Raw genomic sequence first — 243,793 nt, forward strand, 5'->3', positions numbered from 1 at the left:
ATGTGTCAGGTGTTCTGGTTCTGTCTGCGTGGACGCCTCTGCTGGTGTCAGTCACTGGTACTGGAGGTAATTTTTCAAAGACTGGGGCAGAGGGAGGCTCTCGATCTCCTGAAGCCGATCCCGACCCAACGCCAGGCGGGCCGCGCGGCGACACAGGTCCATTAGAGGAAGAGGTTCCGCTGAGGAGCGAGATCAAAGCACAAAATTAACAAATGCTTCTAAAAGACAGCTGGGGGAAACAAGGGCGGGTGGTGATTAGTTAATGGGTTTAATGTGTTGAATCATGCTCCTCCATCATGTGCATCAGCACCCCAGATGTTGCAATGAAAAGGTTCCGGATCATTTCAAAGCATCAAATGAACATTGGGTCTGCAAAGCCCAGTCAGCTGACAGGGAGAGGCAACTTCAACTCACAGAAATCCCCAAGAAAATAGACATTACAGAGGAGCGTCGAGAACCAGAAGCTTTAAACAACGGCGTGAAATCATCCCGGACTTTCCAGCGGTTTTACGCAGGCAGACAAAACTCCTGTGTTTTCCTAAACACGCTCCGTTAATTGGCCGTGCAGAGAAATTCTGGTTTTCTGCTGACTTGCGATCGGCCTAATGGGCGCGAGCGTGGCAGTGTGGGGTTATGGTGTGTGAAGCGCTCCTTTTTTTCGCTGAGTAGGTCCGCTGCGTGGGGAGCCCCGCTCGTTGTTTGTGCGCGTAATCAGCACGCGAGCGCCCGAGAGAGCGGCTGAAAAAAAACTGGCGTTCACGGGCCGTTGGAGCTCGGCGACGCGGGGACGTCTGATGTCTCCGCCCTGACTTATAGAGCTTTACCTCCATTGTCAGGGGCTGGAACCAAGCTTGTCCCATATAGGTGACATAAAGCAGCTTTAACCCTTTTGTGTTCTCTTGTGTTCACATCCAGCAGAACGCAGCTGCCTCACATTAAGCACCCTCATTCTTCCAGATGTGAACAGTGTTCCATAAACGTAATTAGCTGTGGCTAATGGGCAGAGCTAACTGGACAATTAGTGCAGGAAAACACAGGCTTTCTCAAGCTTTAGTTTTGTTTTGAAGCTGTGCATTTGAAACTGTGGCGCTTTAAGCTGCTACTGTTGATGTTGCTGCTTTCTGTGGCTGATTTATTTATCCGCCCCTTTGAGAGGGTTTCGCTGCTGAGCTAAATATTGTTTTCATTTGTTACGTCAGCCCGCCCCCTTGCAAAATCCAGGAGACAAATGAAGAGGGGTTGTATGAGTTGTGACCCTGGATGTGCTGAAATAGCAGGTAAACACGATGCGATGAAGCAGAGCGGGAATTGTTGCCCAAAGACAAACCACAGAGGCGGCGATATTTTAAAGTCAGAAGCTCACAGCAATCAGAGGCTAATGAAGCCTGGTGACATGTGGCACGCAATTAGAGGAAGCTGAAGGTTGTGAACGGCTCAGGAATGACAACATCTGATGATGCTGCAACTCGTGGGTCTTCGTCATTTGCTGACATCTCAGACTTTTCGCAGCTCCCAGCCACATCTGCACCAACAGCCCACAGTTGAGGCTAAATACAGGAACTACATATAATATAATATATAAGAGCTCCACAATAAACATGGCGTTCGCCCCCTAGTGGTCAGAGCCGGCATAACACACGTCGATATTTCTGCTACACCTTTAATCATTGACATAAATTGGATGAGCTGTTAACTGTCGGGCCCTACTAGTAAATACACCCTTCCTTCCTCATACCCTGCCTGAAAAGTGAAGAAGAACCGCTTGTGTCTGCTTTTCTCCTCTGCTCTTCATCTTTGGTCTCGACACGGTCCCTGTTTCACAGTCTTCTTTTTCTATCGAGGTCTCCGTTTGATCTCCGCTGACACGTTGGATGCGATTGCTGCTGGGTGAAATCTGCACAATCATCTAAGTGTCAGAAACCAGGAGTGTGTTTAGCCTGATAACGAAGTGGCGCTGCGCTTAATCAGTATCCAGAGCACCGCTCAGTCCTTTTATTTATTAATTAGGGTGGATTAAGTGTGAAAACTCAGGTTTTCCATGAAACCATGACAACCTGATGCTCTGCTATGAGCAGGTGTAGGTACATACAGTATGTGCAGAGCTTCAACACACAGCAGCCGACGTGCACACGGAGCAAATACAGGAAATCAGATGAACAAACACTCTGATAATGAGGCATCGCAAGAATCAAATATGCCAATGCTTTGACCTCGGTCAAGGACAGGAAGTCCAGACAGAATCTGATGGAAAGCCTTCAGCTCTGCTCGATGAGCGTCTTCGGTGGGTGAAAAGGCAATTGGTTCAGCATTTCCAGCATTATAGGCACCATAAAGGGAAGTGAATCGAAAGTAGCACCTTCAGGAAGGAACTGCGTGAAATGACAAAAATAAGGCTCCCTAAAATAATAAATAAGGACAAAAAGCTGTTTTCACTGCCCTGAATGCTCAACTGTAAAGCCCATCAAAGCCAGCGACAGAAGCCCGTGTTGCTCTGTCCTGAATTCTTATCCCCAACACAGCTGCGGGTGCCGCCACACTTAAAAACACACCAGAGGGGCATTATTGTGCTGAACTAATGCGACAATGTGGCGACAATCCACAAAGAACCTCATAAAAAACATTCTGCTTTCTATAAAAGCTGCAGCGGGAGGATGACTGATGTTGCAAACACCGAGCAAAGTCGAGCCCACACAGCTTTAGCAGAGGAAGGTGGGGAAAAATCACCTTCCACCGCTCCGTCTTAAACAAACTTGCCGAAATTGTTTGCTCAGTTGCTGCGTGACAGCTTATATCTCGCCGCCGCATTACTGTCACGAAGACCGATGGGCACCGTGAGCAGATCAGGATGCTAAAGTGGAGCTGGCGGTAACACAATCCTGCTTCTTTTTAAAGCCCGGCGCTCTCTTTAGCATCCCGCATTACTGTAAACCCGCCGCTCACAGCCTCCACCAGGATGAGAGGAAAAGAGATAAGAGAAACAGGAGGAGTAGAGATGTGGAGAGGAGGCGGAAGAATAAAAGGGCAAGGGGGGAGGATGAGGAGGAGGAGGAGGACAGCACGGGAGAGAAGAGCAAAGGAGATGAAGCTGGGAAATATAGGCAGAGGTCTTGAAGGTGAAAACAAAGCTGAAAAACTGAAGTGGACAAGCGGTGTCGTCCGTTACTGCTGGGAGGTGACAGGCAGGAAAGAAAATCACACGCGTGGAAATCAATATCCCCGTGGCGCTCTGCTTGTGTGTTTTCTTTTATGATGCAGACACAAGACAGGAAAAGATAAAAACTGACAAGAGATGGTCCTTAAAATAAAGAACAAAGTGCAGTTCCTTCATGGTCCTTCGATTCTAGGCCAATGGAGCTGCAGTATTAGTTGAATTATGAATGAATTAGCATGTTTCTGCCATTTTCTGACCCGGATTCTAAAGAAGCTTCAAAAAATAAGACATTTCTGGAACAAATTCAGTCTGATGAAACTGCTGGTCGTAAATAAGTTTATCAGTTTTAAGCAACAAATTCTTCTCTTCAAAGAATTTTATTTGGGTTTGATTGCAGAACAAAGAGATAAAGTAAGAGTGAGATGAAGCCAAGTACAGGAAAAGGAAATGACAGGAAACTACAGAAACTCACCAAAAGCTCCTTTCTGCTGCTGCGGCACGTGCGAATCTATGCGAGAATGAGGGTGTGGGTGCACGTGCTTGCACATAAATAAGAGCACGAGACCTTGCATGTGCGCACCGGCACGCGCACGTGTGGGCTGTCACCGTCAACTTGACTGAGACGGCTCAGGTTAAAACCCTGGCTGATCCTTTCTCAGGAAGGAATGTGAGCTGTGTGTGTGTGTGTGTGTGTGTGTGTGTGTGTGTGTGTGTGTGTGAGTGACTGAGTGACTGAGTGAGAGAGAGAGAGAGAGAGAGAGAGAAGTTGGAATTCTGCCACCTTAGAATAATGTTTTTCTGCATCATTATCACCAACCTCCGTCTCCTCAATGACACCTCACAGCTGAAAACAGCCCGAGGGTTGAAAACTCCGGTGGCAGAAATACTGGAAATCACAAACTCGAGGACAATTATTTGAGGATTTTTGGATGAAACGCCAGCAAAGCCCAGATTGCATCACGAATGAAAGACTTGGTGATGCAGCACAAAACTTCCACCCAGTTTCAACAGTCAAGACAAACAAAGGGGCAGAGGATAACAGGGAGGGCGTGCACAAACCAGCTCAAATCTGCAGGCGCAGCAAAAAACAAGAGAAGACGGTGATAAAAAAGGGAACGAGCGTCAGTGAAGTCACATGAAAACATGCCAGGGATGAGCTTCACGCGTGAGTTCCTCCATAAAACCATTATGATTCATATAAACATGCAGCACATGTTGACAACTAGGAAATTGACTCTGAATAATGACATTTTCAGCAGTTGTATCAATATTTGATGCACATTTCTAATCAAAAATTACTTATATGGTGTAGGTGGCCCTTTTCTGTTGTGCTGCAGCCCCCCCACCAATGTAAATAAGCATTAAGCTCAATTTACACCGGTTAAACATTGATGCTTTGTTGGGAAAGACGGGAACATCTGTTCGCAGCATTCCCGGACGGCAGAAGACAGTGGGGAATCGTAAAAAGCAGAGTGCTGAGTCTGATTTAAAAACTGGGAGGTGCTTGTTTGTGTTGATATATCTGTTCGGGTGTGGAAACCCCAGAGAGAAGAAGCGCGGGCGTCCCGAGAGACACTGTTCCAGACCCACTTCCTGAGCTTTATGGGCCGTGGAAAAGGTTTTGAGGAGAACTTAATGTAGTTTCTTTATTACTGTTGGTCGGTGTTACACCTGTGGCCACAATGAAGGCTGTCACGATGGGACGAATCAACCAAGAAGAAGGTACTGGTAAGTTAACCTCCAAAACATGTTATTTTTAGGTGATGCATTTTAATGAGGTATCAGGGATAAAATATTCAAAGAAGTTGCGTCCTCTCTTGTGTTTTTAGTATCGCATCCACTCAATATACTGCTGGTTGGCCCCAGGCGGACAGGAAAGAGCTCAACTGGTAACACCCTACTGGGCCGGGAACCAGTGTTTGACACCAGAGGAGGTGGAGCCAGCACGAGTGCCAGCGGCATCGCAGCCGGACGCCATCTGACAGTGGTGGACGCGCAGGGTTGGGGGTTATCCGAGGACATCGTTCCCAAAGAGGACAAAGTGGAACTGCTGAGAGCGTTGTCTCTCTTTGGACTCGCAGGACCTCATGTTGTCCTCTTGGTGATCCCGTTACTGGACTTCACAGAGTCGGAGGGAAGGGCGTTGGAGAGGAGGATGGAGGTCTTGACCTCTATGGTCTGGAGACACACAATGGTGCTATTCACCTGTGGAGACAGCCTGAAGAGGAGAGGGTGCAGCGCCACAGAGCACATCCAATCAGGAGGCCCCGGCTTGCATCGACTGATGGAGAAGTGCCGCTACAGGTACCACGTGTTCAATAACAAGGCTGTCAGCAAGCGGGACAACACAAAGCAGGATATTAAATCGGATTTGATGCAACAGGAAGTGGCAAGGCGGAAAAAAAAACACCGAAGGGTTATGGCCGAAAGACAAGGGAGGGGAGACGGAACAGGAGCAGGTGAGGGAGCTGCTGATTAAAGTGGAGAACATGCTGCAGGAGAACGGAGGATGGTACTTCTCCCTTCACATGTACCAAAGAATGGAGGAGGAGTGGAGCCGCAGAGAACACGAGCTGAGGAGGCGGCTGGCGGCAGAGATGGATGAGAAGCGCGAGAGGAGGAAAGGAACGGCAGCTGAGACAGGGAAGGCAACGGAGCAGAGACAGAAGTCAGAGATGGAAGTGAAAGAGGGAGGATTTAAGACAGAAAAGGAGAGACATATTTGGGACGGAAAAGAGGAGAACGTGAAGTTTGGACTGAGCAGCGAGGAGGAAGAAGGCGACAGCAGAGGGGAGAGCAATGAAATGAAAACCAGCCATGCAGCCCCACGTTGGCTTAATACAAGTCAAGGTTTACCATTTAATCCAATCAGAAAAGTGGCCTAGGGCAACAACTGGTTTCAGCCCAGTCAAACCTGACTCCACCTGTGAGATCCGCAGGTGTGTGACGACACTTTTCTGCAGCAGAAAAACACCTTCAGTTGACCTTTGAATAGAGCAGATCCTCACAGAGCCACAGCAAACAGAACTCTATATGAAAACGCCAACGAGGATACATCTCCTCTTCGTATTAAAGTCAACAAGAGACAATTATTCACGCGCTGCTGTCGCAGCACGCGGGCAGAACTGGCAGACGCCACCGTTTCATCGCACGTGGACTAACTGCAGACTGGCAGCAGGGGACCGGCGTCCCTCCTTGGCTGCAGCAGACGGTTAATCCTCATCTCTGGCTCAGGCACAACACCACGCGAGGTCAGCTATGCTGAAGCCCAGGAGGTCAAAGAGCCACAGAAAAGGCCGAAACCACCTCGATCGGCATCTTTCCATTGCTCAAATTGCAAAGGAATGAAAAGGACAAGGTGTCCCCCTTCAATTAACTCCCTTAAAAACATAATGTTGTTCTGTGTTTGCATTTCTCAGAGGTCTGAAGTGAGAATTTAGTTCAGCTTCATTTTAATTTCTGACGCTTCTGAATTCTGCCAACTCAGTAAATCTAATGTGATTTTTTTTTTTATAGAAGTTTTCCTTGATTATCACTGGAGCTGGAGAATCTTGTCCCTTCCTGACCTTTGCTGTCATCCTGTCTCTACTAAACAAATCAACTGGAATTTAACTTTATATGCACAGTATAAACATTGCGCCTGTTATGCAACAGCAAAACAAGCTTATTATGGCTACAAAGTTGCGCAATATTCACATTGATTAATTTTTATCATAAGGCTGAGGTAACAATAAAGATCACTGTCTGGATTTTTTTTTTTCCTACAAAGTCAGAAGTGAGACATAAAGTCAAATACTGGGGAAGAACAGCCTTTCCTAAACACAGACGGGTACCATCGAGGTTAAAAGACTGAGCTCAGAGTTTCTGGTCGACAGACATGCCTGTCTGCTGGGAGCCGCAGTAGGAAGCCCGTCAGCACCACTTTCCGACTGAAAGCCCACAGCGGAGGAGCCAGTGGTCTGAACAGAATCCAATAAAGCTTCACTCGTTCTACCATCATTCTCGCATTTTAGGTAGCTGACAGTGCACATTCCTCAGTCTGCTGCATATCTGCACACCATCTACAGCGAGCAACTAACAGCTTAAAGAGACATTTTAATTAGACGGCAACAGGCTGGAAATAACAAAAAAGACTTAATTATGCTGTCGTATCATTACGCTTGTTGATTAAATTCAACAGGAGTTCATTTGGAATTACTCTGAGCATCCAAGAAACACAAAAACCTGACGCACAGCGACAAAATGTATCCACAATGTTGACCTGAGGGGTGAATTTGGATCATTTGTCCCACAGAGCAAAGGGTAACAGATCCACTTTGCAGTGTGTCACAGTGACTGAGGGTCAAACATGGCTAAAGAGGGCCCAGTTGGGGGTGAAAGACAAAAGGGCAGAACACACGAGGAGGAATGTGACGTTTACACGAAAGTGCGCACAGCAGGAGGCAAGGGGGGCAAGAGAGGGCTCGATTTTAGCGGGTGAAATTAGACAATAATACAGATGAGCGTATCCAGCGGTGACTGATATTATGCCGTTATGAGTCGTCATTTTGTCCTGCGACTGGGATAAAAGTCCAAAAATAAACCATCTACAACTGAAAGCGACACCATCTGCAGCCTGAGCAGCCGCTCTAACTCGCAGGTCTGGGCATGTATTGTATTTCTGCCCGTTCCATTACACAGCCAGAACAAACCAGTAAAAGTCATCCTTCTTTCTAGGGAGAGGGAGGAACAGAATGTTACACAGCCTGTAAAACTTACTTATAGATCGCTCCGACGTGGCATTCAAACAGCAAAGGACTAAGCCTGCGTGAAAAATTCGTACACTCGACTGAAGTCGCAGCATCGTCCTCTGGAGACGCACAAATGCTGGAGACGTGTTGTCATGGAAACTCTGCGTGTCCTTAATAATTCAGGGTGAGTGCACTGATGCTCCCTAACATATGTTAGAAGAACAGCAGAAGTCAGGAAACTCCTACAAAACCGAGTTTGGTTCCCTTCAGCAGAACCAGTTGAGTTAAAGGACCTTTAAAGAGAAGAGAATAAAAAGGATTCAAGCCCAACTGTGAATTGGTAACATCAGCCGGCCAAAGGAGAGTGTTGATTAGAGGTCAGCTCAGCTTCCAGAACAAGGAGAGTGGGGATTATCTTCTTATTCATTACTTGAGGGGGCAATGATTGGATCTTCTCATTCATAATACAAGAGTCTTGTGTGGGTGCTCGAATGTGTGTGTGTGTGTGTGTGTTGGGGGGGTAGATTTCATTAAATAAATCAATTTTATTAACCGGTCATCAAAGGCCAACACCTGTCCGACAGGTGGAAACCCCCCGTGTGTGTGGAAAACTGTGGCCTGTGGTTTATATTCTAACAGTATTAAACTTAGGATTTATGGTTTATAAGAAGCTGCTGCTGAGCTTTCAAAACTGATTTCCGCTCCTTGACTCTTTCTCGCTGGCATTTATTTCCCCAAATCTCTGATGGATGCTGTGTTGCGTACATTACCGCCACGCTGAGCCACCAGGAATCTATTTATAGAATGTAAGGTGCTCTGAAATACGTATTACACCGTCTGAAACGCTCTCGATGATACAGCACGTGGGATCGGATGCAAAAGAGGGATGAGAGCGCAATCAGGTGGGAAGTTGTGCTGTTGTTCCTGTGGGAATGATTGAGTTAGTCAATCATCTGCCGATGATTAGACGGCTGAATCAGCATAAAAAAAAGCTTTAAATGGATACGTTAGGGCTTAGTGTTTGCTATTAAACCAGCTGTAAGGGACATCCTAGTAAAGATGGATGGTAGACTGCGATGTGTCACTTGATAAATCTACACAGAAACAACTCAAAATGTCTCACATTACTCACATTGGACAAGATTGATGTCAAGCGCCTGTAATAGTCTTCATTAGTACATGGTTTTTGTCTCAAGGTGCTTGTATATGCAGCAGAGGATCGATAAAAGGCCATTAGTGTGGTGAAATCGATGACTAAAAACAGATAAAACAGAAACACAAAAACAGAAAGGTAGAATGCTTAATCCCCTAATTGTTAAGGATGGGTCACAGGCTGCTCGTACAGGACTAAAATTCACGTCTCTCTGGGATTCTTTCTTGACATGTTTTTTTAAACCAAATGCTTCTATATTCCGTTAGCTCACATTTAATGTTCTTTTATACCCATCCCTTATCTCAGCTGCTGAATGATTAAATCTGACTTCACACGATCAGACACCAGTATTCCCAGTCGGCTGCCAGGGTTCAGATCTGGAGGCAGGGGTATTCCTGCATCTTAATCTTAAAAACAGCTTCCATCAATATTTTAGCGCAGTCAAGCAGAACATTATCACACAACATTTCAACATCAAATTTGTTCATGCAGCTCTTAAAAAGTGACCATGAGGATCATCTGGGACGTACAGTTTAGCGTTTACAAGTCCGGGTCGCTCAGTTTTAGGGAAACGAGCTGGACATTTGAAATGAAGCTAAAGCTAAAGCAGCACGCCACCAAGTCAAACCCAAGCGGCAACGCTAACCTACTGACCCACATACCAGACGGGCAGCGGTCACCGACTAACGGCTGTTGAGTCATCAGTCCAGCAGGCCGATTTATAATTCACAACAAAGACAAGTGTACCTGTGATGAACAGAGAGAAACTAAAGCGCCCTGAGCAGAGGAGAGGGAAAAACCTTCATCATTGGGGGATAAACTGGCATAAAAGGCTCAGTTCAGCCACAGCGAGCATTTTCTGGCTGCCAGAAGCCTGTTTGTCCTTATTTCCCAATAGCCACTGTGAAAGTGATGGAAACTAAGGAATAGGGCTAAATCATCGGATCACATTACAGGAAAATCTGTGATTCTGAGCTGTTGTAAACCAGTATGTTTGATTCAAATGCTGAATTAAACATCAGAAGAAAGATCATTTGGGACGTATGGCTGCTGGTGTTCTGCGGCTGCCTCTGGGTGTGTTTATTTCCACACCACAGACAGTGTTGCTGCAGAGACGTGGGAGTGCTGCCATTCACTCCTGTAACTTCTGCTTCCCGTCTGCCCGGGAATCAGCCGAGGGTCAGCGTCACGCTGCACTCTTCCACATCGTCCCACACAACTGCATGGCTCTGCTCTCCGGTTTCAGTCTTCTGAACTCCCCCTCGCTGCTTTTGTGTTCTGAATATGGTCCTTGCTGCTTTAAGAACTTATCCTGGATTCGCTTGTCACTGATGGAGCTGCGAGGCTCCGTCGGGTCGACCAAACTGGGTCTAAAAGTGGTTTCTGCTGGTGAATCACGTCGCACCTCTTTGCAAGAGATTTTTTTTTTACTTTTTTTGGACCAGGACGACTGATTTGGCACTTTGGACCCACCTTTAAAGCACATTGCAGGTCGGGGAGCAGTGATTTGTAGGTGGGGTGAAGTGATCCCGCATGTGATCAAGCGGCGCCTGAGCCAGAGAGCAGCTTGTGACAAGAGGATGCGCAGTCTATAAATCTCCCTCTATTACCCGGCACTCGCTTTACTTCCACTCACAACAGCAGTAAAAATAATCTATGAAGAAGTTCTCATGGGGAGAGCGGCAAAGATTAAGTCATTACCAAACCGCTGACAGCATTTTTCACGGCCACAAACGTATACATCATTAACAGATTTATACATCGCATTTAATGAGAAATAAACCTGTGGACACGGTTCACGGTGCCCCAGACGAATCACGCTTGAAGCAATTATCGGTAAATGTGGATGTGTTTGAGCCGCAGGCGGCCCACGCGTGCGTTCGCGTGTGGTGGTCCGGGCTTATTTACCCCACAGGTTCAAAGTATTTGATAAGGCAAATCTTTTCCCAACAGATAAACCAATCAGCATTCTTTTTTCTTAAGCCGAACACATTTTCATTAGTTAGACCTCATTTCACAGTGTGGCGTTTATACGCTTTGAACAGACCGGGTATTTTCCGTATTCTCCGGGAGAGCCATGAAATCTCGCAGATTGCTCCATAAGTGGAAAATGGCTGCAGCTGAGGTGCCCTCAGCAGACAGACGGTGTGCTTTGAACTAAGTCTGAGTGGAAGTGACATCATGCAAATCGCGCATAAACAGCCAGGCGGGACTTAAATCAGAGGTTAAGGAATGCGAGTCGGAAGAATTAGCCACGGCTACTCTGCGGTATTTGGAATTCTATCAACCTGATTACAGTTTTGTACGTGCTTGTGCCAGTTTTCTGCGGTCTGCGGTCGACCCTTGAGGGCTGAGAATATCTAGAAACCTGAGAAATCTAAAGAATTTGGGCACAGAAAAGCTTCCCCCCCCTTTTACTTTCTCTTTAGCGAAGGGGAAAACAGACTGTTGTGTTATCAAATAAGACCCACGGGGTTCTGAAAACACAGAGGGAGGAAAACGGGCAGTCGGATCATAAGTATGTTTTCATAACACACAGTTTTTCCCTGGAAGGTGTGTAAGTATGTGTGTCGGTGTTTGCGCGAGCTCTTCTAACGAGCTGTTCAAAGAGTCACTATGTTTAGACTGTGAACAGGAGACAAGCTCGACTCTACTCCAATAACACAGGAGGGGACAGATACTGGGACTCATGGGGCACAGAACACAGTGTGTCCTCGTGGTAAATGTCCCGCCATCACATATCCAGAGGAAAACACAGACGCAACATCATCCCCATACACCGTAGCCTGCTCCTCCAACAAGGACCAAACTCACCCCCCAAATAACCACAGGAAAGCCAAAATAGAAGCTCTTTGGACTTTCAGAACAGACCAGATACAAGGAATTTAGTCTGAACAGAGTCGCTCTGAGTGAAACAACCAGAAATTCCAATTCTTCAGTGGCGCTGAACACCCACTGACCAGAACCAGTTCACAAATGTCTACTCCTTTCTGGTTTCACTTTAAGGAAAAAGTACCAAACTTGTAGTCATTACCGAAGTGACTCACAACGAGCAGTCAGGTTCGGTCCATCGCCCCCCTTCCTCTGGGGAAAGATGTGCCGCCCATGAAAACATGCTGATATTCTGCTGCTGCATTACATTAAATTTCATTTTGAGTTACAGGAGAAAAAAAAAGGCCTCTTTAACCAACCACTCAACCGCAATGTTGTGTCGTAATGTGTCGGTACTTACGGTCCAAGCCATTGATGTACTTCATGGATATCTCACAATGCCCCCACACGGCACTGACAACAGGATACAACTTCTTGCCTTTCAGTCCTCTAAAGGCCACGCCTAAATACTGTCCATCCACCATGAAGCTCAGCGTTCCTTCATCCATGTCCAGTATCACTAACAGAGAGTCCGGCAGGGAGAACGAGTCCTCCGGCTCCAGGAAGGAGGGGTAAGAGGGCAGGGAGCTGTGGGCTCTGTTCTTACTGTCGTGGTAGAGCCTATGGCGTCCCAGATCCCAGCCCCAGGATTCACAGTCCGAGCCTACTAATGCAGTGTATCCCACGGAGTGTAAAGGAGCTTCCAAGGTGGCCACTCCCACCACGGCGTGAGTGCCGCGCTGCCGAGCAGGCCAGTGGATTTTCCACACGTGGAGGCCCCGTGTGTATCCCACCCGGCCCCGGATGCAGTCTGTGCTCTGAGCGACTGGGTGACGGTGGAACGTCAGCTTATCTTCCTCTTTGATGAAGATGTTGAGCGAGCGGTCGTCGGGATTCCAGGCGTGGCGGAGCTGGGTCTCCAGTCCGGCACACGGCATGTCCAGGAGGAGGTCCAGCCGGGCCGGTTTGCTGAAATCTGGCTCTCTCAGTTCTGGGTGGTGCCGCCGGTGAGCCGAGGGGCGGTAGGACGGGGAGCCGCCGCTGTCCCCGCGGCCCTCCACCGACTTAATGCCGCTGGAGATCTTCTGCCCCATGACCGCGACGTGGGGGTGGGGAGGGGAGGTGGGTTGGGGTGGAGGGTGGGGGTAGGTGCAGGTGGTGCTGCGGTGATTAGAGCTTGATGTTACCTCATCAATGCAGCGGCGCGGACGTGAGAGTGGTGGCGGGGGATCGAATGTGGAGAGCAAGGTGGTCTCATGCCATTAATGTCTTCAGGACGACGACAACTGTGGAGGAAGGAAGAGAGAGGAGAACGTTAAACTGATAAACATACCTGAAAGTTCGAAATACTTATCACTTCTTCAGAGCGGTTTAAAAAAATGAAGAAACGATACTAAAAGCAAATGTCAAAGCAAAGTGCACAGATTCAGATTCTAAGTCATCGCAGGAGTAAATAAAGAAGATTTGATACAGACACAAAAACACAAAGACACACACAGCTAATCCCACAGCCATAGTACCAATCCTGCAAACATTCCCCGGTTGTGCAACAATCTCTAGACTTTAGCGAAGGAAATGGAATTTTTATAAGAAAGTCCGAGTTTACCAAAACAAAATAAGAAAAATAACTGGGAAATTTGGGAAAACCTGGCTTTTTTTTGTTTGCCTTTCATTTTCATTTTCAAAATGATGCCTCCACTACAGTTCAACAGTATTAGTGGGGGAGGGTGGGCTTTTGAGCAACGCCAGGATTACGTTTTTGGGTAGTGACACAGACGCGCATGCAGCGTTCTCTTCCAGGAAGAGCAGCTGCTGCTTCCTGTTTGCAAGTAGAGTCAGTTCTCAGGCAGACGGGGAAGAGGATGACACAGACCTCTCTCATTTATCTGCCGCCTGCCTTTCCTCAACATAGGAATAAGGATCGCACGTTTCTTCGTGTGCGTTGTGGTCACAATGCAGGTAAAAAACGCTAAGCTAATGTTGTGATGCCACTCCGTCAGTCTCAACATGAACCCACGTGAAAGCCAGTACCAACTTCAGGCCACTTACTCTAAAGTTAGTTGGGGTTTTTTTTTAAGCAGACACTCATAAAAATAACGACACACCAGTCGGCGACCTGACCACAGAATGAAGTCATGGTGTCACACACACGTGTGCTCCCCCCCATCCCCCATTCTCTGTCTCTCTATCTTCCTGTCAATACGGATGAGGTCATGGCAGCTGGCAGCCAATGTGTGCCACCATTCACTTCTCTCCTCAGCGTAAGAGGGTTCAGAGCTCGGACACACACACACACACACACACACACACACACACGCGCGCGCACACACGCACACACACACACACACAGCTGCCTCAGTGTGTGTCACTGCGACTAGCCGGTGGGTTTGGGGTTGACGCTGCATGGAAGATTCCGCTGTAATTGCCACAAGAGTTCAGCCAAAGTCAACAGCAGTTAACACTGTACAAACTCTGTGTGTGTGCGTGTCTCAGCGGGCCCAGTCTGGCACGGCCTGTGCGGGACACTGCGGCCCGTATTCAAGGAGCCACTTGATCTCGCGACCCTCGTGTCATCGCGGCCGCCCTTGGGTAGAACCCTCTCAGGAGGCTGGTGGTGGGCTGGCGCGGCATCTGCTACTGTGAATACATGCAACATGTTTCAGCCATCTGTTGTTTACTTTCTCTCTCCATCTCCCTCCGTCTCTCCGTCCATGAGCAGCCAACTCATTTAGGAATAACCACATTCGTTTTCCTCCGTCACTTCATCTGAGCTTGAGTCGAGCGGTGCTGGTTAGGTTATTATTCGTTCGGGCTAGAAAACGTTCATGTTGCTCTCAGAGAAGCGGTTTCTAGCTTCTTCTTTTTCAATGGCTTAATGGAAGAAAGTCAAGGAAAAAACAACAGAGAAAAACAGAGGGTCCTGGTGTGTGGGTGGCTTCATCTGCTGTGCCACTAACAAGCTCCACTCAAAACATCCAAGCGTCGCACGTGTACATTCATGTGTGAAGTCCAGCCTCATTCCCATGTGTGACATTTGGCTTTCCCTAGAAACAAAACATGGATCATTACTGGGAATGACGCCTTCTGACGTTTTCTTTATTACGTTGGCTTTAGATGAGACAAACGCACCATTCACTCGCATGCTCGCACTCAAGTAGCAGGTTAAAGGTTTTTCTCCTGTGGAAGGAAAACCGGCAGGAGGAAAGCCCAAAAAAATCCCAGAACATTCCCGCCGCTGAGCAAACAATGACTTTGCCGTGTTTCTGAGCTGAACGTGGCCAGACTTTCTGTAAATATGATCTAAAACCTCGAAGTTAATTAAGAGGTTTTCTTTTGTGGAAAGGAACAACAGTGCTTAAAATAAAGAAAGTTTGGCTAACCTCTCAGTTACAATAAGCTACGATCGGGATGGTTACCAAAACGCATTAACGAGTACATCATCCCAACCTGAAGAAACACATTCAGAAACACATTCACATTCAGGGGGGCCGAGCATTTAGCTACCAGGCCCCCCCTGCTATGGAACCAGGTCCCTGTCCAGGTACGGGAGGCTGACTCCATCGCTACTTTTTAAGATCAGACTTAAAACCTTCCTCTTTGAAAAAGCTTATTGTTACTAATTCTGTAGTTCCAGTTATTATCATAGACAGACAAATTATCATACTTAGGGGGTCGTTTAATCATTAGGTCACATCTTAGCTGTGCTGTTATAGGCCGAGGCTGCCGGGGTCCCCAAACATGATCACCTGACAGGCCTCTGTCACCCCACTGGGTCATGGTTTCCACTCCTCTCTCTCCCCCTCTCCTCTCCTCCTCTCCTCCTCATCAAGTAGACTAGTAATGCTATTTCCTGTGTAGTTTTTCTGCCCCCCCCCCCTTTTGTATTTATTTACAGGTATCGCCGCCTTCAGAGCTGTATACTGACCTCCGACCCCGCTGACCCACTCAACCAGCAGCTTATTCAATTCAATGTCATGTATTTTTGTATGTATTTCTATGCTCTATGCCTCCTCCTCCTCCTCCTCCTCCTCCTCCTCCTCCTCCTCCTCCTCCCTCTTTACCCAGCCCCCCATCAGCAGGAGGGTCCCCCTACATGAACCTGGTCCCGCTCAAGGTTTCTTCCTGTTCAAGGGGAGTTTTTCCTTGCCACTGTTGCTTGTCTGGGGTTAGGCCCTGGGATTCTGGAAAGCGCCTTGAAACAATTTTGATTGTATAAGACGCTATATAAATAAAGATTGATTGATTGATTGATTGATTCTCCTAACACACAACACTAGAGCAGGAATATAGAAGAGGGAGGGGGGCAAAACGCTCTGTGTGACTCCTCCGTCTGGTGAATCTAAAATTATTCCAGCTGTGGTGGGGAAAAAAAAAACACTTGGTGAGTAAATTAGTCACCGTTATTGCTCGAAAGTCGAGCTTGTCTCACAATGTCCAAAGTCCAAAAATATGTGTCTTTTTAAACAGACCTTTTGCAGTTTTGCTCACTCTTTTCAAGTCTGTACACTGCCTAAACCTGCCATCTATCTCTTCTCAAACACTATTTTATATCAATTTCAAACCAATCCGACCCCATTTGAACTGCAGCAGCCCTTCCGGGCTGCGCAGAGACTGTTCCTCATTCCTCACCATGAATCAGTAAGGAGTCACTTCTTCTGCTTTCTGCACCCACAGGAACAGTTTGGGTGAGCTATCAAAGGCCTTCACATGAAAGCAAGAACACAGACGTGCGCATTTATATTATAACTCTTCGCAGCAACAGCTGAAGCCACCAGATTAAACAAACTACCACCCTTTTGACATTGCTGACATTCATTCCTGGAGGAGGAATCGCTGCGTAGCAGAAGATGCCAGAGCCAGACATAAACTATACTGTCTGGCTCCCAACAGGATGTCAAAATACAAACTCCAGACTGGGAATTTAAATATATCCTGCAGCTGATGGGAAGAAATGTTACTCTCATATCATATGGACTCTTCGGAAGCACTTCTAATGCATCTGTCGTATTTTATTTTTCCTATATTACTCCTCCAAACAGTACAAAGAAATTGCTTACCGGTAAATGAAATTTCCCCGACGCATTACTTTCCATTGTTCCCCTCCACATCCCTTTTTTCTCTCCTCTCTTTCAGAGTCAGACGTCTCTGTCATCATAATGAATCACGCTCCCTCGCACATCTTCCTCCTCTGCTTACATCATTCTGCTGTTCTCAGAACCGAACATTTCCTACGAAAAACTCCCTCAGTCTGTTCCTACAGGATTTGTTCTGGTGCTCATCTATGAATGTGGCACAAGTTCTTAGGGCTGAATATTATGATCAGAATGTCCGGATATATTAAAATATCTTAAAATGTTAAAATGTAATGGCAGCTTGCTGTTGGATCTTAAATAATTTACTTGGATAGCGTGGATGTTGTCACCAGTTTTTATGTCCACGCTTAAGCTGCAGCGCTCTACCCATAATATCAGAGCACATGCAGTTACTGCTGTAGTTTCTATACATGCCAGCCCTTATCAAATCCAGTCCTACTCTCTGCACACACACACGCCCTTGAAAGTGGCATCTATAATGCACCAGAACCAGCAGCAGATTTATGTGGAAGATTTACAACCCCAGCACTAATGAAACAGAATCAAACTTTCCATGAATGCATGCTGCACCTGCTGCTGCAGTCTCGTTCGTCCAGCTGCTTGTGCAAGAGTGTGAAGAAATGTGTCACCCCAATACAAGCCAAACGCAAGATGTGAATTTTTAGTGCTGTCATGACGCAACGGCATTGGGCCTGCTTCTCTTTCACCGTTTTTTTCTGGACAAATGTCAACCCTGAGGAGGCTAAAGCCTGTCGGTGATGAATGACCAACGAGATCGCCTGAAGAGATGTGCCGGGTTTATCATTTAGTAACCAGATTAGGTCTGACACTAGATACGTGGGGAAATGCCCCTTTTCAGTACACATTAACCAACAAACTGGTTTCACTTAAACACACAGGTAGTGGATCAAAAACTGTTCCACCAGAACATGTATAGATAGATAGATGCAAGCCTTCTCGTTGGATCCCAACTTCAAGCCAAAGAAAGCCAGATGATGAAGGGAGGGAAAGAGAGAAAGAGAGCTGTGGAATAGTGCAGCGAGAACACACAAGGGGGTCGCTTTTAAAAAACAAGGCAGCCTTTACCATTGAGGATAAATGCGCCGCTTTTCTGAAAATAAGCAGGAGCACAAAGCAAAGAGAGGGAACGAGAGAAAGCAGGGGTCAGCAGCTGACAAAACAAAAGGATAAAGTCAGAAACGAGGGCCGTTATCTCTCTATCCCAGGACAGACCACACAAATACACCTTCCCATCCCAATCCAGGAACAAAACACAGCCTGCCGGGGCGCGTGGAGCAGGACTTGAGATTAGGAGTGTTTGTAACATAAAGACAAAAAAAATAGAAGGCAGGATATATCCTATTATATGTGAGCGGGGGGAAATCCTAGGATAGCTTATCTAAGAACTCACTACTCTTTCACACTCTCTCTCTCTCTCCCACACACACACACACACACACACACACACACACACACACACACACACAAGCAGGCAGGCAGGCAGGCAGGGGTATCCCCGCTGGCCAGCTGGGTCCTCCAGACTATTAAGAGAATTAAAGGCGACGGAAGATAAGCACAAGAGAGGAAAGGAGGGACCGACGGAGGGAGAAGAGACACAGTAGCATTTATGAGAGAGGAAAAGGTTAAATATACAACTAAGAGTGCCCATATGCTGTTTCAGGAAACAGAACTTAAAGGGATCTTACAGAAGTTAAATTTAACTCTCCGTTAAGGATCCTGTCCCTGAATAGATTAATAACACTGACAGATATGGAGGTTCTTCTTCTCCCTATCACAAACTCACCCGTTCAGCGACTATCAACAGTTCAGCCACTTACACGGAACCTCCAGCTGCTCCTCAGGCGGCTCGCAGCACGTCCATGTCCCGGTCCTGACAGCCCGACAAAACAGAGGCCAAACTCCGCCGGCTTAAGGAGGTTGAGAAAACCCCAGCAGACAGGAGGAGGAAGACACTAGTAACCCCTGAGTCAGACTCTCATTCTGCCCAGAGCTGCCCTCCTCTTCCCTCCCTTGGTCCCTCCTCCGGAGCTTATCTGTCCCGAGGCTACGACTTCTCCCTCACCAGCAACTTCCCTCAACATGCTCGGGCTCCAACTTAAGAGCGTTTCCAAGGCAGCGCTGGTGTGACGTACGTGAAGTGTAACCACAGCGCGGACTTGACTGCAGTTTCAGCCGCACTTGTGTTAAAAGAGAGAGAGTGAAAGAGAGAGAGAGAGAGAGAGATGAAGGGCTGAAAGCTGATCCCCTCTGACAGCAGCCAGACCAGCAGGCAGCTGGGAGAGAAACACCCGGTTCAACCCCCCCCCCACTCCCCTTATTGTTACAAAGAGCTCACACCGAGCTAGCCGAGCACACCAACCCCCGCCTCGCTCGCGCCCGCATGTTGCCTGCAAATACTGCACGAACGAGATCAGCCCCCTGGAAATAAAACACAAAGAATCACTTTTTAAAAAAAGGTTCTTGCGTCCATCTTCCACCCATCTAAGGTGCTCAGTTCTGCTGTGTAATCAGCTCCTTCCCGCCATCACCTCACACATCTTTTGACATCACTGCGATGATGATGTCATGGCACTAAGTCTGGGTCTGGTCTTTCTTACTGGAACTGGGTCCCACTCCATCAGGAAAGTGAAAGTAAAAATGAAATAGTTGACTGGCAATGACTGTGGTCCATTTCTCTTTGTCTTTCAGGGCTGCAGACGCCAGAATGTCAGTGAATAATGCATGCTGGGATACAAGCAGGGCCGCTTTGTTTCAGAGGACTCGCGGCAGACAGGAGTGGTCACAGTCGCGCAGGGCCACTCACTTCCTGTCCAGACTTCCTTTCCCAGGACCAAAAAGACCACCAGGGAACCAAAATCCCCATAACGCCAAAGCGGCTACCTTGGCGAAAAGAACCTTGAACTGTGAGCTAAAGCTCCAACCATATAATAAAGCGCCATTTGCGTTCACCTATTACAACGCATGGCTTTTCTGAATGTGTTCAACTATGTTGTTTACCAGAACCCACCAAGTCTTGGAGTCCATAGAGGTTGCCTGGTAACAGGTTCTTAAAAATATGGATTTAACAAACAAGACAAACTGTGTTCGGCAGTGCTCTTTGGTCGCGCCGTCTGTCACTGATAATCGAATCAAATTCAGCCAGAAGAATGATTACTCAATAGTTTGAGCTGGTCAGTGACTCGGTGTTGACTCAGGTGTGTGAAGTCCAGATACGGAATAAAATCCCTCAGGGGCTGAAACGGAAGAAACGTGCGGATCCATGCAAACACACACGTTGGCTGCGGATCACCTAAGGCGGACATGTTTATCTTGGAGTTCATAAGCCACACGCCAGCCTCGTGTGCGAGGTGTTATTCTAGACACTGGCCATGTAGGTCAATGGTTTGAATGTAAGCAGTCTGTGTAAGCTTAACTTACTACAAACAGGTGGGGGGAGGTGGCGTCGGAACGAGGGTAGAAATATGGTGAAAATCTGGGACTCTGGGGTTCTTTTAAAGCAGACTGCTTCACGGTAAATATCCCGATCACCCTGTAAAACACGGTTTAAAAATGCAGCTTTTCCTGCTTGTATGATATACAGTATGCGCTGGATTAATTACCATCTCTATTCCGTAATCCTGTTTTCTACATAAACCTATCAGTTGTTTCACAAAAGCCAATTAGGTTTCCCTCGTTTCACGTCCTCCGCGAAGATTGTGAAGGTTTGGATTAGCAGCAACAGCAGTCTAGAGCGTCCCGTAGATGCTGCACCGATATAAAAGGATCAGCTGAACAGGAGCACTTGAGGGCTCAGACTATTATTTTAGCGCTGCCAAATTACTGTTTAATTAGCACGCAGAATATGCACAGTCTCACTCCCCAATTCTGTCGGATTAAAGGCTTTTCTGGGTTTTAGCCTCGGAAGGCTTTGGCTCAAACCAGCGATCTCTAAAATTGATTGTGCTGTCCAGCACTTCCTCTCTGTCGAAAATAGGAGCGCTCTTTAATAAAGTAAACGCGTGTACGTCTGCATAAATCCAGAAAAGCTTTAACATCTTGAGCTGTCCGGCCTAACAAATTAATCTAGTCCAACTTCTCTCATATCTGCCTAAGAAAGAATCCCTTTCTTTCTCCACTTTTTAGTTTAATTTAGCGCTTCAAAATGAGGACTGGCTCACTTAAACCTCCCCCGTCTCCTCCTGGATGGACCCTGCTGTAAATTGGCCCCAGATTTTCTGCCTCGAGGCACATTGACACTTAAGGGACCCCATGGGTTCAAAGGAAAGAGCAAGAGTGTGTGTGTGTGTGTGTGTGTGTGTGTGTGTGTGTGCAATCAGCAGAACAATAGGGCCGCATACACACACAGAATTAGGGATCAGCGCCTCACAGCTGAGCAGTTTACTCACAGTGGATGCATGTGCATTTGCAGGTGTGTGTGTGTGTGTGTGTGTGTGTGTGTGTGTGTGTGTGTGTGTGTGTGTGTGTGTGTGTGTGTCTGGGGGGAAGGTGCTTCCTCCTGCCAACCCACGTGTCAAACACAAAGCCATCCAACTGTCCACACGACCTGAGGGAGGAGGATCAACCAGAGAGGAATAGATTGATGGTTGGGGGACTGAGCTAGAATATAGAAGAAAGAAGGCAGCGGAGTGCGGGGGTCTGGCTCTGAAATGAGCAGCCCTGGGGTGAAGGGTGAGGACAGTCAGTGCAGAGAAAGGGGCTGCATGTACAGATGGGCCCAGGGATGGTGGGGGCACCCCCAGTCTGGTAGGACGAGCTATTAGTGAACATGGAGTTAAATGGACACCTTGATGACCACTGTTTGGCTGATATTTCCACACTCTGCTAGCTTTTCCAAACCTCTTTAAGGTTTTACACAAGTTTAGCAGACGCTGCATAAAACATGGGTTTGTGATTTTACCTTGTATTCAAAGGTTCCTTAAGCGAGCGCGTTACAATGGTTATAGAAATAAGACAAAACAGTACGACTGACAGCTGCGCATCGTGATGTCATGGCAACTGAAAACGTGGATGGGAATGCAATCCCATGGTTACTGCGCTGTTGCTTCTAGGCTGCACTCTTCCACCACCAGCAAGTATCCTGGATACATTAATGTAAAGCGGATGTTGCGAGGCATCATCCATCTTTATGGGTTAGCGTTAAACATTAAGTAAAGTTTATTGTGCCTTATTTTGCTGTCTCCAGCTCAACTGGATCTGGAGCGGAATAATGCAAACACAACGCAAACTCAAACGGAAAACTCGCCAAATAAATCCTCTTGTGCGATCAAAATACCCTAATTTCACCGTTCCATGTATTAGAGGATCACCGGGAGCTGCTGTGCGGTCTGAAAACAAAAAAAAGAGCCGGTAAAACACACACACGTGTCGATACAGGTGCCGACCACCCGAATACAGCAGGTAGGCATTAATTCAGCCCGGCTGCACAATCAATGTTGGTAAATGGAGGCAGCAGGAGGGAGGGCTGGTGATCTGCTGGTTTCATTTCCATCTCCCCCCTCCCCATTAAAACACACCCCTTCCACGTCTTCTTTCATTACAATCCTCTCCGACTGAGTCACGGTCTGAACGTGTACCACACACACGCAGTTTTCCTCTGGCTTTCAGACTTCAATTAAACTACCCCCGGGTATCACGTCTGTGCAGCTTCCAAAACCACCACACTGACAGCAACGCATCCCAAAACCTTTTGAAAAGTGTGGACTCGTCGCCGCGGTCACGTGTGTTGACGCAGTAATTTTTGCTTTTGTGAAGAGGGCAGGGTTTCGGTCAAAAATATCTGTTTTCTTCTACGATTGATTTTTCATCGTCGCATCTTCACCTTTTGCCTTCTTCCCTCTCTGTTCCACATCTCTTCTATCCTTCCTCATCTCATAAATCAATGTGGCACCTCCCTTGCCCCCCCCCCCCCTCTTCTCCTCCCAATGCCAATACTCTTCATCATGCCCCGTCTTCTCCAACATCTGCCGGTCTGGGTCTGTTACCGCTGACCTCTCTTTGTCACGTGCAGAGTCTCCTTTCCACTGTCCCACAGGGGCCCTTCATCACCCTTATGCCCACATATACCACAGCTTTTGATGGGCTGCTGACCTCCCACCCAAAAACCGTGAGCACAGTCAACCGCTAATTGCAAACGTTCATTACGCTGCCGGGATATTCATCAAAATAAACATCTCATCAAAGGCAAATCCGTCAATTAAAAGGCACCCTGGACCACAATTCAAAAGAGCATTGGCACATCATTGATTAGAAGCACAGACTGCTATAGCTGCACGAGCACCCAGAGTGTAATTCACATTTACTTCCTCGTCCTTTAATCAAGTCAGGAGGTTTGGATAACAGCTAAGAGCCCAGAGTGCCTTGAGGCGTCTGCCACTTTTCCAGTGGGTCTGCTGGACTCGGCTCTTTTCCCCTCCTCTCACGCTCAGGCAAACGTCTCTGAGCTGCAAATGATATCCTGTCAAAGCGGACAGTGGTTGCTGTGATGCTGCAGGGAAGCGGCAACGGAACGACCGGTGTTGTGCATTTGTGCGTGACAGAGCCGAGCGAACAGCGTGCTGGTGAGCAGGAACGGACGCGTGGCTGCGGTCAGTATGACATCATCGCAGACGACAGGCGATTCTGCTGCTGCTGGGACTGAAGCTGTCAGACTGTTGCTGCAGCACATCTGTGAACACTCAGATGTTAAAAAAAACAAACATATTGGGCCTGAAAAAACAAAATCAAGGCTTCGCAAACATCAATATCGACAGACATGAGCTCTACTTTAAGTCAAAGTGAAACAAATCACTGTTGAAAGAGGAGTGTGGGAAACTTTCCGCCTTTAATAACACCTCCGCTCTCCTGGAAACAAGGTGGCACTTATACTTGTGAGTCGAGGGAAAGAAAGCCGAAATAAAAAAAACCTTAAAGTGAGTTGTGGATTTCCTGACACAATAGAGAAACCATGCAAGCTCTATTTGGCTGCTACATGGATGCTAAGGTCAAATCTGGTCCTGTAGCAGAAGGCATCCACATCCTGTCCTTTCACGGGCCGTCACTTTCTGAGTCACGGCGACACCGTTTCGCTTCCCCAGGTGGCAGTGAACAACAGGAAATGGGAACTTGACAAAACCACGGTGACATTTGTTCCAACGTCAGCTCCCCTCACACCTGCCAAGTTTAGACAGATCCGCTCCTCGTTGCTGCCACTCTCATACGGTGACACATTTCTCGGCCACACTTGATTGAACCTGAAATCACGACTGTTGCATGAAGACGACGATGCTTCAAGGCGTGGCTTTCAAAAGAAAAACCAAAAGGAGAACAGTGAATTGGTTTTTATAGAAGAGTATGATGACCTCTGACCCCCTTCTACTTTTATATAATCATAACTGGGAAAATATGGTTTTTGAAGTTATGATTTAAAATGTGACCTCTGGGGCCACATTTCCTTTAAGGAGTTCCTGAGATATTGCCTTCACAAAAAAGCAGCCGCAGACAGACGGCTTAATGCTCCCGGCTGCTGTTGTCGGTGCGCCGGAGTGAACACGGGGTTTGTTCAACCCGCAAGAGACTGTAAAAAATGGGGTTTTTTGTTGTTATTTGTTTTAAATCACAGCAGAATTATGGCAGGCACCATTTAGACAGAACAAAGCTGATTGCTTCTATGTTTCCATGAGTTTGCTGCCTGGTTCCATGGCTCATTGCTCATCTTTATTTAGGTTCAGTTTTATTACTTAAGGTGGGATGTTATGAAGGTTTAACGACAATAAAACAGAAAAAAATATGGGGACGCTCTTCACAGCTGCTGACTGACGGCACGGACGAGAGGGAAAGTGGTCGGACAGACACGTCAGAGAGGTCAGGGGGTTGGGGGGTGAAGCGCAGCAGCATTCTCGGCTCATGGTGAGTTATTGCACTTGCTGGTTTATTACGGCTCCATTTCCTCCAGGCAGACTGGGAGGCTGCTGCAGTAATCTACTTTACTCTGGGATTAGAAGCCCTCTGCGGGTGTCACTCTAAGGCTGCCTGGCTGTCTGTCTGTACAGTCTTGACCTCTACAGCGATTTCCCTGCATCATCCAGGCATCCTGGAACGTGAACGCACATTAATTCAGACATAAGATAAATTGGAGTTAGGAGTTTTGTGCTTTTGCTTTGCAAGTTCATGAGGGGTTGCTGGAGTCCATCCCAGCTGCACTGCGTGCGGTGAGGAGTCTCCGGTCATCCTGACGTGCTGGTTTTTTGGACCGTCGGAACACCAAAGCAACCACTGAGCCAGCTATTTTTATCTTTTGCCAAAAAAAAAAAGTCACTGTAAGTCAGTGTTGTGTAGAGGGCAGAGGTCAATCCCTTGAGCATCTCTGTCTCAACACATGACCTTATTTTTTTTAATGTACCAACCTCGCTTTAAAAAAAAAAAAAAACTCTCGCACGCCATATGATCTATCATATGTTGCCATGACAACCACTGAAATAATGAGGAGGCACATTAGAGATGAGACCGACAAGCATCCAGGCGACAGATTTCTGTAGGATGGCGAAGGCCCAACATGGAGGACGTTTTTACAGAAAGGAGGAGAGGACGGAAGGAATCGATCAATCGATCCTCCCGATTTCTCCCTCGGCAGACAAAGGTATGAAAACTGCATAAGGACAAACACACGCATACACACACTCACTAACCATCGCTGCAAGTCAGGGCACGCCGTTCCGACTCTCCAGTTTCACAGCCGCCTCCTGTTTCTTTGACTAATTCAAGGTGATCACTCAGATCCGTTACAAACGCAGATCCGCCCGCTCAGAGGCTGAACCCTGAAACCAAACAGACGCTCCCCCCATCAGATCACGACCGTCTGCAGCTGCAGCCCGTGTGGCGCTGGATTGTCCATGCGGTGATGACAAACAGCTGGCTCACATGTGGCCGACGCCGTGCGTCTGGCTGACACTTAAGTCTCTTTATTTCTCTCCTGTGGCAACAACCGAAGGCATTCATTATTTAAACGTGCATTTCAGCTCTTGTGGCTTCATCCCGAGCGCGTCTTCTCTCTCAGCCAGCTTAATTATTATTCGCTCAAGTTGAGCAAATGTACAAGCGTGAACTTGAATGGGTTTTATTCCACTCAGCAGCATTATACGGTATTTACAAAAGGAAGCAATGTCAAAAGCTTTAAAAAAAAACAAAAAAAAACGCGCCGATCAAGGACGCTCTACAGGCCTGATGATGTTTTCAGTTTCCCACTAATGATCAATAAATCATAACAGGATTACAATGATCCCCAACACAGCCAGCTTACATCAGAGGTGTCTGATGACTATCGATCGCTGTTATGTGATCGAGTGGTTACAAGCATCTGTACAGCAGCCTTGGGGACTCCTCCGTCACGCCTTTTCACCCTCCCGTATTTCTGGAGCGGTAGTCACACGTGCGTGTGTCTCCGAGTGCGAGGTTCTTTTTTCATACCGGCGCACGTGTGTCACCATCTGCGCAGCAAATGCTGTGACGGAACGCCATGTGCCAGCGGTCTGGTTTCCGCTCACGGGGGCTGTAAAGCGGCCTGCTGGAAGGTCGGGTGGTAACGGTGAGTGGAGCCGGTTTTGGAGTTATTATCAGGTTATCCTGGTGGTTTTGATTATACAGTAAAGTTGGCGGGGGGATTCATCCCTTACACACCAGCACATATCAGCAGTGGGGGAAAAACAGGCATTTTAAACCAGCGTCGACATCAAATGTCTGTTCGGCCGAGCCGCCTCCAGTTTTACATATCAAGGAAGCTGTCCAAACTGAGGTGTGATAAAAAGATGTGATTCTTTGACGCATTTCAAATCATCCGCTAATGTGAAAGGGAGCCCCCCTGAGGGTGGGGGGTCATTTTGAACTCTTGATCGCAGTTCAGCTCTGGATAAAGTGTCGCGTGAGATGGGACTTTACAGCAGCGGCTGGGTCGTTTCACGGCCACATCATACAAAAAACCAACACCTTTCCACCAAAGCTTTTCATTCTCCATTGATTTACTCATAAGAAATGTTTTGGGGGTTTTTTCCTTCCCTTCCGACTCCGCATTCAGTTCAGTTCACAGTTTGAGAACGATGTAACAATAATTCAAATACAACATGACAAAACTCATTTACACCAATCATATTAAACCCAACATATAAAACATATGTTGGGTTTAATATGATGGATAAGACCAGTGAGTCATCACCGTCTTCTCTCACTTTGACAGAGTGAGACATCCTCTGCTGCGATACCCTCCGCTCTTCCTTCTCATGTGCACTTTAGGCCTCTCTCATCTCAAATTTCCTTGCACCTCTCTTCTCTTTTTTCACTGTTCACATCCCTCTTCAGCAGCTCGCCAGCCTGAAATGGCTCAAGATTACAGCTTTTCTTGTTCCCACCTCAGTGTCTTTTCCTGTTTTCTTCCCTCTCTTTTCACCCGTCTGTTTACCTCACGTACACCCTCCTCGACGTTTCCTCTCTCGGTTCAGCCGTGAGCGCGTGTCCATTCTTTAATATGATGTCATTTCCCACATTTGGATGATTCTCTTCTTCCTTCCTCTCCAGTAAAAGCAAAGATCAGCATAAAGGCATTGAAGACAATCCCAAATAATCCAGACTATTGCACAAAGACCCTGACAAATGTGCCGCGCTCATCCATCATTAACTCACTATTAAGCAAAAATAAGCAGAAAGCAGCAGCTGCGCCATGCTGCGAGCTGCTAGGCTGTTATTTCCCTGATGTGCATGTTTTGTACCTTTGTTGAACCCTGAATTAACTTTTCCCAAATTGGAGGCTTTTCATCAATTCCTGGCCTTCCTCATTTCCATGCGCCTGTTGGAGAGAAATGACGTGAAGGCCTATCTCCATAATTAGGGCCGACCAGCCACACATGGGTCTCCCCCGACACTTCCCCTCCAAGTCCTAAATATTCATGAGACTCTAAACGCTTTCATGAGCTCTGCAATTATGGCCAAATTTGGGGGAAAAGAAGAAGAAGAAGAAGAGACGACCAGAGACAAAGACGGGAGAGACTTTTGGATCACAGATGGAGCCACAGTAGGAACATTTCCCAGTGTTGTGCAGCTCTGTTAAACGGCCATTTAACCTGATGACACTGCTGCTCCATCATTCCACGCAGCAAAGCGTTTATTGGAGGTTAAAGAGTTGACTAGAATGCAGGAGTGATGCTGCAGGGTGAAGGGAGGAAGGTGGGCGGATATGCCTGATGCACGCTTCTCCTCTCTGATAAGCTGTGGCAGCGCATGTTCTCGCGCTCGCTTCAAACCACTTTGCTCGGTTAATCCTTACTCGGATTGGAGTTAGGGTTGCGAAATTGCAAATTTCTTTAAATCACAGTCGTGGTCTCAGGGGCATTCGAGAACTGCCGCCTTTAAAGTTAACAAGAAGGTCATGGGTGAAGTGGTAGAACCTTCACAGACTCTAAATCTGCCCTGAAGGCAGACGTCTAAAGAATCATTCTAATAAATATAAAGTGCGCAAATAGGACTGCATTTCCAGCCTGCTGACAGCTGCCCAGAGGAATCAGAGAGGAGGTTTTTGTGATCTCGGTTATCTTCAAAAGTTGCCTTTCATCACTGCTATCAGGAGCCCTAACTGACTGGCTGTTTCAGTCACAGCTTGACAGTCACAGAGGCCGTCGGTGATCGGTGCGATTCAATGGTTACCGTATTTACTAGGCCTAATATCAGATAAATTCCGGGAAATGGTTACAAAAGCTGTTATCTTTCAGAAGCATAGCTTTAACGTGCAGGTATGTTAAGTTCCTCTGAGTTCGTGCACATATATAAGTGCAAGAGGGGACCTAAAGCATCGAAGTGACCACAGACGCCGTTTTATCTTTAGCCAAGAAAACCAGTGTCTGGCCACTTTACGTTACGGTTTACTGCATTTCCTGCAGCTGCAATGCCCCTTAAATGCACCGACGTCTCCCAACATTGTTAAATCAGTCTTCTTTTGACATCATTAGGGGTCCTGTTAAAGGTGACCTGACGCAGGCTTTCCTGTGAGCACCACCCTGTGCTGATCAACCTGAGAATAAATCCAATAGATCATTAAATATTAGTATGGAAATCAGGACTCAGAGCCCTGTCTGGTCTATTTTTAGGCAAGTGTAGTCGGAGAAGCCTGCTTGGATTCCCGTAACACAAACACACAGAGATGATATGTGAGAAGTCCTGGCAGGACTTTCCATGCTTTTACTTTTGTTCACAAAGGGCCGTTTAACACCATTTTGTAGGCATTTTCCCTGACGATGACAATCAGATTAACTTAACAAGATGCGTCGGTTGGATGCGATGGAAACAAAAGCCGTTGCTGTTAGTCCCACAGAGCTGAAATCACAAAAAGAATGCAGCATTCAGTGCTAATATCAAAGTGTTTGCAGATAATGATCACGGCCGATCAAACAGAAATACTTCAACAATCAGAAATGAGCTGAAATGTACTGGAAAACGCTGGGAATAAAAGGACCAGATTTGGCAACCCCAGATTTTCCCATGACTCACTGGCGGCTGCATTTCCACCGCGGCCTTACGTACCAGACAGATGATCCAGACACTCCCAATGACGTGGAGAACAATGGACAGACCAGCATCTGTACAACTGTACAATAATGATGCTGTGCTGAGGGCTTGCCTAATGTACCAATCTTTTATAGCTTCCGCGATAAAATGAGACGTATCCCGCCAATCAGAAATGTTAAATGAAACGTTGTGCTAATGAGACTGAATCCTTAGGTTGTCAGACAGACAATCAACAACATTTGTGTGGGGAAAAACTCACCATGAAGCTAAAATCCAGAGTTCCTGTGATGGCTTTTGATAAAAGTTAACTTTAGACACTATGATAGGAAAGGAAGTCACATGACAGGCAACAGGAAATGACACACAAAGATAATCAACCGACAAAGGTTTACCAAAGAGTGGACTTTAGATACAAACATGCTGTCTGTCCATCACCATGCTAATGATATCATGGCTACCCCCTTAAATGGCTCTAAACCCACTGTTGGCTCATCAGGCTGAGAGGAACTTGGTTAATGTTCAGCTGCTGCGATCACAGCAACAACCGACTTCAGTCACACAGGAAGGTGAGATGATGAGTGGCTGAACTGATGAACAAGCTAAAGCCTCACCGCGTTCATCAGTAACGTTTAGCCAACCCGCATTATTCTGACATCATCTGATGATCTGTCCCTTTGCTGCAGTAATGCTCCAGTTGTCCTGACAATGTGACGCCGTCTCCAAGCTTCATTTAGACACCGAGCACCCATCAAGGACAGGAAGAACACGCCGCCTTGCTGTGTTTCTCTCTGTCACTGACTTTACTGTCCACCGAAGCATGAGAGTGCCGTTTTCTTTGACCGACGTCCGCGTATTTGCATGCGGTGCGTTTTTGAGAGCTCAGCAGTCTATCAGTGACTCTCCAAAGGCAGCTGAATATAAATCCATTGCCACACCATCTGCCAGCATGAGTTGCATACATTTACATGCTCGGGCGAGGTCAGACAAAATGATTGACAGGCATAAAGGTTCAAAGATCAACAGAAAAATGGTAATTACATACGTAGGCGCAACCGCTCTCCATCTCTGCGTGTATAAGTAGAGATTCTAACATAACACAAATGATCCTCAGCATCTTTTCCATATTATTGTACAGAACCAATTAGCATCAAACACACACTCCAGGCGACGGTTATGAAATGTGTTACTAATTACCACATACATAGATATAATTGGTACATTTAACAGATTCCATTTAACTGGAAGTCCCTAAAGGGCTTCAATCAGGGCAACAGAACAAAAGTAAAGTGGTGCAATTTAATGGAATTGGAGCAGCGCGCTGTGCAGAAAGGCTTACAGACAGTCATTAGGAAACAATAAAGGCATAAAAGGGGAAATAAATAAATAAATAAACGGCTCATCAAATGAACCTAAAACAGCAAATGTGACCTGGGGGTTTGAGAAAGAGAAACGAAACCAGTGAAGACGCTATGAAGGAAGACATCAAAATATCAACTAGCACCCCGTCATTGGGCGGACGTCTTTCGATTCAAAGCTCCTCGTCCCTTCGTGGGTTTCTTGCAGCGTGTTTCTGTGCATATCGAGTGTGGTGGGTGAGGTAATGCCGCAACAGGAAATAATGACAGCTGATGGAGAGCGGCTCATAAGAAGAAGAAAGGTCTGGGCACTAGATCGCTCACCGTGTCACTGAGTGATGAGCGTTGTCACGCGCTGACGTGACGAATGGCACACAATCACGTTGCTCCGGGCCCAATTAGGACTCAGGATGCTCTTGTACCTGTATCACTGAGTTATACGAACGCATGTTGGTCAAACATGGTGGCAGCCGAGTGTGAATCCACCTTGTGAACATTCTGTCACTGAGTGGATCGTGGTTTGAGTGTCATAAATAAAACTCCACAACCACCGTGAGTGGGTAGTTGTTCTTCTTTTAGCTTCTTTCTGGCAGATGGCACCTACTAAAGTGTGCCTGGGCTGGTAAAAACAAGCAGAGGCATCAACTGTGCTCAAACACGGCACTAAGCAATTCCACCCGACGTAAACATGAATGCCTTCAATGGCAGATGCCACATATGGGGCCCAGCGTAGAGCCTATGGGCAGCCATAAATCCACATTTAGATACTTGTTGATGGCTCTCTCCGCAGACTCACATAGATCCTGTTACCATCAGCAGACCTAAGCGCTTCTTCCAGACAGGCCACAGTAAAGAAATCCACTTTTTTTTAGATTCGTTCAGATTAAAATCATTACTCATTATACTGCTAAATACGGTGAATTACAAAAACCAGTAGCAGTTTGAATGAAAAGCCATTAGCAAGCTGAAAGCACCAGCTCCTATTGCTAAGCTGAGTCAAACGACCAGCTCGTGTAATGGATTTTAACTTCCCATCACTGCTGAATGGAATGAGGAGATTGCTGGAGAACAAATGTTGAAAAGGACAGGGGAAAGGTTGAACAGACAGAGGAAGAATTCCAGGAGACGTGTGGGAAGAAAAAGTCAAACTCTAGCTGAGAAAAGAGGAGCTAAACCTGGAGCAAATACGTGGTCTCACATAATGACCAGCTGGTCAGACAGACAAATAACCGCCTGTCACATTACAATGGCCCGTTCCATCCTCTCCACCTCCTCCATCTTTCTCCCCACCAATATCTGATACTTCTTGACAGAGCATCCATCATCTTCAAACCTCCATCTACATGCGCCTGACAGCTTTTTCTGAGCCAATTACCTGCAAGTAAACCACATGAAGTGTCACTGCACCTGGCACCCGGTTACACACCCGTTTGCTTCAGTTTCCTCTGCCAACTCCACATCTTACTTCTTTCTCTTGCCATCTTCTCAGTTTTCGGGTCATACCCCTCTAACTCTAGTTACAGACCAATTTCTCACATTACCTCCCATGCTGAAAACTGATCGCTTGCAGGAAGGTGTCCTTACGTCTAAAAAACACTTCTAACTCCATGCAGCTTTAGGTCTTCATATATATACATGCCCGTAGATTATATTTGGATCCTGGAGGAGCGCCCTGATGCAGTGTGAAAAGTAATATGTGGGTACAACATTGCAGATTTTGAACAGTAAACCAGCAGAAATGACCATGTAAATTACATGCACACAAGCGCGCCTCGCCAACAATCCTGGTTTTAGTTGTAAGAGCTTGAAGCACACATATTCTACAATTAAAGTATTATCGGCGAACTGTTGTAAACCCACCTGGGTTTTCTCGGATTGAAAAGCAACTTTTTGAAAGCAACCCTTTTACTCGCCTCCCCAAGAAACTGTGCATAACCTACCGCTCCAAACGGTGCGCTCACTTCATCAGTGTACAGCGGAACACTGACAGAAAACGACTCCAAACGGCACTTTTTCCCCAAAAGATTTTCGCACGATACTTAAAGAACCGCGGCCTTTCTTTTCTCCCACGGCGATGTCCACCTTATTCCAGCGTTGTTATCTATGTTTCTGCGCCCCAGCGATAGCTCCTTTGTTGCTGCGAACGTCGGAACATCCAGACAGGCAGCCCGAGAATCCCGTCACTGAGGGTACGTTTACTCGGCAGCGGATTCTTGGACGCTGATTGGTCGGTTTTACTTCTGCGCAGCACTCAGCTCTGTCGTCATTGGATCAAACGGGGATGGTGCGTTCACTGTTACTCGTAAAATTTCTGAAATTGTTGTGCAAATAGAAATAGCTTTACAAATGTTATATCAAACTCAAAATGTATTTAAAAAAAAAACACTGATGGTTGAAAGTCCTGTTTTATAATACTGACAGGGTCTATATCATGGGCATTTACATTTTGTCGTTTTTAAATGAGGTGTTTTTAATTCGATTTCAACCCATATCGTGCGGGTGCTTCTACTATAGTGACGCTACCCAAGTGATATTGTATTGATCTTTTTGCTCTGGCTGTGCGTTTTGCAAAGGAAGACTGCATTTAAATCATTCTTGAATCCATGAAATTTGATTCCAACACTTACTTTATGAGAGAGAGTAAATACTATAGGTTGTTGCTTTGATCACCCTTTCCCCAAATGCTTTTGCCTGTTACCTGACTTTTTTTTTAAATATGCATTTTTTAATATGATCCAATTTAAATCTATAATTACAAAATAACAATTAACTGTATTCAATTTTGATTCCTAAATAGCAAAGTTCCAATGCATCCCAGTGTTTGAATTTCAATAACAGTGGCTACACTAAGAAAATCAATACAATTATATTTTATTATATATTACTTTAAGCCACACCCAGCACTTACTATTAATTCACTGTTCCAATTTCCATGCACGATCACTGACTAATTATGCAAAATCAACATTGATATTTATAAACGCAACTAAGCGGTTTAAATAATATAGCACCAAGTATTTGGCTCCATCAAGCGGTCGGAGTGGGTAAGTGCATTATAATTATTCGGGCTCTAACATTGTGGACTCGTAGAAATTTTCATTAAACCAGAATCTGGTGGAATTAGTTATTCTAAAATATATAAAAAAGAAGTAGGATAACTCTTATTTGTTTGCGGAGTTTCTTTATTCTTCTGTTTAAAAAAAAAAAAAAAAACATGAACATTTGAGCTGGTTATGTCATTGTTGTGGGTTTGCTTCTTTGCCTATGTCGTTGTTTGGGGTCAAAAATCTTGCACAAGCATAAAGGTTATGGTTAAATTGCTAACAGGCAATAAAATGTCCAGGTTTGGTAAATTTAATTCAGATGTTATTGAAAGAGAACGCTAAATAAAATGATAATTTACCAGGAATATGAGTACAATTTGTTTTTAAATTTGAAAATAATGGAAGATTAGAGACACAAGCAGTTAGAACAGAGATTGCTTTGCCATTGCAACAAGAGGTTTTTCTTTCATCATGAAATTTAAAAGGTTTACGCTGAAACCAGAAGTCGGAGCTTATCTCAATTAAAATTAAAAACTAACCATCATAATTAACTGACAGGATGATTTAATAGTACCATGGTAAAAATGAACACCCAACATTAAGTATTTTGTCAGACAGTGAAGTTTTCACTGTAATTTAGGTTGTAAAAGTAAACACGTTCAGCAGTATTATGTATTAGGAGCGTAATTGCAGTTTTTGAACAATTGTACCCAAGCTCCACCATTCATAAAACATGAGAGGATCCCCCAGAGATGTGATGACAGGAACAATGTAAACATGAGCGATCACTGGAAATTTAGAAAGGAACACTTAATACTGGGAGAAATTTCAATGATGAACCCACGCTCCTGCCCAATTCAATCACATGAGAGGTTTCATGTAACATCTGCATGGCAGTGACGTACAAACACAAACAAAACAACACATTTGACTGTAACAAACCTCTGCCAGCTAATGTCAGTATTCAGCCCAACAGCCCATAAAAACAAGGTTAAATTGCACAACAGAACAAAATCAGCAATAATATGCAAATGCAAATTACAGCATGATCATGGGCCTTCACAGACAAACAAATCATATGCATATACAGTTATCTATATTATATACACACATTTGGACATCATTCACAGCTACTTAAAAGTCTAAACTGTACAATATATCTGCTATAAGATCAGTTGCGCAAAATACCATTATGATATACAGTAATCATTTTTTTTTCTTTTACATTGAACAAAATTGTCCACACAATAAAATGCAAAGCACAAGCCCCAAAAAGGCCACCAAAGTGCATGTTATCAGGTCAGTTGGAAGCCACTCGAGGAACGGGCGGGCGGGAGAGTGCGAGGAAGACGCGCTCGACCGCGACGCCTCGCAAGGTGAATCGTTAGTGCGGGGAAAGGTGGACTTTGATAAACAGGCCGTGGGCTTGTGGACACACCGGAGGGAAAAGAGACCGACGCACTTCTCCCCGACGCTCGCAGACAAGGCAACGGACATCCTTCCACTCCCGCATGTCCCCACGACACCTCCGGAGAGTTAAATAGCTTTTGGCAAACGGGTCTTGGTACCTGCTGGACATCTCAGACGTGGACACACTGGTCAAACCTCTCAGACCCTGAACAGTCAGACTGTACAGGCAACAGCTGTCCTTCAAGGCCAATAATATAACCAACACGCACCTGATGTCCCCCCCCCGACACACATTCAGTTATAAAACAACACATTTACGTTAGTAGCACGTGTACCTGGGTGACTGTGACTCTGCTTTTGATTTCATATTCATTTTATCTGGCCAGTTTGCTGTGTATGAACAAAAGGGGGTGGAGGAAAACGCACAAATGAATACTGTGCAGACAAACGTTCCAGTTAAATTCAGTTACCTCCCAGTGCTTCTCCCTTGGACCAGTTAAAAACCTGCATTTCAAACTTTAACGGTCACATTTAAAGTAAAAGGTTTACTTAAGGCCACTGACGTGTGCTTTGTTCTTCTTTATCAGGTGCCATATCTCCTGTTTGTCTCCAGGGTCAATGCCCTGCGGGTCATCGTGCCTCTGTGCCCCCCCCCCCCCCCCCAAAAGAACTGTAATTGATGTTATTGTGGTATAGAGGTGCTATTCTCAAAACTTTAGTCAATTTTAACACTTTTCTGGTCCCCTAGATGTAGCGCGGTGGTGTAGTGTACAACACTGTAGACTGTACAATGTAGAGTCATATTCAGTTATATGTCAACACTCTACAATGTAGAGTCTACATGGTCTTTGCATGTTGTTATTTTCTGCATTTTCTGGAGGGGCCAGCATACCCCCCCCCACCCACCCACCCACACACACGCACACACAAAAGCTGGTTGATTTTCTCACAGATTTGAATGTGTCATATCACTCCAGGCAATGTTAAAGATGGAGAACAACGCCACAGAAGACCTTGATCGCCCCCTTGTGGTGTGTCTCAGACAGTTCATAGAATTTCTTCACATACCATGCGTGATGTTAACAGAAGGGACTGGCGGTATCATCCATCTTTATATGTCAACACTCGCGATGTTTAAGCCCTCTGATGGAGCGAGTGTCCCCCGAGTCCTGGTCCAATCGGCACGTTCCAGCTACAACCCCCTGCATATGTGACGACGGTATGAGCTGTGACTAAATCATTAAATCGATGGGGTTTGTTTTTTTCCTTTGGTCTTCATTTTGACACTTTGTCCTCGCTCCTCTGGGTCCAGCGGCCTGCTTCTCAGTCATTTTACAGTCTCTATTTTCTGAGGTGGAGGGACACGTACCCGCCGGGCTAGCGGCCAAGCAAATAAACCACCACTTCATAGGTGCACATCATGATTGCAGTGTTTGGGATCTGTCTGACGAGGTGGGTGGTGAGACCGCGGTACAGCGCTCCGTAGCCCTCCTCCCTGGGCACCGTCAGCAGGGTTTGGAAAAAAGAGCGATACCTGCTGCCTTCTTCTCGAAGCCGTGTGCGGATCACCTCTACAGGAGGAAGCAGAGGAAGACATTTGCAATTAGTACGAGGTTGTGTCTCTCATTTGCTGCTTCTCCCTGCAGTTGATCAAAATAAGACAATGTGCAGAGGTGGGAGAGTACCGTGGGGGTAAGCGATGGAGGTCGCGCATGTTTTTGAGGTGGCTGCCGCGAGCATCATGCCCACAAAGTCTGAAGCGTTCTTAACGGACTCCTCCTCTTCGTCCATGCTGGAGTTGGCCTTGAACTCCGACAGTTTGCGTTTGATGCTCTCGTAGATGACAAAGTGGATGACAGTCTCGGAGATGCCGGCGTACGAGGCCGACATGCCCCTGTAAAAACCCCGCAGCCCGTCCATGCGGTACACGCGGCCCACACACTCGATGGCGTTCATCCGCCGCTCCCCGCGGCTCCTGCGAGCAGCACATTTCCATTAGCAACCCCGTACGGAAGGACGACGTGGCCCGTCGCGGGGCGAGGTTCCTCACCTGGTTTCCAGCTGCAGACGAGTCTTGATCAGCCAGATGGGATTGGTGGCTGTGATGGCTGTGAACCCTGGGAAATTCAGGAGAGCAGAGGTTCAGACAGACGCAGACACATCTGGCAGAAGCACAATCTAACAGCCGACTATCGATCTCACAGACAACGTGCCAAAGTGCACTGCACCAGAAAGGAGCCGATCGGTTTTTTTTTTTTTAACAGTTTTATCTTAGAAAAACACAAACACACCGTGTAAAACATTCGAGTTATCTACAGAATTACGTCGATCCTCTTTGTGCGGAAAAACACAGTATTCTAAGTAAATCCGGTGCACAGACACCACCTGCGACCATCGTTTAAATCTGACTGCAAATGCAGCACGACAAGAATTACAACTACTGATTACCCAGTGTGAACTGGAGCTCTCAAAACCAAAAAATAACCACAGGTTAAGAAAGATAAAAGCTTAAATTTATGGTATAATTAGAGCAACACATTTGAAGGCGGGCCTCGATGGGCCAACGCAAGTCACAGCACAATCAGAGTGATTTTAATGACTCAGGCTCAGCGATCAGGCCGCTGTCAATCAATTAACAGAGACTGAACAAACTCCAGGTCAAGACGGCAGAGGGGGTACGTGGGCCTGATACTGGCCCACGTAGCGCTGCGACTAAAGCCCAGAGAAGCAACACCGGAGTTTGAAGGAGGCTGTTCAATAATTCAGCAAGACTGCAGAGCACAGGTGACGTGGTGGTGTAATTTAGAACAGTCTCGCTTCCTGCTGACGGGAGGCAACCTCGCTTTCAGCTAACGGATTAGCATACAAATCTGAATACCTGCGGGATACTGAGCAGAACGTACGGGAACAAGCTGGCTTTTTGTGGGCCATTTAGAGATGGCGCCGATGTCTACAGCATCGTACAACTACTGAGGGTAAAGAAACATCACGTCACGTTCCTCCAAAGGTTTCTGATGCAAATGGCGCGAGGTTGGAATAAAACAGCCTACGTGGCGAGTGCACAGGCAGTGGCGAGTACTGCGTCGGCATCACGCGGGCCAAAGTTTATGCAACTGCGTGAGGAAGACAACAGTTCTGTTACAGAGAAGAAGAGAAGGACAAGAAGAAGAAGAAGAAGAAGAAGAAGGAAGCAGAAGGATGTAGCATCTATGGCGTGTACTCACGAGGGAGGGGCAAAGCTCCTCCAGCTCCTCCCCGCTGCAGCTAGTAGCCTGCAGATTTGGGGGGCTCAGATGGCGGGGGGTCTCCCACCCAACCACGCAGGGGTGAAAGCTTTACAGTTAAGCCCTAAAATAGACACAGCCTGTTCTGTACCACAATCACACAAGCAGCAGTCACATCCACCCCCCCAAACCCCAGCAACAAATGATCCACCCCCACCCAATTGGTACTCAACAGGTAGCTGGAGACATGAGAGGCAGGAGTGACCCCCCCACCCCCACATCCTTCCACCAAAACTATTATCCCAACTGTCCCACTTTCATTTACACGTTGATGTTTCATCACTTAAGTTATTTATCGCAATTTTTGGGAAAAGCATGAAGTGCTAATAGAAGAGAACTTAAAGAGGGGGGAGGAAATGCTAACCTTGTCGCGTCCCACAGAGGACGTGCAGATGAATACGGGTCGAACGGTGAAGTGGCACTTTAAACACGAATACCTGGGTGTAATCATGCGCATGCCACATTTAAATGTTTGATTTCACTGTAAATAGTTGTTAACACGTTTTTTTGAAGGGGGGGCGTTGAATCTACAATCCTTTTTCTCCTCAGTCATCATCTTGTCTACATCATCTAGGAGCAGCAAAGCCTCTGGAGGAGTTCATTTCTCTATCAGGGAAATTTAGGCAGCCAGCAGAAAGTAGCAGAGGGAGGTGAACTGTGTTCATGTGGGCGTGAATAAGCTGGATAGGAAAATGATGAACGATCTCATTAAAAACGCAAGTGGCAGGACTTTTACTTCACTTCAACACATAAACAAAAGCTACAAATTAAACTCTCCAGGTGGAGGTAAAGCATTAGCTTTCCATAAATCCTGTATCTGCTGTGAGACGAACGTGCTGAGCAGCGCATCTGTTCACTTCCCGTCTACGCTCGGGTGCTATTTCATGAATTAACGGTCAGCTAATGTATTCAGGAAACCCAATTTCAAGAGGAAGTTGGGTTTTCCACGATCGACACACTGAATGCTGCTATTGGATAACAGCACGGGGCTAAAAGGGAGCGCAGGGGTTAGAATGGAGCCTAGCGTAGCATTGACAAGGCTAGCATTTCTTGTTAAGGAGGTGCATGTCAAAACAAAGCAAGAGCAGAAGCTGATATAGAACTACCTACCAGCTGGAAAGACGTTGCAGTAAGCAATGCTAATTTGATTCATGAATAACTATTTCTAGTACTTTTAGGAGGAAAAAAAAAATCACCATGGTTTTCATCATACCAGTGTAAAGAAATTGGGTGCTACCTGACGTGTCCGCCCGAGCGCCAGGGGCCCCAGTTGACCTTTCGGGGCCGTGCTCTCTCCTCTATACACAAAGAGCAAAAAAGGGGGGCCCAGACCACACTGTTTAAGTGACAACTGGGATGTTAAACCATTTACAAAGTCCTCTGGTGAGGCTTCAAATTTAAAAATAAAAAAGCAAAAGAAAGAAATGATGGAGGACATGGGGGGGCAGAATGGGGGAGGCGAGGAGGAAAGCACAACCCAAACTTTGAGGACTGTTCCATTTTCTTGTTAGCACCAAACCGGTTAGCATTAAGTAAATGTGTAGCCTGGAGGATGGGCGCTGGAATGAAACTGCAATAATTAGCAACCGCACGAGGTTTGATGAGACCATCATCGGCGATCTAAAGGAATCTGGAATGACTTGGTCCCCGAGTGACGTGATCAGTCAGTTTGATCCTGAAAGTCTCAAATTGTGCTTTCTGATAGATCCAATATCTTATCGAGCTCTACACAACAAACAAAGACGTCACCACTACTATTAAAGTTTACCATTTAACTTTAGCATGCTTTAAGCATTTACATCCTTTTAACTTTGTGTAGCTTGAACCATCCCACAAGCGTGTGAGGGGGGGAAAGGGAAGGTGGGGGGGGGTGAAATGAAAACTGGGATGTGTAAGTGTGACAAAAAAAAAGAATATTAATTTATAATGAATCTTTAGGTTGTTTGTTTGGTTTTTTTTTTTAAATCTGAAAGTGATTACCAGTACGGAAAGCAGACTGACCTACGGTAAACAGGCAGATCTACGACTCTGCAACACACAGTGACAGACAGACCGGAGGGCAGGAGGGAAGGAGCCATCATTACCTGCCATCCCGGCCGACAGCATGTGCACCTGGGTGGAGTCGGGCTCCAGCACGCCATTCAGCTTCTCTTTGGCCTTCGAGTAGGCTGCAAAGTAGATCGCTCTGTGGCAAGACAAGATGTGGAGATACTGCTCGGTGAGGGGAAGCAGATAACGCCGTCCTCCTGAGTGAGGACTGCGTGGCTGATAGTTACGCCCCTGGAGGACGTTTGGGGTTTGAACAAAGCAGAAGCCTTTCCGGCGCGTGGCTGCGTCCACCAGCGGATGTTTACTCCGTGATTTAAAGAGCAGATTGCCAACGCCGTTCAATATTTGGGACACATCGCTGTTGAGTGTCACACTTTGCGGCCGAATCTCGCCAATAATAAACATGTGCGAAGAAACACGCCCACATCAGGTCGTTAAATGCCTCCGTTATCCTTTTACAGCTCAGAGTTCTGATACCAGAGCTTAATGGTTGTTTACGCCTCTTTACTCATGACCTGCTTTAGTCTGCGAGCTATTTAGTCCAATTTGGCTGCATTTGCATGGATTAGAGAATACTGTTGGTGTGGTTGTGAGTACCTGGAAGGTGCCACACCCACAAGGTTGGGCCCCAGTCCTCTGAAGAGTGAACGAGGTCCCTCTCTTTGTAAGATTAACCTGCAGAACATTGACATGTTTGTTTTTTAGACTTTATCACACCAGCATTACACAGTAGGTAAATCTATACCTGCAGACACTCGCAGGCTTACACACAATGGAATATCGCACTAAATGATCCAAAATGCGCGTCCAGACAGGATGGCAGACATTTTTCCAGTTTGAACTTTGCCCTGCTTAAACAGCAAAAACATTTTTAAGAATAAAAAGGGGGGGAAAGGCCCTGTTGCTGGTGCTCTTGTTCATCTAGTGGAACTGTTGGTGTTGCTTTTCAGAAATGCTTTACAGAATAGACCCCTGTCAATTTAAAACACTGCGTGATTGTCTCTCCTCCACTCTGCAGGCACATTTGGCCTGGGCTATAAACTGACCCACTTTGACAAGCGTGGGTTTTTCCTCCTCGCGTCACACAGCCGATCCCTCACAGTCCCGCTACATTCTGCTCTGCATAACCCCGCTGCTGGCTGGAGGAAGCTCCTCTCAAGGGCACAAAGGGGGGCGCTAAAGTATGTTGACCCAAGGGCAACGGGTTCAAAAAAAACAGTGTTTAGGTTGCAGTTATAATAGAGACAGAGCACAGACCTATTCTTGGTGCGGGGAAAAAATAAAACCCATTCTGCTTAATCACCCTACTGAACACAGAGTCATGGAAATGTGCAAATGGGCAAGAGGGCGCGTGTGGATGTAACCCTCAGAGCCCTTTCCTGGGGAAATCCAGTTAAGGAGATTTCTCAAGAATTCCTCATTTGAAAGAATGCTCAATGCTGACTTGCATAATAAGCACAACACAGTGGAAAAATGCTCTGTGGTATTCTTGGGAATGGGGGTGTCCAGCCAGCCGCAGCACTGGAGCACCGAGTATTAATATTTCAGCTCCACTAAAAAACACAGGTTGAGACATTTCCAGGATGTATAGATGGTTGCAGTTGTGCGTTTCTTTGCAATCGGTTTAACAAAAACAGGCCACGGAGCAGGTGGGATCATTCAATACCTGCACACTGCAGCAGGAAAAGGCCTTTTTTCATGTTTCTTTACCCCATAACTTTTCTTTTCTTTCTCATCTTTTTCAAAATTCTTGAGCTTATGCTATTGCCAAACTAAAATAAGTCTCTGAATTTAATATCACTGGCAAAAACATGTTATAAGCCTTTAATACCGCACATATTATGTTGTTGGAATGTCTAGAATATACTGAAGGTCTACGGTTAACTAGAGAAATTCTCCTTACTTGAGACAATGCACAGGCCCCGGAGGAGCCACGCGAGCGACGCCAGCTCCATTCACAGTACTGAGCTGGACTTCAGAGATGTAGAGAGTAATGGAGGAGGACTGCAGCCTGGTCTTCACCACTTCCAGAGGACAGGTCAAAATAGCTCCCACTGTGCCGCCACATCTAGAGCAAAGTTGAACAGGTCCGGGGATGAAAGAGGGCAAAAAATAAAGCGGAAAATGGAGGAAAGAGAACGGGGGGGGGGGGCAAACACGGCAACAGTCTCCTAAGCGTTTATTTTGGGTGAAAACAGAGGCTTTGCAGATGAAAATAAGAGAAATATGCATGTAAATAAATGAGGCGGGGGTTTTGTTTTTATTTTTTTATAAACCATCCCTGGAAACATGAGCCGCCGTTCCTCTTAGGTCTAAAATTATCGTTGCCATCACACATCAATATATTACGACCCGATGCCGGGACGCTGCCAGGATCAGGCCGCCAACAAAGTAAGACCACACGACTGCTCGGAGCGTGCGGCGGCCGGGCCGCCACGCTGACTTTTGTCACCCGAGAGGGTGAATGCGAGGTCCGAGGAAAACAGGACGGCTTATTCTTACTGGACTTACACAGGGATTGTAAACAAAAACAGTTCTGCCACCAAATGATGTGAACTCCCTCCACTATGACCGGTGTATTCTGCCAGCAGCCCTCAGAGCTGTAGACTTAAAACAATCACCCAGCCAATCTGATTACAGTCCTTATCTCGTCTGTTGTCAGAAATATAGCAGATAAACACCACTGTTTACTGATACAGCGGGCTTCATCAAGGCCTCTGTGTCATGTGATATTTGATTGGCCTCTGTGCTTTGCTGCACAATGGGTCCTAAACTAGAACCAAGACACTGGAAAAGCCAACCTGCGCCTAAATATCGCTCCTATTCCAGTGAGGAACCATATAAAGACCTTGATTTTAGGCTGCTCCTTCACGCTGCATGTTCAATAGAGAGTAACAGCAGCTATATTTACCTTTGGAGCGCACCAACCCACAATTCTGTCCACATGCAGCAGTGACCCCTGACCTAATTCCAAGGCAGCCCTGTGCGCTGCCTGCATGTTTTTGAGTATGGGGGCCTTTTTTCATTACCAATTCACACCAAGGGAGAACTGTGAAGATGCCAACGGCATATGAAGAGTCCAAATAGGATTTTGACCCAACGTGGGTCATATTGCTCCGACTTGGAAAAATCAGGACTGATAACGGAATAGAGCGGTTTTGATTGGATCACACATTTTACTGTCAGTGGCCTAGGACAAAGCACATTAATAGATTTAATAGAGGTTACTATCCAGACAAATAAACGCCATGGAGTTTGTGACCGCCTGCGTTAGCAAGCCAAGGCGCTTTGATCATAAAGCAACCTACAATGTCACGTAACCTTGTAGTTCTACTAGTACGCATCATGAAGGGTGTGAGTTACATTTGGGTGACGGATTATCTAGTTTGATGTCATTTATTATCTCTTCCTTTGTACGCGCAATAGGCTGCGCGCACGGATAACGGTGGCGTGATTTTGGATTTACTGCCCCGCAACCACAGTACATTTTGTAGGATTTGAAATGTCCCAGTATTAATATCACTTCAAACCAAAACGAAAGCAGGAGTTGACAGAATGCCTGATTCGTTGTGGCGTGACATCCGCGCACCAGGCTGCTCGTGCCGAGCACACGCACGCGCTACGTCGAACGAAATCTAGCAAATCTAGCGCCTAGCAAGCTGCAGCAGACATGACATATCGGAAAAGGGCTCAATATCTGTACGAAATTCGTCCTCCAACTTACCCTCCGGCGAACAAATGAACCAGTGTGTCCCTTTGGCTCATTATTTAGCATGCTTTGCCAAGCAGCGCACCTCGGGGCTGCGGCAGAGGATCGAACGCTGTTCCTGATGCTTCCTTCCTCCGAGGGGACCCGCACATACACTGGACGGACGGCGTCGATGGTGACCCAGCGGCGGGGCGAGTCTACGGTGATTCAGGCTGCAGCGGACTCCGGAGGAACCCTCCTTCCCCTGCCCACAGCTGCCTCTCCCGCAACGAGATAGGTTCCTATCTCCAGGCAGACCGCCAGCGAGACGCGAACTTCACAGTCTACCTGCAGACAAACGCGATCCTCTGCTCTCACAAATGGTTATATGTCCCATCTGACAGTTCGCCCTGGTTAATTCATCATTGTGGTGACTGGAAGGAGGTAGATCTCGTAGTAATAACTGCGCAATCATAGGCTACCAAACCTCGCGATATTAGCGGGGATGCAAATAGATCCGTGACGTCACGCCCGTCCCGCCCTGATCATGCAGCGTTCACGTGCTCAGCGAGATGCTGGGTTCGTGTTCCGTGTTAACGGAATTGGATTATCCGGTGAAAATACAATAAATATACACATAAGACAACCCATAGAAAGATTAATTATATGAAGACTAAAATATATGAATTTGCTCGTATGAAATACCAAACCTGAGCTTTTCACTTGATTTCTGCAGCTTTAGGCTTAATGTTCCTGCTCTGCCCCACTGCTTTATGATCGTCTTTTATAATGGTTTAATCCACGACAGGGGATATTTTTATTATCAAGCCAAGGATAGAAAGGTAACAATGACTATAAGACAAAATTTACACGTTAAAACAGATGTCAGTGCAGCCCTAAAAGGAAAGCATGCTTTTGCAAATCCGCAACATGTACAATAATATTTTTTTTTAAAGAAAAAGAGCACTCAGATTTAATGAGGTTTACCCAAGAAATGGGGTAAAGTAGGGAAGTATTTTGCAGTAATCAATATAATGTAAAAGATATAAGCTACATGGCTTCATATATGCAAATTCATATTTGTATATTTAGTTATGTGCATTTTTCCCCCAATGAAAACTGAAATACATTAACACCTACAGCAATATATATTCTTGTGTACCCCAATTACTGCTAGAAAAACTGTATTAATGTACAGAACGTGCATCACACAGGCCTCATTAATTTTGAATTGAAAGCTACTACACAGTCAGCTGATTACACTCAGATGGTGATTCAATAATGGATCTGAGTGAATCTGTAAATTGGCGGCACAGTAGGGCAAGTTGGAATCATGAGTGTGTGGTTTCACCTTTAACCTCTGCAGGGAGAAAACCAACCCACTGATGTCCTGTATTAACGAGGATATGCAAATCTCATGACTCCGAAATTTCTGGTGGACCCAGAGCAATTTCCTCTCAGATTAATGGAATCACATAGCAGGGGAAAAACTGCATCAAATAAAAAAAAAATCAATATATATAGTTTTAAAAGTCTAACCATCGTGCCTTTTTGCTGGAAATCATATCTATCAAAAATCACGTTTTCTAAGGCTGCTAATAAGTTTTACTTTCGTATAATGTTTGGCTGATTTGACATGATGGCAATTATCGATTATTGTCATTTAATTGGTTTCAAACAAACTAGCTTAATTCTTTGTTTTGTGAATGGGAGACTATTCATATCTGCAAATCAATACACTCAGTACTGAGGTAAAGTTCAAAAAATCAAAGATAAACACATCTGTACTCAGAAGATCTGCAGGCCAAATTCCATGAAATTTCAGTAGAGTTTTTGTTGTGTGAGAGCTAAAATAGTGAAACATTTTCTCCTTCCCAATGTGCAATTGCAGTCAGTTCTCCGTGAAACCTTTTTTATCTATGTTTTATCTATGAAGGCCGGCATGTTAAACCATTTTTGGGCTTTTAATCAATAACCGACAGTCCGGGTTTGGTGGCTGTTGTGTAATGTAGATGTTGGAAGCTAAATGGCTGCCTTCCTGTGCTCATGTGAACTTCAACTCTCAGTTTGAGGGATCACGAGATGAAATGACACCAATTCAATTAAACTTATTGAATGCCAAAGGTTTGGAATAAATTTCAGAATACTTGAGCCTGTCCTGTAATCTGGTCCAGCAACTCTTGCATTCTGGTCATTTAAACTGAAACACTTTTTGGGAGACTTAAATACGCAGCTTTATATAAGCTGGATTTTGTGTTATTCATTTTCAGCATAATCACAATTGAAAGAAACATGCAAAAATCACAAAATATACCTCCATTAGATGGCTCAAAACTAAATCAGGTCAGTCTCTTGCCACAGATTAAAGAGAAATGTTTGCAGTAGTAACTGGAATTCCAAACCTCATAGAACTTTAATCGTAGAACTTTGGATTCTGTTTTGCTAAGTACATAAAAACAGAGATGTTGAAACTATTTGATAACCTTTTCTCACGCTCTATACCAGCCTTAGACAGTAGAGCTATATAGTATAAAATCTGTTTATTAACCGCATCATAACCGAGCCATCAGACTGAAAATTACAATTTTTTGTTTCTTTTGTAAAGACGAGTTGGTGGTAAAGTCCAGTAACACACATCTCATGATGTGGGACACTTGTCTAGTAGTCATGTCCCATGATTTCTGTTGATTTCAGCCTGTAAGTCAGACAAGATAGTGTGCGCGTGTGCACACGTGTGTGTACATAGTGATCTGATCACGCTGCCCAGGAGTGGATCTCTACTTTATCAGTGTTTGGTTTCAAAGGCAATGAAAGGAAAAGTGGTCGATAAGCCCAAAATAGATATTGTTTAACTAACGTTTGAAAAACAAGGATGTTACTATTTTAGCTCACGAAAAAGGGATGTTTTGATACCCACACAAGACAGCACTTTATAAAGTCTAATTATGTCTTTTGGTGTTTCTGCATAATATAGATTTAAAGCATATTATCCTTCTTGATTCACCACAAATTAGACTCGTTATGCTGATCATAGGTTCTGCTTGTACACAATTCATCAGGCTGTGTACCTGTGAGTGAGTAATTAATTGACTGAAAATAGCAATAGAGTGAACGTTTTGAAATGCGGTTTAGAGCAGAGGAAGATGCTCAGACCTCGACCCAGGATTGCAGTACTTGTGTTGGGTTCATTGCTGCCACCTAGTGGCAGAAGGCGTATATATGCCGAGTGTATTCATTGATCATTTTCATTTGGTTCTCGTAGATGGATACATCGTGTAAATAACCAATCATTTATTGCTCTGCAAAAGAGACTAGCTGGGGTACGGGGAGAAATACTGTTTCTCATACATCACCTGATTACCGAAAGGACATAATCACGCATTTCCTTTGCAATTTGATGGTGCATTGGGGTAATATCTTAAAAAAAACAAAAGCATTGGTATCCAAAACTGTACACCATTTATTTCCTCTGCGCTGCTAGTGTGTAAATAAACCTAACCCTAAATAAAATAATACACATACGGTAATACATATTATGTCTGACTTGGAAAACCAACTATTGCTACTGGCACGTGAAGGCATCGTTGCGTCACGTGATCACCGCACAGCTGAGGGATGCTAATGTAGGCTTGCCAGTCACTAGCCTGTTAGCTATGTTAGCTGTGGTCCACTAATCCCAGCAGAACATCCGCTTCTTCCCACCGTTCCAAACTAAACCAGCAGAGGAGGATTTATCACACGCAATGGCGTGGACACGGTGCTCGTGTTCGTCTTCTTTGTCCCCGCATTTCATTGGCTTTTTGCTAGATGTCAATGTCATAGTTTATAGCTAGGGATCTCCCAGTAGCTTAGCTCGCTTGTTTGTGGTTAACGCAGGGCAAGGCCAAGGCCAAACGAAAAAATAGGCCGACGGGTAAGTACACCAATGCTATCTCATGTTTTCGTCATATTTGTCCGATTTCCCATGTTCTATTAAAACAAAAATCAAGCCGACGGTCGACCCGATCTCACGGACGTGTTTGGTTTTTCTAGGATTATTCCATCCCTGCCGCGTCGATCATCTGGCTACCTGCACAAATAGACGGCAAGTATCGGCTTTTGTTTGGAAATTAAAACTTGGAAGTGGTTTTACAGACTCTGACATTTCGTGGCTCGGTTGTCATCGACTGCGATGTTTTTGCTAAGCAGTCTTATGTCCAGATGTCCGTCGCATTTAAATCACTCGAGTTTGTGTTTCAGAACGCTTTAATGTCCTTAATCGGGGTTTACCCTAACCGATTAAAGACCTGCGATGCCAAATAATAGTATAAATTATTGGAATGAGGTATCACACGGCTTTAATTATTACTTTTGTCTTATTAGAAGTGTCTTTTGAGTACATACTGTCCAATTTTTGGGGAGAAATCTGCTGCTTTCTTTTTAATCTCTGTCCTGACTCTTGCTTCAAAAATAAATTCTGTTCATAAATGAACAAATGGCACTTGTGCAAATGCCCATAAACTCTATTCCCTATTGGATACTGATGCGAAAAAGTGGATTAAGTTTTGTGTCTGTGGGCAACTACTTTAAATCTTCCTCTCTGTTTAACTGGATCACTTTTTTTCTCATAAAACTGGTTTAAAACCTTAAAGCAAACTGCTGAAATATGCACATTTGGATTCTTCTTGGATTCATTTTTACATATGATGCCTTTCTGTGTTTCTTCCTTGTTGACAGTACGCTTTTGTTTGCTCTCCTTTGCTTTACTTCTTTAACAAGGGTGTTATTTATATTTGTGCAATTAGATACATTACAATTGAAAATTTTTAAACTGTTATTTCCTTTTGCTGTGTAAATGTAAAGGTACTATTCTTTGCACTGTCATGAGGCCATTATTTAAACATCTTCAGCATCACATGGACGTTTTACTGATATTTTAACATGTATTTATCATCATTAAAGGTGGGCAGGTGACGAAAGGGACATCGGGGTTTTGGGTTTTCGCGTTGTCCATCGCCATCCCGGTCAGCGTTACCGCCATGTCTTCATCGGGGTGTTGTCACCTACCTGGCTCCCTTTGTGACTACTCCGGGAATGCTGAATCTGATGCCTCCAAGGATTCGGAGGAGTCTGATTCCACCACGCAGGCCCAGTACATTGCCAAGGTTACAGCGAAAGATGGCCGCCCACTTTCCACCGTTGTCAAAGCAGTCAGCTTGCAGAGGTTAGAGGGGGAGGAACCGGCCCGGGGCCCTAACCAACACAGGATTATAACGTTATCGTTTGTTTCATTGCTGTCCTGTTTGTTTGTTGTTGTTTTTTTTTTACTTCCCCTCCACAGTGACATTGGCATGTGTCGGATTTGTCACGAAGGAGCTGGGGGGGAAACCCTGCTGTCACCTTGCGATTGCACGGGCACGCTGGGGAAAGTGCACAAAAGCTGCTTGGAGAAGTGGCTTTCCTCCTCCAACACCAGCTACTGTGAACTCTGTCACACAGAATTCACTATTGAACGAAGGCCGCAGCCACTCACACAGGTCAGCGAGACTTGGATTATTTAAAGGGATCTGCTGTTGGTTCCTAGAATAACCACGGTACATTCAACATAATTGACTCATTGCCGAGATGTTCGTCATTGTAATTGTTTAGAATAAATATTTATTAAGGGAAAAAATGAAACCATCATTAATATCTGGGAGGAAAGAAATCCACTGACGTGAGGACAAAAATATGCCAAAGAAACCAGAATGCTACCTTCTGCATGTCTCAATTCTGTATTTTGTCATTGCCCAGTGGCTGAAGGACCCGGGCCCTCGGAGTGAGAAGCGCACCCTGCTGTGTGACATGGCCTGTTTCCTTCTCATCACCCCCCTGGCAGCCATCTCTGGCTGGCTGTGCCTGAGGGGAGCCCAGGACCACCTGCAACTGAAGAGCAGACTGGAGGCCGTGGGCCTGATCGCTCTCACCATCGCCCTGTTTACCATCTACATCCTCTGGACGCTGGTAACTAAGCCCTGACTTATACCCCAGAGGCATTTGGAGGTGTTGGCAGCAAGTCAATGTTTTTCTCTCTCACGCCTGCTTGATATTCGTGATGGCGTTGGCGTCTTACATGACTTTGGAAGACAAAGGAGATTTGAGACGAGTGATTCATAACAAAGAATGTGCTCGTTAATCCGCTTTTCACAGTGTTTTTTGCCAGGGTGTTACAGTAGCTAGTTAAAATGAAAGGGAATTGAACTTTCCCTGATCCGAAGATGACACTGAGCCAGACCTGAGCCTAGTCTGGAAACACTGAAGAAAAGATGGTTCATTGTAATGTTAAAAGTAGTAGTAATTCTTTTTCCTCTCCTCTCTCGTCTCCTCCCATCTCGTCCTCTGTTCCCCTCGATCCCAGGTGTCATTTCGATACCACTGTCAGTTGTACTCGGAGTGGAGGAGGACCAATCAGAAAGTGCGCCTGCTCATGCCTGATATGAAGGGGGCGCACACCACCCAGCGCTCTGTGCCCACCAAGCTGACCAAGAAAATGACAGACGAGACTATTGTATGAGCACAAAGCGGCGCCAAGAGGAATATCGAAGAGGAAATCTCCTGAAACACTCTCTAAAACACAAACAACAAAAAAAGAAACCAATCATGTTAATGAACTTTTGCACTTCATATGGACCACTCTTAAGGGGAGCAACCCGCTCTCCTGATTTCTTTCATCGAAGCACTTGATGTAAAATGTATCGACTCGCCACGAAGGTGGTTTTTTTTGCAAGGACTCATTCCAGAGTCACAGTTCATGTTAAAACCCACAGTTGTCACTGGGCCGTCAGTGTTGGGACGTCTGCGATGTGGACAAAGGACTCGCCGGCCCAACTGTGTGTCAGTGACACAACTGTATTAAATACTAAGACACAAGCTAATGCAGCAGGATACAACTGCTTCAGCATGCTACTACAGTATAATACGAACATATTCACTACCTATAATTCTCCCCTTCACCGTGTATTTAAATGCTTTTGAACAATGGGCAGCGGGAGCCCAGCAGAGGGTAAAAATGTAAAACCATGACTGATGAAGTCTATCTGTGAATAATCATCGTTGACAAGAGCGACAGTGGCGCGAACCCACCGCCTTGTCTGTAATCTAATCCCGATAAAGCTTTATCATGGCTGCCTGAACAATGAAAAACAAGCCCCCCCCCCCCCACTTTCCTGTTTAGACAAGAGCCGAGGCATCGCACATTTTATCACTCGTCACGGGGTCGGGGAAGATTGGAGCCGAAGGCTACCTGCGGCCGTGAAACGGCAGGGCGCCGGCGTGCGTGCGCGCGTGTGTGTGTGTGTGTGTGTGTGTGTGTACATTCAGTCTGAATGATATTTCCTCATAAGAGCGCGTCGGCGAAAGGCTCTGGTCCACTTGTAAATGCGCCATTTGTTATTTGAGCTGCGTAGTACCGACCGTAGTTACCAGAATTGTTTTGGGGTTGGGTTTTTTGTGTTTGTTTTTTAGAAGCGATACCAGTATTCTGAATGAGATTACAGGCTTATCTAGAACCACAAAGCTGCACTGGAGCAGCCAGATTAAGGTGCACAAGACAAACGTGTATTCGGAAATGGTCAATCAGCATATGCAGTAACTGAATTAGTGTTCTGTAGTCGTCCTGCTGCCCACCCCCCCCCCCCCCCGGCTCGGAAAGTTGGGTTATTGTGCAATAAAACACAAGGGAGTTCTGGACTAAATCATGATGGGATGTGTGTTTTCTGTTTTTGAACCTGGGATCACTGAGAGATCCTGTCAGGAGGTTTAAAGCTTACTTTTACTTTCTTGACATTTATTGTTAATGAGGAAGTAAATCACAATTACAACCTTTACCTGCTGGTGACGGGTAGATTTGCATTGCTAAAAGAGGTGTGTATGGGAATAATATAGCAATTTACATACAGAAATATGGATATTTGCCTGTTCCTGTTTCAGTAAAATTCTTTCTGGGTTTAACTGTTTGGTTGAAAACGTTTATAATCCACGTCACACATGTGTGCTTCGTGACTTTCACCTCGAGTTTAAACTGAGCCAAGGATCAAATAATGTAAATCGGGTCATAATTTGTCATCTTTCAGCTTCATTAGTACATGTAACCTTTGACCTGGAATGATGAATTCAGCTGTGTATTAAAGCAAAATGGCCTCAGGGTCGAGGAACCGTGCGTGACTCCGTATGTGACGACAGAAAAGGCCTCAATATTGTAAAACTTTAATTTCATGGCATTAATATAATGAATGTGAGCACACAAGCTATCAAAACAAAAATAATATCTTTTTTTTTTTTTTTACACAAAATGAAATGAGCATGAGCGGCGAATAACCACTTTGGAGATGATGACTGATGATTAAAGCCCAAAAACAGGACTGATGGGATGAAGGGGGGCGTCTCCAGGCCATCACGGTCTCAGGAGAACCTCTGCTGGACTGTCAGTCCTGTTTTTGAACTGGGCTGTAGTGGGCTGTAGCTGGGTCTGATTATAATTTGAAACCACTCTAACACCTCTCTCCAGGATCGATCGTTAGCATGACACAACTGACTCCACTGATCTCCATAAAAGTGCACATTCATGCTTGTACTGCGCCCCAGGTCCGCCTGGGTTACAGGTTCTGACAGCACTGCAGCTTGCTCCCCCTCTGGCCGTCGGTGGTGGGCGGCACGCTGATGTCCACCACGTTGTTTCCCGGGGACTCGTCGTGGGCAGAGCGCTCGGCGATCTGTTTCTGCGAGACGATGCGGTAGATTTCTGTTTTTTGAAAAAGATCGAATTGGAAAGGAGTTAGCTTCAGATTTGGAACAAGATCGGCACGATCAGCTGCAGTAAGCAGCTGAGATTTATATTTAGCCCAATATCACATTTTTAAGAGTTGTAAACAACTATAGCATCTACGCCTGGCTCGTTCCAGTATTTGGGGTGTTTTATCATAATATATACTTTAAAAATTGTACACACAAACCTCTACTAAGCAGGTAGAGACAACAGGTCACTAACCCATCACGGGACACCCACTATCACACTCAGTTAAGCATCTTTATCAACCTAACGTGCATGTTTGTAGCCCGAGGGAGACGGATGTACCCATAGAAAAGCCACACAGACACAGAAACAACTTCCAGAATTCCCTGTGTGGGTTAACAAGTACACAGTCCTATATATCTGGTGGACGCATCATTGCCTTCACTTGTTGCTCACGACTGTAACTTACACAGGCATTATGGCTTCTGCAAATGTAGCTCTGAATGACAAATGTGTTCCAAAGTGCAACTAATTCACATGCTAACAGATACAGGTAGTATCTGCAAGACATATGCAAAGTGTACATTTTATCACACCTACATGTAAATGAATCAAACACTGTGCAGGTAATTTATAATACATGGCTTTTACTGTTTATATGTATGTATGTGGCTACATCTATCCAATAAACAAACTTAGATATCATGCGTAACTGCAACACAACAACAAAATGGAACAAATCTATAATCTTAGTATGATGTGTGGTCAACATTGCTTTGTTTTGGTTTGTTTTTGCTCACAAGCATACCTGTCAGGATGTTCTTGAAGGCTTCTTCAACATTTGTTGAATCCAAGGCAGACGTTTCAATAAAAGACAGATTGTTCTTCTCTGCAAAAAAAAGATTTTTTTTAAACATCTGGAATTCTGGATATTTATAAAACACTTACAAACCACAAAGAGTCCTCAAAAAGCCATAGCATCTGCAGCACGTGTGGGCTGTGGTTAACCTACCGGCGAACGCCCGCGCCTCGTCTGTGGGCACGGCCCTGAGGTGGCGGAGATCGCTCTTGTTGCCGACCAGCATGATGACGATGTTGTTGTCGGCGTGGTCCCGCAGCTCCTTCAGCCAGCGCTCCACGTTCTCGTACGTCAGATGCTTGGCTATGTCGTAGACTAAGAGCGCCCCCACCGCTCCTCTGTAGTATCTGCAACGGCGTGGGCACAACCATTTAGGCCGTTTCTCATCAATCTTTTAGAGATGCCATCTTGTCTGGCTCCAGGGCGTCTCCTTCTGATAATATTTGTGTTCCAAGCTGAAGTGACAGCACGGATCCCAAGAACTGAATCGCTGTTCTAGAGTCAGAGGATCTATGGTGGCAGTTAAAGAACAAAATCGACTTTTCCACCACTGCTCTCCCAAGAACGTCTACTCCAGATGTTTGTATCTGTGGATAATTAGCCCTGGAATGTGAAGTGTCGTTTCTATACTGTAAACTTGATATTAGGGTTTCTAGTTAAGTCTGTTTGTCCTTTCTGGGCCACTGTAGAGACAGGAAGTTAAACATTAATGTCTCCCATGGAGGAGGACCCAAATCACAAATGTTATTCTCAAGAGAAGAAAATGACAGTATGAACACCATAAAACAGTTTTTTGACGCTTTATCATTACAAATAGCTACAACAGAGTGAGTTTCATCAATGCCGGGAGGGATTCTGTGGCCACGCTGACCTGCCGAGAGCAACCAGGAGATAAACTCACGCTGAGGTGATGGCTCTGTAGCGCTCCTGCCCCGCCGTGTCCCAGATCTGAGCCTTTATCGTCTTGCCGTCGACCTGAATGCTGCGCGTGGCGAACTCCACCCCGATGGTGCTCTTACTCTCCAGGTTGAACTCGTTCCTGGTGAATCGAGAGAGCAGGTTGCTCTTCCCAACGCCCGAGTCCCCGATTAACACAACTGTGGGGCGGGAAGAGGGGGAGGAGATGGAAAATGGGATTACAGGATAACAAAAACAACAGAAAAAGTAGAATCAAGTATTAATGTCCGCTTAGTTTTCTTGAAGTTTTCGGCCTTCATAGGCTTTATGGATTTTCTGAAATTAGAAAATATTGAAAAAAGGATGTAAATTGTTAAAACTGGTTAATATATTACTTTGGTGGCCTCTTTTGTTGTCAATAAATAACATTAGAACAGAACTGAAGCGAAATGATCGTTATGATTGATCACCACCAATGTTGGATCAGACCAATCGCCATAGTGATAAGAACATAGGAAGCTAAAATAATGAATGCTGAAATGTTAAGTTCTTATCTCAGGAAGCGAACCCACAGGCTCTTCTGGATGTTGACAGTCAGTACATGAAAAGCAGAAGTTTAATACATATTTCTGACAGCCACAAATGTGGCCCCGACTGTGTGAATTTGGCCATTCGGGTTCTGACCGATGTGACCACAAACGGGCTTCCAAATGGGACCAGAACTGGAGGCTTACAGGTTGGCGGATCAGGCCTGAGCTGGTGTCACAGGACGGCGCTGCTGTGGCTGCAGACTGAGGCAGATCCCTTTTGTTTTCTCGCCGCGCTACACAAAAGGAAATAGAGCTGAACTTTGTCCCTGCGGACATCACTCTGATTCGGGCTGCAGGAAACTGATAACACGCCTCCATCTAAACCTGAATCGACAGTTTCAGGCTGCCTTGCCCTTCCTGTATCGGCCAGGGTAACGCAGACGATGGAGGGAGGGAGAGACACAGACAGAGAGACCAGCTCGCCTCTGGCAGATGCCCTATTCATCCCATAGAGGATACTTTGTTACATCTAAATGGGCCTTTGGCTTCTTCGGGCCCGGGATGTTAATGTGCCACAGGAGCTGATAGCACGATCAAAGGGAGTCATTCTGGACCAGAAGATAAACCTGCCACTGAGTCTTTGCTGCCAGTTTAATATCAAACTCATCTGCTGCCATAACAGCATCCAAACTCACACACACACACACACAGATCTGCCTCACTTTCATTATAATGATGAAGCTTCATCAGCAAAGCTTTATTAATGAAGGCTGAAAGGCCTTAACCTAGACTGTGTGGAACGACTCACAAACATCACAAACGACTTCATCCTTGAGGAAACTGCTCACCGGAGATGGTCAGACCTTCTGTGTGAGTTGATTAAAGTTTAATACAAAGGGTTTAGGGATTATTGTGTTGCATCCTGCATATACAGCTGCAGGCGTTGCAATGACAGCATGTTGTAATAACGCCGAGCGATCATCATCCGGGCAGTTTCCACCAAAAATAAACAACTCTTTCCTCAGTACGTCCAGCCAATAATGACAGGATATGTAATTTAGAGGCATTTTACAGCACAGGTTCGTCTGTGCGACCTCATATAAAAAGAGATTGCAGTCATCTTTCTATTTTCTTTTCTTTTTTTTCTCTTTTTTTTTTTACCTTTGAACAAGAAATCGTACTCATCGTCTCGGTTCCCCATTCTGGACGAGGCCGCTCCGACTCTTGTCCTCTGGAGAAGATGACCGAAGAGTATGGCTCTGAAATGTCGTTCTATGCCAGGAAATATAGGGGAGGTAGGTTTGTGCCGAGACTCTGCGCCAGTTTTGACAGTCGAGGCGAGCTGGCCGCAGACGGGGAGAGCAGCGAACTCTGCAGAGGGAGGGGAGGAGTCCCTGCACCGCGAATACCTTCCAGCAAGGGGCGCTCTTTACTGACATGCCGTCAGAGAACGTCCAGCCTGCAGAAATCTGAATGAAATCCATCTACTTCGGTTAAATTCCACGATATAAATTGACTTGTATTATAATGTTTTTGCGTTCTATTCAATTATGCAAACACAGGACTGTTCGGATTAAAGTGATTAGTTCGTGAATAGATTACTGAAGATAACTGGAGCCAGAGGCAAAGCATTAATATCGGCAAGTTAAAACAGAACATTTTACATCCGTAAAACAAATCATATCGTGGTTCAAAAGGTTTTGCTCAGAGATTACCCGAGGACTGATCACACTGATCCACACCCATAAAGTGCTTAATACAGTATGTAGTATATGGTGTTGCAAAATGCCAATAAAATTAAAAAGCAGACTAAAAATAACTTTTTAAATGGCTGTATAAATATTATTATAATATAATGTGATATCTAATTATTACTAATAATTCTTAGAACAATTTAAAAACAATAATATTGAAAATTATTAAATATATTAATAATAGGACCTGTAGATTGACTCTAAATTCTCATAAATGGTAATTCGGAGTTTATTGATGATCATCGTAAAAAAAAAACGTGATAAAAACGATCAACGAAGGGGGCGTGTCCTGTTCAATATTACCATGACAGCTGGCCCCGCCCAGCAACAAATCCTCTTCGCCTATTGGGCGAGCTTAAGGTCAGCTGCCCCATTGAGGAACCACGTGCGTCTCCGCGTATTTCAAGATCAAGATGGCAGCCTCCGTGTGTCGGTGTTACGAGGTGAGTCAGTCATTCATGTCATTTATATAGATCCATATTCTGGTCGTCCATTTATTTAGTGTTGAGTGCAAGCGAGCGTGGCTTTGCTAGCAGTCTTTTGTTTAGCGTCAGTGTCGTTATAGGGATTTTTTTAGAGAGTTTTGATGACGATTGGGGCCTTGTTGCATCATAATCAGGGTACATTTCTGAACTACATCATCGGCTTCTGATTAATTTGAAGGAGCAGGGTGACACAGCAGGTTGAAATTATAGTAATGGGATAGTCTTTACCTATTCTAACAAGCTTTTTCATCTGCAATGACTGTCTTCGTATATTTTTTGTTGCTTTGTGTAACTGAACATCTCATTCAGTCTTTGAGGCTTCAGCTAGTTCACAAAATCCAAAGACCAAACAAGGAAGATGTTTTGCATACGAATGCAGTATTGACATATTTAGCAGCAGGGTGCAGGAGCCCACACCAAAGCATTTAAACTCTAGATAGAAGATCGGGGGAGGTATAGACCAGCTACAGTACAAATAACAGCCATTCCGTGTGTCCATACTGTATGAAATTACAACAGTTGAAAGCTTTATGTCTCCATGGCAGCTGGTTGGCAGACGTGTGTTAGCATCCTATGCTCGTCCTCTGCTGTCCACCGCGTGGAGGACCGATGCCTACAGTTTACAACAGAGGCCAGGTGCTGCTGTGCAGGTACGCTGAGCTGCCATTTAACACCATGCAGCATATTATGCATGTTTGTTTCTTTTTCATTTTCAAGGGGAGTTCTTGGTAAAAACTTATTTTACCATTTTTAGGGCTGTATCTAAGTGCTCCTGTCTATATTCCTCACGCAGGTCCGATATGCATCGGGTCGTAAAGGCTTCCTGGGGGAGTTTTTGGACAACTTGCGCCAGGAGCTCAGTAAAAACCAAGAGATGAAAGAGAATATCAAGAAGTTTAGAGATGAAGCCAAGAGGCTTGAGGAGTCTGATGCCCTCCAGCAAGCCCGCAAGAAATACGTAGGAGCATCATTTTCAATTGAGTCATAATCTAATTTGCATGTATGAAACAACTTTTGTTGTGTTGTTTTCTTTAAAGAAATCTATTGAGGCAGAGACAGTGAAGACTTCAGAGGTATTCAAGAAGACTTTTGGCTCTCTGTCTGATACCGTCAGGGAGGTAAGAAACCGTCACCTCCTCTCCTTTACCAGTTAAATTCCCCATCATGCAAAGACTCCATAAACTCTCCCTGCATCTGTCCTTGTGTCTACTGTAGGGGCTCGAGGAGGTCAGTCGCACTGATTTGGGGAAGAAGATCAAAGAAGGTGTTGAGGGGGCAGCAAAGACTGCCATGCACTCCGCTGAATCCCTCTCCAAAGAAGGAGAAAAGTTTGGCAAAACCAGTGCATTCAGGGCGATTTCACAGGTCTGGACAGAACACAGCTGTGTTGGTTTGGTCTTCATGGTCCAGCGTAGTTGTCTGACTGTGTATCGTCTCTGCAGAGCGTGGAGACCATGAAGAAGGAGATCGACACGGGCGACGCCGGTCCTTACAGAGCCCCCCCTCAGCTGAGGAAACGAAGCGATTTCTCCTCCAAAGGAGCCGACAGCAGCTCCAGAGTGTTCGAGGCCAATGAGTGAGCAATCTTTGGCACTTAAGTCTGTTTTCTCCTCCTCTGTAAAGCTGTATCCTCTCTTCGTGGCTGTTGTGTCACTCTCCATCACTGACATAACTGTGATGATGGCTGTCCTGCAGAGAGGCAATGGGAGTCGTCCTCCACAAGGATTCAAAGTGGTTCCAGCAGTGGAAGGACTTCAAGGACAACAATGTTGTATTTAACAGTAAGTCAAGCCTATGGATTTATTAGCTTTGATCCTGTAGATGTAATGTTATATAATAGATGAGCTTCAACATATAGATCTTTAATGTTTCCAAGCAACAGGGGGCAGCATAGAGCTGATTCAAGAGCTAAAAGGTCCCAGATGTTTTCACGACTGCAGACTCTTTCCTCTTCGAGAGTGTGACATGTTTGAGGTTATTCTTTTAATGGTTCCTGATTCCCTCAGGGTTCTTTGAGATGAAGATGAAATATGACGAGAGTGACAACGCCCTCATCAGAGCTTCCAGAGCTGTAACGGACAAAGTCACTGACTTTTTAGGTAATGCCCACATCCTATGTTGTATTGATGTTTTGGATTGTCTCTCTGTTTATTACAATAATTTTAGCTTTCTGGTACCGACGTATCGGTTGTGTTGGTTTTCAGGTGGTCTTTTCTCAAAGACAGAAATGTCTGAGGTGCTGACGGAGATTGTAAAGGCAGACCCAACCTTTGACAAAGACTCTTTTCTCAAACAATGCGAGAAGGACATCATTCCTAACATCCTGGAGGTAATATTGCTATTTCTTTTAAGCATTTTAGTGAATTGGGTTGGATGCTTTTACAACATGTTTATTATTTAACAGCTATAATGGGCAAAATGATCTATTTCGTTCCTTAAGCTGCTTGTTGTTGATAACAGTGTCTGTGTCCTTACAGGCTATGATCCGCGGAGAACTGGATGTGTTAAAAGACTGGTGCTATGAAGCGGTAAGTGAAATGCTGCAGGTTTACAAAAACATGACCGATAGAAGTGGGTTTTGGCCACAGATGGTACATTTTGTTACTTTTCTGGGAGTCTTTACCCAAACAGTTAACAGCAAAGGCTAAATGAATTGCAACTTTTTTTGTTCTGTCCTCAGACATACAGCCAGCTGGCCCACCCCATCCAGCAGGCCAAAGGACTCGGGCTGCTTTTCCAGTCCAAAATCCTTGACATTGATAACATTGATGTAGGTGTTTCACAGTGATTCCGTAGCAAATGAACTGCATTGAGCTCTGTTCACGCCGCTCGGCTCATTTGTTTGCAGTTGGCAATGGGAAAGATGATGGAGCAGGGGCCTGTGCTGATCATCACCTTCCAGGCTCAGGTCATTATGGTGATCCGCAGCCCCAAAGGAGACATCGTGGAAGGAGATCCGGTCAGTAAACTCATAGTAGTTACTCCACCCGCAAAGAGAATCCATTCTAATCAGAGTCAGTGAAGGAAGCAAATAACTGATTGTCTGAAATAAGATTAGAACTCAGGCTTATTCCCTGTCTGCTGATGTCATTTGGCATCTATTAGTTCTCATGTATTAGACATCATCCGTATGTTTTTCATGCATTACGACTGAATCTGATGGTAAAAGAATATAATATAAAGAATCAAGACAGTATATTTGTCTGTCTCTTTGGAACTGACATCTTTTCTCCACATCGTCCAGGGGAAGGTGATGAGAATGATGTACGTGTGGGCGTTGTGTCGGGACCAGGAGGAGCTGAACCCCAGCGCAGCCTGGAGGCTCCTGGACATCTCTGCCTCCAGCACGGAGCAGGTCCTCTAGGAGCAGGCAGAGGAACATGGACATGACTGGAAGGCAGAGATATTGGACATTCCTGGGACCACCTACGTATTCTCCCACCTGTAGTTTAACATCTGAAAAGAGAAGAAGAGACTGTACTTGCTCACTGTCTCGTGTCGCCCAGAGGATTCTTGTGGATATGTAAATATTCATCCGGCCAAAGTTATTCATAAGCATGGATCCAAAAACTAGCACACTGGTATCAGTATCTGCTCTTATTCACTTGTTGAATGGACAGAAACTACATTTTTTTCCCAAGGGGTCCAATAAAAGAACCCTGAGCTCCATCATTGTTTCATCAGGCTGTGAGAAGCTCAGCTGAATGGTTATTTTTGGAGTTTTGTGAGCTCTAGATCAGCCCCGCCTTTGCACCATCAAGAGAACGTTGGTGTGTAATAACACGGAGGCTTTGTTGCTCACGGCGTAGCTTTGGCTGCATCATAGGTGCAAAGGTCATCTAGAGCTTCTCTTTAGACCGAAGACACAACCCTTTTCTTTGAGCTCCTGCTTCTTCTGGATCTTGCACTGAGAAGAAACAAAGGTTTTTGATCTGAACACGGGCGAACAGATTTTCTGCTCCAGCAGGTCTCTCTGAACGCAGTTGCCTCCTGATTTAATTGGGTGTTGACCAGGAGGTTGGCCAAGCAGGCTGAGCTGTGGACAAGATATTGATTAGGGCTATAACATGTGGACCAGAGATGCATTAAAGGAGCTTATATAGCGCCTTTTGAAAGCTTACAATAGAACAAATCTATGACTCTGGAGGAAGAACACACAGGGTAGATTATTTTAATACTGCTCCTTAATTCAAAGACCTTAAAACCATCTTACTTTCTGCTGAAAATGCACCACAGTGAGGCTGTTTGGACTGTTGCACATCTGCAACTGCATCCTCAATAAGACCAAACGTGTTGTAGATATTTGTACATAATGAGATGTTCAGCGCTGCTTTAGAACAGGTTTGTTGGTGGGTGGATTCTTGAAGGATTTAAAACGTGAGCTCTGTTTTTAATTATACTGTAAACCTGTTTTGTTTTTTATTCATTATTCTGTGCGCTCATTTTTTAAATTATATTGTGAACCTGTTTCAGCCGTGTTGATTTAAAGATCAGCTCAAGATTCCTGACTTTGGGAGCATTTTTGGTGGCCGAAGCCGCTATTTCATGATCAGGTTCATCCAGACTCCTTCGACGTCAGCAGCTTTGTATGCACTCTGTGTGTTCACGCTCACAAGGGAAAATTAAACTTCATGCTCTGCGTGCACGTGTGTCCTTTGCTCATTTCAAATCTGTCGCGCTTTGATGGATCTCCTTGGATCTGGCCATCGACAGTGGTTGATAAACCTATGGATTTAGTGGTATGTGGGCGATAGATCAGGCTTTTAATAACACGTGCGTGGAGACCCACAAATGTGGCCATTATCCAGCAGAGCTCATCACGGCGCTGTCTGCGCTGATGTACGACTCCAACCTTTGGGTCGCCGAAGGCTTCTCTCCAGGACCACCATGAAACCAGCAGAACGTCACATGATGTTTAAGTGCAGCGCAACGGGAGAACCATTTCTGGGCTTAAGAACATCTTTACGGGCTAAAGATTCAGCCTTGTGGCAACAGCCCCCACCCACCCCATTCCCTCTCTTTGAATCCAAATAAATGGGAAAATGGCCTTGGAGGCATTTGGGCATCTTCCTTTATCAGAGGAACCATTAAAGCACTCTGGCTTACCCACTGAAACAGGCTGCAGGGAACAGTTACATCAGGTTATAATAACATAACATAATATAATATATAATAATAATGAACAAACTTTACACTGCATGTCATCATGTTTACATTGTTCATTCAGTATTTTGATAAGAGCCAAACCTCAGCTGTTCATTTCCTAATTGTTGTATCTATAGCCAACATAATAGGACGAAAAGTAAATAGAAAAGCTATATGTGTGTGTGTGTGTGTGTGTGTGTGTGTGTGTGTGTGTGTGTTTATCAGTGTCAGTTACCTGTGTGTGGTGCAGGTCTCCTGTGGCATTGACCCGCGTCCACCTCCTGCTGTGCAACAATAAGGCTCCAGATGGTGATGCTGGATTTCATAACCTTGGCGGCTGGAGGCTCGTATCAGTTATGACACCACTGGGCGGCCTGTTGGGGCGCCGCTGCGAGATTTGATTACAAGTCCCCTCAGGAGATCGTTGCGATCCACCGACTATTAATTAAACCTACAGGGGGGGTGCAATGTGGCCTCGGGCTGGATGAAGAACAGTCTAAACAGTTTTAATTGTCTCACTTAATGATCTCGCAGTGAGCTTCAGCTAACCTGCGTCAGGGGGAACCCTGTGTTCTGCTCCACATTTCCATCATTTATTATTGCTCAGTTCAAACCTGTTAGGCTGTCTGCTAATTAATAATAATTATCAAACACATGATAGATGCAGTGATGCCATAGTTAGAGGTATGTCTGCATCTACAAACTCTACACGATTACATTTGAGAAAGTCATCAGGATGTAGAGGAGTCTGGTGGAGCATCCAGATCATATAAAAAGCACCTGCAGATGAGTCAAAGACGATCCATTGTGGTCTAGTTGACTCTGAATATTGCACCTTAAGTTACAATTTATCACCAGCAAAGAGATATTATGTTGAAATGTGCAATTTTATTACTACAGTTATTGCTATTACTGGTAGTATTATCTGTGAAATATAGCTGCATGTCCACCAGCCCCCCCGGTGTCCTCTTATGTAATTTAAAAGCCACGTTCAGCTTTAGGCGCGTTTTTCTTTCTCTCTAAAAGATTATGTGCGCAGCAGTCTGTACAGGGACGGGGAGGGGGGCGGGGGTGGGGCGGATCCGTCAAAGTGGAGGACTTAAAGCTCCTGACAAAGCAGAAGAAGGAGAAGGAGAAGGTGAAGAGGAAGAGGAAGAGCTGCCGGACGTGACCGAGTTCAGAGCCGAAAGCTGCGCCTGTCGAGCGGGCTGAGTCCGGACCCTCGCTGCCATCATCCTCATCATCCTCACCTCTCCCACATCTCACCTGCGACGGTAAGTCCTGCTCAGGTGCTCCGCGTTTGGAACTTTATGACATGCTGCGATTGCTCGGCATGATTCGACTCGAAACTGCAGAAGTTAAAAACGAGTTTTCGAAAAGTTTTCTGCTCTCCTTTGTTTCAGTTACTGTGTGCACTTTTTCACTATTTCCCCCTTTTATTTGGAGAAGACCTTGACATTTTCCAATCTGCTCTCATAATCCACAATAAATAGGAGGTATTACAGGTATTATTGCCACCACGGTGCCATATGTCTCTCTCTCTCTTTCTCTCTCTCTAGTGACCTGTTCATAAATCCATGACCCGCTGCATCATGATGAAGCCACAACATTGATTTAGCTCATATGTTTATATAGTTTATCTTCAGAAAAAATAATAATTTCCCTCCTTGGGTAGCCTGTAAGCTTCCTAAAGTTTTGAACTGTTTTTCCAGTTGTGCTTGCAATCCTGTGTTGCGCAACTCCTGCTCGGAAACATCGCAAAGGATTTTAATCACGGTCCGTAAAGCAACATTAATATTCTTTGTTGTAGGAATACATCTCAGTTCACGTCCTGAACTTTGTGTTTATTCTTTTTTTGGTCTAAACTTTGTTCCGGCTCTTGTTCCCGCCGACTCTCCGGCTCCATGTGACCAGGGGCCATTTGATAATTGATTCTGAGGCAGGCGGTTTCTTTCATTAGGCCTTTAAGTCCCCTATTAAAGCTTCAATTGGCCCTTCGGTCCCATCACTGGGAGAGTAAGGGGGGCTGTCAGCGGGTCCCTGGGAGGATGAGCGCTGGAGGTGGGGGGGGGGGGGGGGGGGGGGTGGAGAGGGAGCCTCCTGGAATAGAATCTGCTGACTTGGGAGTGCACGACTGCAGGAAACATCTTTCCATTCCACAGCACATTAAAGAGGATCCGGGTGGAGAGTCTCTCTGTGCAAGAGTGCAGCAACTCTCTAAGGGACCCCCCCAGATCGTTTCTACCTCCCTTTATCAGTGGCTGATTTATTTGTGCCGAGTCGGGGTTCTGAGGAGGGGAACAACTCATGTCTACTGTGATTATTAGATGTGGGAAGGTGAGACGGTTTTCTCCGATGGGAAAACCTCCTCCATCCCCCCCAACAGGGGGAAATAATCTATAATCCCTGTCATGCGTTGAGCTCCATGAATCAATCAACCTTCTCCTTTAATCAGCGCCCGTCCCTGCAGGAAACACCCTCTCATGTCTGTCTTTTGTTCAACAGGTCAGGAAGCAGCAGGTCCTGGAGGGGAAATCAGACATCAGATCAAGACAGAACACCTGGAAACAGAGAGTTTAAGGCCTGCAGACAGCGTTTTGGACTAGTGGAACGGATTGTCGTTGCCATAGATTTCCCTCGTGATCCGGTCTTGGCTGACTTTTGAGATATTGACAAACGAGTTGAGTGTCGCTCAGGTCCAAACAGCGTCGCCACCATCTAGTTTAGCTTCTGTTGACAGGGGCACACATGAACTACGGCATTTTCATTTTAATTACCGCTCACTGCAGGCTTCAGCTTGCCGCACAGCTCACCAGGGGGCTAATTTGTACCGATTGTCTTCCCAAACTCACCTGCCCTTTGCTCTGTCACCCAACCACACATTTCAGCATGCGGCCACCCTCCGAGGCTCGCGGTTGCACTCTGCCGTAATCCTGAGCCATGTTTTGGAGGTTCTGAATAACCTACAGCTTCAAATTATTCCAACATGAGCGACACGAATTACTGGGTTGTAGATTATGATCTCTCCTCTCAAGCTCCGCTCGGGTTCCCCAGGGGGCCGACGGTGCTGCAGCCCATGGTGGAGCATTCGGAGCGGGGAACGGCCCTGTGTTTCATCGGACTCCTGGTGCTGCTTCTTCTCTTTCTGCTCGTCCGCTGCGTCCGCATCCTGCTGGACCCCTACAGCAGCATGCCGGCGTCATCATGGACGGATCACAAGGAGGGCCTAGACAGAGGACAGTTTGATTACGCGTTGGTGTGAAGAAGAGGGTTGGTTTGGGGAGCTTTTGTCCTGAATCTTCAATCTCAAAAGCAACATTTAAGATGTCAGTATTGCAACTATCATCATTTCGTAGCTCTGTGATGAATCCCAGACATGAAGCAGAGCTGCAGAGATTATAAGCGTAATGTAAATTAACATTGAGCAGACATAGGAAGAGTTCTGGAAACTAGATTGTGGTGGTTAAGGAGGGGACTGGGAAAAGTTTTTATTAGAAACTGGAAGTTGTTCAGCATTTTGTAACTAAAATGATCCTCAGGTACTTTGCCGAAGCCTGTGTCATTGAACAAAATTACTTTAACCTGCTATTTGTTTTACTCCCCTCCTGAACTTTAAAAGCTAATGTTCATAATACGTAATAATTGATTTGCTGTATTTATTTTTGACTTGTTATCTGCATATCCCCCTTTAAGAGGCTTATGAGGCTCAGTGCAGATGATCACAGCAGTGGCTGAATAAAGTTAGGATTATTAAATGTGCACCAGTTTCCTCCAGTAAATCCTGTTTGCCTTTAGGTTCCTCCCCAGAACAGCAGCCAAATCTGCTCAGCAGTGCCTGTAGAAAATCAATTTAATACAATCTGTTTCATATCAATGAAGCTGTTGCTCCTTGTACTTTCCTCTGTCCTTGTTAGGCTATAGAGTCTCATGAAACATGAGACTCTGTTTCAGGTTATGTTTCAGGTTCCTGAATTCTCTTGCTTGCAAAAATGGCATATTTTCCTACTATTATTTAGAGTTCAGATTTTTAATAAAACCTTTGATGGTAGTTGTGTGTTTCTCTCACTTGGTACACACACACACACACCTGCTTTTGTATAAGGAAGCCTCTGAAATCAATGGAAGCAAGATTTAGGGCTACTGAAATCAATCAAATAATCAGAGACTCATAAACAGACACTGTCAGATAATTTACACAGATCAGCCCTAGATCAGAACACCCCCCCCCCCCCCCCCCCCGCCACACACACACACACACACACACACACACACACACCTCCAAAGCAGACGACAACTGTTTATCATTTGCCATCACTATAAGATCAATAATAATTAAAGAATTTTAAATATGCTTAACAATTGTATGAATAATTAATCAACATGCAGCTCATTAATGCATTTCTGTCATCTTAAACAAAGTAAAACAGCAATTCAACAATGTTTGATGATTCAGTATTTTTTTACATGTGGAAAAGAAGCTCGACAAATTTCTCAGTCATAATCAACATTTCAAAAATATCGAGAGCTGTGTATATATATATATGCATATACATATACATATTTAAACACACACATATATAATATTCACGCACTTTATTTACTCTGGTTTATTCTCTGCTGCTGCACTAGAGTAAACTCATGGACTTGACAAACTGCGACCTCGTCTGTTCCATTTGAGTACTACAGGCGAGACAACAACCACGGCAATGATCTGGTGTAGTTTTACATTCATAATAATAATTTTTTAATAATTTAAAGAGAAGCAGAACAACTCCAACCGGTTAATAGCGCTAATCTAATTATTGATTATATGTAATCAGCATTTGAATTTGATGACAGGAGTGCCAATTTACTCTTCCATTGATGATTGGTTTAATTATTGATTTAAATGATGTTGAACTAGTTAAACTATGAAGGGTAATGATAGTCTGGTACTTTTTAAAATGTAGATAGTCTTCGCTGATTTGATTACCTCCCCAGAACCTCAATGGCGTTCAGGGAAATACAAACTGGGCGAGTGCGCGCATGCAAATTCATGAGCACGCAAATCGTATCTATTGTAACATGAAAACAAACTCCCGTCTTCCAAACTACTGAATAATCCACTTCTGCCAAGCGTGTATGTCTCCCTCACAAATGTCGCATGGCAATTAAGCATCAGTTAATTGGCATAGCAAGAGGCTGCCTGCTGATCCCCCAAATCACCCGAGAGGGTTGAGGAGAAGGATGGGAGAAAGATCCGCGTTTAGTCCTGTGGACGGTTGCAAATATGCGTGTGGTTAACTAAAGAGGAAATTTAAAATCATGTCATGCCAAGAATGAGGAAATTAATTCGGTGTTCGCCTTATTTTAATTGGATGCATGTCAAAATAGGCAGAAAAAAAACAGAGTAGCATTAAAAACAAGTCATACAACCTTATTTACTCCCCAAATTGACGTAAAACCGAACATGTACATGCATTGACCTGCACTATTCCTTACCTGCACTATTCCTTACCATTTCTGTATATACTGTATATATGTCTTATTTTATTTTATTTATCTTATTCTAGTGTTGTGTTATTTATGTTGAATGTCGCAGCGTCTCACCAAGACAAATTCCTAGCTTGTGTAATACTGTGTATTACATGAACAATGGCAATAAACCTGATTCAATTCAATTCATGTTATTGTCCTGAACACTGCCTGGTCTAGAATAATAAACGCTATTGTTAACATATATATTTAAGCTGACTTATTATATTAATGCCCCAGTTTTAGCCCTGCCACATTTTTGTGTAATAGCGCAGCAACGCTTAGCGACTGCTTTGTTATTATTGCTGCATCGGTGGAGTTAATGTGTTACAAGAAAGGAGGAGACGCCCCAGGTGCTTCATTAGCCGCACACATGTCAAGTTGCATCATGGCGCAGGTAAATAGGTGGCGGAGACCGGAAGTTTTCACAGTAAACTTATAGCTGCTCGTCTGGACCGAGCAAACGACGCGGTTTTCCGTATCAAACGTTATTTTGTTGGGAGGCTCTCTCTTTGTGAATTGGTCTGAAGCAACAATTGTGAATCATTCTTCTTTATACTGGACACATTTAAACCGGAAACGTCTGTTATTTTGAAATTCCAACGCTTTCGCTACCCTTTAACTAAGTTTTTTAACTTTATATTTGAGTTTTGAAGCTGGAGCGGACCTTTTTTTTTCCTTTTGGGATTAATCCCGAGACGCAGCGCAACATAAATAAGACCAGAGGGGGGGAAAAAAAAATCAAAGTTTAAGGCTGATTATTTAGACTGATTTTATTACCGGCTGCCACAGAGCTTTGAGCCAGGTGAGTTCCTGTCCTCCAGCAAATTTGTTAATATTGTCAATATTTCAAGTAGATCCTGGAACATCAGTTAAAATAAACAGATCTGTTCTTTGTTTTCATTCTGTTTATAGCTTACTAAACCTTTAGTATATATGTAAATGGTTACCTGTTTAATGTGGTTGTGCTGTTTATCTTTACTTTTTCAATGTTCTTTGATTGCACAGTTTAACAGTTTATAATGAATGGAAATGCTGTTGTGATTGCATATTTCCCCACTGTTGGGAAAAATCACACCATGTAATTAACTCTAGTCATGTGTACCTGTAAAATTCAGTCTCATGAACAGGCACACACACATTTGCATGCATTGGCAAAATGTGAAACCGTGCTTATCTCCGCCTGCTTAACCATCGTCGCCACCTCTGCCCGTCCACCTCCAGCAGAATGGACCTGCTCCCTGATGTGTGGAGGCGAGAGCTGTGGCTTCCTCCGGGCGTGACCTGGGAAGACATGGAGAAGCTGGCCGACTCTGACCGACCGCTTCCCCGGGACCTTCTCCTCGCTCTGCCCCTCTCACTGGGGTTTGTTGCTCTGCGCTTCCTGTTCGAAAGGTAAAACACACCTGTTCCCTTTGTGCTGTGCAGAACAAACAGGCTCACAGCGATTGGATGATTTACAGGCTCTTATTTCTGCGGTGGTTCCTGGTTAGAATATGTCCTGTCCACTGTGCATCAGCAGCAGCTCCACCGTGAGAGCACCCCAGGGGGTTACTGTGACACTGGAACAGAGGGTATCCTTGTTTTTGTAACCCATCTTTTTTCTTTCTTGCCCCCAGGGTTGTCGCCCCACCCATTGGTGGATGTTTGGGGGTGAAGGATAGAATACTAGCTAGGGCTGCCCCCTCCCCAAAGCTGGAGTCATTTTACACCCAAAGGAGCAGACACCCAACACAGGTAGGTTTGCAGAGGCCTCAGAGGACGTCACACGAGGCCAAACGTGACGGCTTCGGCTTTTAAAAGTTCGCTTCCTCTTTCAAGAGCGACGACGTTTATTTATCGCTGAATCACTGCTGCATTTTCCAGCTACCTCCATTACAACCCCTCTCATGGAGGTCTCCCTCTCATTATTATTTATAGAGTGAAATTGCCAGTTTGATGACCCAGTGTGGCAAAAGCCAGAGACAGATTGAAACCTGGTTCAGATGTCGGAGGAACCAAGAGCGACCCTGTCAAACCAAAAAGTTTGGCGAGGCCAGGTAAGAGTTTTTGTACCTCCTGATGTCCACTGCTGCATTCACTCGTGTTTTTTAAATGTCCCCTGTTTCATCCTGCAGCTGGAGATTCGTGTTCTACCTCACATCCTTTGCAGGTGGACTGGCATGTTTGAAGGATGTGAGTGATGCTCTTAAACATTCTAAACAAACATGAAGGAATCCAAGAATTTAGGTCATTTATTTGTTTTCCAGGCTCCTTGGTTCTGGAATCTCAGGGAATGCTGGGTTCAGTATCCAGTGCAGGTAAAGCAGCCCTTCCCGCGGCTCCTTGCTTTATCGGGTATTTTCAGATGATTTCGACTTATGCCGGTGTTCAACTCCGAGGTCATGGAGCGAGCGCATTACTGGTACTACATGCTGGAGTTGGGATTTTACCTCTCCTTGCTCCTGCGGATCTCTGTGGACGTCAGGAGGAAGGTGAAGGCCAACTTTTCCTGTTTGACAAGTGTTGCGCAACAGTTTGACCTTGAGCGATGGACATTAATGATGGTTTCAGCCTGGTAATTGATACAGCACAGTCGATATTTTTTTTCCTGAGGATTTTGTGTTGTTCTACCAGGATTTTAGAGAGCAGGTGATCCACCATTTGGCCACCATCACCCTGTTGAGTTTCTCCTACTGCGCCAACTACATTCGCATCGGCACGCTAGTCATGCTGCTCCACGACTCCTCCGACATCCTGCTCGAGGTGCCCTGTAATCTGACACCCTCTCCTACTCTGCACCCTGGCTTTATCAGACATGATTTTTATATGTGTATCACACGTAATAAATCCAAAAGGCTCCTTCTTTGGGAACGTGGTGGAATGTCGGCCTACACATCCTGTAGCTGGTACCTGAAATGCTTATGCAACACGGGGGGTGGGGGGTGCACAAAACTAAAAGACACCACAGAGAAATGGTCATGAAATAAATGAATAAAACACAGAATCATTTGTGTTCTTGCAGTCTGCCAAGATGCTCAACTATGGGAGTGGCTGGAGGACCACGAGCGAGGCGCTATTTGTTGTTTTCGCTGTGGTTTTCCTCGTGACGCGCCTCCTAATCTTCCCCAGCAAGTAAGAATTTCTCTTGGACGCCGTCATTTAATGACCTAATGTGGCGCAGGCTCTAAATTCTTCAACATTATTCTTCACACAGAATCATTCATGCCACCTTGGTGCTGCCCATGGAGTTGTTTGAACCATTTGCAGGCTACTACTTCTTCAATGCTATGCTGATGGTGCTGCAGGCTCTTCACATTTTCTGGGCTCGATTAATCCTACACATGGTCTATAAGTTCCTGAAAGGCAACGTGAGAACCTGCAGCAAAACCAAAATGAACTAAAACATCTTCTTTTTATTTACTTAGCGTCATTTGCCAAATCAGAGCACACACTCTGGATTCCTTTTTGGCGCGCCTAAAACATTATCTGCTTCTGTTTACAGCTGGAAAAGGATGAACGCAGTGATGAAGAGAGTGAGGCGGAAGAGGAGGAGGAGGGCGATAAGGGAGAAGAGGGTGATATGGACCGAGATTTCTCTTGGGAGAAAAGAACTCTGAACTCTAAACTCTCAATGCTGACCAGCAGTTGTGTCCTGAATAACTTTGCAAACCACAGAGCATCTTTAACCAACAAAATGCACAAAGCCTAATAATGCCTTTATTATTCTTCCATCATTATCGTTATCCCTTATTATCCATCATTCCTAGATGGCAACAGAATGTTGCAAAACATTAATATACAAAAAACATTTTTGTCAATGTCACTCTTCTTCGCACAGTAACCATATATTTAAGGTTAACGAATGAACAAACAATGTTACTTATATGTGCACAATATGTGCATGTTTTACAATGATTGAAGCCAATAACATTGTCATGCTTTTTATTCATCAATTGTTCCTGTTGAGATTTCTTTTCTCGTCATAACCTTGTGGTTTTGAAAATATCCGTGTCCACTAAATTTAAAATAAAAGCCTACTTTGTGTTACAATTCAAATAGGTTGCTGAGAGTTGGAAACTGGGCAATCCGTGAAATGCGTTATTAGCTCATTACAGGACAATTAAAGGCAGAATAATGTTTGCCCAGAGACTGTTAGAGGTATTGGAGAGGTATTGGAAAGGTTTGAAAGTCGGCCTCTAAGTGCAAATTCGAGATTATATGTATGCACATTTGTAATTAAAAGAATTAATATAAACAACTACCAAGGTTCCTACAAATTCTCATACATCAAATTTATAGACCCCAAAATACAGTTTAGGACACAGATAAATGTGAATTACTGTCACGACATAAAGGACTAGCATACAAGTGTAGGCTTCGTGGAAGCTTTTCTAAATTATAAATGATCAAAGGAACCTCCCTTTTTATTAAAACAAAATCTAAATTGAAGCACATTAAATAACCCATATCTATTTTTAAAGGCTTTAAACAAAAACACATGTTCATTTTGATCTTAAATTCTCCCAACATTTACATGGCACTCTGAACAAATAAACTTTATGTGATGGTTTGTGGTCCACAGCTGTTAGCATCCTGCTTGACACTGCGACGCAATCTCCGCCTCCTCGCTTAGACCCGCCCCCTTCATCTCTGATTGGCTCAATGTTCCGCGCGCTGTGAATACCGGAAATGTGCAAGATTATTTATTACAGTTATACGTTTACAGATGTTACAGTAGCAGAAAACAAAACAATTTGGAAGTAATTCCAGACTCAGACACATTGTTGTTGGATACTAAACAAAAGTTTGTAGATTAAAATCTGGGGGGAAACGCAGCAAAAACCCGAACACACAACACAGATATTGAAGAAAAAAAGACAGGCATACTCGCCGTACCCAACTTTATTCTATTTGCAACAGGGGAATTTTTTTCAGGGTTAAGAAAACTGAGAAGACAAAGAACACTACAAATAAAAATATAACAGTGTACAAACGTTCTCGTACGACATCCCGCATAAAGTAACGCTGCACATGTGAAGCAAATCCTATTTCTGCAGGGTCCTGAACCTGTAGCCTGCAAGTCTAAAGGTAAACTGTTCTTAAGGCAGATGGGAGCCTAGGTGAAAGATTAGTCTACCTGGTGGGTCACACAGCCCGGCTGGATTGCGGCCCTGGAGGGCTGGGTACCGACACACTCGTCCCTGTACTTTTTATTTCCAGCTATTGGGAAACAGCGACTTCCAGTGGTCAGTTGGAGGTATGGCAACAGGGTTATTTGGGTGTAGTCGTGTGGGTATGACGTATTACAGCGAGTCATTACTTCGTGGTACACGTGTATAGCTTAAAATATAAATCTGATATTTTTGGTCTATTACAATAAAAAAACTGGTAAACAATAGACATGAAACCATAGACTGCATAGACTTGCCTTTATTATAGTGAAAACAGCTCAAACTTTGCAAACAAATCTGACAACTATCCACATTCACCACGAGAACAGAACAGAACAGTAAGGCTTCAAAAATAATAAAACTGTTATCCACCGCTGAGGGTGAGGCGCTTAATCCAGACAGAAGGCAGAAAATCTCTATCACACGTATGTTTCTCTGTAGTTCAGATACGACATAGAACGCAATTCATTTGACTGAGCCAATCCAAACTCCTGTTATGCCTAAATGTAATACAGATATTTTCTTTTAAGGATATATCTATTCGTATGAGCTGGGGAGAAAAACCTTAATCACCCTAAATAGAATCACAGACTTATTACTACATATATCTTATCAATTAAAATGGTGTGTTCTTACATTTAAACACTGATCTTATGGTGAATTAGCTCTTAACATTTGATCTTTGGTGTCAATAATCAGATCTTAATGTTTCTTAAATGAAACACACTGGCTTGCAATTTTACGGACACATTGCAGCTGCTAGATTGTACATGACTGATACTTAAATATGCTATAGATATCCATTTGTATATTTTCTTTTCATTCCCTTTCAGTCCACTTTCTTTTGCCAGACCCCATTTTGGGGAAAAAAAGGCATCTTATTTATATTGACCCTGCACTGAGTTGTTTACAAAAATAACACAGATGGAAAACTAAAAGCACCATGTCTTAGTAGTAAATGTGAAGCACTTATCTAAAAGGTTGTTTTTTGCTGTGAATGCAACCCTCGAACGCAACATGAAGCGATGCATTGGACGGGGACGACCGCGTGTATGTTGCTGCTGCTGCTGTTGCAGCGACAGCTTAGGTCGACAGGTTCTGGACTTTTAAACCTTCCCGCAGCCGCTTGTGCTTGACGATGAGCGGGCTGGACTTGGTCGCGAACTTCTCCACCCTGATTTCTTCACCTGCATTCTTATTTGCTGATCAGTTTAAACAGGCTCTGACGGAGGTCGTTGAGGTCAAAGATCTTGATGTCCAGAATTTCGATGGCCCGCTGGATTTCAGCGTCCATGCGGTCCCGTTCCTCCAGAGAGCTGTTCAAGTTCTGCTCTGAGTTCTGGATGCGGCGCTCCAACTCCGAATTGCGCATTTCTTTCTCCTGCAGAAGAGGTCTGGTGTAAATGAAGAGGGAATCTCTAAAAGTGCCCTATCACTCCACATTTCACCATTCCTACCCGAAGTCTGTGGATGGCCTCGTCCCTGGCGTGTTCCATCTGGTGGTAGTCTGATTTCTTGCTTTGCAAAATGTGGATCTCCTAGAACAACAGCAAAAGGAGGAGCTGAATCCTTCTGGCCATGACGAAGGACACGTGAGACTAAACGCGGCCGGCACCAACCTCATCTTTGGCCTTCAGCAGAGCCTCCAGCTCCTCCAGGGACTGGGACAGCTCGTCCTTCAGCAGGTCACTGGGGCCTTGGCCTGCATGAGCCTCTAAGTCAGCCACCTTGCAACACAAAAGCATTGAGCACTGATGAGAATGTAAATGAAATCATTCTGGAGGTGAAGCAATGGAATCTGATGCATCCCTTTTTATAATCAGCTCTTCCTCATCTTCTTAAGGTTTAAAGTCCGTCTCGAAAATATCAGACTTACACTCCTGGTGCATGTCGGGCCTGGACTGAATAAAGTCCCAGCCAGCTAGAAACACACAGATTCTCTCAGTCTTTGTCCTGTTTAGTTTCGCTTGAATATGTGTGTGTGAGTGACTCTTTAAAAAAAAAAAGAAGGCAGTCGATGCCAGCTCCCTCTGGTGATTTTTCATTCTTTCCTAACTGGGGCATTGAAATTAGGATATTGCTGTCCTACAAACTCCCCCCCGCTCACGCACCACCCCTGAGATGTGAGCCATTTTCAGCCACCTGGTCCCCGTCCTGCGACACAGCGAGCAAAGGAGACGGAAGCGAGGGACGTTTCTCCCATAAATGAAGCAGAACTGCTTCCAAATACCATCAGAGGTGCAGGATTAGAGATTACAGAGCAATAATAAAGCCTGGTTACGCTGGTATCAATACACTGAATTACTGAGCTGGTGTTGGCCGGAGGCCAGGTGGTTCCCAGAAGACTTGGGTACCGGTAAAGGTGAAAACAGCTTCTGTTGACATCGAAGTCCTCGTGGGGCCTCGGCCTGTATCGACTAGACGTCCTTCTGGTGGAACGTGACCGTGAACTTGTTTCCCCAGAAGCGTGTTTGATTAGAGCCTTGAGCCAAAGTCTGCCAGCCCAGCTGACATCTTCATTTTCCCCTGAACAGGAATAAATTTGAGTCTGCCCTGCGGGCTTAACGTGGGCCCGACTCCTGAACACCGTGGTCGGAGTTGGTTCTGGAACACTGAACCAAACATTAACGGGACTGAATACAGCCGGGGGCCTCACCTGGTCTCGGAGCCGCTCCGTCTCCTCCTGATACGCCATCAGCTGTTTCTTCCACTGCTCCACGTTAGCGTTAGCCTCGTGCAAAGCGGCCACCAGTTTGGAGTTGCTGTCCTGCAGGGTGAAGAGCTCGGACTCCAGATTCATCTCACAGATGGAGCTGGGCGACAGTCGCACAGTGTTGTTTTACGAGGATACCCCAGCTTTGAGGACCAAGGTGTGTGTGTGTGTGTCTTTACCCCTCTGAGAGCATCTTTTTGATGCGCTCCTTCTCCGAGGACAACGTGATGTCCGCGCTCTGGCTGCGGAACAGCTTGTCCTCGGGTCCGTTCACGCACATCACCGGAGGAGACTGCAGGTCATCCGCTAGGTCCTGAGGAGCGCATCAGTAAAAGGGACTCCGCAGATAACAGTCGCACAGAAATATACTCTATAAACGTTATTGTTAGCAGAGATGTTGGACGTTTTCAGTGACAGAGGGGGACGATGCTGCTGCTCATGTGACAGAAGGCGCATGAAGGCGGAGATTCTGATGAGTAATAAAGTAAAAATCGATCCCCAGTTGAGCTAAAGGATCTGATTCGGACCTGATCCCATTAACAGGTGTAAATCCCTTCAAGCCTCTGGAGAGTCCCACACTTATTTTCTGTTTGAAATGAAACGGACTCACCTGTGAGAACTACAGAGCAGATCCATCAGGTGGGAGAAACAAACAACAGAAACAAACATCACTGTAACAGCTCCCAGAACAACACAACGCCTCAAATTTCTCGCAGTCTCAATGGCGTTGGGCTTCAAGTGCAGCTAACTGACGCATTTAACGATCTGTCTGCAGCTTTGGCCCCATTAAATCCATGAAGACGTGGGGTCGGGGGGGTGGGGACACCGAATGTGTTCCTCATCACCGATCAGACTGAAGTCATGGGTAATTCTTCTCTATTGATCTATAGAGGCCCTGGGTGGAGTACATTTTCATCAGTTAAGCTCCTCTCGGGGGTGTTGTTACCATCGGCCTACTTTTCCACACTTCTCCCTCTCCCCTCTGAAACAAGTGATCCAGCTCATCCGTCATTTGTCTTTTTCCTTTTCCCTCCATCCGTCACTTTATTTAATCACAGGTGGAAAAGCTGCGTTGGTTTGACCTCCTGCTCGCAGCTTTTCCCCCCCGACCCCAGAATGCCAGAGACGCGTCCCCGCGTCCCTTGTGAATCAGGACAGAGCCTGCTCCACTTTCAGAGCCTCACCTGGGGGGCAGCGATGGTGAGGGCGGAGTTGGCCAGCTCCTTATCCTGCGACTTCTCCCGGGCCAGACGGGCGGCATCTTTCACCTCCCTGAACTTGTCGGAAAACTTTAAAAAAAGGAGCGTTTGAGGGCAATGGCATCATTAAAAACTCCCCCCACTTGGTACATTTTGAGGGTTTGGACCCTTTTTTTGGACTAACCTGATGCAGCTGCTGCTCGGTAGCAAACCCGAGGCCGTACACAGTGTTGGCCCTGCTGTCGGCCCACTGGCCAAACTTCTGGGACGTCCTGGTGAAACTCATGCTGGGTGTCACCGTGCAGTTGATGATCGCCTGTACGGAGCGACAGAACCCCTCCCCGTTTATCGGTTCTGCTCCTGCCTTGCATTACGTCATCGGTGTGTATTGACGGGAGCAGCGAGGCCTTTTTTCCATGAGCGGCGGTATAAAATAAACACAGCAGCAGCTCTATTTAAACCTTTTATGTCACGTCCAGATTTGCAGTAATGGGATGGATTTTAAACCGCAGCAGCTTAGCAGGAAGCTTCTGCTCCGGCTCTTTCCTCTTTCCTCCGTCCAGCAGACCGTTACGCAAAGTTCCGCGCTTTCTGCGCCGACATGCGCGGCGGTGACGCGCTGGACGGCGGTGAGGATTAGCGCTGCAGCCAGACACCAGCCCCGGCGGGATTGGCCCGCTGACCAGCCGACAGCCACCGCCGCACAGCCTTCTGGGAGGCAGGAATGTGGGTCAGATCAGAGGTGCGGTGAAGAGATAAAACAGATCCGACCCCCCACTATGGCGCGGTCTCCTTTTCATAATCTAAATCCACAGCTCTACTTCCTCCTGTCTGATTGCAGATGCACCAATCAGAAGCTCCCAGCATGCACAGCTGTTTTATTCATGAGGCCAATACTGAATCTCCCATTCTGGGTGGACTATTTTTAAAATCATATGATGTCAGGAGAGACTCCTCCCCCCTCACCTTGGTGCCGCTCACGCTGATGATGCGGTACACGTTGCGGTTGGCATCGTAGAAGAAGGACACGTTGACGGCATGTTTGCTGGCAGGGATCCAGTTCCTCTTGGTGGTGGGGTCGATCTGGAAGACGTGAGCCCGGGCGCTGAAGATGGGCTGCTCCCTGGAGAGGGAACCGTCAGGATTTGAGACAATTTCGGACGCATTTCTAACAGCAAATCGCGGACGGGAAACAACGTGACCTTCCAGGGTCACATCTTCATTCATACTACATTCCTAAAACACACACGGCGGAGACTTGAAACACTCTGAAGGGAGGTGGGAGGCGGTCTATCTGGCGCTGAGATCTCCTTCTCTGTTTCTAACTTGTGTAAACAGCAGGAAAAATAAAAGCGGTTCCTCGAGGTCAGATGTTTCCACCCGGAGAAGAAAGTCAGCAAATTGGGATTTGATCATTTTTTTTGGAAGGCTGTCCTGACAGAGGAGGTCACAAATGAACAGGAATATTCAGAATCACACTAACATGTGAAAACTGTCCCTCGGCCAGTAAACACACCACGAGAGGGGGGCCTCTTCGGTGCCTGCCAGGTGCCAAAATGGTGAAATCCAGGACACCTCCTCATCCGTGCAGTTCTGCAAATTACAGCAGCGGCTCCCAGTAGAACGGCAGTATTTTGGCCAGTCATTACACATTTATATCTGACCCCATTAGTGACACACAAAATCCAGTAACGGTAGTGTGAGAGAGGGAGTGTGTTACCGCCAGACACATGAAGATGTGGCTGAAATATGTTGTAAAACAAAAACTTTACGCAACAGTTGTGTCAAACGGTGCTCAGTAATGCCCCAGTTGGTCCCAGTAGTCACTGGACCAGAGGCAGGAACACAGGTCACCCTCCATCCCAGCTACTCATTCACTCCTGGGGCGATTTAGGGTCTGTGCATGTGACTGTGAAACACACACACACACACACCCGAACACACAGTGGGCACATGTGACTGTGTTGTTTTCTGCGTCGGCTCTCGAAGATGTTCAGCTGCTCGACCTTCACCCTCAAAAGATGGATGTGGCCTCCTGGGCTTAAACACAACAAAGCCCCTCTGACATGTTTGGGGGTGGGGGGGGGGGGGGGGGGGTGTATCTAACGGCATCTAACATCCAACAGCATCCAACTGCTTGGATCCAACGCACAGCTGTCAAATACTTTAAAGACTGATTTACGACCTTGTTACTAATTGAAATGTTGTATTTAACTCATCTAAAGACAGCAATAAGAGACGTGCCTTCAGGTTTTGTACCTTTATACACTGAGCAGATCAACTAGACCGTCTGGTCAACGCAGCGAAGTGCACAGCTTGAACATGTTCAACTTTTTTTTTTTTTTTTACAGATATTTTGAAATAACAGAGACGGTAACCGTCCTACCTTTCTCTGTGGTGAGGAAACATCTTGCACGGTGTCGTGCTCCCTACCAGAGTTGGAGCGCTGTGTCCATTAATCCGATAAGTGATCTTCAAACACTCTCCGAGGGTCAAATTTGCAGCCGAAGCTCGTTAAACGTCTCCAAAGCGAGTCCAGGCGCACTTACCCCATGTCAGTGTGAACCTGCGGCGTGTGTACGTGCGTGTGTGCGCTCTTTCCTTCAATCTGCCAGATGTTTAATTCTCCAGAGTGCAGAGAGTTAAAGGAGAATGGGGGGTGGTGGTGGGGGTCGTCTCTCTGCAGCCTCCAGTGTCCCCCCCTCCGGAAGGCGGATCTGCTGCCTTTAGAACACAAGCGACTGCTGTCTCTGTCCCCCTTCCCTCCTTCCTGGTGGTCCAGGCTGTCCTCTGCTCCTGTTGGGTTCCACCTGCGGGCTCCGCAGCCCCCAGCACACGTTCACAGGCTGGGAAAGTGTGTCAGCGCTGGCGGCAGCCAATGAAGCCGCGTGTGTGTCCTGCTGCAACCTGGATCTTCTGGGTCCGACGACGCTGCCAGTTTACGGATTAATGAAATATCGCCCTGACCTAAAAAAGACCCCCCCGGCCATTCCACAGCCCATTTAGGGCGCGTGCTGCATTTATACAAACAGACCCGCTCCTGCCTGCACATCTTATTTAATTTTCTTTTCTTTTATTTGTGAGGGGCCCCATTAGCTGCTCTAGAGCAGCACTAGTCTTCCTGGGGTCCACCTTTAAAAAGCATCATTATTTTATTTATCATGATCAACATATTTAATGTGTTCAATTATAAAACAACATATGAGGTTAAAGTTGTTGTACTTTAGACAAACATGAAAACACTCAATGGTCGTGTCTAGTTAAAGTTACCATCTTATTTAGCCTGTCTCTGCCACAGACTAGTCCATTTAGCCTCTGTCCCACTAAAACCACTTTAATTACCATCTCTAACCCACTAACTATTTGATTTAGCCTCTTTCCCACTATAACCAGTCCACTGAGCCTCTGTCTCCCACTATGACTGTTTAGTGTTTGTCCCATTATAACCAGTGCATTCAGCCTATTCTGCTAGACCATCCAACCTGTTAAACTTCTACACTGTTACTTGTGCTGACTATACGCTTTGTTGAACCAGCATGAGCAGTTTTTAGGCTAAAGCATGATATCTTTCATCAAAACACCAATTTTACCTACAGTATTTGGCTTTATACTGGAAGAGTGCCTGAAATGGCTTTCAAATATTTATTAAAGAAGAGAAATAAAGCTGCAAAGACAAAAAAAAAGGAGCAAAAAGAAGCAAACTTTATTTTCCCAAGATTACCGACAGGAGAAGGGTTGTGAGTGCAGTGCATCACTCTAGCGCGGATGGATGAATGAAACGGTGCGTCCACGTCTGTACCAAACAGCAATAAACCAAAGATTATCACAATAAACAGGACAAAAATCCAACGTGGACTAAAGGTCCTTTTCACAAAAACATGCAAGGACCACTGAAGATCTACAGCAACAGAAGGAGGAATTTGAACCTGTGAATGAAATGTTATGCAGTTAAATTAGAAATGTGTCACAGCTACATCCAACTAGCTTTAATATTAGAGGTAAACAGATTATAAACGCATCTAAAACTCAATCTGAAGCTCTGCTGAGTCCACCTGTGCATCTATAATCCAAATACTCATATGGGTGAATCGTAAAATGGACATTTTTTAGGGCAACTGCTTTTTCTCCATATGGCAAACTTAGGTCAGGTGAAGGAGACTTTAATGTCATACTTATAGAGGATGAAATGAGGTTTAATTCTAATGTTTATCAAAATGATACAAATTTCTAGTGCACAAACACTGAGACAAAAATCACTAAATCTACTTTATAGTCAATCGGGGCTTACATTAAATAAGGGTCCAAGCTCGACTGTGGACACCAGTGTACAGGACACATCAGCATGACAACTTATCTAGGGACATCTTTGTGGTAAATTTTATAGCACTTGTACCAAAACCTCTTCATGTGTACGTTTCTCCAGTGTAACGTCTACCTGTACTGTAGCAACTAGCTTAAAACCTCAAGTTCATGAGATTTCATGACTTCATTGTGACAACACGGAGCTTAAATAGCTGCATACATATTCTGGCGGTGTGCATGTTTCTGAAAAGGATGTGCATTCCTCTTCGTTTGGCTTATTCGATGCTTTTAACAAGTAGAAATGCTGAGGTGATCTTTTAGTGGCCCTAGGGTTCCAGAAGAGTCAGCTGTAAGCTAGCTACGGTCCTTGGTTTGACTAAAAAGACACTTTGAGGAGCGTATTCATTGCAGACCACCTGCATTGAAAGCCAGCTGCACTAGCGTTCTTCAATGAAAACCCTCAATGAAAACAGTCTGCGCTTGGAAAACCTTTCGACTCAAAGCAGCGAAAGAAATGAAAAATGGTCCTTGGGTATAAAACCCTCAGATTTCATTGGAGCTCTTTGGGGCATAACACCACAAGCACTGTTGAGTTCACGTGAAAGGAGAAAGGATGTTTCCACCCGCTTCTCTCCTGCATGCTTATATGTGATCGAATGCAGAGCTGGTTCGAGCTTTGAGTCCTAAAAAGTCGCCACGCTAAACAGCTTCAAGAGTTGGATCCTCTTTGTTTCCCCCTCTCTTCTTGCTCTCCAAGTCACAGACCAAGTCCTGTTGAGTCAGACTGGGAGACATTTTCCTGCGAGTCACCTCTTCTCCGTCTTCCTCGGCTTTTGGAGCGACCGAACTGCCTGGAGATCCGTGCGGGTTCGGAGACGCGCGGGACAAGATGACAAAGTCTCCCCTCCCCGTGACCCGCCGACGGCCTCGCCTGTCCAACTGCGCTGTGCCGACAATGACAGCTCTTCTCCCTCGCCTCATCTTTGCGTTTGGGCAGCGGCGCCTTCGGTCCTCCACCAGCCTCCCGCTCCTCCTCCGTCTCTTGCTATCTTCCTGTCCAGCTCTACTCCCACCTTTTGCTCTCACTCCTGTGATTGGTTGGTTTCTCACGGTCTCTCTCTCCTGTTACTCTCACACAGTGATGCTTCGGTTGTAGCAGTGGAAAACAGGTATCCATGTTTGTTCTTTTTTTGTTATTACCCAGATTAAAATACCACGGAACTAAGCGTCACACAGGCCTAGCTCTTTCCAGCATCCTGGGAAGAAAACACAAGAGACAGATGTCAACAAATGGGTTGCTTATCTGTTCCCTTATTCCACCAAAGTAGAACAAGACATGAAATTCATTCTAATTTTTAAATCCATTGTGGAATTGCTTACAGTCTAGTACTGGGACAGACCAGTCACACCGCCATGGTAAGCCCGCTCCCCCTGGTAGGTGGAGTCCTGGGACAAAGCCACATCAATCTGGGACTTGAACTCATCTCCAAGGTAACTGTCCTAAAATGGGAGGGAAAAAAATGACAAAGATACTAGTGCTCAAATAGCAAAGCAGTATTTTCTTTTAGATCAACAGTGGAAAACATGCTGCTAGCCTCAGTTCCTCAGAGTTGCAGTCAACACACCTGTGAGAGTTCAGGCTGCGAGAGCCCTGGCTGGCTCATCTGTGACGGCTGGCTCATGTTGATGTAGCCTTGCGTCAGGGGACCCTGGGAGAAGGGCTGAGATCCCAGATCCTGGCTTGCCTGGCTGACACCCATGTGACCTCCGTGCAGTCCGCGGTCTGATCCTGAATTTCCTCCGCTCCCCATGTTGCCGCGGTTTCTTTGGCGGCCGCCGCGAGACCCTCCGCCTGCTCCGGTGGCGGCCTTCCCCTTCATACCTCCACCGCGACCTGGAGGACAAGATGGTGAATCCCACTTTGTGTATTTATATCAATTTTGCATGAATCTACAGCTTCTTCACTCACCTGATGCGGGTCCATTGATCTGCCCCAGGTATCCAGGCGGAGGGATCGGGGGCATCACAAGGTTAAAGGGTATGGGGAGGTTCATTGCCGTTATTGGATTAGGGCCAGTTCCAATCATACCGATCTGGTCATGGGTCTGGAAATACATATTGGTTGTACGCCCTGTAGTAAAGAGAAAAAGAAACAATGAAAAAGTTTCCTTTTTAATCAGGGTAAACTGTCTAACATTAAAAATGAAATGAGGCTGTTGTAGATTTCTCACCGTTGTTGCTCCGGTCATAAACAGACCCAGGAATGAGGGCTTCTCTGGCATCATACATGGCCGTGCTCATGAATCGCCCTCCCTACAAAACAACACAACATCTCCTCATTTTTGGCATTTGGATTCATGCATTTTGGGGTAAATTTCTTTTTCATAAAACATAAAAGTTGAAATTTATGTATTATGGAGCTGATTTCTCATTTTCTGGCAGCATAAAGAGCATCGGGTGGTATTGTGCTCCCAAAAACTCACAGGATTGATGGTGTTGACCAGTTTTCGGGGCTTGCTGAACTGCATGAGGCTCTCCCGCAGGTTGTTGAGAGGACCTTCCACCAGGACCTTCTGCTCCTTGTAGTAGTTCAAAAGGTGATTCCAGAGAGGCTGCTTGGACAGGGCCTTGGGGTTTCCCACAATGATCACACCATACCTGTTTCATGAGCACAAAATAGTAAACATCTAGGATATTTGGAGCTACAAACCCAGGACATTATGATATCCTACCTTGCGCGAGTCAGCGCAACATTGAGACGTCGGGGATCGTTCAGGAAACCGATGCCCTGATGCTCGTTGGCCCTCACACAAGACAGGATGATAAAGTCCTTCTCTCTGCCCTGAAAGGCATCCACGCTGGCAATTTCCACCTCCTGCACAAACATGGACAAATGCACATTGTAATACAAGAGTAATTTCAGCCCCTTCTGGACAATAAATGTCCAAATATAAGCAAATATCTTCTTTGCGCAGTTAAAAAAATTCTTAAAATGTAACAATGAATTGAGAACAGGCCTGCGTTAAAATGGGCCCTTTAAAAGTTTCAATCCCAAAATACTGCCGATGTACAGCAACATTTCATTCTTGGTTACATCCAGGCTGCAGTGACCGCACAATCCAAACAGCTTTAATTTAACCCCCCCCCCCCATTTCACACAGTTTAACCACAGTGGCCGCCACTGATTTGCTGTAGAAACATGTCATTTGCTTGCTGAATGAGACTGTCACTGCCAGACAAAATTACAAGCCATTATGTAAATGTTCTGTTCATTGTTCTGTTCATTTGCCAGAGCAAATTTTATGAGATTCACCATGCTTGAAAGAGAAAAATCTCAGAAACGGTACCTGATACAGTTTTGTATGAAGCGACCCACTGAACTGCATGTACTGGACCAGATACGACCGCTGGCCCTCATAGGGTGTAATGATACCGATCTGATCAGGTTTCGCTCCAGCTTTCAGCAGCCTCGTGGTTATTTTCTCCACATTGGCTGCCTCAGTCCTGAAATTAGATAAAACTTTTAACATGTCTTTGTTGCAACTGACAGCTACATATATCAACAAAAGCTGAAACCTGTTGAGATATGATGTTCCAGAGCTGGCGATTTCTTCTTGGCCTTGGGTCACATAAAAGAACATTGGTTTGTCAGGCTGTGGCCACTGGAAATCGAACCCTTTTTTCACACGGTCCGCTGTTGAAACAGTAAATACATTAAAAACTCAACAAAGACAGTCGGAAAAAAAGACAGATTGAACCATACAATATGGCTGATTGGCTGTTTCTACGCATTGAATGGCTATTTATCTCACCGGCAGTGACTCCGTTCTGCAAGGACCCCTCATAGAAGATGTTGGAGGGGAAGGCGCTGAGGGCCGGGTGCATACGGTACTGGACCTGCAGACGGATTGGCCGGATACCCAAAACCACCAGGCGCTCAAAAAGCGACTGGGACAGGCCTGCTTTAGCTGCCTTCTTACACATCACCACAGGCCCCAGCTGACAGTGATCTCCCACCAGGATTAACTGTTTGGGATGACATTAACATATTCAGTGACCGTGCAGATGGTCTGAATGTGCTTCCACTGATGTTGAACCTACCTGTTTGGCACCAAGAACGACAGGCACCATACACTCTGGTTCTGTAGCCTGGGTGCTTTCATCGATCAGGATGGATCGGAACTGCATCTTGGCCAGGCGAGGATCTCCCGCCCCGACGCAGGTGCAGCAGATCACATCTGCATTCTGAAACACAAGCAGAGGACAGTGCGAAAAAATGAATTATGACGAAAAAGCCTGGGCAAAATGAATCCAGACGTAACAAAACAAAGCAAAGTTATATATAGTAATCATGGACGCTGATAAAGTAGAACATATTTGTGTGTACTTCCTGTCCAGTAAAGTCCAGTCCGCTTACCATAAGCAGTTCCCTCTCGGCAGTGCGTCTCAGAGCTCTGTATCGCTTCTCGTCCGACGACGAAAGTTCCCCAGTCTCATCTTTCAGCTGTTGGAGCTTCTGGAGTTCTGGCATACTGAACGGAGGGATGATTGCAACACGGTGAGAGTTCGGTAATGGCAAAGAATTAAGATGGTTTTAGAAAGGTCTATGGATCCTTGTTTCGTACCTCTCCATGTTACGGGTCTGGTTGTGTAAAGCCAGGAAGGACACGGGGGAGTCGATGGCTTCCCTGCTCTTGGCACACAGCCTTACCACCTTCAGACCAGTCTGGTGGATCTTCTCTGTCAGTTGATCAACGGCGATGTTACTGGGAGCACACACTAGCACTGGACTGGAAGGATAAACATTACACACCGAAAATGTCAGCAAAATAAGTCAGAATAACACGGAGTGCAGATACTTGTTTGCTATACCCGCTGCCTTGTCGAGCCAGGTGATAGACGATGGTCGCAGAGGTCACGGTCTTTCCCGTCCCAGGTGGACCTTGGATCAGGCTGAGGGGACGCTGCAGCACTGTCTTCACAGCGTACACCTACAGCACAATGGAGCACAAAAGCACTGTATCACACACGTACTCAGACACCCACACGTATGTGAACATATATCCATAAGTGCCTCTGATCTCTTATGTCTCATCAATGTAAACCGCAACAGAAACCTCCCTGATCAGATATTCATATGAACAGCTTGGCTTTTCATAACCCACCTGTGAGTGGTTGAGGTCGGGCAGGCCCTGGGCTGTGAAGCGTTTAGGCAGCTGGCACTTGATAACCACGTCCTCAACCTCGTGCCCCAACAGTTTGTGGTAAATATAACCAGACACTGAAGTCTCATCCACAGCAAATGTCTTAAGGGCACTTTGCATCCTGCATGACAAAGTAGACAAGACCCATTATACAGGAGAAATACAAATATATCAATATGTATAAATACAGGGCTGTTTAATATAATGCATGGTCAGACTTGTATCATTAAATGCTACGCTTGGAATTTTATTTCAAACAGAAAAGTGTGAAATCATTCACTCTACTAAACTGTGATGGACCTGTATAATTCACTTGTCCTGTCAGTTATAACCAAAGCCGTGACATCCCACAGGCTGGAGCAGTTGGCATGGAAACTAAGCAATGCAATACTGAAGGAGGTGCCAACAACAACACAGTATATTTGGCAAGATGTATTAATTCAGCGCGTGTTCTCTCCTGCATAATCACAATACATATACTCTAAACAGCTACTTTATGTGTTAATTAGGTGCTGCGACACATGATTGGACCGTTGCGTAAACATGTCACTGACATGATAGGAGGTTAGAAAGGATACGATAAAATTGATAAAATATTCAAAGCAAAGACTTTGAGATCTACAAACTGGTTAAACAAAATTTAAATTTGCATAGCTGGCATTCCTCAGTTATACTGCATGGCCTTACTCTCCCTTTGAGGTTGACCATTAGTTACATGTGTAAACACTGACTGGATGAACTGGTTGTACTATAATGGAATAGCATGTGTTCTTATGAATACCTATCAAAAGAAGTCGACTTCCACACAAAATCCACCTGAAAGTTGTGTGGGATCTCAACTGGAGCCCCTGCACTGCTCCTTAGTTCTATGGCAATCTCATCACCATAGTCTGGTCAAGCAGTCAAGGAAGACAACATTCCTGCATATTCAGGACCTCGCGTCACATCATCCCCATTTACAACTTACATGAGTCTTCTACATGATAAAAGACCTTTTAATCAACACTGATATTATGATTCTTCCGGTCATTACTGAGTTTATGTGTGCAAATCTGTGTTTTTTGCAAGGCAGAGATATGTTTTTATTCATAGTGACATGATAGAAGCTAATTCAAAAGCCAAAGGATACTATCAGGGACTTTGATGACGTGTCCAATTCCTTTCCAGGGAGGAGCCAGGTCTCCTTTATATCTCAGGCAAATTTCATCTCCCTGCATCAACCTCATATCTGGGGAGGACAGAATAGGATATCAAGAAAAATTCAAATCAGAGAGAAGGAATTTAAAAATAAGGTAGAAGGATTATTGTAATGATCAAGTAAAACGTACCCGAGTCAGTTTTAGGAAGAGTGAAATAAGCGATCCTTTTTTTGTTCAGTCCCAAGTCCCATCTGACTGTTATGTTGTCCTGAGTCTGCTTAGGAAAAAAAAAACAGCTATAATTCAGACAAATGTAGGAAAAGGGGAGCAATCAGTTAATGGGAATAAAGAGCATTAGATCGCATCATTTCAAACTTTTTCTTTCCTTCAAAGTCAGCGATTCCAATAAAACTTGACCAGCAGAGGCTGCAGCAGACAAGCAGCAACCACAAGTGGAGGAAAGTTCCACCAACTCAATAGTTTTAGGTTCTCTGTGTGCAAAAGATTCAGCCAGGCAAACTAGACTATTCAAAAACGTATACAGATGCTTAAAAAAGGAAATGATCAAATACCTTCATCAAGGCCAAACTCATCACAGTAGCAAAGACATGAGCACATTCATCTGACACTAAAATGCACAAATTATTAATTTACCTGAGACTCCTTCAGTTTCTTATCATAGTCAGCCTCCAGCTTCACTAGAGGACCAAAGATGTTCTGGTACTGGTAGGCATCCTCATATCTGAGCAGGACATGCTGGGGCTCCTCATCCACTCCAGGTTTTTCCAAGTCCTCCAAAGATGCACAGGGATTTTCCTGCCCCCCCAAAAAGAGCATGTTTTTCCATGTCTGTTGTGCTTTTTTTTTTAAACTTAAAATAAAGCAACCACATATCACTGAGCAAGCCTTTAGGTAAAAGTGGACTGTATATTTTGACAGTTTGAAAAAATCCAAAATAAAGATGCAAGAATAAATAACTTTGGGTATTTAAACTGATGTGGCAAAGTCGTAAACGTCATCAAAACTACATATGAACTGGAATTTTAAATTCAAATGACTCCCACAGCACATCTGTGAGGACAGTTGCATTGACGGTACCTTCCAGAGTTCCTCCAGCTTGTTGATCTGCTGGGCGGTGATCTGACGAGCTCGCAGCTGCTCCTGCTCCGATGGGATTTTCACCAGCCAGGACAGGAAGCAGCGGTCCTGGATGAGAGGCTGCCATTGTGAGCTGTCCCAGTTGATGTCCTTCAAACTGCTCTGGCTAGCACAGGGCTGTCTGTGTTACAACACAAGAACACAGGCATTATAATCATATTGTTAAATGATGTAAATGAAGGAATATTATGGAAAGGCGAGATGAACATCGGCTGAAAATACCCTCACCTGCACAGTAGCACCACTACAGAGTCAGCTTTGGCGGGAATGAAACCCAGGAGGAAGACATTACGACAGCCGCAGTTGTAGCACTCCAACACTGTTTCTCCCAGAGGGCCATCCTTATGCAGGGTTACCTCTTTTGACTTGGCTCTCACCAGATGGTTCACAATATGGCTGCGATTCAGAATAAGTGAAAATGTATTGGGCAAAACATACACACACCCATAGACCGACATGTGAACAAGTTTAAACAGAAAAGGTACTGAATCTTACCTGCCAGATGTGTTTCCACGGCCATTACAGAACCATTTCTTGCTTGTGTTACAGTAAACCACACAAGCTGGATCATGAATTCCACAGTAGCTAAAAAGGTCAAAATTAAAAAGAAATGCTGCAGTATTAGTTAAGTAACAAACAGAGTTAATTTTGTTTTCATAAAACATAAATTAATACTTAGTAGACACAGATAATTTATTTTTTAACAAATTTTAGTGGTAATTGCTACAATGTAAAGTCATTTTATGGTTTCTACATGAGTACTGTGTGGGCTGCCAACAATGGTCAGCAAACTGTGGCAAAATATCGCATCAAAATTACTGAAGGGAAACATGTTGCTTCTGCTCAAGATGAACTGTTATATAATATATATGGTGGACCCTTATTGATGTACAGGACTGTTGACAGGCTGCAAGCGCGTGCTGCTTTACCTGCAGGCATGCGCAGGAAGATCCTTGGTGTAATAGGCGTCCTCCTCATCTTCCTCAAAGTTTAGTTCTGCCAACAGCTGGCTGGCTTTAACCACGGCGTCTTCTCCATTCTGCAAAACGATGTCGGGGCCATTAACCTGTGGACGGGTTTAGAAATCGGACGGTCACCATCGTGAGTGACGTAAAACGATCGAGGTCGACAGCGAAATTTGACGTCATCGATGTAAACCCGGAGATAAATATTGAACGCTAGTGGAAATAAAATCGACTGTTGTTTATCTGCTAAAGAGCCTCATCACACTGTTTTGTTAGCTAAACCGGAAAATCTGTGCGAAAGCATGCTAGCACATTAGCAGAATTTAAGCATGGCAATCGTGCTAACCGAACGGTAGCTAACGCTGGCTAACCGACTGACGTTTTGTCAACACAGCAGGATACATATTTTGACACCAAAATATCAATAAAAGCCAGCAGTACCTGGTTCTCTAGCTGACTCTGTCCTTGAGTCTGGGTCTGGCTTGGTAGGGTAAAATCGGTGAAGTCGTACTCGGAGCCCTGTGTATCGGCACCCAAAAGCTCGGTTTCCTCGATGTCGAGGAACGTTAGAGTTTGTGAGCTCGGGCCGTACGCCTCGACACTCATGTTTATCCTCCAACGATTACCGCTAAATTCAATGTATATTTCTACAGGCTGCTGTGATATTAAAACAGCCCTTATAACAGAGTAAGCCCCAATGAATAATAGCCCAAAGGGTGTCCGCTAATTGCGGATCGCTATACCCTATATAGAGCTCCCACTGTATCCCATAATACACTGCAAAAACCCAAGCAATATATCCCATCATCCTTTGCGGTCACGCGCGAGAAGCTCGACATGTCGCTAATCATCAATGTTCACATACGTGTGGGTGTCTAACCCTAATTAACCAAATAACGACGACATAATATGATATTAACAAACAAACGACCATTGGGTTTTTTATATGTATTAATTGTAACAAAAAAATTACTGGCCCGCTGCTGACGTCAAACTAGCGACGCTATGACGTAGTAAAGCGAGACGGCTGTTTTTGATTGCATATTTATATTACACAATTAAACAGGGCAGAATTATACCGAAAGATTTGTTACCTAAGAAAGCCATATATATATATATATATTTTTTTTTTTTTTTTAAAAGAAAAGGAAATAAAATAACCCCACAATCATAACATAAAAAAAAATAAAACAACACAAGTGGTCAATGAGGAATTAAAATACATACAATGCACAAATATGTAGGGGCTTTTTCATTTAGCAAAATTTTATCTTTTAGTCTATATCTCATTTAGGAATTGATTATAAATGTTTTTTGTTTTTTTAAAGAAATCAACATTCATGTACGAGATTTTTTTTTTTAACCAAATTCTGTTTTTGGTCCACCATTTGAAAACCCAACTTTATGTTTTCATATTTGAAATATGGGATATTTTGTTCAGTTATCCAAAGTTTACTTGAAAGTTGTCCCAAAAGAGTCAAGCTTATTTACGAAAAAAAGTCGAAAAATAAGAGGTATTTTTTGTTTCAGAGTCAGAACCACAAAGTACAGTGCAAAATTTAAGACCCATGTTAAATGTTAATATTTATAATTTTTTTTCAACAGCTAAACCTCTTTATCCTCATATCTCTTTTGGGGTCATGAGAAGGGCGCCTATCCCAGCTGCAAATGGGCGAAGGTGGGGTGCATCCCTCATTGCAGGGCCATATGTAAGCATTTTGGGGGGTTGATACATTGCTCAAGGGTACTTCAGTAGTGCATTGAAGATGTCCTGGCTGCTCCTCCGGCTACAAGAACTCCTTTCATGTTTTGTCTGCACTTGGGTTTGAATTGCTAGCTCTGTGGACTGCTCCAGGGTGCTCACAATCCCCTTAAACCTCATTCAAAATCTTAAAATGAACTTTTTTCATTTTTGATGGAATTGGAGAGGAAAGTTAACTGGATCTTTTTTTAGTTTTAACCTTTTTCGTATATTGTTTTAACAGATAAGTGCACCGGCTAAGTGAAGTGCAGAATTTCAGCTTATCAGTGAGTTAGATAGTAAGTTGGCTTGGCTGACTAAAGAAAGAGCTAAAGGCTTGTCTTATCAGAGCGAAGGAGCCATAGAGCCATAGGAAGAAGTAGAAAAATCTCAACATTTAAACTTTCTCAACAGCAATTGTAATTTTTTCTTAAAAAATAATTAAAATAATTGGAAATGCCTGTCCTAGGGGATGTCTACTTACAAATATGTAAGGACAAAACTTGTCTGGACTCTGGAAAAGAACTATTAATAACAACAAAACCAGACATAAAAGACATAGTTTTAATTTATAATCTTCAGGATTTGATTGTTGAGTGAGAACAAGTAAAGCAGGTCCACCAAAATGCTTATGGGTGATTACATCAATAGATGATCACCTATTTGTAAAGAGATTTAGTGCAATAAAAGAATGTATAAGCTTCTATGAAATAGCCTCAGAGAACTATTTTAATTAGACACATCTTAAGAATGGCTTTTAGTTGCACAGTTATGCTACATATATATTACAGTTCATCAAGGTTTCCCACAGTTTTTATCAGAAAACATCACATCATGCACCATTGGCTACCTGTCCACTTTAGAATGGCTTTAAATACTTCTGAAGCATGTTTGGGTTTGGCCCCTGTTTATTTAGCGGCAGTCTCATGTGAGTCAGCCTGCAGCCCGACGTCCTTGGGTGGGGCATTTCTGGTTCTCCCAGGTTGTAAGTCTGAAGGAGGCTAAGCTTGTGCAGTCATGTCCTCTCGACTGTGGAATATGCCCGAGGAAATCAGGCTGGCATTTTACTGTCTTTTTGACCACCACCCTTAATGTTTGTTGTTCCGCTGTTAAGCACCTTGAAATCTTGGCTATGAAAAGCTGTGATACATATACAAATATTATTATCCCTCTGCTCATTGATGTGCAATATACTCCCTGAAAAATCAAAAATAAGAGGTGTGATTTTAAAAACCTTCTTCGGGCTTTTTTTTTTTTTTTTTTTTTTTAACAATTCTCTGGTACAAATATAAGCAACACCTTGGAGTGACATCATAATTCCATGACCTGGAAGAGTGAATTAAGAGGTGGCAATGAATACATGAGGATTATAAAGTGCAGCAGAAATGAATCAACAGTGTTTTCCTTACACAAGATATAGCAATATAGGCACACTAGTTGCACATAAACCTATTTGGACTTGACATGACATTAAAATGACTATAACTGTTGAAGTAATAGTTGCAGCTGTGCAACACTAATGCCTCCCACAACTATTGACTATAAAAGAACTGCAGCTTTTGTAGAAGACATCTGTTCCATCTGTCTTTCCACCATTAGTGCTCATGCCTGTTATTGCAGTGTTGGTCCAAACTGTGGTCCATTTCCAGTAGTTGGAGCATCTCCAGTATGGTGGCTTGAAGAGCTCTGCCAAGGTCACGGCTGCTGTAGGGTTTATCCAGTGGAGGCACGTGGATAAAAGCGCAGCATCCGCGCCCGAGGTGCAGAGAGGTGTAGTAGGTGTAATCACACAGATACCTGCCCGGGAGCGAGGACAGTATTTAGTCACGTTAAGTCGGAATTATTACATCTAGAACCATAAAGATGATGAATATAAAAGACCATTCAAGGGGACATAGCTTGAAGGGGAATTAAACAAACATTGAATAAGATATTTTAAAAGTGAAGCCATAAAACATTATCGTCACACCTATTTACTGTATACCGGTAATTACAAGGTGAACCGTGTATTGACTTTTTGGTGAGTGGTGGAAAATAACATTCACTCATACTGTATTGGAAAGTATGATTTATAGTCGTACGTAAACTTTACAGGTCATTATTGCTGTTTCACCCACTTTCTGCAATTGCAGTGGGAAGAACATCTTGCAAGCTGTTATAGGTCTGTGTGCCTGTGGGAAAGCACGTGGAAACAACACAGGGCTACAAACAAATTGAAAGTGTGCTAAATCCAAAATAAAGCACATACTACAGCTTAGGCACAATAAAATTGTGATGGTGAATCAAACATGTTTAAATTGCTTCGTAATTACTTGTTATTTACCTTCCAGCATCTTTAGACACAGAGAGAGTGACCCCAAGGTTTGACTCGTTCAACGTTTTGCAGATTGTTTGCATGTCCAGGACTGATTTTATACAATCTGGGCCATTCTCCATGCAACACTGTGAAGCAGGACAGAAGCTGCAGTTGTCCAGGCGGGTGTAACCCTTGTTGTGGCCACACTGCTCCAGAGTGACGGCTGTGGCTATCCCCGAAACACCAACATGGACCACCAGCTACTCACAGAAAACCAAATAACAGGCCAGTAGCTGGATTTTAGTAATAGTTTTTGTGAAGTACAAGAGAAAAATGTGGTTATTCTGTAATACCTGTGGGTTGTGTTCTTTCCACAAAGCTGGCAGTAGGCCTTGAACAGCCTGGTATTCTACAGGAATCTCACGCACGTAAAGGTCAGTTGTTTCATCCAACCCTAATTTCTCCAGCTCCTGTGAGCAATGAAATAACGCAATGACTACCACATATAAATGATTAATTCAAGCATTTTGGATAATCATACTTGAACTGCGACCCAGCTGGCATTTACATCATGCTCTCCAAAAGGCTCAAAACCTGCAAAGAAAAGATTGGTAAAGAGGAAAATAAATAAAAAAATCCACTTGCAATAAATAAAAGCAGATACTGATAAGTGAAAAGAGTATCTTGATTCAAAAGTCTAAAGGTTGCATCAGGTTACACATTAACTGCCGCTGCACAGGTTAGACAGAAAAGCAACACTGATGACATTTTATTTTTTTCTGATGGAAAAGACAAAATAATTTTCTGCAGAAATAGGGATTTTGATTCACACTCAATAATTAGAATTTAGAACTTGCCCACATATAAAAAGAATATTGTCACAATTGTTTGCCCGATCTCTCACCTGTTACTACAACCTTCTTCTTATTGGCCATAATCGATTGTTATGGCAGGAATTCTCATAGATTTATAATAAAGGAGCGACACATGGGAGTTAAAAAACAAACCCCAGTATTGTCTCCGTTTATTGCTGTCTTCTTCTGCTCGGATATAGGACACATCTGACTATACTGCCACCTATCGGCCGTCGATGTAACTCCTGTGAAAACAAATAACAGTACCTTAGGCCAGAAATTAGAAATCTTATCAAATTCCAAGGACCCAGATAAATCTAAATATAACATGTAAAAAGACTGGAAGGCTTTTATTGAATGTGCAGTGCCGGAACTGTGGAGGCAGGTGATAAATATGTAACTTATGTGTGGAGTGGTTTGGCTGGTTAGCAGATTGGTTGAATACCCAGGGGCGTAACATGCATGCCCAGTTACCCTCTACTCATTAAACCTGAATTAAAAGAACACTTTTGCGGCTAAGCATGGGAAATCAACGCAGCTTTTATACATTCAGAACCGTTCCTGTTCCAGTTTGTTTTCATGAAGGCAGCTTTGTCCTAATATTTTGTTACAGGGACAGAACTGCTCTAGGTCTGTGCAGTCCACACCCTCGAGTTGTGAATGACTCACTGATTCAGCACACTGTGTGGCCAAGTGGGCAAAGTGAAGATAATATGCTTCCCACAGGGTGGATATTTACTTTTTTCCATCTCATACATGTTATAAAGCCTCTGTAGTTACATAATCAACGTATACGGTGGCCTCATAATCACATACATAATCACACACACACACAAACACACACACGCACACACTGTCAACCTACGCAACACAACAGGCACTGTACAGTCCTGGCTTCTCCTTTAAACCCACTCACCTCTCTCTATCTCACTTGCGTCACTTGCCATGTCACTGTTACCATGGAAACTAATGATGCCCCCTCTGCTCCGTGGTGCTGATGCAGACAGTCTGCTATATCCGTCACCGTGTCTGAATAACTATAATCTAGTGTAATTTCTAGCAGCCACAGAAAAGCCCTGCTGTATAATTGTTTTGCTAATGCTATATGCTATTATATTCCCCTCTGCACTATAATCTATTATCCACCATCGCCAACAACCGGTTATTCCTCATCAGAGTTCTGGGTAAAGTAACTGGGTGAGAGAGAGCTATACAACCCAGACAGGTCCAACACGCACGCACACATACACACAAACAAACACACACACACACACACACCTGGGGACAATTTAGAGTCTCCAATCAACCTCATTTCATGGAGTTTTGTTTTTTTACTGTAGAAGGAAACCAGATGACCTGGGGAAACATGAAAAAGGCCTGTGGACAGAATCCAACCCACAACCCTCCTTCTCTGAAGCAACAATGGTGACCAAATGCATTGATTGTATCGACGACGCACAGGCTGTGTAGCTTGCTCAAATAACATGCCCAAAGTGTATCATTTAAACGCAAAATTCCACCGAGGGCACAGCTACTGTGAACGATCGTGTGCCTGACAGACAGCCTAGACGCTGACGGGCATGTGGGCATGTTGGCGTTTCCACGTGCTACTTTAAATTAGAAACCACACGGTTTCCCCATTTTGCTGTCACTGTTTCCTTCCTTTTTTCAAGTCAGCACACACTTTCCCCGCAAACACTGTTACACTTCATTTCTGGTTGCTCTCAGTCTGGAATGTCCCCACTGATCCCTGACAATACACCTATTCTATTCTATTCTATTCTATTCTATTCTATTCTATTCTATTCTATTCTATTCTATGTGCAGTCATACAGGCTTATTCTGTGCTACAATAACACTGGTGTGGAATAAAACCTTACATTATTTTAAGCTGTTTACAGTCTTCCTGAAGTCTCAGCCTGACTTGAGGGAGTATTTTCTGTAAAAGTCTTGCTGTTCTTCTCTCCTGGCCTTTGCCTCCACGCCTTCCCCGCCCAGTCTCTGCTCTCTTTTGGCGACCCTGAGCTTTTTTATGCTATGACATCAAACCACAATGCATTGCACTGTTTGTAGTTTACTTAAAGTCTCCATGGTAATAAAGACCGGCTCGGCCCCTTATTCAAATTGAACCGGAAACCAACGTCATCTTGGGCCAATCTCCGCGCTCTCGAGTGACATAATGGAATTTTTAGGGCTAGAAAGCGAGAGAAGTCTGGCGCTGCGCATAGCAGCCGTGCCATCAGGGAAAGACAATCTCTGCGTCGGACAGGAAAGACACAGCGGAGTCCCCCCCAGGCACCGCTGCTTAAGAGCTCGACTGATAGAGTGGCTGATAAACAAGAGGAAAACAGGAACACGAAACTGAGGATCAGCTGGTTTTCTCACGCTTGGATGTGACCGTTCACCATTCTTTAATGCGTAACGCTCAACACTCCCTCATGTGAGGGTGGAGAATGGAAACAACCCTCTACCCAGGCACCGCGAATACCCAGAAAGGCTCCAGAATCTATAGCCAGGACACCATGATGAAGAAAGAGATTAGTCTGAACCTAGACGACCAGAGTTCCGAGTTGAAATCCAACCCGCTGAGAGACACGGACGGACTCCTAAACTCGCCCGACTTGGGACTTGCCAAACTCACCTCTCCGGACTTGGAGCGGCTCATCATCCAGTCAAACGGTCTGGTCGCCGGCAGCACCAACCCGACCTCCCAGTTCCTCTACCCGAAGTCAGCCAGCGACGAGCATGAGTTCGCGGAAGGTTTCGTCAAAGCGCTGGAGGATCTCCACAAACAGAATCAGCTGAGCGACGCGGGCTGCGTCTCCGTGGACAGACTGGAGCTCCTCGGCGCGTCCAACGCGGTCGGCACCGCCGGACTTCAGGGGTCTGAGCTCCCTGTGTACACTACTCTGAACGGTTACGCGAACAGTCCTCTCGGAGCCGCCACCATCAACTACTCCACGGACACCATCCCGTTCCCGCCGCCCCCAGCGCATCTGGCGCAGCAACAGGCGGCGGCGGCGGCAGCGGCGGCGGCGGCTCTGTCACGACTGCAGTCCGCGGGTCTGGTGAAGGACGAGCCCCAGACGGTACCAGACATGCAGAGCTTCGGGGACAGCCCTCCCCTGTCTCCGATCGACATGGACAACCAGGAGCGCATCAAGGCGGAGAGGAAAAGGCTGCGGAACCGGATAGCAGCCTCCAAGTGCCGCAAAAGGAAGCTGGAGAGGATATCTCGACTGGAGGACAAGGTCAAGAGCCTGAAAACGCAGAACACGGAGCTGGCATCGACGGCCAGCGTCCTCAGGGAGCAAGTGGCCCAGCTGAAGCAGAAGGTGATGAACCACGTCAGCAGCGGGTGCCAGCTCCTGCCAAACCAGGTCCAAGCTTATTAACTTTAGAAACATATCTGCATCCTCCGAAGGAACCTGGCAGCAACCTGAGGAACACTGGCCTTATCAGAGACCCGATAGGAGCCTGCTGTAAATGCGCCCTGCAGATAAGAAATCAAACATCTCAGACACTGTGCAGAGATGGGAGCCGGGCATTAGGTCAGACAGCAGCAGCCGCGGCACGCACGGCCTGAACTTCTACCGAAATCTGACAGTGTTGACCTAGAAACTCTTTTATTCTCGTCGTTGTTGTTGCCTTAATATTTTCCGGGAAGCCATGTAGCAAAACTGCAATCTGATTTTAGTGCAGGATAGGTGGACAACCTCAACCAGAGTGCAACCAAGCGTCACCAAGTGCTGCCACCCACCCTGTATTTTAATGCCTTACTTGTTTACAAGCACTTAAAGCCTATATTTTATTTACAGAAACATTTCTGATTTTATATATATATGTATGTACGTGTCCTTATACTTCTCGTTTTTTGGTAAAACTGAACACTGCATGTCTCGTTGCTCTGTGTAATCGTAGTACTTCTCATCGCGGTGGCTGCTGTGTAGGACTTCGCTGCACACTTCCATGAATGTACGTGTACTTGCTGACAAACTGCGTATCAACCTGTAACGGAGTTTAAGTCTCGAGCTGACATTTATTAAAGTCACTACTAACTGCTCTGGTGTTTGGTTCCCCCTAATTGACTGCGGCTTCTGTTATCGTCTCATAATTCGAGGACGTTTTTAATTCCTTCTATTGTCTCGTTTGTTTCGAGGCCATTGTGGTCAAGCAACTGAACGTCGCACCACGCCCCCTGCTGGTTATATCCCAGCACGCAGCTGCCAGTCCCAGTAGTTGACCTTTGGGAATGACCTTTGAGGCACACAAAGATGCAGCTTTAGGATTTTTGTTTATTTAATCCTGATTTTTACAAATCTGGCATCAAACAGTTACAGCACAATTCACACAACACCCAAAAGGGTAAAAAAAAAGAAAGGAAAAATATTATTTACATTGGTTATTGATGATGTAGTAAAGGGGAGAGTAGGACGGGATAAAAGCGTGTTTCCAATCCGTGACAATCGTATCTCTTTTGAAGCTAGTGCACACTTTAGGTAAACAAAATTCTCTCTCACCAAACCAACACCCTTTTTTGCTCATAACTTATTGTCAAGGTCTCTTTGGAGAAGCATGTTTAAAAGTGTCTAAGACAAACACTAAATTTGCAGAACCACACAAAGCATGTGTGTGTTCTAACCCTGGGCAGGGTTTTGTTTTTTTATATTATTGATTTTTGGGTGTGGACAGAGAAAAGGCTGCTTTTGCTCTGTGAGAACAGTCTGTTTTACACTGGAGTCATCAAAGTTAAGCAGCGGTATCAAAAGACAAACAGGCTTTCTGGGAAAGCTGTTTGGACATGATAGGAAATCTTTTGATTGGAATGTTTAACTTTCCTCTCAAGGAAACTTGCTAACCTTTATATTCATTGTAAACACAAATGCATTTAAAAGCTAGGACTTTTCAAAAAATACACAGCTTATAATGAATAATCTAGTAAGTATACTTTATAAATAAGTTACAATACAAAATAAATTATACTTTGAAATAAATAAGGTGTGGAAAATAGGTATATGTCTTTCAGTCCATCTGTGACTGTATATCATATAGGATGTTTGTACTTTACATATAAGACGAAGAGACATGCTTAAAAAAACCCAAAAAAAAAACCCATAATCTTCTCCCCGATATCTAACAGTTCGTCAGAGACTCTTTGGAAGTGATGAACGTTCAGCAATGAGGCAAAAGTTAATGCGATGAAATGGAGCGCCGCATGTGGAACCTTTACGACCTGAATGTGCAGGGCAGATGGGTTTAAACTCCAGACGCCATCCAGCCACCCACAACCTGTTAGAACCATCAACATTCTCCCTCCAATATATGCCTTTTAAAGTGCATACCTGCCCTGCTTTCACACTCCTCCTCCACATATGGAACGCGTCCCATACTCTTCCATTCTGGAGCTGCTCTTAATAAGGTAACATTAAACTTTGTTAACTTCTAAAGGCTACGCGATACTCCTCGCTTCGCCAGGTCAACCTAGCAGCGGCCATTCTAATAAAGGGAAAAGAGACAACAGTAGCCAACTCACCGTTAAAACCTTCGCAGCACTAAAATAAGGATTTTTAAAAAGAAGGAGTAAACTTTGATATTAAATCCAGACCATAAATATGCGTAAAAACACAATTACAACACATGGATAGACCCAGCCAAAACCCCACGTAACCAACTGGAAAAAAAAAGTAAAAAAAAAACCCTAAAAGAATCAAAAACAGCAGCTCTACCCACAGCAACATACATCTTCAGCGGGGAGGGGGAAACATCTGATTTGTATCATTAGGTTTGAGGCGCTAATGCTGTGCAGGCGTCGACGTTGGAGGATCTCGCCGATGTAACCTGACTGCTCGCATTAATAAAGAATGATGTAATATTAGCTTTGACTGGTCTGGGGGGGAGCAGCATGGCCCATTCTTGGGTTAGCCTGACGCTACGACATAATCTGAAGATTATCTTTCTGAGACACAAACCCTTGAAAGAGGTTCGGCCCATTTGGTCGGAGCTGTGGGTGAAGGGCGTCGCAGGAGCTAAGTGTTTAGTTGATTTTTTTTCCCCACTGTAGAGTGTTTGTGAAGATAAGGGATGGTGTAGATTAATGGAAATGTTTGGATTTTAGATCCCTGTGTAAAAGTGGGGAGTCATATTTAACAAGCACAATCCTGATGGGACCTCTGAGGCTGCTCGTTGAGCTGCGGCCCCTGTTTGGCGCCGGTGATGGTGGGGTCGTTGTTGTCCAGACTCTCTGACATCCTCTCGCAGATGATGTCCACCAGCCTCTCGAAGGTCTGCTTCACGTTAATGTTGTCTTTAGCGCTCGTTTCAAAGAACTCGAAACCTGTCAAGACAGAAGAGGGAAGGGGAAAAAAGAGGTGTTTTTATTGCTCCAGTAAAAGCTCATGTTACAGCTTTAATGACTAATCCATTTATCTGATAATAACAGGACACATTAGTCACAGACATACCTGCAGCTATGAAATCAATAAAATACCATTTAAATTTTATGCGACCTATTTAGTGCATAAACCACCAGGAAAGGATTTGACCTTCTGAGGCATAGACTCACCCAGCTGATCTGACAGCTGTTGGCCCCTCTGGGAAGCCACCACCCGCTCATCCTCCATATCACACTTATTCCCCACCAAGAGGACCTGCGCATTGTCCCACGAGTACGTCTTTATCTGAGTGGACCTGACAGCACAGACAGACAGCAGAGAATGTCCAACAGGAGACAGGGGAAATGTCGTATGAAAGGACAACAGAACAGAAAAAGAGGGTGTTTCATTTTGGTTTTAGGAAAGAAACTAGCAGTTAATTGAAGATATCTGGTCCAATAGTGTAGATTTTAGTCCAGGCTGAACTACAGCTACTCACCAGTCTTGAACAGCGTTGAAGGAGTCCTCGTTGGTGATGTCGTACATGAGGATGAAGCCCATGGCCCCCCTGTAATACGCTGTGGTGATTGTCCTGTAGCGCTCCTGACCAGCGGTATCCTACATCAACACACACAAAACTCCCTGAAGCTGCTGCTGTCTCCACCCTGTCAGTAGAGCACCAATAGGTTCAACTGAATCGGTTCAACAGCGCCCCCGAGCTTTAACCTGCCATCAGTGTCAGGAATTCCTCTCACGTTCAACGGTGAATGATTGGACGCAGGGCTGGGCTCCACTTTAAGTGGACTTCAAGGGTATAGTGGTTACACAACAGATGAAGAGATTCTGGAGAGTGAGGGGTCATTTCAGCAGCTGGCAGTTGTTAGAGATCATTGATGAGGGAACAAAGCTCTCCCAGATGTGTCGCTTTTAAAACTTTGGTTAGCGGCTGGCTAAAAATACCACCACTGGAATTCAATTTCATTCTGTTTTATGTGCTTATTCTTCAAGAGGACCCGCTCATTCCTGCAAATGTGATTTATTTGACGAAGGAGGGAACACGATCAATCCCACCCTCGACCTCCGAGCAACGGCTGACCAGCCTTTCCTTTCTCACCCAGATCTGCAGCTTTATCCGCTTGTCGCTTCTGTAGATGGTCTTGACCTTGAAGTCGATGCCCACCGTGCTGACAAACGTTGGTGTGAAGGAGTCGTCCGCATAACGGAAGAGGAAGGAGGTCTTCCCCACGCTGCTGTTCCCGATGATGAGGATTTTAAACATGTAGTCAAAGTTCTGGTCTGAGGTCTCCTTCTGTCCATATGTGGAATTTGCAGACGCCATCTATGTGGAGAATCATATCACATCCATTAGTCACAGGATCTGGAGTCAATGATATTAATTTATACAAATATAAATCAACAACAGCAGCACAGACTACAGTCGGAAACAGAATCACCGACAAATCATATTATCTTTACCGCTTCTGTTAAATTCCTGTCATATATTTAAGTTAAACAAGGACAACAGTCATTGTCTGAGGCTACATTGGACTTGAGGGTTTCACAGCAGTGTCAACAGCTGTGAGCCAGAGCTCTAAAACACACAGACCTGATAACAAACACATGCAGAAAATGTGCTGCAACAAATTTAAAACCACAAGAAAGGTTGAAAGTTTGGAACAAGCCTCAAAAAAGAGCTGCGACCGAGACGGTTCACGCATAAATAACCTTCAGGACGTATTCCGGACTGTTCTGAATGGCCTGACATCCTTTGAAACAAATGCAGCAGCACACGGTCAAAATGCAACAATTTTATAAAATGTCTACAAAAATGAATTTTAAAACAAATATGAAGGAAAGGGGGGAGACCTATAATGCTCTTCCTGCATGAGAAGGGTGCAGACATATTCTAACCCACTGTCAGGGTGTGAATGTGATGAATATGTGGGGCTGAATGGGGTCAGATTACACCCATTTGGTCCCAAATCGACCTGAACCTAAAAGTGTAAATACCTGCAAAACAGGCAGTGCAAATACACGGAACATATCCTTAAAAAAACCAACAAACAGCCTACAGCATTTTCACCTTCTGTCAACACGACGGGCTGTGCATGGAACGCACACCTCCGTCTTTCTAAAGATAAGAGGGCGGAAGTACCGGAGCTTAACAGGCTATAAGCATCAGCTAAAGCGGCTGTCCTGTCATCATCCACGGGGGGCAGGGAACCGCCATGGGCGCGCTTTGTTAATCAACCAATTATGAATAGTTTGAATACGACTTGTCATTTGGGAAAAACGAGCCTAACATCTCCAATGCATCTTGTGATCTTGGCATGCCCCTTCATTCAAAATACACATCAGCTGACCTTTTTGGCGTTAGCTTGCTAGTTAATAACTTATGTATTAGCTGCATGAATTTAACACCACGGCTCGTGTAAGGTGGAAAAAGACCACGCAGCATTTGCGTATGGTTAGACGTCTTATTAGAGCTGGAATAAAGCATTACAGGTGATGCAGCAACTGCCCAAGAGGAAAAATTTGGGACAAACGGAGCTTTACCAGCACTTTAAATTTAGGAGCCGGAGCTAGCTAAGCATCTCCGCTATGTCAAATGAAGGTTACTCTTTCTTATTTACCACCCAGTTTTCATTGAAAGTCAAATATAAGACAAGCCCCAAATCGTCCGTGTGACAGCTCTCTGATTTTTCCCCACCAGGCGATGTCAAATGAGCGCAAGAGTTACCGTGAAATGTGCGTTTTGTCCTCGGCGTCCCTGCTGCGCTTTAGCTCCGTCACCAGCTTTGCACCTGCGTTAGCCTGAGCACTTATTGACTGACAGCTCCGGCATTAGGCGGGGCCAAAGGAGGATAAGGATGATTGACGGGACAATAGACAAATCAGGAAAGAGTATACGCTTTTCCGCCAGAACCACGCCCCTTCAATTATAATACAGGATGTCTGGGCTATACTGTTTTAAATAAGTATTTATGTGGTTTACCACATATTTAATTTATTAGCATCTACTCATTAGTATCATTTCTCATTATAAGATTGATGATCTTTTATTACTATTATTATTTCTAGCTATCAGTGCAATTGAATTTCTAAGTAGAACTATAAAGCAATTTGGAAGGTGGATATTAGTTTCCAGATCGAAGAAGAGACTTTTTTGTTGCTTTTTTTCTTTATTGGCCAGGCATACAGTTCTAGTTGGAGAAAGGGCTAACACACCCACAGTTAAACAGCAAAGTTTGGATTGTCAAAGCTGCACAGTCTTAGTTCATAACCCATATTCATAACAACACGTTAGAAGACAAATACTGATCCAGGAAGGCTCAAGATCTTCAGTATGAAGATTCAGATCAGAACACCCACTGTTGAAATCTTCATGAATACGTGATCAGGGGGGAAACAGATGAAGGACATATGAGAGGTTTAACAAAACCAAGATGAAAATCTGTCGCTAAATTAGTTTTATACCAGACATGAAAGTGAGTATTTCTAAAATGTATAATTTTGCTTTCAGATGCAAAAAGACAAGTATGTTAAGCAACAGTTGAAATCTGTCCTCTTTGAATGACCTACACATCCGACTACACTAAAATAAGGTCTGACCTTCCACTGACTCCGACAGATAATAAAGAAAATAATAAATTAACTGTACACGAAGCACTGTGAGGAAAATGCACGAAAGCAAACATCGACACGCAGATAGGTGGACAGAATTTCACACATTGTGCTGGTGGAGTTGTTAAATAGTCCTTAATGTTGAAGGCATATTGTTGTGTATCTGTCTGGTGCTGTTTATGGCTGCAGAAACAATTGCGCATGTTTTACTCCAGCATGTCGGTGAACAGGAAAAGAAAAACCAAATAAACAGTGAAAAAAATATATATAATAAGAGCTTGTTCGCTTGTTGAAACGCGAGTTCTCCAAAACAATAGCAGGTTTCTCCACAGACTCGTCATCTTGTGTCAAACCTGCAGCCACTTGCATGCATTTCAACGTAAAACAGCCGTACATTAAAAATGGTAAAAAGAGCTGTAGCGGTCCAGCCCATGCAGTCTAACGTAACCACCGAAAGACAGAGAAACAGTCACGTTATACATATTTAACTGTACTGGAAGTGCAGAACTGTAAAAGTACCTTACAAAGTGCTTTGGTTTTTTGGTGTTTTTTTTTTCTAACAAATTCATACATTAAAAAACAACCCAGTCATTCTTTCATCCACAGGTACGCACAAGAAAGAGCATCGCTGCTTTAAGACAATATCAGTTTTTGTTGCTGTCTGAAGGAGAGTTTTTTTTTTTAGTAGGAACAGAGATGTGGGGGTCAGATTGGCACACGGGGTGCTACAATCAACCAACTTTATCAGCCACAGATGGAAAGTAGCCAGTGGCAAAATGGAAATTACAGTACGGGTTGTGTCATGCTTGCTTGGCACTTGCTTTGTCATCGACCGTGTCCCTGTAAAAGCAAAATATTGATCAATGACAGAAAAGAGATGAAAATATTTATGGCACGGGAAACTGTCTCGTGGTAACCTCCTGCATTTTTTTTGTGTTGACAGTATGTGGATGCAAACAGCCTCCGTTTAAGTCAAAAAACGAGACCCGAATCACTCATCCTCCAACCCAAAACAAAGAAATTTTAGTGTGGCAGCTGTGTTTGACACAGTTTGATGCATTTCCAGCTGTTCTGTGCGTCAGGCTTCTGGTTTTACCAACAGTCAATGACAAAGTGTCATTCTCAGTCACAACCTCTAAAGTTCTTTGTGTTTTGGCTCAAGACCTTAAAAACCATCAAGTGAGCTATGAACGACAACATAAAGTGCTAAAAACTTGAGCCAATTCAAAAAAGGGTGCCAAATATTCAGGATTTGAAAGAAGAAAAAAAAGATTTACAAAACAAATTCAACAAAAAACAGAACAAAAAACTGAATGTGATATTTTGGGTGGTTCTAAACGTATCTAAATAAACTTAATAGATTTATATAGATCTATGCAAAGCTCTGAAAATCATTCGCGTCCCCGTTCAGCTTCAGTTCCACTTATCAACGCTAGGGGGCGACACGTGCACAGCAAACCCTGCTGCCCATGCGTTGCCCTGGCTCCGCAACGCCTCACGAACCCTGGCTCAGTCACAATATCAGAGTCTAAAAATATAAAAATGTAAATAGCAATTCTAAAAACTGAAAAACCCAAGTTAATATGCATTGCCTGCCACAAATGATCGGAATAATATCCTTCCAAGACTAGCTGAGTACAATAAAACGGGCTCCTGCCAGCAGCCCAACAGAGTGCAACATGTAAAATAATAAGTCACTCTTTCTGCTACATTTAAAACTGCCTGCATAAAGTTAAGCACAGCCCGTTACTGCTGCAACCTGTTTTTACAAAGTCTTATTTTCCTTCAGCTCCATTTAAAGTATATCAGTGTGCATGGAACAAAAATAAAAGACTATAAACGAATGAGCAAAATACTTAAAAGGCAGGCAAATTTGTGACTGGTGAGGCGAAGCGTATTACGAGACTATGCTGTATTTTCCCCAGACATGTATCGCTTCTATGCCTTCTCCACAGTTGCTTCAGAAGAGGAAGACGGTTCTGTCGTTTGCTGTAATGGATCCTGGGAAAGGGGTTGGCTGGTCAGAGTTTTTTCCTTCTTCGACACCATTCATAGTCTCTGAGGAACTTTTGATCCGCAGCACGTCTGAACGAAAGACAGACGGAACGCAGAGAACCAGTCAGGGCTCGGTTCGCCGCCCGATGAGGTTGCAGAGGTCCGGGCTAACTGTCACTCCAGTGCAACGGACTGCTGTTTCAGACCTTCTCAGCATCCCCCAGACTCACTCTTCCTCCTGTTCCCCGCAGCAGAAGGTTTGCTATCACCCTGTTCATGGAAAGCGGAGGTGCTGGTTTTTAGGGGAGTGACAAAGGACGAGGCACTGAAATCAAGAAACTCAAACAAACAAACAAAGAAAAAAGGCCAAAGGAAACTGGTGACTGATGCTATGTCCCGATTCTGAAGCGTGAGACGCCGGGGGCGTCCTCCTGCTCTGCTTCTTTATCTTCTGACATATCCTTCTCAGAGTCTACAGAAAACGTCCTGGTTGAATCAGTAGTGAGCTTTTTGGTGAGGAGTCGCGTCATGGTGGACACTGCGTCGAATCTGCTGCCGGGGTCAGTTCTGGAGAGTTTAGACCCTGGTCCGGCGCTGTAGCTTTCCTCCTCTTCGGGTGTACTCTCGGTGTCGGACTCTCCTTCTTCTTCCAGGGTGAGCTTGAACTGGAACTTATCGGTGGAACCGCTGCCCCTGCTGAGCGCTGACGCCTCCCCGGCATGGCCCCCCACCTCCTGCTGCTCAGGGCCGGGTGAAGGACTGCGTGGGATCATGCTTTGGTACCACTCTCGGTTATCCTCCAGCGTGTCCAGGATCTCCTGAGCATCTGGGTGGACAAGATCAGCCCAGGTTTCCCACAGAGGATGAACAATATAATCAATGAAGCCCACCTGAAAGATGGAGACAGGGAGGGCACGGGGGAATCGGATTAGATTTCATAGATTCAGCAGAACAAACTGGAAGCATCTCATCATTTACCTGGTTTTTCTCGATTGAGGCATTTTGTTTGTCACACATGGGGCTGATTTCCATGCCCTTGTCTCTCTCTCGGTCTCCCTGAGTGAAAAACTCCACCATGATGCGGTCGGTCCACTGCCTGTACAGCTCGAGAGGCTTTGTGGGGTTGCTCAGGTCTGCACAGTGCACCATGTTCTGAAGGACCTGTGGCGATCAGACACCCTTTGGTTAAAAAGCCCTTTTTCTCAGAGCTGCCTATCACAAACAAACACACTGAAAGTGAAATTAAGTGCACAGTGTCCTCACCTGTATGCGGTCCGAGTAGTTGTCTAATAGCAAGACTCCAAGACTGGTGACTTTCTTGGTTTCTACCATCGTTTTCAGATCGGCCAGTAGATTCATGTGTTTGGACATGTCCGTTGCCAGAACCTGGAGGACAGGACGTTCAATGAAATCGCAGGGTTCTTTGCTACAGGGACAAGTCAAGGTCATTTCCATATCTCACCATATCGATGACCATCTTGCGCAGGGACTGCCTCTGCTTTTTGCTGAGGTTCTGGAAGATGTCGCAGTTGTCTTCCTGCAGAAGCTTAAAGCCAACAGCCAGGTGGTGGTTCTCCAGCACGGACGAGTCATTGTACATCAAGGCCAGCTCTGAATCTGGAGACGGCGATGAAGCAACATCACAGTTGGCACAACAACAGCTCCACAACAAACGCGCAGTCAGCAAACTTACTGGTGTTGATGAGGAACTGATTGGAAACTCCGGGGTGATCCACGTCATGGATGGCGCTGGCAAACAGGGCGGCCAGGATCTCCAGATCAGTGAACACAGCCTTGATTAAAAAAAAAACACAAAAGCAATCGTAGATCAAGGAGCGTTCAGGATGGATCATCATAACAGGACTGTGTTGTCTTCATCATCTACCTCCAGAGCAGGTGTGGACAGTAGGACGTGGGTGGACTGCACCACGTCCGCGGCATGGATGTTGTTGTGGTAGGCCACGTCGGCATGGTAATGGTCCTCCAAAGTCATCATGAAGGTGAGGAAAGTGTCCGTTGGTATCTTGAAGGACTTCAGCAGCTCGCGCTCCTACGGTAACAGATCCACGGTTAATACCGACAAGATTATTGCTTCTTTCAGAGTTTTGCGGTCATGCGGGAAAAGTATCGGGGCAGCGACGATACCTGGAAGATGGTGTACATGGTGACCGTCAGCGGGCGTCTTCCAGAATACTCTGCGATCTTGAAGATGTCGATACCCCACCTGTTTACATCCTCCATCTCCTGTCAGCGAACAATATGCATGAATGCATAACTAGGCCACAGCATTAAATAAAAACACGCCCGCAAACCAACAATTGCTAAAGTCGTACCTTTGCTAGGAGCCCTTCCTGGCTGGCGTTGACTCCAAAGCGAGGGATGGTGGAGGGGGCCAAGCTGGGGCTGTGCGTGGCCTTTTTAACGCCACTGATCTGGGACATTGGACGCTTCTTTTTGTCCTTCTCCTTGGTGGGGGTGGACATGATATCCATGTCATGTTGCTTCTCTGTCAGATGGACACAAACACAGGTCAGTGGGCAATCTCTGTACCGCACCATTCATCATCTGCACATGACAACATAGTATCACGCACACCTAGCAGACCGTCTCTGGATTTACCTAAGAAAGTGCTGGAGATGAACTCAGACACTTGATTCCCTGAACGGCTGGTTTCTGAAAGCTGGGAAAGCTCTCGATTCAGCATTCTCTTGAACTACAATCACACAAAAAAGAAATCCCCAAAATCATTTCAGCGTTTGTTAAAATGAACACAAAAAATATCACAAACTCTTAATTGCAGACAGTGCTGAACCATTGACAAGTATCCTCAGTGTTGCTGCATCAACAGCTGAAGGCACACGTGCTTGTGTGTGTGTCGCGTCGCACGGAGCTCCGACGCTCCTGATTGGCCGGCAGCGCGCAGTTGACTCCAGTAGTAGTAGCAACCCAGCGCATACTGCACACCACACATGCAGATTACATCAAGATTTCTCCGTCTCGGTCCCAGCAGTCAGATGTCTGCTTCACACGCATGCACAAAATGACAACTAGCCCCTGGCTGCCCTCCCGCCACGAGCCTCCGCTTACCTGAACGAACATCCGCGACACAGAGATGTAATAACTCGCTTCTGGCATTTCAGCGCAGCATGAGAGCAGGAGAGCAAAACTAAAACTGGGCACAGTCCCCGCTGTTCTCTCTCTCCCCGACTTCTGCCTGTTACCCAGAAAATCAGACAGCTTTGAGCTGCTGCGTTGCCCGTCTGTGCAAGGAAACCGCCAACTGGTCAAGCTCTAAATCCAGGAAGAGCTGTCAGCGAGGGCGCGTGCTGGAGCTGCCCACTCTCCATCCCTCTGTCTGACTTCCCCTCATTCACTGGGCTTCTGCCTGCTCCTTCTGTGTGTAAACAGAGGGAGAACGCGGTACTCTAATCCCCGCCTCCTCCCCAAAAAAGGCTAAATATAGTAGCCAACTGGGCGCCTGCTGCAGCATGCAGCTGAGGCGCCGCGAGCCCTCATTGGGTGGGAGATGCTCGGAGAGGGAAGGCCCGAGTGCAGCAGAGGTGGAGGGTGTGAGAGCCACCATGTGCACCAAGTTTGAAGAAGATATGAAGGAAAAAGCTTTGAATGAACTGGTTGGGGGGGGGGGGGGAGGGGTCATTCATGTTGCTAAAAATATAAATGGTACACTGTGTACGCAAAAATACCAAAGAAGCCAGACCGAGCGTGATTTAAGAAGAGAATGTGAACTATCTGAGGCAGGAATCTGTCAAAGAGAATGATAATGAGCTGAAACCTGAAGCACCTGCATGAGCGGACGATCAGGTGTATCCAGGATCACGCCACGTCCTCGGTTCAATGAATGTATGGACGAAAAATGTATGGACGAAAAAAGATAGACGCAAAACGTGTCATCTCTGCATTCGATTTGAATAAAACCCCAAAGTTTACTTGCTTTTCGGGTTTGTGTCAAATCAACTTGCAGGAAACATTCTGCATCTTCTTCTAGTGTGTGTGTGTGTGTGTGTGTGTGTGTGCGTGAGTGTTGTGTGTTTTCTTTTAAATAAACACCTTCAGTGAGTTCAACAAGCACCGGAAATGCAGATATATCGTATATTCTGCCACAACATCTATCTCTAAGTGCCAGTGTGATTCAATTCCCCCCCCCGACTGAAGCTGCTCATTGACTGATCTGCAGCAATGTGGTGGTGGAAGAGAGGGAGGGGGTGTGTTACCGCCACGTGAGCGTGTAGCGTGTGTAACGCTATATGTATCCAGGCAGGCGACTCTATGGCAAGGGCGGGCGAGGTATAGGAAGATGCATGCACGTGCCATGAATGTGCGCGTGTGTTGGCGTGAAGGGCATGGGTAATGCTGCGTGGGCGGTCTAATCATGGGATCGCATGAGCGCCAGTCTCCAGTCTGCAGCAGGGTAGGGCAGAGGTATAGATGCTGGAGTCATGGAAGGGGGATGCCATTCTAGCTCCAGCTCCCACATCCTCATTCACATTTTTCTGCACATGAGTGGGGGGAAGGGCGTGTCTGCGTCTCTCTTTGCATACAAGAGATCATCCCATTCATTCATGGGCTAAACCCCTCTCCCATCCGATGAGCTGGTGGATATGAGGTATTTTCAGGGTGCATGTCTGCGGTAGTGATCTTTACGATCCGTTTAGGGACCAGTGACGGCTAATGGGCTGAATCGCATTTAATCTTCCCATGTTTGAAGTCCATAGAGCGAGACAGGTGATTAACAATAACGAGGGTTTCTAACATCCCCTCTATCTGAAGTTACCGGTACATCTCTCAAAAATGGGAAACACCACCTAAATACCACTTAATTTCCCTTTGTGGGTATGCTTGTTGCATCAAACTCAATATTTCAAGATTCAATTAGTACAAATTCTGCAAAACCGAAGAACAGGATGTGGACTGGGCTCCACTTGTACATTCAGCATCACACCTCTGCCCATAGTGACAAATGGTGTCAAGTACACGACTAAGAACAGCCCTCAAGGGGCTGAAACACAACACGGAACAGCCGGAGCCGTCTGACTGGCTGTGTTCAGTGGTAGTTTCACTCCTGTGTGTGTGGTGAGTGTATCACGTAGAGTCTTCTCACTACCTTGTTGGAAGCCATTTCGCTGACAGAGTGGCGCGTTTTCAGTGTCTCAAGCTGTTCCAGACACCAGTCCAGCTCATCTAAAGTCTCTATGGCCAGCTGTTGGTGGGGCTCCTCTGCAGCAAAGCGAGCAAAACATTACAGGACAGATGAACCCATGAGCAAATGTGGGGTGGGGGAACCACCTTCGTAGGTGTTGATACAGAACAGCCTGTACACAAAGAGAACATTTCAACACCGGGACCAACCTGCCAGGCTCGTCTTGCACATTGAAGGTGGATTGCTGCCAGCGGATCGAGTCCTGCGAAGAGAAGAGCGCTGCAGTGTTTGACAGGCTTGATGTTTAGAGTCACGAGAAATTTGTCGGAGCGGTAAAGGATGATGATTACTTGCTGACTGGGCGATCTTGCTGGTTGGTTATGATGGCAAAGTTACCCCGGACTGTCCTCAGGCTGGCGAGGACCTACGGGAGACAGCGGCATTATAAAATCTACCACACCTGTTTCAGTGTAAAATACACCCAAACTGATGTGAGGGTCAACCTGTGAGTTGAAGGGCTCCTCCCGTGGAGAGGCATTCCCCTCTCCTTGCCAGATATTTTGATGGCATTGTATACACACTCCGACATGTCTGTCGCTCCATCTGCAGCCAAGCACTGACTCAGCGCACGGTGAAAGCCTGCAGAGTATCTGGTGTCCAGGCCTGACCCATGTGCTGGCCTTATCAGCCATGGCATGCCACTTTAAACAGCATGATCATGCAGCGCCGCATTCAGCCCTGGTTTCACTGTGTAAAGTGAGCCCCAGTGTGACGCACATCACACGCAAGAGCCGAAGCAGCGCCGGAGGGTCGCTTTATCCTCTCTGAGGGCTGCTCCAACAAGGCCGCAAAGCCCCGTGTAACGCCATCTGGAGTTTGTTATAAGTTTTTAAGACCCACAGCGCCTTTGGCTAACAAATGCGTATGCTTTTTTGTTTTTTTAATTTGACCATCTGGTAAACAGGCCTCGCAGCCAGTGGCGAGCTGGAGAGGCTATGGGGGACTCACCTGTGCAAAGGGTGTGACGATCATGTCTTCGGTGTGTCTGTAAAAGAGAGGACGACGCATTAAACAAAGTTTTAATGGGGCTGGAAGCGTTTGACCCATCTGGATGACATTCAAGTAAAAAAAAATAAAATGAAAAAGCACAACGTTACAGTAAAGCTGGTGAAGAAACGGGTGGGTGGAGGTGGAAGAGAGGGTGATCGGAAGTAGACAACAAAGGTGTATTAATCTAGGATGTCTGGTTAAGTGTTGCATGCAAAAATAAATGAACTGGGTGTTGTGGGGGAGGGGTCTGGCGAGGGTGACGTGCTTAAAATTAAGTCACACTGGTCTGGAGAAAGGAGGGAAGCCGTGTAGAATTGGGGGGGGGGGGGGGCACGGGGGGGTGCGCAGAGTCAGTGTTTTTATCTTTGGTTTCATGTTCTCCTCACCGAGACGACAACCAGTTGACCTCCCAGTGCTTCAAGCTTTCCTCCCTTCAAAAACAGATAAGCGAGAGTCCGTGATGACGGCGCGACTGGCGGCTTTCATTTGTTTAGACATTGTGAAGCACAGACGGGGCTGTTTGAGGGGCGCGTTGGACGCCCCACAGAATCGGAACCAAATCAACGACCAGAAGGAAACGATCAAACCGGCGCCTTTGTTTCGGTGTGTGAAAGGGCGTGATCTGCTGCTGCCTCGAGCAGGAGGAGAATGTTACCTGCTGATCAGGAGTGGCGCGAGTCAACCAAAAGACAACCAAAAGACAAAATAAAATCACCCCAAAAGCAAGTCTGCAATGAATCAGAAGTGGCTGAAACGCAGCTCAGGACAAGAAGAAAGAGGAGCAAAAATCTACAGCTGGACAGAAGTTTTCTGCTGAGTCTTCGACAAAACGTTGAGAAAGAATGTTGAGGCGAAATATTTCAGGACCACTATCACCAAATTACTCAGGAAATCCCAAAGTTATGATCAGAACGTTGGCAGGACAATGATTTAACAGGCGCAACCAGGGCCAGAATGGATATTTCAGGGGTTAAAAGTCACAAATTAAACCTCACTTACACCCTGAAAATGGCATGTGATCATGGTTGGCTAATGCCTAATAAATAAACACTTTCTTTAATGAGGTAGATTATGATGTCACACTGTCTCACAGAGGTGCACCTGAACTTACAGATCACTGGCAGTGGAGGAGTTCCTGGATGGACCTTTGGGTGAAAGGTCAAAGTCCGAGTCGGAGCGGTACAGGAAGGATTCCCTCCGCTGGCTGTGAGGAAAGTTGGCCTGTATAACCAGACCAGAGCCGGGGCTGGCCTGGGGGTCCAGGGGACTGCGCCCCACTGACAGTCCGTTCTCCACATCGAAACTGGAAGACACAACAAGAAAGGGGAGGTTGATTTTTAAAGGGGAAAGGAAACCATGGGGCATTCATCCATGTATCATGGCATCAGGTTTCACCAACAGATGATTTTCATTAAGTTACAGCTCACTGGAAATAAAATCCCAGTATGAAGTGGACCTGAACTCTCAGCTGTGCGTCCCTGCGTCTCTGTCAGGAAATTGTGTCATTTTGCCGGATGTGCTGATATTTTTAAACCAGATCAACCAAAACAGGGGGATAAACTGCACAGATTTAGAAATGCAACCATATTAGGATGTGTGAAATATGTGGGAATCCAGTTATGGTGCTGACAGAGTCCATAGAGTGACCGTTGTGGGAGGGATCTTTATTCTCCCGTCGCCTTCACACACAAGCGACACGAGCAGCTTTTAATTAAGACGTCGGCGCCTCAGTCGTGGCTGCAGACACGACTCCCCATCGAAGGTGTGAAGCAAATGTCGTGCAAACATGAGCACGCCTCAGCATCCAGGGGTGCGTGTAGGACTGGGAGCGAACAGCAGCTTTAAAATTAGCATCAGCGGATTGACGCGGGGGTCGTGTGAGTGTGAAGCTAAAAATAAGCTGTTGATCAGGTGAGGGGGGAGTTCCCGCCGCTCAAACACCATCCAACGACAGAGGAATCCACCCAATAGAAGCGCGGCGGGGGCTTTCTTCACAGTCTGGGCACGTTTCTGCCTTGATCCACATCTCTGTTTTCCCACAGCCCCTGCGCCAGCATGTGAACCGGGCCAACCGTCGGCACGCTGCACCATTTGGCAACGCGTCTCATTTCAAATACAATACGAGGAACTCCAGAGTCGAAATCCACACTTTAGCAAAAACAACCCGCAGGACGAATCGCAGCTGCTGCCGCGGGTGCTCGCTTGTTGGGAGGAGCTGTCTGAGAATGATAGAGGCAGAAAGATATCCTTACAGCTGAGTCAGTACTGACCCAGGCCCAGACATGGATGTCTGTCACCGTCCGTCTGACGACTGATGTCTGCTGACACTGGTTGAAATCCACCCCCACCCCAAACCACAAAAGATTCCACAAATCCATCCAGAGATAACTAAATCAACAATGGGCCAACAACTAAGGCTGCAACTCTCAACATGACCCCCAGCTTCAATAAAATGCAACATTAGAGGGTTTTCATGCCCCCGCGCGGCTCTAATTGCCGTGCAGAATGTGCAGCATCCAAACATCCTTCTAATTTCTCTCCCCAGCCCTTCCTGCAGCAGCCTTCCTTCTACCCCGAACCCTCCCAGGATGCTGCGTGAGGATACGATATTGGTGTGTTACCGGGTATTACGTAACAGGAGTAGAGCAGAAGCCCCCAACATGTGACAGATTCCTGCTGCCGACTCAGGGAGAGGAGGAAGGACACCAGGTTTAGGGGCGAAACAAGGGCGAAACAAGTAAATAAAAACTTTACAGCGGACGAGGACGCAGTACGGCGACGATGGCTTTACATACATCTACAGTCGTGATATGATTGGGTGAGGATGACCGATGTGGTTGGAAGAGGATAAATGTGCTAATGTTTATCGTTATTGGGTGTAAATAAAGATTTGTTATAATCTAAGTGCTTTGGTTCTTTGTCCATCCTAACGATGCTGCATCTATCCTTGTCGCCCTGCCCTCCACGGCCATAAATTAGTTTCTATTTTTGTCTCCGTATTGCGCCTGTGCCTCAGTGTGGCTAAATTTAGCCTCCCCTTGCGCTGGCCACGGAGAGACTCAGTGATGGAGCTAAAAATAGACTTTCAGGTAGAAAATAGAGCCCTCCCCTCTATTTTCCCCCTCTGAGATTCTTCCCCCATTCATGAATATTTACAGAGACTTCTATTTGAAGCCTGAGCTAAAATTAGAAGGCAGGAAGGGGGAAAAAAAGCCCACATTTTCTCTTTCTGCCATTTCAAATCTTTTTTTTTCTCACGAGCGGGAACACAGTGTCCTCGCTGACTGTAACATTTATTTTACTATACACACACACACATCATACAAACATGCCTATACAGCCTTTCTTTTCTCCTCATTATATTGCATGCTTTTATACTGTGTGCATGTTCAAAAAAATCCCAAATTTGACCAAAATAAAAATCCCCCTCTATTGTGTCTTTCAGCACACACTTTACAAAAGCAATACTAAATATGTCAACGGAGGTTTTTTGTGTTCGCGAGGTCACAGGTCAGCGGGCAGAGACAGCGTGAATGCTGTCAGGACAGGAAGCTCCCACAGAAACACTGGCTGTTTGGATGGCCGGCCTTCTCCTATGACTCCATTGTTATTGCCTTTCTCATGCCAGCCAGTTGCGCCCACTGTTGACACCCTCTCCTCAGTCATTTTCTGCCCCAGACACGAATATAAATACAACAGATTCGTTTTTGTCCGTAAATAGTCTTGATAAGTGGGAAGGTGTTGAAAACTGTAGCACAGGCAGAGCTGTTGAGGATGAAGAGTGATGTTTATGTTGTAGTAGAGGCTCCGTCCAGGCGCCTTGAGGACAGGCGCCCTCTACTGGCCAAGAGCGGCATCGCAGCTTTATTATAGAATGAGTTCAACAGGATGTTTAAATCATATAGGTTTATACAGTGCAGTGATTCAAATAATAGTGCGTGGCACCTTTGATGGGCTGAATGTAACACCACATCAATACAGAGGTGTTAGTTTGTGCAAATTTGGAAATTACCAAAGAAATGTTCATGATCCTGACTTGACAGTGAAAAGCAGCAACATATAGAAAATATCTCTAGGTGCGATATCGCTGTCATGTTAACAAGCTACGGCTCTCGTCCTTAATCTCTAGGGCACCGTAATGAGTTTTATGCAAATTAATTGCAGAGGGAAAAAAGGGGGCGTTAAAGTGTTCGCCCCTCTGTTGCTGGCGAGCAAAGGTGTGAGTGATGTTAGCCTGTCAGTGGCCCTGATACTCGACACCCCACCTGCGTCACCGCCTGTCAAGGCAACGTCAATCCCATCTGGGGAGCATTAAAATACAGGAGGCATGGGGCTGAGCGGGTGAGAACGAGACAGCGAAGGAGGCCTGTAAACCAGGCCGAGCCGTCATCTGAGACGCCATTCCTCATTCTCAGGCCTCCGTTGTGACACATGCAGACTTGACTTGCACGGGCTCAGCCGTCTATTTGAAAACCGAAACGAAAGCCGAGAGCATTTATCGCACGTCGCAGTGATCTCATAGTTATACTACCTTTCATTGCAACTCCTATGAGTGCAGAAGGAAGAAGGTTTCAACCCGGATTCTCTGAATTCTCTAAATCTGCCATTTAAGCGGCACGTTCCCGCAGACGCAGACGCGGCTGCGTCCCACGAAAGGCGTTCTAGTGCAAATAGGGATTAGGACTGGCTGAGTTTCCCACTAGCGACTTCCCACAGCTGCAGCTCAAAAACACTGAGCAAAGTCAAGCGAGGTGGTGAATGTCAGAAGGCACGCTACTACAAAGTATTCTTGGAGCAACTTCAAAACACACAGGGACATTTAGCATGTGTGAATTACTGTCTAACTGAGGACTGACCAGTGTGTGACATGAGCTTAAAGCCGCCTTGTTTTCTTTTCTCAGCCGCCCCTCACAGAGGGAGAACCCTCCCTGTTTGTTTGACTCGCCTGCCCTTCCTCTCCTTTCAACATTATATTTGGCCATCCTGGATGCGGCATGTTATTATATGCTTGATATACGTTAAAGTCGTCAGCAAATCGAAGATTTCCATAATAATGGAAGAGGAAGCTAATGCTAGGCTAGCATTTCATTTATTTTCTTTGGAAAATGTAATTTTGGGATGATATGTATCTCTCCAGAAAGAGAGTATTTCCAAAAGCTGCCTGTTTATCTGATTTCAGTGGTATTGTTGTTGTGTGGGCAGCAGTGTGAGGGGGAACATTCATTCTGGCCATAAGTCTGCCCCATTTGCCCCTGTTGTCTTCCTTTCTGTCTAATCTCCCGACTGAAAAACACAAGGGAACTGTTTAAACATAATATCTATACTGTCCATTTTCTAAAAACAGTAACATAACTGAATTTTTAAATTAGGTTTGGAGCTTGAGTTATAAAAACAACACAAAATAAAACAAGCCAATGACCTTTCCTGCATTGTATCATATCACCAAGCAAAAATAAAACCAATACGTCGCCCTGTTCGTTTCGAAGTCATAGAATAGAAATTGCGCAACACTGATAGGAATCAGCCTCCATTGTTTAAACTTGTGGGGTAAAAAAAAAAGCCTTTAAAAGAATGTGAGCCAGTGTTGTGTTAGCGAACATCACAAAAAAGCAGACGCACAATAGGTTAGGAAAACTTCGTATGGCTGCGTGCGAAGACGTCGACGTTCACTCAATGGTGTGTGTCTGAGAAAGAGAACAGGATGATGAAATAAGATTTCTCTTTGGTAATTAGCACGGGATGTAGTTCTTTTCGTGGCAGTATTTGCATACACAGGCTGCAGATGACCTCTTTCAAAGCTAACAGCTGCTCTGCAAATTTAACAAGGGTGTGTGCGTGTGTGTATGTGAGTGTGTGTGTATGTGAGTGTGTTTACTACACTCAAACGCATCCACTGTGATTCAGTCAGTTTGTTTTGTCACGAACTGGAAAAAAATTGGAGGCTGCGGAGACAATGTAGGTTTTCAATAAACCAATGAGGAAAAAGACCACTGTCCGACGCCACCAACACACGCGCGTGCGTGCGTGCACAAGCATCAGGGGCACGGAGCCCCCCCCCCCCCCCGAGCGTCCGTGAACCTGCAAGAACGTGCACAGAAATCAGAAGGAAGCTGAAGGGAGGCGAAAAAGGAGCGTTTAAAGTTCACCACAGGCTCTGTAACAGTACGGTAACGTGATCAGCGTGGAGGTATTAATAGTGCAGCTCCCCAAGTGAGATCGGCAGCGTGTGAGCGCGCACGTAATCCCATAATTGCTCAATTATTCTCTCGGCTGTGAAGCGCCTGTCCGAAAAAGGCGGTAAAACTGCGCAGGTCCGTGTTCAATCCGCAACACCTGCGCCACTGCTAACGCTTAACGCTGTGTGTGTGTGTGTGTGTGTGTGTGCGTGTGTGTGTGTGTGTGTGCGTGCGCGCGCCTGCAACCACACGCCACGGGGCCTGTTCAAACCCACCCCAGGAGGCAGATAAATGGGGGTCCCTGCAGAGGAGACCACAAATTAAACCCTTAACGATCTTTAAATGCCTTGAAAAGACTTTTGGACGTCTTTATTATGACAAAATGCATTTGGCAGAGGTGGCCCCTCCCCTCTGAGGGGCCCCTGGGGGAGCCGAGCTCTTCACATTACATGTGATTACTTAATGACCTCCGAAAATAAGCTGATCCGTGACCAGCCCCCGTGGATTCACCGCCACGATGTTGAGTTGGCAGATTTCAACGGTAATTTACCTGCGCGCGTCCATCTCCAGTCAAACGTTTGTGACTGCTGTTGGCGCCTGAAACGCGAGTCTGGCTCCAAAACTCACATGGAATGTTTTGACGAATTAAGCAAGATGAAGATTTCTCATCCCCCCCCCCCCCCAATCCCCCATCCGGGCTGAACAGACAGGAAAGAAGGTTAAATATCTGCGAGTTGCGCTCCAAAACCAAATTTTGGTTACTTCGTTCAAAGGTGATATACAAAAAGCAGCGTTTCGGTTCATACTTAGTTAATTAATTCACCCTCCGACACCACAACGTAACCCAAATTTACAGTTATGTCAAAAGATTGTGGTTATCTGAAAGACTTAAGCAAATAAATAGACCTCCGTACCTTTAAAAAAAACCTGCCTTCACTATAAATGAATGCTCTTTTTCCAGTAGATGCCATCTTTGAGGATCTATCTATGATTTAGATATGGAAACATGCCTTCAAAATAAAAGCAAAGCCGCTCTTCAGGCCCCAGCCCTAATTTCTGGTCTGGGTGACCAGGAGAGTTTGATGTAGCTAAGAATGCTAACAAGCTAACAGGAAAATTAGAGGAAAATAAAGATAGAACAGCCAAATGCCACTTGATAAACACCTGGACAAAATCTCATGGAAAACCACCTGGTTATGGCAAAAAATGCTAATCTGACACTTCCTGACGAACCGGAGTGCTTCCAAATTAAAAGCACCTCATTCAGGGTCATAACACGCCAGTCAGCCGGATCAGAACGTCCCTGGCTGCTCCCGCCGCTGGTGCTGATGTTGAAAAGTCAAAACAAGACCGCGTAATCAACATTGCAGCGTCTCTTATAACAACGGTGACCGTGTCGTGTAACATACAAATTAGTAACACTCAAGGCTGCTGTTGCGTAATAAGTCAAACAGCCATTATCTCCGCAGAACTTTTAGAACTAGGCTCTGACTAAGTCGGGGTGCCGCTCCGATCCCTCTGAACCTGCTCTGGAAAGCCGTGGTAACACGTGCGTTTGAACCTGGCTGTTTCTGCGCGCGTCCATAACCTGCGTGGGGGCATTAAGCAGCTTGATGTGAGAGGAAATGACTCTTATTTACCGCCTGTGTTTCTGTACGATGTCAATAGGCCCGTTGACGGCGCGGGGCGATCCCCAAATGCTCCCGCTCCTCACACCGACACTCCGCTCCATGGAGTGACAGAACCCACAGTTTGTCGGCACACTCATCTCCCTTTCGTCCCCTCTCTCCTAACTCGTCCTCACCCTCCTCTTCTCTGCCGTCCCGCCGCTCTTCCTCTGTCGGTTCCGCTCAGCTGGCGGCCGCTCTCATCCCTGCTCAACTTGGCCCGCGTCCTCGTCAGTCTCGCTCTGTCGGGATGCCCGGCTCTCCACGGCCTCCCAGGAGTTCTCATTACCCCTGGCTGGAGCGGACGCTCTACCACCGGCGGCTCCAGGACACGACAACGACGCAATCCATCCCGGCCGGGGGCTTGAAATTCTCCTTCAGCTTTTGGGTAACGTTTGGAGAGAGCGTCTCGGTTCCTCGTGGACACCTCCAGGTCAACAACAACCTTTCAGCACCCTCGCCGGAGCTCCGTTAATCGCTCTACATGTACATCTTGCCTTTGCCCTGGGTCTAAATGTGGACCAGCAGGACTGCCCTTTCCCCCCCCCCACTTGCTTCCCCCTCCCTCCCTCTCTCTCTCTTACCCTTCTTCTGTTTCTCTATCCGCTTCCTCCTCCCCCCCCTACAGCTGCAACACCTTTAATCACAGAACAAACAGAGGCCTTTCCTCTCCCCTGGGCAAACTGTCACTGTCACTCTACCGCCGCCCCGAATCTGCAGAGACGTGCACAGGCGAGCATGTCTGGAAGAATGTCACTGCATAGGTGCATATGTGTAGCTGTGGCGGTGGTGGAAGGGGGGGGGGGGGGGTCAGCTATGTATATACTGGGGGGACAACTTGCATCGTGAGGTCAGAGCTGAGAAAAGGGGGTGGGACGAGAACCAAGATGGTTGCTGCCTTCCTCAAATATTTAAGTCTTTAACCCTTTCATGCTCTGTCTCCTGCACACACACACACACACACACATGCGTGCGCTGTTATTATCCCGTCCAGATGGAGCTTGTGTGTATGTCATTGTCTTTATTAGGTAAAGAGATTGAAGGCAAGACGTGTATGATAGGGCCTTACACTAAGTAGCTAATGGGACACACACGCGCGCGCGCACGTGCACGGACACACCGGCTGAAAGGTCATCTGTGGCCAGCGGCAGTGTATTTTTGAAGGCAAGAAATTTGAAAAGTAAATGTGAAACCTTAGCCGCGCGACCTTCTGTGAGCTTCATATGAAAACTGAAACAGGAAATATTTGAGAGGGGTTCAGAGAAATGAGACCGGGAAGGACGGGGGGTGGGGGGGCGGATCTCTGGGCCATGTTCCCGGGAACGGATTCAGCAGCTCCTCAGGGCCTTTACCCCCAGAGAGCATCTTAGAAACATCAATAGGGTGATCTTTCCGTTCATTTTAATGCTGATGTAGTAATGACAAAACAGCTGAATCAAGCTCTACAAAACAAAGTCCGAAATCCAAATGCGACTCTTGATCGTAGCAACAATGACTCAAAAAGGTTCCCTATCTGTAAAAATGTCTTTGGAAAAGTCAAACAGTAATAATAATTATAACACTAATAACCCCAACTGGTCAGACTGGTTGTGCAGGGGTTGTACACCAGCATTTAGCAGCTTTTATTTTGACATGACAGATACTTTGTGTAGATGTGCATTTAGAATAATGAGCTGGCCTGAAGACTAGATGTACTATTGTACATAAGTATTACTCTGCTCTTCAAAGTTCATCTTGAAACCGCTGTGCTGCGCAGCTCTCGCAGGCCAAGACTGGAGGGGGGGGGGCAGAAGAGGGTAATCTTCACAAGTCCTCAAACAGTGTGGCATCTTAAATTTGGCCCACAATTTGTTTAGTAATACGTGACTGACACGCGGAGGGGACGCATGATATCGTGCCATGGCTCCACAAACACATGGCAAATGCTTAGAAATCAGTATGGACGACGTTATCTTTCTAGGTTTTTCCCTGCTCAAGTGTGAGCTGCATAATGAGGGTCTGGGGGTCCTGTGGGGGGGGGGGGGGGGGGGGTGGAACGGAGCTCAGAAGGTTAGAAAAGCAGCTGCTGGAGAAGGGAGCAGCTACCTAAACACACCAGTGTATTTACACAGGAACAGTGGCGTGATCAGAGCTGCCTCCTCGTCAGGGGCTTTAGGCGGGAGTCCCCCCTCCAGAAACGATATTTAAACGGTGAAATGGGGTCCTAGGGAATGATTTCAGCACAGGAACTAAAGGAGCAGGGGGCCTCTGGGGCAGCAGCACGTCGGACGCATGCCTTGGTGGTGCAGTGCTGCGTGCTCAACAAAGCAGCAGCGCCAGGTGTGAGCTGGAGCCACTTGCTACAGCCTATATTTAAACCGCCTGCCGGTGATGTCAAACGCCGCGTTACAACTTGTACCGTAGTAAAGGGTATCAGCGTGTCGCCTCATGATTCATTAGACCGCCATCTGTTCGCATGACGCTGACGCACGGGGGGCTCCTCTGATTTGGGGATGGTGCAGACAACAGAACAGTTTAACTGGATCCAAGCAGCCCACCAACAGCAGGATGTAAAGGCAGGCAAGTGTGCACGTGTACAAATAGGCCTTAAAGTGAGCACATATTTACATACTGCAGGAGGCAACACCAGCTTTCATGTATTTTAGGTAGGACTCCAGGTTCACTATTGTTGAATAATAGTAATAATAGATTTTATTTATGGGCTTGACACCGTACAGCACATAGGCAAAAGGTAGGTAGTTAAAGCAGATGGTAAAAACATCAGAAAATAACATAATGCACCTCTGATTCAATATAAGTTGAGTGGAAGAGCGAGCCAATCCAATTCGCTATCGAATGTACTTTCTAAAAGCCTAAATTTTCGTTATTAATAACAAAATGCTAGAAAAAATTAAATGTGTTGCAAAGGTGAACATTTATTATGATATTATTATTTATTATAACTCTAAAAACTGCTGTGTTCTGTATTTAATGACTTAATTCTTCTGCTCTGCTGCAGGTTGAGCATAACTTAGTTGTGTTCTCCCCCTAGTGGCCACATTCCGAACTGCTACATGGGAAAACCACCAACATCCTCCAAACTCAAGCGTGGCAAAACAATTTCAGCCATGTTAAGTCTGAATAATCACAGAATTAACCAATGTTTCACCCTTTCAAAAAAAAATCATAACAATTCTAATCATTTTGAGATAACACCGTAGCAAATGTCAGGATCTGGTATGTTTTTCCATTTCTTTCTGAACTGAAAGCATGTTTGTGTCTCCTCACCCTGCAAGAAGGGAATCATGCTTGTTTTTAAATTCCAACAGTGTTGGGTGCCGTTTTCTACTGCTGCCGGCCGGAGAAATCAATCAGGCTCTGGGGGCGATTGGGGAAATCAGTCATGCTGAAAATTTGGAGTACAGCAGTGACGCACAGAGCTCCCAGCCCGCCACAGTCACACAGGTCCTTATTGACGAATCTGGGTGTGTGTTTGAGGGGGGCAGGGGAACGGGCGTCTATATTGGGACCTCTGACATTGACACTGTTGCCCTCTAGTGTGACGACCTCAGTTGTCGCTTGTTTTCCTAATTATCCTTTTAATCACTGCCACTCGGTTGAGTTTCGTTTCCTGCTTTGAAGCGCATCTAAACCCTCTTTGGTCGACGCGCACCCCCACTTCAACCCTCTCCTCGTCTCTTACAGTCTTTCTAGTCACTATCACGCTAAAAGCGGCGCTATCTCCAACCAGGTCCCACCTATCGCTCCTTCGCCGCCCTGCCGTCTACGCCTTCACGTGCTTTGTCAAAATTATCTCTTTCCGCAGCCGCTCGGCCGTTGTGTCTGCCTCTTCGGCCCTCGGCTTGCACCACAATCGCAGGAGAGCCTGCAAACAACCGCTCGCGTGTGCGTGCATGTGAGGACGGTTTGATGTCGGAATGAATAGAGGCCTGGTACGCTTAGTGCGGGAGAGAAGAATGTCCGTCTTTATGGTGATGGACACACACGCATTACAAAAAACTGCTTTGTGTGTGTAGGTGTGTGTCTGTGTGTTGTGTAACAGCACCCCCCCCCCTTCCCCCCAAAGAAAACAATCTTTCCAGCAGATTTGTAACTTCTATTTGAACTAAATGCAACAAGTGTTCATCAAATATCTCAGTGTCTGAAATAAGGCCCGGATTGGCTTTCATCTGATTCCACTTCTGTGCCGTTTCTGGGTTGTTGGGTCTTTTTTTTCCAGCCGGCGAGCGTGATGTACGAATCAGGTAAGGGGAATAAAAGCGCGTTCTGTTCTGCCTCTGCGGTCTAAAAAATCTCCGCCTTTGATCTCCTCATATGATCCAAACAGGCTCAAGGCTGCAGGAGTTCGGATGACACTCGTGAGGCACATGCTTCATGCCCAGAGTTCAGATACGTCTGCCACACTGCAGGAACAAGCAAAGTTTTCAAAGTGCAAAAAAAAAAAGAAGGAATCGTTTCCCTCAAGAACTTATTTTGGCTTTCAGATTCTGAGACCCTCGTGTGCTATTGTCGTGCTTTACGGCATACGGATAGTGGCAGAAACCCTGGCTGCCAATCGCGCCATCGTATCAACTTACAACTGCAATTAAAGCACTCAGCGTCGTCGGCGTGCGCACGAGGGGAGCATGTTTCCCCTGATTCATCCCTTGGAAGGCAGCGAGTCTGACCCATTATTTCGCCCCTCTCTGTTTGGTTTCCAGGGAGAACGAGACAGAAAACAGAGATGAAACGCGCTGATGTTTTGTCTGTCCCCTCATAAAACCCTGACACGGGCGCCGCAGCTTGGCCGGGGCCCACGGACACCATGGGAGGGGGGGGGGGGGGTGCTTCGTTGGACGGGGCAGTTGATCAAAGGTGAAACCCTCAGGCCCACGATGCCAAATTAAGCTCCTTGTGCACCAGCAGCAACACCCACAAGCATCAACAGCGCATGGCTTGGTAGGTGCTGGTGCGTCGCCTCGGGCGCTGCGCTAACCAGGGATCAAGTGCACCCTCACCAGTGGAAAGCAGAGCAACTTTTTTTGGATTGTACATAAACCAAGCTGTTTTGTTGGCTGCTCTTCCAACAAATCCTGCCTCTATCTTAATCACAGGAGCAACAAAAGCTGCGACGCGGCTGAAAACACAAGCGCAGAAGCGGCGTGACAGATAAAAAGGTGCCTTCTCATCGTCAACAGCCGCCTGCGAGCGCTGATCACGCCATCGACGGGCGAATGCTCACCCGATGCAGGAGTGCCGGCGCGTGGAGAAGTTGCCGTGCGTCTTTCTTGAGAAGCGAGAGTCTTTGTTCATCATCGTTTCGGCAGGTTGGACGAGGGCTGGTTTGAGTTGGGGAATCAGCAAAAGTCAGAACAGCAGCTTTGGGAGGTGAGCGATGGAGAGAGCGAACTGACGTGGCACAACCAAACCCCCCATGGTGTCCGGGTATCGAACAGGACGCTGTGCCAAGACTCCCGGCGGTTACAGGCGACGGGCCCCGGTGACGAGACGGCGGAGGAACAACGGCACACGGTAAAGGCCGAGATTCGAAACAGGGAAGCAGAAGTGCATCATCAGGTGACCCCCCGAAGAACGAGAAGGAGGGCGAAGGGTTCAAGCTGCTGAGCTCTTCTCTGTCTTCTCTGAGACGCGACTGGATAAATGATCCGGCGAGATACTTCCAGGTCACTGCAAAATCAAAGTGCATCAAACGGCAAATTCGATTTGCAGTTGCGGCTTTTGCTCGCACCGTTGGGGATATGTCCAAAGTTCCAGCTCAGCGTGCACACACGTGGGTGCGTGTGTGCATGCGAACAGCCTAAAAAGGCAAAGAGTCTGTTAGAAAGCGATCAGAAAGCGAGCCGACACGTCTTCCCGCTGGCAGCCAGAGTCAAACCAAGTGAAACAGGATGGTGTCATCTGTCAAGAGGTCACCTGGGACTTGTTGCCCTTTGTTCTGCTCATCACAGATCAGCTAAGATAAACTCTTCTTGCTTTCCTCTATTATCTTTTCTCCCCTGGTACTCCAGAATAGGAAATGGCGAGCTTCAGTTCTTCCAAACGAGCCGCTGCCTGATACAAATGAAATTCCTCCACAGTCCGGGGCCAGTAAAGATCAGATCCGTTTGAAGAAAAATCGCCTCTGGGATGTTGCACCGTCAAACTTGGGTTATTAAGAGCATCATAATTCCATCAGATGCCCCCGATGTCAGCCTCCACCGGTGGAGCCTTCTCTCCTGAGAGTGGTGGGACCAAACTCAGGCTTAAAACAACAAACAAGAGAGACTGAGATACAGTAGATATTGTGGAAGAAGAGGGATGGGGTGGAGTGAGCGTGGTAGAGAGAGAGAGAGAGAGAGAGAGAGAGAGAGAGGGAGAGAGAGAGAGAGAGAGAGGAAGAGAGAGAGAGAGGGAGAGAGAGAGAGAGAGAGGGAGAGAGAGATAAAGTGCACAGAGAGAAAGACTGAAGCAAGTGAAGCAGAAGGTTTTCCAGATGTGTTATTTACATTGTTTGCAATCTGAACTGAAAGTTTCAAAATGGAAAGTTTTTGACGATGATGATGAGGAGGAAGTGTGCAGCGTTCCCCTCTTCGTGCATCCAGCCTGGGTCCATGCCAGCAATGATAATGGCACATTGGCCATTGATCAGTTCTTCAATACTGTGTGTGTGCGTGTGTGTGTTTGTGTGTGAGACGCGTGTACATTTTCCTATTCACAGAATAGAAGCCATCTCATTTAATATGATCACATGTAAGAGATGCAACTATACTATTTACCTATTTCAGGATTTTTGTGGCTACATTTATGGAAACCTTTGGATCTACCAACCACAGCTGGAGCTGCTTCCTGACCGAGATCATTCATTCATTTATTTCTCATGCAGATACACACGTAACTATATACACGTGAAACTGTCAAAAAAGCTGCAGATGGTCCAAACTGCGGGATTCTGGCGCATTTTTCAGAAATTTCTGTATTTAGAACGGCCGAAACCTGTTTAAGCTCTGTTGGATAATTGGAAACCCTTTTGCTTGACACAAAGTCTCCAGAATGGAAAGAAGAGTTTCATCACCTTTGACACTAAGTGAACATAAGATCGCGGGTATGTTCTATATTTGCGCTGCCTGCAAAGCCTACTTTCCGCTGAACCTCCACTTTGTTTAATTCCTCCCTCTCAGAAGCCATCCTGCAATAACTCATCTCCACCCATTTATTTCAGCTCTGACGTTACAGGACGCGTCCGATACGCCGAGGAACATTTCTGATAGCTGGCCTTCAGACCTGTGCAATGTAAAAGCCACCGTTAGCCCCAGTTAATCCAAGACTCCAGGAATCTGACCTTTTACGCCAAGAGCTTTTTTAAAATCTTGTTTGGCCTCTAAAAATATGGACAGACTGATCAAAATTAATGGAGCGGTGGTCAAAACTGACACGATCTGACCACGTTTATACTGTCCTCATGGGATTTCTTTGGATGTTCTAAGCCAATAAAAATAAGACAGAACTTGAAAACACAAGCTAGAGATTCAGCCAAGCTGTAACTTGGGAAGAATGTCTTTTATAACAAGCCGAAGACGCAGGAAAGAGTTTCCAGGTCGTACGTGTAAGGGATTAAAGAGCAAATACTCAACTGGGAGGCACCTGTGTACAAATTAAGCTCCCACTATAGAACTTTTCCAACATCTTTGTCACCGTGTCACCACCAAAAGGAAAATACGTCGACCTGACCTCAGCGTTTATGTCTCAATCCCCACATGAGGCCAGGATTATTTACCCTGCCACCGTCACTTCTTCGGCTAAGGTGACTTAGCTTTAATTGCCTATATGCTCATATGGCTCTTGCCTTCACGCTGTCGCCGATCGAAATGCTTTATTTGTGTTGAAATCATGAGCCCGGGTTGATATAATTGAGGCTCGTAAAAGCAAATTTCAGTTAGCAAACAGCAAAGCAGCTGTGCTCTTTAAAGGACAGACCACCATAACCGATCAAATAGAAATAAATCAAACGTGTTGGAGCGGATAACATTGAAAAATAGCAGTTTTATCAGCGCGCGCTGAAGGACGAGGGGCGGAAGAGCGACCTGCTGCCGGACGCTGCCGAGCTGCCTGTTTACTGAGGTGACAACAGCTGGCAGGGTGACAAAAGTCACCTGTAGGAAACGAAACAACACAGCTGGTTCACGTATGCTGACCACCTCCACCGCGGGCAGCTTACACAGGAACCAATCATCAGCATATACACAAATATTCTCCATAGAATTGTTCTCGATATATGTGCACGGGGCTATTTATAGATAGGGAAACATGTAATTTGAGATCTGGAAGTTATGGCAGTCGATGTTAGCAGAATTGTCTCAGCTGACTACTGGAGTATGAGAGCGTTGATTGTACGCAGCAGCACAGAACCATCCTGTGGTGGGGCTTGATTTCATAACAATAGCCTGAGGGGAGCTTTTCTGGCAGGTGTGAAGGGCCCACAGATGAAGAAATCAGCCACAAACATCAGGTTGGGAGCACAGAACAGACGCTCGCATGTCGGTCTAGGTGTGTTCAAAAGTAAAATTCAACTGGTGTTTGCGTCATGTGGCGCCCCAGAAAGGTGCGACTCTACCTGGGTGTGTGGGCCAGAGTGAAGCGCCGCCTCTGGAGGTTGATGCTACGGTTCATCATCAGCTTACGGAACAGCAGCGGCGAGTTCCGGGGAGATCCGCGCGGGGAATTTTTGGGGGAGCCCCCCGGAGAACCTGCTTTGGATCTGGGCATGAGCTTGATGAGCCTGGGCAACCTCTGGTCCTGTGGAATGTCCTCCAGTTCGGACTCCTCGGAGCTCTCCGTGCACAGCTCGCTCATGGCGGTCGGTCTCAGCGTTCACCTGGGCTTGGCTAAAACGGGTTCCAAAAGCGAATCAAGCCGTCTTCATCAGACTCCTTGGTGCCATGACTCTTTCCTCGTCTGTTCCCGCTGGAGTTATTGCCTCAGGTCCTCTCCTCGCTTCCATATGTTTGAACAAATCCTGGGCCTGTCCATGGTCTCTCCAAACGCCTCCCCCCAAACACATGGAACCTCAGAGCACCTCCAGCTCAGACTTTTATCTCTACTGGAAACCACTTCCTTCTGTCTGCACAGAGATCATATCGACTGCTGTGCGAGGAGGGAAAAAACCCTCAAACATTAACGTTTATGTACTCGCTCTGCCTCCCTCCCTCCTTCCTGCACACTTTGTTTACATTACTGCTAAGCCTTCCCTCTCTCCAACTAAATATGGACATCTGATTTATAGGGAAGTGAAGCGTTACGGATCACCTCCTTCTTGTTCCATCTCCTGCATTCCTCCTTCCTCCCGTGACCAAGACTATTGTTCACCAACTTCATATTGCGCTCCTTAATTACTTCCTACATTGCAAAAACTCCCAGCCGGTGCCTGGCTCAACCCTCCGGCTCACTTTTCTCACTCTCACTCCAACTGACTTTGCATACTGAGGCTGTTCCACTGGTCCCCGAGGTGCCGTTTGTTGAGAAGTTGCCGATTTCCTCAGAGACGGCTCCTCTGCCTTTCACATGCTCCGGGCGTACCAGGAGGAGTCACATGAAGGGCCTTTGACTATAAAAAGCAGAGGTAGATAAAAGCTAACAGAGAGCATGGGTGCTGTCACGATGGCGCTCTCTATCTGTGACCAGAGGCAACATCATTTTCACCCCCGACCAAAGTCTTTTTTTATCGCTACAGATCGAGGAGGGGTCCTCCTGTGACCAAGGAGCTCAACACCGGTGCTGTCAGGAGTCACTAGAATAACCTAAGGAGCTGGAGCATCTGACACAGGACTGAACCTATGACCAACAGATGGTTGGGAGAGCAAGGAAGAATGATTCTTTGATTATCGTTTAGGGATGTACACGCAGAGATGTCAGATTCCCCGTCGGGTTTAGCATCAAGAGGGGTGTCTCATAATGCTATTTTGCACGGGTCACCAGCGCGTCGTGCAGTTATCTCAGCATCTGCTTTGATAGTCTCCTCTGAGATTTGGCCATCGGAGTGAATGGAAATTTCTAAGTGCGTCCCAGTTTTTAAAAAAAATGCTGATGCTTCTTTTATATGCCGAGGAGCTGGTTGCTGTTGTTAATCTCTTTGCAGCACAGAGCACTGCTTTCTTTTTTTCTTTTTTTTGTCCCAACTGTCAACAACCCGACATCGTTAAACACGTGTGGCATCATGAAACAATACACACTCGCTCATGATTTGTATCACTATCAGCATTGTGTAAATAGGCAGCGTTCGCAATGCAAACAGTGTAACATACATTATCGTCAAGATTTAGTCTCAAGGCCTATTCCTGTCCATGTGTATTTATACAATCCTTTTAAACAGCCTTTTAAGAATTTAAAATGGATTGGACTCAATATTTTAGCCAGAATGATGAAGCTGTAGCCTTATTGCGTGCATTGATTTGGAAGAATGATACATTCCAGTCTTCTATCCTCAATAATAGCCACAAAAATCCGTGTCCTAAATATGTCCAAATTCTTTCTACAACCAGTTATGCTGCCCCCAAGTGGCCGCAAGCGCAATTATAGCAGCCGTACGTTTGTATTCCTCAAGATTTGGGGGGTTTTAAGCAACAACATATATGGATGCACTTGTATAATCTTTTCTCACCCAGCCTGGACAAAATAGGAATCCCCAGGCATTTTAGTAATAAATGAAATAATAATAAAACAGCCTCTTTCACATCTGAAGTTAATCTTTGCCCCAAAGCAACATCATCTTTCTAGTCATGTGGTTTACAAAGAAAGAGAAGGCAGCACAACTTTACTCTTTTGTACCTGCTTTCCCAGCTGTGCTTTCAGTGCTCCTAAAGGTGAGTGAAGCTCATCCAGCCTTCCATCCAGCCACGCCACATTGTCATTATATGTATTTCTTTTCTGCAGCAGCAACATCTACACGCTGTGTGTTGTGTACATAGGATTCTTTTGTTTAAGCAAATATGTGCTCAAGGAGCCGTACTTCATAAAAGCACCGTCGTAAGGCTGTGCCGAGTGCAGCCTTTATAGAGGAGGCAGGAGGGTTCTGATGCTGCAAAGTTATCTGGGCCTCCGTGACCACAACATGCCAAAGTGACAGTTATTGATTGACAGGGTTCATTCAACCATTAACCTGGAAGAGGGCAAACAATTTGGGAACAAGTATAAACTTAGAGACTTACAGCTCTCTGGACATGCAGCTGGTCAGAGTTCCCAGGCTCCTGGAGTGCTTCATCCTCCGGGTTGAGGTCAGAGGTTGCGGCCTGCAGGACAGCCTGGGCAGGAGCAGGGTGCCCGAGAAAAGCCTGTTCACGGCGCATCTGATATCGGGGTCCTGGAGCGGCTCCAGAAAGAGATCCTGTTCTGAAGAGTCCCATTGTCTCTGGGACAGACAAAAGCAGGAAAAGAAATCATGACACAGGTTTCAGAGCTCAGCGTCTCTTCGCTTAACGATCTTTGATTTGCTGCAGCGCTGTTCTTGTAAGATATTTGAAACAAAAAACAAACAAACAAAACTTATTCAAAAGTGGGAAGACAACATTAACGATACAAGCGCAGACAACAAAGCACAAGGCTCGGTAAAAGCAAATATTCATTCTTTTTGGAGGTTTGATCTGATATCGGGTCCTGAGACACACACTATCACACAAAAAGACACAAAAGGCGGTTGTCACAGCGAGATTGTGGTTGGGATTCGGCTCCCGGGGCAACTGTTTCAATGTCAACTTTTGAGGGAAACAGATAAGAGGCCTTGTTTTCTGTTGCATCCTGTGACCTAATACGCATCTGCTAAAACATGCACTTTTCTTTAACGCTCTTCACACTGTACAACTTTGGCTTTATTCCCGTGTTAAAAAAGAACATTGGCAACATTATGTTTCCAAGCCCCGGCTCTCCATTTGTGTTTACACTGACATAACTGGTTTCTCATCAAATATACGTGTCATTTTAATAGTATTCTCCACAGGTCTTGATAGAAACAGACCGGATAATTATTATTTTATACAACAGAAACTCGCTGCTTTCTTCTTAGAGCTAGTCCGTTTTATGTTATTAGCCCAAACGCACAGAAATTTAGAAATGATTCACCCTTACCTCAGGGAAGTGGAAAAGTTTTGACAGGTTTCTCCGCATACTAAAAGCTGTATCATGAGAACAACAAGAATGGGAAGGAAATGCCAATGAGGAGGATAAAGATACCACATTTAGGATCAGATATGAGGCAGCCTGTGTGGACCAGATCTCACACGCCCTTTAAACCCTCATCAAACCTCTTAAATTGAATACTTTTTAACAGCTTATATTCTAGAGTATCTAAAACCTTGGAAAATGGAAATATAGCGAGGATGAGTGAAAAAAAATTATATTTAACTTGGCTGGAGGGAGGAAAGCTGCAATTTCTCATGTGGACCTATCAGACTGCAGCATCAGCACGTCTTAAACATGCAGATCTACTAGTTGGACCGGCCTCAATGAAGCTGCTGCCAACATCGTTTTCATTATATCAGCCCCACATTTAAAGATGACATTTAAATTATCTGTAGCTGTTTTACTCATGTGCGCAGGTGAGCGTGTCTAAACGACTTTTGAGCATCAGCCGTTATTCATGAAAGTCGTTTTCTGGTTTTTATTGTCTTGTGCACATTCAGGAAACAGGTTTCCCTCTGCAATGAGATCCGTATTTTCCCAGGCTTGTCCCCCGTTTCAGAAGTGGTTTTGGGCCTGTGGGTTACAATTATCTGCGCCTTTAAATGTCCTGGTTATTTTCGCCACACGTTGTCGACGCTACAGATGAGAAACAGCGCCCTCTGGAGGACCAACACACAAGTACAATACCAAGAAGTTTCAATGAAAAACGCTACATTTGTAAACATTTTTATTGTATGCTCTGAAGAAAAAAATTGCCAAAAATTTGTCCCTTTAGATAACGATCTAATGTAACCTGTCAGTGTTAGTGAATGGCCACAGTTGCTGCAGGGTGCCCAAAGCTATAAAGCAGAACTCCTTGTGAGGTAGTTTCTGTGTTGTCTCTAGCTCCCTCCACAGGCTGGAGACTTGGTGCCCTGGCAAAACAAGACAATAGCCATTAATGATGGTCAACTGAACATTATAAAATACTTCAGGCACTGTGACATCAGTTGTACCTTGTACATGCTGCAGACCAGAGTGAAAAGAGAAGTCATGGCCTTCTCCTGCAGTTCCTCTGTGTGCACCTAAAAAACACAACAGAAAGTACTTCAACGGTTACTGAAAACATGGCTGGAAAATAAATCAATCCTTGTGTTTAATGGGCAGGAATTGATCACAGAATATAGTTCAACAATGCCTGTTGTGTCTCTTGTTCCTATACCGGTAAATGGACTGAAACCGTACCCCGTTAATGGTCACCCAGGGAACATATTGGTGTGGAGGCTGTAGCGCTTTGGTCTTCAATGCATTCTGATGCATGAGTTGGTTTCCCAGGTCTCCATTCACACACTTCATGATGGTGTCCCAGTCCAACTCAGGGGTGTAGATTTCTACACACTATGGGAAAAATGCAGGGAAAAGATGGCACATTACTGTGAACCTGTCAAGGAAAATGTCAGTGATTGGCCCAAAGCTGGTGAAGAGGCACGGGTACATACAGCCTTGGCTGACTTGATGGCGTCCGTGGACGATTCCATACAAAAGATGACGGGGAAGGCCGATTTGGTCAAGTTCAGCAAGCACGTCTTTGATGAACAGAGGACATCCATCACACATCAAGTCACCGGCAAACGTCCGAACAAAAGTCTGTGCAATTGTTTTTGTAAATTCACCTGAATCATGTTGCCCAGACATTCCTCTTCTCCGTGCTGACATTCAAAAATGTACTTGTGGCCATTATACGTTTCCTGTAAGGGAATAATAGCAACAGTGTATTCAGACAGGTCTGAATAGAATATACTTCCTCTTGATAATCTCATGATAATTAAAGTTCAAGGTTAATTGAAAAAGTCCCAAACACTTCCCGGCATACCTTTGCATTGCCATAAGGCACAACAGTGAGGGACATGATGTCACTCAGCATCACCCAGGTGGGGAAAATCATTAAACTCATATATCCTCTGCAAGCAGGACACATGCTCTCATAATAAACCACCACGTCAACTTTATCTGCTTTCTGGTGCGACTTGGTGAAGTTGGATAAAAGGCACTCCTTTAGAACCTGAAAAACAAGAATAGAAATGGAAGTTACGAGTTTAGGATCACTGTTTTACTGTGACCCCATTTGGAACTGGGAAACTGCTGGGATACCAGAATGTGTGCTTCAGAACAAATGCATCACTGAGGCTTCTTTGTCAAAAGAGATTACAAAAGGCGACATCCTTATCTCATGAATCTGATGCTTCTTTTTGCGATAAGCGCATTTTACGTCAGTGGGCGTGCACCTCCGCTGTTGGGAGACTTCCGCTTTTAAGAAGGCGCGTTACGTTAAATGAGTATTCTTTAGCAACATTTGAAAATCCGGGGACTATTCTCCGGTGTTCTGCTCATTTTTAAACTCTGAGAAGAATTATTGATCGGAATTAATTGTTTTTATTATTATTTTAAAAGTTGTTATCGCCTGCTATGGCGCAGTGATTTGAGAAAAGTGATTTAACCAAGAACTGGCTCTACTTTTTTATCATGCGTGATGCGAAGTTCTGCGGGTGGTAACAAACGAGTTACGGAGGAAAGAAAAGTTGTTAAAACAGAATATATTCCCACAGGTTGCTTACCCCACATTGAATGGCCGTGGTCAGAGACGAGCACCATTTAAACGGAGGGTAGGAGCAGGAAGCACAACCGCCGGTCTGAATGTATAAAAGTGCACTCAAAACCACCAGGATCGCACCCTTCATCTTCTTTTAGAGTCACTTTTTAAGAAAACAGACAATCTCGTCGGCAACCAGTGGCAACTGCCTACAACCCACTGCGCCGAGCAACTTTAAACGTTGCACCAGACGCGGAGAGCATCTATTTCCTGATTGGCTGCAGGAAGCGTCACCTGTTGCCAAGAACTCCGTTAGTAGTAGTAGTAGTAGTAAGTGTTGAGATTTTTTTAAAATAGATGTTTGGTTAAATGACACCTTTGTTTTAGACTTTTAAAAAGTTGCCTTTCAATTCTTCCTGTGCAAACTGCTGTATTTATATGGACATAAGTGGAATTGATTCTATATTATGAACCTCAATTAAAACCTTTATTATTATTGTTGTTATTGTTATTATTGTTGTTCTAAAATGTGTCATGAGATTGATTTTTTAAAATAAATAAATAAATAACCCAATGTGCAGTATTTGTAGTCTGAAACAGAATCAGGACAACTAAATTCACTTTAAACCTGTAAATTTTATGCTTCTCTTAAATGTGTTTTTCCTGTCACTGCAATTTGGTTCAGTTTGTGCGTGAAAATGTCTTGAATTCACCTCATGTCCACCATCACATGTTCTGTGTTCATCTCCTCATGTCCACCATCACATGTTCTGTGTATGATTGACAAAGGGATAAGGCTTCTTCAGTTCTTTCTCTTTGGTTTTGCAATATCATTGGGTTGTTTTTTTAAAAAAAAGACATGATTCACTTCAGTTCTGCAATCCACAGGTGTTGCGAAACAGCCCCGATTCTGCAGCCCTTCCTTACCTGCTGACGCTCGCATGATAGTTTTCTCTGGAATCATGAAGAACCAGCGCTTTGTGTTTTGAGTTCTTTGGTTAGATCATGACAGAAGAAAAAAAAACAGTTAACAGCAACCTTTGGTCGGCACACTCGTATCATAGCGAGAACGTTTTGGGTTTGGTTCCAACTCAGGCCTTTTGTATGTGGACTTTGCATTCTCAAGTTTGCTCCCACTGTCCAAAAAAATGCACAGTAGGTTGACAAGAGACTCTAATATTGTCCCTCAGATCAGGACATGTCCCCTTTATGACCTGTCCCTGGTACACTGGGACCTCTACTTACGAATGTCTCTACATGCGAAATTTCAGGTTACGAAACGGGAAAATATTTCCTCTTGTTACAAAAGAAATTTCAGGACACGAAAGGCAAAAATACGCTACCGCTGCTACTAGCGGAGTTTAGCGAACACAAACATGCTTGTAGCTGCTCTGCCATTGGCTATCGCCTAGCATCTTCCTGTAATCCCATTGGCTAGGAGGGACGTCGATATGTACAGTTTGTTTGTATCCCAGCGTCGTCTTCGGGATTTATTGTGGGTGTTTGTATGTTTGTCCATTCGATGGCGGTGTTAGCACAAGTGTTAACGTTCGTTGCTAGTAATGACGGCTAATGTAAGATTAGCCTGTAATAAAGTTCTTTTTGTTCCTGGAGAAGCCTTGCACTGAATTCCTACATTTATTGTGCGGTAATCTAATTGTAACACGTATTTGTTACATGTTTTGATGCATTTTTTATGATTTATTAAAAAAATGATGTCCGAATTTCTGGGGGCTTGGAACGGATTAGGGCATTTACATGGAAAACACGTCTCTACTTACGTAATATTCAGGTTACAAAACAACTTCCGGAACCAATTAATTCCGTAAGTAGAGGTCCCATTGTATATTCCCTCTCCCATTAAACCATGAGTAAGGATAGCTGGGCGTTAACATGGAATGGAAGAAAATAAAGCAACACTGGGTCACAAACGTCATTTTAGATCTCTTTTATTGTCTTTTTAAACTCATTGCATCAGCCTAAAGAAAGAACCGTACAGAGGAAAGAGTACCTGTCTGTGGACAAACACAACTCTGAAGCAAGCGGTACACAAGAGTGAAAGAATAACGTTGCGTCTGGATCAAGACCAACAGAAGGCGAATAACATGAGTGGAGAGAAAGGGAAAAAAAAAAAAGAGTAACCGTTGTCCGTGCATAGGGGGGCCGGGCACTCCTCAACCAGCAGGGGGCTATTGGCTGCAACAACAGTGCTCCCTCTGAGTTCAATTGCACTTGTAGAGTAGCTTTATCTGACTGTGTTTCCATTCTTTTTGTGTAAAAGAACAAGAAAAAGACCAAAACTAACGTCTTTTAGGGGCGTGGAGGCAGTGACGCTCCAGGCAGACACAACGGAGCAAAAGAGACGGTTACATTGTCAATAATGGTGGCATTTAAAAGTTCTGTCCACATTTCAAGATGTTGCTCCAGTTTTAACATTTTCAATCCGCCCACCTGATGCGTCACCTCTCCCTCGCCTCCTCCAGGGACAACTTCACTACACATTGACCAAAGTCACAGGAGAATTTGTCAGAGTAATCAAACAAACGGCAAATCTGAGCGTTGATGACGTGGAGGAGAATGAAGGGGGTGAGGAAAAAAGGAGAAATGAAAGTGCAGTTGTCAACGTCATCATTTTAAATGCAAATCACACAAAAGCTGAGAATACAGTGGATACATTTTGGTCTTAAAATTGAGTTAACCAACCAACAAAGCACCTGAATCAGCTTTTCAGTTCAGCATCATTTGCATTGTAGTGCAAAAACCAAGAAAAAAGTTGCCTCTTGATATTCCTGAATTCCCATTTTTTTTTTGTACTAAAACTGTGCTCAAGCAAATGACCCAAGTGGCATGTTTTTACCGTCTACGGGACTTTACCTCCCCAACAATGTCTTTGAACTGAATTAAAGAGCAGACACACACTGATTTCTACTAAATCTATACATGATCTAACAGCAAAAGAAGCAACAGAGTCTCAGATTAGGATTTAGTCCTGCGAGTACAAGGCTCAGTCTAAGGTGAAGTAGTCGACAGGTGAAGAGAGAGACCGCTAAATACCTGTATGCTATGGAAAAATATTTCATCTTATTATTTTTTGAAACCGAGGGAGCACTGTTCTCCTAAGTTTAAAAAAACCATCAGAAACATAGAAAACAGAACAAGCACTCATAAGATTTTCAAGTGTAAAATGACAGGAAGTAATGAAACAGAACTGAATCCATCACAGCCACTTGGAGGGACAGACAGATCAATTCTCAAACACATATTTACTATTTGGTTAATTACATCATGTAAACATTTGCATTTCTTTTTTCTTTTTTTTCTGTATTGATGAAAAAAAAACAACTCCAAGCTAGCTTATTTTTTCTTTATAGGCTCTTTATGAAACGTTTTCATTGATATAAACAAACCGACGACCGGACAGACGACGCTTGCAACTTAAAAACGACAAACCCCCCCCAAAAAAACAACTGCGCACGCAAAAGAAAGAAAACCAAAGTTATACTCAGGCACCATAAGAGAACACTTTCTAATGCCATCATTGTTCCATGTACTTAAATCTGTGTAAAGGAGTGAACATATATTGCTCCATCATCTTGTACCTTTTTAAAGATTCCCCCTCTACACGTGTGTTTAATTCCATCAAAAAACACACACCAAAGATCCAAAACGGAGGTAAGATGACTCACTCTGCAAAACAGATCAGTGTCCAACTTTTGGTGGATCTCTGCCTTTTGTGTCTTTCATGGTGCTGACTGACAAAAGGGTGACAGAACCGATACTTGAGTTCATGAAAACAGAAGAACTCCTTTCTTATATTTAATAAATGCAAAGCAGCCGAGGCTGCGTTCAACATATAGAGTCAGCTCTGTAAATATTAACACATGTACATAAGCTTGCTTCATCCTCTGAATGCACCTGATAATCATGCGTGAAAGATTAGATGTGCGCTGATCAACTGTAATCAGGGAAAGACAGTCGGTGACCAACCCAAGCTCACTGCAGCTGATAACTGGTAATGCTTGCACTTCGGCAACTGCCTGGTTAAAATGCAGTCGTGGAGCAAGTCTTTAAAGAAAAGAAAGCAAAAAAAACCCGCCCTCATCAATGCCTCTCCCTGATTTGTGTCAAGCCAGAACCAAATCAGAATCACATTGTCCAAAAATATAGATATTTAAGTACATATCTCAAAATAGTAATTCTCTGGCGCGTCTCTCGTTCTGCGGACCTTTCACAAACGCCGTAGTTGCGTCGACCTTTGTGGCGCGAGAAACGCGTGCTTTGTGGAGGCCAGTTCAAGAAATATCATTTACAGTGTACCAAAGCCTGTGGAAAAATATTTCATTCCTTAAATGATTTTTGTAATGTAGACAAAAAGCTCTTATCAACAAGAATGCATATCTCATAGACGAGGAGGCTGAAAGCGCTCTGAACGTCTGCCCGTCTTTCACTGCTACTTCGTTTGCGCTGCATCTAGCTAATAAAACATCTGTGGTTGCGCAGCATATGGCGTATGTCGTGGTAAAAATAGTTCCAACGGTTCAGGGACCGTTTACAAATAAGTGACATAAAGCCGTTTTCTCCCACACGCTGCCGCCAGCATCCAAACGCAGTCTCGCCTTTTTCGCTCTCAATGCCTCCAACAGACGCACAACAGAAGATTCCACCAGCAGCATGTGGGGCAATATCTGATCCTTCGCTGAGGTGGATTATTTCTCTTTTCTTTGTTTGGTTGGGTTTAAAAAAAAATAAAAAATTGGAGCGTTCTGCTGTGGACACATGTTGCATAACCAGACAGCAGCTATCTGTAAGCTTTTGTAGTAAAACTAACTCTGATGAAAAGTTAAACCTGTCAAGAACACCAAGGTGACATCAGAGCTGCACAAAGAAAGGGTCGCGCTGTAGGATAGGAAGGAGATACTGTTCGGAAAAAGAGCTTAAAATCCTCATCTTCATCAGCACTGATGGCTGAGCTTCACTGTGAGTTAATCAATGGTGGGTGTCCGGGAGACAAAAGTGCAGTCATGAAAGTGTTGGTCCAACAAACTGGGTAGAGGACGTTGTCCGTGGTGGATCCTGACCAGAGAACACAACAACTTGAGAACTTTTAAACGAGCTTCCAACTGGGCTGGATGTGTTCACATTACTAGCAAATCTGCTTTACGCTATTCCAAAAAACACCAATAAAAGAGAGGAAGGGAGAAAGAAATCAAAAGCTCTGGTGCAGAGCGAGAGAGAGGAAGAGAGTGAGCACCGAGCTACCGTACAGCCCCCACCATAGAAGAAGAAACATGTAACAACTGGAGATGTAACAACTAAAATCTGTCAATCTATCATCTACAACATGCTCAGATTTGCTCTAAATCACACATACACACAACTACGCTCATTTATCCGATCAATAAATGGGGCGCGACCTATGGCGTCGGCGGCACCATCCAGCAGAGCGGCGCCCCCTCCCCGCTGACCACGCTGAGAAGACGAGCTTGCGGCGACGACTGAAGGCACTTCTAATCTTCCTCGCGCGCGCGTTTTAATAGCCCTCATGCGCAGAAGCGCCGCCATCTGCTCTCCTGTAATTCTTGGGATCTTCTACGTGCCAAGAACTGTGCAAAATTAAGTTCAGCTGACTCCTCCTACCTGAAATAGACTTTTTGGGTCGTGTGATCGCGTGAAACGGGAGTGGTTTGTTGCTATTCTATAGCAAAATTCCTCCTTTCCCCCCCAACCAGTCAGTTTTTACGGAATTAGTAGATTACTGTTGTGATATTTACATGTTATTCTCACGTAAGTAGGGCGAAGATTAATACTATTACTAATGTCGGTACCAGTTTAGTGACGGCTCCATGCACAACTCCTTTAACTAAACAATGTTCAACCTCTCCTGGAAGCAGAACACATTGGTTTTGCACCTGGTGGCAGGACAACCAAAACATGCATGCAGTGGAAAAAAAAAAACAACACAAAAGAACCAACAACCTGCAGCGGGTCGCTATAGAGAAGCTACGCAAATGCAGGTGATTCACTGAAAGTTGATGAGATTTTCGGGCCACTTTCGCCACAACTTTAAACCTCGCTGGCTTTTTACACGCCCAATAGAAATGTGAGTCGTTCGGCTCTGCTCACCCAGTCGAATAGAGTTAAGACGAGGTGTCGTGTTGTGGCGCCTCTGGAATCAAAGCCCGCGCTTTCATTTTTTGGACATAAAAGAGAGATTAATCCCCGAGGTCAACGGAGGGAAATGATCTGAGGATGGTGCATAATATTAAATGCAATATACACATAAAACCAAGCTGTGCATAGTGTTCTACTACACCGTATCGTACTGTGTTTCGTACTGCAAAAACTCCCCGGCAGGTGAAATAAAGAACAAAAACAATTTAAATGACTCCGTGCATGCTGTAGATAATCTCTCAGACCAAACAGGCCATGCTATATGGCAAAAACGTATTTCTTTTATCTTGCTACATGAAAAAAAAGCCTCCTTCATTTGGCTGACTGTGTGTCGCAAATACGCCGACATTAAACTCGATACGCTGTATCGAATATACTGTGTGTGAGCTAAGTGACCGGTTCTGTTTGTTTTCTACATCAATGTTCAACAGCTCTGTGAATCAAGCCTGTGATAAAATGATGATCAACAGTCTAAGAACGTCAGGAAGCAGGAAGACCTGCGCTAAAATTAAAACAATTAACATCCGTAAAGACGCCATCACTGCTAAAACAGTCTAATCTAAACAGAGACAAGGCAAATACAGTACCAAAATTACAATAATCATATACATTGTCGCTCTGCGAGTGTCTTGAGAACACAGAAAGAAGACACGCGGGAGGAGCGCTAACAGTTATACCTTAAGTCGATGGCTACAGGTGCTACAGTAGAGAAGATGAAGAGAGAGGAGAACGTTAGAGACAAAGAGATGCTTGATGCAGGAGACTTTCCACGCGTTAGAGGGAAACCTGAAGCGGGTGGAACTGCATTTATCAACGTACCTCATCAATATGGTGTGACGATAGATAGCATATATGTACCGCGCGTTACCCGCCTGTAATCCAGTAATTACTCGACGATTCAGGCAGAAGCCCCCGGAGAGACAGCCAAAAGCCAAAGGTTAAAAATATATGTGTGTGCATCTTTTAAAGCTATAGCTTTGTCTATGTCAACAGCTGCTCCTTCCTCTCCCGTCTGCCTGGACACGCCCCAGTGACACAGCCTCGCGGTCGTTCAAAGCTATTACTATGGCACTTAATCAAGCTTCAGTCTTAAGTCCCTCCCCACGCCGCCGTCCACATCCAGTGACAATACACAAACATCGCCCCCTCCCCTCCCTCGTCCGCAGTTTTCTCAGCCGCCTTCGGGTGTGAAGCGAGCCGAACCAGTCCTTTCAGTGGATGACAGCTCGGGCTTTTGTCGCCGGAGAGTTTGCAGGCGGTCTCGGGACGACAGATTGGGCCTTTGTCTGTCAGCGTTTTTGTACGTCTTCAAGGCACAAAAAATAATAAAAATACGTGCCTCCTGTAAATTTCCTTTTCCCCCTCAACTCCCACATCAGCGCCTCTCCACGTTTGACAATCATCACTGTGTGCTTATTATGTCGTTTAAAAACACATGGATAGTTTTTTTTCCCTGTACCGAACATGTTTTCTCCGTCCCACACTTGGTTTATTCTAATGCTGCAGAGTCTCTCCTGATTAACTGTACAGTGTTTCGTTATGGGTGGAAGTGTGCTTATTTTGAAGCCCTGCAGACAGCATGGGCTGCTCCTTCTTGCTGGATCAGGTAAATCTAGTACCAGCCTCCAGCAAAAAACACAAATTTCAACGTGAAGCTGCTGAATCTATTTTTCTTATGAGAGGAATGAGGATTGTTCGGAGGTCACTCCAACACATGACAGTGAAACATAAGCGCCCCCACCCTGGTCGGTGCCGTAGTCTGCCGGGGGGGAAGGGGGTCATTCATCTGGGGTGCTGGTTCTGGTTCTGAGAGCGGGCCAGGACAGGGTGGGCCAGAGTTACATTCAGGTGGTCGTTGTGTTGGACCAAGGAGACGTTTTTGTAGTGGAGCACTAGATCTTTGAGGGATGAGTAAAGGTTGTAGGGCTCCGCGAATCCATAACCTGTGACCGTCTTGTAGACGACGCAGTGCTTGGCGTCGCCGTCCACACTGTAAAAAAAAGGACACGCAAGAGTCTTATGGATGCATGAAAGGCAGATCTGCACCTGCTTCTAGAAAAGTACCCAGAATGTTCCACAACTTCCCCCCTCGAATGAGATGTGAAACCAAAACTCACACCACGGAACAGGCGTAGGAGCCTTTCTGCGTCTGACTCTCGCGAATGAGGAAGGTCCCGTCGCATTTGCCCCGCAGCAGTTCCTCGGCGTGGCTGCGCTTGATGTCGCCCACGTACCAGGTGCTCTCGTCGTGGTGGGGCGAGCCCTCGTCCTCCTCCAGCGAGTAGGAGCTGATTAAACACAATTAAAGCAGGAGACGTGCAATCACGCTATTAACAAAACACCGAGCTCCAGCCACTCCCTAAATTACAGGTGGCGGACCGGTAATCACGGGCCGAGCCGCTGAGCTTTTCACCTCAAATACTTACTCATCAGCTTCGTTCTTTATTCCCAGCCATTCGTTGATCTTCTTCTGCCTCGTCCCCTTCTGAGTTAGCCATCTGCCAAAAAACAGAGCAGCACAGGTTGAAACGCCACGTAAACTCGGTCTCCCCCATCCAAGTTCCACGTCCCCCCTCACATCAAGTACTGTTCTCTGATTTTGCGCAGCTGCATGAGATCCGGCTTGAGGCTGTTCATCTTCTTGTCGATCTCTCTGTTATCTGACACCTGCTGTCTCAGGTCCTGCTCCAGCTTTCTCTTGCTGTCGTGGATCTCTTTCACGCGCGACTTCAGGCGCTCAGAGTTGCTCTGGATCCTAAGGTGGCGGGATGACAAAGGCGGGCTCTGAAATTTCGTCTTCAAAGGGGCGAAAGGAAACAAAGAGGCGGAAGCATCCGTTTACTTTTGGATCTCCTTCTCGTTGCCTTCCCGTTGGAATCGCTCCAAAGACTCTCTGCTGTAGCGCTCCTGGGTCTCACACTGCTCCTCAAAGATCTTAATGGTCTCGTTGAAGGCCTCGATGGCTGTGCGCTTCATCTGCAGCTCCTGCACCAACAACAGACGTTCAGATTGACGCGTGGTCGCACGGACAACGTCAGACCGCTGAACCCAAGTCTAACCTGTGAGGTGCGTGTGTATTCCTCGTACAGACAGTCGTACTCCCGGCTCTTCTCCTGATACTGTTCGTGGTAAACCTTCAGCTGCTCCCCCACCTCCTCGATGCTGTTCTCCTTCACCAACTGAGCAGTGCAGAATGAAGATAAGATCAAGGGGCGCACAAACAGTGGAAGAACAGACAGGAGAACCCTTGTGGTGAATCAGCTACCAACCTGCTGGTATTTGGAAACTGGGTACAGGAGCTTGGTGTCCAGTTTGGCGTTGTACTGAGCCAGGGACTCGTGGCGATAGTGATTGATGAGCTCCACCACGGTGAGAAAGGTAAGAGGCTCGGAGAAGCCGTACCTCGCCTCTCTGTGGTAGATCTTTATTAGCTTGTTATTCCCTCCTTTCCTGTAGAGGGCGACAAAGAAGACTAAAATTAGCACTGGCAATCACTCTTTTTTCTGACTTGATATAATTAAAATGAAGAAGGTTGCTCTACCTGAGAGTGAGGGTGTACTCGCCCTCCAGTTTACTGGAGGCATCTCGGACCAGGAAGGTGCCGTCAGGAGTGTCTCGCAGCTTTTCGTTCACTTCCTCTCTGCAAATACAGTGAGGTTATTTGGCACGATTATAATTTCCACAAAGAAAATACTGGGAAAAAATGACCAGCGTCAAGAAAAACAATAATCCCAATCACGAAGCTCCAACTCTAAAGCCAAATTTCCCGATGACGGATGTCCTGCAGCGACCTACCTGGAGATTTCTCCCCAATACCACTCAGCATCAGTCAGCAGGCTGCTCGTGTCGGTCATGGCTGACGGCGCCACTTTGGACTTGGCTGGCTTTGCTGGGAGAACTGAAGAGACAAATTACAATCACTTCAAAGCAGAGGCGCCGCGGCTCTTGGTGCTCTGATTGGACAGTACCTGGAGGAGTGATGTCGCGCTCGGTTGTTCTCTCCTTCAGCAGCTTCTCCACAACGAGTCCAGCAAAATCCTCATCCAAAGACGTCCTGCAAGAAAAAGGAACCATTCCAAGTCAGGGCTGATTCTACTCATTTGGGATATTTGAAGAGTAGATTTTCCTGCACCAGTGGGTCGATGCGCTGGTCCGTATCAGCAGGGGGCCGAATATCTGCCCCAGTGTTTGTGCGTCCAGGCTGTTGCTGGCCTGCGCCTGGGTCACCTTGGCCAGGTGGGTGAGGAGATACTGCAGGGTGAGCCGGTGATGCAGAGGTACGGTGGTGGCGTTCTCAATAACCAGGCTCACCTCTCTGTCCTGGCCTTCACCCAGAGCGCCATCTGGAAAGGGCGTTCGGACGGTTCAAATCTCTTGCGGCGCTAACACAAAGTGAAAACGTGTGGACGCCTGCGCCAGTAAAGGACTCCAGTGTTAAAGTGAAAATCACACTGTTCTTTGTGCGGAGAAGAACAAGATGGAGCATTTCTGGCATATTTCAGTGACTTCATCCTCTCCTGACAGACCGCTGTTTTCCCAATGCTGACACGCAAGTGACCTCGATCTGCTACATAAAAAGCTGCCTGCACGACTTTTACCTAAATTACAACTCCCGCAGGACAGGAAGGTGCCTTTCTAACTTCTGTTTGTCCTCATGCTCTTCCCTACATTTGAATCTTTGTTTTCTTTTATCAAAATAAATGAAAAAAGACATTAATTATGCTTTTATTTTCATTTTCCTAAAAGTGCCAAGATTTGTAGATTTTATAAGCTCATTAAAGAATGAAACAGCCAAATTATTCATGCGGGTGAAGCATCAATTAGAGCCAATGTCCAGCTTGTGCTGTTATACATTAACATGCATGCTAATGATCCTTAAAAAAGCACATTTGCTCATACCTGCTGCCTGATTCAGGGCCTGCTGCTTCAGAGTGACTGCAGTTTGAAGTTGGGGGTAGATACAAGCGGGAATGAGCGGTGATGGGATGTCCTTCAAGTACCGCAGGACACACTCAGACAGGAAGCCCACGTCTTTCTGCCCAAGGTCGCTCTCTGGAACCCCAAAGCAGTTACAAAATCAGTCAAAGAATAGAAAAAGATGTAAAGAACCGGGACACGGTTCGGGAAACACCTCCTCCATCTCGGAATCTACAGCCGAATCCAAACTCACCGGCCAACAGGCTGTATATTGGGACATCAGAAGCTGAAGAATCTGCTGTCCTGTACAAGGCCTTGGACTCCAGACCTGGGAGACGGAAACAGCGTTTGAGCACAGACACACTCGTTTACCAGCTGATAATCAATATCACTGCAGAACTGAATCAATTTGGCACCACGGACGCGTCCTCAACAGGCTGTGAAAGAACCATTCCCCCGTTCTGAAACTGAATTCTTACCGTTGCCGCATGCACCTCCCAGAAAGAGAAATATTACAATGCTGACACAGATGACACTCAATCATGCAGCCAAATATCTCATGCACGGACACCGTTGGAAGGGGAAAAGAAGACACACGTTCCAGATTCCTTGCTGGATTATTTCAGCGATACGCAACATTAAATCTAAAACTGGAGCGAGCCATTATTTAAAGCAGACCCCTCTGGCGCTGCTGGTTAGGTTCATGCCAGGTTAATGAAAAGTGGGAACAATAAAGACATTTTTCAATGAGTTCAAAGCTCTCGTGGTATTGGAATTTCTTTACTGTCATTGGTTGATGCAGATTTACACAAGCTGCTAGATTCATCTGCACAACTGAGCAGCCTATAAGTCAGTTAAACCAAAACTATTACACAAATATTGTAAAAGAAAATATATACAAAAAAGTCTTTACATTTAACTGATGACACTAGTTTCCCCTCCTATGAACAAAAATTTAATTTAAGTTTTTTTTTCACTTTGAATTTAGAGTTATTCTCCAAAAATGAGGCCCGCCTCAATATTTACAGAAATATTCTTAATAAAAAGTTCAAAAAGGGATTATTATCATGTGATGTGATAAACAGATGCTTATTACACGGATCTTTCCTGAGAAGAGCTTATTCAAATCAAAGCCATAACATCAAAAAGGTGTTTTACATGCTTCCAACTCTGCCTGAAATTAAAAAAAAAGGAGCCAGGATGCATCTGTGCGAGTGCCTGGCTGGACCCACATGCCCATACGTCTACACTTTCCAGCGCTGGCGTGACAGCGACAGGCAGATGGTGGGAAGATGAGGGCCAGACGTGCAGCGGGGGAAAGCGCTGACTGGTGACAAAGACGTACCTCTTTTCTCTATGGCTTGGATCAGGCTGACGAGGGCCAGGGGGGCCGTCTCTGGTGGTGTGAACTGCTCGCTCAGGTCCGGCATAGAAACAGCTGAAACAACAACGCAAATCACTGTTACGCTTCTGGCGCAGAGCACCCCCCCCCCCCCCACACACACACACACTCAAAGGCCACTGGCACAGTTAACAAGAAGCAGTTGGAGACGGCGAGCATGAATAATCCAAGTATGCACTAAATCCACCAGCAACACCGTAAAACACCGTAGGGTGGAGATCGGTGTCCGTTTTACAAGAGGCACACCTGTTGGGGGGGGGGAAACGCGGCGGCCGCCATGGGATTGGGAAATGTCGCGCAAGAGGCGGAGTGATTGAGAGGAGGTGGTTGGAAAACAACTTCAGGGGGAGAGAAAGCGGAGGAAAAAATAGTCTGCAGATAGTGGGCAAAAAAACCCAAAAAACAATCTACTTCACGACTCCCCACAGACCAAATCAAACATCTTTTCAGCGCTTGAGAAAGAGCAAAGGAGAAAGCAAAGAGGGGGGAGAGCCGACATTCCCTCTCCTTTTCTCCCCCTTCTCTTTTCTTTTCTCCCCTCTCGCGCGCTCTCCTCCCCTCCGCTCCGTCCCGCTCGGTGTTTCGCCTTAGCTCTTTGCGTGAGTGGAGCACAATAAAGGGTTTAATCAAAACTCCTGAACAAGCAAAAGCCCCGTGGCGGCGTGCCAGACTCGGCCCGAAACAGGCAGGCGAGCGGCGGCTCCCGCTCGGCCCCCGGAGCTGGCCTGGAGCTGGTGAGGGGGGTCGGGGTGTGAGGGATGGGGGTAACAACGGTAGCAGGGAGGGCCCGGCTTGGCCGGGGCTTGGCAGCAGGCTCCTGTTCCTGGCACGGCGTGACTAAACCACTGCTGATTATTAATTTGGGGAGTTCAGACAAGAAACGCCGCATCAGCACATTCCGCCCCCCCCCCCGTTCTTGTTCTCTGTTTCTCTTGATGTCTCTCACCCTCGGTGTCCTTTGCTCAAATGCATTTTTGCTCTCGCCGGACTTTCTCTCTGGTTGCTTTTCTTTCTCTCACCCAAGTTTTATTTTACTCGTCTTTTTTTCTCTCCTCCCCCTCGCCGTCTCGTCTTTATCCCCGTTGGTCAGTTTGGCTGGCCGCCCCCACATCTTAGCGTTTCTTTCTTTTTTGGAAAAAAAAAAAAAAGGTGCCAGACAGCATTCACACAGTTGTGATTCCCAATGAAAAAAAGCCAAAAAAGGCTTTTCTGAGAGGAATATTTGCAGTTTCACAACTAAAAAAAGAGGTTTTTTCTCTTTATTCCAAAAGTTTATTCGCCGCGGTTTGTTTAACTTTGTAGTTTACTCGATCGGTGACAAATCGGTGTAATTATGTCATTTCGCAAGCGCTTTCTCACGATTCATTCGCCCGCACGAGGTCCACGTTCGAAAGCGCGGACGCAATTTTAGGCATTTGGCAAACTTTTACATTTGCTTCTGCAGAAACAGTTCGGGAGTAACTGAGCGAGATAATTGATAATAATGGTGCTAATGCTTCAGAGCGTGCACAGGTAATTTAGTGCAGGACAGAAAGGAGGCAGTCTTCCTGGAATTCACATGGACGTGCGGTTCTACGCAAAAACAGCTCGAGTTAAATGAAACGGAAAATATTTTAAGCTATAAATATTCCGATTAGGGTGGAAAAATAGGCCCAAATGTCCTCATCTCTGTTTATTTCACCTTTCATCCTTAAAGAGGAGAAACAAAGATTTTTCTGTACTGACAAATTTGCAGCCACAGCCCAACTCAAAGATGTGAACGTGATGGATGCTTGTACACCCGTGGGCCTCGCCGTCTCCCACAGGCAGCAGCGGTCGGCGGGATAAAAACTGTTGCTAGGAGAGCATTAGCTCAATCCCCACATTTGAGAGAGATTACAAAAGTGAACACGTGTGACTAAATTAGTCTGATGACAGATGACACCTGATATCTCAGTTGCTTTTTCCCCTTTAGAATCATCTCAGGTTGTTGAGAATTAATATGGGGAAACAAGAGCAAGAGCGACTTCAATTAGAGGCACTTCCTTGGCTGCATACTGGGACGCCGGCATGTGACTGGACATGCCCTGCGAGGAGATCATTACATGCCAGTGAGCACGGTTTGGCACTCTTGCATCTGCACAGGTAACCAGGTGACGCCTGGCGTGTTTTGTACCCATCGAGGCTGTTTGGCTATTTTCTTTTCTTCTTGGAATCGTTTCAAGCTGAACAGACGAGTTTGCGTGACTCTGCCTGCAGTGGTTCTTAATCAAAAATAAATATGATCAAAATAAGCAAGCTGAGGTCACGCATGAATGATCCCAACTGGAACTGGAACAGAGACGAATGTTGCTGATTGCTGCACGACTGTTGATCAGCCCGGCCAGCAGCTGGAAGTAGCCTGGATGGAGCGAAAAAATATATCATCCAGATCAGTACGCTTATGTAATCTCTCCCCGCGCTTCGTGCCAGACTCGGTTTCCCCGCTGAAGGACGGAGAGAGGGAACGGAGAGAGGGAACGGGGAGAGGGAACGGGGAGAGGGAAAGGAGAGAGTTCCCAGTTCAAAACCATTTCAACCTGTAGTTTTGTAGCGTTAGCGCGCAGACTGAGCATTTAAAAAAATATGGCAGGTCGTGAACAGAGAATATTCTGTCCCGGGTCGGCCGTACGTGCACGCTACTGAATTTCAATGCACGCGAGTCTCTCCGCAGCTGTGCGAAAACTGACCGCGCGACGTTGCACGTGAGGATACATGAGGTGCGGGGGACACAAAATGGCAGCCACCGTCGTGGAGCGTGGCGTTAAATAAACGGCGCAGTTCTAATTTCCTGGCAGAAAAGCTCCACCTTTCATCTGCTTAACTCACAGATGCTTCCCGGTGCCCGTTGTCTCAGCTAAAGGTCTCACACACACCTGCGGCTCAGTGAGGCCAAAACTTCTTTAACCATTTTGTTTTTAGTTTTTTTTTAAATATGCAGAACATTTCTGAACCATCCCAGCTACTCCAACCATGTGGGGTGGTGACAAGGCCAGTTGGCGTCTGGATCACACCGGGCGTGTAACAGTGTGTTTGCCGCCGGTCATGTTTCACTGCTGCGTGTCCTCGCTGCATCGCAGCAATGCGTCCCCGCCACGCCGTCCTGTCCCGTCCCAACGCGCCTCAAAGCTGCGCAGCGGCAAAGAACTCGTATTGTTCCTGACGTTGATCGAAGGATAATAATAACAATTCTTGGTCTACGTCTCATTCGGGGGGGTGAACTATGATGAGAGCCTGTTTGAAGCTAATCAATACCAGAGGCACACGGGGCTGTTGTAATACAACGGAACTTAGATGTAACACAGGTATGTTGCCATGAATCAAAATTCCTTGATCATTAAAAGATCAAATGCCAAGGATCCTTTTTTACTTTGATCGTTACTTCTGTTGTTTCTGCTTATTTTGTATCAAGCTAGAAGCGGGGTTTGGGGGGGAGTAAAAGGCAACAGCACAAAAGCAGTGAGTCAAACAAGCAGACTCCACAATAAAAGCGCCAACAATCATGACTCGGGAACTTTGAAGGGTTTCATCTTGGGCTCCTGCAGAAATGAACAGACCCTGTTTGCATTTCAGTCCTGCTTTTAAGAAACCCTGCAAACTGCAGTCCAGTGGATTTCTGGTGCGCCGGGGCTGTTAATCATTTATAAAAACAACTTGGCGCCTAAATAAGCTCTCGTTTACAGCTGTGAACGCGCTCCAGAAAATACAAAACCTACGCGGAACTCTGGGAGAAAGTACAAAAGTGAGGGGAGAAATCAAACACAGCTGGTGTTTGAGAGCGCTTCAGCCTCGAACGCTGCCTCCATTTCCCTCCCTTTTCCAGCCTCTTCACATCTTTCTCCATTCACTTTCTCTACTGTCCCGTCCCCGCCGGAGCCCCCACCCTGTGTTCTTTGAAAGGGTTTTCCTGGTAAGGCGCAGGGAACCGAGAGCGAGCCGAGGCCTCTCCTTTCTGAGAACTGGCGCTGCGAACATGGTTTATGGCCGTCCAGAGACAGTATCAGATGTGTACGCGAGAGAGGCTGCAAAAAAAGGGAGGAGAGACGAGGAAAAGTGGCGAGAAATGCGAGAGGAGGGGGGAGGGAGGAGTTTGCAAAAATGCCAAGCCATGGTTCACTTCAGCAGGCAGTTAAAGTGAGGCCAGGGAGAGGAGAGAAAGAGAAAAGCTCCTTGGGTTTGTGGATGTATTCGAGCTTCAAGCCCGACAACATTTGTCGCTTCATATCTGTGGCGTGAATCATCCTTTCTCTCTCTATTTGTCTCGAGTCTTTTTGAAAACCGCCCCACAAATAAAACCCGTTCTGAGGAATGGTTAATGTGGATTGGGGGAAGGTCAAACGGAGCAAAAATAAACAACCCAAAAAGGCCTAAACAGATGCTCTAATGCCACATTTAATGAAGCCGTATGTAAGAGATGTATTTAAAGGAAGCAGTCGTGTTCATGGTGTCTGAAGACGCACACCTGATGATGACCTGCTGATTTTCTTAGGAACGAGTTAGATTCAGCAAAGTTTAGCTCCTTTAACGCTACCTAATGGTGGCACGGACGTTTCAAATACACCCATTAGTATTTTGACCATGGCTGCAGTACCAGTTTTGACCACAAACGTAAATTCGTCGCCTTTATCACAGCGAATGCAGCAACTCTGGAGAAATCTCCTGATTATAAGGATGTGACCAGCATGGGATAGTTTTCCAACTGACAATTGATCGAGCAAATTGGATATTCGGTGTCCTTAATCAGGGTAAGAGATAAAGAAAGTCCCGTGAACACTTGGAGTCACGCTTTGGTCGCGAAACTGGGCAGACATCAGTGAGCGGAGGCCAACGCTGCCACTACGCTGCCTGCTGAGAATCGTTTAAACATCAGCCGCATATTTAAGGCGGAGCCAAATGTTACGATCCCAGCGAATAAATGGTCCACGCCCACAAGAGCTCCATTCACGTGACGTCTGGGGGCCATGAAGATAAGATTGCTAAAATGTAGACGTAAGCGATTCTAATCCACAATGCTCTTTTGGTGCCGAGCCAAAGTGTCCAACATTCAGCCACGACATTCAGCCCCCCCCCCCCCCCCCCCCCCCCCCCCAGAGTTTTACTTCTTCTGCCTCTGTCGCTCCACATCACCCACACAAAGGCCCGCTGCCTATCTGGTTGGTCTCACCGTCCATCAAACCGAAAGGACACCGTTGTCCTCACCTGCCCGTGCACATTCTTTACAACCCTCTTTTAGTGCTTTGGGTACATCAAGGCTTTCGTTTGGTACGATTTTATTCTGCCACAGCGCTGACATTTCCTGTTTTTGGGGACTTTTCCAGGAAAGAACGCAGATAAATGAATCTGAAAGAGTGAATTTAAATGAGGCCAAGTGTACTTTGTTATACGTGATGAATGGCCAATTGGCTCGAGCAGAGGTAATTCAGAGTTCACAGCTTATGTTCTCAGCGCAGGACTTATTCAAAATGTCACATAAAAAAAGCAGCAGAATAACCGAGTGTACAACTAGTGACAGAGAGAATTTCTTGGTTTTGTATGCCAAATGTTATAAAATCTTTTGGTTATCTATTTTGGCTCAATGTGCAATTTTCTCTGGCGTATCATGCAAGGAAGAAATAAATTACCAGTGAAGCAAAGGAATAGGAATGAAGAGACAGTGGAGAGTGACTTTGGAAAAATTCTGGTAACAAATCAAAGTGGGTTTAAAAAAAAAAAGAAGCAAAACAAGATTCCTTTTCCAATTGTTTAAATAGGTTTAGGGTGGAAATGAATCGTGTGAGCCAAGTCCAATTTCAGACTAGAAGCCGCTGCAGACATAGATTGCCTGCTGATTTTCCCCAAGTCAGGTTGAAGATGTTAAAATGGTAAAGACAATTTTTTTTTTTTTTTTTTTTTTTTTAAATTGCTAAATATTTGTGCCCCCTCTTAGATTTGGCAGCAACTAAAGGCGATAATACAGATTACATGACTGTCCCAAGGGATTTCCAAAGAGATCCACAGATTTGGCCACATTAAAAACCTCTCACACCACATCTGTGGCTCCTCTTGACCGCGGTCCAGAATCACGTCACCGTAAATTCTGAACTAAAATGGTGAGAATATTTCTGTGGAGATAAACTGGTGCTGCTTGGACGGCAGAGGGAATACTGCTGAATGTAAAGGGGACCACACAGACGGGCTGAATCCATGCCAGACCAGTACAGGAGTCCAGTAAGTAGATGGATTATCCATTTATTATTCAGCAGAGAGTTTTGTTAGCTGTTCTTCCAGAGGGGTTAGGCTTGTGACGTGCTTTAAGTACAGATTAAAGGGTCACTCTCGGGTCACGGCCATATGTGAGAACCCAACTCCAACAACCAATTACTGGTTTATACAGCTGGGCGCACAGAACCGCACTTTATAAATCGCCGCATCTTTACAATTTTACTTTTAAAAGCGACTTTGCTGGTGCTGTGAAGTGTCCAGCGTGCCTGTGGTAGATGAAGAACATCTGCATGTGTCTGTCCTGTGTTATAAACAGAAGGGGAAATTCGGATTCTGCTGTAAACACGTCTATTTTTTGACGCCATTTTGAGTGTCGGTTGTTCAATAAAGTAAACAGACACTACATTGGCGCACCAAAATTGCTTTAGTTTATTTGCTGAATGTGCACACACAAAATTGTAACGACGGTGAATAAATACATAAAATATCACTCACTATTAGATATTCTAATTGTTTACAACTAACACAATAGCAGTAAAATTCAGATGTTCATTTCAATTGAAGCAGAATTTAAAAGAATCTTTCTCACGGAGAAAAAAAAAAAAAAAAAAAAATCCTACCTTGAGATGAGTCTGGCCGAGGTGCAGCAGGCAGGGGGCGCTGGGACCTGGGCTGAATGGATGGCAGCGCCATCTTCATCGAGCCCACGAACTTCACATACGTGCCGGGGAAGTCGCCCCTTTGCTTGGTGCGCTCGTTGTACCCGAGGAGCCAGCCGAGGTGCTCCGGCTGCTCCTCGCAACCTTCGCTGTAGTTGTCCATGGACAGGAGGGATGCCTTGCTGACTGTCAAAAGATCTCCGGGCTGCAGATCCAAGTCCTCCTCTTGGTCCTTCGTAAATGAATGAAGGGCGACGTACTGGAAACCTTCCACCGCCATTTTGTTAGGAGGGTAAGACTCAAAATGGCCGCTGGAGAGAAGACTCAGCTTCGAAAGCTCGGCTGCACCAAGAGGGTTTCGGCGGTATAGAAATTCTCAAACCCCCCCCCAAAAAAAGGCTGATCAGACAGTAAAATGTTGGCGTGGGTATGGTGGTTGAGGGAGATGGGAGAGAAGGGAGGGAGGGAGAAGTCACCCGAAGCTGAGCAGCATTTTGAAAAGTCGATAAGGTTGTGCCGCTCTCACGTCCGCCGCTTTATTTTAGACCTGGCCAGTGTTGCTCGACTGGTGCACTTTTCGCAACTTGAAGCCCCGGTTGAGCCAGATGATGGAGCAGAGGGAGAGCGTTGGCAACATGCTCCTTCGAGCGCTGGAAGCCTGCTGGTAGGGTGTTGTTGGAGCAGCCGAAAAACGATTTTCGCCAGTCAAAGGGCCCGTCGGTGCTTCAATTTAAGTAGGTCCTCTTTGGTGGTCTCAGGCTCCTACCTAGTCTGGACTGACATGTGATGACCTACAATGATGAAGGGAAAAGAAAAAAGATTTTAAAAATAAATCCACAAATTGGCCTCATAAGGATCGCGCCACGTATGTGCAGTGAGTGCGATGACACGTAAAGAAGCCATGTCTGAATGTGGTGCTGTGGCACTTCCGCGCAGTCGTCTAATCCCCCGTTAGGACGGTGAGATCGGGTGATGTTGCTGCGTCATGGCCCGACCGGCCCGTTGGGCCATCCACGTCCGCATTGACTGACATTCGAAACAATCTCCTCTTTAAACTGAGCAACATGCACAATTAGCAGGACCCAGAAAACCTTTTCCCGAAATGACCCGAACCCCCCCCAAAAAAATGCAACAAATGGAGGAGAAACTGAATAATCTACGCAAATGGGAACGAAACGGTTCCTCCAAAAAATGAAAGCAACCAGGTAAATCATGCTGTACCTAGAGTTCCAGATGAGGTCACTTCCCAACTGAAGCCACCCAAAGCTTCCAAAACAACAGAAAATCGATGACTGAATAACTGAACAATCAGCGATGATTATATTTATTGCTCCGTAATCTCGATTATTCTGTGATTGACAGCATTGCAAGAAAAAAAAAATCTGTCCGTAAATAGCTAATTATTACCAGAGAGGAGATTTTATCATAATCGAAGGTTCTAGAAAGACCATCTGACTCAAATCCAGCAGCACCTTGATTAGAAATATCCTAATTTACAGGGATTACAACTAACAGATTACGAGTGTTGAGAAAAAGGGGTCTCGCTTTGGCCATATAATATTTGGGTGATGCAGCGAAACCAAAAGAGGAAAAAGCTAGAACAAATTCAAAATGGCAACTCTGCTGAGAGATGAGACAGGGAGAAAGGAGGAGAGAGAGATTAGGGTTTCCAGATTAAGCACGACATCTGTGGTCTCCAACCAAGGACAATGTTGGTGTTACCCTCTCTGGACGGGATGAAAAGATGTGACTGAGGAGATGAAGCAGGTGGACGGGAAGGATGAAAGGGACAGAGGGGTGGATGGAAGTTTGGGGCTTCTGCAACGCGGGTAATATTCCGGGCGACTTCCCGAACTGTTCGGATCCGCAAAAACCACAGGCCCGGGTCTGCAAGGCCCGATGTTGTGTAATCGCTTCCAAAACGCTCATTACTGTGCAATGTTTAGAACGATACCTTACCGGACGCTTTGGTAAAACTAGGTGAGGTTAAAAAATTAGCCGAAACCTCGGGTTCGGGCCCACGAACGCCAGCGTGCACGCTTTCAAATGTTAGTCTGGATTATGCTACCTCCTTAGCGTTTTTTTTTTTTCCTCTTTTTTCTCTCCAAGCGATTGTAGTTCGGTTTAAAAAAAAGCCTCCGACGGTTAAAGAAAGAGAAAAAAAAGCGTCACCTAAAAAGAAAAAGGAGTTTTATCGCCGACGGGATGCGGCGTAGCGGCACTCACCCCACGTTTGGTTGAGAGAGAAGCCGGACGGGCTCAGCCAGACTCTCCATCCACAACATCCTTCCAGTCGAGAAGCAAGAGGTGCCAGGCAAGACACGTGGCACTGGCATACCCAACCACAGTCCGCAATCCTCACACCACCAAACCTCCCCCTACCCTAAACCCCCTCCCTCCTCTCTCCACCTGCTCCTCATCCCCCCCAAACACTAGACTTGCTTCCGACACCCCCCCTCCTCATCCACAGCCAGCGAAAAAGTCCAGTTGTTTTGGCAGTTGCCATGTTTTTGAGTGTTTATAGTCGCAACGGTGCCGAGGAGGAGCGCCAAAAATGTGCCCGAGATGAAGCGAGGGGACGTGCGGCGCGCGGCGCCCAAGTAATCCTTTTGTGTGATAGAGTTCCAGAGCCAGAAAAGTGGAGGAGGACGAGAAAGGCTTCATCTCTGCTCCGGACCTGGTCTGGGAGTGTTGTTGCAGCTCAGAGTTGAGCTGCGGCAGCGGAACAGCTCGGCGTCACTGGATCCATCCTTCTCTCCCCCCCCCCCCCCCTCTCTTTAAGACTTTTCCCATTCAGCCAGAGCAGAGAGCAACAGAAAAGAGGGCAAAAGGAGAGTGAGAGGAAGAGGAGCAGCACTTTGCTATCAGCCAAGTCCAAACGGCAGAGAGAGACCACAGGGAAATAATTAATGAATAGGCAGCGAGCAACTCACTGTTGCTAGAGAGAGGGAAAGCAAAGCCTGCGCTCTGATTGGCTGCAGCTCAGGCCATGTGCTCAGGAGTCACCACAGACGCCGGACAAATCAAGGAAATGTTCTAATATTAGAAAATGTATCCAGGCAGCCATCAAAAGTCCCACTCCGACTACTGCACCTCTCTCTACGCGCTTGACAATTCCCGCCTTTGCGGCGGGAGCATCTGCTCGTCACCTCCGAAGTGGCGACTTAAGGAAAATGGAGCGGCCGCGGGATAATGATGAACGGCAACATGGAAACACCGAAAGCGTCTGATTGGACGGGACGAGGCGAGTCACGCCGAAGTTGTGCAATCAGGCGAAAGGAGAGGATTTGAAAGGAGGATGGATGTCAGCAGGAGAGGAGAAACAGATACTCTCGCTTTTAGAAAACAGCAGCAGCGCCAGGCTGGGGATAAATAAATACAAATATATGCCTGCGCAACATTAAACGGCAAATGAGCCTGCAAGCTTTAACACTGACATTCCATATTTATTTATTTATGTGTTCTCTTTTGGTCTCACTGCACTTCCAATACCTCTGTTTCTGAAAACAACTCAGTTCTTTGTCTTTTTTATTGCCCTCTCAAGTCTTGATAGCAGCCTGGAACACACATTATCCTTAAAATTAATCTTTCAATTTCACAGAGATGCTCTTAACATTTACAGTCATAGGCCTTAACGTCAGCGTTGCAGTCTAACAGAAAAATATTAACAAATGTGGCTTTGATTTACAAGAAACTATTGCTTTGATCTTTTGGACTCATCTAGAATGGGGTTTAATTCTCCAGGGTGAGTTGTTTCTGAGGCTGTGAGACGGTCAGATTTTACTGTAAAAACATAAAAATCTCCAGAATTTCTTCCTTTTATTTCAAAATAAAGCTGATTTCCAATTTTGGCATCATCTCCCAGGTTCTCTGGCTGATGTTTACATGCACGCACAGCTAAAGCCTTTATGTTTGTGCATGTGTCGGCTCCGTTCGGAGACACCACGCATGCACCCTGGCCCGGGGCCAACCGTCCACATGGAGGTGAAAAATCTCCTGCGCCACAGGCCGGGAGGACAAGCCAACAACACTCGCACTTGTCAGGACTTTCCCCCCAACCTGTTTTCCTTTTGGGGGGGTGCATTTTATGATTAAAGCCGAGTAAACCCAAATTCTAACCGTCCTTAATGAAGCCCAAAAGGCTCGATCGGCTAAAACGGAACAGCTGCCACGGCGATTACGAGGCACTGAGGGGACTCTGTTCCTAAATAAATAAATAAATAAGTAAATCGAATAAACTGCAGCGCTCCACGGTAGAAGAGGGCCGTATTTATCATAAGATGTAACAGGCAGCCAGTTCTTCCCTTTGGATGATTCAATCTGGGGCCTACGCCAACGTGTCGGTGCTGAAAGTCTGGTCTGAAACCTGCAAACTCTGCAAGTTGGAAACGCCACGATCCCTTTTTTCCTGTGTAGTTAGCACTTTGTGTGTGGTTGGTAAACCACTTGTTTCACCTTGACAAGTGCAGTTTGAGAAAAAATGAATAAATAAATAAAAATAACCCACATTTGGCAATAATTATGGCTCCATTCCAATAAAAAGGTGGAATTAACTGGAAATATTTGCATGTTCTGCCTGTTTGAGCACTTATTTCATTTTCCAGTAAGCAAAGGAATGGATGTGTTGTGACCATGAGGCCAAAAATAAATCAGAATAGGCATTTTAGCCACATAATCCAAGGCTTTCAAGATAAAACAATGATAAACATGAACTTTGTGACATGGACAGATTAAAGAAACTGGTTTAACTGATAATATAATTCATGTTTTCACACAATCACATAATTAAATATGTCAATTAAATTATTTGACTTTCAGTTTAATTACATAGCATTCCGGCACTACAGAATCATGAATCATCTGAATAGTCTTCCCGTCAGAATCTAACATAACCTGTTTTTTTTATTTTTAAAAAAGGGGTTTTCAGATGTATCATATATTTTGCAGCGATTGCAACACAGTCACATCTAAAATCCACCCTTAAAGCTGTATTCTGATGCTATTTTGATCACATAACTCCAGTTTAAGTGGGTCCCCTCAGCTGAAGGACATTTAACAAAAATAACCACAGCTGTACTGCATCTGCTGGAATTTGAAGTAAGCTGCCATTTTATCCACACCATCTGAGATTCCTTCAGAGGGCTCAGGCCAGCGCCGAAAACCATTTGGAGCAATCAGTCGTTTTAAAAGGACAAAAACACAAACACAAGTCATGCATCACCTTGATAACGTGTCCGGCCTGACATCTGGCTGCAGAACCCTGCGCTATCTCTTAAATTTCTATGCTTCCAACCAAATGAGTGCTTTTTTTGCCCTCGCAAAAAGTACCAAAAGTCCACACTGGCTTCCGTGAAACCAACAAATCAGGAGTTTGGTTCACACAACATGTCAGGACATTACATGTTAGGCCTCACACGGGCTGCAGTCAGCAAAAGTTCCAGTTTAATGTAAAGCAGCGCGATTATGCGCACAACAGCGCAAAGTTTGCATCATTTCACAAGGGTTTTTTTTTTTTAGATTTTGTCTTACGCTGCATTTACACGGTTATTAACGCTCAAAATCATTGCAGCTTAGAGGTTAGTCCCTCGGGTTTACATGATACATAAAAAGCTACATTAAAGTCTGTCAAAGTACCCGTAATCAATCGGAACACAACATAAAAAGTGAGAATTCTAACGTCAGACTATGTTGGATAACACGTCAACTGGCGACCAGCAAAATGCTGCATGAACCAGAGATTTCTGCCACCCCCGGAGCAGCAAATGACATTAAACTACAAAAAAAACAGACAAAGAAATCTTGCGTGAAACTTTAAAAGTGGGCCACAAGTCAGCAGCCCAGTTGCGTGAGCCGACCACACTTGCAGCGCTCCACCATTTTCCAGTACAGTGGCCGCTGCCTGGCTGTACTGGAAATGTGCAATAACTTGGAAAAACTCACCCGCGGATATTTCTTCCCTCTTCTCACTTTTTTCCCCGCAGAGCTGTGGCGCTTTAAACCCTCCAAAGTCTTAGAAAAAGTCCCCGTCCTGTCGCGCACACAGACGGCGGCTCTCTCGACGTGCATCCAACTCCTAACGAACCCTGTTTTCACTTGCTGCTTCGCCTTCTTTCTGTCGCTCTTTCTTTATTCTGCGGTGCATGACTCCCTGCTCTCCTACACAGCCATTTTCCAGCTCAGCACGGCGCAGGGAGGGAGAGTGCGTGGGAACTAATATGAAGACGGCGGAAACTGACGAAGCTGGGCGGAAAAGGCCGAACGGGCCTCGGCGGGGGTCACCGAATGGCCGAAGTGGAACGTGAATCCGACAAGCTTAAACGGAGTTTGTTTCCTTCCCACTTTATTCAACAACGTCTTAATAATAAAAAAAAATATCTGTCTATAAAAAAGATCAGCTTTGAAGAGTTAGCATTTAGTTGCTTATTTTAAACAGGTTTTTTTTACCGAGTGTAATTACAAGTCAATAATTTAACCGGAAATTGATTTTAATAACAAGATCTATTCTTTTAAATATTCAACAGTCTTCTTGTCATTTGCTGATTGTGTTTTGTTTAAAAGAACACTAATAAATGGGTAGATCTGCAGCAGATCAGGGTCTGACTGGAATAATGCAGGTTATCCCAGTTGACTTTATGTGATAATTACAGGACAGATATTTTAAGATAAAATAATGAAAGGTTGTAGAAACACTGGAGTCTGGGACTTTATAGTCCCATCGCAATTCGTTTATTTAAAGCACTGTGAAGACAATTATATAAAAAAGGGGGGAAATAAATGTCACAATGTTTGGATCAGAACCCACATAAGAATTTGACAAGGCCTTTTTTTTTGTTTCAGGGGCAACGACATTATGACACTAAAACAAAAAGTGACAGTTGTGAAGGTTGTGTTTTCAGATGATTACACACAAACACACACACATACACAGGAGAATCACAGCCACCTGCAAGGGACTTCTGATTATATTCACACAATGTGATGATGCGACAACATTTTAGAGATTAAAAAAAAAGTTGTACATAGCATCCGATAGGGAGGAATCATAGCTTTAAAATGTGGCACAACGAACAACCCTGAACCCCCAAAACTCAAAGAACATGCTAAATATCATGACAAAATCAATCCCGCATGAACAGAAAAGCCTGCTTCCATAAAACAACCAGACTTGCGTCTGCACAACAAATTAATCCCAACGTATTTTATGGTTTTGGAAACAACATGGAGGAGGGTGTCAAGGTCTAATCCCATGTATGTGTGGGGGAGTGCTGAATTTAAGGCCCTTTTAAAATGAGATAAAATAAGGGAATATCAGACTATGCTGTGAAGCATGCACAGTTCTTTGAGGCTGACAGTCTCAGATAAGGTCTCACTACCTTTACAAGGTCACTTAAAAAAGAAAAACACCACTACATCTGTAATAAGGTCCACTGTTTATAGAATATAGATCCACAGCATAGGTTATTAGTACTGCAACAAGACTAGTTCCATATCAAAACATACAAAATCACCTCTACTCATTCTTCCATCCACACGGAGCCTCTGGCTTGAATTCCCTGTCAGTTTTTTTTTTCCTTTTTTAAATAATTTAAGAAAGGAAGTCCTCAGACTTGCAACAAAAATGTAAACGGCTCCTCAAAATTTGCATTCATTAAAAAAAAAAAAGGATTAAAGTTGCCAGTTTGGTTGCATCCACTGTACTTTTTTTTTTTCTTTTTAAATCTCACAGAAAACAAAATCGTCCTGAAATATCAATGTGCTCTAAATGTAACACGGCTACTACGACTTGTGCAAACACTTCAATCTAGACTAGGAGCTCTGTAGGGGAGCTGGACGGAGGCCACAGTATCACGGGAGAGGAACAACAGCTTTATCTGTGCCAAACAAACAAAAAGAGCACATTTTGGAGCGTGAGCGCTGATGAGCATAGTCAGACAGCAAGTATAAGTAGAGCCCATACATGCACCAAGCTTCATTTGTACAGCAGTACCTTATCTTAAAAAAAAAAAAGAAAAAAAAAATACTTATTTGTCTCCAATACATGCTTTGGCACCACAGACAGACACATGAATATTTTTGTCCTTTAGACTGTCAGAGGCAGATGGGTTTTTTTCCCCATTCCTGTGTATTTTATATTGAAGGAAAGGGTTGTTTTTTTTTCCCCACAAAAGTCCACATATACGCGCTCACTGAGGTATAAAATAATGGAATTACGATGTAGAAAACGATATGATACCGATGTTGAACCAAGGAGAAATCATCCTGTGGGTTTTCTTTTGTGCAATCCCTGAACCACCAGTTGTTTAAGCATCCGAGGCATTAAAAACAAAAAAAACAAAAAAAACAAAAGAAATGATGAGTATTAAAGGTTATAAATAAGTTTCTTCCTTTAAAACAAAGGTATGTACAAAATACATTAGTTACAGGTGCCACAGTGTTTTGATAACCAGCTATGGAGTAGACTTAATCAACGACTGTTTGTCTTAACGGCGTGTGATGGTCTGGGACTTCGTGGACACACATGCAAGGCTTCATATGTGAGTACAGTAGGAGGTCAGAAAGTTCTTATTTTCAGAGTTGGACTCTTGTCCTCCAAAACTAAAACCCTTGTTTGTCCTTTGACTTGGCTTTCTGCTGAGCTGAGGTGCCCTGTGATCCTCTTCCCTCCGGCTTTTCGCCCGACTGCGTCGCGGCAGAGCCGGTCCAGGACGCCATGAAAGCCTTGGGCGCTGTCACGGGGAGCGTCGGGCTCTGCGCCGCCTCTCTCTCCTCGGTGTCGTCGAAGATCACCTCCTGCACCGCCTCCTGTTTCTTGAAGGAGTCTCGTCTCTCAGACAGAGCCAGTTTCCTCATGACTACCATCTCCTTGGAGTGATTGTTACCGCCGCGGTGTTGGGGTGAGGAGGTGGCGCGGTGGTGCTCGCTGCCTCCGCTTGCTATATCCTGTTGGCCTCTCTGTCCTATGTGCAGCCCCTGGCGACCATGCTCACCGACACAGACAAACCCGGTGGCGGCGTCTTCCTTCAAGTCTTCCAGGACTTCCCCTTCGGACAAAGGCACCTCCATGGTGTGGCGGCGAGTGCTGTAGGCCTTCCGCTCTGCGTGGTAGCCCCCCGTCTTATCTCCGCCAGTTAGTTTCTCTGCTGACTGGACCCTCTTGAGGAGCGGCGAGCGTGGGGGCTCTGCACTACGGGGACGCACAGAGTGGCGGGCAATAGTGGGAGGGGACAATGTTTTTCCATGGAATCCCTGAAGGGATTTAGGGTGAGTCGGGAGATAGGATGGAGAGAGGGGCTGTGGGGGTGGGATACAGGCCAGCGGTGATGGAGGGATACTGCTGGTGGACTTGCAGCGCCCAGCTTTGGTGTAACGGCCCAGGACGTGAAGGGAACTGGGGCGGGCTTGTGGGACGGGTGAGTTGGGGGAGCTGGAGCAGGGTGAAGAACTCGAGTCTGATGGAAAGGATAAGAACAACGCCTTAATCTAAAGACGGATACATGGAGACACATCACTGTAAAGGAGGCAGCGCGCGGCATCCTCACTCACCTCCAGAGTGGTCCGGAGCTGGAGAGCGACATGGCGTGGAGGGTCCGGGTGAAAGACTCTGGGTGGGGGAGCCAGAGAGGCTGTCACTCGATGACTGGTGGAAGCCTGAAGAGAAGCTGCGGCTGCTCTGCATGGGCGGAGGAGGCGTCTGCTTGGACAGCTTCTTCAGGATGCTACGCCGGCGGCTGCTCAGTAGACAAGAAGGGTCAGGATGGCGTCTAACGACCATCGAATGTTGCGATGTTTTGCATGATATTACTAGTTAAAGGACGCTCGTGATAGTGATCAGAACAGTTATGGACAACATGGTTGTGCCTCCATTAATGTACCTGTCCTGTCCATCCTTCCTCTTACTCTTCTTGCTTCTCCGGGCCATCTTGGCCTTGCAGCTCACTTTCCTGGCGGGGCCAACCTTGATAGAAGTGTTCTCCAGTGCAGTGGTCTGCAGAGTCACCCTGTTGCCACTCTGATACAAGCAGAATAACATTAATATAAGAGGATATAAAGCATTTTGTTTGTCTCGTAACAAATCTTCATACCTTGAGCAAGAGCTCCACCACCTCGGTGTGGACGAGTCCCTGGACAGACTCCCCGTTAATGTGAGTGATGAGGTCGCCCGCTTTTAATCCCGCTTCATGCGCTGGACTCCCGTCTTCCACACACTGTGGACGCAAACACACAAGCTCTGATAAGTGGATGCAGTCAAACCAATTTTTTATTCATGCAATAAAAGGTGTTTCATCATTCCACAGCTGAGACTGGAGCACGTACCCACACCATGTGATGGACAGTGTAGATGTCAGTGTTTCCCATATAGACCCTGATGGCACGCAGTGCAAATCCAAACCTCTTTCCAGAGCTATGGATGACCACAGGAGGTCTGAGGCAGCTGACACTGATGGACAGGTCCCGGCTGGGGGACGAGTCTCTGGACGAGGGGTTGGACGACAGGGACAGGGACGACTTGGGGCTCAAAGGAGGCCCTGCCGAGTCATCTTGAGCACAAGGAGAAGGTGATTAGTGATCTTGTCAGATATTTTCTCTGCGCAACTCCATTGTGATTTGTTCATTTTAGCAGCATTAAGTACACGATTAGAGAAAAATTATCAACCATAAAAGCTTAAATTCTATGTATTATGTGTGATTATTAAAGAAAAATATTAAAGTGGCCTCTAGGGGCACTGTAAACAAACTATTGGTCACTGGCACAAATGACTTTTCTACACAGAATTTAAAAAAAACAAATTGAACGTAAAATGGTAGTTGGAGTTTTCTGGTTAACAAAAAAGAGGCATCTACCAGGGGTAATGATGAGAGACAAGCCAGATACAGAGGCAGATTTTGGAACTTTGCCAGTTGGCGATCTGGGTTTCTCTGGGGTTTCCAGTTGGTGAGCGATGCGTCGTGAAGCGCCTCTTCGGAAGGACGGCCTGGTGCCCGTGCTGTTGCTGCGGAGCCTGATGCGTTGCAGGTTGGAAACCATTCCGTCTACTGTCAGGGGAAACAGAGGGTGAACCGGGAGTTTCGTACATGCAGCGAAATAAAGTGCACAGACGGCCCCGTTTCCTGTCACACCTTCCTCCTCGGCAGCGACCGCAAAACGGGGCATGATGTCGAGGCTCTGGGTGCTGTTCATCACCAGTGGGCTGGCGCTGCGCTCTGACTGGGAGGAACTGGAAGACGCACGAGGACGCAGACTGAAAGATAAGATAATAATCAAGAGATTTGTCTCATAAAAACTTCAGCCCGGCATTTGTCTAGCCCTCACCTCCCCTTCTGTCCATCTGCCCTTCTGTCTCCACTGGACAGGTGTCTGTATCCATCTCCAGGGGACAGGATTCCCCTGCCCTCCCAGCGCTCCTCCTTCTCTTCACTGTGGCTGCGCTCAGATGACGACAAGCTCTGGTTGGAAGGAGTGGAAGTGGAGAGGTGCTCCGTGCTGCTGTACACCTGGAGCGTGCACGAAAGAAAGCTGCGCATGAATATTTCAAATCTGGGGCTCCTTACATGTGTTTCAACATATGCCAAAAAAAAGCAAACCTTGCTGAAACGGTGCGCCACCGATGAGAACTGCCGGAGTTCCAGAGACGACTCGTCGTCGTTCGTTTCATCGTCGTCATCGGAGCCGAGGTGACAGTAGCGCTCCGAACGGGCTGTCGGAAACAGTCAAATTACAGCAAATGTAGCTTTTGCTCAATCATTTCTACGTTTCAATAAAAAATGCCAGTTAAATGATGGTGTGTGTGCATAAAGCTCTTCTCTGACGTACTGTCAAAGTAGCTGGTGTCGTCCTCGGTCTCCAGCTGAGGTATGAATTCAGCTTTCTGCCTCAGGAGGCCATTCCAGTCCAGACCCAGGAAGAACGTGTGCATCTTTACCTCCGCGGTTCCACCTGAGTGCAAAATGTGAGTAAAACAGGTTTTACTTGATTATCTATCATTGGGGCTGGTCCACAGCTAAGCCTCAGCCAAATTATAAACTAGGTCTGCTTTGTCCTCCGATGCCACATTGTTGAGATTATATTGCCTAAAACAAAAAGCTTTTTCATTTTTATGGTATTTGTATTTTACCGTATTTTATTTTAAAAATACAGTAATAGGCTGTATTTTACAACCTTTGTGTTAGGTTTTGAAGTAAATTTGTGGTAGATTGCAAAAGTTACTCAATTAATATAGTCACATTCATTTTAATTCAAAGTTTGAGGGTAGAGAAATTTTTGATGGTGAAATAATTTGTGCCGTCACCACAATATTGAACTGCTGTTCTGATCCAAATTTTGAAAAGAACTCAAGTGTTTCAGCTTTAACACCTTCCTGTGAACACATAAAGACACAATCCTGAACAAAGAGGAGGGCAAAGTGCTAACATGTCATTATTCAACTGTTTCCTCCCAAATGGTAAATTGGTCTACATAATTTGAACTGTCTGTGAGGTGTGGCTGCCTCATGAAAACTATGCACAAATATGAGCCGGTCAATTCCAGAATGTGCTCAGTCACCTGTTCCTAGACGTTCTAAAGGGTTCTGTCGCAGGAGTCTGGTGATGAGGTCCTGCGCGTCGGCTGGCAGGGCATCTTCGCCATCTGGCCAGATGAGGTCATCTGGACGAAAGAGCAAACTTATTTTATAAACTCAGGTGACTGATGACAAAATATAAATTTAGCCCTTCATTACATTTCAATCTGGTGGGCAGGCCTTACCGTTAACGACCTGACCAAACAGCTGCTCTGGCGTGTCTCCAAAGAACGGCACGCAGCCCACCAAGAACTCATACAGGATGATGCCCATCGCCCACCAGTCAACAGGCTTCCCGTAGCCCTGCCGCAGGATCACCTCTGGGGCGATATACTCTGGCGTGCCGCACACCTGGAAAACAAAACGTACATTTGAAACTGAGAGCATAGTCCGATGTGCTTCGAGATGGTGACACAACAGGCGTAATGATTAAGAAATAGACACAACAAAGCAACAAACCTGCTTGTCAATGAACTCCCTGGTGTCCTTTTCAATGTGTCCTTCATACAGGTTGGTGGTCATGTTCATTAGGCCTATCTTTGAAAGCCCAAAGTCGGTCAGTTTAATGTGTCCCATGGATGTGATTAATAAACTACAGAAGAAGAGAACATGGGAGGGTGAAGTTCCAGGTTTTAATCCAGGTCTTAAGGTCAATTAAAAGCAGAAATAGGACTCACTTGTCAGGTTTAAGGTCTCTGTGCACGATGCCGTAGTTGTGGAGGTACTCTAACGCCAGCACGGTCTCCGCAAAATACATGCGTGCCATGTCCACAGGGAGAGGACCGATGTTCTTCAACAGGTGGGCGCAGTCCCCTCCTAGAGTGACCCAGACGCTTTGTTTAAGGCGCCGTCGTTTAATGCCTTCGCCTTAATTGTGGCAAGTAAATATGTAATCATTAACCCTAATAACGGACCACTGCATCGTTACCTTCAACATACTCCATGACCATGCACAGGTGCCTCCGTGTCTCAAAAGAGCAGAACATAGAAACCACAAATGGGTTTTCGGCGAAGGTGAGGATGTCTCGCTCCACAAAGACCTGCTGGATTTGGTTTCTCAGTATCAGGTTCTGCCTGTTGATCTTCTTCATGGCAAACCGCTGACGGGTCTCTTTGTGGCGCACCAGAAATACTGCCCTGTAGGGCAACAAAGAAAAATGAAGGGAAATGAGAATATAATTTAAACTGCGGTGAAGGGAGGGAGGGATTCAGCATACAGACAAGGGTCCATTCAAACAATTTGAACAAAATGGTGGGGGGGGATGACAGCAGTCTAGACAGAAGTGTAAACAAAAAATGACCACAACACATCCTCATTTTAGTTTCTTTTCTGCTTTTATGGAGCTCTGTGGCAACCACAAAGAGGAGTCAGTAGTATGGTGTCTGTCATGCTCACCCATAGGCGCCATTGCTAATGAGTTTGATAGTCTCAAAGTCGCTCTCCAGTGGTTTCCTGCGAGGAGGCGTGGAGGCTGCTCGGCCCTAAATGACCCAAAATCAGCCATCAGTAGGACAAGGATGAATAAAGAGACTCCTTGTGATAATGCAAGGAGTTAAAAACACATCCCCGCGGGGTGGTGACTAGCTCGGCTGAATTAAACCTACTTAAGGTTTTAAATAACTCCTTAATTCAAGTGTTTACCTGTGTGGGTGTGACCTCTCCCATGTCGTCAGAGTCTCTGCTGGATGTTCTGTGGCATGGGCTTGTCTGCTCCAGTTGGACCATCTCTGTAGAGGCAGACACACAGATCAGACTCCAGTCCAGGAGAAAGAACGCTGAAAGATTCTGGATCAAATGCTTCTTTAATGAATAACCCTGGAAGATGGCAGAAAGGACCCAACACATTTACCTTCCAAGGGATCCCTGGTTAGTCCGAGCTGGTTAATAATGTATCTGGGAATGTCGGTCTTGATGCCGTGGCCCACCTTGGCTTGGCCCTCTGCAGCCTCCAAACGTTGATAAAACTCCTCTGGATCAAACTCCTGCAGGAAACAAAACAAAAAAAGCCCTTCATTTATCAGCAGAACACATCCTGACAGCTTATCAGAAAGCAACTGAGTTATAAAGTCTATAATTAGCAGGTCTTATCATCAAGGACTCGGCTGTGTGCCTTTGGAGGAGCGTTCAACACTCGTCATTCCTGTAAGTGTTACCATTGCCGTCACCCCCAAATATCTCTTACCAGACACTCCAGGAGCCTGGCCGGTCTGGAGATGACGATGAGGATCTTCTTGACCAGTTTGGTGATGATCGTCACCTCTTCGCTCTCCGAGCGCTCGTACGCCTGAAGTGAAAAGGACAAAAGGACGAGATTACTGTAGCGGCTTAATCCAATTGGCAAAACTCACGTGGTCCCACTGCTGCTAGATCCTACCTACATTTCATTCCGGTTTATTATTTCCTCTTTCCATTTTATTAATGTTGTCTCCTTCAAGCACTCACTCTTGTTGCCAAATCTATAAACTACTGACCTACAGTAGATATGTCTCCAGATCCTAATCTGACATTTCTTCCACTTGAGTCCAGCTCTAACTCAGCGGGTAAAAGTGTGCTTCATGAAAAAAAAACACCATTAAAAAGAGAAGATTGTTTTCATTTAAACCACTGGATCAAAGTCAAACATTTACCATGTGACAGCGGATGTCATTTCCTCGGACTCTTTTTGTGGCAAGACTGAGAATAATTACCAACATTCCTGCAGCTGGATGAGTAAATAAACAGAATAGACCACTGCATTGATTGAGACAACTGTGGCACCATTGTGTGGAAATGGACGAAGAGGAAACAGTTCACAACGGGAGTGTGGGGCCATGGATGTGATGCTGTGCTCCTCCGAGAGCGGCGTTTTCTGCCAGCGTTAATGTTATGTAAGACAGCGTCGTGCAAACGCTTGACAACTGCAAACGTCCCCGCGAATAATATGAAATGACAACGCGATTCCTCGCCAATGAGCTGGAACCAACGGTCAAATTGGCCGTTTCGTTTCAGTTCCCAAGCGTGGAACATTGCAGAGTACAATGTCCTGGGTGGGGGGCATCCAAAAAACTGAACTTCACCTGACAATAACCACAAGCCAATCACAGATGTGGCTCGCTCACCTCATGCAGCAACTTCTCCAGTTTCTCTTGCAGCTCCACGAAGTAACTGGAGGTGACCAGGCCATTCTGGGACTTGTCCAAGCAGTCTCTGGCAAGCTCCACCAGCTGGTGCTGAATAAATCCCAGCACACCGTCAGCCAGGGGCAGAGTAGTGTCTGGGGAACACTCGGCTATGATGTCAAGCAGCTGACCCTCCATCTGGGCCGTCGCCTGGGAAACAAAGAAGATGGATATTCATATAAAGCTGGTGACACCAGTAAGCATGTCTCTAAAGATGTTCCCTCTTCAGGTGAGCGAGGACATATTGTGTCTCTGGGAGCATCGAAAAGAATTCCCTATACAAGAAAGCTTGCTTTTATAGATCACCCAGGGAAGGTGTGTGAAGAAAGGAACAGACGGGGGCAAAGAGCACAGCGCATACCTTTGGAAAACGTTCTTTGTACACGTGGTTCATCATCACAATCTCATTGTCAAATGTCCCACAGCTTCGTCCAGGGCTAAACAACAGAAACAGATCAGAGATGTTTATTGACGATTTATTAATGGAACCAGAAACACTGAAGCGATGACGCCGTCAGTGCCACAAAAAAAATCAGCCCCAAATCAAAATGCCGCGTTTCTTCCCAGCAAATGTTGGACCCAGTGCATTTATTGTAACCCAACGCCCCCCCCCTCAATCCCCCAGATCTCAGATCAGGTTCTTGTCTGTGATATCCGTGACCGCATCTGCTGCAGGCACGGGATCCTTGTAAGGAGAGAGCGTCTTTAAAAGCGTCCGTGCACGTTACAAATCAGTGTTTGGCTGTCAGCGCAGATGTTGGAAATAACTGGAGGGACGCCCCCGTCACATTCAACAAATAACAGTATCAACATGTGACGTGTTTCTATTCCTGGGGAACCTGAACAGATGCAGCTGCAGATGGGTGGTTTTGGCAACGGTTGCTCCCACGTGAACAGTTAGCTGGCAAGAGGACGTGCATCACACCCCCCAAGTAGCGATTTACAAGCAACCAAGACGTTCACTTATCAAGTCCCAGAGGTATTATGGTCAACCTCTAACCACAGATTTACAAAGCATCAAAAAAAAAAAAAAGATGTCCACTTGCTACTTTCACTTCCTCCTATTCTGAATAAAGGGGGCAGTACACTTCCAGGCTACCTGAGGCTGCGCGAGCGGTGCCTGACGGGGGGCGATGGGTGCGATCCTTCTTCGTCCACGCTCTCCGTGCTGCGGAAATGTTTGAACAGGAAATGGAGGTCGTCTTGCGTAGGCTGGAAGGGCAACTGGTGCAATAACTCCTGGGATGAGGAGGACTGGAAGGGAGGGGCAAAAAAAGAGCATAAGGAGGTTAAAAGAAAGGAAAGCCTTAGAAGCCTTGTAGATGGATCCTTGTGGACTTTGGCTTGCAGCAGAGCTTAAATAAAAAAGCAGAGAGCTGAAAAGGAATACATCTGTATTTGGTAACATTTGTCTTGAGAGAGAATTCTGGAACTGAAAAGCCCCTATTCTTAACAAAATAAATAAAGGTGAGCTTAGCGTTCTGCGGCTAAACGAGAACCTGACAGAACAACTGCACGAGGAGGACGACGGCGGAAGTGATGGTGGAGACAAAGACAGCATGGGGACAGCACCAGATATGAGTGACACCCAGCATATAAAGGCCTCACTGACAGCAGGCCTGAACAGGCCATTGTGCACAGAGGGCTGATCTCATCCTCTACAAACCATGTGGTCGCCAGTACAGCCGCAACAGCGGAGGCGGGAAATATCGGGACGTTCAGGGAGGAACAAAACCAACCAAACCTCAAGATAATCGACAGAAGACAACAAGAAATGACTGTTCGACTGGTGCAGCCCGATTCTTTTCCCCTCCCTGCAGGAAAAGCTGAGTGAGGAAATGAAAACGCTGTAAAAATCCCTTCTCATGTGTGATGTCAGACAGGAAAAAGAAAGCCAGTGTTCCAACGAGACTTGTGTTTTAATAGTGATAACATTCGGTATTGTTTTACTTCCCTTATAAAAGCAGCGCGGCTCAGATTGTTCTGTTAAAAAGAATAACACGTGAAGTGCACATAAAGCAACACCAAAGAGAGGTGAGGGGACCAAAAACACAGGCTCATTCTGCAGAAAACACCCCTCCCCGATGGCGGACCCTGCCATGGCAACACACCTCTGCCAGACAACAAACAAGACTTCTTTGAACGTGACAGAGGCCAAGGCTCTGACTGCAAACGTCCTGCCGGCGTCCACATCCTGACGACTCACAGGCGACAATGCTCTAGCGCAGCACACGGTTTTAATGTTATGGCTCACTGATACGTCCGTTTAATCCACACAAGCGTCTGAGGATTAATTCCTTCTTCCTGTGTTTAAAACCAGAGCGGTGGTGACCGAGAGATGCGTCATCATCGATCGTATCCTGTTGTGACTGAGTCATTAGAAGATTAGGCATTAGCTTCTGGGCACCAGATGGACAATGAAGAATGCAGCAAGCTTACAGAAACGGACGAGCTGGGTGCGTTGGTGCAGTATCCAGACGATGGGACGGATGCCACGGACCACCTTCGCCCGTCCGCCCTGCAGCAAAAAACAACAAAGCGTCAGGCTGCTCCATGGTCGCTTCCAGGCAAATATGGGCCGCATGATGGAATGAAATAGGCGTTTAAAAAGGAAAAACTAGTGGTTTTTAGCTTTTTACCTTTCACTGCGGGCCAGTTGGCTGTGCGGATTCAAAAGCAGGGGACCACAATTGGATAAGAGGGGAAGGGGAAAGAGTGAGAAAGAAAATGGGCAGAGTTTAATGACAGTGACAGAGTAAGTCTGGCTATCAGAGTCACAGGCCACAGGAAGGGGTGCACTACTACTGCAGCTGCTGCTGCTGACTCCCTGCCAGGCTGTTATCACGACGCGGCCCTCAGACGCTCCGCTCGTGACTCATAAAGCACAACACATAAAACAGCCATTGACAGACAGGGTGCCAGTGTTTATGTCTGAGATTTCCATGTGCCTCCGGTCCATTATGGACCCAGTTTTCTGTCCAGGAGGACGGGGCCCCTTTTTCCCGCATCGATCCGTTCTGCTCTGTCAAATGTGTTGCAGTTCAAAAACGCTCTAGAGGAAATAGGGCTGAATTGCACTAAACGTGCACGAAAACAAATAGTGAAGTCTTAAAATAGAAAGCTGGGACTGCTGTTGCTTTATTTGTCTGCAGAATGCCTTGATGACCTGCATCTTTAAATGCTAATTTAACTAGCATGTGAATTTAGAACGAGAGCATGATGCAGCCACCAGGGTTTGGGATGTAAACCAGTGTCCACTGTAATGGGCTCAGGTGTCGCCTTCACAATTGTCCTGAATGATGCCGACTTTGCCGGAATCAATACTCTTAACTGCTGCACAGCAGGTATATAACATCAATCCCCTAAATTGTAGAAATTCTCTGCGCAGCAGCAATAAGCGTGATGAGAAAGCAATTCTGCACTTTGTGCTCCGCCTTTCAAGCATGTACAAACACTTAAATTTTCCTGACAAATGCCACAACTCCTGTCCAGCAAGAGGCCCTTGGGCTGATTAGACTTGATGAATGTGAATTAATAATTCATGGCTGCGATCTGCTGCCTTTGTTTTGTGGGGTTAACTTCATAAATTGTAATTTGGCTTACGCCCTTACAGGAGGAAACGATTCCCTCATCTAACGTTTAACAGATTGAATTAACAGCGTTTTTCTTACCTTCGGGCAAACTGGAGGTTGGCAGAGGTGCTGGCAGAGACATTTCTGGGGCTTTCGGAGGGGCTGCTGCCAGCTGTTGGAGAAAAAAGGCCCATAAATGTTCGGTCATTATATTTGCATTTGCTTGTCGAGTTGGTTTTAATCCACCAGTTATCAGAAACAGCAGTGTTCTCATAGGTCTGTCAGACCTTCAGCTGACAGTATGAGGTCACCCGCTGAGGTCAGAGGTTCCATTTGTTTTTGCCGCAATCACAAAGGCCAACATTTTACCCACCCGTCACCACGTCTCGGTTTTTACATTCTGTGATGTGGTAAAACAGTACTTAAAGTGCATAGAAGCAGCGTATTAAAGTCTTGTAGACTCACCCTCTAAAGAAAAGTATTAAACCCTGATAACACACTTGAGGACCTGCAATAAACAAGAGTAGCGTCATATAACATAGTGTAAAAACAGCACCTGTTGCAAGCGGGAGAGGTGAAAGCGGTCGCGAGAGCGTGGGCGATGGCGTCCCCACCGCCAAGCTCCTTCGTTTGTTGTTACGGTTACTACAATGAGGAAAAACAGAAGAAGAAAAAAACGTTGTGACACAATTATAAAGACAATCACCTCTAATCAGTCGTGTCAGATGAATGCGGATATTCTGCCAGCTCCAGATGTTGATGGTGTTGAGGTTAAACAATGATAAGTGCTCTGATAAAGCCGTTTACGCACGTCCGCCTGTCTGCAAATACAACCTCGGCATATATATTTGGCTGATGCCGCGGTACTAAAAGGGGTCAAATATCAGGTCACGTTCTTAAATTGAAGAGCAAATAGCCGAAATACAGTAAACATCTGGAAGGGAAGGTTGAACCACTTGGAGACTCCTGGAGATCCTGGAACAAGTTCTGTGGCTGCTGTGTGGAGATAGAGACGCTTGTATCTAACGACCCTTTTTCTAAGTTTCGGGGTTAATCACCATATCTGTAGGTACACAACAGCGACTTTAAACAGTGACCACATCAGCGCAGGAGCCTGATTGGATTGTCTTTGCATTTGCATATAGTCAGGCGATCTCATCACGACCACTGTTCCATCATGGTGACTGATTCCTCCTCCTTGGCAGCGACCCTCAACTGCCACGAGGCCGAGATGCCAACAGAGCCTGACGTTTCTGGGGCGCGTTCAAGCGCATCCGTGCTTCTCCAAAGCTGAACAGGCAACGCCGCAGCAACCGAGCAGGGGTGGGGGGGGGGGCAGCCTTTAAAATCGCACGACACGGGCTTTAAAAACAAACCCCAATCACAAGACGAAACAACGAGGGTCTTCTTTGTCGTTTAGGAGGAAATAACAGACTTTGACATCAGGGATCCTGGCAACAGAAATGGCACTAGAGCGTGGCCGCGTCATACCGGGACCACGGGGAGCTTCATCAATGGGGAGCAGTGATGAAGCTCATGTCTGTGACTAACCACTGTGGTGTGCAGGAGAGCTCGCAGGCATGATGCATGCTGAATGTAGGCCAGCGAGATGTGGGCCCGCATCTTGTGCATCTGCTACGGCAATTAAATCCAGCTCTGGTCCAAAAGCATACCATGTTCCGAAGAAATATGCCTGACAATTGCTGCGAGCGGGTTAAAATAACGTGGTGCTAAATGTGACACATGAGGGCACTGGGGTTTTCTTCCATGACTTCAGTTATTTATGACAAAGCGCCTTGGGATTAGTGAAGTCAGCGTCTTTAGATGAGCACAGTTATAATGGGTGCATGCTGGAACATCCCTGACCTGTCCAAAAACAGGCTTGTGATCGATCTAACCGCAAAAATAATAACCCGCCATAAATATCGATCTGATCTCTGGACCAAAGGGCGTGTGGGAGGTAGATCTCGACGCCCTGCTTTTATGTGATATCTGACAGATTGGAAAGACGCAAAGGTAACCAGCACAGTCCCAGAACTCTGACTGGTAAATCGATTTACTGTGGTACTTCGATGTCGTTGCATGCGACAGCTGGGAGCAGACAATGCAGTCCGATCACATACACAACACTGCACAATGGCCACGTTCCTCCAGTCGGAAACAAAATCTAGGGCGGATGTAACCCACACGCACATCACGCAGTATCACAAGCACCTCCGATACCGCCGAACCGAACCGAAACTCGACACAAATCGTCGATTTGCTCGGCTTGTGTTGCGTTTACGTCTTGGGAAACAAACAGGTCGGCGCAAATCCAGCAAATCGCCGTTTGACAACCGCACGCCGAGATTTTTTCTTTGTGGCAATGCATTTGGGATCCAAGCAGCATTTTAAAAAACACACGTTACCGCTGGTTTGTTATTTGGTGGAAATGGAAAAATGGGTCGTTTTCGTTACCCTTTCGATCGTTTCATCATGGCCCCGGTCACAAAACTAGTTTTGTAGCTCGGCAACACGGTCCAGTAGTAATTCTGGTCAGACATGCTGATGCTGGGCGCCGACAAATCCAAGTCACAGATCAAAAGTGTTCTTTTAGGAAAGCTCGGGCATCATTTTTAAGCAGCGTTTCCCTTGAAACGAATACGGGTGGCGTTTAGGCCAGGGCACAGTGTCCGATGATAGAACCTCCATTCAGCTCCAGAACAGCCAGACACCAGTCCCACAGCACGGCAGCTCGGTGGTGCAAAGGAGCCGCAACGGCCATATCCGCTCTTCTCCGTCTCCTTTACCAGAAAAGGCCCGGGGACCGTCCGCAATCCGGGGGATGTGACATTATGGTGCGATATATTTGCCAAAATACAGAGTGATACAAACTTTCCAGCAGCAACGCAGCAGCGCGCAGCCGCGATGGACGCGAGGGGGAGGAGTCAAAGCGATGCCTTCACACACTGTTGGAAATATTTCGTTGTGTCGTGTAACAAAACTAACCAGCTAGGGAAAAGGAAATAAAAAGAGACACGGATGGCGAATTTTGGATTAAGAAGTGCAAACGCATAGAGCTACTGTTTAACAATTTACAAGAAGTCGTGTCAAAGTCACAAGTTTTCAGGGATGCACACGCTTAGTTGTCTAAATTCCGATAGTTTGACAGCAAACCTAAACTACTCATATGACTTTATTTGATTTTTATTTTTCTAAGGATCAATCTTACAAGTTTTACCACTTAATTAAAATAAAAAGCAATTCTTTTTTACTATCCATTCCGTGTTAAAGCTTGATGATTTTGGATCTGTCATCCAGTTTAATACCAGTTCCAGGGGAAATTAATATTACTACAACTGAGAAATCTGCAGATTCATTAGGGTGGCACGTTCCCAAGCTTTATTGTAAATGTTTTGGTTCATTTTACTGTTTAAAATATTGCTACTAGCTACAGACATCATATCAACCGTTTTATTTGCGATGTGCTTTGTTGCATCTCCAGTGACCTCTCCTCACTCACTAACGCACAGGCTATAGCTGTGAGATTTGTTGGATAAATTAGTTCCTTTATTCTGTTGAGATGGGGGGGGGGGGTTCATAAAAGGACAACCTTGCATTAATCATTACAGGTACTGGCTTCAGCCCACAGGGACACTCAATTTCTCTGTGTGCTCGCACTATATCAGATTTGCATCTTGATGTTGCTGTGCCTCTTCGAGTTTATGAAAAACCTGTCGGAGCAGTGAGACCAGCTGAAGCTTCAGATTGAGGAGCTAACATAGAAGCTTTGGTGTGCAAAGCTATGGATCAGGCTGACAAGTGACAGAAACCCGGCTAGTCCGGTTTGAGAAGAAGCGACAGAACGAGAAAAATATATCCACCAGACAATTTGGATACTTACAAGTTCCCTCTTCGCGGGAGACTCAGCTCTTTCTGGACAAAAGAAGACATGTGAAACATTAGATTACTTGAGCCCTTTTTAAATAATTTTCACCCCTTATCGCCTCTAATTTTACACAACATGCTTATTGCATGTTCAGTGGGTTTTATTTACTGGTCGGGTCGCTGCAAAACTCTCCCTGATGATCAGGATTTGAGAGGATGGCCCTCAACTGCTGGTGTCTGTGCATAAAATAGATCTGACAGGCCCTGAGTCAAAGAAACTGTCACTGCTTGGCAGCTGAGGAGGGATTGCACAAAGGGAATGAGATGAGTCAAAATAGATCAAGTCACCCCCTGCAAGAGGAAAATAAAGCAACTCTAGCCCTCCTCATTTGGACAGTCCAGTGTAATAAACATGGCAGCCTGGAGAGGATTAAAGGCATGTTCCTGCCAATCATTTGGGAACCCCTGGGATCTATGCTCCTATCACCAAGGCAACCAGATTCTGCCATGCACCAATGGAGAGCCCCAAAACAAACACTAGCAGAGGGAAATCAGCTCTTTTGTGCAGACAGTACAGAGCTGTAGTCACATCTGTGAACACGCTGTTATAGTTTACGAATTTGACGCGTTCATTTGGTGCGTTCAGGGCGCACAAGGGAGGGAAAATAATAAACGAGTCCGAGCCTCATCATCATCATCATCATCATCATCATCATCATCATCATCATCATCATCATCCTCGCTTAGAAACAAACCAGAGTGCCGTCTCCTACCTGTAGTCCGCGGCGTCTCAGGATATTCGGCTCGTCCATCATTGAGGTCATTAAAACCCGATTCCCTTCGATGTCAGTCTTTCACTCCATGATGTGTTCAGTCATTAGTCACTTCTGTCCACGGCAGCGTGGATCCAGATCTCGCTGTTGCTGCACTACCATCAGCACCCCTCCTCTTCCTCCGCCCCTTCCTCCTCCTCCTCTTCCTCCGACTGCCGCTTCTCCTCCTCGCTGCACGAAACCGGCTACCGTCCACGGCCCACCGAACCCACCTGGTCGGCTCATTCAATAGCAGCAAACGAGGTGGATGGGGGTCGTGTCGAGCTCGATCGCTGATGAACTGGTTCCCACTATCTCCAGGATAAGTTTGCACGAACGCCCCCGGGGTCCCTCCCAGTTTGCTTTGGTATTTTCTGTGTGGCGGAATAAAAATCTAAATAGAACAATTGGGCTTTCAAACCACTCTGAATAGCAGCGTTTGCTCCGTGTCTGACTCCCAGTGGCACCATGATGTGTTGTCCCCCCAGCATCCAACAATGGTCGTTTTTCTTGTCCAGTCACGTGTCTGTTTATGTGAACCAGAAGGGTGGAAATCGAGTAAAGTAGTAAATTCAAGCAGCTGGGAGTGGAAAAACTCAGTCTCACCAGTGACCTATTTTACTTGTGGACTTTTTCCACAGTTTTTAGGTCCTACATATGATTGGATACAGTTTGACCGAACAGTGCTTTCATGCAAAACTGGGAAAAAAACAATAAAAGCCAGCTTTCTTTCTTTTTTTTTTTTTTTACTAATGTGGAGACAAACATCATTATTGGAACAGAGGAGATTGGTGAATTTAGTTTAGTCATACTATAATTGATCTTAATACTGTTCTTGAGTGAATCTTCATCTCAGTTTCATGTTAATATCTCGTATTTTCTCCTCTTCAGCCAAACCGCTCCAGCCTCCGCAAAGGCAGCAGTGTCGCCTTATGTCCACTAGAGGGAGACAAAGAACTAAGTCTATTCTTAGATGACAATAGACGATTCTCTAAAGGACTAAGAAACCTCTAGTAACCTAATCAAATAGAAGAACTGCCAGTGAAATATAAACCTAATTTAATTTCACCGTTTTTCACTTGATTCAAGATTATTTTGGTTCAGCTCTTATAAGTAAAAGTAAGTGGAACACATGAAATGTTGGTGGTTTTCTGTGTGGTGACCTGTTCAGTCTTGCATTCACTCTGTTTGTCCTCCCACACACCACACGTGTATTAACCTCCAGAGCAGAAATCACCTCGTCACGATGACAGTACAGGTTGTGTTTGTGTTTCTCCACCACATCTCCTGCAGTGAGGGATGGGGAGGAATAACAGAGAGTGAGAGTCGAACACGGCTCAAACCGCACGCTCGGCCTGCATGAGTCACTTTACTGCACCTTTAACACACTTGTTTCATCACCTAAGCATTCTCAGAAATTCACACACCTCCCAATTGTGAGTTTACCAGGTTTTTTTTTTTTTTATCAGGCTGGTTTTTATGGGCCATTTATAACTTAAAAAAAACACTTCAGAAACACATCCATAAAATACTTCAATGTACTTAAAGTATAATCTATAATTACTTTAAATTACATAGACCCAGTCCACTTCTAGATACCTGGTCTGGTTTTTAAAGTTTACATATCACCCTTGAAACACATTAGTCCCTGAAAGTGGCCTGATTTGTTGTATAAGAATCAGAATGAAGGGGATTTAACTTTCTCAGCAATTCTCAGCAATTTCATCATTAACAACACCTCCTCATCTCACAGGACAACTGTCTGAAACTGTGTCTTGGTGTGTAACCTCTCCTACCAGAGCCCTCTTCAGTTCTGAAAAAGCACAAAACATCTGTGTGATCCAGCTCTTTACAGATGTGTGACAACACCATTACTGTCAGGCTCTTAGTCATAGCCAGTTCCCGATTTCTGCTGATAAGATAAATTCTTTATTTGTTTATACCTCTTTTCTGTAACCGTGGGGCATTTATTCTGGGTTGGCAGTAAGTTATTTATAATACAGCTGCTTCCTCCATATTGGTAGGTAGATGAGATGTGAGGGGATCCCGCCATGGCCTCATTATTAAGCCCTGAGGTCATCCGCAGGTCATTTTATTCGACCCTCTCTCCTATTTCAACTTTCAGCTCCCACAATGTGTCATTTAAAAGTTGGCAGGAGTTCTCGTTTGGACTGACTTCACGGACGGCCTGTCAGACAATGCCACAAGATGTTGCAACACAGTGACATAATGCCTGAGCCCATCACATGCTCACCTGACTGTCCAGGGGTGTGGCATCCTACCAGGACTATAAATAAAAGCATGTCAAGAATTTCATTTATGGACAAACTTCATGTGAAGAGCTGCAGCACCTGTGGAAGAAACCTACCAGACAGGCTCGCTATGCTCCGTTCGCTCCCCGCCTATCAGCTTGCACCCTGCGTGCTGCTGGTTCTCCTCGCCTGGCCCGGGGAGGGTCGACCCGACGTGGCCCCCAAGAGCGCGCCTGTCGCGGACACTCAGAGGTCGGAGCTCCTGGAGGTGGTGAAGGCGGGGATCCTCAGCTCGTTGGGCATGGAGCGGGAGCCCAGACCGGCACGGAAGGCCTCGGAGGAAGAGCTGCGGCGCATGTACCAGTCCTACTGGGAAAAACTCAGAGAGATGGGAGGCAACTCCAGTCGGATGATGGTGGAGGCAGACCAACACTCCAGTGTTCATCCAGGTAGGGGCAAGAAGCGATTTGAATCTGAGTGGGCGTAGGAAGGAACGTTTCATGACAAACTCTAAAGAAAACCTTCACATCTGCAGTCCAAACCATCACTTTCGATGTGACTGTACTATTAATAGCGTCTGTGTCAGTAGTTGTTCCACTGAGAGGAGCTTTATCTACGTAGACCTTGAACATTTGAGCGAGCTTGGAAGCAGAACTTGTATAAGTGCATAAAAGCAAACGCATTCCTACAGCTTTTGGAAATCACGAGTGTGACAGACACGCCTTGAACATTGAAACACTCTCCAACAGGTTGGAATCTAAGTAGGTGTAAACGGGTTCTGGGGATGCGTTTTGATGTGTTATTTGTCTGTTTCAGGGCAGCTGATAAAGGTGCTTCGGAGGGGTGGAGGAAGGGGCTCAGGTCGGCACGTGCGCTGGTACAGAGCTATTTTCCAGAGGAGCCACCACATCAAGGCCGAGCTGACGCTCGCTCGGGCCGAGCTGAAGGTTTCCAGGCTGATTTTAGACGGAAACCCGTCAGCCCTCGCGGGTCAGGAGGTTAAAGTTAAAATAGACAGAAGGAAGAGGGTGAAATCTGCTGCATGGATGGATATGACCCTGCCTGGCACCGTGGAGGCCAGGCTGGACATCAGCTCCGAGGTGGGAAGGTGGATGAGAGGCAACGGCAGGCAGGAGCTGGTCGTGGACGTTGGCATAGCTGTGGATGGGGAAGGACAACCAGAAGCAACTCCAAACATTTCTCTGGAACTAGACTTGAGGAGGTCCAAAGGGGCCCACGGGCTGAGAGCGGCCCGCTCCGTCAAGGAGGACGACTGCAGCGAACAGGGACTGTGCTGCCGGAAGTTTGTCACCGTGTCCTTCAAGGACATCGGCTGGACGGACTGGGTGGTCGCCCCGGCTGAGTACACAATGCATTTCTGCGACGGCGCCTGCCCCCACAACTACAGGCCGGCGAGCATACACACGCAGGTGAAATCACGCATGCATCAGATGACAAAAGGAGGGATTCCTCGCCCCTGCTGCGTGCCGGCGGCCTACGAGCCCATGGTCCTCATGCACTACGACAGCAGGGGGAACTTGAAGCTGAGCCCCTTTGAGGACTTTATTGTCAGTAAATGCCACTGCGCCTGAGGGGGAGAAGTCTGTTTGTTTGTTTGTTTGTTTGTTTGTTTGTTTGTTTGTGGGGCGATAATCCCTGAAAATCAAGTTGCATGATTTAACAAAAAACCTGATGACATTCTGACTTTTATTTTGAAAAGTCAGAATTTTGTATGTATAATAGTTTTATATCCACCCAGCCATAATGTTACCTTTATAAATATTTATTTCAACATCTATTTATGATTGTTAACATATTTGTCTTATTTTATGGTCATTTTCATTCCAGATATTTTGTATAAAGAGCTTCATAGAGGTGTTTTGTTTCTTGACTTGTACATTTCAATAACAAATATCAAAACAGCAGCATGTTTCCTGTTTAGAGCGTGAATACGATCCCCCCCTTTCATCGTTTATCTGAAGGAAAAATTTCACACTCTGTAGATTCCGGAGGTCGGGATGATCTGGAGTCACCGGTGTTGTTCTAGCTTCTATCTGAGGTTGATAACCTTGAAGCAGTGTTGACCTTGGCCTTGACCACCTATTAAGTTATAAAAAGCAGAAGGAGCAAACGTTTGTTTAAGCTGACAAGGAAGATGGGAATTTCCATGGGGGGGAGGGGGGGGGGGGGGGGGCGCTCGCTCTGTTCTGCTGGCGATTACACATTAAAATACTTTAAAGTTATTTTAATTACACATGATCTTTGTTACATAAAGGAAACAGGAGGACTGCCAACACTGGGAAAACTAGTTTGGGACTACTTGATGCGTCTGAACAAGCTCATTCTTGTTCCAGAATCCCCCTGATGTCGCTTTTTATCCACGACCAGTTTCGTTCTGTTGCAACTTCTGGGAAAGTGACAGTGAAACTCGTTTAATGTTTAAGAGCTCCCAAACAGCTGAATCAATAATTAACGCTACTGTATTTGTGAATGAGTGGAGACCAAATTCTTTTGTACAAACGCAGAAGGTGACTTGTGAAGCACTGCAGACATGGATGCCTGCTGTACCATTAAAAACAGGTTCAATGAAGCCTCAGATGGTTTGTCTGTGTGCATTTTCCAGTTTCCTTCCACAGTCCAGAATCGGCCCATTTGAGTGATGGGAGACTCTCGATCCGAGTGAGTGAGCTAGTGGGGTGTGTGTGTGTGTGTGTGCGTGTGTGTGTGTGTGTGTGTGTGCGTGTGTGTGTATGTGTGTGTTGAGGGACTGGCGACAAGTCTAGAATGGATTCCTGGTTACTCGCTGTCAGACATGTGGTTTCACATCTCATTTGTCAAAGTAACAGAAAAATTACTCCAAGCCTCACAATTTTCGATGATGTGCATGTTTAAAGCTGTGAACATCAGCAGTTACAAACAGTTTCTTTTTCTCCGTGCTATAGCAGATCTGAATTATCCATCAAACCGCTTTGAAAAGATAAAAGAGAAGAAAAAAATGACCACTTTCAATTCCAAATGCTAATTTATAAATTTGACAGTATTTTAAATTTGCTGACTGAATTGGAACAACAACAAAATACTTTTGGTGGCGGCAAAACGCCCCAAAACACGATCAGAACTCAGACACGAGTAAATAAGGCAGCTTTAGCTGAGACAAAATGCAAAATCGAAACGCGCTGAACTGACTGCAGCTCTAAAGCGTGACACTTTCGCGTCTGTGTGAGCTCCATTGAAAGCAAAACATCATGTTCCAGCGACAGTTGTCGGAATGATTTATAATTCCACTGCTTGGTTCATATACAGCAGGAAAACATCTATAATTTATGGAAAGTGTCCACTCAAAGATGAACTATTGTTTGGAGTTTACAGGTCAGCTGTGCTTCAGGAAGTGGGGGAAAAACCCTAAATCATTTACAACATTTCTACCAGTAAATTAAGTAAAAGCAGACCCACATCCCATCATGCATCTGGTAAAATATACAGATCTTCAGAAGAGTCTGCCAGGATGGCGAGGTTGCACGCTGGATCGTTGCTGTAAATTGCGTCATCTGAGAAATCACACTGCAAGTACATATCCTCCCCATGATCGGAAGGTGCCCTGCGGGGAAAACAGGATTTTGACACCAGATCAATATCAACATTCTGGATAAAAACAGACGTTTAACAAGCGCTTGGTTAACAGCTTGGACACTGCAAATGAAAGAAGAATGTGTTTATACATCAGGATTGTGTAAAATGAGGAAATTCACACTGCAGGGTTTCTTCATCTGCTTCCTGAATCTCTCTTTTTTTACACTATTGTGAATTAATAAATGTGCACGGTTCTGCAAAATGAACCGCACGTGCGAAAAAAGCCCAAACTTTAGATAAAACCTGAAAAACACCTCATGTGTGATCATTTACCCTCTCTGGTTGACGAGGCTGGTGTTGCCTTTAGCCTTTTGAGTGGTCAGGTTTTCATAAATGGGCATCTGCTTGACCGAGCGTTGCCCCCTCACATGGATGTATGGATGGGAATCGGCCACCGGAGCCTCATTACCCGCCTCCTTCTTCTGGCTTGTTCTGGGTGCAGACTGGAACGTCCTCCTGATTTTACTGCGGTATTTGTACACAACTACACCAGCTGGGATCAGAAGCAGCAGCAAGAAGACCACGGGCCATGCGGGTGCACCTGAAGCAGAACCGGAGCCCAAACACGTCCCGGTGTTATTCCCAAAGACGCACGTGGCGTTGTCCATGATCTTCCAATAAGAAAGCAAGATGAGCACATTTTTAATGTCATCCCGTGTCAGGCCTGTTTAAAGGAGTCATTCACCGTTTCCACTTAAACTTCTTTTTGGTTAGTGTTTCATTAAGATCTAAGACAGTGATTAAAATTGGCATTTCGGGCTTACAGGCCAAAACCAAGTTTAGACAAAGAGCAAAGTCAACTTAACGGAGCATAAATCAATAAAGAAACAACGAACCTACCGAGCAAACATGCAGCACAGTGGGTCAGGGACTGAGCGGTGAGTCATGTAGTGGCTCTGAAAACGTCTTACAGATGAAATGGTAAACTTCCCTTTTTACTGAAATCAAGGAACTAGGCAATGAAAGAGCAGAAAGCAGAAGATTTCCTTTCTAAAAACAGACAATTAAGGGTGACTCACGTCACTGTTATTAAATCTGACTTTGGAAATTGCTTACATTACTTAACCAGATGCGAGTTCGGTTCTATTCTGTTTTCTTTAATTTTATTTTGTTTTATTTTGACATCAGAACGTGTGACCTAAATCCATATGTTTGAGGACATGTTGTGACATGGAACTGCCACTGAGGTGCTCGCAGAGACTCCAGAAGGAGCTTTAACTCCCCCTGCTGTTAGTTAAAACGCAGCAAAGTCTTGTTCCACTTGCTACAAGAGGCTGGTGAAGTAATAAGGTTTGTGACTTGATCCAGCTGCGTCAGGCTGTTTTATCACAGAGGTGATGTGACGTTCTTCAGCTCTGGTGACACGTGATCCTGCACCGTTCTCACATATTAACACATATTTAGTGTTTGTTCCCATTGCACCGCAGCAGCTGCATGACTTGAAATGGTTGTATCGGTTTTAAAGTGTTTGAAACCTAGTTTGGTTTTGTAGGAACCCAAAAAGGTCTGAAAATGAGGCCATGTGAAACAACATAAAGAACCAAAAGGACCATCCAGACTTTCGGGTTTATCGGAGACATTGAACCGAAACTTTGTTCTGCCGTTGAGCTGGTGAAGTTTATAGTGCCTTTGAATATGCCCAGGCTGGACATTGTGCCTAATAGATCATTGTTAGGGAGAAAAGGATTCGTTTTCTCCCCGTGCCGTTGCCTTCAAAGGAATGAGACGGACGCTTCAGTTTTACTTGCTGCAAGGGCAACTCACACGTCTGCAGTGTGAGCTACAAAGTGTAAGCCTTGACAAGATTTATTTTATACTAGCACACGGACATGTAGGATTACAATAAGGGTAAGTGTAAGCGTCACACGATAAAACAAAGCATGATATATACAAAAAGAACATATAAGAAAATAGGGATGGAGTGTCACAGGATGGTCAGGTTGGCTCCTGCTATCCCGAGGCGATAGAACGCCAGTTAAAGCAGGTCACAGGATTCTGCACAGGAGTGATAATAAGCAGTTACAGCATTGCTATATGAACAGTTTGAACCTAACAATAATAGTGCCTTTGAAAATCCAAGGTAGTTTTCTCTGTCAACTGGACTGTGTTTCTTCTCTTTGAAGATGTTTTCGCCTTCTTCAGTTCTGAACTCGCTGGGGACCTTTGAAAACAATTCCAGAAATGCTCAAAGTGTTTCAAACTGGGCCAATTCAGGAATACACCCTCCACTGGCAGGGGGTAATCACGGTAATTGCTTTAACCGGTAATGTAATAACTGTAACAATTGCTCTCCTGCTCCTGCAGCCAGGGGTTGCTTCATAATTCTCTGTTTCCATGGTGACTTTATACCCAAATTATATTCTCCTGAATGGCAGGTGCGATAGATGCACTATGTGTTTGGTGCATGCAAGGTGGGGAAATTAACAAAGCAAATATTTAAGACTTTTTGGGACCAAGGCTGATGACACAGTAGACATAAAGCTCACATGACTCTTAGTGTCGTACAAGCAACGGAGAACAATCTAGAGTGAAAGTCCCACTGCAGCAAACAAGCAGCAGCAGGCAGTGGTCATTTTCTCCTGACTCATGCACTCACTAGTGGAATGGCAAAGAATTGTCACCTCTTTCTCCTTCCCTCCGAAGAAGCCACTTGTTTCCCTGTGTGGAGGAAAAAGCAATTGATTTTCTGGAAGACGAGTTTAGACACTGTTTTTGGAGTCATCGGGGTGCATGTACCATTCTGCAGGAGGAGGCAGAGGAGGAGGAAGATGAGGAGGAAGAGGAGGAGGAGGAAGACAAGACTGCCACTTTTGGGTCACAAAAATTCAAGTTAGTAAAACTTTATTTCCACACTGTCCATTCAACTTTATTAAATTAAAATTTAAACAAGAGGTGTTTCACTATGCATAAAATTGCATAAAAGGTCACATGTATTTCTACAAAATCTACTTTAGGGTGCGAAATGGTTGACAAATAGAACCCACGCTCTAGTGTCATAAATATGTAGAAACACAAAAAATACTAACTAACCATAGTAAAACTGCGAGGTTACACGATCTGCAATACTACTACTACTACTACTACTACTACTACTACTACTACTAATAATAATAATAATAATAATAATAATAATAATAATAATAATAACAACAACATGTGTGGGGCGCATCCTCCACACCCGCACAGCGAAGCACACAGCAAAAGCTTTATGTTAAGTTAGGTGAAAACAACTATATAGGCACCGGAAACCGGTATGCACTTCAAAGTAAGAGCATCCATACTGCGTTCACTCCGTTACTGCATTACACAGAATAATTGCAATTTTAACTTAATTTTAACGTTTTAACGCTGCATGTATTTTTTTTTATCAATTCAATTCTTGCCTTTAATCGGGATTAAGTTTGTAGACTGGTTTTGTGGAGGGGAAGATTTTTTAAAAATCCAATTTGTACTTTATAGCCACTGCCCCAATCATGGCAGCATTTTACTGTACTTTTTATTATGTAATAGCGGTTTGAGTCTTCTGTCTCATTTAAGCGACAGGAACCGGACGTTGTCCACCCTGGTTCAGTGTAACTTGACGCGGTCCATTGAAGGAAAAGGGAGCAGAGGAGCGAAACATGGCGACTTCGAACAATCCGCGGAAATTTAGCGAGAAAATCGCTTTACATAACCAGAAACAGGCAGAGGAGACGGCGGCGTTTGAAGAAGTGATGAAGGACCTCAGCATTACGCGGGCAGCGAGGGTAAGAAGCAGGTTATCGTTGTTGCCACCACCCCCCCATCTCTTCTTCGTTTGTTTTAGCGAGCTGTCAGATCTGCACGAGCCGGGGCAGAAGAGGTAAACAATAACAAACGACGCTTCCTCCCAGCTGCTGCCTTTTAGTCCGCCGACCAAAAGGATCAGGGCGGACAGGAGAGCGTGTGTGCCACGCCAAAATGTATCTTTGAGACCTTTGGCAAGAACAAAAGTTATTCCATATTTTGTCCCACGCAAGTGGACAGCGAAGGGGCGTGCGCGTTTGACAGCGCGCGTCCGCCCGCAGCTATGATCTCTGCGTGTCGGGCCTTAAAAAAAAAAAGAGCCGATTATCCAAAGCGATGCCAGCTGATGGAAGTTATATGATTTTTATGTTGTTAAGCAGTGAATGATTCTCGTGCGCCACACTGTGCGGGGGACGCGGGGGTGAGGCGTGTTTGTCCTCATGAACTTGTCCGACAGGTCTTCGGGCCTGTGCAACATGACATTTACGATGAAGATACGCTGAATGCAGGCAGATTAGATGGGATTTGAGCCACATTCAACGCAGTCCTGCAGAATAAATCCCATAGAGAAAGGCCATATATGGTGGCTCCTGCACAAGCCTTTTTCCAGGATTGAGCAATTGCATTTCTTAAAAACATGCTGCAGCTTCAGAATCCTGTTTTGGACGCGATTGCTGTATTACAAAACCCCTTTGTGTGTGTTGGCCTGCTGTCATCATTTACTGGAATACTTCAGTGAACTGATAAGTCAAACTTTTGTAAGCAGGTCAGTGGATATTTACATCTCCCTAGTTAAATAACAGGCATTAGGCCTTGCAGCGCTTGATTCATTTTACTTCCAAACTACTGCGTTACAAAGAGGAGACGTGTCCTGACAGGTCAGTCGGAGAGCAAATTTGTCCCTGAATGGAGGTTTGTTGCTCCATTCTTATGTAGATATTGTTTTCATACAGACACATGAATGGAGTCTCTCATCTGAGAGGGTTTAGAGTTGCATCCTTTGTCAGTCCTTTTCCTGTGTGTCTGTACTTCCCCTCTGCTTGTCCAGATTCTCTCAGATCAGGAGAGGTTGCAGAATGCAACCAACTCAGTGGAAAGACACGTATATGGAAGAGTGTATTAAAATACAGGCCTTACACTCATTGTATTTATTAATAGATTTGCAGCAGTTCAGCAGTGCGCAGTTGGCCTTTAGGAGTAAAAGTTAATGTACCAGTCACCTTATTAAATTCCCACTGTAGAGTTTCTGACGACCAGTGGAGCCACCTTTTTTTTATATCTGATTGGATAAACATGAAGGTCACAAAGCAAGAGCAGATGCACGATATTGCATCTTAAATGTTTTTATTGCCTTTTATTGTTTGTCTCGCGTCTCATCTTGTCCTGCTTTCAGTTGCAGCTGCAGAAAACCCAGTATCTGCAGCTGGGTCCCAACCGAGGCCTCTACTACGGAGGGTCTCTGCCAAACGTCAACCAGATTGGAAATGGAACCGTCGATGTGGCATTCCATGTGAGGCACCTTTTTCTGTTATTGCTTTTACTGCACAGGAAGGATAAAGGGTTTATTCAACCCGGGACGTGTAAGGCCTTATTCTGTGCAGAGTTGGAGGCTGATGGCCATACATGCTAATACAAAAGCCATAACTCAGAGTAAACATGGTGAAACCTTGAAATTGTATTGTATTGATAATTAAATATAATTGTATTGACTGATTTGCAAAGGCATCCCTGCTGTTTCCAGTAGCTGTGTGTAGGCTCACACCCGCCTCTGTGCGACCTTTGTCAAGATGCACGTGTGTGATGTTCATGACGGCGTCTCCCTGATGTTATCACCCGGGAAACTAAAATCGGCGCGTCTGGTCCTTTAAAATTTGAGTCAGTGTTTTGTAAATCCTCCGATATCTCGATGCACCTGGTGGCTGCGCGGTGGAAAAGTTGACGTTTCTTTTGGAAATCTTTTTTTTTTTTAAACGAACAATGTAACATTTTTACCACCATTGTTAACTATACCAGCAAACGGGAAACATAATCTCCAATTTCAAATTAAAATAAGAAATTATGAAGTCTTATCCTGGAAATTCTCACAGTATTTACTCTTGGAACATAAAAACCAGTCGCCCAGCTCCAGAACACAGTCTCACTCTGTGTGGGCCAAGAGTGGCAGAACCAGCTAATCCAATTCTTGCTCATGAATAACTTAGGCGGCAAAGGCAGCCGTTCTTTTCAGCACCGCCTAATGATGTAAAGCAATCAGAGAACTACTCCCAGGTTGATCCATTAACCTGTTTATTATTGGATGCATTTTCTAGAATTCAGGGCAGGATTCCAACAGATCCACACGGCACCACGGGCTGGTGGACCGAGTCTACCGGGACCGGAATCGAATAACATCCCCCCACCGGAAACCCTTCTCGGTTGACAAACACGGGCGCCAGATATCCTTTGGATGATGTTGCCATTTTTCATCACAGCCCCCGACGTTTAAAACGTCTACAGACCGAATCTTCCACCCCGGTTTCTGTTTCCTTAACCTGCAGTTTCACATCGACAGCTGTCCATACGGATCAGTGTATCTGTCACCACCACCAGATACCAGCTGGAGGCGGTAAGGCGGCCGTCATCGCCAAACTCTGTCCGTGTCACATTGAGATTTTTGTGTCAGAAATAAGAAGCAGTGAGTCTTGGCTCCGATAAATGACTGTAACAGAGGTATGCGTTTTTTTCTAACCACTGTGCTACAGGACAAACTCGGACTCGGCGCTTCACCAGAGCACGCTGACGCCTGCCCAGCAGGCTTCTTTCACTGGAGGATCGCAGGAGCTGCAGCCAAAACGAGGTTCGAGTCCTCCAGGGTTTGGATGGTGTTCAGTTGAAATTAGAAAGACAAGGACACTGGGGACAATCGCTAGCTTCTTGGCCGAAAAAGGACTTTTGACGAATGTTGGTGCTCGCTTTTCATGCATTTCATTGTCGTTCCCTCTTCAGTTCTACTGCTCACTGTACCCGGAGCGGGACCAGTCGAGCAGGACGTTGATGGGGATGGACAGAAACAGAGCTGGGAACTCAAAAAGGTGAACCTCCCGTCACAGCAGTGGGTCCTTTGCCGTGTTTCCCTGAGGTTTCAACAGCTCTTGATTCTTGTTTTTGCTGTAGGACGTCTCAGCATCAGAGCCTTGTAAAGTTCCAGGGATCCAGTGAGTATTTCACCAGGTTTTATCTGGGTTTTGTGTTGTCATGAGATGAACAACACTAACGGCGGAGTATAAAACTGAAGCATTTATCAGAGCTATCTGTCTATAATTAGACAGTCCAGTTCCCAGCTTGATCTCTAGAGGGGGTGCAGCCGGCACATGGCACCACTGGCCAAATACGAGTCTAATCAATTCACACGTGGGATAAAATTGAAAATATTGTCAAATATTTACATTTGTTGCCTGTACACTACATTTGCACTCCTGATTTCCTGTTCTCTCAGCCATCGGATATCACGCCGCTGCTGATATTCACTGCCCACGTTCTTTCCTGCAGCATATTTCCATCTCCAGACCAGCAGCTGACCACTTCGCTCAAACCAGCGGCCCACAACACCGGCGGTTCCCTCCCTGACCTGACCAACATCCAGTTTCCCCCCCCACTGCCCACGCCGCTCGACTCGGACGACGCGGCCGCCGCTCCGTTCGGCCCCTCCGGCGCCACACAGACAGTAACGCTTCCGACAGGTACCTGCTCACGTCCAGCTTGCTTTTTTTTCCCTCTCCGCCATATTTGTGCGGAGAATATTAATGACTTAGATAGCAATCTCCGCTGCCAGCTGCTTCTGACCCTGGAGTGCTTATGTGAGACTGTTTTTGTGTTCTGGGTAGGAGTGAGTGCGTCTCAGCCCGCAGTAACCATGGAAATGCAGCCTGGGCAGGACCGCATGGTTCCTCTTATCCTGAATGCAGGAGAATCCCAGAGTCTGCAGCTCTCCCCCACATCTCCCCCCCTTAGTCTCTCTCAGGTCGAGTTTGATTAAGATCTAAAATAATCTCTTTTATTTTCTGCTTTTCTGCTTAAAAGCGTTCGATTCTGAGAACATTTGCTCGGTCAGCCCGAGATGTTCGTGTAGATTTATTTCCTGTCAAACAGTAGACCTTCCTGCCTTATCTGTTGCTCTCTGCTTGCCCACAGGCGGCCATCGGTGCCATGAACCTTGAGCAGCAGCTGTCTCAGTATGCCTTCTTCAACCAGCAGCCGTCAAACCAGAACCAGCAAGTGAGTCGCGCCCCCCCCCCCCCCCCCCCCTTAGCTCAACAAAGACATTAGCGCAGAGCAGCGAGAGCAGGAAGCCTATCAGCACCTACAAACCTGCTGCACCTCTCCTGTTATAACATCTATATTCGCAGCCCGGGTGTGTTGTCTCCTGGCAGATCGTTATCCAGGCAAAATTAGAAACAGGGGACTAATTAACCCCCCCCCTGCCTAAAATGCATCTCACAGCCTTGCAATGAATGAGTTGTCCTTGAATCAGCACTTCACACCCTGAGGAGAAGCACTTTAATGGTGGTTAAAAAAAAGTTTCCTCAAATTTTTATCATTTGTGTGCAACAAAGACTCCTCAAGGTCTTATCTGATGTTGATTTTGTACTGCTTTAACCAGCCAGGACCAGTCAGTGTGGGTAAAAGTTCATTGGTATTGGGAACATTAATATTATTACATTAGAATTAGAATTTTTCTGCTGGATTACATGTACGTCTGGATCTGTTCATGTCCCTGCTCTCCGTGTATTAGCAGACGGGTCTGGTCCAGGCCTCGGCCTCGGTGAACTCTTGCCCCATGCCAGACAACCAGACGTCCTCGCAGACCAACATGACGGTGGACATGAACATGGTAAGCAGAGCTTTCTTTACATCGAGCCTCCTGCGGAGCGGGAATGTGTCCGGAAAGGAAGAGAGGAAGTGGCCTAAAGTGGCACCGTGGAGGGGCCGGGTAGACCTATCTTTGTGTTAATTAAAGCGCACATACCTTAAATTCCATAGTGTCTTTTATAATCATCTTCAACAGTTCTACCTGCTTGTCTTGTCTGTTGATGGGTAAAGAATGTGGAGGCCTGAGTGTCCTGATGACCCTTTAATCAGAGCCACTTGGGTTTATCTCTTATTTGCTGTGAGAGCAGCTGTGGTATTTTTCCTCTCACTGTTCAGTCTGTGCTTTGTTTAAAAGGGAGATCTTAGTTTTTCCAGCTTATGTGCCGCTGGTTGATACGGAAACAAAAGAAAGCAGAGTGGATTTCCTCTGTGATCTGTTACGTTTTTCAGTCTGAATTTGTTTAGCTTGATTACTGGCAGCATTTCCTCCTCTAATAATTAATCCCCAGTCGTCTGCTGTTATGAACGCATCGATCTTGGTGTTGGCTGCTGTAATCATTTTAACTGTGCTGCAGCATTAGAAGCTGATAGCAACTCTAAATGGTCGTATATTTCAGTCTGGAAATCGACCTGCAGAGACGTACAAATTAGCTCCGCATCCAGGGAACGGGAGACAACGTCCGCTCTGTCAGTAACTCAAACGTATCCTCTTGTATCAGGCCTCCTCCCTCCATCAGTACCGCAGTAGGGTCGGATCATCTGCCAATCAGTCCCCGACCTCCCCCGTCTCCAATCAAGGCTTCTCACCCGGAGGCTCGCCTCAAGTAAGGGCGACTGACTGGCTCGCTCTGTATAAACATCACCGCCCCCCCCCCCACATCACCGTTCTGTGGTTATCATTCCAGAGTAGGACTGTGGCTGCCCCCTCCCCACCTCCACTCCCTCCCTCCCTCACACACACCTACACACACAGCTGTTTGTATTGTGTTGAGCTTAGCAGATCTGGGCAGAAACGTTGTGCTCTCCCAAGTTTTTCGATCGAATTCTCCTTTTAAACACAATGGAGAGAAACGCAGGGCGGAGCCGCCGCTTTTGAAGTTCAGGTCGTCGCAGTTTTTGCCCAGATCTGACCAACGGCTTCTCTAAACTCTCAGTGTCGTCGTTGTAACCGTGTCCTCGATCCTCTTCCTCTGCTTTTGTGCCTCGTATTTCCTGCCCCGGTCTTGCTGTGTGAGACTGTACCTGGGAATTGTGTTTCTTTATGTGCACCAGGTCTGTGTGTTTACTGCGGGGTCTGTACGAGCACCCAGGTTTGCAGTGGCATTAAAGGGAAGATATTTTTAGGACCAGTTTCCTGCCGTTCTCGCTGTTTTAATCCCGCCAAACGGAGCCCTCGCTGGGCTTTGAAGACAAACGGTGCACACCCATGGCAAACATTTGAGATCTAAATCCATGGCGTCTCAGTGTGCAGGACCTACTTAAACTTCTCCGATTGCCTACGCTGACTTGCAAACATGCATGAGCTAGTGTGACACATGACGCCAATGTATGTTGTGTTTATGCATAACCTTATGATTTTAGCCCAGCTCGCCAACCCTCCTGAGCTAACTCAGCTAACTCCTGGGTTATCCACGGGATAAAACGTGGCTGACAAGCACTCAGTTGCCCTGCGCTGCCCTGCGGGGACGTCTGCAGCACACACAGATAATCTGGTTTTGAACCGAGAGGAGCGCAGACTGAGAATATGATCCAATTACTTATACATTAACAGGCCGCGATGAAACAGTAGAAGTTCTGACGCTGGCTGAGCAGGGACACGCCGATGAGAGACTTCAAGAGGTCCGGATGAGTCAGTGGAGTGTGAATGAAGTCACAGAGGGGATTTTATTTTCAGTCATTCTCTTTATATCGTGTGAGTTTTGCTCTTTTTTTCAGATGGTGTTAATTAAAAAGGAGAGAAGACAGTGGGGGGGGGGGGGGGGGGGTAAATACTTTAATAAGAATTTGATCAGCATTTATTATGAACGTTGGGAAGATGACAGACTTTTTGTTGTGTGCTTCATAAATCAAGGGGCCTCGTTCAGTTTACTTTGATGTCATTGACAGAAACAGCCCCCCCCTTTTTTTTTTTTTAAATATTCTCTGAAAAAAGGGGTGAAAACATTTTGATCGGCATCTTTGTAAAATATTCATCCCTTTCACAGTAAACAGCATGAATAATGCAACCTTTGCGGATGCGTTGTGTGCTTTTATTTACATTTTATGTGGACAGAGGGGCCCCAGCGTGTGTGTGTGTGTGTGTGGGGGGGGGGGGGTTCTCTCAGAGGAACAGAGACCTTCCCTCTAAATGATGTTTAGAAATGTGTGTAACTGCTGGCTGCTTCTTAGCGCCACCCTTCCGTCTGTCAGTTTTGGAACGCATGGAAAGCTCGAGCCGAGTGGTGGAAGCGTTCAAACGAACTGGGTCTGAAGTCTTTGTTGTTCCTGTTGCTGCTTTGATTGTTTGCTTCGTGCGACATTTCGTGCTAAATGTTTTGCAGCTGAGCCGATGAGCATAATCGATATTCCCCGTGAGACTTTATTTATCAGAGACCTTTGGCAGACTGGGGCTCTTTGTTTCAGCACAACTCCATACTGGGCAGCGTGTTTGCAGACTTCTACCAGCAGCTCCCATCCATCCAGGCCAGTGCTCTGTCGCAGCAGGTCAGACAAAAGCCCCCGGTGCGTTCCCGCGGTGACGCAGCGTTCGGCGCCACAGCAACGGTTTTCTTCCTCTGTTGTGATTGACAGTTGGAGCAGTTCAACATGATGGAAACGCCCGTCAGCTCCGACAGCCTGTACAACCAGACCTCCACCCTCAACTACTCCCAGGCGCTCATGATGGGCCTGACCAGCGGCCACTGCAGCCTGCCTGACCAGCTGCAGCAGCAGCAGCAGCAGCAGCAGCAGCCAGGCTACAGTAACCATGGCAACATACCCAACATCATTCTCACAGGTGCTACTTTACCAGCTCAAGTGGGTTACTTACAGCAAGATGCCGTCTCAGTATCTTTCCGCTCCGTTGCACAGTTTTGGGTTAATTTGCTCTTTCCTGATACAAAATAAGACGATTTCTGTTTTGCTTTGATTTCAGCTCAATTAAACTTTGATGGTTTTTAATGGTTGCAGCCGCAACTGCAACCCGGAGCACCAGAAATGCTTAAGAGAGACATGAACTAGATTTTTTTGTTTTGTTTTTCAGCGCTACTTTTCCTCAGCTCCCCAGTAAAATGTTCCTCCCCTGCCGTTATCCTTGTCCTCGCTGAAATCTGTAATTAAGATGCTAAGACATCAAACAGCCTGCAGTGATTCAGGAATGATAACCCACACGTATTGGCTGGCTGATCGATATCTAATTAGAGCCTGCAGGCCGTCCCTCTTTATCTGAAAGCCTCTCTGATAAACATCTGTCTCCAGCTGTCTGTAATCTTCCTCTGCTTCTTTCTTTGCCTGTAGTCAGTGGAGAGTCTCCCCCCAGCCTGCTCAAGGACCTCACGGGCTCCTTGACCACAGACATCAGCTTCGACATCGACTCCCAGTTCCCCCTGGACGACCTGAAACTCGACCCGCTGACGCTGGACGGCCTCCACCTGCTCAATGACCCGGACATAGTCCTCGCTGACGCCGCCACAGAGGACGCCTTTCGCCTGGATCGGCTCTAACCGCCGCCGTCGCGTTTGGGACCTCGTCAGGCCGAAGCGTAACTGAAGGTGCATCGAAACGGTTTTTGCCAGAATCCTCCCTAAAGAGGGTGGACGACTGAATCGCGGTATGGACAATGTTTAAGGTTCTCACTACTTTGTAAACTAAACACTGAATTTTGCTTTTAAACGCCCAGTTTTAATTTACGGCAGCTTGATCAGCAGAGCAGAAGAAGACGTCCAGCAGCGAGAAAAAAAAAAAGTCGAATCTCCATCTGTGCCAACCTCCCCGGTTTTCTAACGATGATTCTCATTTCTTTAAGGCTGAATTTTGACTTTAATGTTCCTAGCAGTGGTCAGTTATGCATGAACTCACTAAGAAAATCACTGTGCATCCTTGTTTTGCCTTAACAGCTTCACATTATGGGTTGCGTGCAACGACAGTGGGAGAGGATTTTGTTTGTGGTGAGATTTGTCCCGTTTTTATCATTTCTCATGTTCCTGACGGATCGTACGTCTGAGGCGATTGTCGAGTTTTGTGTTTTATAGCTGTGAGGAGAGTTTGCGTAACTGTATCTATGCAAAACGACAGCGATGGATCCGGGGCTGTTAACGCAGCAGATTTTTTTAGGGAACACACACCGACGGTGCTGTTATTTTAGGTTTGATTTAGATTTAGGAGTGAAAGTCATCCGTTAAATCATCTCGCAGTCATGTGACCTCAGTGAGTAGAAATATAGGGTTGTTTTTTTTTTTCCAGATGGTTGAACTTTCTCTGTTGATGCAATGAGAATGTATCAAGGTCACATCTGTGCAGCTGTGTCTCCGCCATCCTGCCAGCATCGCCGCTTCTCGGCGCCAGGCTTCATGTACTGTAGGACCAAATGTTATTTCACAGTTCACATGGTGGTTTTTTTTCTCTGTTTTCTATGTGATGACTGTTTTGTTTCCGTGGCGCTGCAGCTACACCCAGCGTCGCCCCCCCCCCCGTAGGGTCATGTTCCGTTAGTTGGGTTTTCATACGTATTCATACAAATTTATGCAACTCGTTCTTTACACATTGGGCTCTTGATACCTTTTGTCTGCTACATTAAATCCATCAAAAGTTGTGTCACCGCTCTCATGTTGCACTTTATACCCTTTTTTCAGTGTTACTGACACCCCCCCAGAATTAGATGCACCTGTTTTTGCCACTTTTCAGGATATTTCTGAAATATTGTTTAAGTAAATAATAAATCCAAATTCTTTTGGAAGTCACCTACAGATCGACTATTGTAAAGAGCTATTGGTGAGGGGTTTGTAGTCGATCTTTTTGGACAGGTGTGTCGATCACACTCAACTATTTAATGTGTTTATCACACAAACCGAATAGTAACAGTTACACAAAAAAATATTATATATTATATATTGAAACTGAGACATGAGACTAATTGATTGATGGAATATTTTATTTACAATAAAGGTGTCATGTAACCTAATCTGGGCCACTGTACAGGATTACCATAATTTTTCCATCAAACGGTGACATTTGTGGGCAAATTTCACATTCTTATGTATCACATAAATCAAAACTGACTTTGATCTGCTTGTTTTTCTTTTCAGGAATGCTCAGAATATCCTGTTTTACCTGCATGAATCTTTAGACGTGTTCTCCCTCTTTTTTATTGGGTGGTTTTCGTCCTTTGTCTCTCGGCGTGATCTGTAAACTGTGCTTATTTTTTGTGCTTCTTGTGATGTCAAAGTGAGGAAAATGCACTGAAATACTGCCATGCGTCTGTTGCTCTGTATTCTGCTGAATTTCTAGCTCTATTTTTCTGTGTTTTGGTCTTTGTTTTTCTCTTTGGCCTCGTGTAGATAGTTTTTTATTGAACGTGGGGCCGGTGACTGTCGCATTTGGTGCATCAGTTCAGGTATTCATTGGTGTTTTTGGAACCAGTGTTTACAGAAGCAGGAGTTTACAACAGAGCCATGTTTGTCCTGTTCCTTAAATCTACTTTATTGCTATTAAATACTGGAGGAAAACTGGTTCCTCGCTGAACCGCTTGCAGTGTAGATGATCAGGTTTATTTTTCATTTGGAATCTTAAAGACATAATTAGTTTCCAGTCCCTGAAATAAGCACCTTTTAGTCAATATATTTTGCAAAATAGTCCCCTCTAATGTGCTGATAGAAATCTGCATATGTTCTTTGGGTTTTTTTTAACCTTTTTAACATGACAATAGACATTATTTAGCCTTGAATAATAATCAACAGTCGCATTAAGAAGCCACTGTCCTGAACAGCCATAAAAAGAAAACCCGTTTCTATCCGTTTCTGCACCTTTTTAAGAGTATGTAATCAGCGTAACTGCTGCAGCCTCGATCACGCGTGATCTAAGAGGCGTTTCTGAACAGACGTAGTCGTATCAGTCTTCTTTTTTTTTTCGGATTGACCTGTTTGCTAATGGAATGTCCCAGATGGTCCCTGGACATCCTTGTGCTTAAACCTTAAGTCCTGTCTGCAGCCGGGGAAATCAGCATGTCTCAGAAATATCCTCACTTTTTTTCTGTGCAGTGAAATACTCAAATCTGCTGTTAAACACTATTTTTATAATGAGTATTGCTATAACTATCTTGTCTGAGAACTAGCATAGGCAATCCTACTGTACAGCCCGGATCAATATAGATGTCTGTATATTAAACCTGTGACTCGTAACAGCAGCTGAATCAGGAATATGGAGTCACAGTCGAGTCACATCTGCATGGTTTACATCTGGAGGGTGGCCTCATTCAACGGCAGCTAAAATGTTATATAATGTTGTTTTTTTTCTGAATACATCCGAGCTATTGTGAAGAGGAGCACTCTTCCTCCACGGCACCGCTGCAGCAACGGGGAAACACGATATGCAAAATCTCGCATTCTGCAGCACGGCATGGAGCGTTGATGCTTTTATTTTGTTGAGATAACCCTTTAATTACAAAAACTCTGTGCATTTCCTGTTAAAAAAAAATAAAAGTTTTTTTTTTATTTATGTCAAATTGGACCAAAATAATTCTAGCGGACTGTAAAGCCGCACTACTTTGGAGATGAAATACGCTTCTGTTTGAACTTTGTGCATTTTTCTTGTGTGAAGGCTTCTGTCTTTGTATCTTTGCATTACTATTTGTACATAAACACAAAAATAAATATATATAGATATATATATATATATATGAATAAGCAACTATTTCTTTAATTTGAATCAGCTGCAACAGGATTTCTGCATTATTAAACTGCCACAGTGTGGAACTTTTACCCACCTAACCGCAGCATTTAGTCAGCATCTTCAGCTGCTTGTGTCACCATCGTTTACAGCCAACAGCTCGATGACCAGGAGGGTTCTCATGACCACTAACAATAGTATCCAGTAAATCAGCACTGTAAGTCAGCGAATACCCAATGGATGAGAGGCGAAACCGCTCTGAGAGCCCACAAGGAATTCCAGTTGATTTATTTGAAGTTGACCTTTGACCTGGATAACAGAATATTCATCTGTGAAGCTTTGTTAAAGACTAACAGACCACTTTAGAACAATTGATTCACACAGTTAAGAACACCCTTTGGCTCAGAGTTGAAAGCTTTCCTGAAATTCATCATTTATGATGAATAAAGGATTAAACGGATGACTGCAGAGCCCCGCCTGCTGGTGAAAATGGGAACAATAGATTTACCCATGCAACATCCTCTAACTCGGTTCTCAGTGATAAAGAAAAACTTAATTGGATTCAAAAAAGCGTTTTGCAAAGTTACCGAAAGGAGATTCGAAGTGAGATGCAGGCCTCTTGTGGGCAACTGAATTTGACCCATCTTTTGTACTAAGGTGAGTGTGCATTTGGGTATTTTCTAAGCAAAATTTCTAGATTCGCCTTCTATAGCTTATAAATGCATCTTTCCATTCAGGACACTTGATTTGGCCAACCAAACCATGTTTTATTTATTATAAACTAAGGGGGAAAGCGCTCGGTCATTTCTCACGTAGTAAATGGGCAGTTGTACCTAACAGTAGATTGTTTTATGTTCAAAACTTCCTGTCCTTGGAAGGTCGAAGGTCAAAGGTAGTGAATCAGCTCCTCTGCCTATTACCACCATTTTTTAAAAATCCGTTCGGAACGTTTTGTGCTCACAGACCATCCACATAACCTCCTGGGCTGAGGTGCTAAACTTAAACAATGAGCGTCCCAATTAAATGACGACTGTATGCAACTGTAGACTGACACAACCTCAAATGGTTCTACAGAACCCTAAATGGACCATAAATCGGTTCGAGTGTCCAGGGATGAGCGCAGATAATGACGATGGCGCTAATGCTAATGTTACTAGAGCTGCTTCTTCTTCTTCGTTTTCTTAGTCGTCTTCTTCTTCTTTGGATTTTAACGGCCGTTGGCATCCGGGGGTGGGGCCAGCGTGTCTTCCACCTCCACGCTGGCCCCACCCCCGGATGCCAACGGGGGGTGGGGCCAGCGTGGAGGCGGAAGACACGTTTACGACTGTTTACTTGCCTGCGCGATGACGTCAGAGCGCATACATGGTATCCCAGCATGCAACAGGAGGCCGTCGACAGATCCAGCAGCTGGTAGTGAGTCGCTTGAGCGCCAGACAAGCAGCGAGCGTTGGTCAACACAGTTCACACATTTTCCGCTCCATGTGAGAGAAAAAAAACCGGAGTCTTCAGCCTAACGGTTGACACAAAACTATGCTGTTGGGACGCCTGACGAGCTAACGCGCCGACTTTTGGGTCACCACTGTCATCCGGTTTTCATTTTGGAGGATTCCTCCCTCCATCCTCCGAATCGTACCGACTAGGCAATGACAACGGTCTCAGCAACCCCGCAGCAGATGAAAGACCGGCTGCTGCAGGCCGTCGACAGTCAGAGCAATGTGAGTGAAGCTAGGTGGCTAACGTTAGCTTGTTTACCTGCGCCTCCTCTCGACAACTGTCAGTTAACTCTTATTTTATGTTAATTGGCGATGAGTGAAGTTCACATTAGCATACCCATAGAAAAGACCGTGAAGGTCGGAGGTGTTGGGCTCTTGGTTTGACAGCTTGTGGAACACCTTTAGCGAAGTCAAAGCTTTGAAGGATTTAGACATCACTTTGGCATTAGCTGCTTCACGTAGCATGCTAGCTGCTAGCCTAGCCATAAAGGCTGAAGAGCATATACTGCATGCGTGTAACTAAAATATTTATATAACTGTGGAATCGCCCAATATCGCCTGTTATTATTCGTCTGTCAGTCTCCCTGTCGCTTGTTTCGTGGCAACGATTCCATGGAATTTATGTGTGGAAGGTAGCTAGCACGATATTAGCTCCAATGGCTACGTTTTAGGAAATAGTCGGACCCTTCCCTTTCAAGTTAGTTCAATACTAGCGATAGCAATTTGGCTAACGCAGGTAAGTACGCCGACACAGAAACGCTTTCTCGACAAGAAATGGGGTTCTTTCGTCGTAAGATATTATTTAAAGCATTAAACCTGATACACAAAGGGGGAAAACTCCGTGATTAATAATATTTTTGGAGTTGACACTTTGCCGTCGTTACTTTTAAACGTATATATGTTGGCTGGAAGCAGCCAACCATGCTAATGTTTCGTATGCTAACTTTCAATCTTACTTATATTTTGAACATATCTCAAGTGTTTTTCTTACTATACTACTAAATTCTAGCCTTACATAAACGTAGCAGTATTTTACACATTTTCCCAAAGATTGATTAAAAAGATAAAAACGGTTAACGGGTATATTTCTTGTGATAGTTATCCAACGGTATTTTTCAACCTCATAAAATACATTCATACAATCTTTTGCAGCAGATCTTATTGTGACCAAGAGTAAAACTAATGAAATAACCCTTCTGTTTGTTCAGATATGCAATATGGTGGTTGTATTGGAAGTTATTTCGTGTCTTGAAAAGTATCCTATCACCAAAGAAGCACTTGAGGTAAGTCTCCACTCAAGACTGTTTCATTTACAGATCTATACATACGTATATAATATGGCATGTTTCTAACTTCCGTGAACATTATTTATCTAGGAAACCCGTCTAGGAAAACTCATCAATGATGTAAGGAAGAAGACAAAAGATGAAGACCTTGCCAAGCGTGCCAAGAAGCTGTTGAGGAACTGGCAGAAGCTGATCGAACCTGGATCCGATGTGGCTGTCGCCGCTCCCGGCTCCACCAACGGTAGCTCCCACCCTTGCCGAGGGGAAGCCTCCCCCCCCGACATTTCTGTGTCAGGTAAAGGCGTCCCGGACGTCAAAATCAGAAATGACGTTCACAACACGTACTCGCCCAAAGCGGAGAAATCAAGCAGCCGCAAGCGCAGGATGGAGCCCCGAGACAGCGGCGTGCACCTGCCGGAGAAGCTCTTCAAGATGGCTTCGTACGACGACTCTGTTTCGCCGCTGCCCACCAACGGGATTGCGGGCAGTCCTGATGTCCCGGCGGAGCAGCAGCCCCCCCACTCCCCCGACAGGTCTTGGATAGACCACCTCGACAGCGACAAGATCACCAGGATCCCCGTGAACGCCGTCAAGCCACGTCCAAGCTCCCCCGGGGCGGCCAAACTACCGAGCACTTCTTCTATGATCAAGGCGGCCGTGATGCAGCAGCAGGCTCGCTTAGATGAAGGAGGAGGAGCGGCGTATCACCAAGCAAGAAGTCCCCGAGGCCTCACAACAAGCCCCAGGAGCGTGAGACAGGACGCGGTGGCCAAACGGCCCAAAGGAACCCCTGTCCCGAGCCCCTCCTCCAGAGACTCTCCCCTGTCCTCGTCCCAGGCCGCGGCGTCTCCAGCCCCGGCACCGAACGCCGATAGGCTGTTCCATTCTTCCCACAGGTCTTCGACGCCCTGGACCAGCTCCTCCGACGGCTCGTCTCACTGCTCCCCCATAGACATATACTCAACACTGGAATCCATGGGAACCTCCTCGGTCCCCGCCTCGCCCTCCCCGCTCCAGCCCAGCTCCGAACCGCACCGGCCGACGTCCGAGGGAACCACGCCGGCGTGCGACGACGCGGACGGGACGAGCGTCTCCAGCTCGGAACACAAGCGGAGGAAGTACAGGTCGAGGGACTACTCCGTCAACCTGGAGGGCCAGAGGGGCGAGGACGCTGCTAAACCCGTGCGGTTAAAAGAGCGCCGGCTCACCTTCGACCCGGTCACGGGTCAGATCAAACCTCTGGTACACAGAGAGCCTTCTCAAACAGAGGAAGCCCCCGTCCCCGTCCCCGTCCCTGCCCCCCACCCTGTAGAGTATAGGCAGAGGAATGAAAGCACTGTGCATCAGCTGCCTGCCCCCGCCCCCCCGGCCCCGGGCCCTGGTCCTGGCCCTGGCTCCGGGCCCAGTACTTTCCATCAAACAAACTGGAAGGAGCTGTCCAGAAACGAAATCATCCAGTCCTACTTGAACCTTCAGAGCAACCTGCTCACGTCGTCGGGGGTCCAGGCCCCCGGCACCCATTTTTTCATGTCGGACTACCTGAAAAGGGAAGACAAGGAGGTCAAGAACTCGCAGGTACACGCGTTGCAGACGGGCAGCTCCCTGGGGGATTTACCGGGCGTGACCCGGGAGGTGACGGCCGAGGACCTGGAGCGGATACACACGCAGCCCTGGTCGGGGGTAAACGGTTGCTATGACACCAAGGGCGCCTGGTATGATTGGACAGAGTGCATATCACTGGACCCTCACGGGGACGAGAACAGGTTGAACATCCTGCCATACGTTTGCCTTGACTGAGCGGTTCAGGCCAGCCGCTGTCCTCCGCCGCTCCTTTCTGTCTCCGCGGAGACCAGACGCCGACCACGTTTGTCCACTGTGAGTTTGGCTCAACGACGGGGCGGCCGCACGCCCGCCGCCCGCCTCTTCTGGGAGAATCCCCCGATTTCGGTATTTAAAGAGTCGATATTAAAGGAGTAGTTGAGTTTGTGATTCCAAAGGCTGATTCTGTTTTATTTTTCAAACGGAGAATCACAGGAATAGCGAGGCCGGGAAGAGACGGAGGAATGATCCCAGGGGCCTGAAACGGCGCTGGGACGACGCCGCCGTCTGTTTCAAACCTTCAAATTTAAGGGTTCCAATCTGGCGCTAAATTTCAGCGAAGGCTGGCGTTTGGCCGTCCTGTCAAAAATGCCACGTCGGTGCCCAGAGGGGCGGTGCCAGAGTTCACCAGGCCGCCGCGGCCGGAGCGTGACGTGCTGGGGGAATATTCAGCAATTACAAGAAGCTTTATGTGAGATATAAAGAGTAAATTATACATTTCTTATCATGAACACATCTATTTATTTTGACCAGCTCATTTCTGGGACATTCAGACTTTATTTTTCTGTTTGGATCAGTGTCGTTCCGCATCTTCAGTGTTTAAGGGCCACACGGACGCGTTCCCGGCCTCTGTCCTCATAACTGGCCGCAGCATTTGGTTTAAAACATTCCGGACTCCACATTTCAACCCTCTCTCGCTCTCTTTCCAGCCGCCTTTGCACAAATCCGACGTGTTCTCGCTGCTGCCGTTTCAGGGGGGGGGTCTTTGGATCACTTAAGTCTTCCCTTGGTGTTCCAGACCTGTTGAAAGATTCAGCAGCTGATTTTGGTGACTTTGCAGTGCTGGCTGGGATAAAAGTTCATTGTTTCCACTTTCTAAATCCAGCAGCCATAAAGGGAGGAGAGCGAGTCGGAGCCAGATGTTCTCGCCGTTCCTTCGGTCGGACTCTAAACCCTTTACCCTCATCGGTCACCACCGGCCTCTCTGTGCATTCGTTCAGTCGTTCATCCCTACCAATGTGCCTTGGTAAACGGGGATCCGGGTCCACACGGAACACAACCGGCAGCAAGAGCCGGGTCGAGGTGTGAGAATTCCAAATCCCGCGACGGTTACCACGCTGTTATATGCACCGTGTCTGTTGACTTTTTTTGTACACGCTGACCTAGTGAGGCAGACATTGAGAAACTGCACAACACAGCTGGCAATAAAAGGAGAAAAAAAAAAAAGCTACAACTGGCTGATCCGAATCTGTTTTCTGGAGTTTTGCCTGGGGCGACTTTATTTGTTCCGTGTTTAACATCTCTCAGTTGTTTTGACAAATAAAATGATCTAAATCTTCAGCCGGGCCAACCGAGTCTTTTAAAGTGCTTGTCCGCAGCGGGCTGTGCCGGTTGTCTGAACGTGAGCATTTTAAATCCGCGTGTTTATTTTATTCATCTGGAGACGATTCACTGTTTTTGCTTGCACTGACACGGTTCGTCCAGACGGGGGCGCCCATTATCACTTTACCTTCTATTTTCGTCTTTATGGCCAGCAGGGATTAGATTGACCTAAATATGCAGGAACAATCTTTTTTAATAGTGTTTTGTGTCTAAAAGGCTGGATTAATTGGCAGAGGTGTGTCTAAACAGCTGTACACCGTTTCTGGATAAGCTGACGTCATTCTATGGGAAGGAGCGTGCGTTTGCTCCGATTCTGGATGAGCTCATGTAAATGTGCAACATGTAGCTGCAGGTCCAGCTGCGTCCAGACACCGGAGAGACACCTGTAGCTGATGTCATCCTTACCTGTGTAGGTTGAGTCTGACAGGTGAGCGACAGGATGTGATCTTTACTGGGGCTGATGCGACTGGAAAACTACAGCTTTTATTAACATAATCTGGCTGTTCTCAGAAATGATAACAAACCTCTGATTTTCAATCACACCTTGATGACCAAACTTCTAAAATATGTCTTTTTGTTCCTATTCCTTTTGAAAAACTTTAACCAACGCAGTAACAATCTTTTAAAAAGCCCAATATCACTATACTGTACTCTTAAAGAATCCAAAGAAAAAACTTCTCCAACCCAAACAGATCCTCAAATTAAAGTGAAATGTGTCAATATGTAGAGGGAACGCGGTTCAGTAGAGTAATATGAAATTCACTGGTGAATGAATGTGCTCATGATCCTGCAGCTGTTATCGAGGCCTTTATGTCATCGCAATTACGTCACCGCAGTAGCTCATTCTTACTTTAGTTCGCATTAAGTTTTTTGGTCGACAGTGACTCAAAGTGTGCGACTATTTGTCTAGTCCACTACACGTCTGGTATGCAGGGTGGGACCACTGGATCACTCCCACCATTCTGGAATTCGGGAAGTTTCCTTCCATATAAGGAGTTTTTGATTTCAATCGGGACCATAGAAAGAAAGTGCAAAGGTGGAGCCTCTGGTCGGTTTACGCAGGGAATAGCAGAGAGTACTCGGAAATAGGGAGATGGTTCCTGTTCACAAACTTCCGTTATTGCAACGTTAAAAAAAAAAGATCAACTTCATTATGCGTGGGGGTTTTATACAACAATATTGTTACATATAATCCGTATTTACTTGGGAAATATTTCGTTGCTAAATTGGTATGCAAAGGTTTGACTTTTGTTTAAATCTGAGGTTTAATTATTAAAAAATCTGGGCCTGTGAGCACACTTAGCGAAAAACAAGAGCAAAAGAATAGGTCTCTAAGCCGAATAACGGTTAAGTTTATTTCATACAAAGCTAAAATTAATCATGTGATGTGCTGGATTAAGCGTTCATTTAAGGTACGGTACGTTTTAACGTAAATTAAACACAGTTAGCCCGGCGGGATCTTGCGGTTTTTGTGCGTTGCGCCTCTCCGGTGAAGCGGCAGTGAACTATCTTGACTCACCCCGTCCCCTCTTTGGTCGGAGCCGTGGGAGCGCTGTAATAGGCCGCCGCGCGGCAGAGAGGGACTATTTATTCAGGTTTCATTGGAAGAGAAAGTCGAAGAAAAGTTTGCGACGGTTCTACACTTGGAGCTGTTCTTTTCCCGCTGATCCTCAACTTTTTAAATCCTCCACCATGGCCTTTAACAAGGGTCCTGCCTACGGACTCTCCGCGGAAGTGAAAAACAAGGTAGGTGGACGGTTTCCACGAAACCACCCAAAGTCAAACAAAGTTTTTCGTTTTTCGTCCGATCGATTTGAACCGAATCACCTGGGCCTCCATTTTGGTCTGCGTGTACAGAACTAAAAGGTAGTCAGCCGGGACTGATGGGGCTTATCAAAAGACTCAAGATGTCTGTTTCCAGGAGACTTTTTATGCAAGAAGAGACAAGTTTCCGTTCGTCCGCTGATTTATGACCCGGGTTTTTCCTTTTCCTCAGGGCTGCTTGTTGACCTGCATTATAAGATCACGCAATTCACATTTTTGTGGCAAGATGTCGCTTTGTCCTCCATTTTTAGTGGACTTTTCACCTTTGATCTGTAGATAATGAACATAAATATTTGTTGAACTTTGCCGCTTCCCTCATCAGTGCGGGATTTTATTTTATTTTATTTTATTTTTTAACGTTTTTAGAATTTCTGCTTTTTTCAAAGCTTCCCCTCCGATTCTATATCTGGATAAACCTGTCTATGGCACTTCCAGCTTTGCAAATCAACTGTAACGTCGTGGGCATTTATCAGAAACCATCTGCTCCAAAGCAGAGTTCTGATGTTTAGAATTCCCCGGTGCAGCCTTGAAAATGAGAGCGAAAGATGAGATGAACCGTGCAGACCTTCAGTGTTGCCCTTGCAGAGAGCTGGGGGGAGGTTTCGGGGGTGGATGTGAGTGGCATTTCCTGCCAACAGTGACGTCGTTTTCTCTTTTATTTCACATGTAAATGTGTTGTGACAGGACTATCAGGAGATGGTGAAATCAGTGGTTGGGCAACTACAGCGAGCCACATTTTTTTGGATCCACAGTCACTCCCTGGATCAACACAGACCTTTGTGCCCTCCATTTCTTCCTGGGCCCTTTTAATCCGACCTCTGTTGGTCAAATTCCTCACCTTGAGCTGGTTTCTGGAAATGACATCTGCGGGGTTGCTTGTGGGCAATTAAAATATCCAGTGTTGTGTTTAATGGGGGGGGATAAGCGAATGTAATTAGAAGACAGGCGTTTCTTCAGAGCGCAACCAGCTGGGAGGAGAATGTGGCCAGCGTCTCTCCGTGGTCGGTTGAAGTCTGCGGTTCTGGCTCTGGCGGTTCTGGCTCTGGTGGCTCTGGGACGGGGGCAGATCCTCGGTCCTTTCCACAACAACTCCGTCGACACCTTTTCATCCATTCGCCTTCGATAATAAATGGATATTCCAGCTCCCCGGGTGCCAGGCAACGGTTCTACTGTTTATTTGCCTGGAATATGCTTCCTGAATGCCTCCCCCACTCGGTCAGACTTCTGTCCTCGGTTAAAGAAGGAAAAACACTCCAAATAAAAGCAGCACTTTGACAGTCGCTCTTTGTGTCACGCTAAACCAGTGAAACCTCTCCCACCCCGTCTCAGAAAGCAACTTCCTGTAGTTGAGGGGAAGGGGGATTTCAGTAGTTTACTAAACAGGATATCCCTGTGAGCACGTGTGTTTTTTAAGTGGGTAAAAGTCAACTTTACTCCCGTAGACGCAGCATTATACACCGTGAAATTCAGGAGTGGCCCTGAAACTTGATCTGCAGTCGCAACTCGCTGGAAGACAAAACACACAAGATTACCCATAAATCAGTCTGTCATTCCGGTTTGGCTTAGTCGTGGTTCGCCTGGACGCACCAAGGCTAGTTTCCCTCGATGGTCTTAAATGGTGACCAGAATGAATGCATACATAGAATTTTCCTGTCTTTTTTTTTCTTTCCCCTCCCCTTCGTGACACATGATCTTTGACCTCTCCGCCCACCCAGATCGCGCAGAAGTATGACCTTCAGAAAGAAGAGGAGCTGAGGCTGTGGATCCAGGATGTCACTGGTCACCCCATAGGCGCCGACTTCCAGAAGGAGATGAAGAGTGGAGTTGTTCTCTGCGAGTAAGAACCGCTGCAGCACGTCGTGCAACAGAAATGAGTCACGCGTTCACAGTAGAACCATTCTGGTTCCTTTCTGGGGAGAACGGCTCGCTTTGAAGACGCCTCCTTCAGCGCCATTGTCGTGGTTGCCATTTAGCTTGGAAAAAGCCCCCCCCCCCCCCGGTGGTGTTTATGGGTTTGAAAAGTCAATATTCTTTTTCCTTTTAGGCTTATTAACCATCTGGCCCCAGGCTCTGTGACAAAGATCAACACAAAGTCCACTCTCAACTGGCATCAGGTGAGTTTCAGGGCATCTGCTGAAGTATTTGGACAGTGTCTGTTTATTTTCTTTGGGGGGTTGTTTGGGTTTTGTTTTTTTTACACTCCAGGTGATTTAAGTTGGTGAAAAAAGACCCACATTTTCAGGCTCCTTGAAAGTCTTTGGATACAAAATCAGTTGTAACTATTACAGGTTTATATTCTTGATGGAAATCTGGCACAACCAGAAATCCTGGCATTTCCTCCCTGAAACAGCCTTCACCTGCAGCCATTTGCTTCTTGTTTGCTGCCAGTTCTGTATTTTGCCAGCTAGAAAGTTGCTCTTTATTTTTTTTTATATGCAAAGATGTATGTATGTGTGTATATATATATATATATATATATATATATATATATATATATATATATATATATATATATATATATATATATATATATATATATATATATATATATATATATAAAAAAAAATTTAATGACTCTTCATATGCCGTATACTGCCGCCTACCGGTGTGAAATGGATACTGCAGTATTTTCTGCAACTCACCATCAGAGAGGATTAGTGTTGGGTTCAAACTGTTCATATAGACCTGTTGTAACTGCTTATCATCACTCATGTGCAGAAGCCAAGGAGTCTGCGTCTCATTCCTCTGAAGGCAACAGCACGGGGGGAGAGAACTAATCCTTTTCTCCCTAACAATTAGTAATGTTTGATAAATGTGGTTTGGTTAACAGGACTGCCTTCTGGTGCAGTTAGACTTGTCCCACTGTTGTTGTGAGTGGCTTCCTGTCTGTCACTAAGATCTTGTTACACTGACTCTGCCATGGTGCCTCTCTGTCACCGCAGAGCTTGTTTCTAAAGCTAGTCACACCCCACAGAAACTACAAACTCATTGCAGAAGAATTGCATCAACCACCACCGGGGTTCTTCATTCTGACACTTGTGTGTTTGTAGCTGGAGAACCTGGCGAACTTCATCAAGGCGATCACGGCCTACGGTCTCAAGCCTCACGACATCTTCGAGGCCAACGACCTTTTTGAGAGCGGCAACATGACTCAAGTCCAGACGACACTTCTCGCGCTGGCTAGCATGGTGAGTTTTAGTCTATATTAAAAAAGGAAAAAAAAAAGTTGAATCAGCAGTTAAAGATGAAGGTGTTGCATGCACCTTTTAAAAATATTCTGCCTTTATTCTGTCAGGCCAAGACTAAAGGCTGCCAGACACAAGTCGACATCGGAGTGAAATATGCAGACAAGCAGGAGAGGTCGTTTGATGAGGAGAAGATGAAGGCGGGGCAATGCGTCATCGGCCTGCAGGTGAGCCAGTGTCACGTATTTGACCTTCGTTAGCCTCCACGCCACCATTGTTTCTCGCCTATTTTTTATTTTATTTTTTATTATTATTAAAACGTCAACGGTTCCATTCCTTAAATCGAGGCGCCAGTACAGGCTCAGGAGTGTAGTGCTGTGGCGGGTGTGGGCGCTTGGCAATAGAGTGAGATATTCTTCTGCGAAACATGTTGGGACTCATTTTTGTCTGGCTCTCGCGGAGGTGAGGGGAATTCAGCAGCTTCAGCAGGACAAAAGATTCAGCCGCTCGCCAACCTCTGCCTGTTTCCGCGATCACTGACGGGTTCCTTTTCCCTTTCCAGATGGGGACCAACAAGTGTGCCAGCCAGGCAGGCATGAGTGCATACGGCACCAGGAGGCATTTATATGACCCCAAAGCTCAGATCCAGCCTCCCATGGATAGCACAACCATCAGTCTGCAAATGGGAACCAACAAGGGGGCCAGCCAGGTACTGCAGCATTTCCAGCTCCTCATAAATGTGTTATTATAGGTCTGTGAAGGAAAGAAGCCCCAGGGCAGCATTTATTCCCGTCCTACCACCGCTATAAACGGCTGTCGGGTTTAGACTCGTTGAAGGCATTTTTCTGCCCTTGTGTGAGCTCCCTCAGATTGGCACCATTTTCACATGTTTCTGTCGAACTCCCAGGCTGGCATGACCGCTCCGGGGACGAGGCGCGCCATTTATGACACCAAGCTGTGCACAGACAAGTGCGACAACACCACCATGTCTCTCCAGATGGGCTACTCCCAGGGAGCCAACCAGAGCGGCCAGAACTTCGGCCTGGGCCGGCAGATCTACGACTCCAAGTACTGCACAGCAGCCTCACCGGTGCCAGAGGAGCCCGGCAGGCCAGGCAACTACATCCACGACTACCAGGATGAGGGTTACCAAGGTTACCAGGAAGAAGAACAGGTGTACCACGACGACGGAACAGATTACTAAGCAGGAAGGGAACCACGTTACAAAAGAGGGATCACCTGCGCGGAGACTTCACGGCAGGCAGTTTATTTTTGTATCGATGGGATGTTGCACCGGGTTTTGTTTTTCCTTTGGGTCACATTTGGTTTTTTAAAATTTTTGGATAAAATACGTGTTCTTACCCCTGTATGTGCAAAAAAAGTGGTAAACATATCATGAACTGTATTTCTGTGATTTAATATTTAAAGTGACCACAAAAGCCAATCTTTTGGGCTTAGCTAGTTTTCTATCCCAGGATTATTGTTGGGTTTTTGTGCCAATAGCTTCAAATGTTCCCATTTAACGGAGCTCCCAGTATTTTAAGCACATGATGAAATGACAGATACTTTAGGGATTTTTTTTTTTTTTTTCTTTTGCATCTTATTAGCAAAAACACACCATAATTTGTGTTTGTAGCTGTGTAAACAATCTCTGTGAATGTATATTTGTCGCTGTTACATTTTTTTTTTTTTTTTCCCTTAACTGTAGTTTGCAATAATAAACTGTTAGGTGGTGATTCAGATTAGGGGCAGCAGATTTAAGAAGAAATCACTTCATCTTTTTTGGGGGAATTTTGTCTTTTTACATTTCTGAAGGTTTCTTGTTTTAGCGTAACACCCCAATAGGAGATGATTTTTTTTTTTTTTTTTATTCCTTTGGATGAGATGTACTGGGAAAGAAAAACATTAAGTTTATGTACATTCCGAGCAAGAATACTGGATTTTTTTTTAAAAAAATCATTTGTGAATGATAAGCGTATCAGTACCTTTATGAAATATTGAGCTGCAAAACTATCATTCAGATCGTTGTTATTTATGCATATGTGACTCAGAGGACTGGTAGTAAGTCATTCTTCCTCTAGAGTGGTTGCAATCTTTACGCAGATGGACAATGTTGGAATTAAAGACTTTGAGTACAGAGTAATAAAATGTGCATTCATTATAATCGTGTGGTCTCATTTCAGTCCAATTTGTCTCAAATTCTCAATATTATCTGCACTACATAGCCCCACATTTGAGAAACGCTTCCACAGCATATGTGCCTCTATCACTTGTTCCACGCAGCTATTTATTAAAAGGAAATTACGCGCTGATATTTTTACTCCATGACAAACTGCTCTACTGGCATTTTAACTCGCAACCATCTCTAGATTTTACAGCGAGTGATCCCAAAAGAGAGACGGCAGTGGTGCGGACGAACATGATGTGAGAGTTCAGAGCAGAACCAGCAGGCTGGTTCAGTAACCCAATCACTCGTTACAACCTAGGACAGCAGATCAGCATCTCCGGAGGCAAACTCTACAGCCTACCTGAGTATTGTTGCTGACCATGTCCATCCCTTTATGGCCTCCGTGGACCATCTCCTGATGGTTACTTCCAGCAGGATAATGCACCATTTTACAAAGCTCAGATCATCTCAAGCAGGTTTCTGGAACACGACAATCAGGGGGATCACAATGGGGGATTCCCATCACGGATATCACGTCAATATGGACCGAACTCTGAGGAATGTCTCCAATTAAGGCAGTCGTGAATAATAAATCGGGTCCGACCTTTTACCAGCAAAGTGTAAATAATAAATAAATAAGAGAAGACAACTCATATTTCTCTCTCCAAGTGCCTTGATCCTCTAATTGGAATCATAGTCCATAATTTGCCACCTCAATCAGCGATCCTTTCACTGAGGCTCGCTCTAGAATAGGACACAAGTTCAGCAAGTCTTGTATTTTCAATTATATTCTGTCCATTTTAAAGAGTCAGCTAAAAATTCAGTTTATTTAGGAATAACAAAAAACGGGGTTGATTTGGACATTTTAATGAAAATGAAATTTATTATTTTGTAAGAATTAGCACAATATATATAGTTGTTCCTCATAAAAACATTGCTTTTAAGGTTTTTTTTTAAAAAAAAAAACAAGTCTTAGGTGAAAAGACGTTTCAGTTTTAATTTCAAGAAAACTGCATTTATTGTACAAATGTGTCATATAGAAACTCTGAAACAACTTGAGTTCCCTAATTTCATTTTCTATTAAAAAACTAAAGGGAACAAGCCACGATCGATCTTCAGACGCAAATCAGACACTGACAGTCAATGGAATGATTGTATAATAGCGCCACCTGGTGGTAGTTTATTTTTTAACAATACCGGAAAACGTCACCGGATACGCGTGTGAAATCTCGCGATAACTGACCTAACGCGACTTGCGTATGTCCTTTTCCTCCGGAGCATCAGGCAAGATGGTAGGTGCTTTTCCCGTCGAAAAGCTTGACGAAATGCAATCTACATGCATCCGAGCTGTTCATGTACAAATCTTGGCAGTTGGCGATATTGTCCGACAGTTCTAAACATGTACATACCAAACAATGAGAGACTTGCCACGGAAGGCCAGATAGATGTTTATGATGTGGTAATGTTTAGTTGTGACCCGCTGTGGCTAGGCTAAGCTAATTCGGTGGTTCTCCCCGTCACTATAAACATGAGCGAAAACATGGATCCTAAACCGGCCAAACCGAACATGACTTATTCTTGTGTACTCGTTTTGGCGACTTGGTTTAACTGTAGCTGCTTGTTAATGTAAATATCTTCTGGCTATAATCATACTTCGGTTGCTACATCTCTGCCAGGCGGATACCGAGATCAAGAAGAAGCGTACCTTCAGGAAGTTCACCTACAGGGGTGTGGACCTGGACCAGCTTCTGGACATGTCCTAGTAAGTGACAAGTAATACTGAGCAGATTATGCTTTAACCTGTAGGCTTCATGTAATAACAATAAGGAATGCAATCTTTCTGGCAACTATCTGCTACATATTACTAAAGAAGCAACATCTGACCTCACTAAGTTATCACACCTTCGAACATTTACCACACCATTTGAATGCAGCAACTGATGTCCATTTCTGTTTAGTGAGCAGCTGATGCAGCTGTATTGTGCCCGCCAGAGGAGGAGGCTGAACCGGGGCCTTCGCCGCAAGCAGCAGTCCCTCCTGAAGCGTCTGCGCAAGGCCAAGAAAGAGGCTCCCCCCATGGAGAAGCCAGAGGTTGTAAAGACCCATCTGAGAGACATGGTCATCCTGCCTGAGATGGTTGGGTCCATGGTTGGAGTGTACAATGGCAAGACATTCAACCAGGTTGAAATCAAGGTGAGGCGGTGTTGGTCAAGTGGGAGAGTATCATCATTTGTTGGCTTCCTGTTTCTAACCTTCCAGTTGGTGCCCTCTTACATGATTCTTGTTTAATATCTGGTACTAAGTGCTAACTATTTAATGGGATATAATGGTATACATATTTTGATCAAATACTGACTGGAAAGAAGTTGGACAGACCTGATCAGAAACAATATATCTATGAGAAACTGCAAAAGGTTACAGAAAAGGGTCATCGTTGCAAAATAGGGCAAAGATGATCCTCTTAAATGTCATACTTGCAGTGAATGTATCATTTGAAGTCATGTTTTAATGTCATTTAAGCCATCTAACACGGATTCAACTCTTACTTGCAGCCCGAGATGTGCGGTCACTACCTGGGCGAGTTCTCCATCACCTACAAGCCAGTCAAGCACGGTCGCCCTGGTATTGGAGCTACGCATTCTTCTCGTTTCATCCCTCTGAAGTAGAATGGCTGTTATTTGTTAAATAAAAGGATTGTTCCACCAAACCTGCCTCTTGCTTTCTTTTTCTTTCGAATCATGAACTTGTATGTGTAAACCAAGGGCTGGCTATTGGGCAAATAAATAAGACTTAACAAAAATAAGTATAATATATAGGTCTATTTAAGATACAAATGGCTAATGAAGAAAGTTATTGTCGCACAAGTATTGGAAATAAGCGTTTATCTGTAGTTTCTGAGTATCCCCGCACAGAACTAGCACCGGAACATGTGCACCCATAAAAACGCCCCGGTGCACATTGTGCCACACGAAGGTTCCCCCTTCACGTTCAGAAAGCCACCGACAGCTTGTGTCTGGGCCATGGATACAACCACTAGCAGTTACACAATCTGTTTATTGACACCAAGCTAATATAGTATTTGACTTGGTTAAAGAAACGGTGGCCAAATTGGTAAGTATTTACCTTAACCCCCACTTGTTTTGCTGCGACGGTCGTCTACGCCTTTGTTTTTACAGCTTGAAACCGCTAACTAGCGGCTAGCTTGCTTATGGCTAACACAGGGCTAACGCTAGCTAGCGTTAGAGCGAAAATGACAGAGGGGAGCTGTCATGTCAAAATCTATCTAAGTAAGATTTTTTTTCGGAGACACGAAGTGATAGCAGTCGTTTTCTATGGGATTCGGGTCGCGCTATTCGCTGCCAAATGTCGGTAGACTTATTATTGTTGGAAATGATGACACATGAATTTACCGGTGTTTCTCCACTGTGAATGAGTTGAAAAGACGAGAACAAAGATCTATTGTCAGTGAGCCAAGTGTTCACATGAAGCGATTTTTCCCATTTCGACGACATGTTAAGTATGTCGAAGTGGGCATTTAAAGTGAAACAGGTCCTTTCTGTGTCTCCTGAAAGCCGCACGTTAAAATGGAACGCTGCAACTTAACATGCATTTCATGAGGCCTCGCTGGCTTTAAGTTCAGTACATAAATGGTTTGCTTTCACTATTAGGGTCTGTAGAAAAGATCCATTTTATTTGCCAAGTCACATCGATCCCATTTGCGGTTAAATTACCATCTCTACCATCGTTTTGTGAGCTTCAAAACAAGAAGCTTCCAGGTGACGAGTTAACATGTGACGTGTTTTATATGTGAAATCTGAATATGTAATTTTCTTTACACATTAAATCTCAGCGTCAGAATAACCACTAACGTGAGAAAATAAAATCCATTATGTCATTTAAAGTGATTTATTTTTGCCCAACTGTTGTTTCCGTCACTAATCCCACAACTCTGGTCTGAAGGAAAGAATGTGGTTGTTTATAATCTGTTCTTGACCTCCAGTTGACCCGAGCAATCAAGATCAGTAGGGGAATAATTAGTTCTGTTTATTCAGGCCTTTTGAAATAACTCCTGCATGCTTTGTGCTTAGGTTGAATTACACAGTGGTGTGTGGACCATTGAATGCATAGAGTCAAGAAGGTAAAACTTTGTGACAATAAAGAAGGTTTCTGGAAAAGGTACAGTGGTGTTTCAACAGCATTTATTCATGATTAGGTCCATGATGAAGACATGTGTATTTGAGGTATTATCCGTTCTCTCGCCCTTCAGCTGTGTGACAGTTAGCATGACGGCTGTGGACGGCCTTACGGACAGCACAGAAGTGGTGGAAATGGAGGATGTCCCGTCTCAGTTCTTTGTGGAGAAGCACTCCTGGGAGGGCCTCCGCGACATTATCCACTGTAGCAGGAAAAATTCTGGCATGATCGCTAATAAGGCTCCGCATGACTTCCAGTTTGTACAGAAGAAGGATGAGAACGGACCCCATTCTCACCGGTTGTATTACCTTGGTGAGCTGTTTGGATTCAAATATCTGTAGAATAAAATTTGCATTCCTCTTAATAGCGCTACGAGTCCCGTTCCCCTGCTCAGAGCAGCAGAATAATTGGCCCATCAAATTCCATCTGTCTTTGTGCAGGAATGCCTTATGGTAGCAGAGAAAACTCATTACTCTACTCAGAAATCCCCAAGAAAGTCCGCAAAGAGGCCCTCCTAGTGTTGTCATGGAAACAAATGTTAGATCACTTCCAGGTGAGTTCTATTCCGCTCTCTTCTGCAGCCAAATCCAGGTGAAGCAACTTGAGCTCACATCTACGCTTTTCCTTTTGTTTCCGAGCCCAATCTGAACATTAAGCTAACACAGCATGTTTCCCTTCTGACAGGCGACACCTCACCAAGGGGCCTATTCTCGAGAAGAGGAGCTGCTGCGAGAGCGGAAACGTCTCGGGGCCTTCGGCATAACCTCGTATGACTATCACGCCCAGACAGGTCTGTTCCTCTTCCAGGCCAGCAACAGCCTCTTCTACTGTCAGGACGGAGGACACAATAGCTTCATTGTGAGTAGGCTGCTGTTTGTCTGTTGGTTGTTGTTTTTTTCCCTAAATTAGGAGTAAAATCACAAATATTCCAGAGTGCCGTGGCTGGAATCTGTGTTAATGAGCGAATAAAGCTTTGTCCTGAGACCGGGGTGGGGAGGAGATCATGCATGAAGATGGTATCACGGGTGCTGATGAGAGGGAGGAAAAATCCTCAAAAGGTCATGTGACCTTTGTAGCTCTGGTTTTAGAATCTCCCTGTATGTGAACCTTCCCGTGCGTCTGCCTCCTCGGTTTTCTGATGATCTAGTCGTTGTTCTCTCAGCTACAGAATATGCACGTTGCTCATATCCCTGGGAACTCGTAGACGCTCCCGTGTGTTTTCACCACATTTTACTTTGCCGCTGACTCAGATTGTTCCCGTTTTTTTAGCAGTCCGCTCCTGTAAAGCCTGTGGAGATCAAGACCCAGTGCTCGGGGACGCGCATGGACCCCAAGATCTGCCCTGCGAATCCCGACTTCATAGCCTTCATCAACAACAACGACCTGTGGGTCGCCAACATCAAGACCGGCGAGGAAAAGAGGCTCACGTTTTGCCACAAAGGTCTGACTCTTCACCACGAGCTCACGTCTGTATTCAGCACTGTGTTGAACTCATGAATGGAATCTTTTCACCCAATGATTCTCAGGCGTGGACAGCGTCAAAGAAGACCCAAAGTCCGCCGGCGTGGCAACCTTTGTCATCCAAGAGGAGTTTGACCGCTTCACGGGTTACTGGTGGAGTCCTTCAGCTGTGGAAGGTCAGCGACCTGCAGTCATGTGTCACATTCCGTCAAACCCTCGGGATTGATGTTCAAACAACACATCCGTGAGGAATGTGCAAGACTGACGAGCGCTCTCCCCCAAACAGACTCCGACGGGGGTAAAACGGCGTTCCTCCTCTATGAAGAGGTGGATGAAACCGAAGTGGAGATCATTCACGTCCCCTCTCCAGCTCTGGAGGAGAGGAAAGCAGACGCGTACAGATATCCACGCACAGGTCGGAGCAGCTCCCTCAGTCTTCTTTTAGTTCTTTATAGTTCTCTCAGCTAATCTTTAATACGTTGACAGGTAGCAAAAACCCCCAGGCTACCATAAAACTGGCGGAGATAAAGACGGATCACCAAGGAAGAGTGAGTGGGTCCTCGCTGCAGTGTCGCGGCTGCAGAGCGACGCTCAAACGGTTCTAACGTGTGTGTGCTTCCAGATTGTGAGCACACAAGACAAAGAATTGGCCGTCCCGTTCACCTCCTTGTTTCCAGGCACAGAATACATCGCCAGAGTCGGTTGGACTCTCGACGGCAAATAGTGAGTCACGCAGTTTGAGCGGCTCGATGGCGGCGCCGCGGAAAAAGCGCGTTTCGGTGCTACGCTGTTTGGTTCTCTTTGTATTTGCGCTCTGTAGCGGCTGGGCGGCGCTTCTGGACCGCAGTCAGAGGAAGCTACAGCTGGTGCTGCTGCCCCCGGCCTTCTTCATCCCCGTGACGGACGACCCGGCTCGGAGGCAGGAGAGTCTGGACGCCGTGCCCACCAGCACGCAGCCATACGTCATCTATGAGGAGACCACGGACGTCTGGATCAATGTAATGTTTCTGTATTTAAGGGGAATTTCTGGCCGGTGATGCACCCGTCCTCTCTGTTGATTTCCCGACGGCCTGCTCCTTTTTTTTTTTTTTAGGTTCACGATATATTCTATCCATTTGTTCAAACGACAGAAGACGAGTTCACCTTCATTTGGGTAAATGAGTCGAAAACGGGTTTCAGCCATTTGTATAAAATCACGTCCCTGTTACACCCGGGCTGCCACTGTTGGGCGGGAGATTATCAGCACACCGAGGGTAACCGACGCCGCCGCCACTGACCTTTGGCCCGAGAAGGTTCTCCTGTAACTAGAATCGTCTGTTTTTGTAGGAGACTTCAAATGTGCAATCAAGGAGGAGGTCACATTGACAAGTGGAGAGTGGGAAGTCCTGGCGAGACACGGTTCCAAGGTCAGTCCCTCCGTCCACCGCCGACGGACATGGAGGCCCCAGGAACAGCTCGCGCAGCGTTTTGTCGCGGCTGTTCTGTTTTTGACCTCGTGTCATCGCTGGTTTCTCTCTGGTCAGATCTGGGTGAACGAGACGTCCAAGTTAGTGTACTTCCAGGGCACCAGAGACACCCCTCTGGAGCATCACCTCTACGTGGTCAGCTACGATTCTCCCGGAGACGTGGTCAGATTAACAAAGCCCGGCTTCTCTCATAGCTGCTCTGTTAGCCAGGTAAAAGAAATCACTGCGCTCTAATGTTTCACACTAGCTCAGCTCAGCTTTGTGTTAGCTTTTTTTCTATAAATAACACAAGACAATGTTTTAATTCTCTTTCTTATTTGGCAGAACTTTGACTTCTTTGTCAGCCACTACAGCAGTGTGTGCACGCCTCCCTGTGTTCACGTTTACAAACTGAACAGCTCAGAAAGTGACCCCCTACATATAGTTCCTGAGTTCTGGGCCAGCATGATGGAATCATCAGGTAACCCAAGCTTTGGGTTAAATAGGTGTTTTATAAGATCCACAGTCTTTTATTAGTCGGCTCGGTTGACTCTTGAAGGTTGTCCATCTTGTCCTCTGTATCCATCAGGTTGCCCGGGAGACTACAGTCCGCCTGAGATCTTTGACTTTCAGGGAAAGTCCGGCTTCCAGCTTTATGGGATGGTGTACAAGCCTCACAGCCTGCAGCCTGGAAGGAAACACCCCACCGTCCTGTTTGTGTATGGCGGCCCACAGGTCTGCTCATGACTGCTGTTAGCTTAGCATTCTTTTAGTTTGAGTGTTGCATTGTTCTTTTAACTTATGTTACATTAAACTTGATGAGTATGTAATATAGAATTTGTACATTAAGGTACAACTGGTGAACAACTCCTTCAAAGGGATGAAATACCTTCGGCTCAACACGCTGGCCTCTCTGGGCTACGCTGTGGTCGTCATTGACGGGAGGGGCTCATGTCAGAGGGGCCTGGAATTTGAAGCTGCACTGAAGAACAAAATGGTGAGCATTCAGGGAATTCAAGTATTTAAACACTGTCCTTCATTGCTTTTTGTTTTTCTTCTCTTTAGGGTCAAGTGGAGATCGAAGACCAGGTGGAGGGGCTGCAGTATGTGGCGCAGAAGTTTAACTTTGTTGACCTGAGCCGAGTTGCCATTCACGGCTGGTCTTACGGTGGTTTCCTCTCTCTAATGGGCCTCATCCAGCGACCTAATGTCTTCAAGGTAAAGATGTTTTTTGCTCCTCATCTCGTGTTCCGGTTCAAGAAAAGAGGCCTTGTTTGTTTTCCCCTCAAGTTTCTGGTCTGGTTCTTCTTGCTGTGGAACTGCAGTCAAAAGTATGTAGTTACCACATGTATCCATGTGGTGTCGCTGTTGTACTGCATTTACTGAAATTATTCAGTAACAATAGAATCCTTTTTATGATACAAAAAGGATTAAGGACAATCTTGTACACACACACACACACACACATACATCAAAATAATTCTGTATCTGTTAATTTTCTTTATTTTGCTGGCAGTTGGCTATTGCAGGTGCTCCCGTGACCGTGTGGATGGCGTACGACACAGGCTACACAGAGCGCTACATGGACGTGCCTGAGAATAACCAGCAGGGCTATGAAGAAGGCTCTGTGGCCTTGCATGTGGACAAGCTGCCCAGCGAGTACGTACACAGGCTCTTAGCAAAAGGACGATTAGTGTTTGGACTCTGAGATCCCGAGTGGATGCGCTGCACTTTATTTGTATGTACACCATTTTTTTATATAACATTAATACGTATGATGATCCTTGTCATTCCAGACCCAACCGCTTGCTAATTCTCCATGGATTTCTAGATGAGAACGTGCACTTTTTTCACACCAATTTTCTAGTGTCGCAGATAATCCGTGCTGGGAAGCCCTACCAGCTTCAGGTTAGCGTCAAAGCCACGCTAGAAAAGCAAATAGCTGCCATTTTGTGTGTATTTTTAACCAGAGCACCTTTGCTCCCCCTGTTTTCTCAGGTCTACCCAAACGAGCGACACAGTATTCGCTGCCCAGAGTCTGGAGAGCACTACGAGATAATGCTGCTGCACTTTCTACAACAATACCTCTGAAATGTCACGGCAGGGGAGAAGTGAAATCCTGTTTTTTACCCCTTTAGTCCGCGTCCGCCATCCTCCTCCCCTCCAGGAAAGAAAAGAACCCCCACCCCATCCTCTAACAACATCACACCCCCAGGGCGTATTAGCCACTCGCCCCTATTAACTTTCCACCTAACTTCTCTATTCTTCTCTCGTTCGATGCGTCTTCTGTTTCTCGCTCCTTCGCTGTCTGGCCTCCATACCCCCCCTCCCCCCTTCCTCCTCCTCCCCCGGCCCCTTCGAAACGTCTGGGGTCGCTTCACGAGCAAAGACATTCAGCTGAACAAAGACAAGGACACGTAGGAAAAACAAAAATTGCAGGCTGTGTCGCACATCTCCCACTCATGTCTTCACCTCCGTGACTGACGGACTTTGCCAAACGTTATGTTGGGTTATTTTTTTTTTTTTAATCCTTTTGTTTTCTCCACTTCAGTGAGCAGTAGGAACGAGATTACTGATATATTTACTGATGGAAAATGCACACAATCGTGTCATCAGCTTCCCTCTATACGTCCCCCTCATACATAGCTAAATCAACAGTATTCATATCAATATCCATACATAGATTCTGCAGTCCTGAAGAATAATCTCTTCATCTGTCGGTTTATTTTAAGTGTGTTGTTTAAAATAAAGCATTTTATGGATTTTTATTCATTTTTCTTTTAAGCGAGTGCCGCCTGAGGTCACTCCTTTTGTGCTCGTTCCTCCCCTCATGTCACACCGCTCAAAGTGTCTGTTTGCCTTCTTAACACATAATTTATATTTGCCAAAGTACCTCTTGACTCTTGTTCATGCTGGTATTTCATTTTTTACTGCAATAGAGACAACAGGAGGGTGAGCACCAGAGTCTTACAACAGCTTTGTACCACCGAAAAATACAATTTGTACATGGTAATAAACAAATGTATGGATCAATCACACACGCCGCTCCTGCTGCAGTTTTCCTTTGCTTGTGCGACGGGGCCTCGGTCGTTCTGTTCACCTTTTCCTTCATCTGCAGCAGGTAAAAGCGTCGCCCGCCGGGTTTAATCGACTTTCACCAGATGACCGGCGGATAAGTCACGCCAGGGCGCCATCACGCCATCCGCTGCAGAGGTTGATCCCCGACCAAGATCAGGGCTGAGAGGATCCAACCGGGCTCGCGTGCACGGACGGTTTGGCCGCCTGTGAGGTAGAAAGTGTCTGCCTGAGAAATTTGAGCTGACACCTGAGGTTTGATTCCCGGTAAAGCGGTTAAGCCCGATAAACTGGCCTCCACCTCCTCAGTGGTTTCCGTGGTTGTTTGTGGCAAAATGTGCACGAATTGAAAGGCCGACTTGGACTTTTCGGTTTTAGTTTATTATTTTTCCTTTCATGCGTTTGACTATAAAGAGACAAAAGGCGCATTTGATTTTAAATAACTTTAATTGGCTCATTCTAGCCCCAGAAAAAAAAAAAAACCCATAAAAAATGTACAACCGGTAAACAACAACCAATATAAATTACAAACGGGCAGTGCCATAGAATGCATACAGTATACTGACTTGTTTTTGTACAGCATTTAAATAAGAAGATTGGACACCTAAAGGACAATAGAAGCTATCACACGTGTCTAAAAAGACATGACATTCCCCCATGCACGCCATATAAAATGATGTCAGCTGTTAAGGCGAGTCAATATGACTCAAAACAGTCTATAGACAAACTCAAGAAGAACAAACTTCACCTGGTTCCAACATTTCAGGTTGAAAAACCGTCAGTATGGTCAGTGCCCGACAAAACTACCTCTGAACGCGGGTCTGTGCGTCACAATCCCAGTGTACAGTGATTTATTACTTTACATAATGCCTTTGGGTGCAAATCTCACATTTATGGGGCAAATCAGCCGTTTGGTCCACATTTGAGGCGTTAACGGCTCGTCCCTTTGGGTTGAGCCAGTTGTGCGTGCTTGGCAGAATCAGGGGAACGGAGCACCGGCCGTCCCAGACGGAGCTGCTGACACGCTCGGGAATCAGAGTTGACACAACAGGTGATAAGTCGAGACTTGCTTCCGATTATTTCTGGCACAGCCGGCGGGCTGAGGCTCCCTCGGCCTCTGCCTGAATTCCCACCACCGCTCTAATGGTTCCCTCTCTGGTTCCTTACTGGAATCCAGCAATGAGACCCGGAACTCGTTCAGTGTGAGGGCCGGGAATAAGATCTTCTCACCAGGAGACAACCGGGCAAAAAGGAGAAGACAGAATAGTGGGGAATCTACTCCCCTCCCCCCTTTCTCTTTGTTTTGGTCTGCTTCTCTTGGTCTCTCTCCTCCTCATGACTTGCTTTGGACTGAAACGGGGGCGATCAGCATCACGGTGTTCTTCAGGGGGTAATAGCGGCCCCTCCAGCTCTTCCAGAAGATTCCCTGCTTCCTCTGGTGCCGGTGCTTGGGAGGGGGACTCTGGAAGTATCTGCCGTTCAGGTTGGAGTGACCGCAGCTGCTGAACCACCATCCGCCTGAGAGGAGGAGGAGGAGTCAGGTCAGGACGTGACTAAGGCGCACGGCTGGACTCTGACTAGTTAATGATGGCTAAATCTTACCAGAGAGGTGTTTGGCGCAGTTGGTGTCGTTTTTCTGATCGTTGTCTTGGTCGCGGGTGGAAAACGGCAGGCCGTGGAGGACGTCGGCCCCCAGGGAGCGCTCCAGCGGGCTGAAAGGGCCGTCTTTGCGCACCTGGAGCGAGTACTTGGATTCCCCTCCGCCCAGGCTGAAGGGCAGCTTCACGCTGGCGACGTCACCGTTCCAGTCGGTGAGCTGGATGTTCAGGATGTAGCCGCCGTCTTTAGCAATGGAGTGGATCTTTTCCAGACCCAGCCAGGATTCGCCTGGAGAACAAGGGGGAATTATAAGGACTCGTCTGCCTGCTTTCACCGTTTGATACGACACCGACCGGGTCAGACTGCACTTTTTCAGTCCTGGTCTAAAGTCTAAAAGAGCATTTACCAGTCAGGCTGCCGAAGCCCTTCACATAAGCCTCCCAGAGCTGATCGAAGTCCAATGATCCGTCCTGGCGTCTCTGTATCACTGTCCAGCCGCCATCTGGATGAAGAAGAATAAAAAGAACCATCAGACCAAGAACCAGAGCAGCGAACGGACTCAAACCTTAGTCCAATTCATCCATCTTACCGGCTGTCATTTCACAGAAGACTTTAAAGGGCTCTGCGTTGACTGGCTGGATGGTGTAGACCCCGCTGGTGGTCTCTCCTCTCAGGAACAGCTCGTGACAATCAGAGACCGTTTCTAGAGGGGAAAAAGAGGAGGAACCATGAAGTACGGTCGAACAGGATCCGTTTTTTATAAGTTACTGACTGTTTACACATGACAGATTCAACAGAAGGGCCTCAACTTCGCGCTCCTGAACTTTGATCAGCTGAAAAACAGGTCAAAAGTTGCTAACCCGAACCCGTGTTGCAGTTGACGCGCCTCCTGGAAGCACGTTGCCTTGTTCCGCGAGCAGCAAGTGTCCACAAATACCACTATCGGCACTTATCAGTGGGTCTGGAGATACCCACGAGCCTCACCTCCAGTCATAACACTGGTGGGAGAGCCGGAGCTTCAGGCGTGGATATAAATATGACCTTTATCCCAGTTCCCAAGCGGAGCCAAGAAGGCTATTCAGTTACACACATTCTACCCTTCACACTCGCCCCACCCCCAAACAGCCCTCCCCAACAAGCCGGTGACGTAGGCGTGCATGGCCGGAGCGTGCACTGGGAGTGCTTGCACGGTGCTGAGGAGGTGCAGGGGAGACACTGGAGAAGGCGTGCTACAAAGGAAGGGGGGAGGGGGGCTCGGGGACCCAGACCTGCTGGCATGTGCCTTAAGAGGCGTGGGGCCCGTCCTCGTGGATGACATCACCCACCGACGGCTTTGAATGGCTTCAATTGTGCGCAAACGGAGATCAATAACTTGTGAGTCTGCATTAAAAAGGAGGATCGGGGGGGGGGGGAGGTCAGGGTTTCTCCTGAACTTTGGCACACTTCCAGGACGGAGATGGTGGAGTTGGTGTCAGTATCGATCGGGTCGAGGGAGGAGGAGGAGGGATTCGGGGGAGAGGTTGCTCATTCTAGAGGATGCAACTGGTTTGCAGCAAGAAGGGGGAGGGGGGGGGGGGGGCTATCTGTACAAAGGTCGCAGATAAATTTAGAAGGACTTTTCCAGCGTCTCCCCTTTGTTCTTTGCTTAGCCGTCTGATTTCCCAACCCTGGGATCTGCGCAGTAATCTGGCTGAGCTGTGTGATCCTGACTGAAGGCCCTGACAGGCCAGAGAACTTTCCCCCAGTTGAGATTTTGCCAAAGAAACATTTTTCTCTCTGATGTCAGAGCTCTGGGGGGCTTTTTCCTGATTTCCACCGGGCTGACCGAACTGAAATGTTGCCTCGGTCAGGTTCACCTTTCACCCAAATCTGTGGCCAACAGAAGGTTCGGCTGAGGCGGTTTGGGAGGTTTGTGCGCGTCAACTGCGAGAGGAATTTTAATCAAGTGACGTTATTGAGGTTTGTGCGTAAAGGGAAGGATTCGGGTGTCATGCTGAGAAGCCGCGTGACGCCGAATCGCCGTTTCCCTCACTTTAATTGCTGATGAGCATTTAAGCGTCTTTGCAGCCCGAACAGATGGTCCACCACATTTGGCGTCAGATTTTGTCAAGTCGAATTAAAGGCAGAGCCAGGAGGAGATTTCGGACGCCTTCAGGATTTACTTACCGATCGGTGAGTCGCTCTGCTCCACGGACGCGTCGCCGTTTCTTGACTCTACCACCTGGGGAAAGTCCAGAAACGCACCATGAGATCGCAGAAGACCTCAGAAATCCATAAAATGCCAAGAAAAGCACGTGTCAGTATAGAAAAGTGCGCCCTGAAGCGCCCGGCTGACCTGACTCTGCAGCGTCCTGATGCGCACGTTCTGCTTGTCGAGCTTCTCCTGCTGGAGTCGGATCCGCTCCAACAGATCATCGATGCGTCGGTTCTGGTTCTCCAGCATCACCTGATGACAAATCAGGACATTTTCAATCAACTGTATTCCTCCCAGTTCTGTGCGTAAAACACGCCCGTGGCAGCTAAACGCCGCTGGTAGAAGATATTTGGGTTAAAACAAGCACGGGACGTTCGTTCCAGACACATCCTCGCGCTTCGGTTACCCATAATTGTTCATTTAAACCGACCCCGCCGGGGTTACGTAACCGCTGTGCAGCGGGATTTTCCGCCCCAGCTGACGGACTTCCAGGTTCACAGGCCTCACATCTGTTTCCAACCATTCACACATTCCTTTAGAACAAAAGTGCAGATCTGTCGCCCCACGGGCTTCAGTGTTGTCCTGCACGTACTCCACGCTCCTCATGCACGCTCGGAAACCCCCCCTCCACCCCAACCCCGCTCTGCTGCCCTCACAGACAGTCCGATGTTGTGGACAGAAACAGCCTCATTTGTGACGGCAAAGCAGAGTTGGAAGTCTCGTGTGGAGCAGCCATCTCAACTTTGTCTGCCAACAAAAGCGGGGGGGGGGGGGGGGAGCGTGCGTGTTCTCACCTGGATGTGTCGAGCATCACTGCTGTTCTTGGCCCCGGCCTCCAGGTCGGGCAGCACCCCGCCTCCCTGCAGCAGGCTGTCCACCCTCTCCTCCAGCCGGCTCATCCTCTCGCTCATCGCCCTCCTCTCCAGCTGCATCTCCTCCGCCTTCTCCCTCAGCTCGGCGGTGACGTTGAGCAGCTGCCCCTCTCTGTCCTCCAGCTCCCGGGCTCGGCCCTTCAGAGCCTCCCCCTCCACCCGCAGCTTCTGGCTCTCCTTCGCCAGGTCCGTCATGGTGCGATTGAAGACCTTCAGCTTGGTGGAGACGTCCCTCATCTGGACTTTGGTTTTGTCCACATGCTCCTTCAGCCCCTGGCCCAGCTGCAGCAGCCCGTGGGCGATGACGTTCACGTCATCCCACGCTGCGTACTGGACGCGCTTCTCCTTGGAGCCGCCGCCGGCGGCCGAGCCCCCTTTCCTGTCGAAGGGGAACCCTGTGGCCATAAGCACCACCAGGCAGAGGGTCAGAGTCGCCAGTGTTGTCTTCATTGTCGTCTTGCTCAGTCTGTTTTCCAGTCGCAGGTGCGCGCACGCTTCCACTTTCCTCAGCTTGGTTCCGCGAGCTCAGGCTCCTGTCTGGAACGCTCTCGGTACTTATATAGTTTCACAGCCCTGCCTGTCATTGGCCGGCTGACAAGAGGGAGGGGTGCGCGCACGCTCAGGTTTCTGTCCACCCTCCACCCCTCTGTTAACTATTCATGTCAGACACGGAGGAGGGACGCGATCTGACGCAAGATAGACTTTCAAGATAGACCGGGGACAATAAACATGGGATTTGTCCCAGTTATATGCAAATGTGTCCCTCTAACGTGCACGCAGAGGCAGATAATCCCATCAAGTTGACGGGAACACCGCGGGGAGAGAGTGAGATCATCAGGCACGAGAGATCTGCAGAGATCCAGAGATCTCGGTGCGCGAGAGATCTCAGTCGTCACAAGCGAAACCGAATTCTAAATAAAATCGGTTCTATGAAAGAGGAAGATTGAATCGTGGTTTTTTTGTCCCGAGACATCAGTCTATTGTTCCTTTATTGAGTCTCTTAGAGCTCGAAAATGACTTTTGATGAGCTCTCATTTAAAAAAAAAAAAGAAAAAAAAGAAAGAAGGCCGATTGATCTGAGCCCGAGTTCAGAAGGATTTAGTGATGCTGCGGAGCATCAGTAACCAACCCTCACCCTCACCAGAGATTATTAGATCATTTCAGCCGCGAACACAGCAGCGCGTCAGGATTCCTCCTAATCTCTCTGGGTAGATTTGAAGAATGAATAAAGTCAATTCACCGTCGAGGGCGCGTCTGACTGTGAGAACTGGGTGAAAGTTCATGCACACACACACACCCACACACACACACACACACACACACCCACACACACACACACACACACACGGAGGAGGGAGAGGGATGGGATCCTCCGCACGTACAGCTCGTAATGGCCGTACATGATCCGGGGCCACATCACAAAGCAGGAGCCAGTTTAACCCCCTCCTGCCCGGAGCCCAGACTATGTAGGTGAAAGGTAACTGGGAGACGGCTGACAGCCCCGCGAGGCCAAGCTGCGCGTAGTGGAACTGCGCGCACGCCTGGAATGCAACAAGCGTGCATTATTTGCCATCGGCCAACAGCCCGAGTTGATTTTCCCGAGGGTGTTTTAGAATAATGTTATTTACCAGCCCCGAGTCTCTTCTTCCTCCCGGTGTGTGCGTGTGTGTGTGTGTGTGTGTATGTGGGGGGGGGGGGCATCTGAGGTCTGCAGTGTTTTTCCACAGGTGAAACACAGGTAACACCTGAGCTTGATGACTGTCATGACCGTACACGTAAAGCAGCTTGTGCAACCTCAGGCAGATGTTGGCATCGGGATTTATAGATCTGAGTGTGTGTGTGTGTGTGTGTGTGTGTGTGTGTGTGTGTGTGTGTGTAGAGCTTGGGATGTAGACTAATGCCTGCGTCATGATTTATTTTGTCTTTAACGGGAAGATCCAAAATGTCTTGGTTTTTATTGGGCAAACATGTCTGTTTTTGTTAGTTCCGTTCATTTTAGCCTGTAGGTTTATGGTTTACTGTGTTTATATTGTAATAAAGGTTCATTTGCGCCCTACTTCCATAGAAATGCACTTTAAACCCACAACACATCTATTTTTGTAACCCCAAACTTATCAACCATCATTGAAACCGTTTAAAATCTAAAACTCTTTATTTATATAGAATGAATATCTTGTGGGGAAGGCGTGTAAAACTAAAGCACTCAAAGATAGAAGGGATGAGTTGAGGACGCAAATCAGCGTTTTTCCCCCTCCGGGAATGATGGACAGGAGGTGTCACGGAAAATGACTCTAGACTTTTGTAACCTCGTACTTGCGGGAACACGCAGCCGATGTTCCCTCCTCCCGGGAGAGCTGACACACGGCCTTTTCATCGCCACAGAGCAGCTTCTCATTCAATTTCCCAAAATGGCCGCTCCCATCTGGAGCCGGTGACCTTCCACCCAGTTTCCAAACGCGGAACATCTGTAAATCTCAGCGCGGAGCGTTGGAAGGAGTGGAAAGAAAGAGTCCAGAAAAAAACAGGTGCCAGAGTTGGTTCACATGCCGCCATATTTGCCATTTGGGACATTTTCCCCAATGCGTTTTTGTTTAATACGCGCATTAAACTATTTCCATCTCTCGTTGCCAAAAACTTCCGCTCGGATCTCTTTTACTGGAGTTCACAAACTCCGTGATTTAAAGCACATGTGCACTAACATCGCCCTGAGGCTGGAAGTTGATCATCTTTTTGCAAAAAAACGAAAATCTAATAAACAACACTTCTACATTTACAAAAAGTGGAAAAAATTACACGAAAAGTGAATACGCGAGCGCCCCCTGGTGGTACAAAATGGCATTTCCCAACGACTTCACTTTTAAAAATGCACACAAAATATGCCTTTAATAAAATATGCAAGCAAGTTCTAATCATCTAGTCATGCCTTATTGAGTTAGAATGTGTTTGAATTTGACCAAAACATCAGGCAAAGTGAGTCAATAGTGCAGAATGTGATTGAAGGAGAGTAAGAGACTAAATGTGCGGCGTTCTTCAGGCTGTGATAATCCACTGAACACACGCACACACAATAAAATCCTGCTGTCCTGGCGGCCGTGTCAATGTGGAGCCGAGAGATTTCCTGTGAGGGCCCCGATGTGGCGGCCCTGAGCGGCCATATTCCTGGTTCTGCATCTGAAGGCGCCCAAGTTCCCACGCAGAACGTTTGACTTTTGCCTTTTAATGACGCGGAGATCTTAAACATCCGCGCAAGCTTCGATGGTGCAGCTCACAGCAAACAAACCTTTGACACGGGTTATGTAAGACGCATTTAAGTTTGCTCCAGTGCCCCGATTCTGCAGCTGAGCCCGCGCCTACATACGTGCGTTCGCATCACCTTTACGTTTTTACGTGTCGTTGTCTGCAGGCACAGGTGCTGACACGTGTCACAGGGGCTGAGAAGGACGTCGTTCTCGACTTGTCGGTATTTGTTTGCCACAAGATGTTTTTAACCGCCCAGACTGGTTGTCAAAGCTCCCCGACGTACGGCGCAAGCGCGCCTGTTTCCATCCCCGGACGCTGCTTGTGCTTTTTCCACTGTTTAGTTCGCAGCCTAAACGAGGGTCCCAGCTGTCAGGAAGCAGAAAAGAACAGAGTGTACACGCCTTACCGTACCGTCCAATTAAAAAAAACCCACATAAGGTCTCACCACCTCTCAGTAAACCCACTTTTAGAGATTCTCCATCACCGTCAGCCAAGAATTGGCCTCCAGGATGACCACAGAGAGAGACTCCGAGATCCAGCAGGGATCTCAACAGTTCTTATTCATGAATTCATTTTAATTAACTGAAGAGGAGCGACGGGTCGGATGGAGAGACTCTCCAGTCCGGAGGGGCACCCACCAGTGAATGGAGCCTGTTCTGGGAAAAACGGGCCCGATGGTCTCTTACCGTCGAGTGTTGAGCAGCAGGTGGTTTTGAAGGAGAGTTTCAACGTGTTCCTTCGGAACCGTCGGGGTTCTGACCTTTCACCGCTGCAGCTGCGCGACGTCCAGAATGAACCCGCGTCTCTGCTCCGAAAGAACAATAAACTGCTGAGCTGTTTGGAAAGCAGCGGTGTGTGGAAGGCCTGCGGGGCAGCCGAGCAGGGGCCGTTAAAAGCTGTTATATTTTTAACCTGAGTTATTTAAGAGAGCTCTGAGCCTTTTAAGGCTGCAATTACACATTTCCGAAACCATAAAACCCTTTTAAAAGGTGCAAACAAAGCACGTTAGCAGCTAAGGTTGCGACTTATTTATAATTATGAGTAAGAAGGTGGTTTTTCTCAAGCATTTATGCTAAGATAAAACCTAATTTAGGAATGTGCCCCATTATTAATAGTAAAAAGTCCATAAATTACATTTGGCTTCTCCACAACAGCTGATTTAACTTGCTAAAGGAAAACTTTTTACGGTTGATTGAAGTTTCCTCTAAAAGCAGCTGTACTTGTCGTACAATAGTGCGTTTTATTACAGCGCGCTGGGCCAAAATCCACGCTAATCCAGGGAACAGAGTCCAAAAGTATATTTTACAGTGTTTGCAGAGCTGCAAGGAACAAGGGCTCTATCTCTCTACGACTGTAATCAACAGTCAGCTATCTGAGCGCCCTGTCCCAACATGTTTTGCTGTGCACCTGCTGTTTGTGCCCCGACGGCGCTGGGCTTCAGAAAATAAATGGATTTGGTGTTTTCGCGACCTTCTCACAGATGAAATCTGCCCCCTTTTGCACTTTTGCTGAGATCAAAGCAAATCAAAGCTGCATTTGCTGCCTCGTCGTCCCTCCAGCCGCGCGATTGCTCTGGGATTCGACACCAATTGCACGTTTCCGCCGGGGGACTGCGACCGATTGTCGAACTTGCTCTCCCGGAGCCTAAACAGGCCTCACCATCTTCAGTGGTTGGTAGAAGAGAGGCTAATCTGCAGAGCTGAGAGGGTTTGAGGGGGACAGAGAGGGGAAAGAACCCCAGCGAGGTGAGAGGACGCTAGAGACAACGTCCTCTAGTTACCTCTCGGCGTCCTCCGGGCCTCATCTGTGAATGACCCCGCTCGGGGCCGGGTTCAGATGGCATAAATCTCTGTCTCTCTGGGTGTCCCTGGCCTCTCTGCTGCACATCCTGTTACCCAGCAGGGCAGAAACAAAGCACAAACGCTCCGGGCGAGTCCCAGCGTGGAGGTCACTGGATATCCTCTGGCCACTTCGGACGCGTCGCAATCACTCTGTTGTTTCGAGGATTTATACAACATGAAACGCATGCCGGGACCCGAAAGTGGAGGCCCCATTTTCACACCTGCCATCAGGTGAGTGGTGAAAACTTGTGTTTAAAGGTGTGAAAAACAGCGAGAAGACGTGATTTAATTATTGAGCTGTTGTTGTCTCGCAGGCCGACAGACGGGGTGTGTCCTTAGACGGGGGGGTGGGGTGGTTCTAACCGGATATATCGCTGCGTAAGAGAAATGAGGGCGAAAACACGGGGGAAAGACAGTAAACAACCATCACCTGAAAACCCAGAGGTCGACGTGTGGGTGAGGCCGGGGGAGGCCACGCCAGCTTGTTTTGTTCGCTCGGAGCCGTTGATGATGGTGAAACCTGCTAAATAACATTCTTCTGTCCTCCCTGCAGCTGCAGAAGGAAGAGAAGAACCAGGCTGGAGGTTCTGCAGAGCTGCTTCCGGCAGGAGCACGGCAGCCTATTAATCCCGACCGCTGACTTGTTTATCTTCACTCTGATGTGCTCCATAAATGTCAAGGCCATTTTCAAAAAAAATGCTGTGAATAAAGCTGTCGTGTTGCAGCTCGCTCCCCTGGACGCAATAACTCAAAGAACAGTAATGAATGCGCAGAATCTGCAGTGCAGCCCTGGAAACACTGCTGTCGTGAGCTGAAAGGGACATTTGCAGGTTTGAAGGCTGCTGAGGAGATGCAGGAGACCTATTTTTCTGACACCGTTCTCCACCGTCTTTGTCATAAATAAACATAAAGTCCAATAAATTGTGTAAAATGGGTCAGATCTGTGTGTGAGGGCCAAACAGGGTGGCCACAGTGGCAGCCGCTGAAGCGCCTCATTATTTGGGCCCAGCCACTGAAACTGACCTGCTTCTCTGTTCAAACACACGAGTTCCTTCACAACCTGCGGCTGGAGCGAAGCCAAACGTCTCTGAAAAACAACGCGGCCTTGACACAACAGGCTGCTCCGACTATAGGCTGCTTCTTCACCTATAGATGTTGAAGGACACATCCATATCAGGCGTGGTCACAAGTGTGAACAGGAATTTTGAACTCCATATCTGAGGAGCCGAGCATAAATCTGTGACCCATGTTGCTATGGATACACGCAAAAGGCACCTCCCTTCAACTTGTGTTTATTTCTGAGGAGAGATCCTCTCTTGGGGTTTCCACATTTGTCTGACTTTCCATTCTCCTTCCCCTGATGAATGGTGTTGCCTGGGAAACAGGTTGACTCAGCCATCATTAAAAGACACATGTTTTTAGGTGTCATTAATTGCCAAAGTTTAACCTGAGTGGTAAAAAATAGCTATCTAAATAAAAGCACAAAGATTTATATCACCATATACTTTTTTTTTAAAAAAAGAAAGGTTTTAATAGAATAAGCATTTGTCTTTATTTAAATTGGTCGGTTAAGTGGAAATAAATGTGGGCTTTTATGTCGTTTCTTTTTAAGTGATCATTTTAAAAGATCAATGGTGCCCCCTGGTGGACAGAAGGGGAAGTGACGTTTCTCTTTTGCCTGTATAAACCTTCATTATTCTTATCTGTAATCTACGGATGTTCTACAGCTTCTAAACAATTAATTTGCTGTAAATGGATGCCTGTCCTGCATGTAATCGGTTCATTTTGCAGTATTTCCCCCCAGTTTTCACTTGAGTGACCAAACCTTCGGTCTGAGATTCAAGAAACTTCAGCCATTTTTATAAAATTTTTTTTATAGAACTACTAACTTTACACATGGTGTTTAATAGCAAGGATGAAATTAGCCAATGCTTTTCTAAAGTTTGAAGCCATCCTCAACAAACAGTCCTCGTGTTAAATGCAAGAACCTCCAGAAGTGCACGTCTGGTGCTGGTCACTGCAGTACGTCTGCCAAATTCAAAGGCTAAAGCTAAATTTACCAAGAAGTTCTAAAACTTTGAATGTGCACCACAGAGTTACCTTTACAATGCATCAGCTGCAGACTCAAAATTTGCCACATAAACAGTCACACGGGACAACCGGCCCATCCGAAACAAACAACTTTATTTCAAAACTCCTGAAAAAGTGAGACGGCGGTCCTTTTCAGTGGAGGGGACGTCGTTTTCTGCTTCACACATCTGGACTCGCGCCTCACAGTTCCAGTGGGCCCTGCAAAGAGAGACGATATTAAGCTTTTTTTGCAATACTTAAGGTGGATACCAATCATAATTGTATGCAACATTTGCCATTTTACCTATTCTACAAGTTTGCAATTCATTTGGAGAGTGAACTAATCATCATAAAGCCCCCCATCAGTTCTCATGAAGCTTTTGCATGATTAAGACCCAGATGTTTGTGCTCCTACCCTATCGCAGCCTCCTGGCTTCTCTCTCAGACTCCAGGAGTGTCAGCACGTCTCCCTCTCTGACTGGGCCCTTCACGTTCCTGATGATGGAGCGGCTGCTGTCATCCATGAAGTCAACACGCACCTGAAACCAGAGGAGGGTTCCACCAATACTTAGTAAATACCGCAGCTGTCGTCTTCTTTCAAAGCATAACAGCAGCTCTTCAGTAGGGCCCTACTTTAACTGGTAGGACATGAAGGAGGGAGGGAATTTCTCCGTTCCAGTGAGGAGAGAACACAAAACGTGGAAATAAAACTTAAACACACAATGGTCTTTAAGGGTAAACACGACATGATACATTAGCCACACATACCTGGGTACACTGTCCCTGGGAACCAGTTCTTCCAAGAACCTTGGTGACCTACACAAAAGGAGAAAATAATGGGGTTAGATCAGCAGAGCGTCCCAGACTGAATTTGGTATAATCAAATCTTTTGTAGATTAGGAGCTAACAGTAAGCTAGCTAGCTAAAACGAGCATGGACGGGCCTACACGCCGATCGCGTAGCAATGGACGTACCGAGCGTAAAACAGTCATTTATATCAAACATAGCCTCAATATTCCGAGACCGTATACTACTTTAATGACTTATATGTCGTTTTATCGACCCAATCAACACAATTTCCTCTTATTTTAATGTTTTCTTACTCTTGCGAGCTTGATCGGCTGCACGCGGCTGGCGTCCATATTGTCGGGCAGACTGGAAAGGAAGTCACGTGACTCCCGGCAGGCCTATATCGAAACTTTTTAATGTCTTTTTTAAAACTAAAAATCATTTTACGGGTTTTTTATATGAATGCACAAATTAGGATAATACACGTTAAACAAATTACATAAAGCATAAAAAATTACGCTTAAATTTAGATGGTTTATCCATTAGTTTAGATTTGGCGTATACCATTCACATATCGTCATGGGTGGAATTTGGACCGTACCATTAGTATTGATTATATCCAATAACTGCTCATAATTTTAATCAGTTAAAATACATAATTATAATAAAGATGCTGTCTATTTAAATGGATTGATTACATTTTTATTCAGTATATATGTGATTTGTGACTATACTCAAATCACATATTTTATTAGATTATCATGTGATTATTCTGAGCATTATAGTTTAGTTGATGTAATATAAATTCAACCTGCTGACTTGAGGTTGAAGCTGAGAAACACTTCTACCAGCTTGATTTTTTATACATTTTCAGTAGAAATGGTTGTCCTGGTTACATAAAATCCAAAATGGAGACTTGCCTGACCTGTTGCACTAATGAGAACATCCTATCGAAGCAGTACTGTCATCGCTCTCCCCGCCTTTCCTCCACTTGCATCTCAAAGCCTTAAATCACAAGACTAATCCTTGTGAACAGTATTTTTAACTTGCCTTTAGACAGAAAGGACAGCAATAGGATTAGTGAGTCAGTAAAGAGGCTGAATCCCGAACTCATGCAGTTGATCTTCTTGCATGCTCAGAGATGTACATGTTAGCTTTCGGTAAAGATACCATTTAAAACTTTTTTTTACAGAGGTCAACATTCAATCTAAATGGAGGCCTTGTTTACCGTCGTTTCTTTTCACTGAATTGATCAAAAGCTGGTGCAAAACTTTTTTTTTTTTACTTTTCCTTTGAAGAACGGTCAAAATGGATGCTATTAAACCCAAACTGAAGGTGCTAAAGAAGCGTCGCTCCAGTCTTTTTGCATCCGTAAAACGGGACGTGAGTTTCTCGCAAAGCCTCGAAGATCAGGAGTGCGAATTTCCCTTCTCACAGGACAGCTCGGTGAAGCCGTGGACATCTATGGACAACCTCGATGGGAGCACTCTGACCACAAATGAATCAGAGGCATCCCATCCTCGGCTCTCCAACGAAGTGAACCTCAACGTAGGCGGAAAGGTGTTTCACATCCCAAAGCATTTAGTCCTGCAACATCCCAAAACCAGGCTTGGGATTCTCGCCCTCTGTAACGATCCGATCAAGCGTCTGTCCCTCTGTGACGACTACAACGTCCACAACAACGAGTTCTTTTTTGACAGAGACCCCATGTTCTTCCACTACATCTTCCACTTCTACTGCAGTAAGGTGATGTGGGTGATGGACAATATCTGTCCCTTAAACTTCGAGGAGGAGATGTCCTTCTGGGGACTGAGCCTGAAGGACAGTCCAAGGTGTCTAAGCGTGAAGCTGCTCCCTTTTTTAAAATTTCTGTATCGATAACACGATGGTGAAGAATAGTTTTTCTTCTCCACAGGTGCTGCCGCATTCTGTTTGAGGAGAAGCTGGATGACATCAGGGACCAGCTAAAAGTCAACCGGGAGCTGATCGACGAGATTAAGCCCCACCAGGACGAGGAGGTGTACAAATCCATGTTCCTGGGAAACGTCCGGAAAGTTCTCTGGAACCTGATGGAGAATCCTTACTCCTCTCTGTCAGCTAAAGCTTTTGCCGTGTTCTCCAGCCTGTTTGTGCTTATTTCCATCGTTGCCATGACGATGAACACGGTACAAGAAACCAGGGCCTACTCGGTCGGCGGCAGAACCTACATGGAGTGGATTGAGGTGGCTTCCATTCTTTTCTTCACCCTGGAGTACTTTCTGCGACTACTGACCACATCCAACATCACAAACTTCGTCAAGAGTGCCCTTAACTTCGTGGACGTGGTGGCCGTCATGCCCTACTTCGTCCAGATCCTTTTCGAGGCGTTTGTCATCGACGCGGAAGACATGAGCGCGCAGCAGGATCTGAAGACCATGTCGAGAGTCAGCAAAGTCAGTAAGGTGCTCAAGGTTGTCAAGCTGATGCGGATCTTCCGCATCTTGAAGCTGGCCCGTCACTCCACCGGCATGAGGGCCTTCGGTTTCACCATCCGCCAGTGCTCGGAGCAGGTATGGAAGCATCCGAAACCAGTCTCCACCGCCTCCAGACTAATTACAGAAGCATTTTAGATGGAACACACGCAAAGGTTCTCTTTCAGAGAAGCCAATATGCCCGTCAAAGAGTAAACATCTGTGGCTGTGTGTGAAAACCATATCAATCAGTTTCATACAGAAAATAATGATGTGATGCAAAATCGACTGGAGGCAGAGGTCAAAGGTCACACATCTGCATTAGAAGCTGGACAAATTCCGCTTTTCTCCCTTTATAAAAACGTGTGATTTTCACTTGTGATGGGCTGACTTGTGCTCTGCTTGTTCAGGTGTGCTGCCTGTTTCTGTTCATCGCCATGGGCATCTTCACCTTCTCTGCTCTCATGCACTCGGTGGAGGTGGACCAGCCCGGGACGCCATTCAGCAGCATCCCAGACGCCTGGTGGTGGGCCGCGGTGGGTCAGCCCTGAGCTTCGCCACTTTTTTATCTACTAAACACCAAACTGCACGCTTTAAACATCTTCCTCCTTCTTAATCTGCATTTAATCACTTTCTTGACGGACAAACATGTTTATTATTGTATGTTTATTTTAGCACGGCGAGTTTGGACGTCACCAGCGGGCTCTCGTGTGTTCTCGGCCCCTCTTTCAGAGACATTTGGTTTGTGTTCATCCGCTGGCAGCTGTTAACGGACACGTGTCTAATCCCCTCTGATACAGTCTAATGTGTCTGATTTGCAAGGGAGCGCAGTGATTGCGTTGGAGATTGAGAGTTGCCGCGTGTTCCTGCTTTATTTGATGCTGCTTGTACTCAGACGGATTACTGGACTCTGAACACGAAACACACTGAAAACCTCTGAGCTTCTGTCTTTATTAGCGTAAAGGACAGTCAGAAATGTCATTTCCATTTTTGTCCCTCTTTAACACCTCCTGTCCTGGCCTCCTCCCTCAGGTGAGCATCTCCACCGTGGGCTACGGCGACGTGGTTCCCATCTCCTACCTGGGCCGCTGCGTGGCCTTCGGCTGCATCTCCTTCGGTATCATCCTCAACGGCATGCCCATCTCCATTCTCTTCAACAAGTTTTCCGACTACTACGCCAAGCTGAAGGAACAGGAGTACGGCTATTCCAACACCGAGCGCACCTTCCAGATCAGGAGACGCCTGAAACGCAAGTGCAACGCGTGCTGCGAAACCCAGCTGGACGAGGAGGACTCCGACGACGAGATCCATTACCGACCCACGGTGAGGCACACCCTCCCCGATGGGGAGGACTGAGAGGAGGCGCCGACCTGCGGGGCCCGGTAACCAAGGACCGCCTTCTCTCTCGTGGCTCCAGCTGCCTCTGCGGAGCCCGACTGTGGAGGCAGCTGGTATCAGACACAGCCTCCGTTGTGTAAAGGCGAACGTTTGCACCCGCTGACTCTGGATTCCTGTCTTTTTCCCTGTTGTAGCCGATATTGAGATGCAACCCACATAAAATAAGCATTAAGAATTATGGTGCTATCAGTCTTCTCACATTCACCTCTGCATTTCAGACTTTGTTTAATCTAATTCTTCAGTATAACATTAAGCCGCTTTGATCCGATCCAAATACCACACTGAAGTGACTTTTTTTGGGGGGTTGGAAAATAAAGCTCTCTGAGTTCTGCGGTCCTGATTCGCCAGTGCAGAACCCTCCCTGGCGCCCGGCCTCCCCTGTCAGTGATGTGTTCTTCAGTCCAAAGCTCTCCGCTATAACCTGGACGGCGGCGGAGGCTCAGCGGGGGTTGAGCTGTTATCAGGAGCGCGATTTTGCTGTTAAGGATTAGTGGGATTTTTACTTCAGCCTTCTGCTCGCAGAGCCAAGGGCGGAAGTGGAGAATGTTGTGTGTTATTTTGGCCGCCCTGAGAGCCTGATCATGTGTTTTCTGTTCAGATGCTTAAGAAAAGTGGTCATTGTGTGCATCCCAAAATATTCCATTAGTGCTTTCAATGCACTGCTGAAGTGAGCCTCCAAAATGAAGATGCTTCATCCATGAAATTCTTTAGAGGAGTAAATGAGGCCTCTTTGACTCTGTATGTGTATGTGATTGAGAAATTGCCACTGAATGAGGCTGCGGTGAACAGCAGGATGCAAATTCACTCTTCTTTTAATAAACGAGGCGAAGCAGGTCTGATCGGCGCAGGCAGACGCTTTCCTCCTGTCGTCCTCTTGGTGTTTTGTCCATTTGTCATCCACTGTTGCAGAAACAAAGATCTGTGGTGTGCAAATTCTGCCATCGTTGAGCGTAAGAAGGAGTTTTATGTGGACATTTTTTAAAAAGGAACTCTTGTGGAACTTATGAATCTCCTTTAAACATCTCACCTAATCAGCAGACGCTCTCTGAGGGCCGGTGCCGCCCGTCTAATGCTCTAGTTACCTAATAGCATTAGGGGTTAAGGTAATGGGGGGACACCAGCGCTCCGTTAGATAAACAGATTCTGGAGAGGAGCGCCGTCTGGAGTTGAGCGCAGAACCTATGATCTCACATAAATCTCCTTCGGTGTATTAACCTGGATGTATCAGGGGTGACAGGACTCATAGTTCTGCAGCTCGGGGCACCCCAGAGCTGCATGGTGGCCTGTAGCCCAGCCTCCGTCCAGAAACTGGAGAAAACGGAGAGGCTAGATTGCGCCTCAGTGTGAGTGTGTGAGCAGTGACGTGCGGCTGACTCCAGCAATCAATTCAGAGGGACCGAAGGCAAAACACAAGCAGATATCAACTTCTTTATCTTTAATTAGAATGGCCAGTTTAGTGAAATAAAACAACACGCTGTGAACAAACAGCACAAGGTAGAAAAGGCAATAACACGTCGGAGATGATAACAAAACAGAAGTGCACGATAAAAACTGCAACTCAAATATTAATACATCACATCAGCTTTGCTGCCTGGTGAAGAAAACTGAAATTTGGACTCATTATGCTGACTCGTGCTCTGCAGCTGTTTTAGCTAGAGGTTAAAAGGTCAGGTTCTACCTAACTGCTGAGGCGGCGACCACCGTCAGGTTTGTGCACGGTTGGCATCAGCATCCTTCACACACTGTTCTGTGGGTCCCGATAAGAGGAGAGCGACCTCACATTCAAGGAAAAAGGTTCAATGAAGTAGCACCAATGACGTTTCCACGATTTCCATTTGTTCCACACACAAATGAAAAACGCCATTACGGCGACGTGGTTGCATCGGGTTTGCATCAGAATGTAAACTTTGTTTACATGCTCAGGTCACGACAGATGTTTATCTCAATGGCCAAACTTGTGTTTTATCACCAGCAAACGCTGCACATCCTGATCCTTGGGGTCAGTTTTGGTAGAAATGAGGGAATCGACCTTGGCGAAAGGAACGCCAAGGCCGAATCCATCATAACCCGCGTCTTCAGCATTTATGGACTGACTAGTCGGAGCAACAGACACTGACTGGGGCTTATATAAACCTCCGCACATTCAGCTCAGCAAGCCCAGGCTCTCTTTCCTTTTCTCCAGCCGAGGAGCGCCGCCCGATCCCAAAATGCCTTCTGCTAAATGCCTGGTGGTGCTGCTGGTGGTGCTGGAGGCCGCAGGGTGCACGACTGACACTCAGGAGAGGATTAAGATGTGTGGAAGAGACCTGATACGACTGGCCGTCTCATCCTGTGGAAACTCCCGTCTGAGGAGAAGCGTCCCTGACGTAAAAGAAGGACGGCGTAAGTAAATATATCAGTTCATTTACGGTTTCTTTTACAGTTTTTTCAACAACTACACCTGGTTCAAGCTGAAAAATCCATTATTTTAAATCCTGAATGTCTCTCTGCCTCCTCTGTAGACCAGGAGACGTCCAGAGAGGCCTCGTGGACAACCAGTCCCACTCCAGTACCTGCAGATGATGGGGAGGGATTCTCCCTGGTGCCTCGCTGGCACCCCGTTTCCCCTCGCTTTAGGCGAACTGCTGGAGAAATATCTGACATTTGCTGTGAGAAAGGGTGCAGCATGAAGGAGCTGATCCAGTTTTGCTGACGTGGCCCCTCAGTTTGGGTGGTCCATGCTGGATGATTAGCGCCAAGTTGCCTTGATCAAGTCGCTTTAATTGCAACATGAATTATGATTCCGGCCTTGCACTTCAGTCACTGTAGATTTTATTCCGCACAAAAATCACATGCTTTATTTGATGTTTGTAATTTATTATTATATCTCTGCATCATTGTAAAAGAAGTCTAAAAAAAACATTATTCAAAATAAACTCGATCGATCCTATTGTTTTATTGGTATGTGGAAACATGTTAAATAGGGAGGAGCTCGGAGTAGAGCCGCTGCTCCTCAGCGTTGAGAGGAGCCAGATGAGGTGGCTTGGGCATCTAGTCAGGATGCCCCCTGGGTGCCTCCCTGGTGAGGTGTTCAGGGCATGTCCCTCCGGTAGGAGACCCCCAGGAAGACCCAGGACACGTTGGAGAGACTATGTCTCTCAACTGGCCTGGGAACGCCTGGGGATCCCTCCGGATGAGCTGGAGGAGGTAGCTGGGGAGAGGGAAGTCTGGGCTTCTCTTCTTAGGCTGCTGCCCCCGCGACCCGACCCTGGATAAGCGGTAGAGGACGGATGGATGTTAAATAGAAGTTTTTGGAAAGGCAGGGTTTTACAAACCAAACTATCATCATTACTGCACTAAAACCCTTTCGCCCTATTATTGGCACGCTCAGAAACCTGAGACGAGTACTATGGGGTTTGTTGATGCAGTACCGCATAACCACCGGCAGAGAGCGTCATTTATGCGCATAATCAAATGACGCGCTCTGCAGTGCGTTACCTCATCCGACGATGGAAGCAGGTAAAGATGTGCTTCAGCTCGGGGCTCGTATTGTA

The 243,793-nt window shown here is 45.9% G+C and overlaps 27 protein-coding genes and 3 long non-coding RNA genes across 54 annotated transcripts in view; 15 read left to right on the plus strand and 15 right to left on the minus strand.

The window, feature by feature from the left end:
• The window catches only part of spsb4a (splA/ryanodine receptor domain and SOCS box containing 4a), a 34,775-nt gene extending 1,694 nt beyond the window's left edge, over positions 1 to 33,081 (minus strand). Inside the window, exons 1-3 of one of the 4 annotated variants that reach the window (XM_003975669.3) lie at positions 32,837 to 33,081; positions 12,267 to 13,191; positions 1 to 179 (exon numbers count right to left, since the gene is read on the minus strand). The exon at positions 1 to 179 is cut by the window's left edge and continues 1,694 nt beyond it. In XM_003975669.3, the coding sequence (XP_003975718.1) occupies positions 52 to 179; positions 12,267 to 12,999 (861 nt within the window). In that variant the 5' untranslated portion in view covers positions 13,000 to 13,191; positions 32,837 to 33,081 and the 3' untranslated portion in view covers positions 1 to 51. Of the gene's footprint in view, positions 180 to 12,266; positions 13,192 to 18,802; positions 19,306 to 31,220; positions 31,327 to 32,836 lie in introns of those variants that run through there. The other 3 variants (XM_029830858.1, XM_029830857.1, XM_029830856.1) reach the window with 3 other exon arrangements.
• Positions 4,713 to 7,553, plus strand: LOC115247905 (GTPase IMAP family member 4). The gene is made up of 3 exons (XM_029830860.1): positions 4,713 to 4,879; positions 4,981 to 5,477; positions 5,596 to 7,553. Exons 1-3 carry the CDS (start codon positions 4,834 to 4,836, stop codon positions 6,034 to 6,036), a joined length of 984 nt encoding a protein of 327 aa, XP_029686720.1. The 5' UTR covers positions 4,713 to 4,833; the 3' UTR covers positions 6,037 to 7,553.
• Positions 33,082 to 34,060: 979 nt separating the features above from the next.
• Positions 34,061 to 44,823, minus strand: slc25a36a (solute carrier family 25 member 36a). The gene is made up of 7 exons (XM_003975678.3): positions 44,408 to 44,823; positions 42,587 to 42,751; positions 41,281 to 41,358; positions 40,719 to 40,819; positions 37,401 to 37,467; positions 37,036 to 37,325; positions 34,061 to 36,921 (listed from the first exon to the last, which is right to left on the minus strand). Exons 1-7 carry the CDS (start codon positions 44,446 to 44,448, stop codon positions 36,728 to 36,730), a joined length of 936 nt encoding a protein of 311 aa, XP_003975727.2. The 5' UTR covers positions 44,449 to 44,823; the 3' UTR covers positions 34,061 to 36,727.
• A 3,158-nt stretch (positions 44,824 to 47,981) lies between these two features.
• LOC101065249 (E3 ubiquitin-protein ligase MARCH2-like) lies at positions 47,982 to 52,538 on the plus strand. Its single transcript, XM_029830629.1, has 6 exons — positions 47,982 to 48,284; positions 48,404 to 48,455; positions 49,313 to 49,574; positions 49,692 to 49,887; positions 50,144 to 50,353; positions 50,748 to 52,538. The coding sequence occupies exons 3-6, from the start codon at positions 49,390 to 49,392 to the stop codon at positions 50,901 to 50,903; spliced, it is 747 nt and encodes a 248-aa protein (XP_029686489.1). The 5' UTR covers positions 47,982 to 48,284; positions 48,404 to 48,455; positions 49,313 to 49,389; the 3' UTR covers positions 50,904 to 52,538.
• Positions 52,539 to 52,578: 40 nt separating this feature from the next.
• On the minus strand, positions 52,579 to 56,808 carry LOC101065023 (ras-related protein Rab-11B-like). Its single transcript, XM_003975667.3, has 5 exons — positions 56,568 to 56,808; positions 54,881 to 55,076; positions 54,133 to 54,326; positions 53,929 to 54,009; positions 52,579 to 53,129 (listed from the first exon to the last, which is right to left on the minus strand). Exons 1-5 carry the CDS (start codon positions 56,605 to 56,607, stop codon positions 52,984 to 52,986), a joined length of 657 nt encoding a protein of 218 aa, XP_003975716.1. The 5' UTR covers positions 56,608 to 56,808; the 3' UTR covers positions 52,579 to 52,983.
• A 643-nt stretch (positions 56,809 to 57,451) lies between these two features.
• On the plus strand, positions 57,452 to 62,290 carry LOC101067507 (mitochondrial import inner membrane translocase subunit TIM44-like). Its single transcript, XM_003975677.3, has 13 exons — positions 57,452 to 57,603; positions 58,191 to 58,295; positions 58,439 to 58,603; positions 58,683 to 58,763; positions 58,861 to 59,010; positions 59,088 to 59,221; positions 59,341 to 59,426; positions 59,652 to 59,744; positions 59,850 to 59,974; positions 60,123 to 60,173; positions 60,326 to 60,415; positions 60,494 to 60,604; positions 60,890 to 62,290. Exons 1-13 carry the CDS (start codon positions 57,574 to 57,576, stop codon positions 61,007 to 61,009), a joined length of 1,341 nt encoding a protein of 446 aa, XP_003975726.3. The 5' UTR covers positions 57,452 to 57,573; the 3' UTR covers positions 61,010 to 62,290.
• A 1,604-nt stretch (positions 62,291 to 63,894) lies between these two features.
• On the plus strand, positions 63,895 to 66,838 carry ctxn1 (cortexin 1). Its single transcript, XM_029830630.1, has 2 exons — positions 63,895 to 64,064; positions 65,296 to 66,838. Exon 2 carries the CDS (start codon positions 65,777 to 65,779, stop codon positions 66,050 to 66,052), a length of 276 nt encoding a protein of 91 aa, XP_029686490.1. The 5' UTR covers positions 63,895 to 64,064; positions 65,296 to 65,776; the 3' UTR covers positions 66,053 to 66,838.
• A 2,150-nt stretch (positions 66,839 to 68,988) lies between these two features.
• Positions 68,989 to 72,337, plus strand: LOC101067286 (ceramide synthase 2-like). 2 transcript variants are annotated; one of them, XM_029830625.1, is made up of 11 exons: positions 68,989 to 69,109; positions 69,529 to 69,699; positions 69,924 to 70,041; positions 70,225 to 70,343; positions 70,422 to 70,479; positions 70,554 to 70,604; positions 70,686 to 70,778; positions 70,921 to 71,049; positions 71,309 to 71,418; positions 71,501 to 71,654; positions 71,789 to 72,337. In XM_029830625.1, exons 2-11 carry the CDS (start codon positions 69,533 to 69,535, stop codon positions 71,993 to 71,995), a joined length of 1,206 nt encoding a protein of 401 aa, XP_029686485.1. In that variant the 5' UTR covers positions 68,989 to 69,109; positions 69,529 to 69,532; the 3' UTR covers positions 71,996 to 72,337. The 2 variants fall into 2 exon arrangements, with proteins under 2 accessions (XP_029686485.1, XP_029686486.1); XM_029830626.1 differs by having other exon boundaries at positions 69,532 to 69,699.
• A 1,361-nt stretch (positions 72,338 to 73,698) lies between these two features.
• LOC101067063 (homer protein homolog 3) lies at positions 73,699 to 80,284 on the minus strand. Of its 2 annotated transcripts, XM_029830627.1 has the most exons (10): positions 79,756 to 80,284; positions 78,336 to 78,492; positions 77,554 to 77,685; positions 77,355 to 77,459; positions 76,781 to 76,789; positions 76,350 to 76,483; positions 76,114 to 76,270; positions 75,077 to 75,184; positions 74,915 to 74,995; positions 73,699 to 74,838 (listed from the first exon to the last, which is right to left on the minus strand). In XM_029830627.1, exons 1-10 carry the CDS (start codon positions 79,776 to 79,778, stop codon positions 74,653 to 74,655), a joined length of 1,092 nt encoding a protein of 363 aa, XP_029686487.1. In that variant the 5' UTR covers positions 79,779 to 80,284; the 3' UTR covers positions 73,699 to 74,652. The 2 variants fall into 2 exon arrangements, with proteins under 2 accessions (XP_029686487.1, XP_029686488.1); XM_029830628.1 differs by lacking the exon at positions 76,781 to 76,789.
• Positions 80,285 to 81,050: 766 nt separating this feature from the next.
• LOC101064659 (regulator of nonsense transcripts 1-like) lies at positions 81,051 to 90,936 on the minus strand. 3 transcript variants are annotated; one of them, XM_029831197.1, is made up of 24 exons: positions 90,579 to 90,936; positions 90,102 to 90,211; positions 89,668 to 89,757; positions 89,401 to 89,568; positions 89,113 to 89,293; positions 88,669 to 88,830; positions 88,204 to 88,291; positions 88,005 to 88,103; positions 87,657 to 87,765; positions 86,837 to 86,996; positions 86,544 to 86,662; positions 86,297 to 86,461; positions 86,089 to 86,203; positions 85,773 to 85,916; positions 85,484 to 85,697; positions 85,248 to 85,365; positions 85,019 to 85,175; positions 84,404 to 84,546; positions 84,155 to 84,329; positions 83,903 to 83,984; positions 83,641 to 83,802; positions 83,297 to 83,565; positions 83,052 to 83,171; positions 81,051 to 82,927 (listed from the first exon to the last, which is right to left on the minus strand). In XM_029831197.1, exons 1-23 carry the CDS (start codon positions 90,741 to 90,743, stop codon positions 83,055 to 83,057), a joined length of 3,312 nt encoding a protein of 1,103 aa, XP_029687057.1. In that variant the 5' UTR covers positions 90,744 to 90,936; the 3' UTR covers positions 81,051 to 82,927; positions 83,052 to 83,054. The 3 variants fall into 3 exon arrangements, with proteins under 3 accessions (XP_029687057.1, XP_003975714.1, XP_011614810.1); XM_003975665.3 differs by having other exon boundaries at positions 88,204 to 88,288; positions 90,102 to 90,238; positions 90,579 to 90,935; XM_011616508.2 differs by having other exon boundaries at positions 90,102 to 90,238; positions 90,579 to 90,935.
• A 1,653-nt stretch (positions 90,937 to 92,589) lies between these two features.
• LOC101066836 (pyroglutamyl-peptidase 1-like) lies at positions 92,590 to 97,060 on the minus strand. The gene is made up of 6 exons (XM_029831603.1): positions 96,909 to 97,060; positions 95,079 to 95,273; positions 94,716 to 94,768; positions 94,528 to 94,644; positions 94,202 to 94,434; positions 92,590 to 93,675 (listed from the first exon to the last, which is right to left on the minus strand). The coding sequence occupies exons 2-6, from the start codon at positions 95,107 to 95,109 to the stop codon at positions 93,474 to 93,476; spliced, it is 636 nt and encodes a 211-aa protein (XP_029687463.1). The 5' UTR covers positions 95,110 to 95,273; positions 96,909 to 97,060; the 3' UTR covers positions 92,590 to 93,473.
• Positions 97,061 to 97,207: 147 nt separating this feature from the next.
• Positions 97,208 to 99,091, plus strand: LOC101076843 (transcription factor jun-D). Its single transcript, XM_003975718.3, has one exon. The coding sequence runs from the start codon at positions 97,482 to 97,484 to the stop codon at positions 98,421 to 98,423; it is 942 nt and encodes a 313-aa protein (XP_003975767.1). The 5' UTR covers positions 97,208 to 97,481; the 3' UTR covers positions 98,424 to 99,091.
• Positions 99,092 to 99,305: 214 nt separating this feature from the next.
• rab3aa (RAB3A, member RAS oncogene family, a) lies at positions 99,306 to 104,268 on the minus strand. Its single transcript, XM_003975717.3, has 5 exons — positions 104,140 to 104,268; positions 102,514 to 102,738; positions 101,899 to 102,017; positions 101,591 to 101,715; positions 99,306 to 101,362 (listed from the first exon to the last, which is right to left on the minus strand). The coding sequence occupies exons 2-5, from the start codon at positions 102,736 to 102,738 to the stop codon at positions 101,172 to 101,174; spliced, it is 660 nt and encodes a 219-aa protein (XP_003975766.1). The 5' UTR covers positions 104,140 to 104,268; the 3' UTR covers positions 99,306 to 101,171.
• Positions 104,269 to 104,561: 293 nt separating this feature from the next.
• pde4ca (phosphodiesterase 4C, cAMP-specific a) lies at positions 104,562 to 133,268 on the minus strand. 10 transcript variants are annotated; one of them, XM_029831599.1, is made up of 18 exons: positions 129,660 to 129,784; positions 126,983 to 127,310; positions 126,291 to 126,866; positions 114,338 to 114,529; positions 113,613 to 113,657; positions 113,185 to 113,221; positions 112,527 to 112,600; positions 112,386 to 112,438; positions 112,141 to 112,253; positions 109,638 to 109,731; positions 109,352 to 109,524; positions 109,164 to 109,262; positions 108,904 to 109,068; positions 108,712 to 108,811; positions 108,481 to 108,635; positions 108,282 to 108,404; positions 107,997 to 108,179; positions 104,562 to 107,908 (listed from the first exon to the last, which is right to left on the minus strand). In XM_029831599.1, the coding sequence occupies exons 3-18, from the start codon at positions 126,362 to 126,364 to the stop codon at positions 107,408 to 107,410; spliced, it is 2,181 nt and encodes a 726-aa protein (XP_029687459.1). In that variant the 5' UTR covers positions 126,365 to 126,866; positions 126,983 to 127,310; positions 129,660 to 129,784; the 3' UTR covers positions 104,562 to 107,407. The 10 variants fall into 10 exon arrangements, with proteins under 10 accessions (XP_029687459.1, XP_029687455.1, XP_029687456.1 ...); XM_029831595.1 differs by lacking the exons at positions 126,291 to 126,866; positions 126,983 to 127,310; positions 129,660 to 129,784 and adding exons at positions 132,250 to 132,449; positions 133,163 to 133,268; XM_029831596.1 differs by lacking the exons at positions 126,291 to 126,866; positions 126,983 to 127,310 and adding an exon at positions 132,250 to 132,383 and having other exon boundaries at positions 129,660 to 130,649.
• A 658-nt stretch (positions 133,269 to 133,926) lies between these two features.
• Positions 133,927 to 136,034, minus strand: ifi30a (IFI30 lysosomal thiol reductase a). The gene is made up of 7 exons (XM_003975716.3): positions 135,811 to 136,034; positions 135,069 to 135,257; positions 134,869 to 134,943; positions 134,695 to 134,781; positions 134,441 to 134,593; positions 134,212 to 134,280; positions 133,927 to 134,130 (listed from the first exon to the last, which is right to left on the minus strand). Exons 1-7 carry the CDS (start codon positions 135,931 to 135,933, stop codon positions 134,098 to 134,100), a joined length of 729 nt encoding a protein of 242 aa, XP_003975765.1. The 5' UTR covers positions 135,934 to 136,034; the 3' UTR covers positions 133,927 to 134,097.
• A 1,684-nt stretch (positions 136,035 to 137,718) lies between these two features.
• Positions 137,719 to 161,361, minus strand: pik3r2 (phosphoinositide-3-kinase, regulatory subunit 2 (beta)). 2 transcript variants are annotated; one of them, XM_011616582.2, is made up of 16 exons: positions 161,094 to 161,361; positions 155,115 to 155,944; positions 148,219 to 148,311; positions 147,127 to 147,201; positions 146,856 to 147,008; positions 146,089 to 146,299; positions 145,925 to 146,010; positions 145,752 to 145,854; positions 145,498 to 145,596; positions 145,226 to 145,406; positions 145,016 to 145,135; positions 144,799 to 144,941; positions 144,535 to 144,711; positions 144,383 to 144,454; positions 144,074 to 144,244; positions 137,719 to 143,946 (listed from the first exon to the last, which is right to left on the minus strand). In XM_011616582.2, the coding sequence occupies exons 2-16, from the start codon at positions 155,431 to 155,433 to the stop codon at positions 143,739 to 143,741; spliced, it is 2,211 nt and encodes a 736-aa protein (XP_011614884.1). In that variant the 5' UTR covers positions 155,434 to 155,944; positions 161,094 to 161,361; the 3' UTR covers positions 137,719 to 143,738. The 2 variants fall into 2 exon arrangements, with proteins under 2 accessions (XP_011614884.1, XP_011614885.1); XM_011616583.2 differs by lacking the exon at positions 161,094 to 161,361 and adding an exon at positions 157,380 to 157,533.
• A 482-nt stretch (positions 161,362 to 161,843) lies between these two features.
• On the minus strand, positions 161,844 to 179,494 carry mast3a (microtubule associated serine/threonine kinase 3a). 4 transcript variants are annotated; one of them, XM_029831473.1, is made up of 29 exons: positions 179,082 to 179,476; positions 178,325 to 178,356; positions 176,899 to 177,432; positions 174,998 to 175,086; positions 174,541 to 174,613; positions 173,509 to 173,529; positions 173,309 to 173,387; positions 171,969 to 172,123; positions 171,231 to 171,306; positions 170,810 to 171,019; positions 169,894 to 169,995; positions 169,561 to 169,693; positions 169,353 to 169,438; positions 169,107 to 169,192; positions 168,639 to 168,847; positions 168,388 to 168,526; positions 168,170 to 168,302; positions 167,896 to 168,061; positions 167,695 to 167,796; positions 166,966 to 167,088; positions 166,737 to 166,849; positions 166,465 to 166,646; positions 166,272 to 166,393; positions 165,996 to 166,184; positions 165,468 to 165,691; positions 165,236 to 165,358; positions 165,026 to 165,162; positions 164,697 to 164,881; positions 161,844 to 164,602 (listed from the first exon to the last, which is right to left on the minus strand). In XM_029831473.1, the coding sequence occupies exons 3-29, from the start codon at positions 176,982 to 176,984 to the stop codon at positions 163,749 to 163,751; spliced, it is 4,197 nt and encodes a 1,398-aa protein (XP_029687333.1). In that variant the 5' UTR covers positions 176,985 to 177,432; positions 178,325 to 178,356; positions 179,082 to 179,476; the 3' UTR covers positions 161,844 to 163,748. The 4 variants fall into 4 exon arrangements, with proteins under 4 accessions (XP_029687333.1, XP_011614883.2, XP_029687331.1 ...); XM_011616581.2 differs by having other exon boundaries at positions 165,996 to 166,187; positions 179,082 to 179,475; XM_029831471.1 differs by having other exon boundaries at positions 165,996 to 166,393; positions 179,082 to 179,494.
• Positions 179,495 to 181,425: 1,931 nt separating this feature from the next.
• Positions 181,426 to 183,968, plus strand: gdf15 (Growth differentiation factor-15). The gene is made up of 2 exons (XM_003975742.3): positions 181,426 to 181,821; positions 182,189 to 183,968. Exons 1-2 carry the CDS (start codon positions 181,440 to 181,442, stop codon positions 182,962 to 182,964), a joined length of 1,158 nt encoding a protein of 385 aa, XP_003975791.3. The 5' UTR covers positions 181,426 to 181,439; the 3' UTR covers positions 182,965 to 183,968.
• Positions 183,969 to 184,235: 267 nt separating this feature from the next.
• Positions 184,236 to 185,999, minus strand: LOC105418144 (uncharacterized). The gene is made up of 3 exons (XR_965499.2): positions 185,843 to 185,999; positions 185,276 to 185,613; positions 184,236 to 184,970 (listed from the first exon to the last, which is right to left on the minus strand). It is a non-coding gene; the product is annotated as an uncharacterized lncRNA (long non-coding RNA).
• Positions 186,000 to 188,541: 2,542 nt separating this feature from the next.
• crtc1a (CREB regulated transcription coactivator 1a) lies at positions 188,542 to 200,479 on the plus strand. 4 transcript variants are annotated; one of them, XM_029831257.1, is made up of 15 exons: positions 188,542 to 188,748; positions 190,161 to 190,277; positions 191,077 to 191,202; positions 191,311 to 191,372; positions 191,509 to 191,603; positions 191,753 to 191,838; positions 191,921 to 191,961; positions 192,296 to 192,486; positions 192,631 to 192,767; positions 192,938 to 193,021; positions 193,542 to 193,637; positions 194,335 to 194,439; positions 196,238 to 196,318; positions 196,406 to 196,610; positions 197,111 to 197,316. In XM_029831257.1, exons 1-15 carry the CDS (start codon positions 188,623 to 188,625, stop codon positions 197,314 to 197,316), a joined length of 1,758 nt encoding a protein of 585 aa, XP_029687117.1. In that variant the 5' UTR covers positions 188,542 to 188,622. The 4 variants fall into 4 exon arrangements, with proteins under 4 accessions (XP_029687117.1, XP_029687116.1, XP_011614882.2 ...); XM_029831256.1 differs by having other exon boundaries at positions 188,543 to 188,748; positions 193,539 to 193,637; positions 197,111 to 200,479; XM_011616580.2 differs by lacking the exon at positions 194,335 to 194,439 and having other exon boundaries at positions 188,545 to 188,748; positions 193,539 to 193,637; positions 197,111 to 200,479.
• A 1,345-nt stretch (positions 200,480 to 201,824) lies between these two features.
• crsp7 (cofactor required for Sp1 transcriptional activation, subunit 7) lies at positions 201,825 to 206,414 on the plus strand. The gene is made up of 3 exons (XM_011616579.2): positions 201,825 to 202,191; positions 203,178 to 203,252; positions 203,346 to 206,414. The coding sequence occupies exons 1-3, from the start codon at positions 202,120 to 202,122 to the stop codon at positions 205,050 to 205,052; spliced, it is 1,854 nt and encodes a 617-aa protein (XP_011614881.2). The 5' UTR covers positions 201,825 to 202,119; the 3' UTR covers positions 205,053 to 206,414.
• Positions 206,415 to 208,029: 1,615 nt separating this feature from the next.
• cnn2 (calponin 2) lies at positions 208,030 to 213,629 on the plus strand. Its single transcript, XM_003975715.3, has 7 exons — positions 208,030 to 208,202; positions 209,996 to 210,117; positions 210,325 to 210,394; positions 211,331 to 211,468; positions 211,576 to 211,692; positions 212,028 to 212,174; positions 212,373 to 213,629. The coding sequence occupies exons 1-7, from the start codon at positions 208,149 to 208,151 to the stop codon at positions 212,667 to 212,669; spliced, it is 945 nt and encodes a 314-aa protein (XP_003975764.1). The 5' UTR covers positions 208,030 to 208,148; the 3' UTR covers positions 212,670 to 213,629.
• Positions 213,630 to 214,820: 1,191 nt separating this feature from the next.
• On the plus strand, positions 214,821 to 216,339 carry rps15 (ribosomal protein S15). Its single transcript, XM_003975714.3, has 4 exons — positions 214,821 to 214,924; positions 215,309 to 215,394; positions 215,591 to 215,825; positions 216,185 to 216,339. The coding sequence occupies exons 1-4, from the start codon at positions 214,892 to 214,894 to the stop codon at positions 216,296 to 216,298; spliced, it is 468 nt and encodes a 155-aa protein (XP_003975763.1). The 5' UTR covers positions 214,821 to 214,891; the 3' UTR covers positions 216,299 to 216,339.
• A 273-nt stretch (positions 216,340 to 216,612) lies between these two features.
• On the plus strand, positions 216,613 to 223,772 carry dpp9 (dipeptidyl-peptidase 9). 2 transcript variants are annotated; one of them, XM_003975713.3, is made up of 21 exons: positions 216,613 to 216,743; positions 217,721 to 217,808; positions 217,900 to 218,138; positions 218,267 to 218,379; positions 218,511 to 218,684; positions 219,096 to 219,267; positions 219,353 to 219,463; positions 219,574 to 219,702; positions 219,774 to 219,835; positions 219,910 to 220,010; positions 220,108 to 220,285; positions 220,381 to 220,540; positions 220,614 to 220,693; positions 220,811 to 220,963; positions 221,078 to 221,213; positions 221,322 to 221,467; positions 221,583 to 221,729; positions 221,798 to 221,950; positions 222,249 to 222,391; positions 222,529 to 222,640; positions 222,731 to 223,772. In XM_003975713.3, exons 2-21 carry the CDS (start codon positions 217,753 to 217,755, stop codon positions 222,821 to 222,823), a joined length of 2,658 nt encoding a protein of 885 aa, XP_003975762.1. In that variant the 5' UTR covers positions 216,613 to 216,743; positions 217,721 to 217,752; the 3' UTR covers positions 222,824 to 223,772. The 2 variants fall into 2 exon arrangements, with proteins under 2 accessions (XP_003975762.1, XP_011614879.1); XM_011616577.2 differs by having other exon boundaries at positions 219,099 to 219,267.
• A 463-nt stretch (positions 223,773 to 224,235) lies between these two features.
• On the minus strand, positions 224,236 to 229,033 carry angptl4 (angiopoietin-like 4). Its single transcript, XM_003975740.3, has 7 exons — positions 228,395 to 229,033; positions 227,742 to 227,852; positions 227,573 to 227,627; positions 225,996 to 226,109; positions 225,813 to 225,908; positions 225,410 to 225,694; positions 224,236 to 225,325 (listed from the first exon to the last, which is right to left on the minus strand). The coding sequence occupies exons 1-7, from the start codon at positions 228,920 to 228,922 to the stop codon at positions 225,141 to 225,143; spliced, it is 1,374 nt and encodes a 457-aa protein (XP_003975789.1). The 5' UTR covers positions 228,923 to 229,033; the 3' UTR covers positions 224,236 to 225,140.
• A 2,294-nt stretch (positions 229,034 to 231,327) lies between these two features.
• Positions 231,328 to 232,696, minus strand: LOC115247987 (uncharacterized). Its single transcript, XR_003887025.1, has 2 exons — positions 232,399 to 232,696; positions 231,328 to 232,078 (listed from the first exon to the last, which is right to left on the minus strand). It is a non-coding gene; the product is annotated as an uncharacterized lncRNA (long non-coding RNA).
• A 557-nt stretch (positions 232,697 to 233,253) lies between these two features.
• On the plus strand, positions 233,254 to 234,474 carry LOC115248039 (uncharacterized). The gene is made up of 2 exons (XR_003887068.1): positions 233,254 to 233,784; positions 234,107 to 234,474. It is a non-coding gene; the product is annotated as an uncharacterized lncRNA (long non-coding RNA).
• A 1,243-nt stretch (positions 234,475 to 235,717) lies between these two features.
• On the minus strand, positions 235,718 to 236,851 carry rps28 (ribosomal protein S28). The gene is made up of 4 exons (XM_029831498.1): positions 236,727 to 236,851; positions 236,392 to 236,439; positions 236,039 to 236,162; positions 235,718 to 235,842 (listed from the first exon to the last, which is right to left on the minus strand). Exons 1-3 carry the CDS (start codon positions 236,763 to 236,765, stop codon positions 236,040 to 236,042), a joined length of 210 nt encoding a protein of 69 aa, XP_029687358.1. The 5' UTR covers positions 236,766 to 236,851; the 3' UTR covers positions 235,718 to 235,842; position 236,039.
• Positions 236,852 to 237,458: 607 nt separating this feature from the next.
• LOC101062359 (potassium voltage-gated channel subfamily V member 2) lies at positions 237,459 to 240,218 on the plus strand. The gene is made up of 4 exons (XM_003975739.2): positions 237,459 to 238,244; positions 238,328 to 238,961; positions 239,273 to 239,398; positions 239,895 to 240,218. The coding sequence occupies exons 1-4, from the start codon at positions 237,721 to 237,723 to the stop codon at positions 240,216 to 240,218; spliced, it is 1,608 nt and encodes a 535-aa protein (XP_003975788.1). The 5' UTR covers positions 237,459 to 237,720.
• A 2,183-nt stretch (positions 240,219 to 242,401) lies between these two features.
• On the plus strand, positions 242,402 to 243,180 carry insl3 (insulin-like 3 (Leydig cell)). Its single transcript, XM_011616593.2, has 2 exons — positions 242,402 to 242,642; positions 242,762 to 243,180. The coding sequence occupies exons 1-2, from the start codon at positions 242,468 to 242,470 to the stop codon at positions 242,950 to 242,952; spliced, it is 366 nt and encodes a 121-aa protein (XP_011614895.1). The 5' UTR covers positions 242,402 to 242,467; the 3' UTR covers positions 242,953 to 243,180.
• The last annotated feature ends 613 nt before the right edge of the window (positions 243,181 to 243,793 follow it).

This window comes from Takifugu rubripes, chromosome 22 (assembly GCF_901000725.2).
Source record: "Takifugu rubripes chromosome 22, fTakRub1.2, whole genome shotgun sequence".
Classification (NCBI taxonomy): Eukaryota; Metazoa; Chordata; class Actinopteri; order Tetraodontiformes; family Tetraodontidae; genus Takifugu; species Takifugu rubripes.

Bases quoted from the DNA above. Each gene is read 5' to 3' on its own strand.
- LOC115247905 (XM_029830860.1), top strand. From the start codon at position 4,834: ATGAAGGCTGTCACGATGGGACGAATCAACCAAGAAGAAGGTACTG. The intron at 4,880-4,980 runs GTAAGTTAACCT...TTGTGTTTTTAG, and splicing joins CAACCAAGAAGAAGGTACTG to TATCGCATCCACTCAATATA. The intron at 5,478-5,595 runs GCTGTCAGCAAG...AAGGGAGGGGAG, and splicing joins ACCACGTGTTCAATAACAAG to ACGGAACAGGAGCAGGTGAG.
- slc25a36a (XM_003975678.3), bottom strand. From the start codon at position 44,448: ATGAGCCAAAGGGACACACTGGTTCATTTGTTCGCCGGAGG. The intron at 41,359-42,586 runs GTAAGGAGAATT...AATGTTCTGCAG, and splicing joins GGGCCTGTGCATTGTCTCAA to GTTAATCTTACAAAGAGAGG. The intron at 37,326-37,400 runs GTGAGGAACCTC...TGCTGCTCGCAG, and splicing joins CGTCTGCAGCTGGAAACCAG to GAGCCGCGGGGAGCGGCGGA.
- LOC101065249 (XM_029830629.1), top strand. From the start codon at position 49,390: ATGTCTTCATCGGGGTGTTGTCACCTACCTGGCTCCCTTTGTGACTAC. The intron at 49,888-50,143 runs GTCAGCGAGACT...GTCATTGCCCAG, and splicing joins GGCCGCAGCCACTCACACAG to TGGCTGAAGGACCCGGGCCC. The intron at 50,354-50,747 runs GTAACTAAGCCC...CCTCGATCCCAG, and splicing joins TCTACATCCTCTGGACGCTG to GTGTCATTTCGATACCACTG.
- LOC101065023 (XM_003975667.3), bottom strand. From the start codon at position 56,607: ATGGGGAACCGAGACGATGAGTACGATTTCTTGTTCAAAG. The intron at 55,077-56,567 runs GTAAAAAAAAAA...CCCGCCCCACAG, and splicing joins GTACGATTTCTTGTTCAAAG to TTGTGTTAATCGGGGACTCG. The intron at 54,010-54,132 runs GTAGGTTAACCA...TTTTTTTTGCAG, and splicing joins CGAGGCGCGGGCGTTCGCCG to AGAAGAACAATCTGTCTTTT.
- LOC101067507 (XM_003975677.3), top strand. From the start codon at position 57,574: ATGGCAGCCTCCGTGTGTCGGTGTTACGAG. The intron at 59,011-59,087 runs GTCTGGACAGAA...TCGTCTCTGCAG, and splicing joins CATTCAGGGCGATTTCACAG to AGCGTGGAGACCATGAAGAA. The intron at 60,416-60,493 runs GTAGGTGTTTCA...ATTTGTTTGCAG, and splicing joins TTGACATTGATAACATTGAT to TTGGCAATGGGAAAGATGAT.
- ctxn1 (XM_029830630.1), top strand. From the start codon at position 65,777: ATGAGCGACACGAATTACTGGGTTGTAGATTATGATCTCTCCTCTCAA.
- LOC101067286 (XM_029830625.1), top strand. From the start codon at position 69,533: ATGGACCTGCTCCCTGATGTGTGGAGGCGAGAGCTGTGGCTTCCTCCG. The intron at 70,344-70,421 runs GTAAGAGTTTTT...TTCATCCTGCAG, and splicing joins AAAAAGTTTGGCGAGGCCAG to CTGGAGATTCGTGTTCTACC. The intron at 71,050-71,308 runs GTGCCCTGTAAT...GTGTTCTTGCAG, and splicing joins CCTCCGACATCCTGCTCGAG to TCTGCCAAGATGCTCAACTA.
- LOC101067063 (XM_029830627.1), bottom strand. From the start codon at position 79,778: ATGTTTCCTCACCACAGAGAAAG. The intron at 77,686-78,335 runs GTGAGGGGGGAG...CGCTCCGTACAG, and splicing joins TCAGCGTGAGCGGCACCAAG to GCGATCATCAACTGCACGGT. The intron at 77,460-77,553 runs GTTAGTCCAAAA...CTTTTTTTAAAG, and splicing joins CCGAGCAGCAGCTGCATCAG to TTTTCCGACAAGTTCAGGGA.
- LOC101064659 (XM_011616508.2), bottom strand. From the start codon at position 90,743: ATGAGTGTCGAGGCGTACGGCCCGAGCTCACAAACTCTAACGTTCCTC. The intron at 89,294-89,400 runs GTGAGGGTATTT...GTTGTAACACAG, and splicing joins GTAGTGGTGCTACTGTGCAG to ACAGCCCTGTGCTAGCCAGA. The intron at 84,547-85,018 runs GTACCGTTTCTG...ATGTTTGTGCAG, and splicing joins TTCATACAAAACTGTATCAG to GAGGTGGAAATTGCCAGCGT.
- LOC101066836 (XM_029831603.1), bottom strand. From the start codon at position 95,109: ATGGCCAATAAGAAGAAGGTTGTAGTAACAG. The intron at 94,769-95,078 runs GTGAGAGATCGG...TTTTCTTTGCAG, and splicing joins GAAGAAGGTTGTAGTAACAG to GTTTTGAGCCTTTTGGAGAG. The intron at 94,645-94,715 runs GTATGATTATCC...CATTGCTCACAG, and splicing joins CCAGCTGGGTCGCAGTTCAA to GAGCTGGAGAAATTAGGGTT.
- LOC101076843 (XM_003975718.3), top strand. From the start codon at position 97,482: ATGGAAACAACCCTCTACCCAGGCACCGCGAATACCCAGAAAGGCTCC.
- rab3aa (XM_003975717.3), bottom strand. From the start codon at position 102,738: ATGGCGTCTGCAAATTCCACATATGGACAGAAGGAGACCTCAGACCAG. The intron at 102,018-102,513 runs GTGAGAAAGGAA...GTGTTGATGTAG, and splicing joins GGATAAAGCTGCAGATCTGG to GATACCGCTGGTCAGGAGCG. The intron at 101,716-101,898 runs GTGAGTAGCTGT...CTGTGCTGTCAG, and splicing joins TTCAACGCTGTTCAAGACTG to GTCCACTCAGATAAAGACGT.
- pde4ca (XM_029831595.1), bottom strand. From the start codon at position 133,201: ATGCGGAGAAACCTGTCAAAACTTTTCCACTTCCCTGAG. The intron at 113,222-113,612 runs GTGAGGAGAACA...TCTCTTTTACAG, and splicing joins GTCAACTGGTTGTCGTCTCG to ACACACCGAAGACATGATCG. The intron at 108,405-108,480 runs GTGAGATATGGA...CCTGTCCTCCAG, and splicing joins GCAAGATGGTCATCGATATG to GTTCTGGCAACGGACATGTC.
- ifi30a (XM_003975716.3), bottom strand. From the start codon at position 135,933: ATGAAGGGTGCGATCCTGGTGGTTTTGAGTGCACTTTTATACATTCAG. The intron at 134,782-134,868 runs GTGAATTTACAA...TGTTCATCAAAG, and splicing joins GTCTGGGCAACATGATTCAG to ACGTGCTTGCTGAACTTGAC. The intron at 134,594-134,694 runs GTATGTACCCGT...TTTTTCCCATAG, and splicing joins CCATCAAGTCAGCCAAGGCT to TGTGTAGAAATCTACACCCC.
- pik3r2 (XM_011616582.2), bottom strand. From the start codon at position 155,433: ATGGCGGTGGAAGGTTTCCAGTACGTCGCCCTTCATTCATTTACGAAG. The intron at 147,202-148,218 runs GTACGTCTTTGT...TCCGTCTCCCAG, and splicing joins CCAAGCCATAGAGAAAAGAG to GTCTGGAGTCCAAGGCCTTG. The intron at 144,245-144,382 runs GTAAGTATTTGA...GTGTTTAATCAG, and splicing joins ATAAAGAACGAAGCTGATGA to CTCCTACTCGCTGGAGGAGG.
- mast3a (XM_029831471.1), bottom strand. From the start codon at position 176,984: ATGTCTGACCAGAATTACTACTGGACCGTGTTGCCGAGCTACAAAACT. The intron at 175,087-176,898 runs GTAACGAAAACG...TCCTCATTGTAG, and splicing joins ATGATGAAACGATCGAAAGG to TAACCGTAACAACAAACGAA. The intron at 167,089-167,694 runs GTGACTGAGCAC...TTTTGCACTCAG, and splicing joins TTTAGAACGTCTAGGAACAG to GTGGAACCGCGGAGGTAAAG.
- gdf15 (XM_003975742.3), top strand. From the start codon at position 181,440: ATGGACAAACTTCATGTGAAGAGCTGCAGCACCTGTGGAAGAAACCTA. The intron at 181,822-182,188 runs GTAGGGGCAAGA...TGTCTGTTTCAG, and splicing joins ACACTCCAGTGTTCATCCAG to GGCAGCTGATAAAGGTGCTT.
- crtc1a (XM_029831256.1), top strand. From the start codon at position 188,623: ATGGCGACTTCGAACAATCCGCGGAAATTTAGCGAGAAAATCGCTTTA. The intron at 191,203-191,310 runs ATATCCTTTGGA...CTGCAGTTTCAC, and splicing joins TTGACAAACACGGGCGCCAG to ATCGACAGCTGTCCATACGG. The intron at 193,638-194,334 runs GTAAGCAGAGCT...CTCTTGTATCAG, and splicing joins TGACGGTGGACATGAACATG to GCCTCCTCCCTCCATCAGTA.
- crsp7 (XM_011616579.2), top strand. From the start codon at position 202,120: ATGACAACGGTCTCAGCAACCCCGCAGCAGATGAAAGACCGGCTGCTG. The intron at 202,192-203,177 runs GTGAGTGAAGCT...CTGTTTGTTCAG, and splicing joins CCGTCGACAGTCAGAGCAAT to ATATGCAATATGGTGGTTGT. The intron at 203,253-203,345 runs GTAAGTCTCCAC...TTATTTATCTAG, and splicing joins TCACCAAAGAAGCACTTGAG to GAAACCCGTCTAGGAAAACT.
- cnn2 (XM_003975715.3), top strand. From the start codon at position 208,149: ATGGCCTTTAACAAGGGTCCTGCCTACGGACTCTCCGCGGAAGTGAAA. The intron at 210,118-210,324 runs GTAAGAACCGCT...TTTTCCTTTTAG, and splicing joins AGTGGAGTTGTTCTCTGCGA to GCTTATTAACCATCTGGCCC. The intron at 210,395-211,330 runs GTGAGTTTCAGG...GTGTGTTTGTAG, and splicing joins CCACTCTCAACTGGCATCAG to CTGGAGAACCTGGCGAACTT.
- rps15 (XM_003975714.3), top strand. From the start codon at position 214,892: ATGTCCTTTTCCTCCGGAGCATCAGGCAAGATG. The intron at 215,395-215,590 runs GTAAGTGACAAG...ATTTCTGTTTAG, and splicing joins CAGCTTCTGGACATGTCCTA to TGAGCAGCTGATGCAGCTGT. The intron at 215,826-216,184 runs GTGAGGCGGTGT...TCTTACTTGCAG, and splicing joins TCAACCAGGTTGAAATCAAG to CCCGAGATGTGCGGTCACTA.
- dpp9 (XM_003975713.3), top strand. From the start codon at position 217,753: ATGCATAGAGTCAAGAAGGTAAAACTTTGTGACAATAAAGAAGGTTTC. The intron at 218,685-219,095 runs GTGAGTAGGCTG...CCGTTTTTTTAG, and splicing joins GAGGACACAATAGCTTCATT to CAGTCCGCTCCTGTAAAGCC. The intron at 221,468-221,582 runs GTCTGCTCATGA...TTGTACATTAAG, and splicing joins TTGTGTATGGCGGCCCACAG to GTACAACTGGTGAACAACTC.
- angptl4 (XM_003975740.3), bottom strand. From the start codon at position 228,922: ATGAAGACAACACTGGCGACTCTGACCCTCTGCCTGGTGGTGCTTATG. The intron at 227,628-227,741 runs GTCAGCCGGGCG...GACTTTCCCCAG, and splicing joins TCAGGACGCTGCAGAGTCAG to GTGGTAGAGTCAAGAAACGG. The intron at 225,909-225,995 runs GTAAGATGGATG...TTCTTCATCCAG, and splicing joins CTTCTGTGAAATGACAGCCG to ATGGCGGCTGGACAGTGATA.
- rps28 (XM_029831498.1), bottom strand. From the start codon at position 236,765: ATGGACGCCAGCCGCGTGCAGCCGATCAAGCTCGCAAGA. The intron at 236,440-236,726 runs GTAAGAAAACAT...CCTTTTGTGTAG, and splicing joins AGCCGATCAAGCTCGCAAGA to GTCACCAAGGTTCTTGGAAG. The intron at 236,163-236,391 runs GTATGTGTGGCT...CTCTGGTTTCAG, and splicing joins CCCAGGGACAGTGTACCCAG to GTGCGTGTTGACTTCATGGA.
- LOC101062359 (XM_003975739.2), top strand. From the start codon at position 237,721: ATGGATGCTATTAAACCCAAACTGAAGGTGCTAAAGAAGCGTCGCTCC. The intron at 238,962-239,272 runs GTATGGAAGCAT...CTGCTTGTTCAG, and splicing joins TCCGCCAGTGCTCGGAGCAG to GTGTGCTGCCTGTTTCTGTT. The intron at 239,399-239,894 runs GTGGGTCAGCCC...CTCCTCCCTCAG, and splicing joins ACGCCTGGTGGTGGGCCGCG to GTGAGCATCTCCACCGTGGG.
- insl3 (XM_011616593.2), top strand. From the start codon at position 242,468: ATGCCTTCTGCTAAATGCCTGGTGGTGCTGCTGGTGGTGCTGGAGGCC. The intron at 242,643-242,761 runs GTAAGTAAATAT...CCTCCTCTGTAG, and splicing joins TGACGTAAAAGAAGGACGGC to ACCAGGAGACGTCCAGAGAG.